Source organism: Erythrolamprus reginae, chromosome 2 (assembly GCF_031021105.1).
Source record: "Erythrolamprus reginae isolate rEryReg1 chromosome 2, rEryReg1.hap1, whole genome shotgun sequence".
NCBI classification, from domain to species: Eukaryota; Metazoa; Chordata; class Lepidosauria; order Squamata; family Dipsadidae; genus Erythrolamprus; species Erythrolamprus reginae.
Genome location: NC_091951.1, coordinates 314,530,161 through 314,768,856, shown reverse-complemented (window position 1 = coordinate 314,768,856; position 238,696 = coordinate 314,530,161). Strand labels below are relative to the sequence as shown.

Below are 238,696 nucleotides of genomic sequence, written 5' to 3'. Positions count from 1 at the left end.
TTAAAGCACAAACTAATGTGGGATTGTTCTTCATAGGAGCTCTGTCTTCTAGGTCAGGGCAGGGGTCATCAAACTATGGCCTGAAGGCCAGATACAGCCTACTGAAGCCATTAATCCAGCTTTTGCAGGACCAGGAGCCTGCCCTGCCCTCATCAACCCATCCACACCCTCCAGTCCCCACCCTTCGGCCAAGCGCAGGGCTTACCTTTGTGAATCCCATGGGCTGGAACTGGAAGGTAAGGCCAACATTTTTGCTTGGCAGAGTGCTACTGGAGGTAGGGAAGGCCAAAAATGGGACACCCGGATGTCCCGGGAGGCCAAAAACAGGGTTTGCGGAGGCCTCCAGGGGTTCCATGCGCCCTGTTTTTGACCTCCCCCACCTCCAGAAGATAGCCAGGGAGAGACAGAGAGAATGCGACAGAGAGACTAAGAGACAGAGAGATAAAGGGAGACACACACACACACACACAGAGAAAGAGTGTGAGAGAGTGAAAGATAGAGAGACAAGAGAGAAATAAGAGATAGAGAGAGAAGGGGAGAGAGAGAGAGAGACTTATTCATTGTAAGCTCCTTGGGGCTGAGAAGAATTACTGCAAAACTGAGTTTCCTGAAGTGGATCACTAGACTCCTAAACCTAGTAAAAAGAAAAGTCATCCAAAAGAGCAACATGCAAACAAAAGCAAATTAAACACCCCAACAGTCACCCAATTAAAATTTGTGCATTGTTTAATGGACTTACATTGGCCATACCTATCCAGTCACAGGACCACATAGTCATGCCCACCCAGGCACATAACCATCCAGCCACGGCCACCCAGCCAGTCCACACACACACCAACAGTCTGAGGGACTGTGAATTGGCCCCCTGTTTAAAATGTTTGAGGACCCCTGTTCTAGGTCATCAAGAAAATAAAATTTTAATGAATTGTTCAGTATAAGGTATGGGTCTGTTTTCACCTGACATTTGAAAGGAAAATTAACAAAGTGACTATTCAAGGAGATGAGATGTATTTTTACATGTGTTAGTTATATATACACTCATTTGTTTCTATGTACCCATGCATATTAACTAATAACACTGATTAGCTCAGTTTTTTAAATGATGGGGTTTTTTTAAACCTTCAATTTAATTTGATCATAGAAACCAATTAGTAGCAGAATAAAACTGTTTCACTTTGTCAGATATGAGAAAGTAAAGATAAAACACTTTGATTCAGATCTACAGTAATTAGTTATTGCTTAAGGTGGAAAAAAGTTGGCTGCGTTGTTTTATAATGGAGATCCTTATAGATTGTCAGTGATGCCTGCTATAATTTTTAGCACTGTACTATGAGATCCAGTTACCTGAACATTGTATATGCACGTGCACTGGTGTGAGATTCAGCTTCTGCGCATGTGCATGAAAATGAAATCTCATGCAAGGACACTCGCGCACGTGAAATTTTGCTGATTATTGGTGATTTCTTTGCTTCTGCACACGCACTACATTCTCCCTGCCCTACTAAGGTCCCCACCGGCCAGAGGCTGGTGGACCCCTGAGACTGGCAGAGCTCTGTAGGTATGCACCTTGATGCTTCCCACCTTGTGAAGGTCCTGGAGCTGAAGGCGAGAGGGGTGAAGGTGGTGGCAACCGAGCTCCAGCCCAGCAGCAGCACATCCCCTGCCATGTACCATCCTGGAATGCAGTCTCCGGGCTGGTAGGGGCCATGGTGGGGCAGGGAGAAAGTGGTGCTACTTGGAGAGCCGGCACATGGGCATGCCTGGTGGTCTCCAAGCCTCATCAGGAAGGTAAACTGAGCACCATCTGGGCCTAAGCACTCCCGCCCGCCCCTTTTTCCAGCTGTCTCCCGAGAGGTTCGTGGGAAGTGGCTGTGGGTGAAGCTGGGCAGGGTGGAGGAGGCACAGTTCATGGCGCCGTGAGGCAGATGGGCTGAAAGAAGTGCAGTTAAGCAGGGTTGGGGCAATGCAGACTATTGTGCCTTCTCTTGCCCCACTCTCCATCCCAGAGAGCCATGGATCCCTCCGCCAATCCTCCATACAAATCATCTGCCCCATTTCTGCCAAGGAACAGCCCTGCAGGGCGATCCAAGGAGAAGAGGCGCATGCTGTAGCAAAAGCCTCTTTCCACCTGTGCCTCCCATGCTGGTTCTGTGGGGCTTGGGACTCTGAAGTAGCCCACGGGCTTCCAACCCAGCACCATGGTCTTGATGCTGACCTTGGAAGGCAAGCGGGAGTGGAGGGCTGTTGGGAAGGCCGCATGGAAGGCTGCCAAACATGGCAGGGCTGCAGGGAAGGGAGTAGGCTGCTACCTCCCTTCCCATTGCCCAGACATGCTTTCCTGCCTTCCATGTGGCTTCTTAGCACCCCCTGTCACCCCCCTTTCCTGTTAGTGGCCCCTGTCACCCTCTTGCTTCTTAGTGCTCCCCCCAAGTCATCCCATCCACCGCCCACTTTGCAAACCACTGCTTTATTGAGATAAAATGGAATGTATTTTCCAATAGCTGTTTTTAAGTCCACAAAGAGGGATGCTTAATTATCAGTATAATTGTTCAAACTCACCTATGAACATTTAGCAACCAAAATACATTTTTTTCAGATTGAATAACCTTCTTGAATTTAAGTATAGTGTCAGCGTTCCAAATAGCACCTGAGAAATAAACCAAGTCCCAGTCCAATTCTTTCAATCAGAGCTCGATTTATTAACAGAACCATGTTGGCTATACCATTGTCATTCTGATTCTGAATAGTTCCCAGAATCCCACCTAGGTTAAGGTTCATCTTACATCCCCCACACCCACAAGTTCATCACGAGAACCAGTCCATGTGCAGAGGCTTATCAACGTCCTCTCCTCTTCAGTTGAGGCATAACAAACGGTGACCTTGGCTTGGAGAAAGGAATCTTTGGTTGTGTCTAGTAACTTTCCCCTCTGACTACTCACTACCCCTCCCATCACTCCTTGTGTTGTGTCAGGCTGAACTCTCTAACTCCACATGAAGGCTTCGGACTGACATATAGTATCAGCTATGTAACACATCAACAGTATTATTATATGTACCAGCCCCTGAAAGAACTGCACATGTCTTAAAATTGCTTTTGTTTCCTAGAAATTTGTTGTTTTCCATATGCCTATTCCTTGGATTAAACAAAATATTAAATAAAGTTTTAAAAGAAGATACGTGAGAACTCCAGCTTATAAAGAACTTGTACTGTACTCCAGCTTGTAAAATGATGCGGAACATTTCATAGTAGTCTTTCAACAGTTTGCTATGATGGATGCTAAAATAGCAGCGTTGAAGTGATTGATTGTTGGCTTAAACAACAGAATAACATCAGATATCACAGAGGTAAAATACAACAACTATAGGAAACAGTGAAGATGTTTTGTGCTGAAATTGTTGGAAATAAGTCTAATTCAAATGCCAAAATTGTCATGAAGTTAAAGAAAATTACATTTGGATGAGGAGTAAGATTAAACAGGGCTTGTTGCATCCCACTTTCAACCCTGTTGTACTGTAATTATGTTTTTCTTTTGTGAGAAGAAACAGAATGAAAATATTTATTGACAGTTCAGCATTATTTCATATTCAGGTTTTATATGTACAAAACTTTAAATGTACAAACACTTTATTTTACTGTTTAGTAATTGTTTGTCCTGTTTAGTTTGTAAAACTCAGAACAGTTAATAAATCAGCAATATTTCAGCAATCGGACTTTCTGGAACATTTTTTGATTAGGTTTTGTCTTATAAATAAACATAACATCATGATCAAAAGTGATAAATAGGAAGTAAGAATTGACTTTTGGGTACTACAAATAGTAGATTCGTAAATCCCTATTTTATCTGTATTTGGTCTTACTAAAGTATAAACACTAACTTTAGTATGTTTTCTTGAAGGCAAAATCTATAAAACCTTCTGCAAAATGTAACTGCCTAGCATTGTGACTGCTGTTGTTCTTACGGATTGCAATTCAAGGGCAAAGTCCAAAATACATTGAATGAAAAAGTAGTTTTCTACTTTAAAAAAATTGAAATAGATATGTATCCATAATTGAAACAAAGAATTCACACCATGTTTACATTAAAAACCAACAAGTAACAAACATAATTTAGTTTGTTATATTTTCAATTTGAGCAATGGTTGAGATAGCAAAAAAAACCTAGCACAGCAAAAAGATCCTGATGAATATCCCAGGAGGCACTCTGCTCCTTTTAAAATGACAGGTGGGATTTGGAGCCTTGGACCAGGATGTACAGCAATAGTAACTCATGCAAAGATCAGTTGCAATTATATGTGTTTGTTTGTTTGTTTGATTGATTGATTTCTATAGCCACCCATCTTAGAAAATGACTCTGGATGGCTCACAATTCAAATTGGATCAGAAGATTTTTCTGACATGTTTAATTTATTTTCTTTTGGGGTTTTGTATTGTATGAATCATCTTGTAACCTACATTAATTACGATGTCCTTTGCAGTCCTACTCTATTATGAGCACTACTTAGATTTGTACCCATATAAATATCACTATTTAGTAACAGCTATAGGCAGTGTTCCCTCTAATTTTTTTGGGGGGTGGGTGGAAAAGTATAGTGTCTGAGCGGCAGTCCCTTTGGGACTGGACGGCACAGAAATAATAAATAAATAAATAAATAAACAAACAAACAAACAAACAAACAAATAAAAAACCCACCCTGTTTTGCCTCAGAGAATTTCAAAATAAAATACTGTACTGTGTGTCTATAACAGTGAGCTCATAATAGGGCAACTCTATCAATATCAAAATGCCACTTAAATAGTTGAGCTAGTTTCAAACTAGATTTTGATTTTCTTTCTCTCTTCCTTACTCCATTCTTTTTCTTTCTCTTTTCCTTCCTTTCTTTTTTCTATCTGTTTCTCTCTCTTCCTCTCTCTCTCTCTCCTTCCCTCTCACTCTTTCCCTCTCGGCTTCTGGGCAGGTTTGGAAAACTCTGAGTTGATGATGATTTTTAAGTGAGCGATTGCTCACTGCTCAGCTTAGAGGGAACTATGGCTATAGGACCTGGTAGTATATAATGCTTTGCTGCAGAAAAAAATAATGTACACTTCATTAAAAAAAATCATTCAGTTTAAAGGGAAAAAATGCCATATTTATATTTAGAAAGCCATATGCTAAATAAATAAATATATTTAGAAAAATATGGAACATAGATAAGCTTTGAGCAGATTTATTCCAATACTCAAGCTATGCATGCATGAGATTAAGACTTATTTTAATAATTGAGATATATTTCCCAGTAAAATCTGAGTTAACTGAGTAAATATGAGTGTGACACTGTAGAGAAATAATTTAAGATGTGATGGGCAGGTGCTATGTTTGTGTTTTGAAACCCCTTTTTAAAACTGAATCTGAAATCTTACACTGCCTCATTAGTTACATATTCTTTTCACTGTACCTCATCTAATAACACATTTAAAAGAAAAACAGATTTTTTAATGAATACCTAATATAACTCTGGTCCTTCTTCAACACTTCCCAAGTACATTCATCTGAGGCTTTGGGATATAATAAAACTATTAATTTCAGTACTTGATAAAATCATTTAATCATTTTGGATGTACTATTAATTTATTCTAGAACAAATTATATGACTATGGCATGTGTTCTAAGTCAGTTAAATTTAAAATCAATGAAGACCATTATAAAGCATAACATATATTATACTCATTTACAGACAATAAAACAGAAAGCAAATCTAATGCTAGTATGTACAAAATGTCTAATGATAACAAAAATAATAATAGCAGGATTGATGACCTTTTTATTAAATTTTAACATATACAGTATGGGACAATATGGGACAAAAACTCAAAATGGGACAAAAAACTTTTTTTTTTCTATTAGAGATTCAATTTTTGATGGAACATAACTTATTGCTTTGCTTTTGAATTATGCAGAAGGCAGAATGATTTGTAAAAACAAAATACACTCAATATTGAAAAGTATGTTAAAATAAACAAAAGCATTTTTAAGTATCTACAAAGAAACAAAATTGATACTTACAGATAGGACATTTTACAAATAGATACCAAAATTCAAAAGGCTTCTGTAAACCATTGGACTGATATTTTACAATAATATCACTAGTAACAGATAGATATGTGGATGGAACACAAAATAAATATTCATAGCACTAAACAGATCATATACATATTCTTAATACACAAACATCGGTGACACCAAGGTAGATATATATACACATAAGAGAGGAAAGAAAAAGTACTACTTAGATCATTACATCCTATAAGCAGCATTGATAATCAACTTGGGATCCATATGTTTAATTATTAAAATGTGTATAATCTGTGCCTTATATAATTTGAGGAAATGTCTCACTGTTATTATGGACACGGATACATTCTCAGGTATAATGTCAATGAGGACATAATCAAGAATGATAATTCTGAAATCTATAAAGACACCTTAGAAACACCTGAAAAGAGTTCAGGGCAAGAAAACTAAGGGGGATCAGGTCATAAGCATCAGGAGCAAAACGGATTAAAAGAAATGTGCTAGTTTTCCTAGGTGCTTTTTTGTAGGCTATGCAGTTGGCCTTCCTTGGCCCAGCTAATGCTTGTGGCACAAAAGCAGTAGTCTCCGCTATTATGCTGACCTTCTTAACTAAGAGATATCCTCCATTCGAAACCTGACCCTTTCATTTGGGAGGTTCTGCTGGAAATTTTAAGTCAGCATCCCTATAAAGCTCGTATGCGCATGGAAGCATCGAGTGCTCCAAAATCTCTTAGAGATCAACACAGACTGTGGAAACTTTTCCATCTCATTTGGACACCAAGGAGCCAGAGTAGGGGGAAGAATGGAGAGGCACGCACTGCAAGATGCTTGAAATCCAGTGTAAAGTTTTCACAGTCTGTTTTGATTTGGAGAGCCATGTCATCTGCTGGTGTTGGTCCACTGTGCTTCATTAAGTCCATTAAGTCAATACAGTGGTCTACCAGGAGACTTTGGAGCAGTCCATGCTTCCATCTGCATATAAGCTGTATGGAAATGCTTAAATTTTCCAGCAGGATCTGGCACCCGCTCACACTGCCAAAAGCACGAAAACATGATTCAATGAGTGTGGGATTACTGTCCTTGATTGGTCAGCACACTCACCCGACCTGAACCCATTGCCAAGAAAAAGATGAGAGACATGAGACCAAACAATGCAGAAGAGCTGAAGGCCGCTATAAGCATCCTGGTCTTCCATAACCCCTCAACAGTGCCACAGGCTAATAGCGTCCATGCCATGCTGCATTGAGGCAGTAATTGCTGCAAAAGGGGCCCAAACTAAGTACTGAGTATATATGCATACTTATACTTTTCAGAGGTCCAATATTGATCACATGTAATATTCTAATTTTCTGAGATGGTGGATTTGGGTTTTCATGAGCCGTACCCCATAATAATTACAATTATTTTATTTATTTATTGGGTTTGTATGCCGCCCCTCTCCGCAGACTCGGGGCGGCTAACAACAGTAATAAAACAGTATATGACAATAATCCAATACTAAAAACAGTTAAAAACCCGTTATATAAAAACCAATCATACATACAGACATACCATGCATAAAATTGTAAAGGCCTAGAGGGAAAGTGTATCTCAATTCCCCCATGCCTGGCGGCAGAGGTGGGTTTTAAGCAGCTTACGAAAGGCAAGGAGGGTGGGAGCAATTCTAATCTCTGGGGGGGAGTTGGTTCCAGAGGGCCGGGGCCGCCACAGAGAAGGCTCTTCCCCTAGGTCCCGCCAAGCGTCATTGTTTGGGACCAGGAGAAGACCCACTCTGTGGGACCTAACTGGTCGCTGGGATTCGTGCAGCAGAATTATGACAAATCATGGCTTGAACTATCTTGCCTTGCATGTTATGAGTACCTCTCATATATTAAATTTCACCTTTTAAATTGCATGACTGAAATAAATGAACGTTTGCACGAAATCTTTCAAGTTTCACCTGTATATTGGAGTCACATAATACAGAATTTCTTCATGATTGCAACAAAAAAGAAAACATCACAATTTCCCCTTTTCACAATTTACCATATCTTACTGGCAGTCTTGTCTTTTATTATAGATAAAGAAAAACTTCAGCTTTGCAAAATGTATTTTGACAATGCTGTAAATTTTTCAGTGGACAGCTGATGGAATTGTAAACGACCATGCTGAGTAAATACAAATAAGAGTTTCCAAGGGGATAAGTTAAAGTTTGTGTGAAAGAGATTACAAACCTGTTATTTAACTTCTTTAAAAGCACCTCCCTTTGCTAACAATGCCTGATACCTTTATTAAATGTTCCACACTTTCCTGTTGTAAGTTAGCTAGTAGTCATAGAATCATAGAATTGAAAAGGATCTACAAAGTCTTTTGGTCCAACTCGTTGCCTGGATAGGAATCCTCAAACCATCCTAGATAAATGGCTGTCCAATCTTTCCTTGAAAATCTCCATGATGGATTAACTCCAGGACTAGGCTGCTCTGCTTTTTAATAGCTCTCTTAATTAAGAAATCACTCCTTACTTTGAGTTTGGAGCACTGTCCTGAAAGCTCCCATTCGTTGCTTTCAGTTGGGCATTACAGAGAATAAGTCCACACCACTTTCCCTATGAGAGCCCTTTAAACATAGGAAGATTCCTATCATTTCCCCTCAGTCTTCCCTTCTTTCAGATAAACATATCCAGTTCTTTTATTCTTGATAAGATCTAGCCTCTGAATCAGTAATGGGTTGCAAATCCCATTGTGTCTGCGCTTGCACACATAACAATTCCATACATGCATGGGGCAGGTGAGTGGAGGCCATTATTGGGTTCCTACATGGATGGGGGGGCAGAGCACCGGTAACGGAAATCGATCTGCAGGCACAGCTCCGGGTGACTGGAATGCAGGTGCATGCATTGGAATGAGATTTGGCTTCTGCACATGTGCAGAAAGTAAAATCATGTGAAAAAACACACGCGCAAGAGAGATTTTGATGACTTTTTAGTGATTTTTTGCTGAAATCTCGCCACCTGAGCATCTCATGAGATTTGCTTCCTGCACATGTATAGACATGCGTACGTGCCAGCAGTCACATAGAGTTGCACGCACATCCCCGAGTCTACGGAGAGGGGCGGCATACAAATCTTATAAATAAATAAAATCTGCACTGGTAGCGGCAGAATCGGGAATGCGCCCTGATGGATCCTCCTGCTGCCACCACTACTGGTTTGTAGAATCGAGCCATACCAGTAGTGTTAAATCAGAGGCTGGAGGCTCTTTATTGGCATTCAGGAACAGGTGAAGTGACCAGCTCGCAGGTAGGAAGTGACTGTGAGCTACCGGCTAAAGCCGCGCCTTATATACCTTGCTGGTGTGAGGAAACAGCCATGAGTTCCTCTTTTTTAAACTTTCGCACCAAGGTTTCCCTTGGCCGCGACTTAGCCAATCAGCGGTAGCCTTTATTTAAAAGTACAAACATAACAAGTAGCAAACCATGATTGCTCTGAATCCCTCACTATCTTTGGTGCTTTTCTATTTAGCCCCTCTACTCTTCTGGTATGGTTTGATCAATATACTTGTTGCAGTGAAGCTTAGAGCAGAAATATCATTTTACATTATGCTTCTGTGATGCAGCTGCAGCACCTTGAGGATCATCCTTCTCACAAATACCACTGGTGAGCCACCTAAATATCTATTTTGTACATCTTTCTTTTTCTTTTCTACCTCATTACAGAATCCATATTTCTCACTATTGAACTGCATTTTGTTGGGAATGGTCTATGGTTCAAGTCTATCAAGATCCTTTTTAACTTGAGTCTTTCTGTCAAAGTGTTAAAAATCCCTGTTGGGGATTGTCGACCATCCTTTCTCTTGCCTGTGTCATTTACAAAAAGTGTTGAAGAGCACAATGATAGTATGTGTAATGTCCTAAGGTGCAAACAAGCAGCCTTGGTTCCCATTCGCTAGCCACACCCAGGACTGAATATGATTGGCTGCCTCATTGAGAGTAGCTGCATATAGAGAGTCATTGTGGTTTGTTCCGTGCTTCTTCTTACTTGTGTTGTTGTAATAAAGCTTGTCTTTCTTTAACTCGGCTGGTGAGTTCTTCAAGTACACTACAATGTGGGAGTGACCTTAGGAGACATCAAGAAAAGGGAGAGGCAGGGGAGTGGTTAGAAGAGGCAGCTTAGCCTGCAGCAGGAATGTGGGCACGTCTGACATCTCAAGAAGGACTCTCCCTAGTTTCTCAAGCTTATAAAAGCAATGGAAATGTGTTTTCAGATTTGCAAGATTCTATTAATATATATCAGAGGTCTTCAGACTTGACCACTATAAGGCTTGTGGGCTTCAACTAAGAGTGTGCATTTTCCTAGCTTGAGTAGATAAGCAGCACATTTTCTCTGCTGCTCAAGGTAAACCTATTCACTTCCCAGAATATTTTAGAACTATGCGAATTATTTTGATGTTGGAGGGGACATCCATTGACCTCCAAGGAGTTACTCTCAAGCAGCTGAATACACTATAGGAGGGCAGTCTCTCTGGACCTTGATAATTCTCCAAGTCCCAAAGGAATTTTGAAATGTGAGAACTGTTACAAAACTGAAATTTTGCATTTCATTTTTATTCTTTTCATTGTAAATGTAATGTTTGGAAAGAGATTCTGTGAAGGCACCAGGATTCTCCCAAGTCTGAACCAAACCATACTAGAGAGGAAGAACTGATTAAAAAAAGATGCAGTTAAAAAATGGCTCCAGCTTGGCCCTGCAGAAATGAAAATCAAGAAAGATGCATTCATGAATCCTTGTAGAAGGGGCAACTGGGCAGCTGCTCAGAAGGTGGCTAGCCTCTTCATTCTAAGCCCCCTTCCACTTCCTTCCAGGGCAGATGCCCATGCACCATTACTATTTAAGTATTCCAGAAATCAGGTTCAGGAGGGTTTTCCTAAATTGTCTATGGGAAAAAGCGTGTTGGAAACAAGACTGGGAACAGGCTCACTGTCCAGAACATGGGATACTGTTTGTTTGTTTGTTTATAGTATTTTGTTAAGTACGTATTAGTAGTGTACATAGTTATAATGCTTTTTATATACATGAGAATAAGAGGGAAACATTGGGGCAGGGACGGTAGGCCCATTGGTGCACTTGTACACACCCTCTTAAGAATCAGGTGAGGTCAACAGTGGATAGTCTAAGGCAGAGGTTCTCAAACATGGCCACTTGAAGACTTGTAGACTTCAACTCCCAGAATTCTCCAGCCAGCTAGGCGAGTTGAAGTCCACAAGTCTTCAAGTGACCAAGTTTGGGGACTCCTGGTCTAAGGGGAAAGTTTTGCAGGGGTTGGTGACAAAACCACAGAGTCAGGTAGTGAGTTCCAGGCATTAAGTTCTCGTATTTTCTACAGTTCCCTTGACATCGATACCACCTCCTGGGAAACCCTGGCACAAGATCAACCAAACATGACATATGCTGATCCATCAAGGCTGCCAGACATCTCAGGCCAGAAGAACATTCAGAGCAGTAAGAGAAGCAAGCACTCCACAAAGCCAGGGCTGAAAATGCAAATGCTGTGATAATGGTGCCCATACACACGTCTAGCCCAACATGTGGCAGAACATTTCGTACCCCTATAGGCAGGGGTGGGCTACTGCCTGGATGGGTGTGTGTGAAAGCAGTGGGGTAGCGAAAATGGAGCTCCATCCCAGAGCACCCAATTTGCACTGAAAGATGTTGAAAGAAAAATGCATAAGCCATGGCCACAGTGTGGTAGTAAAAATTTTGGTAGCCCTTCACTTCTTATAGGCCAGTGATGGCGAACATATGGCACAGGTGCCAAAGGTGGCATGTGGAGCCATATCTGCTGGCATGCGAGCCGTTGCCCTAGTTCAGCTCCGATGTACATGTGTGTGCCGGCCAACTGATTTTTGGCTTGCACAGAGGTTCTGGAAGGGTGTTTTTGGCTTCCAGAGAGCCTCCCCGGCTCTAGGGAAGCCTTTGGAGCCTAAGGAGGGCAAAACGTGAGCCTACTGGGCCCACCAGAAGTTGGGAAACAGGGCATTTCCAGCCTCCAGGTGATGGGGAAGCAGTTTTTGCCCTCCCCAGGCATTGAATTATGGGAGTGGGCACTCGTGCATGTGTAATAATACGCCTGCATGCTCTTTTGGCCCCTGAGGGAAAAAAGCTTCGCCATCACTGCTATAGGCTTTACCAGCCACATGCGGACACATCGTGTACAGCAGGGGTCTCCAACCTTGGGCGCTTTAAGCCTGGCAGACTTCAATTCCCAGAATTCCCCAGCCAGATGCCTGGGGAATTCTGGGAGTTGAAGTCCGCCAGGCTTAAAGCGACCAAGGTTGGAGACCCCTGGTGTACAGCACACAACCTATTAGATGTCAAGGTCTTTCGCGAACACATGCACGAATATCATCACAGTCAAGTTTGGGGCGGTTTACTTTGAGTTTGTATCTATTGTGTGCTCGTGTACCGTTGCGGTTGAAGCTGAAGCAGCCGTTAATAGGAAGGACGTCGTAGCAGATGACTTTATGAGCTACGCTTAGGTGGTGTCGAAGGCGACGTAGTTCTAAGCTTTCTAAGCTCAGGACTTCAGGTCAATTCCATCGCGAGTGGGCCGTTTCAGTGGAGGGCGCTTCGGCACAGAGGCTGGCAAGGCTGCGGGCGCCCATTGTTACTGAGGGGATGAACGCGGGGCGGAGGCCCGACGCTCGCCGAAGAAAGTCTGCGAGCCGGGGATTTTAGAGGACCGCCGGCCGCAGGAGACGGACTCTCGCTCTTGCCTCAGAAACCAAAGCAGAGCCAGAGGCGACGGTAGAGGCAGAGCAGATGCCAGGAGCTCGAAGGCGCGCTTGGCGGGCCGAACCCCTCAGGCTGCTGCTGAGGACGGCCCGGGACGAGAGACGGGAAATGTGCCGCTGCCGTTGCGCTCCTCCCTTTTTGGTGTGGAGGAACTCCCGCCGCGCCTCCTCCTCCTCCTCCGTTCGCGTCACGGAAGCTTCGGTCGCCGCCACCGAACTGTTCCTCGGCGCTTCGTTCCCTCAGAGGCACCGACGCGGGAGAAAAGGCGCGGTGGCAAGGAGTTGGGGTGGGGGGAGGCCGGCCACGTGCGCGCGCGCGGCCGGGCCAAGTTGGGGGGGGGGGAACCGGACGCCCCGCTGCCCTTCGGTCGGACCGCAGCCGGGTCGGAACCCCGCCTCGGTACCGCGCGACCTGCCGCGCTCCGAAGTACAACTTCACTTTTCCGAGGCGCAGAACTTTTCGCCTGCGGTGGAACAAGAGGAACCAAGAGTTAGCCGTTCCCCTCAGAAACCGAGGCTGGCCAGCCTCGAATGCCCGCTTGGGAATAATTTTCCTCTGGACGGTAAATGTAGATGCTTTCCACCCTGTTCTTCCTTCCTCGCCCTCACCTCAGCCCGCTTTGGAATTGGTTTGACTTTTGCTCTCTCCATCCGGCGCTTGGTTTTGAAAAACTCAGGCGGTTGCACGGGTGCTTCCCGTGACTGAAGAGGATGTGACTGTTTCCCCGGATTTAATTTTAGCATGGCTGTAGGACTTTTGCCACATTCTTGCCTTTATTTTTAATTTTTTTCTCAATGCCAAACATTAAGTTTGCTTCCTTTCTGGGAGCCTGGCTCTGAGAGATTGGCTGCTAGAATAGCAACTGGCTGAAGAAACACTTGCCCCTTTTTTCTTCTTTCTTTCTATGTTGTGATTGGAAAATAACTTTCCTTCCTTCCTTCCTTCCTTCCTTCCTTCCTTCCCTCCCTTCCCTTCCCTTCCCTTCCCTTCCTTCCTCATTCTTTCTTTCCTTCCCTCCCTCCCTCCCTCCTTCCTTCCTTCCTTCCTTCCTTCCTTCCTTCTTTCTTTCCTTCCTTCCTCACTCACTTGCTTACATACATACTTACTTATTTACTTACTTATTCTATTTTTATGCCACCCAACTCCCTAGGGACTCTGGGCGGCTCACAACCAAAAATATAACATCCAAATAATACTAAAAACACATAGAACAGTTTAAAAACAATTAATTTGCCTATACAAGTTTCTATAGCAAGTGAAGGTATTAGCCCCTCTCCAAGGACTGTAAATCGGATCTTTGTATTCAGCTTGCTGGGTTTTTGTTTTGTTTTTTAAAAAATTAGCTTTGCATCAGGGGTGAAATTCATTTCCCCCCCCCTACAGGTACTGTGGGTGTGGCTTGGTGTGTGTGACAGGGGAAAGGATACTGCAAAATCTTTGCTCCCACCTCACTCTGGGGCCAGCCAGGGATAGCATTTGCTGGTTCTCCGAACTACTCAAAATTTCCGCTACCGGCTCTCCAGAACCTGTTAAAACCTGCTGGATTTCATCCCTGCTTTGCAAGGTATGTATACATAGCACTTACGGTTCCTCGGCCACCATACAAGTTCAGTGTGTTGTTGCATGAACATGCCCTCTTCTCATGTATTCCTTGAAATGTTCTCCTAACGTACAGTGGTAAATTAGAAACATAGAAGTCTGACGGCAGAAAAAGACCTCATGGTCCATCTAATCTGCCCTTATACTATTTTCTGTATTTTATCTTAGGATGGATATATGTTTATCCCAGGCATGTTTAAATTCAGTTACTGTGGATTTATCTACCACGTCTGCTGGAAGTTTGTTCCAAGGATCTACTACTCTTTCAGTAAAATAATATTTTCTCACGTTGCTTTTGATCTTTCCCCCAACTAACTTCAGATTGTGTCCCCTTGTTCTTGTGTTCACTTTCCTATTAAAAACACTTCCCTCCTGGACCTTATTTAACCCTTTAACATATTTAAATGTTTCAATCATGTCCCCCCTTTTCCTTCTGTCCTCCAGACTATACAGTGGTAAATTACCTTGCAGGGCAAATTAAGGGTATTTCCGTATTGGGTTCTTTTGAGGATGTTTTGTCCACAGAAAGAATCATTTAAGGAAGTTAGCCAGGGTGTAATCATATCCAGGCTGCTGACAAAGGTGTGGAACCTGGATTGTAAAAATGCAGTGGATGACTAGAGGGCGGTAAAAAATTGAGGATTTTCCCTATCTCTTGGCTTCATCTAGTAATTGCCTCAGGTTTGATTGCCTTGATGCTCACCCATGCCTACATAAGAAGTGTTGGTGTTGGTGTTCTACAAATCCTGTTTACATAAGGAGTAGGGGAACAATTTTCTGTGTGCAATGCTAGGCCAATACAGGCGCCCAATTACAAGAGCCGAAATAGTATATTCATATCACTAATTAAATTAACATTAATGAAGTATTAATGATTTACCCAGTTCTGGATTCTATGCTCTGGAACAGGGTCAGAAAAGGAAGATTAAGGGGCAAAAACCCCAGTCTTATGCTGAGAGAGTGAAGCAGCTACACCTATTTAGCCTTCAGTAGATTGGATAGGAGAATATGATGGTACAATGTCTCATTGAAGAAGATTAGGATCTTCTCTCTGCAGGTTATGAAATGATGGACTTAAGTTACAGGAAAGCACTTAAATGTACAGTACTTTATACTTTACAGAATAAAAAATAGTGGGCTTTGAGGTATATATGATCGGAATAGTGATATTGAGAAATCAATGGAAAGACATTTTATCTTGGATATCCTAGATATTACTAAATATTATCAGTTTTGTCTTTGGAAACTCAGCTTTTTTTTGAAGGAGAAATAAACCACCCATTTCCCCCCCCAATAATGCTTTTTGAAAGAAGGTAAAAGAATGAAATCAGCTACAGGTAGTCCTTGACTTACAATCATAATTTGGCCCAAAATTTCTGTGGCTAAGTGAGGCATTTGTTAAGTGAGTTTTGTCTCATTTGAAGACCTTTCTTATCACAGTTGTTAAGTGAATCACCGCAGTTATGTTAGTAACATGGTTGTTAAGTGAATCTGGCTTCCCCATTGATTTTGCTTGTCAGAAGGTTGCAAAAGGTGATCACATAACTCTGGAGCATTGCAATTGTCATAAGTACAAGTCAGTTGCCAAGCATTTGAATTTTGATTCCATGACCATGGGGATGCTGTAAGTGTGAAAAATGGTCATAAGTTACTTTTTCAGTACTGTTGTAACTTTGAACTGTTGTAAGTCGAGGACTGCCGGTAATAGAATATCAGTGCTGGAGCCACATTTGCAGAATATTGAGAGGGATGGAACAAATCTCATTTCCAGGGGAAGAAGATTCTAGAAAGACACACAACATCAGAAAAGGCCTGCATAAACTGTAATTAACTAGATACTAGCAAAAATTATTTATTTATTTATTTATTTATTGGACTTATATGCCACCCTTCTCCGAAGACTCAGGGCTGCTCACAACATATAAAAACAATACAAAAAACAATTCTAAAGCCCAGTTATAAAACTATCCTAAAAACCCAAGTCATAAAACCATAACCACACACATTCCCATTCAAAACCATATGATCACACTCATTTATATCACAGTCGTGCTAACGACCGGAGCAGAGTGTTAAAACTCATTGGTTCCAAGACTGCCGGCAAAGGTGAGTTTTTAAAGCCTTAATTAGAGTGGGGGCAGTACGAATCTCCGGGGGGAGTTAGTTCAGAGGGTCGGAGCTACCACAAAGAAGGCTCTTCTAGCGCCCACCAGGCAGCATTGCTTGGCTGACGGGACCTGGAGAAGGCCGACTCTGGGGGCTCTGAAAATGCTTATTCATTTTGCCATTTTACTTATTTAAAAAGATATTTGATTCTCTCCCGCTTTCCTCCCCCCCCCCTTTCAAAAAAGTCTACATGAGCATGTAGTGCTCTTTTGGCTAATCTAGTACAAGACTTTCTATTCAGCTAAGCCTACAAATCAGGTTAAAACATGGTGTATCTTAATCACAGTTGAGCAAGCCATAGCAGCTTTTCTTGCGCATAAATAAATAGTAACATTCACAACATGCAAGGCTACAATATGTTTGGTGTGTTTGTAGCTAATATCTTTTTGGAATCCAGCCAAAATTTTGGCACATTTGGATCCATTTGCATCTACTGAATTAGAATAGAATAGAATTTTATTGGCCAAGTGTGATTGGACACACAAGGAATTTGTCTTTGGTGCCTATGCTCTCAGCGTACATAAAAGAAAAAGATACATTTGTCAAGAATCATGTGGTACAACACTTAACGTTTAAAGTGTAAAACAGTGGCAGTATTAAACCCACTGTCCCCATTGTCAGCCCCTATTCTGCCTTTAAAATAAAAAGTCTCCTCTAGGTCATTGCATTGTCCTAGTCTGTAAATATGCCACTCATTACATTCAAGGTTATACGTTTTCTCTGCTAGCTTTGCCAACATTCAGCCAATAGGAGAAGCAGCCACCAATGACAAACACAGCATAATAATGTAGGTCTGACTTAGGGAAACTATCTGGCTTTAGCTGTTCCTCCTTCTATAATCAATTTGGCATAGTTATTTGTGGGACATTTGAAAGACCATCATGTCCCAAGTGCATCTCCCCATGCCACCTGCTCCACAGTGAGGACACACTTCAGGTATCTTCAGTGTCACCTTGTGATTACTCAGGTGGTGTTCCTTCTTCATGCAGCCCCTGTTCTTCTAACTCCCACCGCTCCCCAATATACAGTGGTACCTCTACTTAGAAACTTAATTCGTTCCGTGACCAGGTTCTTAAGTAGAAAGGTTTGTAAGAACAAGCAATTTTCCCCATAGGAATCAATGTAAAAACAAATAAGGTGTGCAATTGGGGAAACCACAGGGAGGGTGGAGGCCCTGTTTCCTTCCAGGAGATTCTTAGAGAGGCCCCACGGAGGCTTTCCCCCACCTTTTCCGGCCCTGTTTCCTCCCAGGAGATTCCTAGAGAGGCTCCACAGAGGCTTCTCCCTACCTTTTCTGGTTACAGTTTCGGAGGCTTGGGTTTGTAAGTGGAAAATGGTTCTTGAGAAGAGGCAAAAAAATCTTTAACACCTGGTTCTTATCTAGAAACGTTTGTAAGTAGAGGTGTTCTTAGGTAGAGGTACCACTGTACAGCTGGCTCTGATCCTACAGGTCTTTCGAAAGCCAGGAAGTCTGGCTTTTTTCCAGAATCATAATTTTTCCAGCTCAGGAAACATAACTGTACATACTATGAATTAATTTACATTGGAAAAGTGCAATTAAATTTGAATGCTTATTCATATATTTTTTTTCTTAAACAAATCCAGGTATTAAAGTGAGCTATTGACTAAGTTTACGTGCATTCTAACTATATACAATGATACCTCTACTTAAGAGCTTAATTCGTTCCGTGATCAGGTTCTTAAGTAGAAATGTTTTTAAGTAGAAGCAATTTTTCCCATAGGAATCAATGAAAAAGCAAATAATGCATGCAAACCCATTAGAAATAAAAGCTTGGAATTTGGGTGGGAGGAGGAGGAGGAAAAAGAGGAGGAGGAGGAAAAAGAGGAGGAGGAGGAGAGTCGCTGTCGAAGGAAGAAGGTGAGGTGAGGGCAATAAAAAAAAACCCAAAATTTTAAGGCTTAAAAGAAAAAAACGGACTCTGAGGCAGTGAGGAGGAGCACAGGCCTCCAATACAAGGCTGCCTCCCATACACTGCCTCCCATACACAGGCTGCTGCTGCTACCTGCTGCCTCTTCCTTCCCATGCTGAAGGGCTCCCCTCTCCTCTCGCTCGCTCGCTTTGTAGCCAGCACCTTTCCTTCACTGTGGTGACTCCTCGGCTGCCCAGAGTGCAAGGAGCTTTTCTTTTCTCTGGGTGCTGGCAGAGGTTTATTCCCTCTCCAAGCACCCAGAGAAAGGAAAATGCTTCGTTCACTCTGGACTGCCAAAGTGCCACCGAAAGGCTTTTCTGGCAGCTCAGAAAAACCCGAGATGGCCAGGATTAAATGGGGAATGGCAGGAAACTGGCCAGGCCTTCGTGCCACTCTCAAATTTCCTGGGAAATTTTTCCGAGCTTGGGTTCTTAAGTAGAAAATGGTTCTTAAGAAGAGGCAAAAAAAATATTGAACACCCGGTTCTTATCTAGAAAAGTTCTTAAGTAGAGGCGTTCTTAAGTAGAGGTATCACTGTATAGTATTTGAAATACAATTGGGACGATTTGGAAGAAAATTATTTATTGGATTTGTAATGATTATTTATTGGATTTGTATGCCGGCCCTCTCCGTAGACTCACAAAATGTTTTTGCTTATAGCATTTTGTAATGTTTTTCTTTGCATTCCTTTAATTTAAATCCTGTTTTTAAATAATGCAAGATTTATTTATTTATTTGTTTATTGGATTTATATGTTGCCCTCTTCCGCAGGATATTAAATTAGAACCACCAGTTTTCAAATAGTAGCCATATAACAGTGAAAATGGTGATGAAGTGAATTCTGATCTAAAAATCTGTCAGATACAACTGTGCTCACAAAAAAGAAGAGGTCAATTTAGACAGTTTGGGGTATGCATTAATCTGGATTAAAAAAGAAAAAGACATGATTGAAGGCACATGTTGATGCACATGTTGCTTCTGTTGGTACTTCCTTAAACCGAACATGTATTTTCTCATGATTGTGCTGCAACAGCATGAGTCAAAGAAAACGTTTTGATGAGATATGTGCCCTGTACCCTTCTGAATCATCTTTTGAAATCCGGATCACTGCAAGGCCTCCTTGAATAATGTAATCCAGCCTTTCCCAATTTCCATTAATGCCATCCACATAATCTAATGATGAGCTGACAATCTGAAATTCAGAGTAAACATATGTTTCAGGTGACACCCCATGTCTAGTTACTTGATTTTTGAACCACATAAAGTGCACATGATATGCAAAGTTTAAGTGCATAGTGTTTTTAAAAGTCAATTCAGACAAAATAGAAGCTATAATTGGCAGAACCTTTAGTAATGTGCTCTTTTAACCAGTTAATAAACATTTACGACATTAAGTCATTATAAATCTGCTTATTTACAAGAGCAGTCTAAACATGTACCTTCATGATCTATTAAATGTACTGGGACATGTTGCCTAGAAAATGTGGTTTGGATTGTGGCTTTTTTGACATGGTTTCAAGTTTTATAATCCATCTATTTATATAAATTAGTCAGAATTACTGTTGTGCTCCGTAACAGAATATGTTTTACATGCACAAATGCCAACAAGCTGTGTAATAGATATTTAAGTATAAAAATTGTTCATAATGTACACAAGAAAAAGATTGAATCTAGGGTGAATAAAGTGGTAACGGGTCACAGCTCTGGAACTTTTCTTAGAAAATATTAAGGAAGTCCAGCATAAAGCATGTGCTGCAATACAAACCTCAAACATTGTACCGTTAATATTTCAGTTGGTTGCAGAAATATTGTCTAGGGAAAAAAAAGAAAGAAGAAGAAGAAGAAGCAACATTTATGCCATGGAGGAGATATAAAAAAATAAAATATAGTATTATAGTAAAAAATAATAGGAAACATTTGGAATAATAGCAACTATCAAAAATAAAATAATTTGAGTAGCCTAAGGTTTAACACAAAGAAAAAAGACAGCAACAAAGAATTTTGTGCAGAATTTTTGATAATCACAAAAAACATAAAGATTGAAAGAAGAAGTTACTCTTGTTAACTACAGGTAGTCCTTGAATTACAACTGTTCATTTAGTGACTTTTCAAAGTTATACTACTGAAAAAAGTAATATGACGTTTTTTCCCACACTGATTAGCATCCTCATGATCATGTGATCAAAATTCAGATGCTTGGCAACTGATTCATATTTATGACAGCTCTGAAGTCCTGGGGTCATGTGATCCCCTTTTACGACCTCCTGACGAGCAAAGTCAATGGGGAAGCCAGATTCACTTAATAACAGTGTTACTAACTTAAGATCTGCATCTGTGATTTACTTAACAACTGTGATTCACATAACAACTGTGGCAATAAAGGTCATAAAATGGGGTAAAACTCAATAAATGTCTCACTCAGCAGCATAAATTCTGGGCTCAATTGTGGTCATAACCCAAGGACCACCTTTATTAGTATCAGTATGTCTTAGTTTTTATTTTGATCTGTCTGTTACGATCAATATTGTCCTGAAGAAAAATTAAAAGTCTGAGTCTTTAAATGTATTGTACAGGAAAGTATGTATTCTTAGTGGTTTAATAGATTAAAATTTGATTATTTATAACTTCGGAGAGGGGAGGCATACAAATCTAATAAATAATAATAATAATAATAATAATAATAATAATAATTGTTCAGTTCAAAGGACAGTTATGTTACAAAGCTCAGCTCAGCTCTGTATGACAAGATTTGTGGGAGCTTCTCTTGAGTGAAATGGTTGGCATATTTAATATTATAACAACTCTTTCAGTTCCAAATAGCAAAATAGAAACATAGCAACATAGAAGATTGACGGCAGAAAAATCCAGCATCTAGAACAATTGTATATATCACATGTGTAGCAGTTGCACATTCAGAATGTAAATCTTTCACTAGTAAATCTTTCATTAGTACAAGTAAACATGTCCTGCTATGATACAGATTTACCCCAGAACCACCATAATTTGTTTGATTTGATTTGATTTGATTTTGATTTATTGGATTTGTATGCCGCCCCTCTCCGGAGACTCGGGGCAGCTAACAACAATAATAGAACAGTATACACAATAATCCAATAGTAAAAACAATTAAAAACCCATTAAAGTAAAAACCAAACATACATACAGACATACCATGCATAAAATTGTAAAGGCCTAGGGGGAAAGAGTATCTCAGTCCCCCCATGCCTGACGACAGAGGTGGGTTTTAAGTAGCTTACGAAAGGCAAGGAGGGTGGGGGCAATTCTAATCTCTGGGGGGAGTTGGTTCCAGAGGGCCGGGGCCGCCACAGAGAAGGCTCTTTCCCTGGGTCCCGCCAAGCGGCATTGTTTAGTTGACGGGACCCGGAGAAGACCCACTCTGTGGGACCTAACTGGTCGCTGGGATTCGTGTTTACTCACTTTTTTTTGAGTTATCTAATTTTCATGAAGTTGCATTCAAATGACAGCTGCTATTTCAAACTGTATATAACTGTATACAGTATTTGTAATCTGTCTTCTAAGTTATTAAATAACATAAAAACATAGAAACATAGAAGATTGACAGCAGAAAAAGACCTCGTGGTCCATCTAGTCTGCCCTTATACTATTTCCTGTATTTTATCTTAGGATGGATATATGTTTATCCCAGGCATGTTTAAATTCATTTCAGGCATGTTTAAATAACATTGTTGCCTTTATTTGAATTAAAGAATGGATGTACTGCACAGCGTTTAAACACTATAATATTATAATGCAAAATTTAAAATTATATATGAGGTTGAGCATACACACTTTTATAGGAAATGTTTGGATGACACGTGAAGGTAAACTTGATCCATTAGAGCAGGGGTTTCAAACTCGCACCGTCACATCATCACGTGATGTATCGTGACTTTCTCCCCCCCCCCTTCGCTAAATCAGGGTAGGTGTACCCAGTGCGTGAAACCTCTGGCCTTTGGGCCTCGAGTTTGACACTCTTGCATTAAAGGCAGACGTGCTGGCTGGCTTCTCTCTGAAGTGTTGTCTTCAAGATATGCTGACCACCATTAAGCAATAACATCCTTGTGGCCTGTTTTCTAGCCCTGTTGTTGAGGAGTGTGTGTGTATATGTGTGTCTATGGGGGAGCTTATTATGTTTTCTAAATGCAGTCACAAAGAAAATATGTTTTCTTTCTGGTCAACATCATTTTAACACTGCAGCTGTACTTAAAAATATGCTTAAACACATTTATTTAAATTTAAAAACTGATTGAGGTTGAAATACGATGCTGTCCCAAATCTGAAAAGTCAATTATAATTCTGCTTATTATTCACAGTGGATATAATTGCTGGAAGGATGATTGCAGAAATATTCTCAGGTCTGATGACTTAAAAAGAAGAATATTTACTGTGGCTTATTGTGTATTGTTATTGTTTGGGTATGAGATAAATGTTTTGGTCTAAAATACGGATTTATAGAGTAGTATGAATCAGTATAGTGACACCATAGAAAATATTTTTTCTCATAGAACCACTGTGGTAATATTCTACTATATATTTAGCAACTAAACAGGCACAAATAGCGTTGCCCATCGTTTCAATGGGTAAATAATTAATTTATACAAACCTATATGGAATAGGTTTTCATTATCATGGTAGCAATATAGTGTAACAAATATTTTGCATATATGCATGTGTGTACCTGAAGCGTGATAGAAACTGGAAACCACCCTCTTTTATTAATTGATAGTAATAACTTTCATCTCCAGGCATTTTTTTTTCATTAGGTAAAAAAGCTAATGATTTAGTAAGATTTATTTGATTGCCACAGGCCACATGCAATAAAGTGAATAAAAGATAAATACAGGGCATTTGAAATGAACTATGCTCAATAGTTTTGTAAAGAAATACTGGTAATTCAAACAGATGTCTTAAAATGTCTGTTCTTTAATTCTGTTGTTTATATAAAAATGCGCTGTTTTGTTTCTTCAAAGTCTATAGTCACCCATCTCAAACAAGAGGCTCTAAGTGATGAAAAATGATAAAACAATTAGAGACAATTACAATGTACTACAAATTAAATATATACGGCAGCTGAGAAAAAATATCAAGGTGAATATTTATATATTCATATGTTTATATAGTTATATATTTACATAATATTATTTATAGTGAACATGAATAGCATGAAGTATTATATTATATTACACAAAATAACAACAAAGTTGCCATACATTTATGCTACCTCTATCATGATATTCATATAGAAATATAAAATATTATTTCTTGTTTAGTTCAGAAGCTTAGATAGGAAAGCAAAAATAAAATTGTAAATAGTTTAAACTATCATAACCTCTTTTTCTTTTTCTCTTTCTCTGTTGTCTTTCTTCTTCATGTAAAATAGCTAGATATTTGATAAAGCACTGTTAATCAGAGACATCTTACTAAAATAGTATTGTTGCGGTAACTGATATAAAAGCAGTATAATCCACTAAACCATATAGTGACCACACAATTTCCTGTAATACATTAAAGAAAGTAGAGGAAAAGATAAAGAAAATTCCAAATGATATTTAAAAATCTGAATCGAAAATTTGCGGAAATGTATCTTATAGTTCACATTTTCTTTTTCTTTTTATGTATTAATGTATATGCATTGCTATGGCACAGATTTTGTGATATTTTACAATAATACTTTGTAGTGATCATGTTATAGTGGCATATAGTACTTATTAGTAAATCAATAACTAGAGATAAGTGTATTATAGATGTAGATTTGTATAGTGTAATTAATATTTTAACTTATTAAACAACATTATTGCCTTTATTTTAATCTAAGTATGGACGTACTGTACATGGTTGAAACAGAGTAATAATATAATATAAATTTTAAAATTGTACATGAGGTTGAGCATACAGACGTTTCTATAGGATATATTTGAATGACTCGTAAAGCCATATGCTTCTCACTGAAAAATGTAGGTTTTTTCTCTTTTTTTAGTTTGGAATTTTTTAAAAAAATCTGTTCTTCCTTTTTTGGAGGTTCTATTTTTTCCCTCTGAAAATAAAAATTCTTAAGTATGTTGGTTATTTTAGTGTATTTAGGCATTTTTTCATTTTCTTATAATTTGTAAAATAAAATTAAAACATATTTTAAACAATTTACACTTCATAGCTTGGATACTCTACTATATAATAAACAAAGAAATAAAAACTACTATTTTTATCTTTGGAGAGGAAGTTTTAGACATTTTCCCCAGAGTTTTTATCAAGGAGTCTCAATCTAGTCTGATAACATCTTTTCAAACTAGTACCTTTTATTAAAAGGGATAGGTTTTCATGACCTGCAGCTCATAGAGTATTAATGCACTCATAGCTTAATAAATGAAATATATAGCATAATTATTTTGGTTACTTTAGTCCTTCAAAACAGAACTTAGTTCTATCTCCTAGTCCCAGTAGTTGCATTTCTAGTAGACTGCATGTTAAAGTATTTTTAATATCTTAAAGTCTTCCATTCATTGAATAAAACCTTTATGAATCAGATCTTTAGATTTATGCAAGCCATTGTGAAATAACAAGTGATACTGCCAATAAATAGCATGATTTAACAAGCACAAATGATGATAATTTCCAGAATTGTACTCCATTATATGTGTAAGATTTTAAGATGAAAGAAACATGGTCCTTACAAGATTTATTATCATGGATGTGGAAGACATCAACAATGTAATATATTTACTCCTATCAGTATTTTCAAATTTAGGGAGGGGGCGGAGGAATTGAAAAATATTTCTAGTACAAATCACTTGCTTATGATTCAGCCGAAGTGATTAAAATACTTTAAAGTTATTTATCTTGTCCAGAAAAAAAAGGAGCAGTTAATTATTACATTATGCAGCACATGTCATACTTTAGAATAGAATAGAATAGAATTCTTTATTGGCCAAGTGTGATTGGACACACAAGGAATTTTTCTTTGGTGCATATGCTCTCAATATACATAAAATAAAATATAGATTTGTCAAGAATCATGAGGTACAGCACTTAATGATTGTCATAGGTTTCAAATAAGCAATCAGGAAACATAAATTGCAAGGATAAAAGCAACAAGTTACAGTCATACAGTCACAAGTGGGAGGAGATGGGTCATAGGAATGATGAGAAAAAAGAATAGTAATAGTAATGCAGCTTTAGTGAATAGTTTGACAGTTTATATTCTCTTTGAGAATATAAAAGAACAGATTGACTTTTTTAAAAAAAGCAAATTTGTAGCTTAAAACTATGCGTGTCTTCTAAGAAAAACGGACTATGTTTACAGGTGGTGACCTCTGAGTAAGAAGTACAGAATTGGAATTTAGTTTTGAATAGACAGGCTTTAAAACATACCAAATATGGCCACTTGTACGAATTTTTTTAGAGTCTGTTTAAACCAGAGGTCTTCAAACTTGGCAACTTTAAGACTTGTGGACTTCAACTCCCAGAATTCTGGAAGTTGAAGCCCACAAGTCTTAAAGTTGCCAAGTTTGGGGACTCCTGTACTACAGGATATAAAGTTTCATAAAATCAATTTTGGAGGAAATCCTCACAAAATATTACAGAAAATAAAGTTAGATGGACAGTCAAGAGACCCAGGTTAATCCAGTGGTTAAGACGGGAAAGTAGGAGACTGTGAGTTCAAATCCTGAAATAGCTGGCTAGAGAAGTTTGGGGACCCCTGGTTTAAACTCTACAGGCAATGACAGAAAGAGTGAGGCAACCACTGAAAAGCCTCTGTCGGTGGTGCAGATACCATAAAATTTAACATTTGGATGGTGATGTGGGGAAGAGAAATGTATTTCACATATAGAATGCCACAAAAGTACCTCACTTCATTCATTATATTACACATCTAATCTGACGGATCTGTGATTGAAAATTTAGTCAGTATATTAAATAGGAAGTTAGAGGACAGGGAAAAATTGAAAGTTCCAAATTTCAATTAATAGAGCAAAAATTAGAGATACCAGTGGATTGCTCCTGGCTCGGAGTTCTTAGAACCAGAAGTGCGAACCAGTACCAAAATTATTTATAACCCAGGACTGCGGTAGTCCATGACACCAATTGAGCCTAAAATTTCTGTTGCATTTCTTGAGTGACTTTTGGCTCACTTTATGACTTTTCTTACCATAGCTGTTAAGTGAATCACTCCAACTTTTGTATGTAACACAGTTTGTTTGTTTCTTTGTTTCTTTGTTTGTTTGTTTGTTTGTTTGTTTGTTTATTAGATTTGTATGCCGCCCCTCTACAAATCTAGACTCGGGGCAGCTAACAACAATAATGAAACAACATATAACAAATCTAATATTTAAAATAATTAAAAGACCCTTATTTAAAAAACCGAACATGCACACAAACATACCATGCATAAATTGTATAGGCCTAGGGGGAAGGGAATATCTCAGTTCCCCCATGCCTGACGACAGAGGTGGGTTTTAAGAAGTTTACAAAAGGCGAGGAGGGGGGGGCAATTCTAATCTCTGGGGGGAGTTGGTTCCAGAGAGTCAGGGCCACCACAGAGAAGGCTCTTCCCCTGGGTCCCGCCAAACGGCATTGTTTAGTTGACGGGACCCGGAGAAGGCCAACTCTATGGGACCTAATTGGTCGCTGGGATTCGTGCGGCAGAAGGCGGTCCTGGAGATATTCTGGTCCGATGCCATGAAGGGCTTTATAGGTCATTACCAACGCTTTGAATTGTGACTGGAAACTGATCAGCAACCAATGCAGACTGCGGAGTGTTGGTGTAACATGGGCATACTTAGGGAAGCCCATGATTGCTCTCGCAGCTGCATTCTGCACGATCTGGAGTTTCCGAACACTTTTCAGAGGTAGCCCCATGTAGAGAGCGTTACACTAGTCGAGCCTCGAGGTGATGAGGGCATGAGTGACTGTGAGCAGTGACTCCAGGTCCATATAGAGCCGCAACTGGTGCACCAGGCGAACCTGGGCAAACGCCTCCCTCGCCACAGCTGAAAGATGTTTCTCTAATGTGAGCTGTGGATTGAGGGGGCCGCCCAAATTGCGGACCCTCTCTGAGAGGGTTAGTGATTCCCCCCTCCCAGGGTAATGCACGGACAGATGGAATTGTCCTTGGGAGGCAAAACCCACAGCCACTCCGTCTTATCAGGGTTGAGTTTGAATCTGTTGACACCCATCCAGACCCTAACAGCCTCCAGGCACCGGCCCATCACTTCCACTGCTTCGCTGACTGGACATGGGGTGGAGATGTAAAGCTGGGTATCATCTGCGTACTGATGACACCTCACCCCAAGTCCTTGGATTGTTGTTAAGCGAATCTGGATTCCCCATTGACGTGGTTGTGAGAAGATTGCAAAAGCTGATCACATGACCCTAGGACACTGCAAACATCATAAATATGAAACAGTTACCAAGCATATGAATCACATGACCATGGAAAAGTGTGAAAAATGGTCATAACTCATAAGTCACTTTTTTCAGTGCCGTTGTAACTTTGAATGGTCACTAAATGTTGGCTCTTTCAAGCCGAAGACTACCAGTAGCGTATACATCACATGGATTGCTTTTCATTTCCAGAAGTTACTTCTGTGGAAGAAAACTCAGTAATATTTTAAGCTCTTCTATATTGCGTGAAGATTGAGGTCTTTGTTGGTAGCAAAATTAGAACTGTGTCAAAACAAGGCAAAATTTACCAGAAGCACCTGCACTTACGAAATATGAGTGATATTATAGCAATTGGTAACATGACTCACTGGTTGCTATAACGATCCTTTCTACCATTTATTCATATAAGACAACTTTCTAAAAGGCAGTGAAAAGTGGAGAAGGGAAAAGCCTTCATATATCCTGACCCCTTGCATCCTGGACATAAGCTGTTTTAATTCCTACCCTCAAAACATCGCTACAGAGCACTGCACACCTAGACAACTAGACAGAAGAAAAGGTTTTTTCCCCGAATACCATCACTCTGCTAAACAAATAATTCCCTCAACACTGTCAAACTATTTACTAAGTCAGCATTACTATTACTACTAGTTTTCCCCCCCTCATCATTGCTATCCCCCATTTCCTCCCACTTATGACTGTATGATTGTTGCTTGTATCCTTGCGATTTTTATTATTATTGTTTCTTCATTGCTTTTTTGACCCTATGACAATCTTTAAGTGTTGTACCTCATGATTCTTGACAAATGTATCTTTTTTTAATGTACATTGAGAGCATATGCACCAAAGACAAATTCCTTGTGTGTCCAATCGCACTTGGCCAATAAGAATTCTATTCTATTCTGTTTTCTTACCAATACGCCCGTAGGAATTAAGAAAGTATTACTATAAAGAAAATTACTATAAGCTTTTCTATAGATGGCATTTACCACCGGCGAGGATAGCCAAGATCTACCCAACATTACAGAACATATGTTGGAAATGCAAAATGGAAAAAGGCACCTTTTTTCACATGTGGTGGTCCTGCTCAGAAATACAAAAAATCTGGAAAACAATTTATAAATGGCTCATGGAAATTACCAAAGAGGAAATAGAGTACTCCCCGGAAGGCATGCTTCTTGGAATTTGGAAGAGATCATACTCAAAACAAATGGTCCTCTTATTGACCCATATAAATACAGCTACCAGAATTGCAATAGCCCAAACATGGAAAAACGAACAGACTCCCAAGGAAAACCTAATAATAGACATTGCTACCCCCCTGACTGATTTGTTTAACCAATCCTTGTTAACAGGAGAAGTTCCTGAGGATTGGAGAATGGCCAGTGTTGTGCCTATTCACAAGAAGGGCAGTAGAGAAGAAGCTGGTAACTACAGGCCAGTTAGCTTGACATCAGTTGTAGTTAAAATGATGGAGACTCTACTCAAAAAGAGGATAAATCAGCACCTAAAAAACAATAACTTATTAGACCCAAATCAGCATGGCTTTACTGAAGGCAAATCATGTCAGACTAATCTCATTGATTTCTTTGACTATGTCACAAAGGTGTTGGATGAAGGTGGTGCCGTGGATATTGCCTACCTGGACTTCAGCAAAGCCTTTGATACGGTTCCACATAAAGAGCTGATAGATAAATTAGTGAAGATTGGACTTAATCCCTGGATAGTTCAATGGATTTGCAGCTGGCTGAAGTGTAGACATCAGAGAGTTATTGTTAATGGCGAGTATTCTGAGCAGAGTCAGGTTACAAGCGGTGTGCCACAAGGATCTGTTCTGGGTCCTATTCTTTTTAATATATTTGTGAGTGACATAGGGGAAGGTTTGGTAGGGAAGGTTTGCCTATTTGCCGATGACTCTAAAGTGTGCAATAGGGTTGATATTCCTGGAGGGGTCTGTAATATGGTAAATGATTTAGCTTTACTAGATAAATGGTCAAAGCAATGGAAACTGCAGTTTAATGTTTCCAAATGTAAAATAATGCACTTGGGGAAAAGGAATCCTCAATCTGAGTATTGTATTGGCAGTTCAGTGTTGGCAAATACTTCAAAAGAAAAGGATTTAGGGGTAGTGATTTCTGACAGTCTCAAAATGGGTGAACAGTGCAGTCAGGCGGTAGGGAAAGCAAGTAGGATGCTTGGCTGCATAGCTAGAGGTATAACAAGCAGGAAGAGGGAGATTATGATCCCACTATATAGAATGCTGGTGAGACCACATTTGGAATACTGTGTTCAGTTCTGGAGACCTCACCTACAAAAAGATATTGACAAAATTGAACGGGTCCAAAGACGGGCTACAAGAATGGTGGAAGGTCTTAAGCATAAAACGTATCAGGAAAGACTTAATGAACTCAATCTGTATAGTCTGGAGGACAGAAGGAAAAGGGGGGACATGATCGAAACATTTAAATATATTAAAGGGTTAAATAAGGTCCAGGAGGGAAGTGTTTTTAATAGGAAAGTGAACACAAGAACAAGGGGACACAATCTGAAGTTAGTTGGGGGAAAGATCAAAAGCAACATGAGAAAATATTATTTCACTGAAAGAGTAGTAGATCCTTGGAACAAACTTCCAGCAGATGTGGTAGATAAATCCACAGTAACTGAATTTAAACATGCCTGGGATAAACATATATCCATCCTAAGATAAAATACAGAAAATAGTATAAGGGCAGACTAGATGGACCATGAGGTCTTTTTCTGCCGTCAGACTTCTATGTTTCTATGTTTCTAAGATATATACATGTGTGGAAATGGACGAGATTACAAACTTACTTAAGGGAATCTAAACGTATATGGGCTAATTGGCATGAATGGATTCAAAAGAAATTATTTGTACAGTATAATATAAAATAGCAGTACAAATTGTAAAAATAACAAATACCGTTCAAATGTTTTCATTCTTTCTTTTATTGCATAGTATTAGGATATATAAGACCTAATTTAACTAACAATTGTAACAGGTATAAAAGTTGGATCAAGATCTGTAAACTGAACAAACAACATGCGATATATGTATTTATGAAAACAATAAAAAATTTATTAAATAAAAAAAATTTAAAAAAGAAAGTATCCTTGAAGAAAAGAGTGGCAAAAAAGGGGAACATTCATTTAAATTCCCTTTAAATGAAGATATTTATCAAAGATATGTTCTTTGGTTTTGCCGTGACCTAGGTGATCAAGGATTGGAGGGCCAGCACCCTCAGTCCCCCAAACAACAGCCCAGGAAAGTCCACAAGGCAAAGCTGAGGCATAAAATAAATGGCAATCCTCAAGGCAAAGATAAGGTACAAAGTACAAGGCAATTCTGAAGATAAAGGGAGGCAAAGGGCAAAAGCAGTCTGCAAGATTGTGGCAAGATAAAAGCAGCCCTGGAAGCAAGGAAAAAAGGCACAAATCTAAGCCGGGGGAGTGTAATCTAAAACAAATGTTTGCCCTTGGCTTATTTTTAAATCATTCACGCAGGTGTTTTAGGTGTGAGGAAGGGTGAGGCAACCTTTTCCCACGTAGCCTCACAGCCCTTCCCTGAGCTTACTTATGCTCTGCTCTCTCTGCCCTTGGATTGAGCGGAGGAGGCAGCTGTCAATCATTGGAGGAGATCTGTCAGAGCTGATCTCGTGCTGGAGACCTGTGAGGAAGTTGAGGAAAACTGGAAGTCCATCACCTCTGTATAAATTTTAATTTTTTAATTTATTTTTATTTATTCTTTGTCCAATATACAATACATATGGAAGAGAATAGACATTAAGTAATATATATGAACTCGATTGTTAAAGTCATATTTTTTACAGTCAAGTTTGGAGCGGTTAATATTAAGTTTGAATCTGTTGTGTGCTCTTGTGTTGTTGCGGTTGAAGCTGAAGTAGTCGTTGACCAGAGGGACGTTGCAGCATCAACAACTTCAGCAACAGAGTATACATGTGATGTATACGCTACTGGTAGTCTTCTGCATGGAATGTGTTATGTTCGTTTAAAGAAATAAAGAGAAATTCACTGATTGGTTAAGACGGTTGCCACCAAAAATAAACAGTTGTCAGAGAAGTTCCCGCGCTTAAGAAAAAGTATAAATAGGGCAACGGATTAGCCGTTGCCCTTGTTGGGAGTTAACTGTTGAGAGGAGCAGTTGGATGTTATGCCTTCCAAAATAAATATGTTTGAACAATAAGAGTCTCCGGTGCAGTGATTTAACAGTGGCGACGAGGAGGTCGAACTCCCGCTGAACAACCTTTCTACAATCCAGACTCAGAGCCATGGACATCTTCCATGTCCAAATTTTGCATTTTTCTGCAAGTAAGTAACCTGCAGGACGCTGACGACGACAGAAAGCGAGCCATATTTTTAAATTATTGCGGACCAACGATTTATAGCTTAGCCTCCACTCTGGTCGACCCGGACACGTTAGAAACAGTGGCTTGGTCCACCCTACAAACCAAGCTTGCCGCACACTTCCAACCAACAACTCTAGTTCGAGTGTACCGCCACCAATTCGCACTCATGCATCACAGAATGCACTATCCAACTCTGGGGTTTCTTCCCCAAATCCCAAAAACTTTAACCTTAGACTGTCTACAGTCAACCTCTCCCCATTCCTAAGAGGTCTGTAAGGGGCATGCATAGGTGCACCATCATGCCTAGCAACCCTGTCCTGCTGTCCTATTGTCTAAATTTACTTATACTGTATCTACTTTGCTTTTGTTTATGTTTATGTTTATACTATGCTTATTATCTTGTTCACAGTTTGAAAGATAGATAGATAGATAGATAGATAGATAGATAATAAAATAAAATAATAAAATAACAAAATAATAAAATAATAAATAAAGTACTTAATCTAATGTTCTTAATTGCTCTTTGTTTTACTAAAATTTTGATAAAAGTCTAAAGAGCAAAATGAGTAAAGCTAATTTGCTAAATGAGAGTCTCTTCTTTGAAAAATCAAATACATATGCAGAGGAAAAAATAGCCTCATTGTTCCCCTTTAAAAGCATTGAAGTACCGTAGATGACATGCCTTATGACTAGTGGCAGGTCAGGAGGGGAGTTGTACTTTAGGAACATCTGGAGGGCCATATAGATGTCCTGTCAGCTAGATCATCTTTGAATTCTGTCCTGATGTCTCTACCTACTTTTAAGGTTAAAATGCTGTAGCTTGCTGTTAAATCCAGACTTTTGCTGCCTCATTTTGCTTTGTTTTTGTTGCAAACGTATGATTCTACTTAACATTTATTCCAGAATCAGTCAAACATTAACTTGGTTTACTTTTTATTCATTCATCAGTATATCTGAGTCAAAATGCTGCAGATTTTGAATAAAGACCGAACAATACTTTCTTTTTTAACATTGCTGAATAAGCCATTATACTGCCAATTCCCATGATTGTGTATCCTTTGCTGACAGTGTGTTTTAGAAGGGACTATTTCAACAAATTAGAGAGGGTCTGATCTGTTGTTCGGGTGTCCTTTCTGATAACATTTGCACAGGCACTTAATATATTAGAGGGAGAATATTGGATTGAATTCTGGCTATGTGGATAATGGATGATTTTTAACTCTTTTAATGTTTTTTTAAAGTTTAGTTACATTAATTGGATTTTTTAGTTATGTATGCTGTATATCGTTTTTCAATATGTTGTGAGTCGCCCCGAGTCCTCGGAGAGGGGCTGCAAACAAATCCAATAAATAAATAAATAAATGTGCACATGGTGGGGGTTTTTCTCCCTTTTTAAATAGTTTTCTAAATGCAATATAATTGGGACAAGTTTGCCACAAATCTTTTCAATAGCAGTACCTAACATTTTTCAAGTTGAAATCTACATTTATTTATTTATTTGTTTATTTATTTGTTTATTTATTTGTTTGTTTGTTTGTTTATGTATTTATGTATTTATGTATTTATTGGATTTGTATGCCACCCCTCTCCGGAGACTCGTTTGTCCTTTGAGTGGTACGTCTGATATAAGAAACTGGGGAAAATTAATTTAACCATGTTTAATGTGGTCATTTCCATGCTTTTAAGAAGCTTTCTTTTCTAAAAACTGGAAATCACAATTGTTGTACTGGCTCTGTAGTTACACACTTATATCATCCACTTGGGGCTACAAGTGGATAATATATTTGTTTGCAAATGTTATAGCCTCTATGTATAGCAATAGATTTTCTGAAAATGAAGAGAAATATAAATACATACGTACGTACATAGCAGAGGTGGGTTCCTCCCGGTTTGGACTAGATCACCCGAATTGTTAGCGACCCGCTGGTGATGTAATTTTGACGTTTGTGTTTATGTCATACCATGTTTGTATTTTTTTTCAAAACAATAACAATGATAAAAGTTTGGGTGTACAGGGAGAACACAAATAAAGGGAAAGACAATGTAAACATCCTTTCCAAATCTAATGCCTTTGAATCATTTTAGACTATCTCTAGCAACATGGCCAGTAGCTAGGAATAATGAGAGCTGTGGTTCATTACAAATTTACAGTTTATTCCCCAGGATCCAATCTGGGTGAATCACCAGGAGATTGGATCCTGCAACATTATCCTTCATTCTATTCACCTTCATTCATTATTATTTATTCTCTTGCTCTCTTGTTCTCTTGAGCCATGGTGGAGCACTAGTTAGAATGTAGTATTGCAGGCAAACTACTCTGCCCATAACGAAGAGTTTGATCCTGAATGCCTCAAAGTTGACTCCGCTTTCCATCTTTCCAAGATAAAACAAGGACCCAGATTGTTGGGAGTAATATGCTGATATTTGTAAACCACTCCAAGTTCTGTAATGCACTATGGAATGGTATATGTCTAAGTGCTATTGCTATTCCTTGTCTCAGAATAACATGAGAGTCACTGAAAGATTTCAGGAGGCTCCACCACCAAGAATGAAAATCTGGGAATGTTGTGTCTGTTTTTAATGTTTAAGACATCCTAGCACCAATCAACAAGACTCTAGTATTCGTCACAAAAGTGAATAGCACACTTCTTGTTTTTACTTTATTCATTTATTTTGCACAAATAACTCAGGTTGGTGAGTGTATCCAGCAGACCTTCCTTCTCCCATTTCCTCGACAACAACCATATGACGTAGATTGGTCTGAGGGACAGGGACTGGCCCAAGGAACCCATCTGGCATCTGTAGCTAAGGCAGGATTTAAACTCACAGTCTCCTACTTTCCAATCTCGTGCCTTAACCATGTGGTGAGACCACATTGGGAATACTGTGTTCAGTTCTGGACACTTCACCTACAAAAAGATATTGACAAAATTGAACGGGTCCAAAGACGGGCTACAAGAGTGGTGGGAGGTCTTAAGCATAAAACGTATCAAGAAAGACTTAATGAACTCAATCTGCATAGTCTGGAGGACAGAAGGGAAAGGGGGGGACATGATTGAAACATATAAATATGTTAAAGGGTTAAATAAAGTTCAGAAGGGAAGTGTTTTTAATAGGAAAGTGAACACAAGAACAAGGGGACACAATCTGAGGTTAGTTGGGGGAAAGATTAGAAGTAACGTGAGAAAATATTTTACTGAAAGAGTAGTAGATGCTTGGAACAAACTTCGAGCAGACGTGGTTGGTAAATCCACAGTAACTGAATTTAAACATGCCTGAGATAAACATATATCCATCCTAAGATAAAATACAGGAAATAGTATAAGGGCAGACTAGATGGACCATGAGGTCTTTTTCTGCCGTCAAGCTTCTATGTTTCTAAGGGTCTCTACCAAATACCATCAGGCAGCAGGTGGAGGCCCTATCTTCTGTGTTATTCTGTGGTTTGTTGAACTCTGTCACATCATCCATTTTTTGGGGGGAGTTGAAGTCCACAAGTCTTAAAGTTGCCAAGTTTGAAGACCTCTGCTGTAATACAACCATGCTGAAATCTTTTTTCACTCTTGTAGGAGGAAATAAGGCATCTTCTGATAGGGAAGAAGAGAGGTCACTTCTGCTGAATAGGATGAAGAAGAGGCAGCTCTGATCAGCAATTCTTAGAGAAAGTATGGCAAGAAAGCGAGTGAAAGAAGTTGGCCAAGGAGATCATAGCTAGCCCACCATAGATGATTCATTCTTGAGGTAAGACTGTAGAATATTTTGAATCAAGAAAACAAACCTTTGCAAGGTATTAGTGCATTTTACAGGATCTTATTGGCAAGAGACCAATAAGAGCATACAGAGTTGGTCCTGTCGACTAAACAATGCAGGTTGACAGGACCACAGGAGAGGGCCTTCTCTGTGGCTGCCCTGGCTCTGTGGAACCAACTACCCCCTGGTGTCCGCACTGCTCCCACCCTACTCGCTTTCTGCAAGGCTACGAAGACCTGGCTTTACTGGCAGGCCCGTGGGCCATGAATTGTACGTCTTTCATGGCCAAAATGTATGAATGGTGTGTATGCAAAGGATTATGACTGTTCTTTATACAATTGTGTTTTATTACTGGGTTTAGTTTTAGATATTATATTCCACTTCTTTTTATTGCTTGTATCTTTTTGTATTGTATCATATTGTTTTGTAAGCTTCCCTGTGTCCTTTGGGATTGGGTGGCATAGAGTGAGTGAGTGAGTGAGTGAGTGAGTGAGTGAGTGAGTGAGTGAGTGAGTGAGTAAGTAAGTAAGTAAGTAAATAAATAGTAGGAGAGAAATACAAGGAAATGCATTTACTGTATGTTATCACTGAAACAGTTATCTTGCTAACTTTTGTATCATTTATAAACATATAGAATGGCCTTTAATTCATCTTTGACTCTTTCTTTTCGCAGAATGAAGAAACTCAAATGGTTCTGCGTACGATGGTATATTTCAATACTGGTTTTAATAATTGTGCTGCTCTTGCTGCTCAAAGCCGATTGGATTTTATTCTTTCACAAAGATACGTACTTTGTAGAACCATTTTTAAGTACCTCATCATTTGTGAAAAACAAGTACAGCCATGTAAAAACACACGATCAATATAAAATTAATTGTTCCTCCATCTATAATCAAGATCCCATGGAGATTGGAAAGTCTTTAGAGATAAAGAGAAAAAAAATTATTGATTTAGAAGATGAAGATGTTATAGCAATGACCAGTAACTGCCAAGAATACCGAACAATTAGAGAATATCATCTAAAGGCCGTTTCTCCAGAAGAGGAAGATTTCCCTTTAGCTTATTCTCTGGTTGTTCACAAAGATGCCATAATGGTTGAGCGACTCATTCATACAATTTATAGTAGTCACAATGTCTACTGTATTCATTACGATCAAAAGTCCTCCAACGCTTTCAAACAGGCTTTGGAGAATTTGGCCAAATGTTTCTCTAATATATTCATTGCATCCCAATTGGAAGTGGTTGAGTATGCCTATTTTTCAAGGCTGCAGGCAGACTTGAATTGTTTATTTGATTTATTGAAATCTGCAGTTCCATGGAAGTATGTGATTAATTTGTGTGGCCAAGATTTTCCCTTGAAATCAAACTTTCAGCTGGTATATGAGCTTAAAAGACTTAATGGAGGTAATATGTTGGAGACTATCAGACCGAGCAGTATTAAAAAAGAAAGATTCACCTATCACCATGAACTTGAAAAAAGGTTTTATGAATCTATGAAGAGGCCTATGAAAACTAAGATTTCAAAGAATCCACCTCCACACAATATTGAAATTTTTGTAGGCAGTGCTTACTTTGTTTTGTGTCGAGCTTTTGTACAATATATTCTTGGCAATTCCCAAGTTCAAGATTTTTTGGAATGGTCAAAGGATACTTATTCACCGGATGAACATTTCTGGGCAACTCTTGTTCGTATACCTGGGGTACCTGGACAGATTTCAAGAGAAGCTGAAGATATCACAGATCTTCAGAGCAAAACCCGCTTAGTAAAATGGTACTACAGTGAGAACTCTCTCTATCCTCCCTGCACTGGTATACATATTCGCAGTGTGTGCATCTATGGAGCTGCAGAACTAAGATGGCTCCTCAACCACGGGCATTGGTTTGCCAACAAAATTGACTCAAAAGTGGACCCTGTTTTAATAAAATGTTTGGCAGAAAAGATTGCAGAACAGCAAAAGCAATGGGTTGGTTTAGCTTCTGAAAAACCTGCTGTGCACAAAATACTTACAGGTGTCTCCTAACAGGATAGAAAAGTTATGAGTAGATTATGTGGTATTTTTAAAGTATCTGCTCACTCGCAGATGATGGTTACAGAAAAGTACTTTTATGACTCATTCTCATATTTATAACCTTTGCAGATCTGTAAAGCAAAGGAAAGGCGAAGTAAGATCACGAGCCCAATATGCAGTTTCATCAGGGACTCCTTCACTTAAGAACAAAGTTTCCAGTCCCAGTTGTTCTTGTTGGGGATGGATTTTAAAGCAGGACTTCAGCAGGCAGGCACCATAGTGAAAACAAACTTTATTTTATAAACAGAAAAAGTTCATTGAGCCAGCTGCGCTTTATCAAGCAGCTTCTAACAAAAACATGGCTACAAGCACACAAGAAGGTTAGATTAGAATGTGCTCGCTCACATAAGCAAGCGGATATATATATAGGAAACAGAGAAAGATAAGGATTGTGGGAGTGATGTAAGAGGGGGTGTGATCAGAGCAAATAAAGAAACACAGCAACACTTTAACTAAGGAAAGTCTCTGTTGGCTGGCAATTCTCAGCGTGACAGTTCTTAGTAAGCAAGAACTATCTGCACAACTTCAGTAATAAAAGATGAGAGAGAATGAGCTCATTTATATTTGTTTAAGCCAATGCTTCTCAAGCTTTTTAACTTCCCCCTTTTACTTCATATGTTTTCCCTTTAACCAGCAAAGATTGTTCTTGCGTGCAGCTTGGATGCGAGTCCAAAACTAAAAGAAGAAAAGAAGCAAGAATAATATTGTTCTGATTTGTTAAGCCAAGTGCAGCAAAACATTAAGACAAAGCAGCAATCACTTGGGCCAGTCACTCCCTTTTAATCCAAGCGACCTAACACAATCGTTGTGGGGAAAATAGAAAGAAGGAACATTAGGTATGGTTGCCATCTTGGATTATTTATAAAGCAATAAAGGCAGTAATAAAATAGATACGGAATGATAAACGGATTAGAAAGAAAGGCAAATTGCAAAGTGCAGACCAGGCACTAGAAGGGCAGATACTTCTGAGCAAACCTGTTGTTCAGGTTCTCCTGAAGTCCAAGCCAAAATGGGCATGAAGGGCAGCACCCTGTGACCGAAAGTTGTGGCTACAGCATCTTCACTTGGCACTCCTTGGCAGATGCCAGATACGGACTGCATTAAGACCAAGGTTATGAATTCAGCTTTGTAGATCATTAGTATGCTGAGAATTATGTTGGGCGAAGATGGAAAACACTCCTTGAAATTGGAATAGCTGAAGACAAATTTAGGTTGCCTTCCTAGTGAACTGGGGATAAGACAAAGCTTGTGTCATGAGGCTAGGTCCTCTAAAAATGGACAGTAGGTTAACTTTGTGCCAAAGTGAGCAGGAAAAAGGGATGAGATCCCCAAAACCCTATGAAATATTCAATGCTTTGAAAAAGTCTTCTGATGGTTGGTGTTCAATGCTCCCTTGGGTTTTGCTGATAATGGAGTTTTTCTCTGTACAAACTCTTGTCCCTTATTAAGTTTTCATTCTTATCTCTGGCCACAAAACTGCCTGCACTTTTCAAACCACTGGTTTACCTCATGTAAAACGTTTGATCAGATTTTATCTATACTTTTGCTTACAGTCTTGTTCACAAAAAATGTCTTTGAAGTTTGATATAATCATGGGTGTAATCATCTATGCAAAACGAATGAAAATTCTACTAAATTGTATATGCAATTATGAGATGTATATTATATGTTAAATCAGCTTTTATATATATTTAAGTATGTACACTGGGTAATTATAATTTAATAAAATAAAATGTTATAAAATTAAAATAAAATTTATTTTACCATTTTAATATATTTGAAAATGAAAGACCTTTTTCTAGACAAATTTCTCCTTTGCCAAAACTGTAAGAAAGAAAAATACTGGTTAATGCAGTTCTCTCTTGCTGGTGCCATCATTGTTGTTGCAATTCAGCAATAAATATTACAAATAAAATGTTGAATAAATTATATACAAACTGCAGCATTACAATTCTATTGGGCAGTGCATGGCACAGCATATTTTGATAAGACATGATGAACACTTTCTCACTCAATCACTTTTTAAAAAAAATATTTCAAAGTTAAAGCTTTAAAAAAAGATTGGTAAACCGGAATAAAGATTAGTTTACTCTACTCGAGTTTTCCCTTCTGCTTTGAAGAATGTGCACTTTCATATCCATTTTAATTGTTAGCTTTCCACCTGATTCACAAATTATCATTTTTATAGAAAATATTAGTTTCCCGTTATGTTTGCATAATTCCTTACAATGAATGTGCAAAAAATTTTTATAATAGAAAGGAAGCATGGGAATTATAGAACATTAAGACCTTATTCTAAAACAAATGGGTACAATTTTTATTCCATCATTTTTTAGCACTTCTGTGATCAGCTAAATATGGCCATTAGCGGACTGGCAATGTTGGAAATTGCAGAGGGTCCAAAAAGGAGTTACTTAAGCTGAGTGAAATAAATATAGTATTAATGTATATCCCCATTTCTGAGAAGATATTGATCTTATGTAATAAAGCATTATAGGCCTTATCTGAGAGTTATATACTGTTGTGGTTGCCTCTGGCCCAGCTCCTGCCCCAAGGAATGTGGAGGTGGATGCAGGGGAAACATCAACATGTCATAGGCCTGTTTTATTGCCGACAGAGTCAGGTAGTGCAGTTTCCTTGGACGAAGAAGAAGGTGGGAGTGACTTGGAAGAGGGGGGCTTGGCACACAGCCCAGGAAGCCAATCTCCATTATCTTTGGTCGATTCGGATGCGGAAGTCTTGGACCCACACAGGCACAGAGTTATGCGTAGAAGAGACCTATTGAGGACATATTACAGGAGATAAGAGAGGCCACCTGTGTTTGGGTGGGGCTCTAGTAATTAGAGCTGTTGATACAAATAGCAGCGTGTTGGTTTGGCCATTGTGGAAGAGTATCTGATCACAGTTCTTTAGGACCGTGCTTTGCTGTTTTCCGGACTTTGTTGATTTTTCATGCCTTTGAAACCAAAGCAGAGCAAAGTGTGTGTGTCTCACTTCATTGGAAGAAGGAGGGCTGTGACGTTTCTTCACACCTGCTAGCTAAGTACTTAAGGACTGATTAAGGGAATTGTACAGCCTACAAGGTTGTTTTGGGACGAGTGCTCTTTGCAATACAAAAAGGGTGCTTTGTTTCTTTTGAATTTTGTGATAAAGAACATTGTTTTGAATTTTCAAATGTGTGTGTGTCTGAAATTTGTACCCTTGAATTTTCGGGAGGCTCATACCAGAGAGCCCGGCAGAACATATACAAACTGATATACTGTATATAGTCATTATGCTGTTCCCTTCGGGTTCTAAAACCCATTGCTACTGATTCACACACTAGTGCTTGTGGGCGTAGCGTCCTGGGCAGTAATCTCCCCTCACCACCGCTACCAGTTGACAGAACTGGGCCAAACCGGAAGCAACCCACCACTGGTTACTACTGCCTCTTACCTGGTTGATTGGAAGTCTATGTATGTTGTATTGTCCAGCTCAACGGGAGAATGGCAGGTTGGGAAAAGCTAATCTGGCCAAAAGAGTGTTTATCTGATGAATTGTATATATGACCTGCCTTCCTCTGGTGGTTCAAAATTCTGAAAATTACAGCCCCCAGATATCTGGGTAACGAATGTAAGATTCATTTCAGTTATTAAATAAATTAATTACTGGAGAACCTCTCGGGTTCCCTTTAGAATCAAGTGGTTAAAAGTGTATGAGCTTTTGCAATCTTTGTTTTTATTTGACAAATTCATGAGCTCATATAAGACAGTCATATTGTCAAGACAGCCAAAGTATACTACATACGTTTCCAGGAATTTAGCCAGCAATGTAATCTGTGACCACATTGTTTATTTGTTTGTTTTGCAGCAGAGATCTGGATTATCTTTAGGTGAGGGAATGAAGGAAAACAGTCTGTTCAAAAGGTGTCTCCAGGCTTTCTGAGCCATTAGGTAATTTTCCTAGCTAAATTTCCTAACAAAACACATTTTGGTGGAAACTCTGCTGAGATTGTTACAAAGCTTGCATCTTTATTTTCCCAATTAATGGAGCCTGAAATTACATTGAAAATAGCCTGAGCTTAAAGAAATAGTTTTAAATATCCTGCTGTAAATGCCTTTTAAAAATCCTGCTTTAAATAGTTTCATTAAAAGTATCTTCTTTCTTATTAGTTCATATCCTTTGAGACTCACTGCTGTTTGAATAACATGAGAAAATAAAAGGAAGCTTTTGCCAGTGCTTTGAAGCAGGGACATTTAAATACTGGGCTAAGCCCTATACCCATGATGGCGAACCTATGGCATGTGTGCCAGGCGTGGCCCATATAGCCTTTTCTGTGGACACGTGCAGTCAGTTCGTCTCCACTCGGCAAAAAAAAGCCGAGAAGAAATACGAGATATAGGAGAGACTATAGGACAGGGGACGGAAGGCACTCTAGTGCGCTTATGTACGCCCCTTACTGACCTCTTAGGAATCTGGAGAAGTCAACCGTGGATAGTCTAAGGGTAAAATGTTGGGGGTTAGGGGATAATACTACGGAGTCCGGTAATGAATTCTACGCTTCAACAACCCGATTACTAAAGTCATATTTTTTACAGTCACGTTTGGAGCGGTTAATGTTAAGCTTGAATCTGTTGTGTGCTCTTGTGTTGTTGTGGTTGAAGCTGAAGTAGTCTTTGACAGGCAGGACATTGCAACATATGATCTTGTGGGCAATACTTAGATCATGTTTAAGGCATCGTAGTTCTAAGCTTTCAAGACCCAGGATTGTAAGTCTAGTTTCGTAGAGTATTCTGTTTCGAGTGGAGGAATGAAGGGCTCTTCTTGTGAAGTATCTTTGGACATTTTCAAGGGTGTTAATGTCTGAGATGCGATATGGGTTCCAAACAGATGAGCTGTATTCGAGGAGGGTCTGGCGAAAGTTTTGTAAACTCTGGTAAGTAGTGTGAGATTGCCAGAGCAGAAGCTACGTAGGATTAGATTAACAACTCTTGAGGCCTTCTTAGCGATGTTGTTGCAGTGGGCTTTGGCACTTAGATCTTTAGTTATTAGTATTCTGAGGTCCTTGACCGAGTGGGGATTATCTGTGATAATTTGTTTATTAAGGTTGTATTTGAAGTTCTGATTCTTTTTGCCGATGTGTAGGACAGAGCATTTGCTGGTTGAGCTTTGGAGTTGCCATGTGTTGGACCAGTCAGAAACTGAGTCTAGGTCTAGGATGCGCCACCTTCATGCCAGCCAGTTAGGCTTCTTCAGGCACTTAGCTTAGAACCTATTAGCTCCACCCCACCCTCCGCCTCAAATAGTGGTGCGCAAAAGTTCGGCCGGGCTCCTCCAGAGATGGAGTTTTTAAGGGGCCGATCCATCACCTGGGCTAGCTTCAACACAAGCATTCATTCTTGGCTTTGAGCTTCCTAAAAAAAGGGCTAAATTTGTTCCTCTCTGTCGATCTGGCAGACAAAATAGGAAAAGGGGGCAGAGAGAAACAGTCCTGTTGCTAAGCGGTGTGTGGGTCGGAGGGGAGCAAAAATTCCAACTCCAGCCTCGTAGTGAGGCATGAGGCTTTGGGAGAAGGCTGGAAGGAAGCACCATGGTATCTTATGTAATTAATTGTGAGTAAGGGAAATTTTATGCATGGCTGATCACAACAAACAGCACTGAGTATCCAGCTATTCAATATCTATAAAAAACTACTGGAAATCATTTTTGAAAATTTGAAAAACAAGTAATTTATACGTTATAGACCAGGGATGTCAAACTTGATTTCATTGAGGGTCACATCAGGGATGTGTTTGACCTTGGGGAAGGTGTGGCTAGCTCGACATCACTCAGGTCAGGGGACTTGTGGTGGACCTGAGCACTCTGCTAAGAAAACATAAGGCAAAAAGCCTGAAAAAGTATATTGCAAACAGAGCATTGCTAACAAAAAGATACTTTTCTTCAGCACTTCATCAAAAATGTGTATAAAGTATAAACCAGCCCCCATGCTGAAAGTCTGCCTTTCTTGGTATCTCTCTATATAAATGCCCAATATCACGAAATCTCCAGAACTGTAAAGCCTACAAACGTGAAACTTGAAAGGTATGTTCTTTTTGGCTTCTAGAGGCTCACTAAGAAAGGATTTTTTGAAATGACCAGCAGATCATTACTATTTCTTGTATAATATTATATTAAGACATTCTGATTAGGTGTTCTATTTCTCCTCCCCACTTGAAAACAACTCTGTTCCAACTGCCAGTGGCCTTATACTAACACACTCTGATGCTAAGGAGTTAGACATTCTACCTAAATTTTCAAGCTTTAACTGTCAATTTATCAATTGGCCAATAAAGAATTCTATTTTCTACTTAAGAACCTGAGCCCGGAAAAATTTCCCAGGAAATTTGAGAGCGGCACAAAGGCCTGGCCAATTTCCTGCCATTCCCCCTTTAATCCCAGGCATCTCGGGCTTTTCTGGGCTGCCAGAGGAGCCTCTCAGTGGTGCTTAAGGAGGTTTTGGCAGCCCAGAGCGAATGGAGACTTCTATATTTTTTCCATAGAGGGATCGCCCTCTACTGGTGTAGTTGGTTCTCGGTGTGGTGTTTGCGGAACTACTACTGGTGTTTGGTTGTCCAGTGGTAGAATGGCCTCTGGGGACACAAATGGTGTGTTCCTGGAAAACTGAATGGATGGTGTTTGTGATGGCGGCATAGCAAGATCTAATGCTCGGCGACACAGCTGGTCTATATGCCGGTGCCACGTTCGTCTATCGGCTAGTTGGATCCTATAAGAACAAGGGCTAGTTATTTCGGTGACCCAACCTAGTTCCCAACGGTGTTTTCCCCCTCCATAATTCCTGGCATATACTGGTTCCCCTGGGGTAAAACTTCTCGTATGGTTAGGTATTTCCTTGTCTATGTTAAGGGTGTATGTGGGATGAATACGATCCAACCTAGTGTGTAGGCGCCGGCCCATGAGTACCTCTGCTGGGCTCCTGCCTGTAGCAGGGCAACGAGTTGAATGTTGTGTTAATAGGTAGAGGTTCACTTTGCTTCTCCAGTCTCCAGTCATTTAAGTCGAAGGCCTGCCTGTTGAAAACGGGAAAGAACGCCCCTGACTCATGTGAATAGCTGTTGCTCAGAGGCAGCAGATACAAAAATGTCATCCAAATAGGGCGTTACACCTGGAAGCCCATAGAGCAGGTGCTCAATGATGTTCTGGAAGAGGCCAGGGGCCTCAATACTCAGATGAGCATACATTAACCGCAAGATAAACATCAGACCAACAATCTAGAAGTGAACAATACTCCAATCAAAGAACATCTGGACAAGCCAATAGTAAATAGCCCAACCTACAAAGCCCCAAGACCACTCCCACCAACGCTAACAAAATATAACTTTACTGAAGGCAAATCGTGTCAGACTAATCTCATTGAGTTCTTTGACTATGTCACAAAGGTGTTGGATCAAGGTGGTGCCGTGGATATTGCCTATCTGGACTTCAGCAAAGCCTTTGATACGGTTCCACATAAAGAGCTGATAGATAAATTAGTGAAGATTGGACTTAATCCCTGGATAGTTCAGTGGATTTCAAGCTGGCTGAAGCATAGACATCAGAGAGTTATTGTTAATGGCGAGTATTCTGAGCAGAGACAGGTTACAAGCGGTGTGCCACAAGGGTCTGTTCTGGGTCCTATTCTTTTTAATATGTTTGTGAGTGACATAGGGGAAGGTTTGGTAGGGAAGGTTTGCCTATTTGCCGATGACTCTAAAGTGTGCAATAGGGTTGATATTCCTGGAGGGGTCTGTAATATGGTAAATGATTTAGCGTTACTAGATAAATGGTCAAAGCAATGGAAACTGCAGTTTAATGTTTCCAAATGTAAAATAATGCACTTGGGGAAAAGGAATCCTAAATCTGAGTATTGCATTGGCAGTTCTGTGTTAGCAAAAACTTCAGAAGAGAAGGATTTAGGGGTAGTGATTTCTGACAGTCTCAAAATGGGTGAGCAGTGTGGTCGGGCAGTAGGAAAGGCAAGTAGGATGCTTGGCTGCATAGCTAGAGGTATAACAAGCAGGAAGAGGGAGATTGTGATCCCCTTATATAGAGCGCTGGTGAGACCACATTTGGAGTACTGTGTTCAGTTCTGGAGACCTCACCTACAAAAAGATATTGACAAAATTGAACGGGTCCAAAGACGGGCTACAAGAATGGTGGAAGGTCTGAAGTATAAAACGTATCAGGAAAGACTTAATGAACTCAATCTGTATAGTCTGGAAGACAGAAGGAAAAGGGGGGACATGATCGAAACATTTAAATATGTTAAAGGGTTAAATAGGGTTCAGGAGGGAAGTGTTTTTAACAGGAAAGTGAACACAAGAACAAGGGGACACAATCTGAAGTTAGTTGGGGGAAAGATCAAAGGCAACATGAGAAAGTATTATTTTACTGAAAGAGTAGTAGATCCTTGGAACAAACTTCCAGCAGACGTGGTTGGTAAATCCACAGTAAGCGAATTTAAACATGCCTGGGATAAACATATATCCATTGTAAGATAAAATACAGGAAATAGTAAAAGGGCAGACTAGATGGACCATGGGGTCTTTTTCTGCCGTCAGTCTTCTATGTTTCTATGTTTCTATGTTTCTCTAGTTTGGGTAATAAAACATTGGAAGAAAAAAACCAAACACAGAGAGCCCTTAAGGACTATTTATAAATAAAATAATATTTATGCATCACATTCCAAAGTTGTTTATTTGTCTTGAACTGATTGAAACAGTAAATATATGAGTAGTCTTGTCTAAAATTCCCAACAAATTAATTCCTGGGTAGATAGATAAATAGTCCCTATAGTCAGTATTCCTTAAACTGCATACCCGACTAAACAATGTCGTCTGGCGGGACCCAGGGGAAGAGCCTTCTCTGTGGGGGCCCCGACCCTCTGGAACCAGCTCCCCCCTGAGATTAGGATTGCCCCCACCCTCCCTGCCTTTCGTAAACTCCTTAAGACCCACCTTTGCCGTCAGGCATGGGGGAACTAAAACACCTCCCCCTTGCCCATGTTGTTTTGTTGATTGATTGACTGTGTGCCTGTTTTTTATATATACTGCTTTTTATGAGATTATTAATTTCAATTGGAACTGGATGGGTGGGCATTGGATTTGGTATTGTGTACCGTACTGTTTTTTATTATTGTTGTGAGCCGCCCCGAGTTTGCGGAGAGGGGCGGCATATAAATCCAATAAACCTAACCTAACCATACCCATATTATTTGGAGTATAAGACGCACCCTTTTACCATCAAAATGAGGGTGAAAACTTGGGTGCATATTTATTTATTTGTTTGTTTGTTTGTTTATATATTTATTTATTATTTACTTACTTATTTAGTCAAGCATGTATTAGATAACAGATAAATGAAGAAGACAATAGGCTGTAGGACAGGGACAGTAGGCACAATGGTGTGCTTATGCCCACCCTTTAATTATACACCCAATGTAGCCCCAACCAGCCACCCCCACCTTTTGGTCTCTGCCTCCCAGCAATTTACCTCCTTGTAGCAAACAGAACAGAGCCTGTTAAGCCAAGCAACTGATTATCAGCCTCCCAATCCTAAACTGATTGAAGTTGCAGGCAGGCCATGTGCTAAAACTGAAAGTGAAACTAAAACTTCAAGAAGGCCAATTGCTGGGAGGCAGAGGCACAATTTTATTTTCTTGTGCTAATCAGACTGATGAAATTGGATACAAGGAGGTAAATCAATAACTATAAATGTCTGTAGAATGTTCCAATTATTAGAGTTATTTTTAAAAGGCTGCTTTATTATTGTTTTAGACAACTTAATAAAATGAAGCTTTTTAAAATAAATGCTTGATCTGAAGAGGTCCAGTGCTTTTGGATCCTTCTTTAAATAGCAGAAAATAATGTATACTTCCAGAAAGCCACATCAATTTTAATAGCATCTGTACAAGTATAGTCTGAAATGTAACAATGTGCCATTTAATAATAAGATAAGGCAGCTGAGTTAAACCCTAATGTAGTCATGTTTGAAGTAGATCTATTTAAATAGATCTATTTGCGGAGAGGGGCGGCATATAAATCCAATAAATCCAATAAACCTAAACCATAATTGGGAGGCGTTAGTATGACTACATTTAAAAAAACTTTCTGGCATTAATATACTGCCATAATGTACATTTCTCCAATTCTTTGCTATTTCTATGGGTCAGGCACACATGTACAGAAATACATAGCAAACAGTGTATATCATCTGCACTTTTTGCTGGGAGGCAAATTGCTGGGAGGCAGAGGCAGATTTTTTTCACCTTGTTTTCCTCCCCAAAACTAAGGTGTGCCTTATACTCTGGTGCGTCTTCTATTACGAAAAATACAGTATTTTTCTAGTACAATCTTTGATACATAGCTATATCCTATAATGATCCAATGTTAAGTGGCCATCATAGCATCTTTCCCTCTTTTGATGTTAAATTGTCATTCTGTAATTTTAAATTTTCTAATTTAAATTTAAATTTTAAAAAATATTTTAATGTTAATTTTTATAGCTTTTTATTTGTTAATTACATTATATTATAATGTACTGCCCAGAGTCCCTCTTTGAAAAAGATAAGCAGATTAGAAGTATGAAATATAAACAAATTAATAAACAATAGTTTGGCTGGATTACCAGGTTGTTATACATGCATCTTTAAATTAAGATTTATGCTTTAGGTTGTAAGTACCAGTCACATTATCTCTCCGTTGGAATGAGTTCCAAATGAGTGAAGTTTAAACTAATTACTTTACAGTAATAGAATAATTTATTTTAGTAATTATGACTCTAATTGGCCATGATTGGCTTGTTTACAAAAGCTCAAGAAGTATAATAATGATTTATTAGATGATTAGTGTTATATAACTTTAGAACAGAGGCATTTTTAAAATTAATAAAAGTGCCTTGACACATTGTGCTAAGCCTGGTTTCTGGTAACCACACTATGGCCAGGGGTGGGTTCCAGGGATGGGCTGCTGCCCCCACAGGAGAGGAAGCAGTGGGGGTAGTAACTTTATTACAAACAATGTCATTTGGCGGGCCCCAGGGAAAGAGCCTTCTCTGTGGTGGCCCCGGCCCTCTGGAATCAACTCCCCCTGGAGATTAGAACAGCCGCCACCCTCCTTGTCTTTCGCAAGTTACTCAAGACCCACCTATATCGCCAGGCATGGGGGAATTAAGACATCTCCCCCAGGCTTTCTTATATTTTATGTTTGGTATGTATGGGCTGTATGTTTTTTAAAATTGTTGGGGTTTTTTATATAATTTTATTATTAGATTTGTTCCATTGTTATACTGTTTTTATTATTGTTGTGAGCCGCCCCGAGTCTTTGGAGAGGGTCGGCATACAAATCTAATAAATTCTATTGAATTGAATTGAATTTATGCACTATATATTGAATACTTAATATGTTTTTTAAAATTGTCCTTCCATCTTTAGTACCTTAGTATGATCCTTAATTACTTTAAAATAGGAAATAATTAAATGTTTTTATCCATAAATGCTTTAATCATTTTAATCATTATCTAGAACTGAACTTTATATCAATTAAAGAAAATTGAACTACTTGCCTAATCTGTGGGTTCAATACAAAACCTTAAAATGTTACTTTGCTCCTCAACAAAGAACGCTGTCTATCATTTGTCCTTTCTGTGGCTATTCAAATAATGTGACTTAATCAATAGAAAAATAATCCAAGTACCTATTTGAAAAATTATCTTGGTTGGTAAGCCACTCCCACCTAGTCAAATGATTTTTAAGCCACCCCAGGTCACATGATTGTCAAGCCACTCCCACCTGGTCACAGGGCCAGCAAGCCACTCCTACCTGGTCACATGTGCTGTTCAAGGTTGTGTGTGGACTCTCTGGACTTTAGAATTGGACTCCACATCCACACAATAAGCCACACCAACATTGTGGTAGTAAACTTTTTTGCACACAATAAGCCACACCAACATTGTGGTAGTAAACTTTTTTGCAGCCCTTCACTGGTGGGTTCCTACCAGTGCGGTCCAGTGCAGGAGCTCCGGTAGCAGCCAGCTGATAATGCAATTTAGAGGTGACAGTTCTGGTGCTGTCTTTCCCAGTCTGTGTGTGTCGCCACCTTTCTTAGGCTTGAAATGTCCTTCTCCACATGCATGGAAGTAGAATTAGCATGGAAATAGAATACGCTTGTCTGCACATGTGTAAAATGTCACAATTCATACCGGTAGCAAAAAGTAAGTGGGACCCACCCCTGACTATGGGTTCACACCACCTGCTTAGTCATACAGAAACTATGCTAATTCAAAGTAGCTGTAATTAGCACAATGTGTCAACTTCAGAGAACCATTTTGGAATTTTCACTTTGGGATGCCAACTTCGCTACTGATGAAAATCATTTGCAATGAGGGAAGCTTTTCTAATTATGCAGATTCAGTGCCATATCCCGTTCCTCCCTTATTTTTCCCTCCCTCCCTCCTCCTCCCCCTGCCCTCTCTCCCAATATTTCCTACTGGCGTCCCCATTTACTTTGCCTCTGCGAAGCTTTATTTTTATTTATTTATTTATTATTTAGATTTGTATGCCGCCCCTCTCCGCAGATTCGGGGCGGCTTGTTGCCCTATGGTGCACTGTTCTGCCCAGTAAAAGGTTACAGAAATGAAGTTTTAATATTTATTTATTTATTTTATTTATTGGATTTGTATGCCGCCCCTCTCCGTAGACTCGGGGCGGCTAACAACAGTAATAAAAAACATCATGTAAATCCAATACTAAAAACAACTAAAAAAAACCCCTTATTATAAAACTAAACATCCATACAAACAAACATACCATGCATAAATTGTAAAGGCCTAGGGGGAAAGAATATCTCATTTCCCCCATGCCTGACGGCAGAGGTGGGTTTTAAGGAGCTTACGAAAGGCAAGGAGGGTGGGGGCAATTCTAATCTCTGGGGGGAGTTGATTCCAGAGGGCCGGGGCCGCCACAGAGAAGGCTTTTCCCCTGGGCCCCGCCTTTTGTACTGATTTTAGTTTACTTGTTTTCCTTTTATTTACCCTTCTCACCCCCCCCCCCAGTGTTGTGGTTAGCTCTGGCCCAGCTCCTGCCCCAAGGAATGTGCAGGTGGATGTGGGGGAAACATCCACATGCCGCAGGCCTGTTTTGCTCCCGATGGAATCTGACGATGAAGCCTCCTCTGACCAAGGAAGCATGAGTGACAGGGAAGAGGGGAGTTTGGCAGATGGCCCAGGAGGAGATCAATCATCTGTATCATCCCTGGATTCTGAACAAGAATTAATGACACATCCACGCATGAGTAGAGTGATGCATAGGAGACAACAACTGAAGGATTATTACAAGAGAAAATGAGGCCACCTGTGGGTGGGTGGGGTTGCTGTAATTAGTGCTACAGATAAAAGTGCAGCCTGGTGTTTTAGCCTCATGGCAGTTTATCTGATTCATTGTTTTGTCAAGATCGTGGTTTTTGTGCTGTTCAAGGTTGTGTGTGGACTCTCTGGACTTTAGAATTGGACTCAATTTCCCAGTCATTGGGTGAGCAATTGGATTGCATTTCACCTGTGCCTTGTGTGTACCAGAAAATCCCTTTGACATTTAAAAAGGGAGCTGTTTCTGTTTTTCTGTTTATAAAAACCTTTGTGTTTTCCTTTTATTGTGTGGTGTGTGTCTTCCTGGACTAATTACCCTGTAATTATGGGTGGTTAAAACACGCCCGCAGAACACCCAGTAGCCTCCCCTTTAATTCCTCCTTAAAAAAGGGTGACAAGTCTACTACTTCTCCTTCCATGGAGGCACTGATCCTGATTGCATTCCCACACCTTCTGGCTCCCCTAACAACACTTTATTTTTAAGTCCCCTTCCCTCCATCACCCTCCTTAATTTTCACTTTTAACAATAGCCCCTTCTTATATTATACTCTTCCTTTCCCCCTTAAAAAGAGAGTAGAAAAACCTGACAGGAAAAAAGTTCCAAAGAGGGGAGAGAAAGCCATTAACAAATCTTCACTTCCTCAGTTTCTTTTCCCCTTGATGTCTTGGCTTACTTCTCTGCTCCTTCCACCTGTGTGGGTCAAACACAACTTCACAACTAACAACAACAAAACCTACCTTTTTGTTGTGGTTGCCTCTGGCCCAGCTCCTGCCCCAGGGAATGTGGAGGTGGAGGCAGGGGAAACGTCAACATGTCCTAGGCCTGTTTTGTTGCCGGCAGAGTCAGGTAGTGCAGTTTCCTCGGACGAAGAAGAAGGTGGGGGTGACTTGGAAGAGGGGGGCTTGGCACACAGCCCAGGAAGCCAATCACCATTATCTTCGGTCGATTCGGATGACGAAGTGTTAGACCCATGCAGCCGCAGACTTATGCATCGAAGAGACCAATTGAGGAAATATTGCAGGAGATAAGAGAGGCCACCTGTGTTTGGGTGGGGCTCCAGTAATTAGAGCTGCTGCTATAAATAGCAGCGTGCTAGTTTGGCCATTGTGAAAGATTATCTGATCACAGTTCTTCAGGATCGTGCCTCGCTGTGTCCGAACTTTGTTTGTGGATTTTTCACGCCTTTGACACCAAAGCAGAGTAAAGTGTGTGTGTGTTTCACTTCGTGGGAAGAAGGAGGGCTGTGATGTTTCTTCACAGCTACTAGCTAAGTACTTAAGGACTGATTAAGGGACTTGTACAGCCGACAAGGTTGTTTTGGGGAAGAGTGCTCTCTGCAATACAAAAAGGGTTCTTTGTTTCTTTTGAATTTTGTGATAAAGGACATTGTTTTGAATTTTCAAACGTGTTTGTGTCTGAAATTTGTACCCGTGAATTTTTGGGAACCTTCTACCAGAGAGCCCGGCAGAACACTTTTATTACATTAATATTCAGCTTATCCTTTTTGACCTCAAGATGTTGTATGTCTCCTCTTACTATATTCTCAGAACTCCAATCTTGTAAATAGATTAGTCTATGTAGACAAACTAAGAGATATTTGAATATGATTTTTGACCAACAGCAAATTTTCATTAATTACCAGGTGTTAGCTATTAGTACAGTAATACAAATTTCATTGTAAGTCACATAAATTGATATACCCCTGCTGTTTTCCAAGGAAGTGAAATGTTGTTTTGCTGATAGAATTGTTATAGGTAAATCTGTACCTATGTGGGTATATACATAGGTTTGTACCAGTTTGGACCAGTTTGCCCAAACTAGTAGCAAACGGCTGGTGATGTCACAGCAACATCATGGAACCGATTCAGTCAATGCCAGTCTGTGGACCCCACTATCTCTCTTTTTAATTTTTTTTTGGGGGGTGGGGATCTGGATTTTTTTCTTCTGGGCATGCACAGAAACTGGGTTTTTGGCACTGCACATGCGCCACCATCTTGGTTTTGGCTTTGGTGGGGAAGATTTTTTTCAGATTTTTTGGTCCATGAGACACAGCCACGCGATGTAGAGATAGAGGCCAAGTGGAGGTTGTGTGCAGCAAACTGCCTACCTCAAACAGGCCTCTCATACCTACATGATCTCACCCAGTTCACATAGCCAGAATGATATAGGACACTATACCTGGCTGGTATGTGATCTCATCTAGGTTGTATCAACAGGATGTTCTTAAGGACTGGTGAGGAGAATTCAATAAAAATTCTGTTACTTTCTTCTACCTTTTACTGCTTGGGAAACTGTATAAAAAGCAATAAACACTGCAAAGGCAGTCAGATATCTTATTATCCTGCAATGACTTGTCTCTAACTCCATCAATGTGGCTCGGGAGGAAGTGAACTAACAGCAAGGTAAGTTAGAATCCATCACAGCTCTACAGCCATTAAAATACAGTACTTACAATATTCTAGATGACAAGGCAAAGAAAATATGCTAGTACACTGAGAGAAAGTAAGAAAATAGATGAGCCTACCTTCTCTGCCCATATTTTATTTTGATGCTCAAATAATACAAAAGTAAATAAAGGTCATTAATATTCGTACTGAAAAGAAAATGTCATGAGTCTCTGCTTTGTTAAAAACTCTGGAAAGGTAACAAGTGAAGATATAATTGTGGAATCAAAGAATGGGAAACAGAAATCAGAAAACATCATTGAGCATGCACAGTTCAGGTTCCCATTTAAGGTTGGAACATGAAGAAGTATTGTCTTTTTCTGAAATGAAATTGTGAGGTCTTCATGAAGACAAACGTGGTAATTTAATACAAATATATACAGTGGTACCTCTACTTATGAACTTAATTCATTCTGTGAGCAGGTTCTTAAGTAGAAAAGTTTGTAAGAAGAAGCAATTTTTCCCATAGGAATCAACGTAAAAGCAAATAATGTGTGCAATTGGAGAAACCACAGGGAAGGTGGAGGCCCTGTTTCCTCCCAGGAGATTCCTAGAAAGGCCCCACAGAGGCTTCTCCCCACCTTTTCCGGCCCAGTTTCCTCCCAGGGGATTCTTAGAGAGGCCCCATGGAGGCTTCTCCCTGCCTTTTCCGGTTACAGTTTCGGAGGCTCAGGTTTGTAGGTGGAAAATGGTTCTTAGGAAGAGGCAAAAAAATCTTGAACACCTGGTTCTTATCTAGAAAAGTTTGTAAGTAGAGGCGTTCTTAGATAGAGGTACCACTGTGCTTTAAAAAAAGGGGTGGGGGTATAGCAGACAGATTTAAAGACAGAAGAGCACTGAATCACATTGTATATGAAGCCATAATATGTTTTCTTTGTGTCTTAGCATGTTACGTGAACTCAATCATTGCAGTTTTTGAATGATGGTTTATTGCTGAATGCATTCTATCAACTCATTCTTGTTTTTAAATTATTTTTAAATCAATTTGTGTATTCCTTATCTTAAAAGAGGAAAAAATACACTGTGGGTTTCCAACAATTACAGATCAGGGTGGGGGGGAAAAGTTTCTACTCCTGTTTTAATTAAGGAAATGAAGACATTTTGAAAGGTGCAGGTTGTGGTAAGTAGAAAGATAATGCATATTCTGTTTTTCCACATACCTGCTTTATCTTCTTTGAATTAAACTACTTTAAGTATTGGATGGCTCATTCTATTCCACCCAATTGGCCCTGTAATGCTGCTATATAAAGAAAATGTTGCTTGGTGTCCAAATTTCCATGTGAATTTTGCTAGAATTAAAATTGGAATAACCAAAGGCTGCACGCTGGAAAGAGCTGTGCCATTTTGATGTATATAGATAATGTATTCTTCCCTCTTGCTCATGTCCTTCAACTCCACCCATCCTACTCCCGACCCCTTTTGGTTTTCTTTTATTCTGCATTTGATCTTTGCTGATGATTAATAAAGATCAAACTATATTTTTGCTAGCTGAGCTGCCTGCTGTGTGAGTTTGCTGTGCTTTTGTATGGATAGAGAGACTGACAAAACTGGAAATTATCCATAGGGAATTTTCCAGCGTTAGGAGGAGTCTAGCTAAACAGATGCAGTTATACAAACATTATCTATGAATAGATTTATATTAAGTCTGGTGATTACATTATGAAAGAGAACCTTGGAAACACTATGTCATAATACAAGCATTAAGGCATATCCTGTTTCCGGGTTTATTGAGGGAAATAAAATGAATAAAAGCTCTGTGGACTAAAGGATATTCTGTTTGTTTTACAACATGTAATTTTGGCAGTAATATCAAATGGTACTTGTGTGAAATGGTATAAGTTGTCCTGCCTGAGCAGGGGGTTGGACTAGACTTCCAAGATCCCTTCCAACTCTTTTCTTCAGTAATTATTGTGTTCTACCTATTTTCACTAAGTCAAGGACAAACATAGGATTTACTATGGTTTTTTTTAAAAACTAAGGTGTAGTTTGTGCAGGGTATTTTTAATATGGCTCACATACTGTATTCTGGGAGTTCCCGAAACCGCAGCCTTAGCAACAAAATAAATATTCAACAGAGTCCCAACACCATATGCTTCCCAGCCAGTAATCAAATACTGTACCTTGTCCTGACTACACCAGGTTTATTTGCGAATAAACATTTCTTTGTTCATGAAAATAAAATAAAAAATAATGAAAAATAAAATACATTGTTAAATTGCTTTTTCTTCCCCCGTGAACCTATGCTTGTGACGGCAAAACATTTTTGCTTTGCAGATTGTCCACTACTGGTATACTAGCAACGATATACATTTGGAATCTGTTATCTAATCCTACCAGCAGGCTGCTAGGATCAATGATCAGGTCACATCTTACAGGCAATCTTGAAAGTGTATCTTAAGTGCTGAATTAGCAAGCTCTATTCACACCTACCTTATTACTGGAGGAACATAGCAAAGTTATGTGCAATTGCAATATCATAATTTGACCACTCCTATCACCAAAGCACAGTGGTATCTCTACTTAAGAACTTAATTCATCCCATGATCAGGTTCTTAAGTAGAAACATTCTTAAGTAGAAGCAATTTTTCCCATAGGGATCAATGTAAAAGCAAATAATGCATGCAAATCCATTAGGAAAGAAATAAAAGCTCGGAATTTGAGTTTGAGTTTGAGTTTAATCAGATTTGTATGCCGCCCCTCGCCGCAGACTCGGGGCGGCTCACAGCAACACAATACAATGTAAAACAAATCTAATATTTAAGTTAATTTAAAAAACACCACAAATTAAAACCAATCATACATACTAGCGTACCATGCATAAATTTTATAAGCCTAGGGGGAGGGAACATGTCAATTCCCCCATGCCTGACGACAGAGGTGGGTTTTAAGGAGCTTACAAAAGGCTAGGAGGGTGGGGGCAACTCTGATATCTGGGGGGAGTTGGTTCCAAAGAGTCGGGGCCACCACAGAGAAGGCTCTTCCCCTGGGTCCTGCCAAATGACATTGTTTAGTTGACGGGACCCGGAGAAGGCCAACTCTGTGGGACCTAACTGGTCGCTGGGATTCGTGCGGCAGAAGGCGGTCCCGGAGATATTCTGGTCCAGTGCCATGAAGGGCTTTATAGGTCATAACCAACACTTTGAATTGTGACCGGAAACTGATCGGCAACCAATGCAGACTGCGGAGTGTTGGTGTGACATGGGCATATTTGGGAAAGCCCATGATAGCTCTCGCAGCTGCATTCTGCATGATCTGAAGTTTCCGAACACTTTTCAAAGGTAGCCCCATGTAGAGAGCATGACAGTAGTCGAGCCTTGAGGTGATGAGGGCATGAGTGACTGTGAGCAGTGACTCCCGGTCCAAATAGGGCTGCAACTGGTGCACCAGGCGAACCTGGGCAAACGCCCCCCTCGCCACAGCTGAAAGATGTTTCTCTAATGTGAGCTGTGGATCGAGGAGGACGCCCAAGTTGCGAACCCTCTCTGAGGGGGTTAGTGACTCCCCCCCCAGGGTGATGGACGGACAGATGGAATTGTTCTTGGGAGGCAAAACCCACAGCCACTCCGTCTTATGCGGGTTGAGCCTGAGTCTGTTGACACCCAGCCAGACCCCAACAGCCTCCAGGCACCGGCACATCACTTCCACTGCTTCGCTGACTGGACAAGGGGTGGAGATGTAAAGCTGGGTATCATCTGCATACTGATGATACCTCACCCCATGCCCTTGGATGATCTCACCCAGCGGTTTCATGTAGATATTAAATAGTAGGGGGGAGAGGACCGACCCCTGAGGCACCCCACAAGGGAGTAACCTAGAGGTCGACCTCTGACCCCCCACTAACACTGACTGCGACCGACCAGAGAGGTAGGAGGAGAACCACTGAAGGACAGTGCCTCCCACTCCCAACCCCTCCAGCCGGCGCAGAAGGATACCATGGTCGATGGTATCGAAAGCCGCTGAGAGGTCAAGAAGCACCAGGACAGAGGATAAACCCCTGTCCCGGGCCCGCCAGAGATCATCCATCAGCGCGACCAAAGCAGTTTCCGTGCTGTAGCCGGGCCTGAATCCTGACTGCTGAGGACCTAGATAATCGGCTTCTTCCAAGGACCGCTGGAGCTGGAGTGCCACCACCTTCTCAACAACCTTCCCCATAAAGGGAAGGTTGGTGACTGGTCGATAGTTATTGAGAATGGCTGGGTCCAGGGAAGGCTTCTTGAGGAGGGGGCGCACAAGTGCCTCCTTGTAGGGATCCGGAAAGGACCCCCTCCCCAAAGAAGCATTGACAATCTCCTGGACCCAGCTCCGTGTCACCTCCCTGCTGGCCGAAACCAGCCAGGAGGGACACGGATCCAGTAAACAGGTGGCGGAACTCACAGCTCCAATGGCCTTGTCCACTTCATCAGGTGTCACCAGATCGAACTCTTCCCAGACAGGTGGACAAGTACATGCCCCAGTCACCTCAATTGACTCGTTGTCAGTCGACTCTGTATTCCAATTAGAGTCGAGGTCCGCTCGGATCCGAGCGATTTTATCAGCGAAAAACGTGTTAAAATCCTCGGCACTACTCTGCAAGGGCTCCCCAACTCCCCCCTGATTAAGAAGGGAGCGGGTCACCCTAAACAGAGCGGCCGGGCGGGATTCCGCTGATGCAATCAAGGCGGAATGATACGCGCATCTTGCCGCCTTGAGCGCCACTTTGTAAGTCTTAATATGTGCTCTTACAAGTGTGTGATCGGATTCGGACTTACTCTTCCTCCATTGCTTCTCTAGACGTCTCTTCTGGCGTTTCAACTCCCGGAGCTCCTCGTTAAACCATGGAGCTCTACGGGGTCTAGTGCCGCGGAGAGGTCGCAACGGTGCAATTCGGTCAAGAGCCTCCGCTGCAGCCTTGTTCCAGGCCTCAGCCAGAGACTCTGCCGAACTGTGTACGAGTGTATCTGGAATAACCCCAAGCGCCTTCTGAAAGCCCTCTGGATCCATCAGGCGTCTGGAGCGGAACAGCTTAATCGGTTCCGCCTCCCTGCGGGGAAGGATTGGAGCCAGGAAGTCAAGCCGCAGTAGAAAATGGTCCGACCATGACAAAGGCAACACTTCTAAGCCCCTTAGTCTCAGACCATTACTCAGTTGCTCAGAGAGGAATACCATGTCGGGTGCATGCCCCCCCTCGTGAGTCGGACCCTGTACTACTTGGGTCAGGTCCATGGCTGTCATGGTGGCCATGAACTCCTGTGCCAGTCCAGAGATTTCACCGAGCGACGGCAGGTTAAAGTCCCCCAAGACAATAAGTCTGGGGAACCCCACCGCCAACCCGGCTACCTCCTCGAGTAGCACAGGCAGGGCTTGTGACACGCAGCTGGGAGGCAGGTACGTGAGAAACAAGACCACCTGGACCCCTAAGTCCAACTTCACCAGGAGGGACTCGCAGCCCGCAATCTCTGGAGCAACGAGTCTACGCAAGCCAAGCTCTCCCTGGCTATAATAGCCACTCCTCCCTCCCTTCCCTGGGGTCGAGGCTGATGCCATATCTGAAACCCAGCTGGGCAAATTTCAGAGAGAGGAACTCCTCCCTCTGGACCCAGCCAGGTTTCAGTAACACATGCCAGGTCGGCCTTGGGTGGGAGGAGGTGGGAGGAGGAGGAGGAAGAAGATATTGACAAAATTGAACGGGTCCAAAGACGGGCTACAAGAATGGTGGAAGGTCTTAAGCATAAAACGTATCAGGAAAGACTTAATGAACTCAATCTGTATAGTCTGGAGGACAGAAGGAAAAGGGGGGACATGATCGAAACATTTAAATATCTTAAAGGATTAAATAGGTTTCAGGAGGGAAGTGTTTTTAATAGGAAAGTGAACACAAGAACAAGGGGACACAATCTGAAGTTAGTTGGGGGAAAGATCAAAAGCAACGTGAGAAAATATTATTTCACTGAAAGAGTAGTAGATCCTTGGAACAAACTTCCAACAGACGTGGTTGGTAAATCCACAGTAACTGAATTTAAACATGCCTGGGATAAACATATATCCATTGTAAGATAAAATACAGGAAATAGTATAAAGGCAGACTAGATGGACCATGAGGTCTTTTTCTGCCGTCAGTCTTCTATGTTTCTAAGAGGAGGAGGAGAGTCTCTGCCGAAGGAAGAAGGTGAGGTGAAGGGAATCAAAAAAATCCAAAACTTTAAGGCTAAAAAAAAAAGGCGACTTTGAGGCGATGAGGTGGAGCATGTGCCTCCCATACACCCGGCGTGAGGCTGCCTCCCATACACTGCGCCAGAGAGAGAAACCCAGGGAGAATGGCAGGAAACTGGCCAGGCCTTCATGCCACTCTCAAATTTCCTGGGAAATTTTTCCGGGCTTGGGTTCGTGTTGTGGTTGGCTCTGGCCCAGCTCCTGCCCCAGGGAATGTGGAGGTGGATGCAGGGGAAAATTCAACGTGTCCCAGGCCTGTGTTAGTGCCGACAGAATCAGTTCAGAGTTTAGTTTCCTCGGACGAAGAAGAAGGTGGGAGTGACTCGGCAGAGGAGGGCTTGGCACACAGCCAAGGCAGTCAATCTTCCTTATCTTCTATAGCTTCAGATAATGACATGTTGGACCCACGCAAGCGCAGAATTATGCGTAGAAGAGACCAAGTAAGAACATATTAGAAGAAATAAGGGAGGCCACCTGTGTTTGGGTGGGGCTCCAGTAATTAGGGCTGCTGCTATAAATATCAGCAGCCTGGTTTGGCCATTGTGGAAGAATATCTGTTACAGTTTCATCAGGAATCTTGTGTGCTGGACTTTGTTGCTTTTTCACGCCTTTGAAACCAAAGCAGAGCAGTGTGTGTGTGTGTGTCTCCCTTCTTTGGAAGAAGAAGGGGTGTGAAGTTCCTACAGAACTGCTGGCTAAGTACTTAATGACTGCTTAAGGGAAATTGTACAGACAACCTGGTTGTTTTGGGAAGAGTGCTCTTTGCAATACAAAAAGAGTGCTTAATTTATTTTGACTTTTGTGATAAAGAACATTGTTTTGAATTTTCAAACACGTGTGTGTGTCTGAAATTTGTATCCTTGAATTTTCAGGAGGCTCCTATCAGAGAGCCCGACAGAACAAGTTCGTATCTAGAAAAGTTCTTTAGTAGAGGCGTTCTTAAGTAGAGGTACCACTGTATAGGGTGTACACATTTTTTTGAAAAACCCTTTAACTAAAACTAGGCATAGGACCATGATGGCGAACCTACAACATGCGTGCTACAGGTGGCACGTAGAGCCATATCTGAGTGCACATGAGGTGTTACCTTATGTCAGACCTAGCACGCATGTCTGCACTGACCATCTGATTTTTGGCCTTCTGAAGGGCAGGGGAGGCCATTTTTGCTCTCCCCAGGCTTCAAGAAAGCCTCCTGAAGCCTGGGATGGTGAAAAATGACCCAATGGGCCTACCAAAAGTTCAGAAATGAACTTCCGGTAGGCTCATTGGGCCCATTTTTCACCACCCTAAGGCTCTGGAGGCTGCATGCATGCGCGGGGAGGTTGTGCACGCAGGCAAAGGGGGAGGGCATTGCATTCAAAGTGTTGGTTATGACCTATAAAGCCCTTCATGGCACCGGATCAGAATATCTCCGAGACTGCCTTCTGCCGCACGAATCCCAGCGGCCGGTTAGGTCCCACAGAGTTGGCCTTCTCCGGGCCCGTCGACTAAACAATGTCGGTTGGTGGGACCCAGGGGAAAGGCCTTCTCTGTGGCGACCCTGGCCCTCTGGAACCAGCTCCCCCCAGAGATTAGGACTGCCCCCACACTCCTTGCCTTTTGTAAACTTCTTAAAACCCACCTCTTCCGTCAGGCATGGGGGAACTGAGACATCTCCCCTTGCCTATGTTGTTTTATGTATGGTATGTTTGTATGTATGTTTTTAATATAATGGGGTTTTTAGGTTTTTTAATGTAAAATTGTTATTTTAGACTTTGGTATTAGATTTGTTATTGTATATTGTTTTTTATCACTGTTGTGAGCCGCCCCGAGTCTGCGGAGAGGGGCGGCATACAAATCTAATCAATAATAATAATAATAACAACAACAATAATAATAACAATAATAATAATAACAACAACAATAACAACAACAACAATAATAATAATAATAATAATAATAATGGGTCCGAGCACACACACCCTTTTGGCACCCAAGCAAAAAAAGATTTGCCATCACTCGTATAGAGTTGCCTGCCTAACCAGGAGTTGGATAGAAGACCTCTAAGCTCCCTTCCAACTCTGTTATTCTAATTCAATCAACTTAATTCTTTTGAAACTTTATTGCTTTCAGTGCCCGAGGCACTGAATTATATATATAATTCAGCATTACACTGATAATTACCATAGTCCCACAAATGATAAATGTATCTTTAATTTTGACATTCATTTCATCATGCAAAAATTGGGTGGTTGTTTCATAGCTACGTATAATTTTTGAAAGATCCTTGCAGTTTGTTTAACCCAGCTCTATCAAATCGATATGCGTGCTTGAAGTTTCTTTGAAAGAAAGAGGGCTTAGAATAAGTTCAATTGTTTATGCATTTTAAGGCCTAATTTGGTCTGAGTCAGAAGAACTCCAGTATATAAATCAACCGAAATGTCTTCTGTGATTGCATCACTTCCTCTGAGACTCATGGTGCTGTATGTACAATGCCAGATGGCCACATTTATCTGCATTCCTCCAGTCTTTGAGTTGGTAGAAAAGCATGCCGGAACAATTTGCTATGCCATACCTTGCCTCAGTAATAAGGGTGAATTATTTATTTGTCCAATTTGTTTGTTGTCATATATTAATAGGGCACTGGATGGCATATACAGTGTTCCCTTGATTTTCGCGGGTTGGAACTTCGTGAATAGCCTATACCACGGTTTTTCAAAAAATATTAATAAAAAAATACTTTGCGGTTTTTCCCCTATACCATGGTTTTTCCCACCCAATGACATCATATGTCATCGCCAAACTAATAATTTTTGCAAATAAATAAATAAATAAATAAATTGTTAATAAATAATTATGTTTATAAATATCAGGATCACTAAGTGTCTTATTCAATGGTGAGTACCAGTAATAATGGTGAGTAAATGGTTGTTAAGGGAATGGGAAATGGTAATTTAGGGGTTTAAAGTGTTAAGGGAAGGCAAAAATTGTGTATTTACTTCCGCATCTCTACTTCGCGGAAATTCGACTTTCGCGGGTGGTCATGGAACGCATTCCCCGCGGAATTCGAGGGAACACTGTACAGGAATCCCTCGTTTTTCACGGGGGATGTGTTCCAAGACCACCCGTGAAAAACGAATTTCCGTGAAGTAGTGGAAAGATATTTCTTTATGTATTTAACAAGTATTTGGACTTTTATAATCCACCCTTTGCATTAAACAGTCATTCTATAATGTTTCTCAGATGGAACTACATGTGATATTCTACCACTTTCTTTAATAGAGTACAGTATGAATTTTTAATGGATTTAAAATTTTCAATGGATTTAATGGGTTTAAGCCCTCTTTGAAACCCCGTGAAGTAGTGAATCTGCAAAAGATGAACCGCGAAGTAGTAAGGGATTACTGTATTTAATAAAAAAATTTAAAAATGTGATAAAAAACCTTTTAAAGAACGTTCCAAACAGGGTGGGGGAGTGAGCAACTATCCAAACATTCAGAATCCTATGAAAGGTTCCTCACCCAGCCTATGCCAAGGTCTAGGTCAGTGATGGTAAACCTATGGCATGGGTGCCACAGGTGGCACGTGGAGCCATATCTGCCGGCACACGAACCGTTGCCCTAGCTCAGCTCCAACGTGCATGTGTGTGCTGGCCAGCTGATTTTTGGCTCATACAGAGGCTCTGGGAGGGCATAAATAGGAGAAGGGCATTTTTCAGCCACTTTCTGAGACTGAAAAGTTAAGGGGACCCAAGCAGGGGTAGGTTCTGAAATACCTCACTGCCGGTTCTCTTCCTCAAGATGGTGACCACATGCACAGTTAAAAACTCAGCTTCTGCGAATGCTCAAAAGGAAAAATAATAATAATTTTTTTTTAAAGCCAAAAACAAGATGGCAACCAGATGCACAGTGCCAGAAATTTGGCTTCTGCAAATGCTCAAAATAAAAATAAAATTAAAAATTACATTAAAAAGACTTTTTAAAAAGAAAACTGAAAACAAGATGGCAACTGCATGCCATCTTTTTTTTAAAAAAAAAAATTCTTCTGAGCATGTGCAGAAGCTAAGTTTCTGGTACTGTGCCTGTGGTTGTCATCTTGTTTTTTTCTTTAAAAAAAATGTTTAGGACCCAATTAAGCACAAATTTTTTTTAGGAGCCCATTAGCGCACAATAAACCTTTAAGACCCTATTAGCACAAAATTCTCTTCTTTTTCCTTTCCAAATGTGTTATCTATTATCTTATGTTTTGGGCTTTTATATTTTACCAATCAAACATCCTTCTAATATTTATACATACATACTGCATATATGTATATTTGTGCAGACTTGCTCAGCAGTTTGGTATTAAGTGTGTAAGCATTTAGTTTTTTATTCATATTTACATTCCTCAGTATCATTATCTGCATTATCTATTATGTTATAGTTCATTATTTTACACATTTTAATTGATTTTAGCTTGCACTTTGTATCACCTTATTAAAAACTGCAGATAATACCGGTCAATTATTGTAATCAAATTTAACTAACTAACTAACTAACTAACTAACTAACTAACTAACTAACTAACTAACTAACTAACTAACTAAGCAAATAACTAAATATCGTTTTGAGGATATGTCTCCCCCAAATAGTTATCCAATTGTTTAAAATTGGATGGCTATGTAAGTTGAAGAAATAAAAGAAAAATATATTTATGTACTTCAGCTTTATGTGAGGATTGCCCAATATCTAGCTTTAATGACTATACATTGCCAATGAAATGTTATGACTATTCTCTGATCTTTGTTGTTAAAGAAATACCACAGAAATAATACTTATTTTTTAGTCTTATTAGTTATTGCCTTCTTCTAAGGAGTTGGTTAATAGCTCCCTCTGGTGGCCAAAATCATTTAAAACATAGAATGAATTTTGTACTTTCCCCATCTTATTATGAGTTGGAAATAAATCTGGCCAAGACATAAAATAATCAAACTCTTATTATTATATATGGTCAACTTTTGCACATGTTGAATTTGTGGCAGACCCTTGAGGTGGCTGTGAGTTATACAGAAGGATTGGTCTGATGATTTTCTCAGCCCTAGTCCATTAGGTTATTTGTTAGAAATAGAACAGAACAGAATATTGTTGGCCAAGTCTGATAAACACATAAGAAATTTGTCTCTGATGCAGAAGCTCTCAGTGTACATGCAAAACAACAAGTAAAAATAATCATAACAAAAGATAATCATCAGAATAATGATACCAATAGAGAAAGTAGTGGAACAAATGAGAAGAATAAAAGTAATATAGCCACACTACATGGGTAGTGATTGGCTGCCGACTAGTCTCCGAATACAATTCAAAGTGTTGGTTATGACTTATAAAGCCCTACATCGACCAGACCAGATTACCTACAGGACCGTCTTCTGCCTCATGTATCCCAGCGACCAGTCAAGTCCTACAGAGTCGGCCTTCTCCAGGTCCTGTCAGCCAGACCATGACGTCTGGCAGGGCCTAGGGGCAGAGCCTTCTCTGTCATGGCCCTGGTCTTATTGAAAGAACTCCCTCCAGAGATTCACACTGGCCCCACTCTCCCTGCCTTTCACAAGGCATTAAAAACCCACCTCTGCCGACAGGTCTAGCGCCACTGAGTTGCTAATATCTAGTCCGGTCAAGGATTGATTGTAAGGTGCATGATGGAATGAATGTGTAACCCCCAACATTTCTCCCTTAGAATCTCCACGATTGACCTCTCCAGGTTCCTAAGAGGCCAATAAGGGGCGTACATAAGTGCACTGGTGTGCCTTTCGTCCCCTGTCCAATTGTCTTTCCTTTCTTTCACTTATCATATATATTCTGTTCCTTTCATATATCCTCTCCTCTAAGTTCACTTTTACCCTTATATATATTACCACATGTCTATTTTTCTTCCTATGTATTTGTGTATTGGACAAATAAATAAATAAATAAATAAATAAATAAATAAATAAATAAATAAATATATTGGGGTTTTATTTATTTATTTATTGTTAGAGTTGGAAGGGACCATGCGGGTCATCAAGTCCAACCCCCTGCCTAAGCAGGAATCCTATAGCATCCCAGCCAAATGGCAGTCCAATTTCCTCTTTAAAATGTCCAGAGTTTGGGGTTTAAATACTGTATTTTAACTTAGATTTCTAACATGTTTTCATTAATTTTTGCTGTAAGCCACCCTGAGTCTCAGGAGAAGGGTGACACAGAAATCAATCAAACAAACAAATTAATAAATAAAATAGACATAAGGCAGAATTGTGGAAATTAGGTGTTCAGATGAGGGATGCCACAAGGTAAAAACCACTCTGTCTAGTTGTTTTGGCATGCAATGTCCTATGTGTCATTCAAGGGGAGGAGTTGAAACAATTTATGTCTGTAGTTATTTTCTCAGCCTCCTTTCTGACCTTTGAGCATACAGGTCCTCAATGGAAGGCAGGCTGGTCCTTGGTGATGCAAGTGGTTAGGATGTGTTTGAGTGCATGTCTTGGCTCCTTTTGTTCCTACCAGGGAACAGACTGGCCAGCCCTGGTAGGAACAAAGGGAGACAAGACATGCACTCAAATGCAGCAAAACTCAGCTTTAATGCCCACAAACTGACCAGAGCCTCAGCATGCGACGAGTAGAAAACATGTCCCTGGTAAAGTCAATGCTGGGAGCATCTGCCTCCCAGCGCCTTTTCAACCTACCCCATGTGCATCTGGCTGCCCACACCCACCAGTAACCATCATCTGACACCCAGCTGGCAGTACGTGGCCACTGTGGAAGGCTACCGGGACCGACCAGCTGGGCAGTGGGGGTTTGGCAGAGAATGCCTCGGCTGTTTGGCACCATCAGATGTCGGGCTGCCACCTCACTCATTGCTTCCGCTGCATCCTCCACAGGTATGGCGAGCTCCGGGTTGGAACTTGACAGAGGGCTCCCCCCTACCAGGACTCCACCTGGAAGACAGGAGATAGAGGAGTTAGACGTGGCTTTAAACATGCATTTCCCCCTCCCGATTTGTGGGGATACTGTCCGTGGAACTGCCACAGAAATAATTCAGCCCTTATGTCTCTGCTACCCATGAGGTTTCAGTGAAGGGGTATCCCTTCCACCGTACCAGGTACAGTACTGGAGTTTACTTCTGTGTAACCATGAGCCTAATACCTGGTCTATCTCATATTGATCTGTTCCCAGTGGGCCTGGTGGCTTGGGAAGAGACCAAATGTTAGTGGCTTCCACAAGTTTCAGCAGGCTGCTGTGAAACACGGGATGGACCCTCCCCATCAAAGATGGGAGCTTCAGTTTCACTGTCACAAGGTTGATTACCTGAAGGATAGGGAAAGGCCCTAGGTACTTCAGATACAGCTTCCTGTACAGAACTTACAATTTAAGGTATTTAGTAGAGAGATATACCTATTGGCTGCTTGTTGTTTCTTTTTTTTTTGGCCTGATCCTTGGCCTGAGGTCTCAGCTGCTTTCTGTAATGCCATTTTTACAGCCCACAGACATCTTGTACCTTGTCTTCCCATTCTTTCTAGGTTCTGGAGTCTGGGGATCCAGGGTCTATCCTGGAATGGGCCCAAACTCCATCCCATTCACCACCTGGAAGGGGATGAACCCGGTACTACTGTGCACCACATTATTGCCACCTCCGCAAAGGAAGAAAGCTTGCCCAGTCCTTTTGTTGATATGAGGCGTAGCTCCTCAGGTAGCGTTCCACCATGGCATTTGCTCTTTCGACTGCCCCACTGGTGCTGGGGTGGAATGCTGAGCTCAAGCCTTAGGAGGAAACTATCAGGCATTCAAAGTCACGCCAGAATTTGGCGGTGTACTGCATTCCCCATCTGAGAAGATATGTTGGGGCACTCTGTGGAGCCAGTAGATGTGGCCAATAACAGCTTTTGCTAGCTGCCATGCTGACAGTACCCCAGCACGAGGCACGAAATGGGCCTGTTGGGAGAACAGGTTTATGACTGTCCATATTACAATGTGTCCATTGCTCTGTAACACATCTCATGGTGATCTCCTCCCATGGTCGGACAGGATCAGTCATGTTCTACAAGAGGCCTAGCGATCTTCCAGGCCATGATTTCATAGATACACAGACTGGACAGCTCTTCACAAAGCTCTTGATCTCTGACCTCATGTGAGGCCACCAGAAATGCCATCTGGCCAAGTGTAGGGTTTTAAGGAAGCCAAAATGGCCGGCCTGTTTGACATTGTGGCACTGCTGTAACACCATTTATTTATTTATTTATTTATTTATTCATTCATTCATTCATTCATTCATTCATTCATTCATTCATTCAATTTTTATGCTGCCCTTCTCCTTAGACTCAGGGTGGCTTACAACATTTTAGCAATAGCCCTTTTTAACAGAGCCAGCCTATTGCCCCCACAATCCGGGTCCTCATTTTACCCACCTCGGAAGGATGGAAGGCTGAGTCAACCTTGAGCCAGTGATAAGATTTGAACCGCTGACCTACAGATCTACAGTCAGCTTCAGTGGCCTACAGTACAGCACTCTATTCTTCACCACTTCTACTGTCAATTATAAGACTGTCTGAGGTTCTTTCCAGTTTGATATTTATATTTAATCTTAGTCCCATTTCTTCATTATGCTCTTTGGTTTTAATTAATAAAGCTTGTGGATCTTTTAAATTTTCAGGTATCAGATAAATGCTTAAGCATAAACTCACATTTTTAGTATTTCTTTCTGCCATTTTAAAACCACGTTCACCTCCTTCCACTGCAACTTCCTTTAATATACAGTATATTCAATATACAGGTTGAATAAATAAAGGAAGAATGAATATGAAAACTTGTATCATTCTCTAGCCAAACTATTGTTCTATTCAGACAATAGTTTCCTGTCCTTTATATAGATTTTTCATGAGGACAATGAGAGGTTCTGTGCGTTCAATTTTCCTAAGTACATTCCACAGTTGAGATACAGCACAATCAAAAGCCTGTTTAAAATCAGTGAAGAACATACTGACTTCTTTGGTGTCCTCAGTTATCCGGCATGCATCAATAATTGTGGTTTTGGTCTTTTTACCTTTTCTAAAATAAAGTTAAACATCAAGCATCTCCTTTTCCATATATAGCTGTAATCAGGGATGGGTTCTAACTTACCTCGCTACCAGTTTGCTTCCTCTCACACCCTGTGGCTGTGCCTCATTGGCGTGCTTTGTGCAGTGTCAAAAAATCCAAAATTCTCGCCCCCCCCAAAAGCCAAAAACAAGATGGTGGTGCCCCCCACCCAAAAAAAGATGGCAGCATCCACAGACCGGCACCAACCAAATCAGCTACGTGAGGTCACCAGCGGGTTCTGGTCAACCTGGTCCAAACTGGGAGGAACCCACTCCTGCTGTAATCCATGTTAAATGACCTATACATTATTTTCCTACAATGTAAAATCAAAGGATTTATAAATGATCTTCTTTCTTCGGATACGTAGACAGACCTCTTCCAATGCCATTATGTGATTAGAATCTTTACTGATTCTTCCATGACTTCCTTTAGCCTTCAGACATACTAATGACCTGAGTACTTATTTAAGTTCTTCTTCTATTAAATGTTCTTATAAATAAAGAACATCTTCTAGATATCTTGAACACAGCTTAAAGGGAACGGGGGGGGGGTTTGCCACAGGGGCCCCCAGAAGCACGCCTACCTCTCCAACTCATGCACCTGCTCGTTTAGCACCGGGATTCCCCCATTGGTGCACACGAATGCCAGCCCAGTCAGCACCCGTGGGGGACTTCATGGCCAGAAGGCGGCCCTGCACTCGGCTCGGTCTCTTCCTTTTCTTTCCTTTCCTTCTTTCCTCTTCTTTCCCCTACTCTCCTTCTTTCCTTTCTTCCTTTACTTCTTTTCTTATCGCTATCTCTCTTCCTTTTTTTCTTCTTGGCATAGGGAAAAGAAAGTGCCTGGCGCCCCTGCTGGCCCTTCGGCTCCAGGACCGGGCAACATCGGGGCAGCATGTGTGGATGTGGCAGTGAGGGACTGAAGCGGCAGAGGTAGAGTCCAAGCAGGGTTTCTCCCCTCTCGACCCCCTCACCCACCCACTTACAATTATGCCAGTGATGAGAGGGAGCAAACAGGCTTTGCAAGCCTGCTACAGTGCATTCTGTTCATTGAGCATGTGCGCCAGAACTCGGAAGTTCCATGGCCGCCGTCTTGTGTGCCTGGCAACATGGCACCATGTGCCACCTGTTGACATCACAGGACTAGAGTATTACTCATGTTGGACTTTCTTAAGCAGCGCACTGGATAACTTCATTTTTTCCTTGGCATGTGGGAAAGACCTTGAGAGACTGGACGAAGAGACACTGCCAAGAGAACAATCTGATAAGAGACAGCATTGCTTATAGCAAGATAGTGAGCAAGGCAAGAGGCTCAGTACTACTCTAGTTTCTTGGGTTGTAAGGAGATGAGGGAGGGGGAATCTTCTTTCATACAGAACATTAATGTTGGCCTCCTAGGCAGGAATCACAACTAGATGAACTAATTATACTGTATTATAAAGCTTTATTGACAGACGATTGATATCACTTATGAGTAAATCAGATAGGAATCAAATAAACTAATTATATGCTATTAATATAAAGCTACATTGACAGAATCTTGCAAGAATGAAAATATAATGCTCCCCCCTCCAAACTCCTTTACAGCAGGAGAAACTGCGGTGGTGGGGTGTTTCTTCTGAATCTTTTGCCTTGTCCACTACGTAGCCAAAGATTTTATTTATTTATTTATTTATTCAATTTTTATGCCGCCCTTCTCCTTAGACTCAGGGCGGCTTACAACATGTTAGCAATAGCACTTTTTAACAGAGCCAGCATATTGCCCCCACAATTTGGGTTATGTGGTCTCTTCTGCTGTTCCATGGCAACATCTTTTTACAGTCTCCCAACTGCCTTTCCCACATACCATTACATCCTATGAATAATTCTACAGTTCCACGTTTATGGCATTTTCACAAAATGGTTGTCATGATTTTTGTGGCCAATCACAAAACATTCTTGTTAGAAGGCAATTTGATGAGATTATTCAATGTTATTCTTTCTAATATACTAGGCAACTCCATGGAAACTCAGGCTTTAGTTGTGATATTAGATTATTATGAGTTACCGTATCAATTTGATGTATTTTATACTGTGTCTGATTAATGGCTTAAAATATGTCTTTTAACTTGGATAGGCATACTTCCAATTACTCACTATTTTATTTTCTAAGAATGCTTCTGGGTATTTTTGGAATATATATTAGGACAAAAATTGGCACTTTTCTCAGAAGCAGGTAAATCCACAAGTATGCAAATAAAGCTCATAAACTCAAATTATTTTAATTTATGAATTTTATATATGAAAATAAAATATGCCTTTAAAATACAAAATAGGCATCTACAGAGGTATATTGTTAGCAACCTTATTGATTATAACTGAGACTAAGATCCTCTTTTTATCAGAGTAAATGGCCATTGATCAGAGTAGCATGGTCATAGTGCTATGTATAGAGAAAATGAATATACAAAATGTTTGGAGAACCAGGAAACTACTGTAACTCTTCTGTTTATAGCAAACTTCCATAACAGGCACAGTAGAGATTTTAGCCATTTTAATTACTATTGAATAGATTGATATTGTTTCCTATCAATAGTTACTTTTAGCCCCTTAGGACCAAAAATGTCTTCACCTCTTCATAGAACTTATGTTTTATTAAACTTAATTAAAAATCTGCATTCAAATAAGCAAGCAAAAACCCTATCCTTAAACATAAGACTTTCACTGTTGCAATACAAGAAATTCATATTGCTGACTAGGTGTATAATTGAAAACTTGTAGCAAATGCAAGCACCTCTTTCTTTGAATCAGAATGGAAAATTCATTTACACCCCCCCCCCAAATAAAATAATGTAATAGCAAATGATCTATATTTAAAATCCCTTTTAAAATATAAATCATTTTTGTAAAAATGTTCTGGATATAAAAATGGTATGTATAATATCCTTATACAGTACTCTTAATGATGTATGAATACCTGTTTCTTGATTTGCTTTTTTCATCTTGATATTCTTTATATTTCACACATACATATAAAAAGATTAAATCTATATTAGAGGAGTCCTGACAAATTGATTTTTATCTGAATAAAATATATGAATGATACATCTGGAGTAATTCTATATATATGAATGTTATGGTTAAACACTTAGCTACTAATGCTAGCACCTGTTGTTTGTTTTTCCTTTGCAGGAGTATGAAAATTTTACAGAAGCTACACTGACGATTTTCAACTGATGAAGAGCAAAAAGATCCATTCTCAGTGGGCCAAAATCTCCTCTTTTTGGTTAAACACGTTAATCTTCATTCGAATCATAGTTGCCACATTTCTATGACAGCTTTGTTAATCACAGTTTATTTCCCCCCCTACCAGAACGTAATCAAATGAATTGCTACCCTTTCAAAATGTCCGTGACCTTTTTCTACCTCCACCACTTGGCTTTCGTTGTTGCCTGCACTATCCATCCTGCCCCCAATCAGTCATCCAGTATTGTTCTCTGGAACAGTTGCAGCCATTGCTTGGAAAAAACACTGCAAGCAGCAAATCAGGGGGAGGGGGGAGAAAGAGGCTTCCCGATTGAAATACAAATAAATATATTTGACGTCGGCAGGTTGATCGCCGCCTCTTTTCCTATAAATTCGCATTTATAATCAATCGCCCGGCCTTTATTGTCTTAGCAAGCCTCCAAAAAGCTGGCGCCATCAGATCTGGAGATGTGCGCCCACAATTTTTTCTTTTGTTCGTAAGTGGCGGCGGCTGGCGCCCAGCCGGCTGTGAGAGATGCGGCGGAGAGGGAAGCGGAGAGGGGCGGCATACAAATCTAAATAATAAAATAAATAAAATAAAGCGGCAGGCGAAGCCGAAACGGGCACCTCTGAAGGCTCCAGACGTTGAGGAATGAATGCGTCAGGCACGGAAGAGAGAGGATGGAGAGGGGGAGCAAGAGGGGAAGGAGGACGGCGGTGACCCAAATCAGGCGCCCGCCCGGCAAGAAGCCGCGAGGTTAGCTGGGAGGAGAGCCTGAGGTGGACTTTAAACCGGGGTAGCCCATCTCCAGTCAAGAGCTCCACTTTTTTTTTGCAGATCGTGCGGAAAGCGGTTTGGGCCAAAGTGAGCGGTTAGTGCACTTAAAAGGGCCGTTGAAGAAGCCACCTCGCTCTGGACCGATGATAACCTGAGGAAGGATGCGCCCGGCCGAGGCGTACCCAGTCTCCTCCTCCTCTTTTCCCCTCCTCTTATGGAGAGAGCCAGGCCGACTCCCAGGCGCACGGGGGGGAGGCGGAGCAGCCCCTTGGTAGAAATCCCGGACTCGGCACTGTGTGGAGTAACAACGAAAGAGTTACATTCCCCTTACTTTCGCAGGGAGGCGGCCGCGCGGGCTCTCCTCACGCAAGCCAGGTGGTGGGCGGGAGAGCTGGCGCGCTGAGGCGGACTGCTCGCTTGCGCGTGCTTCTCCCTCCCTTTCCCCCCTTTCTTTTTACGCGCGCTTTAAGCCCGCCTCTCCCAAGACTCTGGGCCAGTGTGCTTCGGGCAGGTAGGCTTGCAAGCGCCGAAAGGTGCGCGGCCTCCCTTTGTAGCCCCCTTCCAAAGAGAGGACTCCCCCCCCCTCGGCGCGCGCTTGCGAATCCTTTCCGGGAAAAGGCCAAAAGTGCGCGCTTGGGGCTTTCACGCCCCTTCTTTCCCCGGCCTGGTTCCCCCACCCCCTTTTTTCCCTTCCTTGTACGCCCCTCTCTCTCCTGTCCGCCAGGGGCTGGGGGTGTGTGTCTGAGGGCAGCGGTAGGACGCGGCGCGCGCTCGGGGAGGTCTTTGCGTTGGCCCTCCTCAGCTGAGAATGAATTAAAGCGGCTTTCCAGCGGCGGCGGGGCGCGTCTCCGGTTACGGTGCGTCTTGCTGATTGAATGAAAGGTAACGGCTCTTCCCACGCGATTGCGGGGGACGACGACGACGAGGCGAGGCGAGGCAGCGTCGGGGCAGTCCCGCGAAATTCCGCCACCGCCACCATCACCCCTCTTCCCCAGGTCGACCCTCCCCCCATTTCCTCTGTAGCGCGATCCTATTATCGGGGTAGGCCGACGAATGTAGTTAAAGGGCGGGCGGCGCTTGAGGACGCTTTTTAAGGCTCCGGGTGGGGTGGAGGGAGGGGGGAAGAGGAGAAATATGTGCGTTACTCCATTTGCAGACATCTCTTCAGGGTGTGCAATGCTTACTACGTTGGAGCGGGGTGGAAGGGGTTTGCCCGGTGCTCGGTGGGTCTTTCGTAGCAGGCTGGTGATGCCTTCCGCCCCCTTGTAATTGACAATGCCATATTGGCTTGGGAATTCTGGGAGTTTGAAATCCAATACATGGGGGAAGGGGATTCCAGGTTTTGAGAAAAAGGCTTCTTTTGTAAGAAAACAGGGTTTGATTCTTACCGCGTTAATGATGTGGGTTTTAATAAATTCCGGTGGTTTCGATCCACACAGCTGAATTGTGGTCCAAATGCAGGCGTGTTACATAATAAGGCTATGTGGATGTACGTTTTTAGATTCCTGCGCGGATTTATGCAAAGTCACATCAGGGAATGAGGGACAAGCTTTTTTTTTTTTTTGCATGTGGCCTGTTACTTTGCAAAGAGAGAGAGGGGCAGCATACGGCATACAAGTCTAATAAATTGTTGTTGTTATCATCATCATCATCATTTCCTTTTAGGCCTAATAAGAAAGTCCTTTGGGAGTTGGGCAGCATATAAATTAAATTAATATAGATAGAATAGAATAGAATAGAATTTTTTGGTGGCCAGGTGTGATTGGACACACGAGGAATTTGTCTTTGGTGCATATGCTCTCAGTGTACATAAAAGAAAAAGATACATTTGTCAAGAATCATGAGATACAACACTTAATGATTGTCATAGGAGTCAAATAAGAAATGAAGAAACAATCAATATTAATAAAAATCTTAAGGATGCAAGCAACAAATTACAGCAATACAGTCATAAGTGGAAGGAAATGGGTGATAAGAATGATGAGAAAAATCTAGTAGTACAGTAAGCCTTCACCTATCGCTGGTCTTACGTTCCAGACCCAGCCACGATAGCTGAAATCCGCGATGGGGAATTTATCGACTGATAGTACTTATTTAAGTATTTATATTGTAATTGTTTGGTAAGTTTTCATTGTTTTAAGTGTTTATAAACTCTTCCCACACAGTATTTATTTTAGATACAGTATTTAAATACAGTATTTACAATTTTAGATATATATATTTTTAAAAAACCTGCCGATCGAGTTCCGCGGGCTGTTTAAATCTGCCGTTCGACTTCCTCAGAAACCCGCGAACCAGCGAAGATCCGCGAATGATTTTTCTCATTAATATTTCTTGAAAACCCGCGATGAAGTGAAGCCGCAGTAGGTGAAGCGCGGTATAGCGAGGGACTACTGTAATAGTAGACTTAGTAAATGGTTTGACACATTTGAGGGAATTATTTGTTTAGCAGAGTGATGGCATTCCAGGAAAAAACTGTTCTTGTGTCTAGTTGATAAAAACAATAACAAGGACTGCCACTTTTACTATCTTTTTGGAAATTCATATTTGGCACATGAGACTTTTAACAAACCCAGACTGACTTACACAGGGGCCTTGATGGTTTTTGTGAATTATTGCAATAGAAAGAGGCTCTGTACTTTACCAAAATTAATAGTACTTTTAGTTTCATTTCTTTTACAATGGCAGCTGCTAACACTATATTTCAAGAATGGGAATAGTGTTCGATTATCTCCTTACAACTACAGTACTGTTCAGAAATTCCTATCGGATGTTTCTCTTTTAAAAGTCTATAACTGATATAGAAAGGAGAGGGGATATTGCAAATAAGGATCACTTTATTATTTATTTTACTATTAAAATTGAAATATCTGAAGGTTCTACTAAACCTTCAGTTTCAAGAGCTGAAAATCCAAATTTTCACCCAACCAAGTACCTTCCCAGCTTATTGAGTTATTTCAGTCTTGCTTTCTTAAATCCTTTCTGTTGAAAATATAGAACATTGCTGTTTTGGAAATTTATGTTAGTGGAAGTACCATTGTTACTGTTTGGCGTCTATTGCTTGAAAAACTGTAAGCATATTGATTTGCTTGGTTTGAAACATTTGAATTTTGCAAATAACGTTGAGCATGTCCTAAGCTGCATTTTATATTTATGCATTTAATTGCAGTGGGCAACTGGAGAATGTATTATAACTATGTAAATGTTTTGCAAGGCAGGGGAGTTATTTTTTTCTAGTGAGAAAATTAGAAGTTCTGGATAAAATCTGGGGGGGGGGGGGAATCTATCAAGTATTTTCCCCTCCATTGAAATGGTTTTAAGGCACGTTGGTACACATTGAAAATATATTATGTAACGTTTCTCATACATAAAATTTTGAGATAATTAAAGGATAATCATTTTTAAGAATGGTCAGAAAGCTTGGGAGGATCTGAGTCCTTTAAATTTTTTGTTGAAAAGTTGGGAAACATAGATTTTACTTTTATCTATACAGTATTTCATTTATCTAGATTGTGTTTGTTTCATAGACAATCTTTTTCAAAGTAATTTTTGCAAATTACCAAGATCATTACAATTCCTCTAACATTTTCACTAGTGAATAAAGAAGGAATTGGTGTGTTGTCTGTGAGTGATTTTGATCATATTTGTAATCAAGTGTATAGTGGTTCTGTTCTTTTCTTCTAGAAATATGACAGGCTTAAAATTGTGAAAGTGCTTTGGAATAAGCCACAATGCATTATTCCAGTGGATATTAGATCGAAACAAGGCATTCGTGATCTTGATTACCTAGACAGAACAAGTATGGTTGGATGTTGGAAGGAACTTCTCTTGATGATGTACATTTATTTTGAGAGCCACAAATAGAGCTAAATAGAGTTGAAATACATCATTGTTGCAAACAAGAGTTCTGAAATCCTTATAATTAGTTCTATTTTGCCCGTCTAAGAATTTGCATAGATACAATATGAAAAAAGACTATGGTTTTACATTTTATATTTAATTGTACTTAATACATTAAATTTCTCCAAGTTATGCTAAAAACAAAGGTTCATCTGGATAAAAAACAAAAATCTGGAAATTTTATATCATTATTTAGACCTAGCAGTACCTTGAACCCTTCATGCTTTTCATACTTGAGGCTAAATATGTCCTTGGATCAGATTCTTACCTTCTTGATCATAGCCGCCCCAATCTTCAGAGAATGACAGCATACAAATCTAATTAATAATAATGATGATGATGATGATGAACTATAGATGAACTACAATTTAAGAAATTTTCAGCCATAAGCACTGGGGTGGTTTTTTTTTGAAATTCTGAAAATCTTACACCCTGAAGTAAGATGGGTTCCCACCCTCCTGATGTGACAAAAAAAACCTTAACATCTGGCTCTGCCAGATGGCTGGAGACTCTGGGGAGAACTTCATACTAAAGGTGGTTGACTAAAATTCAGTCCTACCCCACAGTTCTAGCTCTTTTTTTTCGCCATCTTGTCTCCTTGTGTATCTGTTAAAGTTTTTATTTTCTGTGTTTTGGTAATGGATGATTTTAATGTTTTTATGTTGTTGGCCTCCTACAGTCTTTGCATATGAGATGGGTGGCAGATAATTATTTAGAGATAGGTATGTAGATGTTTTCAGATCTCTGAAGGACTCATGTTGGAGAAAGTTATTTGTTCATTGTGGTTCAGAAGACAAAACAAGAAATAGTGGGATTAAATTACAAGATATCCAATATCAGACACAATTTCCTAACAGTAAGAACTGTTCAACAATGGAACAGTCTGCCTTGTAAGAAGGTAGACAGGTGAATGGCTCATAGTGGATTCCTATTCCTATGCACCAGATCTCAGGAAAGCTACCTAAGCAAACTATTTAGTTGTCAAGTTATCCAGTGTTAAGATCCTCTAGAGATATTTTTAGAGGTACGGATAAGAAGTACATTTTTCTTCTATATATTTCTGTAACCTTGATAACCTTGATGGAGATATCTAAGATCTGTCGCCAGAGCAATGAAAGATAACTTATTTTAAGCCACAATAGACAGATAATATTCAGAAGTGACTTGGGCAGACATCTTCCTAATTTACAGAACAATAAGCAATAGGTGCACAACAGCTTTGCAATATTCTTCTTCTAAACAATCTCAATGAAGGCTTTCTATTTTTTTATTTCATCCACCTTGTGGACTGACAATTTAAAAAAATATATATTTTATTTTAATTCAATTTTCTATCAAACAGTATGTTGTCTGGGTACATGAATTTTGTGCAAATATTTTATACAATAACAATAATAATTTACAGCCATATTTATCATTTTACCTATTCTTAACTTAATATTAATACTAATATATATCATACCTAATACTATAACAATCCTCTTCTTAACTTATTTAACATTGTCAAAACATATGTATTCTCTAACCCAGTGGTCCCCAAACTATGGCCCGTGGGCCGGATGCAGCCTGCTGAGGTCTTTTAACCGGCCCGCGGCAGCACACGAGATTTTACCGATCGATATAATAAGAGGGAGAAATAGAGAGGGAGAGAGAAATGAAGAGGAGAGATAGAAAGGGAGAAATAGAGAGGGGGGGGGAGAAAGTGTGAGAGATACAAAGAGGGAGAGTTAGAAAGAGAGTGAGTGAGAGAAAGAGAGAAGAGAGAGAGAAAGAAAGAAAGAGAAAGAGGGAGATATAGAGAGGGAGAGAGAAAGGAAGAGGGAGAGATGGAAAGAGAGAGAGAGAGAAAAAGAGAAAAATGAGAAAATGATGGAGGGAAGGAACGAGGGAGAGGAAAATGAAACAAATGAGAGAAAAGGAAGAGGGAAGAGAGAAGTGGAGAGGAAGGAGGGAGGGAGGGAAGAAAGGAAGGAGAAATGGAGTTTGTTGATTTAAGTTTAAGTTTACTTGTTAATAAAGAAGTATAAATTACTTAATTATTAATTAATTAATTAATTATTACTTCTTTTTTATTTTAAATATTGTATTTGTTCCCATTTTGTTTTTTACTTTAAATAAGGTATGTGCAGTGTGCATAGGGATTTGTTCATAGGTTTTTTTTAATAGTCCGGCCCTCCAACAGTCCGAGGGACAGTGAACTGGCCCCTTGTGTAAAAAGTTTGCTCTAACCATTGATAAAATAATATTCATATATTATAATAATCAGATTGTTCCTTCTCTTTAATTTTGAGTGTTAACCTATTCATCTCTGCACATTCCAATATTTTCCTAATCACATTGTCATCTTCATTTTTCCAATTTTTCAAAATATATTCCTAGCTGCAGTTTACATGAATTATCAAGTACATTTTCTTTACTATAAGTTCTTGATAAAATCTCCAACAAAAATAATTCAGGTTTCAGATCAATATGTTGTTATATAATCTCCTCCAACCATATACATATTTGTATCCACTATTTTTTATCTTTTACCATATTTGATCATATGACTCCAGTGTCTGGTGGCATTTCCAACATTTCGCTGATTTATCTTTAAAGATCTTTGCCAAACTTGCCAGTGGAAAATGCGATGTGTTAAACATCTTATACAAATTCTCAATAGAAACATAGAAACATAGAAGACTGACGGCAGAAAAAGACCCCATGGTCCATCTAGTCTGCCCTTTTACTATTTCCTGTATTTTATCTTACAATGGATATATGTTTATCCCAGGCATGTTTAAATTCGGTTACTGTGGATTTACCAACCACGTCTGCTGGAAGTTTGTTCCAAGGATCTACTACTCTTTCAGTAAAATAATACTTTCTCATGTTACCTTTGATCTTTCCTCCAACTAACTTCAGATTGTGTCCCCTTGTTCTTGTGTTCACTTTCCTGTTAAAAACACTTCCCTCCTGAACCCTATTTAACCCTTTAACATATTTAAATGTTTCGATCATGTCCCCCCTTTTCCTTCTGTCTTCCAGACTATACAGATTGAGTTCATTAAGTCTTTCCTGATACGTTTTATACTTCAGACCTTCCACCATTCTTGTAGCCCGTCTTTGGACCCGTTCAATTTTGTCAATATCTTTTTGTAGGTGAGGTCTCCAGAACTGAACACAGTACTCCAAATGTGGTCTCACCAGCGCTCTATATAAGGGGATCACAATCTCCCTCTTCCTGCTTGTTATACCTCTAGCTATGCAGCCAAGCATCCTACTTGCCTTTCCTACTGCCCGACCACACTGCTCTCCCATTTTGAGACTGTCAGAAATCACTACCCCTAAATCCTTCTCTTCTGAAGTTTTTGCTAACACAGAACTGTGTTAATCAATATGTGCAGATTACATTGTTAATTTATAGTTTCTATCCCATAATTGATGCCATTTTTCTAACCCTATCGTGTAACCAAAGTTTTTGCCCATGCCATCATTGTTTGCTTCACCTGTTCGTTCGTGTGCGATAGAGAGTTTAGATTGGAATAGAAGGAAATGATTCATCTGTGGAAGAGCCTTAATGTTATTCCCCGTACTTTTTTGTATGGATTTTAATTGGGAGTTTGACCTTGATTCTTAAAAAAAAAAATCAATTTAGCTGGATTGAAATCTCTTTCGACTTAATATTTAAAATCTCTTTCTACTTGGAAGTAACCAATATACATTGTTAATTAATATGTTGATTGTACTTTTACAGTTGGAATTTTTAAAAACTGAATTCTTTCTTTCTTTCTTTCTTTCTTTCTTTCTTTCTTTCTTTCTTTCTTTCTTTCTTTCTTTCTTTCTTTCTTTTATTGATTGAACTTATATGCTGCCCCTCTCCGTGGACTCCGGGGACTAATTTCAAGTGCTAAAGTTGATTTTCAGTTGATTTTGACTCTTCATATGACCTGAGGGATATTTTGCCAGGCTTATCTATCAGTAATTGCTGATGGAATTCCTTTATGCATCAAAACAAATTCCTTGTGTGTCCAATCGCACTGGGCCAATAAAGAATTCTATATATCCTATTCTTTAAGCTCAAATATTTTCAGTGACTTTTGCAAATTTACATTATATGTTCACGTTATCTTAGTTTTGTTTATACAATTACTGCATTTGGGTGAGCTCCTGGTTTTACTTCAGCTAGTATTGAATTATTTGTTCTTTATGAAGGCTACCGTATACTTAAAAAGTTTTCTCTAGCACCATTGTTCAAAGACATAGATTTTTCTCCATTCATCATTTTTGATCATCCAGCTGTCATAAACATATACTACAGCTGAAAAAATCATGGAAGTGACAGAATATTTTGTTTATTTATTTGTCCAATTTATATAGTTCTGCATTTCACCAAACAAGGGACTTTGGGTTGCATAAACAAAGCCAAAGCAATCAATAGATACCCAAAGCCATTAGCATTATAGATTATTTTAAAACATTACAAACTTTTTAAAAAATGTCTTCTGATAGATTTATAAATCTAATAGGATAACTTTGTTATTAGCATGTCTGTTTCTAATCTAATCTCTTATGGAATAAAAGTAATACCAGCATATTTAATATCCTCGTGTTTCTTTGAGCAATTGTAATTCTAAAATCCATTTCCAGCAGTGCTTATTATATATTTTGCATAAAAGTTAAATAATGGTTCATTATTTTTGGTGTACTCTTTTCCCGAATGTTTAGCCATTTAGTTTCTCTATATCATACAAATTATTCAATGGTCCAATGAGATTGCCTCATGCGCTCACATTTTAAAGAGGTATCTGTGAAATCAACATATACATCTCACTGTTCTTATTCCATGTGTTGTTGAAGAATTGCAAAATCTTAAGTGCTATCTTGCTAGCTTTTGAAATACATGCAATTGCTTAGTAGTTTGATTATTCCTTAGCATTGCCATTCTCCGTACTGAAGGAGCGGGTCCAGCAGTCACATGGGTTGCTCATGTCCAATCCGGTGGAACTGAGCCTAGTGTTAAAAAAGCTTGCTGGATCCGCCCCTTCCCCAGAATTCGCTCAGTTCTCGCATCCTGCGGTTGTATTGTGATAGCTCGTTCAACATTCTAACACCTTCCCTTCGATCTTTCCTTCAAAATTAGTAAGATTTGATTATACTTATTTGTTTACTTGCCTTAATAGCGCCAGCCGTTTGCGGCTCGGCTTTTTTCCTTTGGGAGAAGTTGCGGTTTCGTTTTCCCACGGCTTTTTTTGCCGTTTACGATCCCCGCTGCCGCTTGTGGATTCTTTCAATCCTTTGGCCTGGAGGTCCTTGTGCAAGTATTTATTCATTGACTTATTTATAGTACTATTGTTAAAGGGCTTGAGAAATACCTCCTGCGGTGCGAGACGCTTGTTTCTAGTCTCCTGGACTTAGTCGATCGCTTCCCCTTTAAGATTTCTATTACGGAGCGATTTTTTTCGGCGCGAAGGCCTTCGCGCCCTTTTTTAACTTAGGCCTCTCGTGTTGGCCTTCTGCCAGCCGCGTAGGCCTTAGTCCACCGCTCGGATCCCGGAGTGGGCTTTGAGACGCTCAGGCTTAATTCTCCACCGGCTAAGCCTCCAACCAGAGTGCCTTGGTTACTTTACTTAAAGTTTAGGGAGGCTGGCCACGCTGTATTCGGGGACACGAACTCTGGGTTTGCCCAGATTGCCCTCAAGTCTCAGCAGCTCCGAGGCCTAGGAGCAGGATCCATTCCTCTTGGGAAGACCTTGAAATCCTTCTCCCTAATCATACAGTTTATTTGGCTCAGCCTTGTCTTCTGTTAATTGTCAGACTATGGCTACTTTTCCCAAGAGAGGCACCACTCAAGGTCCCAGAGAGGCCAGGCCTACAGGCGATGAGATTACCAGTATCTCCCAGGCCTCGACCTCCTCTTCTTCAGGGGCCCGCCCCTTGACCAAAGTCACCAGGGCTGAGAAGAGAAGGGACCAAGCCCTACAAAAGATCCATGATAAATCAGCAAAGCGTTTGAAAGTACAGGCCCAAGTACTCAGTAGTCATGACCCCCCAGAGGCTAATTTGCCTTCTTCTGGGGTCACTGTGTTATCTCTGGATGAGCCAAACCTAGACAGACCCCAACCTAACCTATGGGGATTAGGTCCAGAGGAACCAGATATTATTGAAGATTCCCCCCAGCCAGGATCCTCTCAGGCTTTCAGGGATTCTTCTACCATTCCTGCTGATATTTCTAGTTTACCTCCTGAATTCCAATCTATTTTTTCTGTGTTATCCAAGGCCATTGATGCTAAACTCTCTACCATCAATGCGCCCTCCTTACCTCATCCACCTCCTCGTCCCTCCCGCCCCTTGGGTTCTTCCCCAACGGTTAGAGCTCCTATTCAGGATGAATCAGATTCCTCTCAGGATGAATATGAGGATATGGAAGAGGATGAGGATCCCTTTCAAGGTCTCTCAGACGATGAGGAATCCCAAATAAAGGTTCCTTCTCCAATTACTATTTTTCCCTCTCAATTGTTCAAATCTCTCCTCCTCAAAGCTAGAATTTCTACAGGATTGGCGGCCCAGGAGAAGCAGGCCTCCACATCCACTGAACCCCCGGAGGAGAATTTACCTTACTTCACAGAGGAACAGGAGGATAACGAGGTAATTCCTATGCCTAAATTGTTTAAAGATGCCTTACTTAAGCAGTGGGATTTCCCAGCCTCTGGGCTTAATCCCACTACCAAGGACAAAAAGTTGTACAAACTCTCTTCTTCCTATGAGGATCTCCTATCTTTTCCCAAACCGGATGAACCTGTCAAGATCCTTCACTCGGCGGCTGCCGTGCCAGGCGAAGCAGAGGAGGTCCTCCGCCCAGAGGACAAGCGGATTGAACAGATGCTCAAAAGAGGATTCACCGCAGATTCCTGGGCCATTAAAAGTTCCGCAGCGGCTTCCTTTTTCTCCAGAGCCATGCTTCTGTGGCTTCGCCAACTTCAACAGCATATTCCTCCCGATGACTTGAGAGGTCAGCAGGACTTCAACAAGGTATTTGCAGCTGCTCAGTACGTGGCTGATGCCACTTTACAGTCTACCAGATTTGCAGCCAAGTCTATTGCAGCATCTACAACGGCAAGAAGACTCCTATGGCTTCGCCCATGGCAAGCAGGAGTACGTCAGAAGTGGCAGTTATCTCTGGGACCATTGAAGCGCGACCTTCTTTTCGGGGATCTTCTGGATCCACTCCTCACGGAAACCACGGACAAGAAGAAAGTATTGGGTCCAACCACCAAAAAGGCCACCAAAACGCAGTCCTTTCGTCGCCCAGGGCGTCAACAAGATCAAGCGGCTACCTATCAGAGAACCCCAGGTCAGTATTCCCCCCGCTTTCGTTCCCAAGGTAGGAACTCCAGGGGCAGAGGTTTTCGCTTCCAAAGGGGAGCGTCCTCTAACAGGGCTTCAAAAAAACCTAGATGGTAGTTCTTCCTCGATTCCCATAGGTGGTCGCCTAGCCTATTTCGCCTCTAGTTGGCGTCTCACCTCCAAGGACCCCTGGGTCATTGACACTGTTCAAAAAGGTCTTCTTTTAGAGTTTACTTCCCCCCCCCCTAAACGTTTTATTTCCTGCCCTTCTCCCAGGTCCTCCTCAGATTGTAACCGTATGGAGGAGGCCATTTCCCACTTATTGTCCATCAGAGCCATTCAACCGGTTCCCCCTGGTCAGAAGGGCCGAGGTTTTTATTCCATCCTATTTATGGTTCCAAAATCCTCCGGAGGTTGGAGAGCTATTTTGGATTTAAAGAAGTTGAACCTATTCATCAAATATAGGAAGTTTAAGATGCACTCCTTATCATCCATTTTGGCCGCCATCCACCCGGGGGATTTCATGGTTTCATTAGACCTCACTGAGGCCTACCTCCACATTCCTATAGCCAAATGCCACAGAAAATTTTTACGTTTCTCCTTCCAGGGCAGGCATTTCCAGTATAGGGCGATGCCATTTGGCCTTTCCTCGGCCCCTAGGGTCTTTACAAAGCTCTTGGGGTCTCTGGCGGCCTATATCCGGGCGTCACCCATCCACATTTTATGTTACCTTGATGATATTTTGGTTCATGGGAACTCCCTAGAGAAAGTGAAAGGAGACCTTTCTGTCACCATGTCGGTTCTACAGGACCATGGTTTTTCCATCAACTTTGACAAAAGTCACCTCCAACCTTCCACATCCATTTTACACCTGGGATCCATTATTAATTCAGAATCCTCCCAGGTCTTCCTCTCTCCTGAGAGAAAAATCAGTATAGGGGAGTTAATTTCACGCATTTTATCTCAACCTTCAGTTTCCATAGTAACCCTGTCTTCTCTTTTGGGGAAGATGGTGTCATGCATAGGCATCATTCCTTGGGCTCGCCTTCATGCTAGGGAACTACAGTGGCTCCTATTACCCTTTCAGAGATCGGGGCACAGCAACTCAAGTCGTCGCATTGTCATCCCACCGATTGTTCGCAGATCCTTCAAGTGGTGGAAGTCTCCGGCCATGGACAAGGGATCCCCTTTCAGGTGCCCGGATCAATTTGTCATCACCACAGACGCCAGTCTATCGGGATGGGGCGCCCACGCCCAGGGGATGATAGCCCAGGGCACGTGGTCCCCGGAGGAAGCTTCCAAGCCAATCAATTGGCTAGAGTTAAGAGCCGTATCCCTGGCTCTGAAGCAATTCTCTCCTCGCATCCCCAACCGGCACGTTCTCATTCTCACCGACAACATTGCCACAAAAAGCCACATCTGCAGACAGGGGGGCACGAGATCCAAGGCCCTCATGAGGGAGGCCCTCAAGTTAGGCCTTTGGGCGGAAAAACACCTTCGGTCGCTCCTAGCCGACCACATCTCGGGGAGCCTCAACGTCCAGGCGGATTGGCTCTCTCGAGCAACGATAGACCCAGGAGAGTGGAATCTCCATCAAGACCTGTTCCATCAAATCAGCCTCAGATTCGGCCTACCAGTCCTGGATCTCTTCGCGACCAATGCGAACGCCCAACTCCCTCGCTTTTTTTCCAGATTTCCATCCCCGGGAGCAGAAGCAATCAATGCCCTCCGGAGCCCCTGGCCTCCAGGACTACTGTACGCATTCCCTCCAATTCCAATTCTCCCGGACGTGATTCACAAGGTCCTCACCGAGAGGGCCCGAGTAATCCTAATCGCCCCGCATTGGCCCCGCAGGCCCTGGTTCGCGGATCTCCAACAGTTGTCCGTCCAGGACCCCTGGCGACTCCCCGTTTCGGGGGATATGCTACGGCAGGGGGCCTCATTCCATCCAGACCCGGAGTGGTTCCACCTCACCGCCTGGCTGTTATCAGGAGAGACTTAGAACTGCGTGGCCACGACCCCGACACAGTGGAGGTCATCTTAAAGGCCAGAAGAGGTTCGACCAATCGAATCTACGACCATACATGGTCCAAGTTTCACCAGTGGTGTCTACAGGAGGGTCTCTCTCCCCTGTGCATTCCCATACACAGGATCATGTCCTTCCTTATGCAAGGTTTCCATCAAGGCCTTTCCACCAGTACTCTCCGTCGTCATCTGGCGGCCATTTCATCTGTCCTAGCAGGGCCCCGCAGACAGCCTCTCCGTTCCTTTCCAGAAGTTCAGGAATTCCTCAAGGGTATAGCCAACCTCAGACCTTCTAAGGTCCACAGGTATCCATCCTGGGATTTGCCACGGGTTCTCCATTCCCTCACGCAGGCACCCTACGAACCCCTAAAATCTGCGTCCCTCAGGTACCTATCCTTTAAAGTAGCATTCCTGGTGGCAATTACCTCTGCCCGACGCATTTCGGAGTTGGCTGCCCTTTCAATCAGGCAGGACCTCTGCCAATTTCATCAGGACAAGGTAGTCTTACGACTGGACCCCACCTTCTTACCCAAGGTCAGTTCCATGTTCCACAGAACCCAGGATATTGTCTTACCTTCCTTCTGCCTCCAACGGGACCATCCCTTGGCAATTAGATGGCACACTCTGGACCTCATTAGAGCGCTGAGGATCTATATCCAACGCACAGGACCCTTTCGGAGGTCGGAAGCACTTTTTATAGCCTATCACCCCAGAGTCATGGGTGCCAAAGTGTCTTCAACAGTGATAGGCCGTTGGATCAGAGGGACTATATCTAAGGCCTACGAGTCGGCCTCCCTCTCAGTTCCAAGGAACATCACAGCGCATTCCACCAGAAGCGCAGCCACTTCGGCCGCTTGGGCGACTCAAGCCCCGTTGGAGGAGGTCTGCAAAGCAGCCACTTGGGCCTCGCCAAATTCCTTCATCAGGCACTACAAGATTGACTCTTACGCCTCAGCGGACGCTGCCTTCGGCAGAAGGGTACTCCAATCCGTTATCTCTCACGATAGCAATCTAATCCCACCCTAGGGACCATCTATTGGGTATGTCCCATGTGACTGCTGGACCCGCTCCTTCAGTACGGAGAATAGGCGTTGATTGCTTACCTGAACGCCTCTTCTCGTACGGTGAGCGGGTACAGCAGTCACTTCCCGCCCTTGTATGTGTCTTCTATACCTTTCTCTAACCTTTCTTCCTCTAACAATGAGAGTTGAACACTAAAGAGCTTCACATCTGAGCCTAGTCTACGGATTCGCGAATTCTGGGGAAGGGGCGGATCCAGCAAGCTTTTTTAACACTAGGCTCAGTTCCACCGGATTGGACATGAGCAACCCATGTGACTGCTGTACCCGCTCACCGTACGAGAAGAGGCGTTCAGGTAAGCAATCAACGCCTATTTTATTTGGCACTGTATACGGCTATGTTTTATGATAAAATTGAATGGGTCCAAAGACGGGCTACAAAAATGGTGGAAGGTCTTAAGCATAAAATTTATCAGGAAAGACTTAATGAACTCAATCTGTATAGTCCGGAGGACAGAAGGGAAAGCAGGTACATGATAGAAACATTTAAATATGTTAAAGGGTTAAATAGGTTCAGGAGGGAAGTGTTTTTAATAGGAAAGTGAACACAAGAACAAGGGGACACAATGTGAGGTTAGTTGGGGGAAAGTTTAGAATTAACATGAGAAAATATTTTATTGAAAGAGTAGTAGATGCTTGGAACAAACTTCCAGCAGACGTGGTTGGTAAATCCACAGTAACTGAATAAACATATATTCATCCTAAGATAAAATATAGGAAATAGTATAAGGGCAGACTAGATGGACCATGAGGTCTTTTTCTGCCATCAATCTTCTATGTTTCTATGTTTTCTATACCTGTTTACAAGCCACAAACTGCACTGTATGTGTGTAATTTAATTGTAAAAACCTTCCTGGGTTCTACGAATGGGTCCAAATTGTATAATTTCCCAATAAATACAAATGGTCAAAAAAGTATAATTTAAAATATGTTAAAAATACTGACACAGTGAGAAAAAACACTGGCCTCCTGGCAGCTACTTTTTGCATTAAAATTGAAAACTACAAATTGTATCTCTTGCTAATCTATGAAAGCATAAGCTGCTTCTGGAAGATTACATAAAATATGGCAGGTATGTTAGTCTGAGTTGCTTGGTTGATGCAACCTATTTTTATACCAGGCGACCAAGATTTTACTCCCATTGTATCATTTATGCTGGTGCATTGCGGACCAGAAAACATCTTAAATCATTTCTGGTCCTTCAGAACATCTACAGAAAATTACTGGAGGGAAAAACCTTTGTCTACCAATTTGATAATGTATAGCAACTCTCTCAACTGGTACCTTCTACGTTAGATTATAGTCCTTAGCCTATATGGAGGACATTCAATTGTATAACAATAAGTAATACATAGTCTATTTTTGTTTTTAATCCAAAAAGCTGTTTTAGGAAAAAATATGCTCCCTGAGCAATGTGTAGTCCTACAGATACTATTGAATTTACATTCTCATTAGACCTACTCAGCTAAGCTATTGATAAGATTTAAGATTTGATAAGATTTATCCTCAGGTTTATGATTCATTTGTAAGTGTTCTAAATTGTTCCTAGGAACTTATGATATTTATATTCAGTCTTTCGGTGCCCAAGCTAAGTTAAATTCTTATGTTAATTCTGGAGTTAGGGAATCATATAAGAATCTCCCTTTCATGGTAAATACTTTAATTATAAAAACTATCCCATGCTTGGAAGGCTAGGTTATGGGCAGATGGTTATGGAATAAATGTTGGTAGGCGCGTGGTCTTCTTTGTGTTAGTTCCTTGATTAGGGTATAGTTTTTTGCTTGATTATTTGTTGTTAATCCCTGTTTATCTGGTCTTGGCTGCTGGAGAAAATGTTTTCTGATCTTTTTGTTTCCTTTGTAGATTTTTATTGTCTTTTATAAATGGCTTGTAAATGTACTTTATATCTGTGTGCCTATGGTGATTTATTTTTGAATACGAAGCTTCCAGGAATTCCCTAGGAATTTTGGATTTAACTTGGTCTGGGTCACACTCTTCCAGTTGAAATTGTGATTGGGTCTGTCCATCAGTTGTGAGATCAAGGAATTTTTTTCTTGTGTCATCTGCGTGCTAGTTGGTGTTTGTGGATGCATTCTATTCACCTTTTGCATATCTGTCCAACACTGTGACTATTACAATCATTACATTTCATATTGTAGATGACTGCTCCCCCCCCCCCTTGGAGCTATTTGGTCTTTAAGATACTTTGGAGGAATTGAGTTGGTTTGTGCGCTGCAGTGATGCCATGTAGTTGTAATAGACTATTGGTTGTTAATGTGATGTCTTGATGTATGGCTGTGTTGTCCTTTTCATAACTTGTGTTGAGCCATGAGGCATTTTTGGATAAACGTTGTGTTGCTATCTATTTTGTTAGAATATGTTATACTAGGCAGTCTATTTCCTGCATAATAACAATACCATACAAGAAAAACGTCTGGGAAACAATTAAAAGGCTATTAAAATCATATGACATTACTGTAGCACGGGTACATAACTAGAAAAGAAAACCATTGGTTGAGACGGCCACCAGAAATCAATAACAGAATAACAGAGCTGGAAGGGACCTTGGAGGTCTTCTAGTCCAACCCTCTGCTCGAGTAGGACACCCTATATCACTTCACGCACCCAATCTCTTCTTAAAATCTTCTATGGTAGTAGTCTCAACCATATTGACATCTTAAACTAATAAAAGAATTTAAGCTAATGATGCTCATTTATCTTATAATACATTTTGGTTCTGTATTGGAACAGACGACAAAAGCATATTCAACGACTGTTGGATGTGCTTTTTGTAGCATAGGCAATTTGGATAGTTGTAGAGAGGATGGAAAATTCAGTTGCTGTCACAAAGGGAAGTAGTCCTGAATCTTAGTACAAAGGAACTATTATATAACCCTCTGTTTTGTGCTCTCTCCCCTCCCCGTTATGATTAACTGGGAGCGCAGCCTCGCTTCAGTGACAAGTATGTGTTTACTAATTTAAAAACATTTTTATAAAAAAACCTCCTATCTTCCTACTTGCGTTTTTGTTTTCTGCTTGTACAAGTAGCCACAATAACATTGGCAGGATGCTTAATACCACATTGCATTATTCAGTCAGCCAGAATATTAACCGAGTAATCAGATGGTTATCTTATGAACAGTGCATCACCCAGAGTGTGATAGGATGAAGATTTGACTTGACAGTCTATCGGGCGATGTGTGGAAGCTTCAAAGGGAAAAAAAAGAAAGGTGCTTTCCTCTTCTCTTTCGGAAGAGGAAACAAAGAAGAAATCTTGTTGCTGGATTCTTCCGCTGCAAAGCTTTGAATGCACAAGGAATATACCACACAAAGCAGCTGCTTCTGTCTTGAATGTAGCATTGTTTTTAAAGGAAAGAGAAAGAATGGTTGATTAGGTCTATCTAAGCCGATATCGATGAAATGCTAGATATGTATGAATTCAAGGAAAGCACCCAGATTCTGACCAGTGGAGGTGGCCTGATAGATTTGCATCAATCTATTATATCATGCTTTAATAACATACTGGAAATATTATCCTAAGCATTTAGCATTTAGCATTGGGGATCAGATCTGGTGGCCAAGAGGTTAATTCTCTGCCTTACAAGGCAGAGGCCCCAGGATCAAATCCCAGTAAGGGTATGGCTAGCTGATGAGGCCAGGACAAGGCCGAAATAGCGCTATCCAAGTCTCCCTTAATTTTAAGCAAGTAGGATGCTTGGCTGCATAGGTAGAGGTATAACAAGCAGGAAGAGGGAGATTATGATCCCGCTATATAAAGCGCTGGTGAGACCACATTTGGAATACTGTGTTCAGTTCTGGAGACCTCACCTAAAAAAAGATATTGACAAAATTGAACGGGTCCAAAGACGGGCTACAAGAATGGTGGAAGGTCTTAAGCATAAAACGTATCAGGAAAGACTTAATGAACTCAATCTGCATAGTATGGAGGACAGAAGGAAAAGGGGGGACATGATCAAAATATTTAAATATATTAAAGGGTTAAATAAGGTCCAGGAGGGAAGTGTTTTTAATAGGAAAGTGAACACAAGAACAAGGGGACACAATCTGAAGTTAGTTGGGGGAAAGATCAAAAGCAACATGAGAAAATATTATTTTACTGAAAGAGTAGTAGATCCTTGGAACAAACTTCCAGCAGACGTGGTAGATAAATCCACAGTAACTGAATTTAAACATGCCTGGGATAAACATATATCCATCCTAAGATAAAATACAGAAAATAGTATAAGGGCAGACTAGATGGACCATGAGGTCTTTTCCTGCTGTCAGACTTCTATGTTTCTATGTTTCTATTATGTTGAAAATTTGTCTCCAGAAACCCAGGATGATATCACATATATTACAATAAAGAAGATTTAGAGATCTGAACTAGACTTTAATTTATTAACTCTAAGTAGTTTAGAAGTACAGTGGTACCTCTACTTAAGAACTTAATTCATTCCGTGACCAGGTTCTTAAGTAGAAACGTTCTTAAGTAGAAGCAATTTTTCCCCATAGGAATCAATGTAAAAGCAAATCATGCATGCAAACCCATTAGGAAAGAAATAAAAGCTCGGAATTTGGGTGGGAGAAGGAGGAGGAAGAAGAGGAGGAGGATAGTCGCTGCCAAAGGAAGAAGGTGAGGTGAATAATAAAAAAGGCTAAAAAAAAAAGAGGGATTCTGAGGCAGCGAGGAGGAGCACGCGCCTCCAATACACCCGATGTGAGGCTGCCTCCCATACACTGGCTGCTGCTGCTACTACCTGCTTCCTCTTCCTTCCCATGCTGAAGGGCTTCCCTCTCCTCTCGCTTGCTTTGTAGCCGGTATCTTTCCTTCGCTGTGGTGACTTCTCGGCTGCCCAGAGTGAAGGGAGTGTTGCTGTTCTCTGGGCGCTGGCAAAGGTTTCTTCCCTGTCCAAGCGCCCAGAGAAAGGAAAATGCTTTGTTCGCTCTGGACTGCCAAAGCCTCCTTAAGCGCCACCAAAAGGCTCCTCCGGCAGCCCAGAAAAGCCCGAGATGGCCGGGATTAAAGGTGGAATGGCAGGAAACTGCTGCTCTCAGATTTCCTGAAAAATTTTCCGGGCTCGGGTTCTTAAGTAGAAAATGGTTCTTAAGTAGAGGCAAAAAAATCTTGAACATCCGGTTCTTATCTAGAAAAGTTCTTAAGTAGAGGTACCACTGTATTGTCTATGAAAGGCACCATATTTTTCAGCATTATGAGATGCACCTTTTTACTGCGCAAGAGGGTGAAAACATCGTATAAACCAAATGAAGCCCCAGCCACTCCACCCTTTGGCCTTTGCCTCCCAGCAATTTATCTCCTTGCAGCAAACAGTGCAGAGCCTGTTAAACCAAGCAACTGATTAGCAGCTTCCCGACCCTTAGCTGATTGAAGCTGCAGGCTGGCCCATGTGCTAGAATGAAAGTGAAGCTAAAGGAGGCAAATTGCTGGGACAGAAAGGCGGGACAGAATTTTATTTTGTGCTAGTCAGTTACTGAAATCTGGATGCAAGGAGGTAAGTCAGTAACTATAAATGTCTAGAGAATGTTCACATTATTAGACTTATTTTTTAAAGACTGTTTTATTATTGTTCTAGACAATTTAACAAAATGAAGAAGCTTTTTTTAAAATAAATGCTTGATCTGAAGAGGCCTAGTGCTATTATATCTTCTTTTAAATAGCAGAGAATAATATATACTTCCAGAAAGCCATATCAATTTTAACAGCATCTGTACAAGTATACAGTGATCCCTTGATTTTCGCGATCTCGATCTTCGCGAAACGCTATATCGCGATTTTTCAAAAAATAATAATTAAAAAATACTCCACGGTTTTCCCCATCTGATGACGTCATACGTCACCACCAAGAGTCACTTCTCTCTCCCTTTCTCTTCCTTTTTCTCTATCCTTTCTACCTCTTACTCTTTCTTTCTCTCCCTTCTTCATTCAATTTTCTCTCCCTCCCTTTCTCTCTCTTTCCTTTCTCTCCCTCCCTCCCTGTGCCTGCCCTGCACCACCCAACAGGGACGGACAGCCCCCGATCGTCGCCCCCCCACACACAGAGGGAGATCGGGCCGCGAGGGCAGTGGATCCGCGTCCCCAGCCACCGGCTTGGATTCCCCTCCCGGCAGCATTGGGCTGCCCTGCATCACTCACGCGCTCGACTGCGGTGGCTGCTTTGTTAGGGAAGGAGGAGTTTGGGGAGAAGATGAAGGCAGCGGGCAGCAGCTGAGGCGAAGCGAGGCGAAGGCGGCGAGGAGCGGCGAATCCACCTTCCCAGATCGGGCTGGTGGGGGCGGCAGCCACCGGAGGGAGATCGGGCTGGTGGGGGCGGCGAATCCACCTCCCCAGCCACCGGAGAGAGATCGGGCTGGTGGGGGCGGCGAATCCACCTCCCCAGCCACCGGAGAGAGATCGGGCTGGTGGGGGCGGCGAATCCACCTCCCCAGCCGGGCAGCAGCCGGCCGAGCGAATGGGAGAGCGGCGAGTGAGTGAGCGGCCGGCCAGGCAGGCAGGCGAACGGCGGGCGAGCGGGTGCTGGGGGGGGCGGGGGCAGCCGACATTGAAAGCAACCTGTCGGCTTCCGAACTTTCGTCGCTCCCCGGCTTCACCATCTGCGCATGCGTGGCCATGGAAAAAAATGGCGCGCATGCGCAGATGGTGTTTTTACTTCCGCACCGCTATATCGCGAAAAATCGATTATCGCGAGGGGTCTTGGAACGGAACCCTCGCGATAATCGAGAGATCACTGTAATCTGAAATGTAACAGTGTCTTGTTTAGCATTAAGATAAAGCAGCTGAGTTAAATCTTGACTTAGCCATGTTTGGAGTAGATCTATTTAAATAATTGGGAAGCGTTAGTGTGATTATATTTAAGAAAACTTTCTGGCATTAATATACATTAATGTATATCATCTGTGCTGTTTGGCAGATTGTTGGGAGGCAGATGCCTTTTTTCCTTATTTTCCTCCCCCAAAACTAAGGGGCATCTTATACTCGGATGCGTCTTATACCCTGAAAATTACGGTAACTTATACTCCTGAATATTGAGGCATCCACTGAAACTTCTTTGGTTTAGGGCTGTGATAGCGAACCTATGGCACATGTGCTACAGGTGGAACGCAGAGCCCTCTCTGCAGATACGTGAGCCATCGCCCCACCTCAGGTCTGCCATACATGCTGCGCACCAAAAGGCCAGCATGCAGGGGGAACATGTGGGAAACCCATGCTCATGTGCAGGGTAACGTGTGCATGTGCTGGGTCACGTGCATGGGAGCATGGGGTGTACATTATGGGTGTGCATGCGTTTTCAGGACTTTGTGCCAAAAAGGTTAGCCATCACTGGTTTAGGGTATACAGTGATCCCTTGACTTTCGCAGGGGATACGTTCCAAGACTGCGAAAATCAAATTTCCACGGAGTAGAGACGCTCCCTTTCTCCCTTCCTTCCTTCCTTCCTCCCCCTCCTTCCTCCATTCCTGGTTTTATTTATTGTTTTATTTGTTGTTAGAGTTGAAAGGGACCATGCAGGTCATCAAGTCCAACCCCCTGCCTGAGCAGGAATCCTAAAGCACCCCAGCCAGGTGGCAGTCCAATCTCCTCTTGAAAGTGTCCAGAGTTGGGGAGTTCACCACCTCTGCAGGCAGGTTGTTCCACTGGTTGATTGCTCTGACCGTCAGGAAGTTCTTCCTTACTTCTAGGTTGAATCTCTCCTTGGTCAGCTTCCAGCCGTTTTTCCTCGTCTGACCCTCTGGTGCTCTGGAGAATAGAGTGGCCCCCTCCTCTCTATGGCAACCCCTCATATACCTGTATACAGTTATCATGTCCCCTCTGGCCCTCCTTTTCTCTAGGCTATCCATGCCCAGTTTCCGCAATCTCTCTTCGTAAGTCTTGGTTTCAAGTCCCCTAATCATTTTGGTTGCTCTTTTCTGCACCTTCTCCAGAGTTTCAGTGTCTCTTTTGAAGTGTGGTGACCAGAATTGGATGCAGTACTCCAGATGTCGTCTGACCAGGGCATAGTAGAGTGGCATTAATACTTCCCTGGTCTTGGAGTGTATCCCCCTGTTGATGTAGGTTAGGATGGTGTTGGCTTTTTTTGCCGCTGCTGCACATTGCTGGCTCATGTTTAGTTGATTATCCACTTATTTACCCCCAGAACCCGCAGGGGCAACGGGGGTGGCAAGCTGGGGGCTTTGCTGCACAGCGGCGGGTGGCAGTAAGGCTTGGCTTCAAGTGGAGCGTACCAATGAATTAAAGGGGAGGTATTGGGGGGCTGGGGCGGAAGCAGAGCTTTTATTTAAAGAAGCAGGACAGCTGGGGTGGAGGAGGAGAAGGAGAGTTAAAACGCACAGTATTGTACATCGGGCGGCTGCGGGAAAACGTTCAAATGTTCAAAAAAACCCACGGAGTATTTTTTATTAATATTTTTTGAAAACCCGTGGTATAGCCTTTCCGCGACAGTTGGACCCGCAAAAGTCAAGGGACCACTGTATATTTTAACAACTCCTCTAGCTCAAGTCTGTTCAGGCTGTATTGGTGTCCAGTCAAAGAAGTTTTTATCAGCTGCTTACTGATTGTCTTTACTTCCTTTGTCAACTTCTAAACAGGCTAAGCCAAATCCTCCAATTTATATTTTCTATAATGGATGCCTTGTGCAGAAAAGAAAATGCAGTAACCCAGGAAAATTTAATTTCCCCTTTATTTAAGCAGGTGTGAAGATGACATGACTGAAAAGAAATACATGGTAAAATTGACTATTAAAAAATTTGAAGTATTACAAATTTAAACTGAACATGCTATTCAACTAAAGATTCAAATGAATGGAGTAGAAGTGCAGACAATCACAAGAAGTGGCTGATCTCAATGGAAGCCAATGATGGGGACTCATTGAACTTGGTTCCAAATTCTAAGCTGCTGTACTCAAAAGACTCCAGATTGCCAAAATGCTGTTTTCTGGTTGTCTCCTTACAAAATCTTACCGACATTCCTGAGTCCCAGTCCGTCCTTCTCACATAAGCACATAGAAAGTCCCAAAATATTTTACCATTTCCAACATATGTTTCTTAATTGCTATTCATCTAGATGTGTTTTTGACTGCTTTTTCAAAGTGGTTGCAATCATCTCCATCCTCTTCTCCCATGCCTCTGGAAGGAGAGTCCAGCATGGGATTTAGCTCAAGTCTTATTGGTAGGGACTGAGTTTTAAATTAATATAATTAACATATTAAGTAGGTACCGCCCCCTTGCTGCCCCAGTACCTCAGTTTTAAAAAACTCAGTCTAGAATAGGGACTCTGAGTTTTTTCTCCTGACAGGAGTGTCAATAAAATTGTGTATACTTAAGTATTAATTGTTTTAATTGTTAAATTCTGTATTAATGTTATTGTTTTTATCTTCTACAGGTATCAGAAGGCTTGGGGTGTCTACCCTCCGCGGGTAGCACGCCCACCATACTCCTCATGGGGCCTCTTCTCCCCGCGAGTACTGCCCTGAAGAGGAGAGGCTGGGCTATAGGTCACTGTCCTCCGTGGTCAGACCTAGCCCTACACCCCAGGTGGGGGGGGTCCGCCCCTCCCCATTGACGGGGGCAGCGTGGCGTTCTGCATGACAGGCGCGAATCTGACAGGCGCGAATCTGACAGGCGCGCCTATCAGCTGATGGTCGGGAAGCTGCGCGGAACTGTCAAAACGGCCGAGGATTCACTCGGGCCGCAGCGTCGCCAACTGAGCGATCGCAAAGACCTCGCAGCCGCCCCGCCAACTGGAAAAGGACTCTCCGAGCCTGGGGCCGCTGAGGAGAGGCGCGCCCGCCATTTTTGCTGCCGAAAGGGCGCGGAAAGCCGTTACAATCGGCAAGCAATAGGCGGCGGCTTGGCTGGCTGCCAGCAGTCCTTGGAGGCTAATCTGCCTGGAGACTGACCCTAATTGGTGATGGCTTGGTCACATGATGCGGGATCACTATGAAGAGACAGCTCCGAAGCTGTGACAGCCTCCATAGCCACTTGTTGTGACAGGAGACTGCTGTGATCTCTGCTTGTTAGTTGACAGTTCGAGGGAAATAGTTGTGAGTAAAAACGCTGCCCCTTATCTATGATTTAAGGATGGCTGAACAGCTGGGTAATCGTGGGGAGGAACAGCCCCAATTGACTCCAGTGCCTCATAAAAATAAGGAGAAGGCTTCGGGCAAGGCCAAATCAAAATCCTCCCAGTCTTCCTCCTCCATTAAAGAGGCTGAAAGGAAGATTAAAGCCTTGGAACAAAGGCTAGAGGCAGCCTTAGCTTCTCCTGCTGCAGGGGTCCTGACTATACCCCCCTTTCAGCCACTCCCCCCATCGAGAACAGCATCACCTGGATTGGCTTTGGGGGCCATGGGCACTGCAAGTGAGAGGGACTGGTCTCCTGACCGACAGGCCTTATCAGGCCCACCTCCACCTTCGCCTCTCGCTAGGCCAGATAGACCTGCTTCAGCCAGCCATCCTACCTATGGGTTTTCTGCAGGGGCACAGGCGTGTGCCCCAACAGCAACGTTCACGCCAACGGCTGCAGGACTGAGATCCCAAGCTGATGTCTGGCAGACCTTCCCTCCATCCCTGCAGGACATTATTGCCAACGCTTATGCGCAGGGAATGGTGGTTGGAGCCCAGCGTGTAACACCTCCATTACCACAACCATATCAACCCAGGGATCTTTGGTCAGCACCAACGCCCCCTCCTGGGCTAGATTCATTTGCGGGAGACACTGGGCTTCTGGAAGAGGACAGTGAACATGGGAACAATGAACTGTCTGATGATGAGTATACCTTCCTAGAGCAGCCAGCTCCCGCAGGGCTGTTTAAGCCAGCACTATTTAGGGTGCTGTTACACAAGGTGAAGCAAGCCTTGGATGTGCCAGGTGCGGCTGCACCTACTGATGCAGGGGATGGATTTAGGACTTATGCTTCCCTGTGTAAGGAACAACCCAGAGAGTCCGAGAACGTACCTGCGATGGAGATATTCCTAGAAAACATCAAGCGCACCTGGCAGCACCCAGCAGCGGCACAAGGCCCCTCCAATGTGGAGCGTCGTTTTTACACATTTGACGACGAGATGGAGAACCTGCTACAGTTCCTGCCAGTGGATAAGCCGGTAGCCACACTGGTATCCAATGCCGTCGTCCCTTCTGAGACTGCGGATAGTCTCGAGCCTGATGAGAGACGGGCTGAAATTCTCCTGAAAAAGGCCCATCAGATGGCAGCATGGGCCCTACGGGCTGCATCTACCTGCATCCATATTCAATAGGGCATCCATCATGTGGATTCAGGAGGTGCAGGCTAGGATGGGGCCTGAGGATTCTCATCTAAAGCAGGATCTGAACAAGCTCCTGGCGGCAGCCGAATTCTCCGCAGATGCCACCTTGCACGCGGCGAAGTTTTCCGCAAGGGGCATGGCTTCCACTATTTCTTCTCGGCGCCTCCTTTGGCTTCGATATTGGCAGGCGAATGCCAAGTCGAAATGGCGCCTGTCATCTGCCCCTTTCCAGGGCACAAAATTGTTCGGGGAGGTGTTGGAATCGGTCCTTGTGGAGGACAAGGACAAGAGGAAGATCCTTCCCAGATCCTCTCGACATCAGGATTGCAGTAATGCCCCGTATCGACGCCGACAGCCCTTTCGATGGGACCCAGCCTCCGGAACCACCCAGACCTCCAGACCGTATTCACAAGGTCAATATGGTCAGTCCTATTCGTACCGAGGTGATAGGGCCTACTTCCAAGACCGGGGCAGAGGGTACCAGCAGGGGAGACGTTCCTTTCGGGGTTCCAATCAACGAGGCTTCCGTCGAGCCAAGTGACTGCATAGGGCAGGTCCCTTTGGGGGGGAAACTCCAAAGGTTTTGTACCGCCTGTAGGACCACATCCTCCGACACTTGGGTCTTGGACACAGTGACCCGGGGCCTACGCCTGGAATTCCTTCATATTCCGCCTACCCATTTTGTGTCATGTCCAGTGCCCACAGACGTTACCAAACGGACATTACTGGAACAAGAGATTGCACATCTCCTAGAGATCCAAGCCATCGAGAGGGTGCAAGCCCAGATGGAGGGCATGGGGTTCTACTCCAGGGTCTTCATAGTACCCAAGGCATTGGGAGGTTTTGAAGGCATCGGGAGGTTTTGAATCTGAAGCACCTAAACAGGTACGTGTTATACCGCAGATTCAAGATGGCCTCCCTTCGCACTATCCTGGCGTCAATCCGGCCTCGAGATCTCATGTTATCCATCGACCTGAAGGAGGCGTATTTACACGTGCCCATTCATCCAGAGCACCGGAGATACCTCCGCTTTTATGTCCAGGGGAATCACTATCAGTACCGGGCGATGCCTTTTGGCCTCTCTTCCGCACCGCATACCTTCACCAAGCTCCTGGATTCGCTAATCGCCTCCTTACAGTCCCGGTCAATAAGACTTTTAGCTTACTTGGACGACATCCTCGTACTGTCCAGGGATCTGGCGATCGTGCGGCAGGATCTACGGGACACGGTAGCGCTGTTGCAGGAACATGGCTTTACGATAAACGGGGCAAAAAGTCATTTTTCGCCCACCACCACTATCACCCATCTCGGCTCTGTTATAGACACCATCGCCATGAGGGTTTACCTATCTCCGGAGAGACAGCGCAACGTTCAGGACTTAGTCACCAAATGACAACATCAGAGGATGGTACCGCTGACCTTTTTATCCAAGGTCCTAGGGGCTCTAGTGTCATGCGTGGACATCGTCCCCTGGGCACGGTATCATTTCCGCACGCTACAATGGACATTGCTTCCATACCAAAAGCGACGTGTGAGTCACACACACAGATTAATTACGGTAGGAAGAGGCCTGCGAGACTCCCTAAAATGGTGGAAGTCCTGGGCGATACATCAAGGCTCCCCCTTTGGTCACCTACAACACATCATTGTGACTACGGATGCCAGCCTCCTGGGATGGGGAGCCCATGTGGACCATCATGTAACTCAGGGATTGTGGCTTCCTCAGGACTTGACTCCAGTGAATATCAATTTCCTGGAGCTGAAAGCTGTGCGCCTTGCCCTGCTAACCTTTACACCACTTCTCCAGGGAAAGCATGTGTTGGTTCGTACGGACAATGTTGCGACCAGGGCGCATCTCAACCACCAAGGAGGGACCAGATCTCTCAGGTTGATGGAGGAAACGCAACTCCTCTTCGACTGGGTGGAGGTCCATCTTGCGGAGGAGCACATTGCGGGGGAGGCCAATACTCAAGCGGATTGGCTCAGTCGGCAAGCAGTGGATCCAGCGGAGTGGAGTCTGACCCCACAACTGTTCCAGCAAGTGACCAAAAGGTTTGGCAACCCGACGGTAGACTTATTCGCGACTCCGCACAATGCCCAGCTCCCGAGGTTTTATTCCAGATTTCCCACACCGGGAGCCGAGGGGACCAATGCCCTGTACCTTCCGTGGCCCAAGGAATTGCTATACGCCTTTCCACCAACACCACTTATTCCATGGGTCATCGAGAAGATCCTAGTGGAACAGGCGGAGGTCATCCTGATCGCACCACATTGGCCGCGGCGGGCTTGGTTCGCCGACCTGATGGGGCTCTCAATTGTCCAGCCTTGGAGGATTCCAGACGACCAAATCACCCTCACTCAGGGAGCGATATTCCATCCGGAGCCTCAATGGTTCCACCTGACCGCTTGGCGCTTGAGGGGGACAGATTGAGAACCTGGAATATTCCTCAGAATGTCATCACTACGATCCAGTCGGCTAGGAGGCCTTCAACGACTAGGATTTACCAGGCTACTTGGGCCGCGTTCACCGCTTTTTGCAAGGTCAGACATCAGCGGCCACAGGATGTTAGTTTAGTCTTGGTGTTGGAGTTTTTACAATCCGGTCTGGAGAAGGGATTGGCTCCCAACACCTTAAGAAGACAGGTAGCGGCTTTGGCAACGATTATTCGATCTGAGGATGGTGAGTCATTGTCCCACCACTCGTTGATTAAAGACTTTCTGAAAGGAGCTACCAATAAGCATCCTCCACCGATACGACGATTCCCTACTTGGGATCTTTCCGTGGTACTGCAAGCACTCACAGCTCCTCCGTTCGAACCGCTGAGAACTGTACCTTTAAGGATGTTATCCCTTAAGACAGCGTTTTTAGTGGCCATTACATTGGCAGGGCGGGTGTCGGAGCTGTCGGCCTTGTCAGTAAGACCTGACCTTTGTACATTTCAACCTAATAGGGTGATCCTCCGTTTGGACCCAACGTTCATACCTAAAGTCAACACCCACTTTCACCGGACGCAGGAACTTGTCTTGCCGGATTTCTGCGTTCATGGATCACATCCGTTGGAACTTAAGTGGCATAAGGTGGACGTGCGCAGAGCTCTGAAACTCTATATCAGGCGCACGGCTCCTTTCCGTAGGACTGAGGCCTTGTTTATCTCCTTTGGTCAACATCGACTAGGTCTCAAAGTGTCCTCACAGACGATTAGTCAATGGTTGAAGCTTTGTATAGTAGAAGCGTACAAAGCAGGTTCCCAGACATTGCCTAGTGGAATCACGGCTCATTCAACTCGTAGTGCCGCTACTTCAGCGGCATGGGCCACACAGGCATCGATAGAGGACATCTGTAGGGCGGCCACGTGGGCCACCCCTACCACCTTTATACGGCACTATAAACTGGACACGTTTGCTTCGGCTGAGGCGGCCTTCGGGAGGAGAGTATTGCAACGAGTGTGTGACACTACAGGGTCATGATTCAATGATATCCCTCCCTTGAACACTGGAACTTGGGTATATCCCATGCTGGACTCTCCTTCCAGAGGCATGGGAGAAGAACCGTTGAACTTACTTGAACGGTCTTCTCCATGTCCTGGAAGGAGAATCCAAACCCTCCCATTGAACCATGGACAGTGATTGCGGTTCAGTTAATGGTTGTTGTTAGTTGTTTAATAAATTCTGTTTACCACTTGAATTCGTTTTTTAAAACTGAGGTACTGGGGCAGCAAGGGGGCGGTACCTACTTAATATGTTAATTATATTAATTTAAAACTCAGTCCCTACCAATAAGACTTGAGCTAAATCCCATGCTGGACTCTCCTTCCAGGACATGGAGAAGACCGTTCAGGTAAGTTCAACGGTTCTTCTATAGCTTGTTTGTTGAAGCCTGTGTTTCTATATAACGTACTGAACTAATAACTGCTTTATATCATGCAAGAAAAGCCTATTTTTTCCAAAATGACTTCTCATAAGCATGTACTTCTATTCTTTAAGCAGATTACAAAAGTAATTTCGCTTGAATACATAACAGGCACTCTTTAGATCAGATTGATGATTTTTTTTGTAGAGCAAAGGGATCCATTACTGATGCTTTTTTGCCTCCCTCCCTCCCTCCCCCTCTGTGTGTGTGTGTGTGTGTGTGTGTGTGTGTGTGTGTTCCATTGGCTTGACTGGAATTATTGTCAGCAGTTCTTTGCTGCTTTCATTTTTGTGCCCCCTGTTTTTTCTTCCCCTTTTCCTATCTTTTTATTCTTCCCAGCAGGATCATCCCTGCCATGGCCGCCAAATAAATTTTCCTGGAACATGTCAGAACATGTCAGTTTGACACCCCCTGTCTTAGAGCATCTGAGTTACAAAGTACAGTGATACCTCGTCTTATGAACTTAATTGGTTCCGGAAGGAGGTTCGTAAGGCGAAAAGTTCGTAAGACAAAACAATGTTTCCCATAGAAAACAATAAAAGCGATTAATGCGTGCAAGCAAATTTTTTTTTTGCAAAACGGCACTCCGCTGGGCACCGCCACCCAGCTGTCACCTTTTGAAACAGCCAGGTGCTTCTCGGCATTCCCTCGAACCCGGAAGTTCGGCAAAAGTTTAGGTTCGGCATTGGGGTTCAGGAGGCCGCCGAGAAGCGCCGCCGCCCAGCTGTCATCTTTACAGAAGAGCCATGGAGCTGTCGGCTGGTCGGGAGGCTTAAACGGAGGTGGGGAATCCCATGGGCGGAGCTTTGACGTCACGGAGACGTCCTTCCTGGCCGGCCACCTCCGTTTGAGTCTCCCGACCGGCTGAAGTTCGGCGTTTGGGTTCGGGAGGCCGCCGAAGAGCGCCGCCGCCCAGATATCACCTTTTGAAACAGCTGGATAGCTTCTCAGCGTTCCCCCCGAACGCCAAACCCAGAAGTTCGGCAAAAGTTCGGGTTCGGCATTCGGGATGCCACCGAGAAGCCTCTGGTTGTTTCAAAAGGTGACAGCCGGGCATTCTCGGCGGCCTCCTGAACCCGAACTTTTGCCGAACTTCCGGGTTTGGCTTTCGGGGCGGCAGGTTCGTAAGGCAAGAAAAGTTTGTAACAAGAAGCATCAAAATCCCGAACCCTGGGTTCATATCTCGGAAAGTTCGTAAGACGAGGGGTTCGTATCACGAGGTACTACTGTACTGTTTCTAGTAGCCAGAATCCTGTCAAATGGATGTCAGAAATCATGGGCACTCTCAGCACAGAAAGTGTTCAGCATCATCTAGCTGACACCATCATTCTGTGTTAGACCCAACTTTATAACTAAAGTGAAAGGTTTTTTCCACCATGGATCCACCCTTCTGCCCTGTGATATCCCTACCTAGACTTCAAAACCTTACCAATCATAATCTCCAGATGGAACAGGGTTTGCATCAAATTAACATCTATGACTGCAAATAAGTCCACCCCACAAAAACCTCTGGCACTTATGACATTAGCTGTCCCCCACTTAAATGCCTCTGGCAGACAGCAACTAGAATAGAATAACTTTTATTGGCCAAGTGTGATTGGACACACAAGGAATTTGCCTTTGGTGCATATGCTCTTGGTGTACATAAAAGAAAAAATACATTTGTCAAGAATCATGAGGTACAACACTTAATGATTGTCATAGGAGTCAAATAAGAAATGAAGAAACAATCAATATTAATAAAAATATTAAAGATACAAGCAACAAGTTACAGTCATAAGTGGGAGGAAATGGGTGATAGGAATGATGAGAAAAAACTAGTAGTAATAGTAGTGCAGACTTAGTAAATAATTTGACAGTGTTGAGGGAATTATTTGTTTAGTAGAGTGATGGCGTTCGGGAAAAAACTGTTCTTGTGTCTAGTTGTCTTGGTGCGCAGTGCTCTGTAGCGACGTTTTGAGGGTAGGAAACAGTTTGTGTCAGTAAATATTTTCACCACCCTCTTTTTGACTCGTGCAGTATACAGGTCCTCAATGAAAGGCAGGTTGGCAGCAATTGTTTTTTCTGCAGTTCTGATTATCATCTGAAGTCTGTGTCGGTCTTGCTGGGTTGCAGAACCAAACCAGACAGTTATAGAGGTAGATCTCTATATTATCCTATAAAGAGAATATAGAGATCTATCTATAAAGCATATAAAGTTAACTTTCATAAGTTGGCTGCAGGTTCCATTCAGGCAGGGAGAATATTTCAGAAATAGCTCCCAGTGGGGATTAGGGGGGGCTCATGATTGTAAGATTCCACCCTTCGGAATAGCTTTGGTATGTCCCACTATAGAATTTCCTGGCTCCACCGTACGAAAACAGCACATTTTTCTAGTTTTGCCTCCAGGGCTATTAGGAGGGGAGATACCCATTGCAAGATGCTCTCTATAGACAAAGAACCATCGCAATAGGGCGAAGGGATAACTTTATTTTCTGAAATCTTCAGTATTTTTACCTTGTTTGAGGGGGTGGTCCATGAAAGAAACAGCAAAGGTCTTTATACACTGAGTTCCTGGAATGCAGATGGGTAACTTCTACTTTATTTCTTCTTCCTAAACATTTCAGTAATTGAAAATGATTGTAATTCATTCTCATTCGTATTCTCCACCCTTCCTTCCACTCTCTTTCATTCTAGGTTTTGTTTTGTGTTCTATTAAAATAAGAATGACTAGAAACTGATTGCTCTTTTTTGAGGCAGTCAAAAATATCACAATTCATAGAAACTTCAGCTATGATGTTTTGTTAAAATGCTAATTTTTATTTCTTCTGTTTTAATCACTTTTTATAAAAAAATATTTTTATCTTTAAATTGGTTTCTGTTCCTTAATTTGTTAACTATTTTAGGGAATTTTAATTAATAGAGAATATCTTTAAAATATATGATGGCTAGATGAAACTATATGAATGAATTGTACATTAACTGAAAGCTGTTTGGGAGAAGTTAGTCTTTTTTTGTGTGCGTGTGTCTGTGAAAGTTCATCCACAATTTCCTCTTTAATCCTGGTTTAGAATTTTTTCAGACACCAAGACAATTTTAGTATTTTTTTAGACCCTATGACAATCATTATATATTGCAGTGTTTCCCAACCTTGGCAACTTGAAGATATCTGGACTTCAACTCCCAGAATTCCCCAGTCGGCATTTGCTGGCTGGGGAATTCTGGGAATTGAAGTCCAAATATCTTAAAGTTGCCAAAGTTGGGAAACACTGATATATTGTATCTCATGATTCTTGACAAATGTGTCTTTTCTTTTATGTAACTGAGCATATGCACCAGTAACAAATTCCTTGTGTGTCCAATCACACATAGCCAATAAAGAATTCTATTCTATTCTATTCTATTCATGAAGTACATATCGTCTGCAACATCGTTGGCACCATTTGTTTGTTATTTTTGTTATGGCAAAAAGTTCCATTGCATTTTCTGTCTCTAGATTGACCACGTCCATAGTTTGAAATGCTCTTCTGGTATGTGTGAACCCAGCCTTTTATATTTCTACTGAAGTCCTTTAGGTCAGAGGTCCCCCAACCGCCGGTCCCGCGGACCGGCACCGGGCCGTTGGGGGTTTTCAGCCGGTCCGCGGCGCCAGGGCCCCCCTCGGGCCTTTCCGCACCACCAGCGGGCGCTCCCCCCCGCCAGCCAGCCAAGCCCCCCGCGCCCGCCGGAACCGGCTCTTCGCTCTCCCCCCCGCCGCCCGCGCCGCGTTTGCAGGAGGTGGGGAGGGTCGGGGCGGCCCGCCAAGGCCAGGAGGGACGCCGCTGCCCCCCCCTTCCCTCTCTTCCGCCCGCCGCTGCGCCTCCTTGACGCCGAGAGGAAATGCCGGCAAAGGCTTTTCTCAGCGGAGGTCTTCAATGTCGGGGGGCGCACGGGCGGTTGCACGCGCTCCCTATCTCCCTGCTAGCCCACTCGGAGTATTCAAAATAAGAAAAACCTTTGCCGGCGAAGGCTTTTCTTATTTTGAATATTCCGAGTGGGCTAGCAGGGAGATAGGGAGCGCGTGCAACCGCCTGTGCGCCCCCCGACATTGAATATCACCTTCGCCGGCCCCACCTCTCCTGCAAACCCCCCTTGCTGAGAGCCCGGGGCGAAAGTGCTCTCGCAAAGGTGAGGGCGGGCAGGGCGTGCGCGCGTCACCGCTGAGAAGAACGGAGAACGAGAGTGAGTGATAGCAACAGACAGCAAGATAGAGAGAAAGTGAGAAAGAGAGAGTGAGAGAAATGGGGGGAGAAAGAGATAGCAAGAGAGAGAACAAGAGAGAGAAAGAACGTGAGAAAGAAAACAAGAAAGAGTGAGGAGAGAGAGAAAGCAAAAGAGACAGAAAGAAAACAAGAGAGAGAAAGTGAGAAGAAGAGAGAGAAAGAGGGGGAGAGAGAGAGAAAGAGAGGGAGAGGGAGAAAGAGAGAGGGAGAGGGGGGGAGAGATAGCAAGAGAGGGAGAGAGAGAAAGAGAGAGGGAAAGGGGGGAGAGATAGCAAGAGAGGGAGAGAGAGAAAGAGAGAGGGAAAGGGGAGAGAGGGGGGAGAGAAAGAGAGGGAGAGAGAGAGGAGATAAAGGAAGAGGAGAGAGAGAGAAAGGAAGAGAAAGAAAGAAAGAGGGATAGAAAGAGAGAGAGAGTGAGAGATGCTCAGTGAGCCTTTCTTTGAAGTTGCCTTTCTTTCTTTCTTTCTCTTTCTTGCTTTCTTTCTTGCTCTTTTTCTTTCTCTCTTTTACCTTCCCTTCCTCTATTTCTTCTTTTCTTTCTCCTTCCTACCTTCTTCCCTTACTCTCCCCTTTCATAAGTTTCCTTGCTTCCTTCCTCTGTTCCTGTCCCTTCCCCCCTTCTTTCTTTCCTTCCTTCCTTTCCTCCCTCCATTTCTTGCTTTCCTTTTCCTTCCTCCCTTCTTTCCTCCCTCATTCCCTTCTTTCACTCCTTCCTCTCTTACTCTCCCCTTTCACACCTTTCCTTGCTTCCTTTGCACCCTTCTTCTGTTCCTGTCCCTTCCCTCTTTCCTTCCTTCCTTCCCACCCTCCGTCCATTCATTCACCCATTCCTCTCTTGATCGCCCCTTTTACGGCGCCGCTGACAGCTAGCTCCCCCCCCCCCACCGGGCCATGGAAAACTGGTCTAGCTTAAAGCCGGTCCCTGGTGCAAAAAAGGTTGGGGACCTCTGCTTTAGGTGATGTTAGTTTGAGGTTCAAGCAGTTAATACATCAGGTGGGCCATCTACGTTATGGTGGACTTTTTAGAACTCTGATTTTGGAGGTCCCTGCCTTAGCTTGCATTTCTTAACAGCAATAACAATAGCACTTAGAATTCACAGCTCTGTTTAAGAGGTTTACATATTGCCCCCAACAATCTGGGTCTTCATTTTACTGATCTTGGATGGATTGAAGGCTGAGTCAACCTTGAACTGGTCAGGATTGGAGGAATTGAACTCTTGGCAAGCTAGCCTGCAGCGATACTGTATTCTAAGCACTGCGCCATCATATATCTTAATTATTTAGGGTTCACTGTTTATGAGGCATTTTTATCTTTTGTGTGTTTGATGTTCCATTGCATTTTCTGTCTCTAGATTGACTGCCATGTGCCTATTGTTGCACATTCAATTGTTTTTATTTTGTTATTTCATTTTGTTTCTAAGAAAACAAAGTACATAAAATAATATAGTGTATTTCAAATAAAATAATACTTTAGATAACATGTTCTGAATGGGTACAAAAAATGAGTGGGATGGTATGCATTTTTAAAAAAAATATAGTTTTCTCCAATTTTGCACCTTGAGGATATGCTAGAATTAAGTTTCAAAACCTAGCCTGTAATTGCTAAATGTGTTGCAGTTCCTAAACATCTGGAGACTATCAGTTTGGGGAGGGCTGCTCCGATGTACATATAACTTTTAAAAATTCCATTTGGATTCCTAAGATGAAATGATTACAGTAATAATTCTGCATGTGTTTGTGAACTCTCCTAAAGGGATGGCCTTCCCTGTGGATCTCCTGGATAACTACAGCCATGAAGATCTTGAGAATTCTGGAGAGGATTATCTATCTGAACTTAGATCTGGAGATCCAGAAAATCCAGAATATCTTTCTCTCAGTGATAATATCAAGGTAAGATTGGAATCATTGCTATTTCATTTTAATGTTTACAGAAATTGTATATTTGTATATTTCCTGAAACTGTGTTGTCAGATAGGTAATAAGTACTAATTGCAGGCTCGTTAGTCACCAGCTAGACTAGGCAGAAAAAACTCAACAAATAACTCCAATAACGAGAGAATACATGTATCACATCACTGAACTAAAATTCTTGGTGCATTCTGGGCTTGGTTGTTTGCTTGCAGACATTTCAATACTTGACCAGATAACATCATCAATGCTATTGAATATGTGGTTTGTTCTCTGTTTATATGCAGTAGCTTGTTCTGCCAGTGTTGGCATTTTTACATGCCATTAAAAAATGACAGTAAGAAAACTACCGTGTTTCCCCGATAGTAAGGCAGTGTCTTACTTTCTTTTTACCCCCAAAAGCCCCACTGTGTCTTACTTTGGGGGTATGTCTTATATTGTCCCGGGCACCGGGGCCGGCTCGTCTTCGGGCTTCGGCGAGTCAGAGGGAGGGCATTTCAGCACACAAACGCTTCGAGGAAAAGGAAGGGACGCGGTCGCCCCCCCTCCCCTGCCGAACCTTTCCTTTCGGTCTCCACCCCCCCACCTCCACGCCGTCTTCTCTCCCTCCAATCACCCCCCATCCATCCCCCCTCCCCCCTTCCAATGGGCTATTGGACGTGGCCAAACCCTGCACCTCCCGCGTCTCGTGTCCTCGGCGGTAGCGCATAGAAACACGTTCCCAAGCAGGAGCAGCGGTGGCAGCGGCAGCAGCAGCAGCGGTGGTGGCAAGGAGAGGAGCCCTGCCTCGGATACGAAAGGCGGACCCAGGCGAGCGAAGCCGAGTGACAGCAGCAGCACCTCAGGGGCGAGTCCAACGAAGGGACTCCAGCTTTCCCTGTATTCCTGGAGCTGCCGCGCCTGCCTCTTTCCCTTTTTTTGCCGGTTGTGCGCGCCACTTGTGCACGCCGTGTGTGGTGTGGCGCGGTGTCTGTTTGCAGCAATGGCTGCGGCGGCAGCAGCAGCGAGCAACAAGGTGTCGGGAAGGCTCCAGGGGAATGCGGCAGTAGCCTCCCCAGCTGGGAAGAGCGAAGATTCTCTCTCTCTCTCTCCCCCGTCACCCACCCTCATGTTCCCCTCAGACCTCCTGGCGTTTACGCGCCGGCTTGGGATCCTGCGCAAGTGGGTTTTCCGCGCTTTCTGGCTCTCCCTCGCAGCGTTGGGGCTGCCGCCGCCGCTGCCGGGTCCCCCGCTCGACCTATTTCTCCCTCCCCTCGCGCGTGAGTAACCGCTTCTTTCAGTAGGAAAGCCCGTGAGGAGCGGCGGCGGCGACAGCGTTTCTCTTGTGTGTGTGTTTGTGTGTATGTGTAGGTGAGGTGGAGACGCAGGTGGTCGGGAGAGTAAAGTGGAAGCGCGCGCTGGTCCGACGGCGAACTTTTCTTTCCGTAACATGGGCGTGTGGGGGGGGGGGGAATGAACAGGCTGGTGCTTGGAAGTCTCCTATCTCACCTTTGCTTTAGCCTGTGCGACCTGCCTTCCTTCCTGCTTGCTGGAGAACGAGAGCACCTTCACAGCCCCTCACTCAAGCACACAGCCAGGCTGGGCCAGAGCACCCTCAGGCTTCTTGGCGCAGGATCCCAAGCCGGCGCGTAAACGCCAGGAGGTCTGAGGGGAACATGAGGGTGGGTGACGGGGGAGAGAGAGAGAGAGAATCTTCGCTCTTCCCAGCTGGGGAGGCTACTGCCGCATTCCCCTGGAGCCTTCCCGACACCTTGTTGCTCGCTGCTGCTGCCGCCGCAGCCATTGCTGCAAACAGACACCGTGCCACACCACACATGGCACGCACAAGTGGCGCGCACAACCGGCAAAAAAAGGGAAAGAGGCAGGCGCGGCAGCTCCAGGAATACAGGGAAAGCTGGAGTCCCTTCGTTGGACTCGCCCCTGAGGTGCTGCTGCTGTCACTCGGCTTCGCTCGCCCAGGTCCGCCTTTCATATCCGAGGCAGGGCTCCTCTCCTTGCCGCCACCGCTGCTCCTGCTTGGGAACGTGTTTCTACGCGCAAAGCCGGCGGCGGGAGCGGCGGGGTCCAGCCCTCTAGCCGGCGCCTCGCCAGCTATCCGCCGCTTCTTTCTTCTCCGCCTCGCCTCCGCTACTCCCGCCGCCGCCTTTTCTCTCCCCACCGGGCAAGAGGCCGGGCGAGCAGGCTGAGGCGCTGGAACTGGGGCTGCCTGTCCTTGGCGTGAACGGCCGAGGAGTCCTTCTTATCCGTGCCGGGTTTGGGAGACTCTCCTGGGCGCGAAGCTCCCTCGCCAGCGCCGCGAACTGCTCCAACGCCTCCCTCGCTTTTAGTACCGTGTTTCCCCGAAAGCAAGACATATGTCTTACTTTCGGGGTATGGCTTATATTAGCCGACCCCCCTGAAACCCCCCGTATGTCTTACAATCGGGGGGGTCTTACTATCGGGGAAACACGGTAAGAAGGAAGTTTTTAAAAAACAAAAAACCTAGAACACATAGTTTTCAGCAGCCATCAACTCCAGGCAAATATATAAATATAGTATATACAGAGAATTAACCTCTAGGCCAGAGGATCTGATCCCTTCAGCTTTGTACCAGGGAGGGGCTATATGTTTTTTTTCTCCTTCTGTCGGATCATCCTGGTATATTGATGGAGCTTCACAGCTTCTGCCTCTGCCTCTCAGCAAACAGCAAACAGTACAGATGATATACATTGTTTTCTGTGCATGTGTATTTCTGTGCATGTGTGCCAGAATTGGGGAAATGTACATTAAGTCAGGGTCTAACTCAGCTGCCTTGTCTTAATACTGCAACAGGACACTGTTACATTTCAGACTATACTTAACTAACTGTTAAAATTGATGTGGCTTTCTGGAAATATGCATTATTCTCTACTATTTAAAAGAAGATACAAAAGCACTTGGACTCTTCAGGTCAAGCATTTATTTTTAAAAGCGTCTTCATTTTGTTAAGTTGTCTAGAACAATAATAAAGCAGTCATTAAAAATAAGAATAAGAATTTGAACTTTCTGTAGATATTTATAGTTATTTACTCTTTGAAGCAAACAACAAACAGGTAGTTTCAGCCCAGCCTGATTAGCAAAAGAAAATAAAAATTGGCCTCTACTTCCCAGCAATTTGCCTCCTTGTAGTTTTAGTTTCACTTTCAGTTTTAGCACAAGCAGCTGATAGTTTCAGGCTTCAGGGATTGCCATAGCCTTGTGATGGCGAACCTATGGCACGCATACCACAGATGGCATGAGGAGCCATATTGGAGGGCACATAAGGTGTTGCCCTATGTCATCTCCAGCATTCATTCGCGTGCTAGCCAGCTGATTTTTGGCCTTGGGAAAGGCTGTTTCGCTTCCTGGAGGCTTCAGGGAAAGCTGCTCTGAAGCCCCGGAGTGCAAAAAATCACCCAATGGGCAAACCAGAAGTTCAGAAAACTGCCTTCTAGTTTGCCCATTGTGCTGTTTTTTGCACTCTGGGACTTCAGCACAATGGGCAAACTGGAAGTCAGTTTTTCCGAACGTCCGGTTTCCCCGTTTTTTCACTGTCCCAAGCTTTAGTGATGCCTGTGGCTGGGGGGTGGATTGTGGATTATGCATATACACAGGGGAGGTGTAGGGGGTGCACATGGATAGGGGAGAGGGAATGGGTGTGGGCACATGCACGTGTGTTGGCACCCGCACCCACCCACCCGCTTTTGGCACATGAACCAAAAAAGGTTTGGCATCAATGCCATAGACTATTGCCGCCTGCCTGCAGCCTGAATCAGCTGATGGTCAGGAGGTCGATAATCAGTTACTTGTGCAAATCTGGCGTTGTGCTGTTTGCTGCAAGGAGGCAATTTGCTGGGAGGCAGAAGCCAAAGGGTGGGGTTGGCTGGTTAGATTCAGTATATAAGATGAAGTCAAGTGTTCGTCTTTTAGGAGGGAAAAAGGCACGTCTTATACTCTGAAAAATACAGTAGTTTCTTTAAACTACTTGTGGTGAAACTAGCCCTACCAATACTAGAAGGGCAAGCAACCAAATGTAAATAGGGAGCAACCTATACACCTTTTAGCACCGATGGAGTTACTTAGTGGAGTAATGAGATGTCTGCAAACAAATAACCAAGAGAGCTTCAAGGCTTTCAATGTCTTCTGTTTTTGATGATTCAGAAGTTCAGAACAGCTGAACTTCTATTTTTAGATTGCAGCCTTGAGTCCTTAATAATTGATCCAGGAAAACAGAAGACCAGTGCTTACTATTGTGTGTGTTCTTGTGCCATTATATCTTAACCTTTAAATGCTGGAAGGTTGGGCAAAGGAACTTATAATTGTTTCTATTATACATCTGAATGATTTGTTTTATTTATTTATTCAGTTAATTTAATTCAATTTCTTTAATATTTAATAATATGTAGGCCAGCCAACTTTACAACTTGTGGAAGCTTGTAATAAATAAACTATGAAATATTTATATGAAAAAACCCAGTTTGTTTATTTATTTTATTTGTTCGATTTTTATACCGTCCTTCTCCTTAAACTCAGGGCGGCTTACAACATGTTAGCAATAGCACTTTTTAACAGAGCCATATTGCCCCCACAATCCAGGCCCTCATTTTACCCACCTCGGAAGGATGGAAGGCTGAGTCAAGCTTGAGCCGATGATGAGATTTGAACAGCTGACCTGCAGATCTAGCAGTCAGCTTTAGTGGCCTGCAGTACTGCACCCTACCTGCTGCGCCACTCCGGCTCTATAGTTAAAACTAGTTAATACTTTTAATAAATTATTGCTAGTGTTAGGCATATTTTTGTCCTTTAATGGACTGGTTTCACCATTTTGGGAAAGGTCATCTGAATGGGGGGTGCATCTGATCTCTGCAGGGAAGCTTTTCCCCATAAAGTCTACAGAGAGGGGAGGCATACAAATCTAATAAATAAATAAAGGGGCTACTGCTCAGAATATCATTCTTTGGTTCCAGTTTTCTCCCCCCCACCCAGGTCCTTTGAGGGATGGGCAACCAGAGCATTCTTTCCCAGTTAGATTGTATAGGATGGCCATATTGTTGCTCCTGAATGGAACAAAGCTCTAAGTCAGGTGTGTCAAACTGAAGACCTGGGGGCTGCTGCATCATGCACTGGCCATGTCCACCCCGGCTCTGGAAAGGCAAAAAATGTCACCATACATCACATGATGTCATGCAATGTGATTGAGTTTCACACCCGTCGAAGTGGATCATGCATATGATGACCAGCATCTTGAGTTCAGCATAGAAGCCTACAGGTAGCCAGGGGTAGGTAATATTCTGCTAAATTGACCAATGCCAGTCCAAAAACAAGCCATTGTATTATTATTATTATTATTATTATTATTATTATTATTATTATTATTTATTAGATTTGTATGCCGCCCCTCTCCGAAGACTTGGGGCGGCTCACAACAGTAATAGAAACAATATAACAGTGAAACAAATCTAATATTAAAATAAAACATATCTAAAACCCCAGCAATTTAAAACCATATAACACATACACACCAAACATAAAATATAAAAGCCTGGGGTGAGGATGTCTCAGTTCCCCCATGCCTGGTGATAAAGGTGGGTCTTGAGTAATTTGCAAAAGACAAGGAGGGTGGGGGCCGTTCTAATCTCTGGGGGGAGTTGATTCTAGAGGGCCGGGGCCGCCACAGAGAAGGCTCTTCCCCTGGGGCCCGCCAAAGGACATTGGTCGATGGGATCCGGAGAAGACCAACTCTGTGGGACCTTATCGGCTGCTGGGATTCGTGTGGTAGAAGGCGGTTCCGGAGGTATTCTGGTCCAATGCCATGTAGGGCTTTAAAGGTCATTACCCACACTTTGAATTGTGACAGGAAACTGATCGGCAGCCAATGTACCAGCTACCACTTCCTTCAAGGACATTAGTTTGATAACCAGGGCATGAGTCTCTCTCTTTAATGTCTCTTGCTTCAAGAATGTATTGTGTCAGCAATTCCGCCACCCAAATGAATAGAAGTAACAATAATGAACTTTTTCCTCTTTCTCATAGGTTCCAATTTGTTTGTCAACTGTAGGCTTTGTCCCTCTTTATGGCGGCGAAGAAAGACACAAAATCCTTGCTTTATTTGCACCGGAGGATTCACTTGCAGGTTTCTATTACATTTTGAATTGTAATGATATAGCATTTTGATCTAAGTGATTTTTTTGTTGGCTTTTGATAAGAAGGAAATACTGTAGAAATCATGCTAAAAACGGGGATGTAATTGAAACTGGGCAAAAAGCCTTTTGGTGCCAATAGCTTCTCCCTTCCAGTTTTGTAATGTTTGAAAGACTTGATTTGATTATTGATTGAATAATTTAATCAGACTTGATTCAATCACTTTACCAAGCTTTGATTGAACTGGTAATTTTAGTAAAATAAGCCTGGAATTGAAGATTTAGAGTTCTCCTGAATGTTCTCCTCGTACATGAAAAAAATAAATCATGCGTGAATCTAAGGTTAATTGTGATTTGTTCTTACTAGAGCAGACTGTCATTTGACGCCATTTTGTTGCTATCATAGTACTGTAGTTTTTCCTGGTATATGTTCCTTTCCTTAATTTTACTTAGATAGTTGAGGGCTTCCTTTGATTCAAGTAAGTATCATAGTTACTTATTCAAATAAGTAGTTTCTTTTAAGTTTGGTAATTTAGAAGTTGAGGTGGAACCCAATATGTTTCAACTGCTGTTCTGTTCAGAAGTCGTCTCTTGCATGTAGAACCCATATCTCTTTTGAAAATGAGCATATTATGGGATAATTGTTGGATTTCTAAGCTGCCCTGAATCTGCGGAGAAGGGCGGCATAGAAATCCAAATAATAAATAAATAAATAACCTAGAAGTGACTGCTTCTAAAATGGGACCAATCCCAAAAATGCATGCACTTAACATGCATTTAGTATTATAATTAAGAATGACACTAATGTGAAATGTATTATCTCCACAACCAATTATATTTACTAGGCATAATTAGAATTGAAAGATTGAACACATTCTTACTTTATATTCTTTTCTTCTTTGAGCTGTTGCCCTGTTTCTGGCTGATCAGTGGTGGACTATCGATGATATTTTGAGAACATCATTTCCTTCTAGAGAAGGACTTCTACGGGTAAATAAAGTTGTACCTCTATTAAAGTGTTCAATAATGAAATCTTAAACTTAACATAAATAAAAGAAATGTCTAGCTTATTCCAGTGTGCAGTCTGATTTACTTGAAATAGAATTGCCTGTGTATACTCTGTGACAAGCATTTTGAATTGTAGTGATGAGTAATTAATAATATGGACAATGCCTTGAATACCGATTTATGACTGCAATTGTTTTATAGTTCTAGCATCTCTCATACTTGGTAATGCTGACTAGGTCTGCTAGAGAGATAGAGTGAGAGAGAGCAAGCAAGAAGCAGGTGAGCACACAACCCATGGGACTGGCTCGGCTTCTCTGGGCTCCATCTCTAGAGGCATTTTTAAACGCACTCCTGACTGAGTAGGTGGCGGGGCAGGGATGGAGGCTCGCGTCCTCTTCATTGCAGGCAGGAGCGTGTTTCAAAACACTGCCATAGGCGGAGCCCAGAGGAGCGGAGCCATTCCCGCAGGGTGTGCACGCACCCACCTCTTACTTGCTCTCTCCCTCCTCTCTCTCCCATCGAAAAGAGTGCCCGCTGCAAAAAGAGCAGCTCCTGGCATGTCCCCCCCTTTCCCCAGAAAGTAATTGGGAGGGGCTTATTTTTGCGTGGGCTTATTTCAGCGCATGTGCTGAAAAGCCTGGTTGGCCTTTTTATGGGGACATGCATCTTTTTCAGGGAAGCACAGTATAAATGTGGACTTTATATGAGACTTCTGGCTATGTTTTCTAATTCATGTGTGCTTTTGTAGGTGAAAAAAATTGGGGAGAGAGTGGTTCTTTATGTGCTCAACAGAATAATTTATCGTAAACAAGAAATCGAGAAAAATGAGGTCCCGTTCCTTTGCCATGGTAGCCATGATTATGCAAAAATTCTGTGGAGGAAAGGAATGGCTATTGGTTTTTATTCAGTTAAACTTCCAGGTAAGAATATTCTTTCAAATGAAATAGTAATTTAGTGTGAGGCAAACAAAGCAAAACAAAACAAGCTCCTTTTACTTCACTTGCAAACAACTAGTCTATATTCACAATTCTCTTGTGTTATGCCGGGCTTCACGTTACGAGCCCCAATTAAGTCAGGAATTTAAATTCAAACACGCTGTTGCAGAGTAAACAGAAAAGCAGTTTATCCAAAATAATGCTGTGCACATGCACTTTAAGCTGAGCAAATTAGCTCACACACAGATAACAGTCCTTGAAAGCTGTGAGAGACAAAAACAAACAGAGCAGATAAGAGCAGCTGTGAGAGCGTCACAGCCAAACCTCTTTAAGCGAGTCCACAAGATTTACTTAGCTGTGAAATATCCCAAAAAGTCTGTGAAAGTCCAGGAACAATGCAAGCACGACGTATCCTTCTCCAAAAGGATAAACTCCCACATGCGCTCTCTGAAATGCTGGCAATTTATCAGCAACCTCATTAGCCTAATTGCCTCAGCCACAGGTGTTCTCCCTTATCTCTGACGATACCTGCGCAGTTGGTCCCTTCTAGCCATGAGCCTGCGCATTCTGGCATCTATCCACCGATCCTCCTGTGAGTCCGATGACCCACTAATGGGGTCATTAACTAATGGACTGGCTGCATCCATCTCTCTATCTGATTCTTCTTCTCCCCCAGCGCCTGACCTTGGCAAGACTATTCACTGTCAGAAGCTGATGGCAGTAAGACAAGTCTCTGGGAACCTGAGGATTCTCCTAAACCAATATCCAAATTCCCTGTTGCAGGAGCTGGCCCAGAGCCAACCACAACATCTTGCATTTTTATTTTGGAAATGGCAAGGAACACTTTTACTTTTTCAGTAGGATATAGAACAGAACATTCCTTAGGAGCTGGTTGGGGTTATTAGTGATGATGGTAGGGTTTGCTGTTGGCGAAACTACTATCAACCTGATTACTACCCCTGAAGGTAGCATAAACTTGTAAAAGTACACTGCTCAAAAAAAGTAATGCAAACTTCTGTGAAATCAAACTGTCCACTTAGGAAGCAACTCTGATTGACAGTCAATTTCACATGCTGTTGTGCAAATGAAATATTCAATGAGAATATTTCATTCATTCAGATATAGGATGTGTTATTTGAGTATTCCCCTTATTTTTTTGAGCAGTATATCTTTATAGAAATCATATGGTCCTGGGGGCCTAGGAAGCAGCTTTATAACAAAATTAATTTATAGAAAGAGGTGATCCTTAAAGTTTTCTAGTTCAGAAAAAAATATTTACATATATCTTGATGAGTTTCATTTTATTGGCTCCAACCCAAGCTTTTACTGCAACTCTGTATTGATATAACATTTGTCATACAATATGACAGAAGTCTATGGAAGGTTTTGAGCTTCCATTTGTGATTCTACATCTCCAGAACACGGATGTCAAGCTTCTCAGCACTGTTATCTTTAATTAATCATATTAATTATCCATCCTAAGATAAAATACAGGATACATTAATATATCCATAAAATACAGGAAATAGTATAAGGGCAGACTAGATGGATCATGAGGTCTTTTTCTGCTGTCAATCTTCTATGTTTCTATGTTTCTATATTGGTTCAGACTGAGATACAGTGGTAACATTATGCACATTATGAGAATATATGTTTATTTCTGTTCTCAATGCCAAATATGGACACTCAAAGTTGGAAATCAATGAAAAAAGAATAGAAAAGGAAAATAAATCCTTACAAATTAAGGCAGGGTTATCTCCTCAGCTCTCAAATCTACTTACCCAGATTGAAATGCAGTTGAGTGAGATTGATGTCACCAAACTCCTTTGCTAATTCTTGACATCTTAAATTAAATCCTATTTAAAGCTATAGACTCATTTCCATGTCTTTACAGACAGCTAAGAGATGGAACGGAATCACCGGTGTCTTTGTTCCTTTACTGCTATTCTCACATGGACTTTAATCTATTTTAATTGAGGGCCTTAGTGCAGACTTCCCTTGTTTTTCCCCCCCTCTCTCTCCCTTTCCCTCTCTTAATTTCCAAGGAAATCAGTTGCCAAGTGCAACAAATTATATGGCCTTGACAGTCTTAGAAACTTGATATTTGGCCAGATGGCCCTCCCTTCTGCCATGACTTGCCAAACCTTGCGGGAGGGTAAAAAGCAGATGGCAAGGGGTTCTTTTGTTTTAGTTGCTGATATTTGGACCTTCTTGAATAAATTTCGTGCAGAAGTTTTAGACAGATTAGAGGGTTGGCTTGCCCATTTTTGGAATTGTATATTCCTATTAGTAGAGAGCAGTTTAGCCTAACCGACTCCTTTGTTACTTGCAGGCTAGAACAAGTGAGGATCAAATTCCATAGTAGGCTGCTTTTACACTACTTTCTCCTAGTTTGCCAACCCTGATTGTATATAGGGTCTTGTCATCTGTACTCATGTTATCAGTTTGGTAACGCCTGGTCTGGTGTAGGTATGGTAGCAATAAGAAGATATAACCCCTCTTCCCGGATTTTTGATAAAAATTCCCTAAAAAAAATCCCTAAAAAGTTTAGGGAAGACTAAGATTCCTGGATATAAAAGGAGATTTTTAAAAACAAAACCAGACTGTATGGTTTCATAATGCATAACCTGATATTTTAACTTGTTCCAATTTGAATAATGTGAAGAGCCAGTTGAAAAGTAATAGGCTCATTATCTCTACAAACTGTTATTTGGATTTTGCTTGAGTTACATGCACAATAATCAGGACAGGTCCAGTATAAAGGACAAAAGATCCCTTTATAATGATCTAAAAGAACACAGTGGATTTTAGAGCAGGGTGATTGATTGCATTGCCAATATTATGGAGCCAACTATTGTTACTAAAGTCCAAAAACATATTTTAATCTGTCTTCTAAAGTCTAAAACGTTTGTAGATTTCATGTATTTTATTATTGTTGCCCAGAACCCTTGGTATGCATATTTGAAAATTTATTTTAGGGAAATAAAATGCCTCAGGTATGTAAAGATGATGACTCCTGAAATGCTAATTAGAATTGACTGTTGTCTTTGCAGGGAGCATTTGTAGTGCCTTTCTTACTCAGAGCTACCAGCTACCTGTCCTGGACACAATGTTTGTGAGGAAGAAATATCAGAGCAAAGACTATGGGGTTCTGATGCTGGAAGATTTTGTGGCTTCTTCCACAGAAGATACTCTTGGTTTGCGTTTCCCTTTAACATCTTTCATGCATACCGGTAAGACCTGCAAGATATTTCAGAATGTTCACTCTTTGCAATTTAGGAATAGAGTTTGATGTTGCATTCTTGCTGCTATCATTTATTTTAGCTTCAAGTCCATCCTTGTACACACAAAAACCAAATGTCTGAGAAATTTAGGTAATGCCTGTAATGTTTTAAGAACATTTTTAAAGTACAGTAATCCCTCGTTTTTCGCTGGGGATGTGTTCCAAGACCACCCGTGAAAAACGAATTTCTGTGAAGTAGAGGAAAGGTATTTTTTAATGTATTTAATGAGTATTTAACGAAGCCGCTCCGAGTCCTCGGAGAGAGGCGGCATACAAATCTAATAAGTAAGTAAGTAAGTAAGTAAGTAAGTAAGTAAGTAAGTAAGTAAGTAAGTAAGTAAGTAAGTAAGTAAGTAAATAAATAAATAAATAAATAAATTTGGACTTTTAAAACCCACCCTTTGCATTAAACAGTCATTCCATAATGTTTCTCAGCTGGAACTACATTTGATATCCTACCAGTTTCTTTAATAGAGTACAGTAGGACTGTAGAAGAATTTTATGAATTTTTAACGGATTTAAAATTTTTAATGGATTTAATGGATTTAAGCCCCCTTTGAAAACCCGTGAAATAGTGAATCCGTGAAAGATGAACCGTGAAATAGCAAGGGATTACTGTACTACCTGAGTTTTAACATCCTACGTTAGTGATGGCGAACCTATGGCACAGGTGGCATGTGGAGCCATATCTGCTGGCATGCGAGGTGTTGCCCTAACGCAGCTCCAATGTGCATGTTTGTTGCCGGCCCTCTGATTTTTGGCTTAGACAAATCGCCTGGGAGGGCGTTTTTGGCTTCCAGAGAGCCTCCAGGGGAATAGGAGAAGGTGTTTTTACTCTCCCCTAGCCACAGGGAAGCCTTTGGAGCGATCCTACTGGGCCTAACAGAAGTTGGAAAACAGGCCGTTTCTGGGCACTTACACATGTGTGATAGTGCACTCACATGCTCTTTCGGCACCTGAGGGAAACAAGGTTCGCTACCACTGTCCTAGGTAATCAATTACTTATATTCATCACTGCTTTCATTGGTACATTATTCAAGGCAAACATTTAGCAGTCCAAGAGCTGTCTGTGGCTTTTAAAGCAGTTGCACTCAACCAGGATAGGTGTACCTTATGCACCTGTTCTCTACAAACTGCAGGCTGCTTGTGCTTCTGTGTATGTCACACTTAGGTTTTTAATGCTGCCATATTTTGGGAGAGAGAGTGGGAAACTTGTAAAATAAAATAAAAACAAATCTGGATGGTTTACTGAATGAGTTCTATTTATCTTGCTCAGTTTGCCAGAAGTACTTTGAAAAGTATCCAGGGGATGGTGACCTTCTGTGGGAAGTTGAAGGCGTAGGCCACTGGCACCAGCGAACACCTATAACTACTGCTTTGCAGAGAGAAAGTTTAAAACTCAAAGGTAGGAGGGGTTGACAGATAATGCAGTTGGACAAAAATGGAGACTGAGAATTTTCACTAGCCTGTGGGTATTTTCCTGAGGTTCTAGAAAGATTTCTGTTTTTTAAGAACAGCAAAGACAAACTTCGTTGTGAACCAAGTTGTGGAACTGCAGGAAGTTTGCTTGGTTAAGGGAACCAGAATAGATTTGTAGGTAGAAGATTACTACAAATTGTGCAGAATGCAGCCGCCCATGTCTCTCCAATACTCTGCGGTCTGCATTGGCTACTAATTGGTTTCCGGACTCAATTCAAAGTGTTGGTTATGACCTATATGGCATGGGATTAGATTACTCACGGGATCGTCTCCTGCCGTATGAATCCCAGTGACTGGTTAGGTCCCACAGAGTCGGACTTCTACAGGTCCCGTCAACTAGACAGTGTCATTTGGTGGGACCTAGAGGAAGAGCCTTCTCTGTGTGTGGGGGGGGGGCTCTGTAATCAGCTCCTCCCAGAGATTTATACATCCCCCACCCTCCTCGCCTTTCGTAAGAGTCTGAAGATTCATCTATGCCACCAGACCTGGGCTCATTAGACACTGCCCCTGGCCGACAAATATATTGTGAGTTTGCTGACTGAATGGGTATGAGAGCATTTTAATTGGTTTTTCAGGTTTTTTAGACTATTGACTTTAATTAATTGGATTTGGATGTACACTGTTCTTTATATGTTGTAAGCCACCCCGAGTCCTCGGAGAGGGGTGTCATACAAATCCAATTAATAAAACAAATAATAAAATAATAAATATTATGCTGCCATAAGAAGTCCCAGCTTCTAGGTCTAGGACAACCTGCTGTGGCTAACTCACTATACACAGCTTGCCAAGGGAACCCACAAGGAGGTGTCCTGCAGTGAGTTATCCTGTAGAGAGTTGTCTTGTGGCAAGAGGGCCATGGTGAGTTGCCCCACCCCGGCCTTCTAGATGGGCTCAGAGTTCTGCACCTTTAAGGACTATTGTACACCTTTGTATAGTTGGCTAAATGGGGGTTTTCATAATGGTTCTAGTGGAAAAGAAAACAGGGCCCGCTCTTTTAGTTAAGTGTGCCCACAGAAAAAAAGAAAAAAAGAAATTTATTATTAACAGATACTGGGGGTGGGTGGGTGTTAATATTTTGTAATGGTTATATTTTTATTTTATTTTTTCCTATGAACAAGAAGCCTTGCAATTGGAAGCCAACACTTCCCAGAAGGAGGAATGGTTTCTGCACTCTGCCACAGATAACAGCCCATCGCATGAACAGGCAGTGGACCCCAGTGAAACACACTTAAGTGTAGGTATAAAATAGCTTCCTTTGAATTATTGCTCTGTTTTATATCTATGCATATATGGTTTTGTTAAATTGGCCTTTTCAAAATCCTTAATGTTTTTACTCAAGTAGAAAAATGGGAAACTTCTTACAATATCCAATTTTAACTTGCATTGCTTTGTCCACCCTCCACCCCCCGAGTTTATAATATTCTTGTGTAAATAAAGTATACATGTAGAATTAGACTTGAAGCAGTAATGTTTAGTGCTGTTCTGTTTACGGGCTGCAAAGAAGGTCTCAGATTGTGTAGCACTGTGGTAAACAGGGCAGAAAAATGCCGAAGACAGCTACAGGTGCATCCTGAATTTAATCCAGTTTCAGCAGTATGTGACATTTCTCCAAATTGCACTGTCAAAAAATCATCAGGAAATTGCAATTTTATAGGTGTGATTTTTCAATTTTTAGCAGTAAAAATGGGATGGAAGCCTTTAATCTTCCCCACCATTCAAATCTATAAAAACCATAAAGGAAAAAAGGTTGGACATCATTTAGCTAATATTAACAGTGTTTTCCTAATAGATTATCTCGGACTGTACTGATGAAGATTCTGGTGAAATATACACTGCTCAAAAAAAAAAGGGGGAACACTTAAACAACAGAATATAACTCAAAGTAAATCAAACTTCTGTGAAATCAAACTGTCCACTTAGGAAGCAACGCTGATTGACACTCAATTTCACATGCTGTTGTGCAAATGAAATAGTTGTACAAATGAAATATTCAATGAGAACATTTCATTCATTCAGATCTAAGATGTGTTATTTGAGTGTTCCCTTAATTTTTTTGAGCAGTATAGTTTAAACATTTTGTATTTCTCTAATTCTCTCATATATGTTAAATTTCCAAGTCCCCACCCCTTCTTCTCCTCTCTTTAAATTCTGTATTTTAACTTTTTATATTGACATTTTGTATAATAAAGTAAAAATCGGTATGGATATGTAACTGAATAAATGGAAGAAATCTATTAGCAGTGATTTACTTTAAAGAGTTTTGGGTTTATGTTATGGATTTATAAACTTAACTCTTCCTGTTTTTAGGTTGATGTCCATACAAATAAAGATGGCTTTGATGTATATGAAGGAACCTCTGAAGGTAAAAAAATGCAGTAGGCATCTTTTTTGGAAAAGATTCTTCTTTTATTATTCACTTTGTTCGTGAATGCATATGATTAGAGGTTGTACTTCAAAAGGAAGCTTATTAATAGAGGAGAATTATGTGTATGTGTTTTATAAAATATTCATTTATTTTCTCCCTGCTTCCAAACTCCACAGTTTGGGTGCGGTCTCCCTCTCTCCCTCCCTCTCTCTCTCTCCCTACCCCTCCCTCCCTCAAAACACACACACAAAACAAAGAAACGTAATTTATTTTGATAGTACAACTGCAGAAAACTTCAGAATATGGGTGGAAAAAATCAAATCAATAGTAAGGTTCATATCATGGCTGTAAGGCTGGAGACAGCTGGACTGTGGTTGAGCGTGAGATGAAAGGGGGCCGCATTGTCTCTGCTCCCCAGAGCTCTCTGATACTTCATTCCTGGTGTAGTACTGTTGATAAGATGGTTATTGGCTGCCCTCATGTCTCCTTGGAAGATTCTATTATCTGGCATTTCCCCTTCCTTCCAGTCCTGTATAGGACTTTTCAGCCTACATCTTTTCTTCTGGGGAACATTGATAATGATAAAAACAAGTCTACAAAGCCTCCTTTTGGCCCTTACATATTTGAAGCATTTGGTCAGAGAAAACAGTACTCCCCCTACTTAGTATGGGTTGGAACAAAAACAATGCAATTTAAAAATCAACTGTGTTAAAAATTAAAAAAATGGGAAAATGTAAAATTATATATTTGGTAGTCACATGCAGTAGCGGGTTCCTACCCATATGGTCGACGCCATCGTACTGGTAGCGAAAATTGAACTGTGCGTGCATCTCGGCATCTCCGTGTACGTGTGCAACCGAGCGAGATTTTGCTTCTGCGCATGCACGGAAGCAAAAAAAGGTCGAAATTTCACGTGTGTGTGTGTGTGTGTGTGCCCCCTCGTGACATTTCGCTTCCTGTGCATGCACAGAAGCAAAATCTCACGTCTTTGGCATGTGCACACATGCCAAAGACTATGGCCAAAGTCAAACCCAGCTCCTTTCTTTGCTCAGACCCAAATCGACCTCCCTGGCCCAGAAAACTGCAGCCACTGCAAACCCAACTAGACCTATAATAGAAGTCTTCCCACCAGCTCCATCCTAACCCAATGGCAGCCCTTGCAGAGAATTGCAAGCTAGAGAAATTCCCACATTCCATTCTTTATCAGTTGATGGCCTAAACATTCCTTTAACGAAGGACTCCCTGCAGTTCTGCCCTCTCCAGGGGCCATTTTGCCTAACAGTACAAATAGTAATTACAGCAATAAGGAGCTGCGTAGCTTCCCCAAATTGGCCAGCAAATCATATCCCTAAGATTTCCTGCCTCGTTTAATATCTGCTTCATATTATTATATTTATGAGGCCCTCTTGTTTGATTTGGGTTATTTACTGTAAATAATCCAAATCAAATAAGAGGGCCTCATAAATATAGTAATACATTGACACATCAACCCAAGTTTTAAGAGGTTTCTAGGACCCTAGGCAGGAAGGAAATATCCTTAGGCAGAATATTATTCCAGAGGGCAGGGACCATGACAGAGGAGACATACTTCTTCAGTCCTAGAAGATGACAACATTTAATAGAGTAAACCTGGATTATGCCATCTGTGCAAGCACAAAGAATTGGAGACAAGAGGTCCCTCAGATATCTAGCCTTATGCTATATTGGGCTTTGTAGCTACCCTGTTTCCCCGAAAATAAGACAGCATCTTATATTAATTTTTGCTCCCAAAGATGTGCTATGTCTTATTTTCAGGGGGTGTCTTATTTTTTTTCCCAATGAAGAAGTATTCACATTTATTGCTGAACAAAAAAAAAAAGAACATTTATTATATACTGTACAGTAGTTGTCAACACAAACCAGCATAACCAGACAAACTGTGAATCCTATCAAGAATTTCTTACTACTACCGTACCATTATTTCCATGTACAACTATTATACTTTCTTCAAATATGTGTTATTTATGTTCTGTTCGGGAACGCTGCGAAACGAAACCTCTCCTACGTCTTACTTTTTGGGGATGCCTTATATTAGGCAATTCTACGAAACCTCTCCTACGTCTTACTTTTGGGGGTGACTTCTTTTCGGGGAAACAGGGTAATAACAATGATAGCACCTTGAATTGCCCTCAGAAGCCATCCGACAACCAATAAAGCTTGGGTAGCAGTAGTGACCTATGGCTACATCAAAAAGTCCCTGTTTCTCTTGTGCTAAGATATTTTGAACTAGCTGTAGGTTCTGTGTGCTCCTCAAGGTCAGCCCCATGTAGAGTGTACTGCAATAATCCAGTTGTTAGGAGACTAGAATATGAGTGACGGTTTCCTAAATCTCTCCCATCAAAGAAAGGACAAAACTGGCGCACAATCTGTACTTGTGCAAAGGTCCTCCCAGCCACAACTGCCACTTGATTTTTTAGCAAGTCCAGAAGGATCACAAAGTTGTGCACCAGTCTAGAATGGGGAAGTGAAGTCCCCTTCAAGACCAAGGATGGTAACTGTTCTGTTTGGGCCTACCCAGATCGGAACACAGGAGAACCCACTCGCAGAAAATTCAAAACAAACACATCTATATTTAAAAAATGATTTGTACAAAAACAAGGTCAGGCTCTCAGTCCATGTTGGCAGCTTTCCCAGACAAATTGACTAATAGATAACGAACGGCTTCGGCCAGGAGCAAAATCCAATTTAGACATTCTTCAGTGCTCTAATGTCTTTTTAAACACACACTTACAAAGCTTCAGGCTTTCCTCAGACAGATGGATCTCTGCACGATGAATTTAAAGGGATAACAGCAATTTGCCAGCAAAGCATTTCTGGAACCCTGGATCTAGAATCTTTTCCATTATAAACGTTGAATCTCCACGCCTTATTACTCATAAATCCTTATATACTGTCTGGGTGTGGTCAACTGTTTCCTAGAGATATAACTTTAGACTTTCTTTTATAGACTTACCTTCTACAAGAGAGAGAGGGGCGGCATACAAATCTAATAAGTTTGTTTGTTTGTTTGTTTATTGATTGATTGATTGATTGATTGATTGATTGATTGATTGATTGGATTTGTATGCCGCCCCTCTCTGCAGACTCGGGGCGGCTAACAACAGCAATAAAACAGCATATAATAATAATCCAATACTAAAAACAGTTAAAAACCCATTACATTATAAAAGCCAAACATACATACTGATATACCATGCATAAAATTGTAAAGGCCTAGGGGGAAAGATTATCTTAGTTCCCCCATGCCTGGCGGCAGAGGTGGGTTTTAAGCAGCTTACGAAAGGCAAGGAGGGTGGGGGCAATTCTAATCTCTGGGGGGAGTTGGTTCCAGAGGGCCGGGGCCGCCACAGAGAAGGCTCTTCCCCTGGGTCCCGCCAAGCGACATTGTTTAGTTGATGGGACCCGGAGAAGACCCACTCTGTGGGACCTAACTGGCTGCTGGGATTCATGCAGCAGAAGGCGGTCCCTGAGATTATTATTATTATTATTATTATTATTATTATTATTTTCCCATAAAGATATTCCTGGCTGCTTCGTGACCTTCTGACCCTGGTAACTAAAAGGGGCTCCTGATTCCCAATGTTCCTCTTCTTCTCTTAGTCAGACATTACTATCATTGGGGTTTCTTCAGTCTCTGTGGTTCTCCAGGTTTCGCAGGTTCCAATTCTCCCTCACTCTCACTCTCTGACTCAGTTGTCAAGAATATTGGCCTAGGGTACCAAGATGGACCCAGTTCATCCTCCTCAGAATCTGTGACTAACTGAGCTGATTGTGGACCACTCACAACAGTAACATCCCTGACATTGAGGGCCAAACAGCTACATCAACTTAGTTTTGAATCAAAATCTGTTCCACTCCATCCATATTTAAACTGCCTCCAGATATCGGATTGAAATACCTTCAAAATTGACACACCAGATGTTTAAGTGTTTACAAAGAGGGGTAAAAATACCTCTTAGACATTAGTAACACGTTGTTAAATTATATACAGTGATCCCCCGATCATTGCGAGGGTTCCGTTCCAGGACCCCTAGCAATGATCGGGTTTTCGCGAAGTAGCGCTGCGGAAGTAAAAACACCATCTGCGCATGTGCAGATGGTGTTTTTACTTCCGCCACAGCAGCGAGGAGCCGAAGATTGGGGTTTCCCCGCCACCCACGCAAACTCCTCGCTGCTGCCGCGCCCGCCGCTCGCCCGCTCTGAAAGGGAAAGCCCCCCCAGGCCAGCTCCCATCCCCCCAGGCCGGCTCCGATCCCCCAGGCCGGCTCCGATCGTTTTAAAACAGGCGCGCCGCTTCTCCGCTGACTCCTGGCGAACTTCCCCGCTTTAGGAGTCAGCGGAGAAGCGGCGCACCTGTTTTAAAACGATCGGAGCCAGCCTGGGGGGGCTTTCCAGCAACCCCCGAGCCCGGGTTGGGGGCTCGGGGGTTGCTGGAAAGCCCCCCCAGGCCGGCTCCGATCTTTTAAAACAGGCGCGCGGCTTCTCCGCTGACTCCTGGCGAACTTCCTGGGCGAAGGGCGAAGGGCGAAGGGCGAAGGGCGGGCGAACGGCGGGTGGCCGGGCGAAGGGCGGGCGAGCGGCGAACGGCGGGTGGCCGGGCGAACGGCGGGCGAGCGGGTGCTGGGGGGGGCTTCGCCCTCCCGCCAGCAAGAGGGGGAAGACCCAGGGAAGCCGCCCAGCAGCTGATCTGCCCGGCGCCATCTACGCATGCGTGCCCATAGAAAAAAAGGGCACGCATGCGCAGATGGTGTTTTGACTTCCGGGTTGAAAAATCGCAAATTAGCCTGTTCGCAATGGTCGGGAACGCAATAACCGGGGGATCACTGTATTTTGAATTTGTCATATATCTTGGTATTATTTATATACGAAGTTAGGTTTTGATGTGGTTTTTGCTTCTCCAGAAATTACTGTTTTGCCAATTCCTACTCGATCACGAAGCAATAATTTGAAACGTCCAAAGTTGGGAAAAAGAATTGAAGAACCCGGACTTTCTGAAACTGAAGATGCAAATACTTCTGAAACATCTGGAAACAGGTATAGTATGTGATTCAATAAAATTACAAATGAAAAATATCTAAATAGGCCTTGCATATATTTGTACAGAAAGGCAGTATGTCACTTCACACTGAATAATGTATAGTAGTAATAGTAATAATAATAATAATAATAATAATAATAATAATAATAATAATAATAATAATAATTTATTAGATTTGTATGCCGCCCCTCTCCAATGACTAGGAGCGGCTCACAACAAATAATACATGAGATACAAATCCAGTATTAAAAACAATTTTAAAACCCTTATAAAAAACAATCATACAGTTCAGACAAACCATACATGAAATGTAACAGCTTGGGGTATGTCAGTTTCCCCAAGCCTGGTGACAAAGGTGGGTTTTCAGAAGTTTGCGAAAGACGAGAGTGGGGGCAGTCCTAATCTCCGGGGGGAGTTGATTCCAGAGGGCCGGGGCCACCACAGAGAAGGCTCTTCCCCTGGGTCCCACCAGATGACATTGTTTTGTTGACGGGAACCGGAGAAGGCCAACTCTATGGGACCTAATCGGTCGCTGGGATTTGTGCAGCAGAAGGCGGTCCCAAAGGTATTCTGGCCTGATGCCATGTAGGATTTTATAGTTCATAACCAATACTTTGAATTGTGACCGGAAACTGATCAGCAGCCACTGTTGATGAGACATGGGCATATCTAGGAAAGCCCATGATTACTTTTGCGGCCGCATTCTGCACAATATGAAGTTTCAGAACACTTTATTTATTACTATTAAACTGTGAAATTCAGGAAATGAATCTAAAGCTGCATAAAGGAAATAGCTTTTATCAAGTTCAAACAAAATAATAAAAAGCATTCTTGAAATTTTTAAAGTTCTCCAGAACTCTTCACCAGGAAAGATGTTACAAAAAGCTCAGCATTGGGAAAAATCAAAAAGAGTTTAAATATTAGACTAGATATTTCACCTGGGATGACTGTAAGTCATAACCCATCCCAAGTTGTGGATGGAAAACACTAGGTAGGTTTTGTCGGTGTTGTGTTACAAAATAGCATTCTTTGCCTAGTGTTTTTCCTGCATGCTTGAATAACCCAGATCTGAAGGTGCTAACAATTGCTCTTTGCTAGGACATAATGCATATAACTTCATACAGTCCTAAAAATCAAGTTGTGTGCATTTCGGTATTGCTCAGTTGCTATTGGCTGTTCTACATGTATTTTTGTTATTTCTCTTCTGTTGCATAGACTGGATCCTATTGCTCATGTATCTGAACATTCAGAAGAATTGATAGATGAGATGGAAGAAAAAGTAATGGACAGTGAGCAGGAAAAGTTAGTGGAGAATTCAAAACAGTTAGTCCAAGAAACACTCCAGCAGTGTATTCCATCAGAGAAGCAAGATGATAGAGAGGTACGACGACTTATTTGTTTAATTTATTTATTAATTACAGTAATTGGATTTGTATGCCACCCCTCTCCGAGGACTCAGGGCGGCTGACAATATATATATCAGAAAACATAATAGTACATCTAAATCCAATTAATATAATTAAAAAAACCTAAAAATCCTAATATAATTTAAAACATTCATTATCATTCACTCCATGAAACACACTAAAAACACTCGTTGGTCGGGGGGAAAGATCTAATGACCCCAGGTCTGGTGACAAAGATGGGCCTTTAAACTTTTTCGGAAGGCAAGGAGAGTAGGGACAGTGCGAATTGCCGGGGGGGGGGGGGGGAGCTGATTCCAGAGGGCTGGGGCCCCCACAGAGAAGGCTCTTCCCCTAGATCCCGCCAGCCAACATTGTCTGGTTGATGGGACCCTGAGGAGGCCAACTCTGTGGGACCTGACCAGACGCTGTGTTTCGTGCGGCGGAAAGCGGTCTCGGAGGTAATCTGGTCCTATGCTGATAACTTTAAAAGTACAGATTATGTATTACTAGTATTTTTAATCCTGCCTCTGTGACAGTGGTCTTCCATAAGATTACACACCATTTTAAAAAAGGGGCATTCCTTGTCATAAAGTTTAGCAGCTAGGAGTATAAAGATACAGGATCGAGAGAGTGGGCAAAAAGGGGAGGACTGACAAAGGAAGAAGGATACAAATAATAATACTTTAATGTCACCTAGATGATGTTCCTAACAGTCACAGAGTATAGTCTTTCTCTGGCTCATGGCAGAAGCCAGATTGATTAGTAAAGCTATTTCTATCCATTATTAGAAATAAAGCATTATGACAGCTTTTATTTAACATTGGCCTTGGCTGCCCATAGAAAAAGTAATATTTGAGAAGACTTTACAAAAATCTTAAGATTCAGAAAGGGCTGCAGTCATTCCGAAATTGTTTTCATCCCCCTCATTTTGGATATACAGTAGTGGAAATAAGAGAATGCATTCAGGAAATAATTATTCAGATAAGTTTTCAGTCCTACAGTGTGAATGTCTGGTTGTGTCTGAATTCTTCTGATTGATTCTACATGGATGCATCACTTTGATGGGCTCATATGCTATTTTTGTTTTTTAGGAAACAGATATAGAGCCAATTAATGGAGAAATAATGGAAAATGCTATCAAGGTATCAATAGTAACTGAAGGATCCACAGCAAATGAAGTTCTGGATGGAGAATCAAAGTTACAACCAGACAATTCAGAAGAAGCAACTTTAACTTTAATTGTCCCACTAATCCTTGAGCCTTCAGAAAAATCCACTGAAGACAATGATGACAATATTTCAGATAAGGTGAGGGAATGTTAAAATAATGTTTTCAGACTATTTTACACTTGGCCCCTGATTTAATATCTTTTAATACCAGGCGATGGATTTTATTTTGTTCTTCCAATTCTTTGAATTTTAAGTTCTTATTTAGGTTGCAGTATGATCTCCTTTTCCATCTTCAGTTTTCTTCTTGTAGTTTTTTCATGTGCTTTTCTTCTTATGTACTCATTTTAAACGTTGCAGTTTGTTGAATGGAAGTTCATTTGAGAAATGTTCTGCTTTAACAAATGAAACAGTGTTTGAATTTCAGTTTACCCAACATTTAACAATCCCATCCATCTCTGCTTTTTTTTGCATGCTGGTTTTATATGGAGACTTCAGACTTGGCTCATTTTTACTATTGACCTGATTTTTCTTGGGTTGGGCCTTAAAGTGAAGATTTTAGATAACATTTTAGTTACCGGTAATAAAAATCTACGACAGAAGCATTGGGAGAATGAATGAAGTAAAGAAGTATTCTTTGGATTAAAAGCAGCATCTATGATAATTGCATTTCTTAAGAGTTTTGTAGTGTTCTAGTTATATTTAAAGCCCTTCATGGCACCGGACCAGATTATCTCAGGGACCGCCTTCTGCTGCCTTCTCCAGGTCCCATTAACTAAACAATGTCGTTTGGCAGGACCCGGGGGAAGAGCCTTCTCTGTGGCGGCCCCGGCCCTTTGGAACCAACTACCCCCAGAGATTAGAATTGCCCCCACCCTCCTTGCCTTTCGTAAGCTTCTTAAAACCCACCTCTGCCGTCAGGCATGGGGGAACTGAGATATTCTTTCTCCCTAGGCCTTACAGTTTACGCATGGTATGTTTGCATGTATGTTTGGTTTTATAATAAGGGGTTTTTTTAGTTGTTTAATATTGGATTGTTACATGCTGTTTTTTATCACTGTTGTTAGCCTCCCCGAGTCTGCGGAGAGGAGCGGCATACAAATCCAATAAAATAATAATAATAATAATAATAATAATAATAATAATAATAATAATAATTTGACTTACAGTGGTGTTTCTTTCTTCCTTAGGTTGAGAATTTGGCAGATTCTGAGCTGCCAGCAGAAGAGGAGCAAGTTACACAAAGAAAAAGAGGAAATGCGGATCCTGTTTCGACAGCAGAAAAAGAAACTTCTAATAATGGTCTTTCAAATTCAGTAGCAGGCGAAACTCCAGAAGATGCCATTTCTGAAAACGTCTCTCTCAACACAACCTCTTCCTTGGAAGAGCAAAGCGAAGAGGGCGGCTCTGACTCGCCAGAAGCTCCCATTGCTCTGGGCCAGGGAGCTCTGATGATGGTTGAATTGGAGGACATCTCTTACCAACAAAAGAACCAGATGGATGAACAGTCGGAAGAGTCCGCTGAGCCAGTGTCCGAGAGAGCTGCTGACAGCAGTTCAGAAGAAGCAGAAATTGAGGTGCCCGTAGTGGATAGGCGGACCTTACGAAGAAAGGCTAAAGGATACAAAGGCCCACCTAAGAAAAAAGGAAAACTAATTTGAACAGGATTGTGGTCAGCCTAAGTGGGAATGATTGCCATTTTCATTGTATTCCTTCCTTCACTGAAAAAAGCTGTAGAATTACATACCACTTTAGGATACACATGTATTTAAATACTGGAATCATTCCCAGTTTTTTATAGTCTGTTACTTATTTTGTTATTTAACCACTACATAAAAGGGACTGAACTGATAGGGAAATAAATGTCTACTTTTGCTAAACAATAATCATAAAGACACCAGAAGTTAAAGTAGGGACAGTAAGTATAAACCAATTCTTTTGGAGATGTTGAAAGACAGATGCCACCTTAGCAATTGTATTGTTAAGCTGCCTCAAGTGGTTATTTGTAATGCCTCCTGTTACAAGAACACTTAATTTGTGAAGTGTCAGGCATTTTTTAAAAATCCCTCAATGGTTAATTGCACACCTTGATGCTTTTTCAAGCTTATCAAGGATAGGTACATATAATTACAGTTTTTTTCCAAACCCTTTTACTGTTATTTTGTAGTAAATTTACAAGCCTGTTTTAAACATAAATATAAAATTCTTGATATTAGTTCTGCTTAGTTTAAAATACCCTTCAACTTTTCTATGGATACTATATACCCACGTTAAAAAAGCCCCAGATTATAAGATCCTAGCTAAGCCTGAACCTTCAATTGATAAACAACCTTCAATCGATATGCAAATCTGTGTTGAAGTAATCCTGATTATTTTGCCAGTGAATAAAGCTCCTAATACATATATAGTAAAGTGAACTACTTCATAGTAATTGTAGATTAGACTGTCATAAGAACTTACGGTTATTATTTTCAAAATATTAGCAGTTGGACAGATTCAATCGTTGGTTTGAAGCATATTCAGTCTTCAGTTTGAGTATATGTTAGTAAAGATATTCACCTGAAAATACGTCAAAGTGTTCGTTCTACTCTCTTCAGAATTGGTTTGTTCTGGCTCCTGGCTGGGGAAGCTCTCAAAACTTCTCAATAATTCTCTTTTGTCAATTGATTGCTTTTTTAAAAAAATAACTCATCTTGACATAGAGATGCTGGGTTATTGTTTTTGTTTTAAAGTGTGATGAGAAGTTTTGGCTTTGAGGTTTATGGAGTTGCCAAGTTGTTTGGATTTTCAGCACGATTACACATTTTTCTACCAGTGTACATTTTGTATATCGTATTTTAGAATTTGTTCAGAAATCTTGGTTCAAATATAAACACTTTGTAGGAAGCACATAAAGAAGCCTGTATCTTGTACTCCTCTCCTTTTTGGCAAAAATAAGACATTTTGACAATTTAAGATTAGGGCAGGTTTTTTGCTACTTAGTGCTGAGGTTTTCGAGATGGACAAGATTAGAGAACAGTTTTTGAAAGGGACCATAGCTATGAATGTTAGACGTATTGAGCTAGATTAATATGCCAAGGAGCTTGATAATTCTCATTCTGTAAAACAAAACAATATTTTGTGAAGTGGTTAAGTGTGTATTTCTATTATGGCTTCTGGATTGATGGTGATTTAATACTATATTAAATGTGTTTTAAATCAGTGCTTTTCCCAAATCATAAATTTGATTTGTACCTTTAAATAAAAATTCTCAGTCTGTAAATTAAATTGGTCTATATAACATTTAATTGCAAAGTTACTTCTTATATGAGAGCTGAGCTTCTTAACTTTTTTAGGATGTTCAGTTATAAAATCTTAAGGAAAGGTAATTTTGACATTGTGGTCATTGTTTTGTCTATAAACCAAAAGGATAATTTCCCTTGTATGTGCAAGTATGAAAAACCTTCTGAAGAAAGCAACCTACCAGCTGAAATTATTTAAAAAATGTCTCTTGGAGCATATATTGGTTATGAAACTTACGATGGCTGTAGCAAGGTCTGGAATTATTAAATTCAATGCTGATTTGTTATGACAGCAAATATTTATATGTATTATGTAACTAAAATTTGTTTTTTCCTCCCCTCACTGGAATTAGGTAACCTTGCTTCAGTAATATGCTATTGGTATCTTATCAACTATAGTCTTGTAGGTTTTTTACATTGCAGTAGTTATTGCAGTAAAACACTTAAATTATGCTGAGAACTTAGTTAAAAACAGATTTGTAAACCAAATGAAAATGTGCAGTGCTGTGCAGCTTTACAAAGGAACATATTCTCAAAAGGATTATTATATTGTTTAGCTTAAATAGGTACAAATGATTATCGGGTCTGCAAAGAACAAAATAGACCAGTTTTTGATAAAAGTTCATAGCAGAAGTGGAAAAGATGCTGTACAAAACAAAATTAAAAAGCAGTATTACTCTTGATTTTAGTTTTATAAATACTTAAAGCAGCATGTGAACTCAACTATATAGTTTTCTAGGATCTCATCATTCAGGTTCTTACTGCTTCCAGTGTCAAGGTGTATTTTACATTTCATGCACATGTTATCATTTTCAAGTATGATTTCATGAACTGATTTACTGTACCTATTGCATGAAGTATGTAGAATCTTTTCTACATAAAATTTAATAAAATGTTTCCCTTTTAGCTCAATAGAAATGTTGTGGCTTATTTTTGATTATTCACATCACTTAATCATGAAATTGTAATGCAGTGTACAACATTCATTATTCATCATCATTGCAGCCTATGCTTTTAAGAAAATTATCTGAAGAGTTATTGCAGGATCCAGTCTGGGTTGGTCACTGGGACCAGAGGTTTTGTCTTCTGAGCTTTTCTTGAAATGGATTCCAGCACGAGTCCGAAAGTCCGGAAGACACAACCTGTGGTCCTGGTGACCGACCCACATTGGATCCTGCAACGTTAACCTGGGACACACGTTTGCCTTCATTCATGAATTGTATTGTTAATAAAACGTTTTAATAGAATTATTTTTTAAATTAATGTTTCTTCCTTATGGTGTGTATTGTTTCTAACTTAACATTTGTAATTTTCTTACAGTACTTACTAGCTTGAAAAATTCTTTAGTCAGGGTGGGTAAGCATTTATCCAGACACCCACAGCTCAGTACAACTTCCTGCCGCATGAGTTCCAGTGACCGGTGAGGTCCCACAGAGTCAGCCTTCTCTAGGTCCTGTCAAGACAATGTCGCTTGGTGGGGCCTAGGGGAAGAGCCTTCTCTGTGGGAGCTCCAGCCACTGGAAATCCATATTGCCTCCACCCTCCTCGCCTTCTGTGAGAGTCTGAAAACTCATTTATGCCGCCAGGCTTGGGGCAACTAGATCCTAGCCCTCCGGATGACGAGTGTGGTGTATGCCTGTTGTTTGAATGGGAATAAGTGATTTTTAATGTTCCAGGGTTTTAGAGTAATTAGTTAAATTAATTGGATTTTAGATATTTACATTGTACATTGTTTTTTTTGATATTTTGTAAGATGCCCCGAGTCCTCGGAGAGGGGCAGCATATAAATCAAATACATAAATAAAATCTGATCCCTTAGGGGTAGGCAAAATTAGTTCTATATGTGGACTTCAACTCCCAGAATTCCTGAGCTAACACGATTGGCTCAGGAATTCTGGGATTTGAAGTCCACAAGTCATAGAAGAGCCAACTTTGCCTACCCCTGCCTTAGGTTCAATAGAAACCTTGTTCCACCAAGTCTTGAATGACTGAGATACTATATGCAGCATGTTTACCCATAATAATAAATTTGAATTCTATGCTTCTATAAACCAGGGGTTCTCCACCTGTGGGTTGCAACCCCTTTCATAGGGGTTGCTTAAGACCATCGGAAAAAAACATATTTCCAATGGTGTTAGGAACCGAGACACCGCTCCTCTATCCGTCTCCAGGCAAGTCCATCCACATGCAAATAGGCTACTGTAAGAAAAAATATCTGTACCATGAGAATTTTTGAGCATGGCCAGGCACTGCACATGCATCGCCATCTTGTTTTTTGTTTTATTTGCAATTTTTTAAAATAAAAAATCGGCACTGCACATGTGTGCATGCGAAAAGCACCCACAAGGTGCATCCACACAGTGCAGGAGAAAGCAAACCAGCAGTGAGGTAAGTTAGACCCCACCTGAGTTTCCTCATTGTTCTGCCGGACTCTCTGGTAGGAGACTCCCAAATATTCAAAGGTACAAATTTCAGACACACGTTTGAAAATTCAAACCAATGTTCTTTAACACAAAATTCAAAATAAACTAAGCACTCTTTTTGTATTGCAACGAGCACTCGTCCCAAAACAACCTGGTAGTTTGTACAAGTCCCTTATCAGTTCGTAAGTACTTAGCTTGCAGCTGTGAAGAAAGTCACAGCCCTTTTTCCACGAAGTGAAACACTGCTTTGGTTTCAAAGTGGTGAAAAGTCAACAAGGGCCGGAGTCAGCAAGACATTCATGAAACACGATCAGATAATTCTCCACAACGGCCAAACCCACACGCTGCTATTTATAGCAGCAGCACTAATTACAGCAGCCCCACCCAACCACCGGTGGCCTCATTTACTTTTGTAATAATTCTTTAGTTGTTGCTTCCTATGCATCACTCTACGCCTGCGTGGATGAGTTATTAATTCTTGTTCAGAATCCAGAGATGATAGTTGATTGATCTCCTCCTGGGCTGTCTGCCAAACTCTCCTCCTCCCTGTCACTCAGGCCTCCTTGGTCAGAGACTTCGTCGGCAGATTCCACTGGGAGCAAAACAGGCCTGCAGCATGTGGAGGTCTCCCCCACATCCACCTGCACATTCCTTGGGGCAGGAGCTGGACCAGAGCTAACCACAACATTCATTATCTTATTATTTTATGGTAGGGGGTCACCACAACATGAGGAATTGTATTAAAGGGTCCGACATAAGGAAGGTTGAGAAGCAGTGCTGTAAACTATCAGAAATGTGTGCAAAGCAGAAAACCAGGTGTGGTGGGACAGGCTGGGAAAAATGAAGCTCTGACGAACTGCCGCCCAGGGGGCTTCGGCCCAGGACCATTTTGAAGGGACAGTGAAGGAGAGGCATCTTGGATGGAGGACCCAGAGGAGCAGGTAGTTCCTTGAGCAGTCAGAGACAGCTCTTCCAATTGGCGGGGTGGTAGCCATTATTAAACAACCACTTTAAAGTGGTTGCAACCAGACTAAGTGTGCAGAAACGATGAATGGACAAAGTGCTGGGACGGGTTAGAAAGAGACCAAGAAATATATATGGATAATATGGGTTGGATAATGATAGAATTGATTATTCACTATGATTATATATTGATTAAAAACTATGTATGACTATCAAATGTGACCCAGACAACACTTTGTGCAGAAACTATGTATTTGTTGGAAAAAATAATTTTAAAAAATGTTGAAAAAAGTGTGCAAAGTAGAAAAGTAGTAGAAAAGAGAACCCTAATCTATTGATCACAAAATGCAATTACCGTAATATAATGTAACATGTAAAATACATATTGGATATGAAAAAGGTTAAGCTTGGTTGCAATAACATGCACTTCAATAATTGGACTACTAATCTATATTATTAATAGTCCAGGCTTTTGATTCTAATGTATCCAATCTTGAGTAGGTCAACTCTCCTTATATTCTGAAGATTTGGGAATTCTGCAATGGTGATAGGATTGACACTAATACCAGATTACAGAGGAAATGGTAATAAGCTTCTAACCACACTTCTTCTCAGAAGGAATTCTGATTCTACATTGACAGCAGCAAACATAGTAACTTCAGAGTTTCATTAACATTTGACATATATGAAGAAGAGAAACCAACTTCAACTAAAAATCTGAGAACGTGAAGATGTTATGCACTAGGCTAATGCAGGAAATATTTTAATATAGTGATAACTCGTCTTACGAACTTAATTCGTTCCATGACCAGGTTCGTAAGATGAAAAGACGAAGCAATTTTCCCCATAGGAATCAATTTAAAAGCAAATAATGCGTGCAACCCCATCCCAAAGTCACCCCTTTTGCCTTGCGCCGCTGGGAATCCCCGCCTCCGAACTTCCATTGCCAGCTAAAGTGCAGGGTTTCCCGAGACTCCCCTCGCTGGGAAACCCCACCTCCAGCCTTCTGTTGTCAGCTGAAGCGTGGGAATTCCCCTGAGGCTCCCCTTGCTTGGAAAAGCCATCTCCGGACTTCCGTTGTCAGCCAAACTGATTCCCTTCATTGTTGCCGATGCTGCTTTGAATCCCAGCAAGGGGAGCCTCAGGAGAATCCCAGCACTTCGGCTGGCACTTTGGCTGATAATGGAAGTCGGGAGGTGGGGTTTCCCAGCGAGGGTAGCCTCAGGGGAATCCCCGTGCTTCGGCTGACAACGGAAGTCCAGAGGTGGGGCATCCCAGCGGCGGCGGCTTGGGTTCGTAAGGTGAAAATAGTTTGGAAGAAGAGGCAAAAAAATCTTAAGCACCGGGTTCATATCACGAAAAGTTTGTATGAAGAGGGGTTCTTAAGACGAGGTATCACTGTATAAAAAATGAGGTTACAGTTCAGTCACCCACATTCCCTGGTTAAGAATATTTTGTATGCTTCAAAACTTTCCCTGGAACTAATGACCTGCAATGTAGTATGAACATGCTTTGTCACCATAAAGATATTCCTTGATATTTGCCAAGTTGGAATATTGATATTTCAACTTATGTTCCATGTATGTGAAATCTGGAGGAGAAAATTAGTTTCAGCTATTACTTGTCCATACGCACCCTATTTTCTTAAGACTGAAAAATTGACAGTATATGCAAGAAACAAAGGACCAGATACTCTATTTTCTAAGATAAGTTTAGGTTTTGTAAATTTATTTACAATGCTAATCAAGAATTTTTATTTTTATTTTTATAATTGGAGAAAAATCAATTCTGCATAGTCCTTTGTTTTCAGAGATGGCTGTTCTGAAATAAATTCTTTTATCCGAAGTCTGTAGAGGCTTCTTGTGTGTGTGAAAAGTTTCCACACCATAGCTGCAGTGTCACTATACAAGCAGGACTGCGTTAATGCACCCATCATTTTCTGGATTATTGGTTACTTGTGCATATTTTCCTGAAAAGAAAACAAGTTTATTGAAACTGGATATTTATAATGGCAGATTCTTAAATAACTCAGTCTATGACTACAGTACATTTTTTTAAAAAAAGCATCACCCCATAGTTGACATTTGACTACATTGTCACAAAACAACTGTACTTTAAGACAGCGTTTCCCAACCGGTGTGCCGTGGCACACTAGTGTGCCGCGAGACACAGCCAGGTGTGCCACGAAGCCTAGGGAAGCTCCAGCTGGGCGGGGCGCTGCCAGTGCCAGACCGCCAGTGCCTCGGACCTGGAGCTCCCACTCGCAGCTGTCCCCCGGCTACTGCCCGATGCATCTGTTTCCGGCGCTCTCCTGCTGGGCCCCAAAGAAGGAAGGTGGGAAAAAGGAGAGCTTCATTATTCGCGCCTCCTTTTTCCCACCTTCCTTCTTTGGGGCCCAGCAGGAAAGCGCTGGAAACAGCGGCATCTGGCAGTAGCCGGGGGACAGCTGCGAGCACCGTTACCCGTAAGCTGCTCCCTCTCCTCCGCCGCCTCCTGTCTTGGGGCACGATCTGCCCCCTCTCCTCCGCCGCCGCTTCCTGCCTTGGGGCGAGCAATCGGGGAGTCCGGGACTGTGTGGCTTTGCTCCATGAAGAGAAAACGGCCGACTTTTCCCTGCTGCCCGAGCCGTTTTCTCTTCATGGCGCAAAGCCACACAGTCCCGGACTCCCAGATCGCTCGCTTCTCCGGTCAGCAAAGCCATCTGCCCAGGAAAGCGCCGCGCATTGAAAAAGTGCGATGCTTTTCCGGCAGCCGGCTTGCTGGCTGGAGAAGCGAGCGATCCGGGAGTCCGGGACTGTGGCTTTGCGCCATGAAGAGAAAACGGCAGCAGGGAAAAGTCAGCCGGGCTAACGGGAGGCGGCTCGTGGCTGGGCGCTGGGGACGTCTGGGAGGGCGAGGGGGCTGATCGCTGCTGCCTCTTAGCTGCAGAGCCGGCTGGCGGAGGCGAAGACAACAGCCGCCGGCTCTCTCCCTCCACTCTCTCCGGCTCTCTCACTTTCTTTTTCTCTCTGTTGCCGGCGTGGTGAACGAGAGAGAAAGAGAGAGAGGGAAAAAGGAGGGGAGAGAGAATGAGAGAGAAAGAAAGCAAGAGAGAGAGAGAAAGAGAGGGGGGAAGCAGGGAGAGGGAAAGAGAGCAAAAAAGAGAGGAAGATGGAGAGAGAGAAAGAAGGGAAGGAAGGGAGAGAAAGAGGGAGGGAGAAATAGAGTGAAATGGAGGAAGAGATTTTTTTTTGTCCAAACTTTTCTTTAGTCCCCCCCCCCGCCCCCCCCTCAGTGTTCCCCAGAATTTTGAAAATATGAATAATATGCCGCGGCTCAAAAAAGGTTGGGAAACACTGCTTTAAGGAGTTAAGGGGAAAAAGAATAATGGGTCTTTATTTTTCCCAATTGAAAAGATACTTCTGGGATATTGGACAAACCAACATTAACATCTGATACAACAAAATTTGCACAATGTAACCTTTGAACTGCATAATTTCTTCTGATGCTGATTAGATGGAGACCATTAATTTGGGATTGAAATGGAGAAAAATCAGAACGGAACATCAAGAGAGATTGCTAGTATATGAGACGTGTTTAAATACATATGGATGTTGACTAGGAATCTAATGTATTACTGGAGCAGGGAAGAAATATTGGTGTACAATATTAATGAGGTTTTTTTTTCTCATCATAAGATGCGCTTGAATTGTTGCTAGGCAAATTTAGACAAAGTCATTTGATTATCAAGATCCAAACAAACGGATTTTTAAAAAAATCTTGACAAGCAAGTAAGACTTATTTACTTATTAAATTTGTGTGCCATCCATTTCATTTAGAGGTGAATACATATCCTGAAAACCTACAATTTCATACGATTCTGACATATCTAATTGCTTAAATTTCATCTTTTGGCTGTGGCGAGGAGGGCGTTTGCCCAGGTTCGCCTGGTGCACCAGTTGCGGCCCTATTTGAACAGGGAGTCATTGCTCACAGTCACTCATGCCCTCATCACCTCGAGGTTCGATTACTGCAACACTCTCTACATGGGGCTACCTTTGAAAAGTGTTCGGAAACTTCAAATCGTGCAGAACGCGGCCACGAGAGCCATCGTGGGGCTTCCCAGATTCGCCCACGTTTCTACAACACTCCGTGGCCTGCATTGGCTGCCGATCAGTTTCCGGTCACAATTCAAAGTGTTGGTTATGACCTTTAAAGCCCTACATGGCATTGGAACAGAGTACCTCCAGAACCGCCTGCTACCACACAAATCCCAGCAACCGATAAGGTCCCACAGAGTTGGCCTTCTCCGGGTCCCGTCGACTAAACAATGTCGTCTGGCGGGCCCCAGGGGAAGAGCCTTCTCTGTGGCATCCCCAGCCCTCTAGAATCAACTCCCCACGGAGATTAGAACTTCCCCCACCCTCCTTGTTTTTCGTAAACTACTCAAGACCCACTTATACCGCCAGGCATGGGGGATTTGAGACACCTTTTCCCTAGGCTCTTTATATTTTATGTTTGGTGTGTATGGGTTGTCTGGTCTTAATATGATACGGTTTTATATATTTCTTTTTAATATTAGATTTGTTTCACTATAATATTGTTTTTATCATTGTTGTGAGCCGCCCCGAGTCTTCGGAGAGGTGCGGCATACAAATCTAATAAATAATAATAATAATAATAATAATAATAATAATAATAATAATAATAATAATTATTAAATGCTTCATTCATTAGCATTATTATTCATTAGCATTAGTGGGAGATTTTGTGTTACAATGGTTAGAATGCAGTATGGAGGCTAACTGTGCCCACAGCCACCTGACTTACAATTCAGATCAACTCAAGGTTTACTCAGACTTTCATCCTTCTGAGGCCAGTAAAATGAGAGACCAGAATGTTGGAGGCCCTATGCAAATAATGTTAACAGTATAAATCGCCCAGAGTGTGCCCTAAAACACTATGGGATGGTATATAAGCCTAAATTCTATTGCTACTAATTCTTCTTACTTAAAAGTAGTATTTGGTTACTTACCCCAGATAACTTTGCCCCCTTGGGTGACGAGACCAAGCTCACTCACGTTCACCTCGATAACTGTACCTCTTGTGATTACTCCCAAAGAAGTATAGAGAGGAGAAGAAGGATTCTTTTTTACACCAAGAATAGGTAGGCAAAATGTGGCTTTAAGTTCTGGATGTGTTACATGGGCCTTCTTAAATCGCAAACCCTGTTATTCAACAGAATAAATAAAATTCTTAATAAGTAACAGTAGAAAAGAGAGAATTCAAACTAACACATGCAATTATTTTTAATCCCAATCCTACATAAGTGGGCTTCATTTTAAACCCAGAACTATTAACCTACTATAAAAATTATTTACCATTGGTCGAATAAAACGCTCGTATTTTGGAGGTTTTCTGGTAAAGCCGTCCCCTACAAAACACACTTTGGTAACCATTCTTTTCCAAGCCTTCTTCTTTCGTTTTCCTGTGCGAATCACTTTGAGCACTTCCGTTTCTCCCTGGGCCCGGACTTTGGGCACAGGAACCTCCCATTTCCCCTAAAAAGAAGTAATTTGTAATGTTAGGGAGAAAAAGATGGGAAAGGGTCATATGGGCACGCCTACAATATATTGCTTCAATAGCTTTGTAACCTACTAGTTTGTCTGACACAATAACAGAATACAGTGTTCCCTCGATTTCCGTGGGTTCGAACTTCACGAAAGTCTATACCAGGGTTTTTCAAAAATATTAATTAAAAAATATTCATGTTTTCCCCCCTATACCACGTTTTTTCCCACCCAATGACGTCATATGTCATCGCCAAACTTTCATCCGCCTTCAATAAATATTTTTTAAAATAAACTTTAATAAATAAACATGGTGAGTAATAATGTAAATGGTTGCTAAGGGAATGGGAAATTGTAATTTAGGGGTTTAAAGTGTTAAGGGAAGGCTTGTGATACAATTCATAGCCAAAAATAGCGTATTTACTTCCGCATCTCTACTTCACGGACATTCGACTTTCGCGGGCGGTCTCGGAACGCATCCCCCGCGAAAATTGAGGGAACACTGTAATTGTATCTGCATCACAAACCATACAGGAACTGTATCGACAGCGTCACAAACATTGAGGTTATTGCTAATGGTCTGTTTGATTATAAACTCTATGTCCATTTCAAGTTTAACTATTTAACAGGCCTACTTGAAAGAACAGCCCACTGGCACTTGAATCACAGATTGTTCTATTTTCTTTCCTTTACACTGTGAGCAAAAATAGTAAGCTTATAGTCAAGCTAATCCAGCAAAGAACCATATATTGAACAAGTTGGGTTATTATGAAAATATGATATATTTATTTGATTCATTGCATTTACCACATATTTTATTACTGTTACTTTATTATTTTCTTTTGTCTGTTTTACCCTGGGATTAGAACCTGTACTATATTTTATTTTCTTAGAAAGGGTTATTAATTAATAATCTACTACTACCGTGTTTCCCCGATAGTAAGACCCCCCCGATTGTAAGACATATGGGGGGTTTCAGGGGGGTCGGCTAATATAAGCCATACCCCGAAAGTAAGACATATGTCTTACTTTCGGGGAAACACGGTACTACGTAAAAGCGAGGGAGCTGTGCGCGGTGGTGCGCTGCGCCCAGAGCTTGGGCCACCCGGCGGGCGAGGCGGCGGCCCTGGCTGAAGCGGCGCGGCTCTGGCTGCGGCACGAGCGGGAGCTCCGACTGCGCTTCCTGTGTAAGCCCAACGCCGACAAAGAGACGTCCAAAGGCGGACGCTTGAAGCTCAGCGACATCGGCGCCGAGGACAAGTCCAGCTTCAAGCCTCCTCGGCTGGCGGAGGAAGCGCGGTGGTGGCGGCGGCAGGCTCCGGAGGGAGCTCGGGCGGTGGCCGCTCTGCCGCTTCGGCCAGGGCCGCCGCCTCGCCCGCCGGGTGGCCCAAGCTCGCGCCACCGCCAGCTTGGGCCACCCGGCGGGCGAGGCGGCGGTCCTGGCCGAAGCGGCGGAGCGGCCACCGCCCGAGCTCCCTCCGGAGCCTGCCGCCGCCACACTTCCTCCGCCGGCCGAGGAGGCTTGAAGCTGGACTTGTCCTCGGCGGGCGAGGCAGCGGCCCTGGCCGAAACAGCGCGGCTCTGCCTGCGGCCACCGCCCGAGCTCCCTCCGGAGCCTGCCGCCACCGCCACGCTTCCTCCGCCGGCCGAGGAGGCTTGAAGCTGGACTTGTCCTCGGCGCCGATGTCGCTGAGCTGCAAGCGTCCGCCTTTGGACGTCTCTGTCGGCGTCGGGCTTGCGCAGGAAGCGCAGTCGGAGCTCCCGCTCATGCCGCAGGCAGAGCCGCGCCGTTTCGGCCAGGGCCGTCGCCTCGCCCGCCGAGGACAAGTCCAGCTTCAAGCCTTACTCCAAACCTGGCGCGGATAAGGAGGACTCCTCGGCCGGCGGAGGAAGCGCGGCGGCGGCGGCAGGCTCCGGAGGGAGCTCAAGGCGAAGGGCGCTTCGGAGACGCCGGGTGGGCGGGCGAGGCGAGCGGCCGGAGCTGCGCCCTCCTTCGCCCGCCTCCTTTCCGGCAGCTCCGGATGGGGTGGGCAGGCGGGGATGCGGATGTGTGTCCGTGTGTGGGGGGGAGGGTGCTACTACTTTTTACGGGACACGGGTGTTGCGGGTTCGGGTAGGTGGGTTGGCCGGGTGTGTCTTATTTTTTCCAATATAAGACATACCCCGAAAGTAAGACATAGGGGGGCTTTTGGGGGTAAAAAGAAAGTAAGACACTGCCTTACTATCGGGGAAACACGGTACTACAGTTGGATTTTATCTGTATGGGAAATCTGTAAAGTGTGGTTTGATTACATAGACAACTCTTATTTGTTCTTCCTATTAAGTGTGTATAGGAAAATTGTATCAAAATAAGCCTTTCAACAGGCAGAGGAATTCTTCCAATATTCAAGATGACATAAAATTCCTTTCATTTATACTGAAGAGTGGAGCAATAGGAATTTATATTAAATATTATACTGCACTTTTCAAAGAGGAAGAATGGCTATATCTTCCCATACTACTAACCAGAGCATACAAAACTTTCACCAGACCAATCCTTGATCTGTCTGGAACCCACACCGCATTTTGGATATAAACACTCTAGAAAATGTCCAGAGATACTTTACTAAAAGAGCCCTCCACTCGCAACAGAATGCCCTACGCAACTAGATTTCCTAGGTTTAGAAAGCTTAGAACAACTTCACCTTAAACACGACCTAACCATAGCCCATAAAATCATCTGCTCCAATGTCCTTCCTATCAACGATTACTTCAGCTTCAACCATAATACATGAGCACATAACAGTTACAAACATAAAGTAAACCGCTCCAAACTCGACTACAGAAAATACGACTTCAGTAACCGAATAGTTAACGCATGGAACTAACTATCAGACTCTGTACTACCATCATCTAACCCCCAAACCTTTACCCTTAGACTATCCACTATTGACTTCTCCCGATTCCTAAAAGGTCATTATGGGGCGTGCATAAGTGCACTAGCGTGCCTTCCGTCCCAGTCCCAAAGTTTCTCTCTTACTAGTATCATGTATATAAACATTGTTATACCTTTGTATACTACCAATTCGTACTTGTCAAAATAAGCAAATAAATAAATAGGAATACAGGTAAGCATTTCTTCTCAGCAAAGGCTAATTCCTTGTTTTCTAGCCATTTTCTGTACACAAGTTTAATTTTGCTTTATATAAGTTACCATATGCTTTAAAAAGCTATACTCATAATTCAAAGCTGGAGATATAAAAGTGCTAAGCAAATTTATGGACAAATGTGGATAAATCCAGTTATTCCCCATCACGCGCAAATTAGAATGGATACTAGAGCCATTATTTTGCAAATTAGTATTTTAAAGCAACAGTAAATGTTCTGGCAAATTATACTTATTTAAGCATATGCATGACTTACAGCTTTTTCTTTTCTTTTTTGTTTGATCATGTTGGAAAGAACTTTTGCTCGAGACTGACTCTCCCGATCCAGCAGGTATGCTGGTACAGCGCCTTCTGGGGTCTTGTCTTCATTCTTCTGCTTGGTATTTCTCTTTTCATGCATTTTAATACTAGAGAGATAGATACAACATAGTGCTTTTCAGATTTTTTCCAAAATAATCTAGCATTAAATCAGCAACACTGCCACAGTTACACTGTGTATCTATTGTAAAAATTTCCAAAGCTTTTATAATACATCAATGGTTTGAAGCTTTGGAATGCCGCGATCCCTTAATACAGTTCCTCATGTTGTGGTGACCCCCAACTATAAGTCTACCGCCAATTCTCCCAAAAGAGCTTTAAGCTGATTGGCAAGAAGGTCAGAGGGACCACCCAACTGTAAACGCCTGATTGATCAGATTGTAAAAATATGTTCCAAGGGGCCAGAATAGAAGCTTTAGTTCCTAACTCCATGGGAAAGTTATCTTTTCTCACGGTCTTAGGCAACCCCTGTGAAACAGTCATTCAACCCCAAAGGAGTCCCGACCCCCAGGTTGAGAACCACTGCAATAGATACACTGCAATATGGAGTCATATAGGCAAAATATGCAAAATTACTGCCAACTGTAACATGAAGTATATTTCCTAAATAAATGCCTTAAGAAAACTATATTGTTATTAGATCTCACGTTTGGGCAATGGATATAACACAAAAATAATCAGCATACATTTCCAGTAAGTCTAGATCGCAGCAGTACAATTTATTATATCAAAGTCCTTAAATTTATAATGAAAGTTGTCTCACGTCTTTTTCATCTGTATTTTCTCCGCATGGCGCTGTTTATGATACAGTTTAGCTTTTAATCCTATCATTTTCTTGGCTTTCTTTGAACGCTCATGAGCCTCGCGTCCTTCTTTCTTCCTTTTCTTCTCATGGTAATCCAAGCGGTAGCCATAGCGCTTCCGATGTAACTCTATATATTCGTTTTGTGGCTATGAATTAGAGAAAAGTTAGAAATTAAAACTGTTAAGATTATACCCATCACTTTTTCAGTGTCTGTATTTCCCCAATTTATTTTTGTGGTGTTCTTAGCAGCGGATTACTATCTGAAATTAAACATATTGTCACTCATATTTAGTCTCCAAGTAATTACACATGAATCTTCCACTAAATAACAAAATTAAATCTATTTTAAAAAGCCACTTTAAAATATCCCAAGCATCCATTTTTATTTTCAGTTTTCATTCTGGCTATTTTAAGCAAACAGGCACAAAAATACTTCAAAGTGAAACTCTAGCATGAAACATTTGATTACAAATTTATTGAATAATCAATTTCTATCACTGGATAAATGAAAAATAGTTTATGCTATTACAACTGTTAATTAGCTTACTAATAGCAGCTGTCTTTGTTCAGCCGAAGGTTCTTAACAAATTTGACTATAGTATTATTTTGCATCTCATACCTCACATATTTTTTCCAGTTTGTAATGCATTGTGCAATTAAATGACACAAACTTGAACTAATAAAAGCATACAATTTCTGCAAAAATATTAAATACAGCCCAGGAGAGATACACACACACACACACAAAAAAAGAATAGATAATTTCTAGTCAGAAATGTAAGAATCTTAAATCTATGATGGTAGATGATACTGAACACCTCTTGTTATCCTTCACCATACCCCATTTCTGGCAGGTAATGTTGCTAAAAACAATAGTTCATCAACAGCTAAAAAGTCACTGACTATCCAGTTTGGCATTAAATTTTTTCTGCTTTTGAATTAGCCAGACAGTAAGCAAGTAAGCAACTCTCGCTGTAAAATGATGTTGGCTGGTGTAATATTGAACTGCAATGCAATACTATATTTTCTTTTATGTACACTGAAAGCATATGCACCAAATTCCTTGTGTGTCCAATCACACTTGGCCAATAATTCTATTCTATTTTATAAAGAATGCAAGACTACCCAGATGCAAATCCATTGGAGATCAATGGAGATTATTTCCAGCTGCAGCGATGCACATGAGACTTAAGTCTGAGCTACCAGCATGATTATAATGACAAACCATGGTGGATAAAAATTGATGATTTTTAAATTAGATTTTAAAAAATTAAATCGGATTTATTTTATTTTTATCAAATTAATTTTAATAAAATGCTTTTGGAAAAAAATGAAAGGATAGTTTTCTATTTAAGATACATTAATAATTTAGTTTATCCAGCATGAAATGGAATTTAGCTACATAGCATGAGGCTGTATATTCTGCAATATTGGGACTGTCGGCGAAGTCAACTGCAGGTCAGAGGAGGAGGAGAGATGATAGTTGATCTTTAAAGAACTCTTAAGGGATATATTGTACAAATGTTAGTATGTTGTTTAATGTTTTTGTATGGGTGTTTTCTATTTTTTGTATGTACTGTATTGTATTTTTCTTTTGATTTGCTTTTAACGTACGTAATCAAAAATATATATATATATTAAAAATAGTTGCTCTTTAAAAATTATGATTTAAATCGAGTTGATTTAAATCAAGCCTTTTTAAAAACTAGGGATTTAAATCGACTCGATTGAAACCAAACCCAACCTGCTAAGAACTATAAGCGGGGGAGAACCAAGGACCGACTTCTCTCTCCTCTTTCTCCTGGTTTTCCGCAAGGCTGAATCCTGAATCCCTCGAAAGCCTCCCCTCTTCCCATTCCGCTCAAAAAGCCCGCCGTCAGTCGATCACTTCCACTCACCATTGTAGCTCGGCGAAGCCCGAAGTCCAAGCGGACACCGGCAGACGACCACCTTTCTTTCGATCCAGAAAGGGGAAAAAAGGAAGAGCGCTGGTCAAACAAGTCCGGGTTGATACCCAGTTCCACTTTCCCTGCGTTCCGCCGACCAGCGAAGGAGCTTCTATGTTGTCTGGCTATTCAGGATGGAATGGAATGGAGTAGAATAGAATACTGTATTGGCCAAATGTGATTAAACACACAGGGAATTTGTCTTTGGTGCATATGTTCTCAGTGTACTTAAAAGATACACTTTTCAAGAATCATGAGGTACACTAAATGATTGTCATAGGGTTCAAATAAGCAGTCAGGAAACAATCAATATTCATATACGGCTCAAAATAAATAAAGGGGACAGTCAAATAACACATCCTAGATCTGAATGAATGAAATATTCTAATTGAGTACTTTCTTCTGCACAAAGTTGAATGTGCACAACAGCAGGTGAAATTGATTGTCAATCAGTGTTGTTTCCTAAATATAACTTGGAGTTATATTGTGTTGTTTAAGTGTTCCCTTTATTTTTTTGAGCAGTGTATAAATCGTAAGGATACAAGCAACAAGTTACAGTCATAAGTGGGAGGAGATGAGTGATGGGAATGATGAGAAGACTTTTATTTATTTATTTATTTATTTACTTATTTACTTAGTCAGTCAAGTACTTATGGGTAGTATACAAAATATATAACAATGTTTATATACAGTACATGATACTAGCAAGAGAGAAACATTAGGACAGGGGACGGAAGGCACTTTGGTGCACTTATGCACGCCCCTTAGTGACCTCTTAGGAATCGGGAGAGGTCAACAGTGGATAGTCTAAGGCAGGGGTAGGCAAAGTTGGCTCTTCTATGACATATGAACTTCAACTCCCAGAATGCCTGAGCTAGCATGATTGGCTCAGGAATTCTGGGCGTTGAAGTCCACAAGTCATAGAAGAGCCAAATTTGCCTACTCCGGTCTAAGGGTAAAGTTTTGGGGGTTAGTAATAGTACTAATAATGCTAACTATTACTTAGTAATAACTAATAGTAGTAGTAATGCAGCCTTAATGAATAAAAGTTATTCAATTTCTCTCCCGCCGCAGCGGACCGTCTGAAACGGATACACAAATGGCACAGGAGAAGAGGAAAATTAAACTGTTGCTGGGGTTTTTTGGGGGGGGGGATGCTCCCCGGAACGCATGGAGAGAAAGGGGGGAAGGAAAAGAAGCAGGGACGCTGCTAAGGAAGTGACGTCTTCCACGTGGGGAGTTAAAGCGGAAGCTTCTCAGGTGGACCGCAGGACTCTTGGTTCTCAAAGGGCATCTGGTTACGACCAATACCCGTGGCGTTATCTTATGGTTTATCCGATGCATCGCTTTCCATAGCCCGAAGTGTTTTCTGTAGACACTATAAGCCTGTTCTTATATAACAGCGATTTACATGGTTTAGGCTGGTCGGTGAATATGCTGCGCAGTACAAGAAAAATGATTGTGCTCCCACTGCAAGGGGTACGTTTATATGGCATAGTTTTTCAACAGGAGTATGAAAATGAAAAAAAAAAAGAGGAATTGAAACAATATTATGCACGTCCCTTAATATTGCACGGATAAAATAGGGGTTGTGATACTGCGGGGTATGTCTGTGCAGTGATGTATCACAAAAGACCCAAAATATAATCTAGAATAAATTGGGGTATTTCTTTAGTAAACCTGCAATATGCTATTAATACTTGTTATTAACCATATTTTTAGTAATGATTGTTTTGATGGGTATTTTTATCTTCAAAGTGTGCACGTTGCAGAAAAGCAAGAATTGTCACTATGAAATGCTTCAAAGACATTTTGAATCTTCGAAGAAATTACAGTAATCCAGCAGGTAATTTCTTGACAAAGGTAATCCGAAATCTATATTGCTTTGACTCTAGTATGGGGGTAGGCAAAGTTGGCTCTTCTATGATTTGTGGACTTCAGCTCCCAGAATTCCTGAGCCAATCATGCTAGCTCTGGAATTCTGGGAGTTGAAGTCCACATGTCATAGAAGAGCTAACTTTGCCTACCCCTGCTCTAGTACACTGCTATAAAGATAAAGAAATAGTTTGAATATCGCCATCATTCCACTCAGACACTATTATATTTTTATTGCTTTTTGTTACAGTGAAATTCTGCAGCCAAAAGAAGATAAAAAGTTTCTAATTTTTCAGGTTAATACCTGATAGTCTTTGAAATATTTTAAAAGATATTCAACATGGTCCTGTAACAATACCTTTTTATCCAGAATGCATGCAGCACAATATATCTATATACATACTGTTTATAGGGAATAAATCCTCTGTGAGTCCTAGTTATGTAAGTAGTGAATTTATATATTAATATTTTTGCTAAATATAGTGGTTTATCAAGTCTAATTGCTGATAATTTTTGTGATAAAATGAATTTAGACATTCTTTCCCACATTCCAGATTAAATAACATTTTTAGAATAGACAGTGTTGTTTATTTTTTTTGAAATGGAAAAAGAGGAACTTCCTCCAATAGCAGAGTATTTCCGGTTGGAGCCTGCATGTACTGTAAACATGATGCTTTCTATTTATTAAGATAACTACAAATGTAAATGTCAACAGCTTTTCTATTTCACAGGTGAAATAAAATCTTTACGTTCTGTTTTAACTCCACCAATATCTAAGTAAGTAATAAGTTTTTTTATATAGTATGTAAAAACTAGCAAGACGCCCTTGGTTATAAGACTGGAAAACTCATTTGGCAACAAATGTTTAAGATTCTTTGTATGTTGTGTGTAAAATTGTAATACATTTAATAAAATGATAACTTGATGCTAAATGGGGGGAAAATCATCTTTTTCTTTAGGATTCGCAACATAGGTATAATGGCCCACATAGATGCAGGAAAAACAACAACTACAGAAAGAATGCTCTATTATTCTGGTTACACAAGAAGCCTTGGAGGTTAGTGATGTGAGAAATAAGAAAAAAATTATTTTTCATATCAGTTAAAAATATTTTTTATTTTCTTCACATTTAAACTTTCTGTTTAAGCATATTCAACAGAATCCTACATCTCAGAAAAACTAGATATAATTGCACATAATTTATTTCTAGCTTTGCTATCCCTTTCAAGAGTTCAGCTGGCCTGCTCCCTCTTCCTACTATCTTAGAGGTGAACTTTTCTTTAAAGAAGGGAGACAGCTATCATTACCAAGACAAAATGCTATCTCTGAACTTGCAAGCTCCCTGCATAGGCTTAGAAATCTTTGAGACAGAGAAAGCTGGAATGCAAAACCCTTTCTCAGAGATTTGCTAAGACCAGTACCTGACCTGAGCAAATAGCATTGTGAGTTAGCATGATCTGTGAACTCATTTTTGTTTGTTTCTGGAAAATGAAACTTTAATTTGGTTTTCTGTCTTCTTTCCCTGTCTTCTCCTCTGAGTTGCATTTCTTAGCTTGCAAATCTCATGTTTCTAAATAAGGGCTACGGATGCATTGACTTTTTTCATTCCTCCTCACCAGCCATGTAGCAATTAAAAGGACTGGTGTGTGTGTGTTGATATTCAATATTTATTTATAGTTGGGTAACTTATCATCCTACATTTCTTGCAAGAGATAGTCCAGGAGATAGGTGGTCCAAGAGATAGAGAGTGTGAGGCTGATGTCATTGTTTTTCAAAAATAAAAGCCACATTATAGGTTTCCTGTCCAACTAAATAATCAATTGGATCACCAATCGTTATATTCGATAACGCTTATTATATTACCAAGAGCTCAAGTTATTTGATTTAAAACATGCTCTTTCTATTAAACAGATGTTGATGATGGTGATACAGTAACAGATTTCATGGCACAGGAACGGGAACGGGGCATTACCATTCAATCTGCTGCTGTCACATTTGACTGGAAAGGCCATCGAATCAACCTGATAGATACGCCAGGTACCACGTCTTCTTGACTTAAGAGCACAAAGAGCTTAGGAAAATAATGGCAAAGTGATTTCATTCCCCCCCCCCCAATTATTTTATTGGGGATTATATTATGCAGGTAAAATACATACAGCTATAAAAAAGAAATACATTAAGACCTCACCTATCGCTGGTGTTACGTTCCAGACCCGGCCGCGATAGGTGAAATCCGCGATGGGGAATTTATCGACTGATAGTACTTATTTAAGTATTTATATTGTAATTGTTTGGTAAGTTTTCATTGTTTTAAGTGTTTATAAACCCTTCCCACACAGTATTTATTTTAGATACAGTATTTAAATACAGTATTTACAATTTTAGATATATATTTTTTGAAAAACCTGCCGATCAAGTTCCGCGGGCTGTTTAAATCTGCCGATCGACTTCCTCAGAAACCCGCGAACCAGAGAAGATCTGCGAATGATTTTTCTCATTAATATTTCTTGAAAACCCGCGATGAAGTGAAGCCGCAGTAGGTGAAGCGCGGTATAGCGAGGGACTACTGTACATTAAAAAAGCAAAAGGGGCTGGAAAGGAAAAAAAAGGAAGAAAAGAAAAAGGAAATAAAAATAAAAAACCTCTACTCTTTCATTGCCAATGTATAATCAACATCAATAATTTATCACTATCTCTTAAAATAGAACTATTTCTTCTTTCCATATTTCCCCCCATGTTTCTATAAACCCATCTCCAGAACCTCATTGCTCTTTATTAAACAGCAAAAGTGCAGTAATAATTATAAATAGCTGCATAAGCATTGCACATTATATCTAGTGCAGATCCATGTTTTCCCATGCCCACCCCAGCGCCGTGAAGGGGGGGAAAATCACAAAAGTCATGCGATAGCAACATGACATTGCAAGTTTGACACCTCTGCCCAATTCCCTCCCTTCAAGTAAGCAAAATTCAATTCCACCGCAAAAACAACAGTTCTTGCTTTTTATGAAAAATCAGTTTATTTATTTATTTTTAATTAATTAATTAATTGGATTGGATTGGATTGGATTTGTATGCCCTCTCTGAACACTCAGGGCGGCTCACAACAACAGAACAATACAAATCCAATGGTTAAAAACAATTTAAAACCCTTAATATAAAAAACAATCATACGTCGCATACAAACTATACGTAAAGCGGGAACAGCCCAGGGGAATCATTTTCCCTATGCCTGACGGCAGAGGTGGGTTTTAAGAAGTTTGCCAAAGGCAAGGAGGGTGGGGGCAATCCTAATCTCTGGGGGGAGTTGGTTCCAGAGGGGGCCGCCACAGAGAAGGCTCCTCCCCTGGGTCCCGCCAGACCACATTGTATCGTCGAAGGGACCCGGAGAAGGCCCACTCTGTGGAATCTAACCGGTCGCTGGGATTCATGCGGCAGAAGGCGGTCTCGGAGATATTCTGGTCTGATGCCATGAAGGGCTTTATAGGTCATAACTAACAATTTGAATTTTGACCGGAAAGTGATCGGCAACCAATGCAGACTGCGGAGTGTTGGTGTGACATGAGCATACCTGGGGAAGCCCATGATTGTTCTCGCAGCTGCATTTTGCACGATCTGAAGTTTCCGAACACTCTTCAAAGGTAGCCCCATGTAGATCCAGTTACATGGAGCACATATGAGTGATTTGACAATGTCTCTTTGACTTCAGAGAGATTTCCACCACCTGATTCCTGCAGTTGGTCACTTTCTTAGCTGCAATGTGTTCCTCATTCCTTTTTAGAGAAATGTCAGTTTGGCATTAGGCTCGCTGGAAGTGTCATGGCAAAGTGATTCCAGAGGGCAATGAGTAGTATACATGATTCTTCAAGAGGAGGGCAGTCAACTCAGCACACCATTTTTGGGTTGTTGTTTTTCGGCTAACCATTTCCTAAGGCAGTGATGGCGAACCTATGGCACGGGTGCCATAGGTGGCACACGGAGCCATGTCTGCTGGCACGCAAGCTGTTGCCCTAACTCAGCTCCAACGTGCATGTGTGCTGGCTGGCTGATTTTTGGCTCGCACAGAGGCTCCGGGAGGGTGTTTTTGGCTTCTAGAGAGCCTCTGGTGGGATGGAGGAAGGCGTTTTTACCCTCCTCTGGCTGCAGAGAAGCCTTTGGAGCTTGGGGAGGGTAAAACACGAGCCTAATGGGCCTACCAGAAGTTGGGAAAAACAGGCCGTTTCCGGTCTCCAGAGGGCCTCTGGGGTGTAGGGGAAGCTGTTTTCGCTCTCCCTAGGCATTGAATTATGGGTGTGGGCACATGCGCAATAGCACACGTGTACGTTGTTTCGGCACCCAAGGAAAAAAAGGTTGTTATCACTGTCCTAAGGTCTATGTGAATCCTTACATAATGTGCTTTTAAAAAACCCCTTTTAATGAAATAGTTTTACAGTAATAAAAGATAATGTTGCAAAACAAAATATTACAAAATAAAAACACTTTACCTTCCTGTGTGGACTAAACTTTAGGTCATGTGGACTTTACTGTGGAGGTGGAACGATCCTTACGAGTGTTGGATGGGGCAGTGGCTGTTTTTGATGCTTCAGCCGGTGTGGAGGTAAAAATGACTCTGCCATCTTCACTTCATGCCTTGGATATACTTAAGGATGAGAATTTAAGACTTATTCCCATTAGCAAATGGCTCCCTTTACTTGCATCTCTGCAAGAAATATGTTGGAGGGAAAAATGTTGTGGCCAAAATCTGGTTTACTTAAAACAACCGAATCACTTAGACATAAAGTTTTTTAAGTGTGTAAACAGTAAACAGTGTATACTGAGCTTCTAGCAAAGCATTGGCACATAGCTTAGCAGCCCTGAGCAAAAATAGAGCCATAGCTTATTTATCTTTGATGTATTTCATTTTAAGAGAAGACAAAAGAAAGGGTAAACACAATGTAAACTACAGCATAATGACAGCCTTATTTATCAATTCTAAGGTCAGCATGGCAGCTATACTATCTCAGTGAACATAAACAATTAATTTATTCTATTTTTTTAATGCCGCCTTTCTCCTTAGACTCAGGGTGGCTTACAACATGTTAGCAATAGCACTTTTTAACAGAGCCAGCCTATTGCCCCCACAATCCAGGTCCTCATTTTACCCACTTCAGAAGAATGGAAGACTGAGTCAAACTTGAGCCAGTGATGAGATTTGAACAGCTGACCTACAGATCTAGCAGTCAGCTTTAGTGGCCTGCAGTACTGCACTCTACCCATTGCACCACCTTGGCTCATTGGTTTAGTTTACTGTACCTTTGGTTCCTATGTGATTTCCCCCCCGCCCCCCCCAGTTCATCCTAAATATCATACACACAAATATGGGGAGTAATATCCGAATGGCTGGATATATAGTGTGGGCAGAGTCTGTGTCCAAAAATTCACATTAAGTAACAAAAAGGAAATATAGTTCACGTGATGGAAGAAATTGGGAAATAGATAGCTTTGATTAAAGAAAAGACTGACCAATTTTCTGCTTGAAAGCTACTGAGAGAAACTGAAAGAAATGAAATCTTGATTTGGGGATGTTATGGTTAGAATTATGATTATAATAATAATACTGTAGACCAGGGGTTTCCAAACTTGGTAACTTTAAGACTTGTGGACTTCAACTCCAGAGTGGTTAATTTTAAACTAAGAGTTAGATGTATTTTTATATCTACTGAAGAAAGTTAAGACCATTCTGTTTTTCTTTTCCCTTGCTCTTTCTTTCCATGTAATGTTTTTATTGAGTTATAAAGTAAAATAAGATACAAAATACAAACATAAATAAGAAAACAGTGGGGAGAAAGTGAGTGAAGAGAAGTGAGGAAGGATAAGAAAAAAAGAAAGAAAAAGAAACTTTGACTTCCGATTTTTTCCATTGTAGTAAAATAAGACCATTAATATCTAGTCACAAGTTTTTGTTTTTTCATAATACAAGCAAGCCATTTCTGTAAAGATCTATCAGTCTAATTAGTAAAACCCCAAATTACAGTTTCATTCTTTTCCACTTCAAACTCAAAGTTCAGAAGAGGTCTCCAAGTAGAAACAATATTGATATTCCTTTGCTCTTTTTTGTTGCAGCTGTTCCTTGCTTTCAGTTTGACTTTTCTTTCTTTTCAATTCCTTTTTTTGGGGGGGCTTGTTTACTTTTTATTCATGTTTTAAAATTTAATTAAAAATATATTAAAAAACAAGGAAAAAGCACAGTGCATCCGGACCTCTGGAATTTCAAGTATCCTAAATATTCTCTTTCATTACGGAGAGATTCAGGTTTCACGGGGACAAATTCATGTTATTTTAAACTTTTTCTCCCCAGTTCAAAACGCAGTTTTTCTTTTCTCTTTGTGGGGGAGGTGATGCACATGTACACATGAACAAAGACCATGTAGCTATAGAAGGTTAGGTAAAACAACTTACTCGTCACATGCTTCCCTCGACAAATACTTACATAAGTTTCCCCTGTATGGTACAGTATCTTTTAAGAACTGTTATGATGCATAATCAGCATACCGAAGCAGTTTCAATTTCTGCAGACCATTGTGCCCTAAGCCTTACAGAATGGGTTATTTGTACTCAGATCTAACAGGGCATTATTTGTGTGACACCAGAAGAAACATTTTCCTGCATTTAATCACAGGCTTTTTAGCCCAGTAATATCTACCATTTTGGTAGCTTCTCTTGGAATTTGCCCGCAGGACATCACCTATCTTTGTATCTTTCTACAGTACTTGGAAACTATACATTTCTGAATGTTGTGTTTAGATAGGCAGTGATATTGATATGTCATGGCTTTTTTTTTAAAAAAAGTGACTGGAAATTCTTAAGCTTTAGTTTAGTACTATCAATGAAGTGATTTGTTACAATTTATCTTTGCTGACTTAACTTCTAATATGATGGAAAATATTCCTTTTTTCTATCTCATTTATTCTTAGGTTTTGTATTATATTGCCTGTTCCCTTTTTTTAAAAAAGTTCCCTTTTTAAAAAAAAATATTTTTCAAAGTTGGGTTTCTTTAACTTTGTAATTCTTAGAAACATAGAAGTCTGACGGCAGAAAAAGACCTCATAATCCATCTAGTCTGCCCTTATACTATTTTCTGTATTTTATCTTAGGATGGATATATGTTTATCCCAGGCATGTTTAAATTCAGTTACTGTGGATTTATCTACCACATCTGCTGGAAGTTTGTTCCAAGGATCTACTACTCTTTAGTAAAATAATATTTTCTCATGTTGCTTTTGATCTTTCCCCCAACTAACTTCAGATTGTGTTCCCTTGTTCTTGTGTTCTCTTTCCTATTAAAAACACTTCCCTCCTGGACCTTATTTAACCCTTTAACATAGTTAAATGTTTCGATCATGTCCCCCCTTTTCCTTCTGTCCTCCATACTATACAGATTGAGTTCATTAAGTCTTTCCTGATACGTTTTATGCTTAAGACCTTCCACCATTCTTGTAGCCCATCTTTGGACCCGTTCAATATTGTCAATATCTTTTTGTAGGTGAGGTCTCCAGAACAAATTAAAGTAGAAGCCTTTAATTTGGGTTACTGGGAAATACCAGACTTTTCATCTATTTGTCTACTGCAGTCTACATTTCATGCCTTCCTTATGTTAGTCCATAGCCCATTATAGATTTTCTATTAAATTCATCGTATTGCAAATTTCACATGTAACAACAGGGTCCCCCACCCTTTGAATATCATGGAAATAAATATTTACATATTTGTAAGGGACAGAAAACTTCCGTTGGACAGAAATGATTAATGCTGAACATTTTTGCTTAGGCACAATCTCTGACAGTCTGGAGGCAAGCAGACAAACACCAAATACCCAGAATTTGTTTTTTAAACAAGATGGACAAACACGGAGCAAGGTACCAACATAACTATTACTTTTCAGGACAGAGATAAAAAGGAAGTCTACAACAATGAGTGATAGGCTATTACTGAATTTTATAACTTAATAACTAATCAGTGAAGATATTTCACTTCTGAACTGAATTGAATTGAATAAGCTTCTTGGATGAGAAGTAAACATTTTTAAAAGGAAAAAGAAGAAATTTGAATTGTCTTTTGGTAAAAACACATTTGGGGAAAATCTTGTGCAAGCATATTGGCCAAATAATAGTGTCTTATTTTTGTAGCTGTTGTATTTGGACGTTTGGAGAAAAGAATAATTTAATGGTTAAAGAAATTTAACTATTCTCTCTAAAACAGTCATATTTTGTCTTTAGTTTCATCCATTCAGTTGACAGTATCAAGCAAAAGTTGAAAGTGAAGCCTTTACTTCTACAGGTAATTTTAGAAAGTGAAAAACATTTATTAGTTAAGGTAATCTTAATTTTGCAACTGCCTTGTTTAATGGTTATTTGCAGTTACACAGATGGAAAAGTAATTTTACAACTGAGCCTAATGTTTATGACCTTTGGAAGTCGGTAAAGCTGAATAAAATCATAAGTACAGTCATGGTTTCATTTTGTGACCACTTGGCTTAAATGAATTTCCAATCCCAGTTGAAATGCTAAATGAGGTCTACCTATTACTACTTTATAGTTTGCATACTATACTCTGCCGTCAGGCATGGAGGAACTGAGACATCTCCCCTTGCCTATGTAGTTTTATGTATGGTATGTTTGTGTGTATGCTTTTTAAATAATGGGGGTTTTAGGCTTTTGATGTTAAATCTAAGTCAGTGTAATTGCAGGTGGGCATTCCACTTCTTCTTTACATTAATTGGTTTTTGTTTGGCATTACTGTTATTATTTGAATTTATATCTATTGTGTTTCATGGGCAGCTTGATAAATTATCTGGTGTTTATTAGAGTCGCTGAACACTACTCCTAGCTTAATTTCTTCTCAAGCTATCAGCATGACAGTAATATCAGCTGCTAGGAAATGAATGGCTGTTGGCTAGCCACTGAGACAACCGGAATAAAACTAGCAGCACAATGTAGTCCTCTCTACTCAGGGGATTTGTCTGTTATATAAGAAGTGGAAACTATGATTCAAAAGTGATTCTGATCATTTTTAAACAAGTCAGCAACAAAATTACAAGTTGGCTTCTTTATTCAGAGTTATTTTGAAGTTATTTTTAGGTCGCACAGAGTTGGCCTTCTTCCGGTCCCGTCGACTAAAGAATGTCGGCTGGCGGGACCCAGGGGAAGAGCCTTCTCTGTGGCGGCCCCAACCCTCTGGAACGAGCTCCCCCCAGAGATTAGGATTGCCCCCACCCTCCTTGCCTTTCGTAAACTCCTTAAAACCCACCTCTGTCGTCAGGCATGGGGGAACTGAGATATCTCCTCTTACCTATGTAGTTTTATGTATGGTATGTTGTATGTATGATTTTTAAATAATGGGGCTTTTAGACTTTTAATGTTAGATTTATTATTATAGACTTTTAATATTAGATTTGTTATTGTATATTGTTTTATCACTGTTGTGAGCCGCCCCGAGTCTGCGGAGAGAGGCGGCATACAAATCTAATAAATAATAATAATAATATTGGTGGATTATAAAGTTTGTGGGATGACACCCAATTGTACATCTCAACACTGTGCTAACTGAGTGATGCCTTCAATATACTATCCAAATGTCTGGAGATTCTATGGGTCTTCATGGGTTTCTGTCAAGATAGATTGGTGGGGGTGTTCCTTTAGAAACATAGAAGATTGACGGCAGAAAAAGACCTCATGGTCCATCTTATACTATTTCCTGTATTTTATCATAGGATGGATCTATGTTTATCCCAGGCATGTTTAAATTCAGTTACTGTGGATTTACCAACCACGTCTGCTGGAAGTTTGTTCCAGGCATCTACTACTCTTTCAGTAAAATAATATTTTCTCTTTAGATGTGGGAACTCCACTTGACATTTGGATGGGGTTGTACTTCCCAATTGAGAATTTATATGCAATTTGGGGGCTGACGGCTCCTGCTCAAAAGATTGTGTCTGCCTCCCTGGTTTGACAGTCACTTCGGACAATCAATAATAATAATAATAATAATAATTATTAGATTTGTATGCTGCCCCTCTCTGAGGACTATCCTGCGGATGCCGCAAAGTCCCTGTGAGGAACAGGGTCTTCAGAGGGACTTAGGGCAACCCAGACGCGTGGGGTCACTCACAAATTCGAATCCTAGAAAGAAAACTTGGACACATTTTTCTCTGGGTGAAATGACACAGTTTTGGGCCGTGCACTTCCTTTTATTGGGGAGAATATGCAAATTGGGTAAGGTTATACGTATACGTCAAGTGGTATACAAACATCCTATAACATGACTCTAAGATATGACACAACTTCCGAGTCCTTCCTATCTACATATGGCACGTAACTAGCTTCTACTGAACAAATGTCTCTCATGGTCAATTTCCTGGGATCTTTGTTGTGAATATGGTTATCTCCTGTTTACCACAAAGCAAGGTCTTTTATTGCTGCTTTCGTCCTGTTTATCCCAGGAAATGTAAATATGCATCCTTTTATCACACAGTTCACATCCTGCTGACACATTCTTGTTATTCAAGGGGGGCTGCCATGAACCGCTTTATGGCCAGTCGCTTCCTCAAGCAGAGTTCACCAGAAATGCAGACTTATCTTATGTGGTTGTTACGTTCAGTCATATTCTGGCTAATGAAGTCGGAGTGTCTGAGGCATTTATGTCAGAAGTCCAGATATCAAATCCTATCCTAACATTATATGGCAGCTACACTATCCACCCCAGAATTCTATTTAAATGGGACTTCCCTTAAAACCTATTTGGAAGCTACCATTGGTCCAGAATGTAGTGGCATGATTGTGTGTACATCCCTCTGTATTTGAGGAACTGTTTGTCTTCTGTGGTTTCTGTCTGTCTGTTAAGGTCAAGCAATTGATGTGTTTTGGGTCCCTTCAATTAAACAATGCCATCTATAGACACAGGAAGCATTTTTTTCTCTGTTGTTATGCCTGCTTTTGGGAATGGTGTTTCTGCAGAGAACCATATGCCACAATGCCATCTGGCGGGACCCAGGGGAAGAGCCTTCTCCGTGGCGGCTCCGACTCTCTGGAATCAGCTCCCTCCAGAGATCAGGGCTGCCCCCACCCTCCTTGCCTTTCGTAAGCTCCTCAAAACCCACCTCTGTCGTCAAGTGTGGGGGAACTGAGACATCTCCCCCTGCCTATGTAATATTTGTGTATGATAGGATTGTATGTATGTTTTTATATATTGGGGTTCCTTGTTTTTAGATTTTTAAATGCACTATTGTTATTTTTTAGGTTTTTGATTATTAGATTTGTTATTATATATTGCCTTATCACTGTTGTGAGCCGCCCCGAGTCTACAGAGAGGGGAGGCATACAAGTCTAATAAATAATAATAATAATAATAATAATAATAATAATAATAATAATAATATACCCTTTTAAAAATGAAATTGATGGAGTATGAAGAGGTCTTTTTAATGGGCTCTGGTTGTCTATTGACTTCAGATACTTAATTATTAATTAATACTTAAATTAATTATTGGACTTCAGATACTTAATAAATAATATTTAATGTTACTTTGGTACTACTGTGCCTTTCCTTACTGACACTGATAGTTTTTAAATATATTTTTTTGTATAGTTGCCAATTGGAGAAGAAAAATCTTTTAGAGGAATCGTTGATGTGGTGACCAAGGACCAACTTCTCTGGAATGCTGTCACTGGATTGGACGATGGAAAGACCTTTAAGCAGAAATCTTTGGAAGAAGCTGGCGATCTTAACTTATTAAGAAATGCCAATGATGCAAGACATACCTTAATAGAACAAGTAAAGTTCTAAAGTAAATACATAAGACACATGAGAATTTAATTTAAAAGTATGGATGCCCTTCAAATGTGTGGACTTTAGTTCCCAGAACTCTCAACAAAAGCATTGCTGATTAGAGATTTGGGGGAATTGGTGCACACATTTGGAAAATAAATAATTCAGGAAAAGCTGAGCTGGAAATAATGAAATACAAGCCAGAGATGATGGGCTAAGTTTATTGGACCTTGCTGTACAGCAGAGGTCCCCAAACTTGGCAACTTTTTTTTCTTACTTACTGAAGTGATGGCGAACTTTTTTTCCCTCGGGTGCCGAAAGAGTGCGTGCGCGTGTTATCGCACAGGCGCGAGTGGCCACACCCATAATTCAATCCCTGGGGAGGGCAAAAACCACTTCCCCCATTCCCCCAGAGGCCCTCTAGAGGCCGGAAAATTCCTGTTTACCAACTTCTGGTGGGCCCAATAGGCTCCTGTTTTGGCCTCCTCAGGCTCTAAAGGCTTTCCTGGAGCTGTGGTAGGGTAAAAATGTCCTCCCCCTTCCCCCCGGAGAATCTCTGGAAGCCAAAAATGCCCTCCCAGAGCCTCTATGTGAGCCAAAAATCAGCTGGCTGGCACACATGCACGTTGGAGCTGAGCTAGGGCAACAGCTCGCGTGCCAGCAGATATGGCTCCGTGTGGCACCCGTGGTATTATTATTATTATTATTATTATTATTATTATTATTATTATTATTATTATTATTTAGATTTGTATGCTGTCCCTCTCCGAAGACTCGGAGCGGCTCACAACAAAACAGTACAAATCCAATTGATTAAAACAATTAAAAACCCTTCATGTAAAAAGCAATCACACATCTCATATAAACCATACATAATCTCTGGAGCAACGGCAATCTCTGGAGCAACGAGTCTACGTAGGCAAAGGCTCTCCCTGGCTATAATAGCCACTCCTCCCCCCCTCTTCCCTGAGGTCGAGGCTGATGCCATACCTGAAACCTGGCAGGGCAGATTTCAGAGAGAGGAACTCCTTCCTCTGGGCCCAGCCAGGTTTCAGTCACACATGCCAGGTCGGCCTCCTCCGCCATAAGTTCGTCATCACTGCCCTACTGGGTCTTCGCAGACCTTGGGCCCGACCTCCCATCCACTGGGTTTCTGGAGGCCTTGGGACTGTTTCCAACTTTATTGAGCCCTACAGCCTCCTCTTCACCTCTTATCACCACTCACTTCTCCCAGAAGCAGGTACCATATTTAGTGAATTCCACCTTTAAAAGAAAATCCTTTTTAGCCCATGTAAGACTGTGATTCTGTTCAGTGAGGCCTTCAATAAAAAATGCCCCTTGGCTACTTGTGAAACTTATCCTGAGATATGTTATTCTTTTGGTCACTATTTTATTATTGTTACTGAATCAGTTTTGGCTGCCATGGGCATTTTTGAGGCACAATAGTGCTCCATGTTTCTTTAGGTGCATTGGTGCTGCCCTCTGGTGTAGGAGATTTGTAACTACATATGCGTAAATAAGGATACTTTTACGCAAGCAGTTATGGGAATTCATATTTTCAAATCGTTACATTAATAACACGACCTTTATATCTTTATTTCATTAAGAAACAAGCAGACCTAACATCAATAACGTGAAATGTTAACCGTTTGGAAATGCATTATCTTTTAAAGGTTGCAGACTTGGATGATGAATTTGCTGAATTGGTCCTTGGAGAATTCAGTGAAAATTTTGATTCATTACCAGCTGATGAGGTCTGTGCCTTGACTCATTCATCATGTAAACTGGATTTTATATATGAAAATATACTTGTATTGAAATAAAAAGAGCCATTGGCCTCTTTTCCAATAGAGTTGGCCGTAGATTAAAATAAAATACTTTCTTTGCATAATAACAATATTCCTCAAGTTTGAGGTAACCATAATGACAGGTGAGGAAATAATAATGACTTGAATCAGATAGGATTGTAGAATATGTAATGGTAAAAGGAAATCTAAATTAGATTTTCTGTGTCAATTGACTGCTTAAACCACCTCTCTGGATCAAATCACCTGAAGTGGATGTTAAGCTATTTTAGCTGGTATATGAAATGTAGCAAATATTTTAGAATTATTACAAAAGACAAAACTACCCACCCCTTTCAAATTGACCAATTGTTGTCAGTATTTCAGTCTTGTTTAAAAAAATACATTCAAAAAACACAAAATGGTTCACAGAAAGCTTGGATTTGCAATATGTCAAAGAGTCCATGTCCTTTGAACAGAAGAAGAGATTTGCAAGTAGCCTGGGAGATGGTTAGACTTGCTAGAGGAGTGGTACAAAGTTTGTTAACGACTAGTCAGTTATTTTAAGACAGTGTTTCTCAATTATTTTCTGTTTTGCCCCCCCCCCCCCCAGAAGAAGTAAACATTTCGTGCGCCCCCAAGTGGCTTATCAGCGTAATTTGAGTGTAATGTGTTTAAGTGATGCCCAAGTGGCAACAACTTGGTTCCTCAGCTACCGATATTTCTTCACAGCTTAGCCATTTGGTATGACATCATTTACGACCATGCCTTAACTAGATCGCAAGTTACAGGGAAATGTCAGGGAATTTCAAAATGCTTCCCCCTGGACACCCTGATATTGCATTGAATTGTAAGTATGCAATTAAACAAGATTTGTTTAAAATCATTGTGTCTTCTCGATTTTCTACAGCTACAGGCTGCAATACGAAGAGTAACTCTGGCTCATAAAGCAGTGCCTGTGTTTTGCGGAAGTGCATTGAAAAATAAGGGTGTTCAGCCCTTGTTAGATGCGATCACCAAGTATTTGCCTGCACCAGATGAACGCAGCTACAATTTTTTGTGAGTATGGAGTGAAGATGTAATTTCATTTGATTAAAGTAAGCAAAATGTGTACGGCAAAGAAAATTTAATATCTTAAAATTTAATATCTTGGGCAAGTAAACTGAATGTTGGAGAATTAGGAATTTATGTATGTGTGTGTGTGTATGTGTGTGTGTGTGTATGTGTGTGTGTGTATGTATTCATTCATTCATTCATTCAATTTTTATGCTGCCCTTCTCAGACTCAGGGCGGCTTACAACATGTTAGCAATAGCACTTTTTAACAGAGCCAGCATATTGCCCCCACAATCCGGGTCCTCATTTTACCCACCTCGGAAGGATGGAAGGCTGAGTCAACCTTGAGCCGGTGATGACATTTGAACCGCTGACCTACAGATCTACAGTCAGCTTCAGTGGCCTGCACTCTACCTGTTGCGCCACCCTGGATATGGAAGTCATGTTACAAACACAATGTACTGTTATTCTGCAAAAGACCACACAGCCAAGAATTCCAGGAAGCCTGATCTATTCAAAGATAGATCATGTCTCTAGGTTTTTTCTCCCCATTTACTATTTTAGTGTGATTAAGGAAATACAAATAATATATCTCCAAATGCAGCAGGAACCCCTCAATTATCATTGATTAGGTCCCACAGAGTTGGCCTTCTCTGGGTCCCATCGACAAAACAATGCCGTCTGGTGGGACCCAGGGGAAGAGCCTTCTCTGTGGTGGCCCCGGCCCTCTGGAATCAACTCCCCCCGGAGATTCAAACTGCCCCTACCCTTCTCACCTTCCATAAAATGTTGAATACTCACCTTTGCCGCCAGGCGTTGGGGGATTAATCCCTCCCTTCTTTTTTCGCTGACCTTTATTATGTTTATGTTCAGCTGGAATGAGTGTGTATGATTGTGTAACAAATAAGTTTTTATAACAATGTATTTTAAATTAGTTTTTTAAAGTTTTTAACATTAGATTTGTATTTACATTCTTTCTTTCTTTCTTTCTTTCTTTCTTTCTTTCTTTCTTTCTTTCTTTCTTTCTTTCTTTCTTTCTTTCTTTCTTTCTTTCTTTCTTTCTTTCTTTAGATTTGTATGCCGCCCCTCTCCGCAGACTCGGGGCGGCTCACAACAAAGTGCAAAAAGACAATTTATAACAAATCTAAATTTCTACTAAAAACATTTAAAAACCCCATTTCTAAACGCACATACATACACACATACCATTCATAAATTGTATATGCCCGGGGGAGATGTCTCAGTTCCCCCATGCCTGGCGACACAGGTGGGTCTTAAGGAGCTTGCGAAAGGCAAGGAGAGTAGGGGCAGTCCTAATCTCCGGGGGGAGTTGGTTCCAGAGGGTCGGGGCCGCCACAGAGAAGGCTCTTCCCCTGGGGCCTGCCAACCGACATTGTTTAGTTGACGGGACCCGGAGAAGGCCCACTCTGTGGGACCTAATTGGTCGCTGGGATTCGTGCGGCAGCAGGCGGTCTCGGAGATATTCTGGTCCAGTGCCATGAAGGGCTTTAAAGGTCATAACCAACACTTTGAATTGTGACCGGAAGTTGATCGGCAGCCAATGCAGACTGCGGAGTGTTGGTAAAACATGGGCATACCTAGGTAGGCCCATGACTGCTCTCGCAGCTGCATTCTGCACGATCTGAAGTTTCCGAACACTTTTCAAAGGTAGCCCCATGTAGAGAGCATTACAGTAGTCGAACCTCGAGGTGATGAGGGCATGAGTGACTGAGCAGTGAGTCCTGGTCCAGATAGGGCCGCAACTGGTGCACCAGGCGAACCTGGGCAAACGCCCCCCTCGCCACAGCTGAAAGATGGTTCTCTAATGTGAGCTGTGGATCGAGGAGGACGCCCAAGTTGCGGACCCTCTCCGAGGGGGTCAATAATTCCCGCCCCAGGGTAATGGAAGGACAGATGGAATTGTCCTTGGGAGGCAAAACCCACAGCCACTCCGTCTTATCCGGGTTGAGTTTGAGTCTGTTGACACCCATCCAGGCCCCAACAGCCTCCAGGCACCGGCACATCACTTCCACTGCTTCATTGACTGGACATGGGGTGGAGATGTAAAGCTGGGTATCATCAGCGTACTGATGATACCTCACCCCATGCCCTTGGATGATCTCACCCAGCGGTTTTATGTAGATATTAAATAGCAGGGGGGAGAGGACCGACCCCTGAGGCACCCCACAAGGGAGAGACCTCGGAGTCGACCTCTGACCCCCCACTAACACCGACTGCGACCGACCGGAGAGGTAGGAGGAGAACCACTGAAGAACAGTGCCCCCCACCCACAACCCCTCCAGCCGGTGCAGAAGGATACCATGGTCGATGGTATATTGTATTGCTGTTATGTTGTGAGCCACCCCGAGTCTTCGGAGAGGGGTGGCATACAAATCAAATAAAATTATTATTATCATTATTAATCATGGTGCTTTCAATGAATGAATCTGCTGCTAAATGTTAAGTATTTTTTTTCATGTCATGATTCCTAGGTGGAATAGGTGGGCTGGCTGGTTTATTTATTGATTTGATTGATTTTTCTAGGCCGGCGTATAAAGATGATCTATGTGCTCTGGCATTTAAAGTTCTTCATGACAAACAGCGTGGACCCTTGGTTTTTTTGCGCATTTACTCTGGCGCAATGAAGCCTCAATCGGCAGTGTATAATATTAACAAAAATTGCACGTGAGTTTTAAAAAAAAAATGGGTTGGTGGTGAGGAAAGGCAAATGAGCTTAAATAAATGGGTATCTCTGAGGGGATTGAAGCCTAACCCGAGTCAACCGTTGCAGAGAGAGAATGAGTCGTTTGCTCCTGCCTTTTGCCGATCAGCAGATAGAAATCTCTTCAGTAACCGCTGGCAACATTGCCCTGACTGTGGGGTTGAAACAGGTAAAAAACAAACAAAACCCCTTCTTTGATCTTTCAAACGTTGTATTTTTTTTTTTTTTAAACCTGCATCAGGATTAATTTATGGAATCAAAATAATTTTGCTGATTTTAATGTCTGTGGAGATTCGGAGTCATGATAGAAACATAGAAGATTGACGGCAGAAAAAGACCTCATGGTCCATCTAGTCTGCCCTTATACTATTTCCTGTATTTTATCTTACAATGGATATATGTTTATCCCAGGCATGTTTAAATTCAGTTACTGTGGATTTACCAACCACGTCTGCTGGAAGTTTGTTCCAAGGATCTACTACTCTTTCAGTGAAATAATATTTTCTCACGTTGCTTTTGATCTTTCCCCCAACTAACTTCAGATTGTGTCCCCTTGTTCTTGTGTTCACTTTCCTATACCTTATTTAACCCTTTAACATATTTAAATGTTTCAATCATGTCCCCCCTTTTCCTTCTGTCCTCCAGACTATACAGATTGAGTTCATTAAGTCTTTCCTGATACGTTTTATGCTTAAGACCTTCCACCATTCTTGTAGCCCGTCTTTGGACCCGTTCAATTTTGTCAATATCTTTTTGTAGGTGAGGTCTCCAGAACTGAACACAGTATTCCAAATGTGGTCTCACCAGCGCTCTATATAAGGAGATCACAATCTCCCTCTTCCTGCTTGTTATACCTCTAGCTATGCAGCCAAGCATCCTACTTGCTTTTCCTACTGCCCGACCACACTGCTCACCCATTTTGAGACTGTCAGAAATCTCTATCCCTAAATCCTTCTCTTCTGATTGTCTCAAAGGTGCTTTTTTCAAGAGGCAACTAGACTTTTTGACCACTTTGCCGATTTACTGTATTTTTTTAGAGTATAAGACACTCTGAAATATAAGATGCATCTAGATTTTGGGGATGAAAACAAGAAAAAAAAATCTGCCTCTGCCTCCAAATAATTTTCCTCCCAGCAAACACTACAGATGATGTCCACTGTTTGCTGTGTATGTCTGTGCATGTGTGCCTGACCCGTAGAAATAGCAAAGAATTAGAGAAATGTACATTATGGCAGTATATTAATGTCGGAAAGTTTTCTTAAATGTAGTCACACTAACTTCTCCCCATTATTTAAATAGGTCTACAGTGATCCCCCACTCGTTGCGAGGGTTCCGTTCCAGGACCCCCCGCAACGAGCGGGTTTTCGCGAAGTAGCGCTGCGGAAGTAAAAACACCATCTGCGCATGTGCAGATGGTGTTTTTAACTTCCGCAGCGCTAGCGAGGAGCCGAAGATTGGGGGCGGGGCGGCTGTTTTAAAAAGGCGCCGCCGACATGGGGGGCTCGCTAGCACCCCCCCGAACCCGGGTTGGGGGTTCGGGGGGGTGCTAGCGAGCCCCCCATGTTGGCGGGGACGTTTTAAAACACCCGCGCGGCTTTCAAATGAGTCCCGAAGACAAACGCAGAAGTTTGACGTTTGTCTTCGGGACTCATTGGAAAGCTCCGATCGTTTTAAAACAGTTGCGCCGTTCTCCGCTGACTCCTGGCGAACTTCCCGGGCGAAGGGCGAAGGGCGGGCGAGCGGGTGCTGGGGGGGGCTTCGCCCTCCCGCCAGCAAGAGGGGGAAGACCCAGGGAAGCCGCCCAGCAGCTGATCTGCCGGGCGCCATCTACGCATGCGTGCCCATAGAAAAAAGGGCACGCATGCGCAGATGGTGTTTTGACTTCCGGGTTGAAAAATCGCAAATTACCCTGTTCGCAATGGTCGGGGACGCAATAACCGGGGGATCACTGTACTCCAAACATGACTAAGTCAGGGTTTAACTCAGCTGCCTTCTCTTAATACTACAACAGGACACTGTTACATTTCAGATTATACTCTGTGCAGAGATGTTAAAATTGATGTGGCTTTCTAGAAGTATACATTATTATCTGCTATTTAAAAGAAGATACAGTAGCACCGGGGCTCTTCAGATCAAGGGTTTATTTTAAAAAGCAAAATTTCATTTTGTTGTCTAGACTCTAGAACAGTGATGGCAAATCTATGGCACGGGTGCCACAGGTGGCAAGCGGAGCCATATCTGCTGGCACATGAGCCATTGCCATAGCTCAGCTCCAACGTACATGTGTGTGCCAGCCAGCTGATTTTTGGCTCACGCAGGGGTTCTGGGAAGGCGTTTTTGGCTTCCAGAGAGCCTCCAGGGAGATGGGGGAGGGTGTTTTTATCCTCCCCTGGCTCCAGGGAAGCCTTTGGAGCCTGGGGAGGGCAAAACACAACCCCACTGGTGTTCTGTCGAGCTCTCTGGCAGAATCCTCCCGAAAATCCAGATACAAATTTCAGACACACACATGTTTGAAAATTCAAAACAATGTTCTTTATAATGAAAATTCACTTAAACTAAGCCCTCTTTTTGTATAGCAAAGAGCACTCGTCTCCAAACAAACTGGTAATTAGTACAAGTCCCTTATCAGTTCTGTGATACTTAGCTTGCAGCTGTGAGGCAATTCACAGTCCTTTTTCTTTCACAAAGTGAAACACCCTTTGCTCTGCTTTAGTTTCAAAGCGGGAAAAAGCAACACAACAAGGTCGAAGTCAGCAAGGCAGGCACGAAACACAACGTTCAGATAATCCTCCACAATGGCCAAACCCACACGCTGCTCTTTATAGCAGCCTCACTAATTACCACAGCCCCACCCAACCACAGGTGGCCTCATTTTCTTTGATAATAATCTCTCAGTTGTTGCTGCCTATGCATCGCTCTCCGCATGTGTGGCTGTATCATTAACTCTTGTTCTGAATCCAAGGAGGAGCTAGATAATTGATCTCCTTCTGAGCTGTCTGCCACACTCTCCTCCTCCCTGTCACTCATATCTTCTTGGTCAGAGGAGCCTTCATCAGCAGATTCCACCGGGAGCAAAACAGGCCTGCGGCATGTGGATGTCTTCCCAACATCCACAGTCCTTGGGGCAGGAGCTGGGCCAGAGCTAACCACAACAACTGGGCCCACCAGAAGTTGGAAAACAGGACATTTCTGGCCTCCAGAGGGCCTCTTGGGGATGGGGGAAGCAGTTTTTGTCCTCCCCAGGCATTGAATTATGGGCACTCGCACATCTCCAATAGCACGCCCGCACACTTTTTTGGCACCCGAGGGGAAAAAGGTTCGCTATCACAGCTTTAGAACAATAATAAAGTAGTCTTTAAAAAATAAGTTTAATAATTTGAACATTTTATAGGCATTTATAGTTATTGACTTATCTCTCTGCAGCAAACAACAACCAGTTTCAGCACAGCCTGATTAGCATAAGAACATAAAAATCTTCCTCTTCCTCTACCTCCCAGCAATTAGTCTCCTTGCAGTTTTAGTTTCACTTTCCATTTTAGCATATGCCCTGCCTGCAGCCTGAATCAGCTGATGATCGGAAAGCTGATAATCAGTTGCTTGTGCTAATCAGTCTCTCTTCTGTTTGTTGCAAGGAGGCAAATTGCTGGGAGGCAGAGGCCAAAGGGTGGGGATGGTTGGGTGGGGCTGCATTCAGTGTATAAGAAAGCACTCACATTTTCACCCTCTTTTAAGGGGGGAAAGGTGTGTCTTATACTACACAAAATACAGTAAGCTTTCTCATGAGTAAACTTGCAAAGTGGTCTAATCAAGATTTCCTGAATGTGATGCCGTTCAAATGTATGCAGACTGCAGCTCCCAAATTCTTTGGCGTATATATATTTTCTTTGAAGCTATGGAAAATGTCTAACGATACATGGAATAGCATTCGACATTTATTTTTATAAAGAGGAATAATACGTGGAAATCTTCACAAAACTTTTCTTCCATTTTTTAAAAGTGCTTTTATCGTCCAAAAATTAATTATAGCTGCAAAACAAAGGATTGGATGTGCCTGTCCTTTAATTGGGGAAAAAACAGTGTTGGATAGCCAATTAACGTTCATTGTTTTTTAATGATGGAAACCAATTGTATGCTGGCCATTCACCATGTATTTTGTTATTTGGCTTGCGTTAGAGTGCTACTGGCGACACCATTGTTTCTTCAAAAGCGTCTGCAGTGGCTGCAGCTCGTCGAGCTGGAAGACATGTAGAATCGGCAAATGGTCAAGATAAAGAAGTACAGAACCTCCTGTTAGCTGGCATTGAGATTCCTGAACCGGTCTTCTTTTGTACCATAGAGCCACCTTCCATTGCCAAACAACCAGGTGCAATTCAGTTTCTGAAATAGGAGAGTTGTGCTTGTAATCTGTGCATGGCCCTAAAGAAATGGGATGATTTGTGGTTTATTAGTAGGCACAAAAATATATTACATATATAGTAAAGGTATTGTTTACAAGATATACAATATCTCCATAATCTTACACAGTAATTATAATACAGTCCATCTCCTTGTTCTCTGTACATTGTTTTATTATTGTTGTGAGCCGCCCCGAGTCTACAGAGAGGGGCGGCATACAAATCTAATAAATAATAATAATAATGCCAGGATTCCTCACCCAGTGACCCTTGCTGAGGTCCTGGGAAACTGTAGTTCAGAAGAAGAATAGGACCACGGTCCTGTTCTCTGTACCTATTCTGATCAATTATTTGCTCCAGATCTAGACCAAGCATTGATTTGCCTGCAGCGTGAAGATCCAAGTCTGAAAGTTAAGGTCGATGCCAATACAGGGCAGGTAAGTTTTACAAGACTTATAATTGTTAAACTTATTGCTGTGTTCTAAGGCAGTGAAGGATGAGTCTCATGTAGACCCCCTCTCCTTTTTTATGGTGGTACCGTACGACCTTTCAGATGACCATGCTGAAATCTGTTAGAGGTTTACATTAGGCAAATATCGTAGTCAGTAACAGTCCTAGTCATTCACAAATACTGCATATTCTCAACACATATACAATTCAAGCTTCAATCAATATATATACAGACTAACATTAGAACACATAGTTCTTACTACACATAGTAGACCTTGCAATAAAATAGTCATATAGACAAACCAGCATAGAATCAGAGAGATATCAGGGAGAGTCTCAAAACTCTAGGCTCCAAGAGAGAGAGAGAGAGAGAGAGAGATGTTGCTGACTCCCTCTTATAGTTGATTGCAACACCAGTTCTTAAAGCAATAGTGTACTAATTCCTTAAAGTTAAACCATCCATTGGTGGCTTAAGTTATATATTGGAAAACCCAACTTGTTATACACATAATCAATGGAATAACTTGCTGAAATAAAAAGTGTTCTGCCGGTGTGTTTCAACTGCCCGTAATTACAGGGTAATTAGTCCAGGAAGACACACACCACACGATAAAAGGAAAATCCAAAAATTTTTATAAACAGAAAAACAGAAACAGCTCCCTTTTTAAATGTCAAAGGGATTTTCTGATACACACAAGGCACAGGTGAAATGCAATCCAATTGCTCACCCAATAACTGGGAAATTGAGTCCAATTCTAAAGTCCAGAGAGTCCACACACACAATCCTGAACAGCAAAAAAACACGATCTTGACGAAACAATGAATCAGATAAACTGCCATGAGGCTAACACACCAGGCTGCACTTTTATCTGTAGCACTAATTACAACCTACCCAACCACAGGTGGTCTCATTTTCTCTTGTAATAATCCTTCAGTTGTTGTCTCCTATGCATCACTACGCATGCGTGGATGTGTCATTAATTCTTGTTCAGAATCCAGGGATGATACAGATGATTGATCTCCTCCTGGGCTGTCTGCCAAACTCCCCTCTTCCCTGTCACTCACGCTTCCTTGGTCAGAGGAGACAGATTCTACTGGAAGCAAAACAGGCCTGCGGCATGTGGATGTCTCCCCCACATCCACCTGCACATTGCTTGGGGCAGGAGCTGGGCCAGAGCTAACCACAACAAAAAAGCATCATTTTTTAAAATTGTAAACTGCCCAGAATCATTTCAGTGAGATGGGCAATGTGGAAATATGAATGAACCGAATACATATGATAACTTTGTGCAGCTTTTCTGTATCTATTTTTATACCCCACCCACCACTATCCCAAAATAGGACCTTAGTGCTCCTGGTGACATCACCATGTAAAATTTACATTTCCTGCAGACTTTGGAAGGAGCAAAAGTATCATCTCTAGTTGCAGAGTTTGCTTGCCCATACTAACATTTAAAATTCATTTTTTGTGTTTATACTGGTATCCACATTGGCTTGTTGTGGTTAGCTCTGGCCCAGCTCCTGCCCCAAGGAATGTGCAGGTGGATGTGGGGGAAACGTCCACATGCCGCAGGCCTGTTTTGCTGCCGATGGAATCTGCCGACAAAGCCTCCTCTGACCAAGGAAGCGTGAGTGACAGGGAAGAGGGGAGTTTGGCAGACAGCCCAGGAGGAGATCAATCATCTGTATCATCCCTGGATTCTGAACAAGAATTAATGACACATCCACGCATGCGTAGAGTGATGCATAGGAGACAACAACTGAAGGATTATTATAAGAGAAAATGAGGCCACCTGTGGTTGGGTGGGGCTGCTGTAATTAGTGCTACAGATAAAAGTGCAGCCTGGTGTTTTAGTCTCATGGCAGTTTATCTGATTCATTGTTTCGTCAAGATCGTGGTTTTTGTGCTGTTCAAGATTGTGTGTGTGGACTCTTTGGACTTTAGAATTGGACTCAATTTCCCAGTTATTGGATGAGCAATTGGATTGCATTTAACCTGTGCCTTGTGTGTACCAGAAAATCCCTTTGACAGTTAAAAAGGAAGCTGTTTCTGTTTTTCTGTTTATAAAAACTTTTGGGTTTTCCTTTTATCATGTGGTGTGTGTCTTTCTGGACTAATTACCCTGTAATTACGGGTGGTTGAAACACGCCGGCAGAACATTGGCTTATGCAACTGGATTGGAAGAAGAAGGTTCCCAACTAATCTTCCCGTTGCAGTTGTAATTATTCCCAGAAAAATCTGCTATGAAAGAAGGATTTCTCTGAAAAATGGATAGAGACTGTTTATTTATTTTATTTATTTATTTATTATTTAGATTTGTATGCCGCCCCTCTCCGAAGACTCAGTTTCAAAATCACTAACAGATGCATTTTGTTGTCTGTATTACACTCTTCGCATCTGCCTGGCTTTAAAGGTCACTTTGAAAAATGAACAGTGATGCTACTTTTATGAATATTTTTTCTAGACAATTCTTTGTGGCATGGGGGAATTGCACATCGACATCATTCATGACCGAATCAAACGCGAATACAAACTGGAGACTTACCTTGGACCTCTTCAAGTTGCTTATCGAGAAACAATCCAAAACTCAGTTGAGGCTACAGGTACATTAAATTTCATAGACCTGCAAAGGAAGGACTTAAAACTGGTGTCTAGTTAATGTCAGGATTTAACACTTGAGTTAATATTCCAAGTACAATGGAAAGGCTATAATTACTGAAAAGTAGACGAAATGCTGAGTCATGGTGCATCAGCAGAATGATGCAATCTGTTCTACGACCTGATTGGTCAATAATTGTACATATTGTAATGCACCTTTGCATAGGTGTGATTGTTGATCTGATAGTGGTTCTGTGGTTTAGTGTGATTTATTAGTGGTTGGTTGGTTGGTCTGTGATAGCGTCGTCTAGTGTAATAGTTTGGTTAGATATTCTGTAATGTAGAGCTAATAGTTTTTGATACTACAAAGAAGTAAAAGCCTTCTGAAGAGAGAGCTATTGCTGTAATGTTTTCATTAAGGAAACTATCCGGTGCCTGCATCCTTCACATTTCCAAAGCAAGTTAAAAAACAACTCTTGACAGTTAATACTATGCTAATTTGATGGCTTGAACTTCATACAGCTGTGGCGAGGGGAGCTTTTGCCCAGGTTCGCCTGGTGCACCAGTTGCGGCCCTACCTGGACCGGGAGTCACTGCTCACAGTCACTCATGCCCTCATCACCTCGAGGCTCGACTACTGTAACACTCTCTACATGGGGCTACCTTTGAAGAGTGTTCGGAAACTTCAGATCGTACAAAATGCAGCTGCGAGAGCTATCATGGGCTTCCCTAAGTATGCCCATGTTACACCAACACTCCACAGTCTGCATTGGTTGCCGATCAGTTTTCGGTCACAATTCAAAGTCTTGGTTATGACCTATAAAGCCCTTCATGGCATCGGACCAGAATACAGTGGTACCTCATCATACGAACTTAATTGGTTCCAGGAGGAGGTTCGTAAGGTGAAAAGTTCGTAAGATGAAACAATGTTTCCCATAGGAATCAATGTAAAAGCAAATAATGCCTGCAAATCCTTCAGGAAAATCCCAAACTTTAGACGGAGGCGAACAGAGGGCAGGGAGGAGCAGCTAAAGGGGGAGGGTGGAAGAAGCAAGGCAAGGGGGGGCGCCCCTCTCTTTTCTTTCTTAAAAAGATACCGTTTCAATTCCTTTGCAAGCACCTTGTTCTCGGCAAAATTTTCCTACTCCAAGCAGCCCCTCCCTCCTCCCTTTTCTTTCTTAAAAAGACACCCTTTCAATTCCTTTGCAAGCACCTTGTTCTCTGCAAAATTTTCCTACTCCAAGCAGCCCCTCCCTTTTCTTTCTTCAAAAAAGGGGGAAAAAAGAAACCCCTTCATCCCAGCAGCAGCTGCTTGGGTTCGTAAGGTGAAAATAGTTTGGAAGAAGAGGCAAAAAAATCTTAAATACTGGGTTCGTATCTTGAAAAGTTCGTTAGAAGAGGCGTTCGTAAGATGAGGTACCACTGTATCTGCAGGGCCGCCTTCTGCCGCACGAATCCCAGCGACCAGTTAGGTCCCACAGAGTTGGCCTTCTCCGGGTCCCTGCGACTAAGGTGGGACCCAGGCAAAGAGCCTTCTCTGTGGCGGCCCCGACCCTCTGGAACTAGCTCCCCCCAGAGATTAGGATTGCCCCCACCCTCCTTGCCTTTCGCAAACTTCTTAAAACCCACCTCTGTCGTCAGGCATGGGGGAATTGAGACATCTCCTCCAGGCCTATACAGTTTATGCATGGTATGTTTGTGTTTATGTTTTGCTTTTAAATAAGGGGTTTTTAGATATTTTTAAATATTAGATTTGTTACTGTATATTGTTTTTATTATTGCTGTGATCCGCCCTGAGTCTGCGGAGAGGGGCGGCATACAAATCTAATAAAATAATAATACTTGATATGTTACTTGATTTCGTTACAGATACACTGGACAGGACAATAGGAGAAAAGCGACATCAAGTGACAATTGAGTTGGGAGTTAAGCCATGGGAGGGAGAGATGTCAGCAACAGCACCAGTCATTATGTATGCTGAAAGTATCGATGACTTACTTCACCCTGACCTTCGTGAAGCTATAGAAAATGGAATTTCAAGCTCATATCTTCAAGGTAAAGGTTTTGAAGCAGGGGTGAAATCCAGCAGATTCTCACTGGTTCTGAAGAATCAGTAGCGGAAATTATTATTATTATTTATTGGATTTGTATGCCGCCCCTCTCCGCAGACTCGGGGCGGCTAACAACAGCAGTAAAACAGTACAACAAAATCCAATATTAAAAAAGCAGTTAAAAACCCATTATATAAAGACCAATCATACATACAAACATACCATACATAAAATTGTGAAGGCCTAGGGGGAAAGTGTATCTTAGTTCCCCCATGCCTGGCGGCAGAGGTGGGTTTTAAGCAGCTTACGAAAGGCAAGGAGGGTGGGGGCAATTCTAATCTCTGGGGGGAGTTGGTTCCAGAGGGTCGGGGCCGCCACAGAGAAGGCTCTTCCTCTGGGTCTCGCCAAGCGACATTGTTTGGTTGACGGGACCCGGAGAAGACCCACTCTGTGGGACCTAACTGGTCGCTGGGATTCGTGCAGCAGAAGGCGGTCCCTGAGATATTCTGACCCGGTGCCATGAAGGGCTTTATAGGTCATAACCAACACTTTGAATTGTGACCGGAAACTGATCGGCAACCAATGCAGGCTGCGGAGTGTTGGAGAAACATGGGCATATTTGGGAAAGCCCATGACTGCTCTCACAGCTGCATTCTGCACGATCTGAAGTTTCCTAACACTTTTCAAAGGTAGCCCCATGTAGAGAGTGTTACAGTAGTCGAACCTCGAGGTGATGAGGGCATGAGTGACTGTGAACAGTGACTCCCAGTCCAAATAGGGTCGCAACTGGTGCACCAGGCGAACCTGGGCGAACGCCCCCCTCGCCACAGCTGAAAGCTGTTTCTCTAATGTGAGCTGTGGATCGAGGAGGACGCCCAAGTTGCGAACCCTCTCTGAGGGGGGGTCAATGATTCTCCCCCCAGGGTAATGGACGGACAGATGGAATTGTCCTTGGGAGGCAGGACCCACAGCCACTCCGTCTTGTCTGGGTTGAGTTTGAGTTTGTTGACACCCATCCAGGCCCCAACAGCCTCCAGGCACCGGCACATCACTTCCACTGCTTCGTTGACTGGACATGGCATGGAGATGTATAACTTTGAGTTATTCGCAGAACCGGCAAATACCACCTCTGGCTGGCCCCAGAGTGGGGTGGGAATGGAGATTTTGCAGTATCCTTCCCCTGCCATGCCCACCAAGCCATACTCACCAGGCCACCACCCATCAAACAATAGCCACAGAACCTGGAGTGTAAAAAAATCACCACTATTTTGAAGGTATTATATTGGAATTGTTTGAAGAGACAGACTTCATTGTTAAGCGTACCTACAAAAGAGCAAAGCTGTCAGGCAGAAATTAGGATCTGTCCTCCTTTCCCTTTTTTAACTGAAGATGCAAATGAATGAAATTGCTAAAGAGAATTAGTAGTGACAGGGCTACATGGCATCGGACCAGAATATCTCCGAGACCGCCTCCTGCCGCACGAATCCCAGCGGCCCATTAGGTCCCACAGAGTTGGTCTTCTCCGGGTCCCGTCGACCAAACAATGTCGGCTGGCGGGACCCAGGAGAAGAGCCTTCTCTGTGGTGGCCACGGCGCTCTGGAATCAACTCCCTCCAGAGATTCGAATAGCCCCCACCCTCCTCGCCTTCCATAAAATGCTGAAGACCCACTTTTTTCACCAGGCGTGGGGATAATTACCATCTTTCCCCCCTTTTTTATTATGTTTTTGGCCTTACTGTATGATAGATTAGGTTGAATGTGTATGATTGCATAGTTAGGGGTTTTATTATGTTATTAATGCCTTCTTAAATGGATTTATTTTTTTATTATTAGTTTTGTAATGTACTGTATTACTGTTATGCTGTGAGCCACCCCACGTCTTCGGAGAGGGTCGGCATACAAATCTAATAAACTAAACTAAACTAACTAGTTTGAGATGTTTAGTCTGCAATCTGTAAAATACCTTTGAAAAGAAATGGTTGTGTGGTGGACTCAATGTAAAATTTTAATGTGTTACTGATACTTCTAGGACCACTTATGGGATATCCAGTTCAAGATATAGCAGTCACTGTCCGGGCAGTAGCCACAAATGCTGATACGTCACTAACTATGGTTTCTGCATGTGCTTCTCGTTGCCTGCAAAAGGTACAAATCAAATACTTTTATCCAGGCCAAGTAGTAATTTTTTTGAACTTCTGTAATTTGCTTTGAATTTGCATCATAACAAAGGTCGTTTACAATATTTATTTTCTTACATTCAGAAACGACGAGACTGGGATCATGTTGAAAATGCATATTTTCTGTTTTAAGTTTCTGTTTTATTATTAACATATTTTGTAAACTGCATTGGGAATATTTACGTTTTGGAAAATGTGATTTCATTCATCATGCTTTTATTTCTGTTATTGTTCATGATTTTTTTATGTGAAAATGTCTGATTTTTGGATTCGGAATTAGTATTGCCTTTTTTTCAGCCTGATCTTCTGACACAAATTAATACTGTATTAAGCAGATTGATGTTTGGATGGAAGATTTGTCTTGTAATTTTCTTTCTTAGGCTTTGAAGGATGCGGATAAACAACTCCTAGAGCCTGTCATGAACCTAGAAGTTACCGTGCCTGCAAACTATGTTGGTGTAGTAGTTGCTGATCTTGCGCAGAGGAGAGGCAGCATAAATGACATTCAAGGTCGCCTAGATAACCAGGTTGTGATTGGAGCTGTCCCCCTAGCAGAAATGATGGTATGTTCTGTAATTGGTAGAAAAATAAAGTTGCATGTTCTGAATACTGAGGAGTAATTTACAACAAAATTGAGCACTGAAAGTCCTCAACTTACAGCCACAGTTAGCGGTGAAATCTATTTCCGGAAGTGGACTTTGCTTGCACGCTTACCAACGTCAAGCACCCCTTTTCATCCTCTGCACACGCACAGAAGACTTTGTGCATGTGCATGTAAAAAAACAAGGAAATGGTGACATCCGGGAGAGTAGGTGGAGCCACGCACTACTGCTACCACTGGGTTGCTGAACCGCTGCCAGTCGCTGCTACTTATAATGAGAGTGAGGGAGGATCTTGTCTTTCGTAAGCTGCTTAAAACCCACCTCTGCCGCCAGGCATGGGGGAACTGAGATACACTTTCCCCCTAGGCCTTTAAAATTTTATGCATGGTATGTCTGTATGTATGATTGGTTTTTATATAATGGGTTTTAATTGTTTTTAGTATTAGATTATACTGTTTTGTTACTGTTGCTAGCCGCTCCGAGTCTGCGGAGAGGGGCGGCATACAAATCCAATAAATTAATAAATAAATAAAATAAATCTGAGGGACGTCCTGCCTTAACACTTGGCCCCCACAGGTGCCCCGAACACGAGTGATGTTGAGCTGCCATGCCCTGGGCCATGCCCCATCCCCTCCGAGGTCAAACACCCTGATGCGGTCCTCTATTAGAGTATTATATTGTCTGACCCATATTCTATGCTATTGTATCAGTCAGCGCTGTTGTCACCGCTCCAAATAGCACCTGAGAAATAAATCAAGTCCCAGTCCAATTCTCTCAATCAGAGCTTGATTCATTAACAGAACCATGTTGGTTACGCCGTAGCCATACCGATTCTGAATACTTCCCAGAATCCCACCTAGGTGAAGGTTCATCTTACATCCCCGTCACCCACAAGTTTATCACGAGAACCAGTCCAGTCTTCAATTGAGGCAGAACAAACGGTGACTTTGGCTTGGACAAAGGAATCTTTGTTTGGGTCTAGTAATTTTCCAAGTCTTCGGAGAGGGGCAGCATACAAGTCTAATAAATTATTATTATTATTATTATTATTATTATTATTATTATTATTATTATTATTATTATTATTATTATTATTATTTCCCACTGGCTACTCACTATCCCTCCCAGCCCCCCTTATACTGTATTACTGTGGCAGGCCAAAATCTCTAACTCCACATGATGGCTTTGGCCTGACAACTATCTTTTCTCTACTGGGCTAACAATATTGAGTATGATAAAAAAAATCTCCAAGAAAATATAGTTCAATCACACACCCCTTAGTATATAAAGCAGCCTAATTTCATATTAATTTCACTTGGAGAAGCATTTGATGAAAAAACTTGCAGCCTCAAATTAAACAAATTTGAACTTGAAATTGCAGACAAATGCTATATTGTGTTACTGAATTACTGCTTTTCTAGCCATAAAAAAGTATTTTAATTGTATGTAAAATTTATTTTTCTGTCTCTGAATCAGCTTCACCTTATAATATTTTGTTCATTTCCCTCCCCCTAGGGCTACTCAACAGTTTTACGTTCTTTGACATCTGGGACTGCTACATTTACGCTGGAATTGGCAAACTACCATCCAATGAGCCTTCATGAGCAAAATGCTTTGCTTAATAAGAGGACTGGTTTGGCATGATGTCATGCAGGACTACGGACTTGTTTTAATCCTTTGTTAGGAAACAGTTTATGTTGAAATTACAATGATCAAAAGTATATATTGCTGCTGCAACCGGTTTATATGTCAAACTATAAGATATAAATTGTAAAGATAGAGGCCATGTGGAGGTTGTGTGCAGCGAACTGCCTCCCTCAAACAGGACTCTCATACCTACATGATCTCACTCAGTTCACACAGCCAGGATGATGTAGGACACTATCCCAGGCTGGCATATGATCTCATCTAGGTTGTATCAACAGGATGTTCTTAAGGATTGGCAAGGAGAATTCACCAATGCTGTTACTTTCTTCTACCGTTTGCTGCTTGGAAAACTGCAAAATGCAATAAGGCATCAGACATCTTAGCATCCTGCAGTGACTTGTCTCTAACTCAATAAATTATCATTCATCTTCAGAAACACTGACATTTTGTGACTGCAATCATTTATTCCACTGAAGAACTATAACTGCCTTTTTCCGAAATGTTACATTGTTATATGCAAAATATGCACTAGTATATTTCTGATCTGTGTGGTTATGAAGTAGGTTTTCTAGAGTTCTACTGTTGTAATGCTGATATAGACGTCTCACATTAAAATGAATAGGCACTTTTGCTAGGATCCCTGATCAGAGAAAGTCATGGTTGCAGTATCCAGTGAACAAAGGCTGTGCTGCAATTCCTCGCCTGTGGAGAAGAGAAAAGTGGATTAATCTGTGGCCAATCAGTACTGTAAAAGGAAAGTTTATATTGTACCATTTAAAGAGCTAAGAAAGCAATTTGAGATGGTTCCAAGACTAAAATCTGTTTTTTTAACATTGAAAAAAGTCCCTCCTTATCATTTACATCAGAGGTCCCCAACCTTTTTTGCACCAGGGACCGGCTTTAAGCTAGACCAGTTTTCCATGGCCCGGTGGGGGGGGGGGGGGCTTTGGTCATATGGGGGTGGGGTTATGGAGGGGTGGAGCCAGGGCCGCCATCAGGAATTTTGGGGCCCCATACAGCCTAAGTGTCTGGGGGCCCCCTCCCCGCCATTTTAAAACTACTTTATTTTGCGACCTACCAATTATGTATGAAATTTACCTTCTTTGGGGAGGGGTGAAAGGGGAGAGTAAGAGAAGAAGGAGTGAAAGAAGGGAATGAGGGAGGAAAGAAGGGAGGAAGGAAAAGGAAAGCAAGAAATGGAGGGAGGAAAGGAAAGAAAGAAAGAAAGGGAAGGGACAGGAACAGAGGAAGGAAGCAAGGAAACTTATGAAAGGGGAGAGTAAGGGAAAGACTGAAGGAAGGGAGGGAGGGAAGAAGGTAGGAAGGAGAAAGAAAAGAAGAAATAGAGGAAGGGAAGGTAAAAGAGAAAAAGAGCAAGAAAGAAAGCAAGCAAGAAAGAAAGAGAATGAAAGAAATAAAAATAGAGAGGGGGAATGAAAGAAATGGAAGGAGGGAAGGAAGGAGAGAAAGCAAGAGAAAGAAAGAAAGCAAGAGAGAAAAAAGAATGAAAGAGCAAGAGAGCAAGAGAGCAAAAGAAAGAGAAAGAAAGAAAGGCAACTTCAAAGAAAGGCTCACTGAGCATCTCTCACTCTCTTTCTATCCCTCTTTCTTTCTCTCTCTTCCTTTCTATCTCTCCTCTTCCTTTATCTCCTTTCTCTCTCTCCCTCTCTCTTTCTCTCCCCCTCTTTCCCTCTCTCCCTCTCTTGCTATCTCTCCCTCTCTCTTTCTCCCTCTCTTGCTATCTCTTTCTCTCCCCCCTCTCTCCCTCTCTCTTTCTCTCTCTCCCTCTCTTGCTATCTCTTTCTCTCTCTTTCTCCCCCCTCTCCCTCTCTCCCTCTCCCTCTCTTTCTCTCTCTCTCCCCCCTCTCTCTTTCTCTCTCTCCCTCTCTTGCTATCTCTTTCTCTCTTTCTCCCCCCTCTCCCTCTCTCTTTCTCCCTCTCTTTCTCTCTCTCTCCCCCCTCTCTCCCTCTCTTTCTCTCTCTCCCTCTCTTGCTATCTCTTTCTCTCTCTTTCTCCCCCTCTCTTTCTCCCTCTCTCTTTCTCCCTCTCCCTCCACTCACCCATCCCGGGGGTCTTTTTCGGACTTGCCAATCCAAGTCACGCAGCCTTGCGGAGCTCCTGGTGGTCTCTCATCCCCGAATCAGCCAGGTAAACACGGCCCCCTCTTCCCTGGCCCGAAACCAGCGAAGGTTGGGGGAATTTCTGCACAACCCCGGCCACTTTCGGGGTTAAATTCCTCTCCCCGCCCTCTCCGCACCTCCGAAGGGAGCAGGGCAGCGTTGCTGGGCTGGCCAATTCTGGGCAGGGGGCGAATTCCTCCCGGGGGGGTGGAGGTGTGGATGTGTGCGTGCGCCCAGAAGGCGTCCGAACTTTGCCCGGCGGAGCTCTGCAAACACGAGGCAGGGAGGGAGGGAGGCCGTTGCCCGGCCAGCGGGCACCAAACAGGGCAGGGCTCCATGGGAGGGGAGGGGGCGCCTCGCGTGGCGGCGCTGGGGGCGCTCTGCACACGCTCAGGGGGCCCGAAGCTGCGTGTGAAAGGGAAGGGGAGGGGGCACCTCACGGCTGGGGGCTGCCTGGCTTTGTGATTTTGGCTGGGGGGGGAGTTAGGAAGGTCCTACTTCTCCCCCCCCCCAGCCAAAAATTCAAAGCCTATCTGCTGGATACGGGCGATGAGTGGGACAGAGCGGCGCGGAAGCCTCTTGCAGCAGCTGCCACAGCCACCGGCTTCGGCGCCGCTCCTCCCACTCATCGCCCGTATGCAGCAGATAGGCTTTGAGTTTTTGGCTGGGGGGGGGAGAAGTAGGACCTTCCTAAGTCCCCCCCCAGCCAAAAACTCAAAGCCAGGCAGCCCCCAGCCGCCAAAGGAGCCTCCTGATTCTCCCCGCCCTGCCCGACGCCCCACCCTGTCCTGCATAATGTCCTCTGCCGGGAGGGCAGCGGCGCCGCGGACCGGCTGGAAAACCCCAACGGCCCGGTCCCGGTCCGCGGACCGGCGGTTGGGGACCTCTGATTTACATAACTTCAATTTCATGGCAAGGTCTAATACTATTTTTTTGTTTTTGTTTTGTTTTTCTAAAAACCCATCATTTAAAAACCATACAACACAAGCATACCATACATAAAACTATATAAGCCTGGGGGAGATGTTTCAATTCCCCCATGCCTGGCGATACAGGTGGGTCTTAAGTAATTTGTGAAAGACGAGGTGGGGGCAGTTCTGATCTCTTGGGGAAGTTGATTCCAGAAGACTGGGGCTGCCACAGAGAAGGCTCTTCCCCTGGGGCCCGCCAGACGACATTGTTTAGTCTTTTATCTTTTTGATCAGTGGAAAAGAAACTTACAATACATTTAGTAACAGAAGAGATACAAGAAATTTGTAAGAAACTTTGAGAGCACTCTACTATATTAAACTATAAAAATCTTAGAATATCTGTATCTTACTTAAGCATGCGGCAACGATGTTGAGTAAGTCTTTTAGAAGCATCTGAAATATCGGTTACATTTTCACTGCTCCAAAGTCTCTCACCAACAGCACTTGCCCGAGGCCTGGAATGAACAAAGTCAATGTAATGTTATTTAAAATGTTTTTGTAAAAAAATCAAATTGCTAGTATTTGTTTATAAATAATAGGACAATACCTGCAGAATTTAAAAGTTTGTACCCACTTGCTCTCAAAATGGAATATGTATGCTTAGCAATATTGAATTGCAAGATTGCAGATACAGCAGTATAAAAAATATCACTCTGGCTTATGAGTTCAATGAAAGTTCAGTATCACTTTCGGAATATAGCCATATCTAGTGTATTGTTCAAAGTACAGTAATACCTCGTCTTACGAACTTAATTGGTTTCAGAACAATGTAAAATCAATTAATGCGTGCAAGCAAAAAAAAAAAATTGCAAAAACGGCGCTCCGCTGGGTGCCGCCACCCATCTGTCACCTTTTGAAACAGCCGGACGTTTCTCAGCGTTCTCCCGAAAGCTGAACCCGGAAGTTCGGCAAAGGTTCGGGTTCGGGAGGTCGCCAAGAAGCCCCGCTGCCCGGCTGTCACCTTGCCAGAAGAGCTGCGGAGCTGTCAGCCGGTCGGGAGGCTCAAACGGAGGTGGGGAATCCCAATAGGGAATTCCATGGGCAGAACTTTAACGTCACAGAGACGTCCTTCCTAGAGTCCACGTTTTGGCCGGCAAGGAAGGACGTCTTCGTGATGTCAAATCTCCGCCCATGGAATTCCCTACCTCCATTTGAGCCTCTTGACTGGCCGACAGCTCCGCGGCTCTTATGGCAAAGTGACAGCCGGACGGCGGCGCTTCTCGGCGGCCTTACGAACCCGAACGCCGAACCCGAACTTTTGCCAAACTTCCGGGTTCGGTGTTCGGGAGGCAGGTTCATAAGGTGAAAAAAGTTCGTAAGAAGAGACAAAAACTTTCCGAACCCCGGGTTTGTATCTCGAAAAGTTCATGAGACAAGGGGTTTGTATCACGAGGTACTACTGTATAAGATGTACCTCCCCCCCTCAAAAGGGGTGAAAATTTGGATGCGTCTTGTACTCCGAATGTAGCCCTGCCCACATGCTCTCTGCGTTGCAATTTTGGGTGGTTCCAGGCGGCGGAGATCCTCACTTCTACATGGAGCCTGATTCCCGAAGCGTCCCGGGAAAGTGTGTTGAAAGCCAGGCTTCCTCTCAGAAAGGCCCGATAGAGAGGCAGCACATCAGTCCTGGACCTGCCATTTTGTAAACATGCTACCAGGCTTTCCAGCCAGTCCCTGTGCCTTTGCTGCCTTAGTCGGGGCCTGATTCCTGAAGCAGCCCAGGGAACTACATTGAGAACCTTTTAAACAAAAGCATTTTCAGGTGGCAAATCCCTTCTCCAATTGCAAAAAGGGTGCCTGAAACACAAGGATCATAGAGGAAAGTGTTTCCAGCTGGCAGATTCTCCCTCCCTTGAAACAATTTTTTTCCAGCCCTAATGTGTTGTGGTTAGCTCTGGCCCAGTTCCTGCCCCAAGGAACGTGGAGGTGGATGTGGGGGAAACATCCACATGTCACAGGCCTGTTTTGATCCCGATAGAGTCAACTAGTGAATTATCCAATGATGAAGGAAGTGTGGGTGTGATGGAAGAGGGGGACTTGGCTGACAGCCCAGGAGGAGATCAATCTTCCTTATCTTCGTTGGATTCAGATGAGGAACGTATGACAGACCCACGCATGCGTAGAGCTATGCATAGGAGAGAACAACTTAACACATATTACAGGAGATAAGAGGGGCCACCTGTAGTTGGAGGGGCTCCAGTAATTAGAGCTGCTGATAAAAGAGCAACGTGCTGGCTTGGCCATTGTGGAAGATTATATGATCGTAGTTCGTCAAGGTGGATTGTTGTTTCCTGATAGTATTCAAGACTGTGTTTGGATTCCTGGACTTTGGATATTACGTCATTGTGAGTGTTTATCACTGTTTGGACAACAGTAGCTGTGACCCAATTTCACAGTTACTGAGTTAATAATTGGACTTTGTTCTTGTATTATATTCCAACTGTGCCTTGTTGCTACAAGAAATCCCTTTGAAGTTTAAAAGGGAGTTTTTGCTTATCTTCTGTTGATAAAGAACATTTATTTGCCTTCTATCGTGTGTGTGTGTCTGCTTGGACTAATTACCCTATAATTAAGGGCGGTTGGCACACGCTGACAGAACATAATGAGGTGCTAATGATCTTTCAGGCTCTTAGCAGCTTGCAGGCTTTTTTTATTGCTACTCTCTCCGAAGAATGTTTTTTCCAGCCTTAAGTCTTTGCTTCTTTTTTTAAATAATAATTTTTATTGATTTTTAAAATAATAATTACACATGCACACTACATATAGCACAGTGCTCAGTGGTCCGTGCTCCCACCACCCGACAACATTCAAACCTCTCCACCAAAATGAGAGTGTACTTTTTTATATACAGTGATACCTTGTCTTACAAACTTAATTGGTTCCAGGACGAGGTTCTTAAGGTGAAAAGTTTGTAAGACGAAACAATGTTTCCCATAGGAATCAATGGAAAAGCGATTAATGCGTGCAAGCCCAAAATTCACCCCTTTTGCCAGCTGAAGTGCCAGTTTTTGCGCTGCTAGGATTCCCCTGAGGCTCCCCTCCATCGGAAACCCCACCTCCAGACTTCTGTGGTTTTGCGATGCTGCAGGGGGATCCCAGCATGGGAATCCCAGCATCGCAAAAACGAGCGCTTTGCTGGCAACGGAAATCCGGAGGTGGGGTTTCCCAGTGAAGGGAGCATCAGTGAAATTGCAGCATCGCAAAAACACCGAAGTCCTCGAAACCCCACCTGCGGACCTCTGTGTTTTTGCGATGCTGCGATTTCGCTGAGGCTCCCTTCACTGGGAAACCCCACCTCCGGACTTCTGTTGTCAGCGAAGTGCCCGTTTTTGTGCTGCTGGGATTCCCCTGCTGGGATTTCCCTGCAGCATCACAAAAACACAGAAGTCCGAAGGTGGGGTTTCCCATGGAAGGGAGCATCAGGGGAATCCCAGCAGCGCAAAAACGGGTGCTTCGCTGGCAACGGAAGTCCGGAGGCGGGGCATCCCAGTGGTGGCGGTGGGTTTGTAAGGTGAAAATAGTTTGTAAGAAGAGGCAAAAAAATCTTAAACCCCGGGTTTGTATCTCGAAAAGTTTGTATGATGAGGCGTTTGTAAGACGAGGTATCACTGTATAACATTTTAAGCTAAGAACAATATGATATTTACATAGTATAGAGTGATTCCAATTCATTCTTTATACCTTGGTCTTGAATTCTATTAACCATATAACCTCTAACCCAGTCCCAACGTCCAGGCAGTTCCTGCAATTTATTTTCATTAATTATATTCATCTTTATGTCTTTATGTCCATAATTTCAAACTGAGTGTGTTCCATCATGTACCGGTACCAATTTTGTATTGTCCGTTTTGTTCAATTTTTCCAACCTAAAACTACCATGTTTCCCCGATAGTAAGACACCCCCGATTGTAAGACGTATGTCTTACTTTCGGGGAAACACGTCCAACTTCCAAGAAGGCAACGGGGCTGCCTTTGGGCCGAGCTCCCCGACTCTTCTGCCCGCCCGAAGCAATTCGAAGAATAATTTTTGCACCAGAAACGAAGAAACTCCCGGGGGGGGGGGGGGCAAATTACCCCGCCCCTCCCTATTCCAGAACGGTGCCCACCTTGGTCGTTCAAAGAAAGCTGCAAAGGACGAGGGGGGAAACCCTGGCCCCACCCCTCATCAGCCTTTGCATTAAGCAGGGACGGGGGTTTCCCGTGCTCACTCACCCCCCTTTTTAGTGCCCAATGGAAAGTCTGGGGGCAGCTCCCGTGACTCCCCTCCCGTGGCTGCTGTTGAGGCGGCAGCGGCGTCCACCTCCGGCGCGCGGCTCTCTCTCCATTCTTCTCTTTCCCCCTCTCAGGCTCCGAATGCGGCAGCGGGAAGAGGAAATGAGGCGCAAAGCAGCGGCACATACGTCGCCGCGTCTGCAGGAACGGGTGGTGGGGTGCCACGAAGGGCGGCGCTTGAAAGCCACCACGGCGCCGTTGTTGTCCTCACGGCGCAAAGCCACACAGTCCCGGATCGCTTGCTTCCCTGGCCAGCAAGCCGGCTGCCTAGGAAAGCAGCGCATTTGAAAAACGCTTTCCCAGGCAGCCAGCTTGCTGGCCGGCGAAGCAAGCGATCCGGGACTGTGTGGCTTTGCGCCGTGAGGACAACAACAGCGCCGTGGTGGCTTTCAAGCACCGCCCTTCGTGGCGCCCCACCACCCGTTCCTGCAGACGCGGCGACGTATGCGCCGCTGCCTTGCGCCTGGTTTCCTCTTCCCGCCGCCGCATTCGGAGCCTGAGAGGGGGAAAGAGAAGAATGGAGAGCCGCGCGCCGGAGGCGGACGCCGCTGCCGCCTCAACAGCAGCCACGGGAGGGGAATCACGGGAGCTGCCCCCGGACTTTCCACCAAGCCCAATGCCGCCAGCCCACATGCCCGCCTCTCCCGGCGGTGGGGGCAACGGTGGCGGTAGTGCTGCCCAGCGCTCCGGCGTTGTCTGGGCTTCTCCCGCCATGCGCAGACCAGCAGCTCGCTCCGGCTGCTGAAGCTGTGCCTCCCTCTCTCTCTTTTTTTCCCCCTCACTCTGGCCGCTTCACCTGGAGGCCGAGCGCTGCTTTCCCGCCGCCGAGGGCTCTGACATCGTCTGCGGGGCTCCCTGAGGCGCAGGGGGCAGTGCGAGCTCGGCGTTCAGTCCCGCTTTTTGGCCCTCACCTTTTTTTAAGCCGGAGACCTCGGCTCGCTTTCAGTTCGACGGCGCTGGCACGGAATCCCAAGTCGTGCCAGAAAGCGGGAACTTTTGCGGAGCGCCGAGCAGCGCTTCTGGCGGAGAGCGCGGGCGGCGTTTGGGGGGGGATAAAAACCGCTCCCGGGTGGAGGCTGGTCAGAGGCGTATCTCCCCTCCAGACGGAGCCCGAATCTGAGGAGCCGGTTCTGTTATGCAGCGCTTCCAAAAGTCTGGAGCACCGCGCGGAGGGGTTCCTTGCGAACCAGGGCCTGGAAAGCTGCCCTTTCTTTCGCTGCTAGCCTGGCGGGTTTCTGCAACCGCCTATGGGAGCTTCCTGTGATTTATATACCGGCTTTTTCTCGAGTTCGGTTGTGAACCTTTTAAGTGCGCCCCGCGCAGCCGGGCTCTCGGGCGGTGTCACAGGCGGGCAGAGGAAGCGGGGCGCTCTCGCAGTTTGAACGCGGGAGTTCGAGACGGCGATTTGTGGGTTCCCCTGGCTTCGCTTGGCTTCCTGCCCCGCCGCACCTGCGGATGAGGAAAGCCCCCTCCCCTTCTCCCCCTGGTTCGTAACTTTAAGCGGGGTGGGATTTGACCATCTTCGGCCGCTTTCTCCTGGCCACCATTCCTGTTCCCTTCCGATGGGGTCAACTGGCATACGTTTCCTTAAATAGCGATGCATCTACTGGGGATTTCCAGTCCCTTCCTCCGGGAAAGCATTTTTCAAATGCGCTGCTTTCCTAGGCAGCAGACTTTGCTGGCCGGAGAAGGGAGCGATTCAGGATTGCGTGGCTTTGCGCCGTGAGGACAACAACGGCGCCGCTTAGAAGCAACAGTGGCCGGTGCCCTCCCACCGGGGCCCCAAAAGCTCACGCTGTCACCGCTAGGGAAGCTCCAATATAAGACATACCCCGAAAGTAAGACGTAGGGGGGCTTTTGGGGGTAAAAAGAAAGTAAGACGCTGTCTTACTTTCGGGGAAACACGGTATTACCGCTTGGGCAATTTCTATAGCTACTTCTTTAATTTCTCTAAATTCTTCCATGTCATTCCTTTTTATTAATACTGCCATTTTCTTTGTGATAGTCCAATTTATATTTAACATCCTACTGATCTCCTCTTGCACCTCTTTCCAAAATTTTCCTAAGTCTTTGCAGGCTTTTTTTTCATTACTACTTGTTCCAAATAATGTTTTTTCCAGCCCTAACGAGGTGCTACAAATCTTTCCCACTTTTACCAGCTTGCAGGCTTTTTCATTGCTACTTTCTCAGAATAATGTTTTGCCCAGCCTTAAGTCCTTGCAGGCTTTTTTGCATCGCTCCGAATAAGATTTTTTAAGCCCTAACCAGGAGATAAAATAATGTGCTGAAGCTGACCAGACTAAGGACGCTAGTCAGATGAATACCTGGTAGGCAATTCCACCCCCCTAATTTTCCTCCCCAAAACTAAGGTGCGTCTTATATTCCGAAAAAATATGGTAGGTAAGCAATGAGGTGTACCAAAGTCTTGGTGTAAGATTAGTTGCATCCACATATTCTCCCCAAAGACAAGCCTCTCCACCGAGCACCAGCTCCTTCTGTGATTTGCTTCCTGTGTTTAAAGGAAATAAAAATGAAAAAACATTGGTTCACTTCCTATTTGCCATTGAAAAGAGTGTTTCAAATACAATCTTCATATAAATTAAACCAGTGTTGGTAATTATTTAAGCTGATTACACAAACCATGAAATGTCATGGGTTCGTGTTGGCTTGTCTCGGTTAGCTAGGCTATGAAACCTTTGACAACACCGAGCAGAGAATTTTAACAGAGCGTGGATGTGTGATAAAGTCAAGACACAGACTTAGTTAAATAAGTATTATTTACATATGAACAAAATATAAACAATCTAGAATAAGCACGAAGCAAATACAGAATAATAAGCACTGAGCAATCACAAGATAGAAGCACAAAGCAAAATACAATATAGATAATAAGCACGCAGCTTATACAAGCACGGAGCTTAAACACAACTCCCCCTCTCTCAGGCAAAAGTAAAGGAAGTGACTGAGCAAAATAATGAGCTTTTATAGCTTCAATGAGGAAGTGACGAAATAGCCTTGAATATTAACTCTTCAAGTACAAGTTAACTCTTTGAGTGCACATTAACTCTTTAAGTACAAGTTTAGTACAAGTGTACAATATGCAGTTTACAATGGCAATCCCTAACAACCATGTCCCTTGTACTAACAGTTTATATATAGGCAGTCCTCGATTTACAACAGTGCATTTAGTGACTCTTCAAAGTACGTCACAGCAAAAAAGTGACACAACCATTTTTCAAACGACCATTGCAGCATCTCTATGATGAAACAATCAAAATTTGGATGCTTGGCAACTGGTTCATATTTATGAGGGTCACATGTCACGAGGGCACATGATCCTCTTTTGCGACCTTCTGAGGGGGAAGCCAGATTCACTTAACAACTATGTTACTTAACTTAAAAACTGCAGTGATTCATTTAACAACTGTGGCAAGAAAATGGGGCAAAACTCATGTAACTTTCACTTAGCAACAGAAATTTGGGGCTCAATTGTGATTGTAAGTTAAGGACTACCTGAACTCTTACTTTTTTCTTAGGTTACAAAAAGTAAAGCCGTCACACAAACAACCAAAAGGAAACTGCTATAGTCTATCATAAGAAAATACATGAAAAAATACATGAATTTTTACAGATGTTGGAAGTGCAGAAATGAAAATGGAACATTCTACCACCGATCAGGGCCACCGATAGACCGGTATTACTGGGAGTGGCATCAGGGCCCGGCCAAATTGAAAAATGGGGGGGAGGGGGCTGCGCCCGCCAAAAACTCTCCAACCCCGATTGCGACAAACTCTGCCTCTGCGGAGCTTCTCCGACCGAGGCCCGCACCTTCTTCCCACCCGCGCGAGGAAAGAAGACAGGGAGGCCGGCAGACAGGCAGGGAGCCCCGATGGCAGCCGCGGAAGGAGGAATGACCGCGGGGGTGGACTCGGCCCTCTGGAAGCCAAGCCGCGCTGCTGGGGAAGCGGAATTGGGGAAGCCGGGAGAGGGCTGAGCCCGGCCGGCTTCTCCGCCGGCCTTGTGTCCCCCCGAGGATTGCAAGGGCAAGAGAGCCGCACCTTTCGGCCTCCGGAGGTGCTGGGCCGGGAGTTCGGGGGGGCTGTGAACACCGCCCGCCGCCTGGAGCCAATGGCTTCTTTTGGGCTTACTCGCTCGAATTCCTGCTGCTGGCGCTGGGAGCAAGTAAGCGCAGCCGGGTGGGAAGGGCGAGGCGCGAGGGGGAGGCAAGTGGAGATCCTGGTCCCTCTTTTCATGCTCAGTGAGCCTTTCTTTGGAGTTGCCTTTCTTTCTTTCTTTTTCTTTCTTTCTTTCTCTCTTGCTCTCTTGCTCTTTCATTCTTTTTTTTCTTTCTCTTTCTTTCTTTCTCTTGCTTTCTCTCCTTCCTTCCCTCCTTCCATTTCTTTCATTCCCCCTCTCTATTTTTATTTCTCTTTCATTCTTTCTTTCTTGCTCTTTTTCTTTCTCTCTTTTACCTTCCCTTCCTCTATTTCTTCTTTTCTTTCTCCTTCCTACCTTCTTCCCTCCCTCCCTTCCTTCAGTCCTTCCTCTCTTACTCTGCCCTTTCATAAGTTTCCTTGCTTCCTTCCCCATTTCTTTCTTTCTTTCCTTCCTTCCCTCCCTCCATTTCTTGCTTTCCTTCTCCTTCCTCTCTTCTTTCCTCCCTCACTCCCTTCTTTCACTCCTTCCTCTCTTACTCTCTCCTTTCACACCTTTCACACCTTCCCTTGCTTCCCTTGCACCCTTCCAGATGGGAGTGTCCCCTCAAGACACCCGCCCGACTGCTGGTACCCTGCTTTTTCTCTCCCCTCGTCCTTTCCAGCTCCTCGCCGGTGGCTGCTGGCTGGGGAATTCTGGGAGTTAAAGTCCAGATATCTTCAAGTTGCCAAGGTTGGGAAACACTGGCCTATGGGACCGCCTCGCTTGGCGTGAAGCGGGTAATGATCCCCGGGGGATGGAGTGGCTTGGCGACTTAAAATAGTTTTAAAATGGCGGGGGGGCCCAGACACTTAGGCTGTATGGAGCCCCAAAATTCCTGATGGTGGCCCTGCCACCGATGATGGACAGGCTCAGAAGCGAAAAACTATTGGAACATGATTGCAAAATGGTCAAAAGAAATTATGAAAAATGAGATTGAAAAAAATCCTGAATTATTCCTATTAGGTATTTTCTCAAAAAATAAAAAAGAAATTCATTACACATCCTGACTGCTGCGAGAATAGTTTTCGCACAAGCAGTGAAAAAGCGAAGAAATTCCTAAAGAAGAAAAGTCCAAAGACGGGCTACAAAAATGGTGGAAGGTCTTAAGCATAAAACCTATCAGGAATAAAAAAGCTTCCTAAGCCACCCCAAATCACTTCCAAAGTCTTTCAAACTCACCTCTCCTTTCAAAATGCCTCGTTTCTTCTTGCTGCCTTCTTGCTTCACTCCATTTGCCTTCATTAGGACCTTGATTTAGCTGGCATAGGAAGCTTTTGGGGGAACGATTTTTGGAGAGATTTGGGGCAAGAAATGAAGCTTTTGGGAGAGCGATTTTTGGAGAGATTTGGGGCAAGATACGAAGCTTTTGGGGGAGCGATTTGGGAGAGATTTGGGGCGGCGTTAGCCTTCGTTAGGACCTCCATTCCTCACTTCTCCTCACTGTCTGTCTCCACTCCTTTAACCTTCACTATGTCTGCCTGCAGCTTTTTTTTTAAGCCTTAAAGTGGGTTTGCAAGCATTATTTGCTTTTACATTGATTCCTATGGGAAACAATGTTTTGTCTTATGAACTTTTCACCTTACAAACCTTGTTTCGGAACCAATTAAGTTTGTAAGACAAAGTACAGTATTACTGTAATTGAATTTAAACATGCCTGGGATAAACATATATCCATCCTAAGATAAAATACAGGAAATAGTATGAAGGCAGACTAGATGGACCATAATGTCTTTTTCTGCTGTCAATCTTCTATGTTTCTATGTTTCTAAGAGGCAGTAATTATAAAATTTATTGAATGTGCAGAGATGGACATGATGACAAGAAGGTTAAAAGGGCAGAAAGAATCAGAATACTACAAAATATGGGATAAATTTTACAAATGGTTTGAAAAGAGAAACAACACACACAATTAAATTTCACAGAAATAAAAAAGCAATTTAAAATTGAAGCAATAATGTAAATGATATACAATAATATAAATATGTAAATAATAAAACCTAGAAGAATTTTATGTTAAATCAATTGTAAAAAGCACAAGTAAGGCATGTCAAAAATGTTAAGAAAATGTTGTAAATGTATAAGTCTTTGTTAATTTTTCTAATGCTCTGAAAACAGCTTCTGATTAAGAGCGGGGTTGTAAGAACCTCTATATATGTTCTATGTTTGTTTGTGTTTTGTATTATGTTATACAAATAATAATAATATTTTTTTTAAGAAAATAAATGAATTTGAGCACTAGTTTATTTAAATGAGAATATGCCAATCACACCCTTCATGGCACTGAACCAGAATATCTCCGGGACCGCCTTCTGCCGCACGAATCCTAGCGACCAGTTAGGTCCCACAGAATTGGCCTTCTCCAGGTCCTGTCAACTAAACAATGTCGTTTGGTGGGACCCAGGGGAAGAGCCTACTCTGTGGCAGCCCCGACCCTTTGGAACCAACTCCCCCCGGATATCAGAGTTGCCCCCACCCTCCTAGCCTTTCGTAAGCTCCTTAAAACCCACTTCTGTCGTCAGGCATGGGGGAATTGATACCTTCCCTCCCCCTAGGCTTATAAAAAATTTATGCATGGTATGCTAGTATGTATGATTGGTTTTTAAATTGGGGTTTTAAATTAACTTAAACTTAAATATTAGATTTGTTTACATTGTACTATTATTGCTGTGAGCCGCCCCGAGTCTGCGGAGAGGGGCGGCATACAAATCTGATTAATAAATAAATAAAATAAATAAATATTAAACATGCCCAACTCCCACAGAAAAAAAGCAAATGCAAGCTATTGACAAACCAGAAAAGTTTAGTGGTTCAACAGCGTAGTAGCTCTTCCAGTCCTCGCCGTAACTGATGAGGTCTAGGTACCAAGGTGCAGCAAGAATGGCCTGATGCCCTTCTTTTGTTACTCTTGCTAATTCAAGTTGATACAAAAATTTCTTCCATACTTCAACTATTGTGTCCGGCTGCAGCTGAAAAGACAGAAAATTATATGGTGGGTTTTTTTTCCTTTGGAACAGCATCCATATGATTCATTCCATCATAGCACGGTGTTTGAGCAATTCTAAAAATTCAGGACAGCCTACTGTATTTGTAGCCCACCTTTTCCTAAGAAAATTACCCCTTAATTTTATTTTACATTATTTTTTATCTATGAAAAGTACGTTGGACTGAGAGAATGACTGGCTCACATTTTGCCCAATGTCATAGAGAACAAAGAGGCTGTCGATTATATTATTTTCTTATCTGGATCCCACTCAGTAAAAAAGCATGCTCCTTCTTTCAGGTCACACTTTATAGCATAGCAGTAGTATTTAGATTTATATACTGCTTCACAGTGCTTTAGAGCCCCCACTAAGCGGTTTACAGAGAGTAAGCATATTGCCTCCAACAATCTGAGTCCCCATTTTACCGATTTTACTGATCTTGGAAGGATGGAAGGCTGAGTCAACCTTGAGCCTACTGTGATTCGATCTGCCAAACTGCTGGCAGTCGGTGATCAGCAGAAGTAGCTTGCAGTACTGCACTCTAACCAATGTGCCACTGAGGTTTCATTATACAGTGGTACCTCTACTTAAGAATGCCTCTACTTAAGAACTTTCTAGATAAGAACCGGGTGTTCAAGATTTTTTTGCCTCTTCTTAAGAACCATTTTCTACTTAAGAACCTGAGCCCTGAAAAATTTCCTAGGAAATTTGAGAGTGGCACGAAGGCACGGCCAGTTTCCTGCCATTCCCCCTGGGTTTCTCTCTCTGGCGCAGTGTATGGGAGGCAGCCCTGCGCCGGAGGCGCGTGCCCCTCCGCGCCGCCTTATAGCCCTTCTTTTTTTTTAAGGCTTAACGTTTTGGATTTTTTTGATTCCCCTCACCTCACCTTCTTCCTTTGCCAGCGACTGTCCTCCTCCTTTTCTTCCTCCTCCTCCTCGCACCCAAATTCGGAGCTTTTATTTCTTTCCTAATGGGTTTGCACACATTATTTGCTTTTACATTGATTCCTATGGGAAAAATTGCTTCTACTTACAAACCTTTCTATTTAAGAACCTGGTCACGGAACAAATTAAGTTCTTAAGTAGAGGTACCACTGTATTTCATTTCTGGAGTGAGTGAGATCATACTGGAAAGTTACATATAGACCTAGGGTTAGGGATTATCTACTTGACAGAGATGTACATAGAACAGGCCATGCTTGCAGCTTCCTGCAGTCTATGCAGACATGCATCTAATTTTGAAATCCTGCCCAACCTCCCCAGTCAAGACTTGAGAAGTAGCTGGAAACTATTCTGTCCCCTGTGGTGTTTTTTTTATAGTTCCTTTGAACCTTTAAAACAGTGTTTTCAACCACTGTGCCCCGGCCACACTAGTGTGCTGTGAGACATCGTCAGGTGTGCCGTGGGGAAATTAAACATGGGTCCCTAAACTATGGCCCACATGCTGGATACAGCCCGTGGAGACCATTTATCCGGCCCACCGCCAGCTACCTCCATCCAAACATAAATATTCCCCTCACAATCCCTCCAGCTATCAGTGATAGGAAGAGTGGAGACACAGGGAATGCTCACTGACCAATCACCTTCTAGAATTCATCACGACCACTAGCGATGAACCAATAGCAGGCTGCCTCTCATCCACACCCAGGAAGGTCCCCGCTTGGGCTGTCGCACACTTGTCATTGAAGCTGCTACTCCTCCCCATGGTCCTGATTTCTAATCCTCGTCAGGACTGGAGGTAAATGTTGCCACCACTAGATGAAACCTCAACCTCAGCTGGTTTTGTCTATCCTGATGGTGTATATAGATATTTGAACTATATTCTTAACTATATGTATAATATGTACTGTGTTAGAGTGTCATTTAGTGTCATTTTGGTTGGTGGTGTGCCCCAGGATTTTGTAAATGTAAAAAATGTGCCGCGGCTCAAAAAAGGTTGAAAATCACTGCTTTAAAAGGTAAAGGTTCCCCGCAAATGCCTGCTAGTCGTTTCCAGCTCTATAGGTGGTGCTCATCTCCATTTCTAAGCCAAAGAGCCACTGCTGTCCGAAAACATGTGGCCGGCATGTCTAAAAGCCAAAGACACACTTAAACACTGTTACCTTCCCACCAAAGTGGTCCCTATTTTTCTACTCGCATTTTTAATATGCTTTCGAACTGCTAGGTCGGCAGAAGCTGGGACAAGTAACGGGAGCTCGATCCATTACGCGGCACTAAGGATTCGAATGGCTGAATTACCAACTTTTCGAACAACAAACGCAGCCACTGAGCCACCGCATCCCTTACATACATGTTCAGTTGCAACCTTCACCATCATGATATGCCTAATGCACAGTAATGTCCACAATGCTTATTCAATAATTCAGGAATTGTAATCCTAATACATTTGATGAGCCGATGTGGCGCAGTGGGTAAAGTGCAGTACTGCAGGCCACTATAGCTGACTGCTAGAACTGCAGGTCAGCGGTTCAAATCTCATCACCGGCTCAAGGTTGACTCAGTCTTCCATCCTTCCAAGTTGGGTAAAATGAGGCCACGGATTGTGGGGGTAATATGCTGGCTCTATTAAAAAGTGCTATTGCTAACTTGTTGTAAGCTGCCCTGAGTCTAAGAAGAAGGGTGGCAGAAAAAAATAGAATAAATAAATAAATAAATTTGGAGGGTACGAGATCGGAAAAGTCTGGATTATAATATTTTGAAGGCTGGTTTTTTTCAACCTTTGACAGAAGCAGCAATTACCTTGGACTTACTCATTTTTACACTTGTTAAACTTTTCTTGATTTTATAAATTAAAAAAAAGGATACTCAGTTCTACATACATGTTCTGGTGTATTTTTGCAGATGAGAACTACTTTCAAAATTATGATGGAACTGTTCACATAATTTCTCAGACTTTACCTTTGCTCCATCATCAAATACTTCCTGCCAGACTATGGATTTCTTGTCAAGAGAAGTCACTATTTCCAGTACTCTAGGTGCAAAACAAAAGACTCATGTATTTGTGTGAATATGCATTCAATTGTATATTCCCCTCACAAACATACAATTTCAGCCAAGAACAGAGCATCCAGCAACTTACAATAACTGGATATAACAGAAGTTTATTGCATGCAAAATTGCTTTTGAACTTTCCAAATATTTACAGTCACTTATGTCAAGGTAATAACCAATCTTGATGGGATTTAGATTATGAGCCCAAATAAAATAAAACAAATTCTGGTATATTTGTAAATGGACTCACTCTACCTACCTACCTACCTAATCTATCTAATCTATCTGTTAGTACAGGGTACATGTTTGTTAGGGTTTGCCACTGTAAACTTGTACTATCTCTTTAACCTTGTACTATCACTTTAACTGTTAAATATTCTAGGCTGGTTCGTCATAAGAGGGCGCCAGTACTCCTTCCCTCAAATGGTGCTGTAACGCTCATTTCTGCTCAGTCATTTTTACTTTGCCTTGATGGGGGGGAGTGTATTTGCTTAGTGCGTATGTTATTGTATTTGCTTAGTGCTTATCATCTTGTATTTGTATTTGCTTAGTGCTTCTTATGGAATGTTTCTATTTTTTGTCTATATGTAAATAGTACTTATTAAGCATAACTAAGTCTGTGTCTTTGTTTCTTTGGCTTTATCACACACACACACACACACACACACTCTGTTAAAATTCTCTGCTCGGTGTATGTCGAAGGTCTCATAGCCTAGCTATACCGAGACATACCAACACTGACTGACTGACTGACTGACTGACTGACTGACTGACTGTCTGTCTGTCTGTCTGTCTGTCTGTCTGTCTGTCTGTCTGTCTGTCTGTCTGTCTGTCTGTCTGTCTATCTATCTATCTATCTATCTATCTATCTATCTATCTATCTAATTGGATTTATATGCCTATTCCTTTGTGGTTGTTTCAATGTTGCTACATCCTTTTGATTTTGACAAAGATAACTTTTTCTGGTTTAAGTTTTACTGAGAGGGTCTTTCTGATAAAAGAACATTAAGTGCTAAAAAAACCCCTGCTTTTCTACTGCAAATTTTGAACGCAATTGATATATTTTATTAATATTTTAAATTTGAAGAAGCAGCCAGTATGGTGCAGTGTTTAAACTACTAAATTAAAAATCCAAGTCACATGTGTTCTAATCCCTCCTTGGACAACAGCTAGCTCATCTGGGCTGCTTTTCAAAGAGTTAAATAGTGTTTCAATTATTACTTGGGAGGGAAGACCTTTGGCAATCCAAAATCTGGGAATTTGAAAAACCAAAACCAAACCGAAAAAGGCAATGGCAAGAAGGCTACTTCTCTACCATTGTCAAGAAAAAGATATGAGTGTGTAAGTTACTAGAAACTGAAGTTGATTTCAGAGATTTCTGCTACTTAACATGTTTTAAATAATGTGCATCTCGTTATGTTTGATCTTCGCAGCAAAAAAAATAAACTTAGTTGAAAGAGATGCCCTCTCTCTGCTCCCTCATTTGAAAGATCAAAAGCAACATGAGAAAATATTATTTTACTGAAAGAGTAGTAGATCCTTGGAACAAACTTCCAGCAGACGTGGTAGATAAATCCACAGTAACTGAATTTAAACATGCCTGGGATAAACATATATCCATCCTAAGATAAAATACAGAAAATAGTATAAGGGCAGACTAGATGGACCAGGAGGTCTTTTTCTACCGTCAGACTTCTATGTTTCTATGTTTCCTCCCTTCCTTCTTTTTTTCCTGCTTCAGTTTCAAACCTACTGCCACAAAATCTCAATTAACTCTTCCTTTAAAATGATTAACTTTAACTAATCTAGTTTTCCACTATTCTATATGTAGTTTTAATCATTATGTTTTAGGCACCTGAAATGCAAGACGAAATCGTTGCAACAAAGCTTACTTTAAAACTTTCATTTACGTTGTAACAGTTGGAAATGCATTTTTTTCCTGATACCTAGTCAGGTTTGTAATCTCTCCTAGATAGTTTCATGTTTATGGTAGAAAACTTCCTTGTTTTATTTTCCCTCTCAAATTAATCACAGGCAGCTTTCATTGTTAACTACCAGGGAGAAAAAAGGCATGAAATCTGAGATGAACTGGGTCAATTATGGATAAATTGATGTGACCTTTTGTTCCCATTCATGAGCTTTTAATTCCCAGGGACAATGTGTGATGTCGACCCAGATGATTTCAACAGAAAACCTCAGCACTCTTCTCCCAATTCAAAGTAAAAAAGCATTTTTAGAAATTCGATTTTGTTAAAAAAAGAATGCATTTAAAAATAAGAAAGGACATGGCTAGAATGATAGAATGATATGAGTGATATTTTTAAAAAATGACCGTTTCAGATAACTTCTATTATCTAAAACAGGGGTCTCCAATCTTGGCAACTGTGAGACTTGTGGACTTCAAGTCCCAGAATTCCTGGCTGAGGAATACTAATATCGAATGACCTAAGTACTAAAGCCCACTGCAACAATATCGCCAAAAAAGCCTCTGGAGTTGTTAACCTGATTCTACGCAGCTTCTGCTCAGGCAACCTCACTCTACTCACAAGAGCCTACAAAACTTTTGCCAGACCCATCCTAGACTACTGCTCATCTGTCTGGAACCCATACCACATCTCAGACATCAACACCCTTGAAAATGTCCAGATATTTGACCAGAAGAGCCCTTCACTCCTCCACTCGAAACAGAATATCCTACGAAAATAGACTAACAATCCTAGGCCTAGAAAGCCTAGAACTACGACGCCTAAAATACGATCTGAGTATTGCCCACAAGATCATATGCTGCAATGTTTTACCAGTCAATGACTACTTCAGCTTCAACCGCAATAACACAAGAGCACGCAACAGATTCAAACTTAATACGAACCACCCCAAACTTGACTGTAAAAAATATGATTTCAACAATCGAGTTATCAAAGCGTGGAACTCATTACCGGACTCAATTGTGTCAACCCCTAACCCCCAACACTTCTCCCTTAGACTCTCCACGATTGACCTGTCCAGGTTCCTAAGAGGCCAATAAGGGGCGTACATAAGTGCACTGGTGTGCCTTTCGTCCCCTGTCCAATTGTCTTTCCTTTCTTTCACCTATCTTATATATTCTCTTCCTTTCATATATCCTCTCCTCTAAGTTCACTTTCACCCTCTTTTATATTATCACATGTCTATTTTCTTCCTATGTATTTATGTATTGGACAAATGAATAAATAAATAAAATAAGTCTCACAGTTGCCAAGGTTGGAGACCCCTGGTCTAAACAGCACACTTTCCTCATCTTTTAAAACAAATCATTTGTATTACTGTTCCAATCTGTCAGTCCTTCACGTTAGACCAGGTCAGGCAGCAAATACAACAAGAAATACTAGAACTCAATTTGTTAAAATAGGCTATAAGAACCAAATCCTGAAAACCTGAGAACGGTTTGTCTTACCTCTGTCTTGTTTTCCCAGGCTGAGTTTTTAGTAATAATTTTCACATATGTTCTTCAAGGTCATATTTATGCTCTTCAATATGCAGTGGTTCTCAACCTTTCTAATGCTGCGACAATTCTTCACGTTGTGGGGACCCCCAGCCATAAGTCTAGCACTAATTCTACAAACAGAGCTTTAACCTGATTGGCAGGAAGGTCAGAGGGACACCCCCACTGTAAACGCCTGATTGCAATCAATAAAATAAGCTGCAAATACATAAAGTAATCTTTCTGAAAAAGAAACAGACTCACCTTTCAACATAATATGATTCCAATTTAGAATACCAGAACCCAAATTTTTTCTTTTTCATGAATTCAGTTACACCAGGATTGGAATTCCTAAGAAAGAAAGAAAAACAAAACTAACAAATTACATTTCTTATAATGTTTATGTTTATGTTTATTTAGATTTGTATGCCGCCCCTCTCCGCAGACTCGGGGCGGCTCACAACAAAGTGAAAAACAATTTACAACAAATCTAAATTTCTACTAAAAACATTTAAAAAACCCCATTTTCTAAACACACATACATACACACATACCATTTATAAATTGTATATGCCCGGGGGAGATGTCTTAGTTCCCTCATGCCTGACGACACAGGTGGGTCTTAAGGAGCTTACGAAAGGCAAGGAGAGTAGGGGCAGTTCTAATCTCCGGGGGGAGTTGGTTCCAGAGGGCCGGGGCCGCCACAGAGAAGGCTCTTCCCCTGGGGCCCGCCAACCGACATTGTTTAGTTGACGGGACCCGGAGAAGGCCTACTCTGTGGGACCTAATCGGTTGCTGGGATTCGTGCGGCAGTAGGCGGTCTCGGAGATATTCTGGTCCAGTGCCATGAAGGGCTTTAAAGGTCATAACCAACACTTTGAATTGTGACCGGAAGTTGATCAGCAACCAATGCAGACTGCGGAGTGTTGGTGAAACATGGGCATACCTAGGTAAGCCCATGACTGCTCTCGCAGCTGCATTCTGCACGATCTGAAGTTTCCGAACACTTTTCAAAGGTAGCCCCATGTAGAGAGCATTACAGTAGTCGAACCTCGAGGTGATGAGGGCATGAGTGACTGTGAGCAGTGAGTCCCGGTCCAGATAGGGCCGCAACTGGTGCACCAGGCGAACCTGGGCAAATGCCCCCCTCGCCACAGCTGAAAGATGGTTCTCTAATGTGAGCTGTGGATCGAGGAGGATGCCCAAGTTGCGGACCCTCTCCGAGGGGGTCAATAGTCCCCCCCCCCAGGGTAATGGAAGGACAGATGGAATTGTCCTTGGGAGGCAAAACCCACAGCCACTCCGTCTTATCCGGGTTGAGTTTGAGTCTGTTGACACCCATCCAGGCCCCAACAGCCTCCAGACACCGGCACATCACTTCCACTGCTTCGTTGACTGGACATACTATAATACAGGTATAGTACTAAAGTAGCAATAGAATAGAGTGGATGTTGCACGCTAATATTCTTTTTAATCATGTAGGAATCTAAACAAAATAGTGCTGATGTGAAGAATGACTGGTGACATAAGCTATCTTGGGCCAGTGTCCAGTAAAAATAAAGTATTTGTAAGTCCCATTAATTTTTTGGCATGGAAATCTTAAGATCAGTATATTCAATGCATAAGAAATTGTCCTATACAATACAATAACCCTGTAATTTAAAGGTTTTTTTAACACTCCGCCCCCCCAAAAAAGTTTTCAGCTTGTTTTTCAATAGAATTGTATAACTTCTATGTGACATTAAAGGTGGAAAATATTCTGAAGTCTGGTTTGATTTTTTTACATCTCAAAAACCTAGCATTTTAACTGGGGTGTATAGACTTTCTATATCCATTTAAATAGTCTCCAAAACTGTAACCAGAAAAGGCATCGAGAAGCCTCCATGGGGCCTCTCTAGGAATCTTCTGGGAGGAAACAGGGCCGGAAAATGTGGGGAGAAGCCCCCATGGGGCCACCCTAGGAATCTCATGGGAGGAAACGGGGCCAGAAAAGGCGGGGAGAAGCCTCTGCAGGACCTCTCTAGGAATTTCCTGGGAGGAAATAGGGCCGGAAAAGGCGGGGAGAAGCCTCCATGGGGCCTCTCTAGGAATCTCCTGGGAGGAAACAGGGCCTCCACCCTCCCTGTAGTTCCCCCAATCGCACACATTATTTGCTTTAAATTGATTCCTATGGGAAAAATTGCTTCTTCTTACAAACTTTTCTACTTAAGAACCTGGTCACGGAATGAATTAAGTTCGTAAGTAGAAGTACCATTGTATTCTGTATTCAGGAAAGCATCTTCGCTTCATTAAAGCTACTGACTGTTTCTAGGATCATATCCTTCAATGTCTGTGTAATTCTGGATATTGGTAGGGCTACATTAATGAGATGCAGTTAAATGCTGTCCTTATACTACTAGATTTTCTACAATAGCTCTCCCTAATCAAGTCTGGAGAATTGTATAATGTTTTTAAATTGTGTTGATACACCATACCAACAACTGAAGTCCACTTCATCTCCTCCTAAGTGGATATAGTCATCAGGAAATACAGTGCCAACTTCTTCGAATAATTCCATCATAAAATAATAAGTTGCATCCAAAATAGGGTTTATGGGTCCATAAGAGCCACTTGGATATTCTCCACTGTAGCAGGGTGTGAGGATATCTTTTCCCCCAGTATATAAAACAAAGACAAAAATAAAATAAAAGATGTATGCTATTTTATTCTTCATGAACGTGCATTTCTTACGTTCATTTTAAAAGCATTTCCAAGAACTTAAATGCTTTTTTCTTTGTAATGGCTGGGAACAAAATCCTTTCAAGTGGAATACGATTACTGCCTAAGTATCAGATTTGGAAAATAATGACTCATAAAACCTTCGCATTGACATGACATCATTTAGTACTTTTGTCCTGAATTCAATTTGTTTCCATTTCTGAACCACTTAAAAGATAATCACTGACATTGGCATAAACATGTATTATGGAAATACCTTATTAAACTTCTATAATTAGTAATCTTTTGTTGGCTGGATGGTTGTAATACTTTTTGCAGGACAGGGCAAAGGTAATAGTTAATCAGGGCACAGATTTAAGTACAGGGACTTATACCAATAAGGCTGGGTGTTTAATGTGCTTATTGGGTAAGGGGAAATCGTTAGGAATATTTACTTTTAAAACTATGTTAATCTTATTTAATGGCTCATGCTACAGTTTATATGTGTTCCTGCTTCAAAATAACAGGGAAGCTTTGCATGCTAACAGTTTTCAGAAACGATGAGAGAATGTTGAACTGCCAGGACCATTAGTTTATTATTACAGTGCCAAATCCAGTCTAGACCTATTTCTGACTGTGCAACCACAATTTATTAAATTTGAATGCTGCCCAAATCTCGAGTATAATTCAATAAATAAAACATAGAAGATAAATAAAAGTAATTGAAACCAGTGATTAAATCCAATTTTTTTTAGAAACATAGAAACATAGAAGACTGACGGCAGAAAAAGACCTCATGGTCCATCTAGTCTGCCCTTATACTATTTCCTGTATTTTATCTTACAATGGATATATGTTTATCCCAGGCATGTTTAAATTCAGTTACTGTGGATTTACCAACCATGTCAGCTGGAAGTTTGTTCCAAGGATCTACTACTCTTTCAGTAAAATAATATTTTTACTACTGGTTCTGTGGACATGGCTTGGTGGGCATGGCAGGGGAAGGATTCTGCAAAATCTCCATTCCCACCTCACTCCAGGGGTTAGGACAGTGAGGGTGAACCTATGGCAAGGGTGCCACTGGTGGCACGCAGAGCCATATCTGCTGGCATGCGAGCCGTTACCCTAGTTCAGCTCCAATGTGCATGTGTGTGTTGGCCAGCTGACTTTTGGCTTGCACAGAGGTTCTGGGAGGACATTTTTGGCTTGCAGAGAGCCTCCGGGAGAGATGGGGGAGGGCATTTTTACCCTCCCCAGGCTCCAGGGAAACCTTTGGAGCCTGAGGAGGATGAAACACAAGCCTACTGGGCCCACCAGAAGTTGGGAAACAGGCCACTTATGGCCTCCAGAGGGCCTCTGTTTTCACCCTCCCCAAGCATTGAATTATGGATGTGGGCTCACATGCTCTTTCGGCACCCGAGGGAAAAAAGGCTCGCCATCACGGGATTGGGATATTATAAAATCTCCATTCCCACCACGGTCCACAGGAAGGAATCTGCAAAATCTCCATTCCCACTCTCCTCTGGGGCCAGCCAGAAGCGGTATTTGCCGGGTCTCTACTCAAAATTTCCACTACCAGTTCTTCAGAATCTGTTAGAACCTGTTGGATTCACCCCTGGTCGAAACTTGACCTTCTCTCTTTATTAGAAGATATTTAAAATCTGAACATGTCTGATATTTAAAATCTGGACGTATCTAAATTAGTCAGGCCAGACCTGAATTATGTAACAATGTAAATTATTTATTAGATTTGCATGCCGCTCCTCTCCAAGGACTCGGAGCAGCTTCCAACAAACAGTGCAATCTACAAATCCAATATTAAGAAACCCTTATTAAAAACAATCACACAATTCTACAAACCATACATAACGCGGGACAGCCGGGGAATCAATTTCCCCATGCCTGGCAACATAGGTGGGTTTTCAGGAGTTTGTGGAAGGCAAGGAGGGTGGGGGCAGTCCTAATCTCCGGGGGGAGCTGATTCTAGAGGGCCAGGACCGCCACAGAGAAGGCTCTTCCCCTGGGTCCCGCCAAGCGACATTGTTTTGTCGAAGGAACCCAGAGAAGGCCGCTGGGATTCATGCAGCAGAAGGCGTCACGAAGGTATTCTGGTCCGATGCCATAATAAGAAATATGTATTTGTATTTAGCTGCCAATTTTTCTTTTCTTTTTGTTTTGATTCCTATTGTAAGCATATGGTATTTTCAATTCGCCTTTGAGAGCGATACACATTTTACCTTTGCTCCAAGATTGAGTATGTCCTGGCGTGTCAAATTCTGGAATAACTCTAATCCCTCGCAACCGAGCATATTCTATGATATTCTGGACATCCGTGGGAGTATAAACATGGTTGGGAGTATAAGCACCCTGTGGAAATAAACACGAGGTAACATTTTTTTCCCAATACTCCAGGAAAATGTCAACCAGTGAGAAGAGTGGTTAAATCTAGGAGCAATATCAGGTGGCGCAGCAGGTAGAGTGAAGTACTGCAGGCCACTAAATCTGACTGTAGATCTGCAGGTCAGTAGTTCAAATCTCATCACCGACTCAAGATTGACTCAGCCTTCCATCCTTCTGAGGTGGGTAAAACGAGGACGCAGATTGTGGGGGCAATATGCTGGCTGTATTAAAAAGTGCTATTGCTAACATGTTGTAAGCCGCCCTGAGTCAAAGGAGAAGGGTGGCATAAAAAATCAAATGAACGAACGAATGAATGAATGGATAAATATTACAACAGTCAAGCACTAGGATGTAATCCAGATACAAGTCATTTTGTGAATGAAATTAAGCACAAACTGGTTGTATCTTTTACTGACTGAGGATGAATACTTTGAGTAACACTAAGAAAAAGTACCCTATCCAAGATAATACCCTTTGAAATCTTAGGAGAAATGAATCTTGCTTCCCTATGTATTATTTTTCTGGCTGACCAAGTATCTATTGAGGAGCAGGAAAATTACTTTTATGGATGAAAAACTGAACATGGTTGCAGTAGCTGTGAAGATCTAGTCCAGTGGTCCCCAAACTACGGCCCGCGGGCCGAATGCGGCCCGCTGAGGTCTTTTAACCGGCCCACGGCAGCACACAAGATTTTACCAATCGATATAATAAGGGAGAGTAAGAGGGAGAAATAGAGAGGGAGAGAGAAATGAAGAGAAGAGATAGAAAGGGAGAGAGAGAAAGGGAGAAATAGAGAGAGGGGGAGAGAGAGAAAGTGTGAGAGATACAAAGAGGGAGAGTTAGAAAGAGAGTGAGTGAGAGAAAGAGAGAAGAGGGAAAGGGAGAGGGACAGAGAGAAAAAAGAAAGAGAAAGAGGGAGAGGGGGAGAGAGAAAGGAAGACGGAGAGATGGAAAGAGAGAGAGAGAAAGAGAAAAATGAGAAAATGATGGAGGGAAAGAACGAGGGAGAGGAAAATGAAACAAATGAGAGAAAAGGAAGAGGGAAGAGAGAAGTGGAGAGGAAGGAGGGAGGGAAGGAAGGAGAAATGGAGTTTGTTGATTTAAGTTTAAATTTACTTGTTAATAAAGAAGTATAAATTACTTTATTACTTAATTATTAATTACTTAATTACTTATTACTTCTTTATTTTAAATATTGTATTTGTTCCAATTTTGTTTTTTTACTTTAAATAAGGTATGTGCAGTGTGCAAAGGGATTTGTTCATAGTTTTTTTTTAATAGTCCGGCCCTCCAACAGTCTGAGGGACAGTGAACTGGCCCCCTGTGTAAAAAGTTTGGGGACTCCTGATCTAGTCCATGAAACTTGAAGTTGGTAATTGAAAAAAGTCAGGAAAGAAGATGGCCTTGTGTATTCTTTGTAGGGTTATTTTTATGCTTTTTAAAATGCTTAATAGGACACCATTATGTCAAAAGGAATAAATATGCTGCTCTGCCATTGATATAACCCATGTCAAATAAAAATCTCTTATAAACAAAATCCAGCACCAAAACAGCCCAAGCAGATAAATATAAAAAGAAAGACAAACAATAAAAATAGAAATAAGCATGATATGCCAATTCACAGGACTTGGTGACATTGTAAATCACCCGGTGGTCCTTATTAGCTAATAGGAATACTGACCACAACATAGTAATCTTTTGACCACTTTGGCATTATTGTTCAAAAAAAGAGAGGAGAAATTAAACATTGGTTTAAGGCTAAGTAAAATCTACAGTGCCAAATCGCTGCCTTCAGATATGTCTCCATGTGTCACCTGTGCCATAGGTTCGCCATCACTGGCCTATAAACTTTCTCATGGCATTTTATTATTGTCTTTTCACCAAAAACTTAGTGAATAGCATAAATATTCAAAATGGTGTATTATTATTATTATTATTATTATTATTATTATTATTATTATTTATTAGATTTGTATGCCGCCCCTCTCCGAAGACTCGGGGCGGCTCACAACAGTAATAAAAACAATATAGCTGTGGAACAAATCTAATATTAAAAAACATATAAAAGCCTATCATTATTTTAAAAAAACCAAACAGCACATTCACGCCAGAAGAGACGTCTAGAGAAGCGATGGAGGAAGAGTAAGTCTGAATCCGACCGAACACTTGTAAGAGCTTTTATTAAGACTTACAAAGTGGCGCTCAAGGCGGCAAGATGTGCGTATCATGCCACCTTGATTGCATCAGCGGAATCCCGCCCGGCCGCTCTGTTTAGGGTGACCCGCTCCCTTCTTAACCAGGGGGGAGTTGGGGAGCCCTTACAGAGTAGTGCCGAGGATTTTAACACATTTTCCGCTGATAAAATCGCTCAGATCCGGGCCGATCTCGACTCCAATTGGAAAACAGAGTCGGCTGACAATGAGTCAGTCGAGGTGACTGGGGCCCGTACTTGTCCACCTGTCTGGGAAGAGTTTGATCTGGTGACACCTGATGAAGTGGACAAGGCCATTGGAGCTGTGAGTTCCGCCACCTGTTTACTGGATCCGTGTCCTTCCTGGCTGGTCTCGGCCAGCAGGGAGGTGACACGGAGCTGGGTCCAGGAGATTGTCAACGCTTCCTTGGGGAGGGGATCCTTTCCATCATCCTATAAAGAGGCGCTTGTGCGCCCCCTCCTCAAGAAGCCTTCCCTGGACCCAGCCGTACTTAATAACTACCGGCCAGCCTCCAACCTTCCCTTTATGGGGAAGATTTTCTAGAAGGTGGTGGCACTCCAGCTCCAACGGTCCTTGGAAGAAGTCGATTATTTAGGTCCCCAGCAGTCAGGTTTCAGGCCCGGTTACAGCACGGAAACTGCTTTGGTCACGTTGATGGATGATCTCTGGTGGGCCCGGGCCAGGGGTTTATCCTCTGTCCTGGTGCTTCTTGACCTCTCAGCGGCTTTCGATACCATTGACCATGGTATCCTTCTGCACTGGCTGGAGGGGTTGGGGGTGGGAGGCACTGTTCTCCAGTGGTTCTCCTCCTACCTCTCCGGTCGGTCACAGTCGGTGTTAGTGGGGGGCCAGAGGTCGACTCCGAGGTCTCTCCCTTGTGGGGTGTCCCAGGGGTCGGTCCTCTCCCCCCTGCTATTTAATATCTACATGAAACCACTGGGTGAGATCATCCGAGGGCATGGGGTGAGGTATCATCAGTACGCTGATGATACCCAGCTTTACATCTCCACCCCATGTCCAGTCAACGAAGCGGTGGAAGTGACGTGCCGGTATCTGGAGGCTGTTGGGGCCTGGATGGGTGTCAACAGACTCAAACTCAACCCGGATAAGATGGAGTGGCTGTGGGTTTTGCCTCCCAAGGACAATTCCATCTGTCCTTCCATTACCCTGGGGGGGAATTATTGACCCCCTCGGAGAGGGTCCGCAACTTGGGCGTCCTCCTCGATCCACAGCTCACATTAGAGAACCATCTTTCAGCTGTGGCGAGGGGGGCATTTGCCCAGGTTCGCCTGGTGCACCAGTTGCGGCCCTATCTGGACCGGGACTCATTACTCACAGTCACTCATGCCCTCATCACCTCGAGGTTCGACTACTGTAATGCTCTCTACATGGGGCTACCTTTGAAAAGTGTTCGGAAACTTCAGATCGTGCAGAATGCAGCTGCGAGAGCAGTCATGGGCTTACCTAGGTATGCCCATGTTTCACCAACACTCCGCAGTCTGCATTGGCTGCCGATCAACTTCCGGTCACAATTCAAAGTGTTGGTTATGACCTTTAAAGCCCTTCATGGCACTGGACCAGAATATCTCCGAGACCGCCTGCTGCCGCACAAATTCCAGCAACCGATTAGGTCCCACAGAGTGGGCCTTCTCCGGGTCCCGTCAACTAAACAATGTCGGTTGGCGGGCCCCAGGGGAAGAGCCTTCTCTGTGGTGGCCCCGGCCCTCTGGAATCAACTCCCCCCGGAGATTAGAACTGCCCCTACTCTCCTTGCCTTTCATAAGCTCCTTAAGACCCACCTCTGTCGTCAGGCATGGGGGAACTGAGACATCTCCCCCGGGCATATACAATTTATGAATGGTATGTTTGTATGTATGTGTGTTTAGAAAATGGGGTCTTTTAAATATTTTTAAACAGTAATTTAGATTTGTTGTACATTGTTTTTTCACTTTGTTGTGAGCCGCCCAGAGTCTGCGGAGAGGGGTGGCATACAAATCTAAATAATAAATAATAAATAAAATAAACATAAAACAAAGTATAAAAAAGCCTGGGGGAAAGGTGTCTCAACTCCCCCATGCCTGGCAGTATAAGTGAGTCTTGAGTAGTTTGAGTGAGTCTTGAGTAGTTTACGAAAGACAGGGAGAGTGGGGGCAGTTCTAATCTCTGGGGGGAGGTGGTTCCAGAGGGCCAGGGCCGCCACAGAGAAGGCTCTTCCCCTGGGGCCCGCCAAACGACATTGTTTAGTCGACGGGACCCAGAGAAGGCCAACTCTGTGGGACCTTATCGGTCGCTGGGATTCGTGCGGTAGCAGGCGGTTCCAGAGGTACTCTGGTCCAATGCCATATAGGGCATTGTACCTGAACTAAGAAAGTTTTAAGTATACTAACTGTGATTATTAGATATTATTCTTTGTCTGTATCTTAGTTTTTGGATTTTTATGTTATTTGATGCTGATCAAGCATCAAAATAATGTAATTTTAATTCACTTCAATAAAGTACAAATGTTCTACTCTGTCGGAACATTACTCTGAATTACTATTTCAGATTTCACGTGTTGGAAGTGTTCAGATATGTTAACCCAACACTATAGTAAATATGCTGGCCTTAATATACCGGTAACTGAAGTATGTGAGAAATAGGTCTCTGAACTTTATTTTTTAAATAATTGCTACGTGATTCCATATGTTCTTACTTACCTGGGCATTCAATTCTGGAAACGTGGTACTTTCATAAGGAAAGGAAGAGTCATCTACGATGTGCCAATGCAGGACGTTGAATTTGTTAAAGGCCATGGCATCCTGCGATAGGGAAGACAAGATGGTATTTTAGTGACACACTCTACACCCCAAAATTAATCTGTATACAGTACATGGGAATTTAAAATCTGATTTCTACCATGCCCTCCAATGAGAACAATCTCATAATTGTTTTTATCATTCAATTCCCCCATGCCTCACGACAGAGGTGGGTTTTAAGGAGCTTACGAAAGGCAAGGAGGGTGGGGGCAACTCTGATATCTGGGGGGAGTTGGTTCCAGAGAGTCGGGGCCGCCACAGAGAAGGCTCTTCCCCTGGGTCCCGCCAGACGACATTGTTTAGTCGACGGGACTCGGAGAAGGCCAACTCTGTGGGACCTAACTGGTCGCTGGGATTCATGCGGCAGAAGGCGGTCCTGGAGATATTCTGGTCCGATGCCATGAAGAGCTTTTTCCCCTCCCTCCTAGGCTTATAGAATTTATACATGGTATGCTTATATGTATGATTGGTTCTTTAAATTGGGGTTTTTTAGATTATTTTTAATATTAGATTTGTTTACATTGTCTTTTTTATTGTTGTTAGCCGCCCCGAGTCTTCGGAGAGGGGCGGCATACAAATCTAATAAATAAAATAAATAAATAAATATAATTACTACATTATTTCTAGGCCAGAGAGGAAAACTTTACATGCAAATACTATAAATGTTTACAAGATGTTCAATTTTATGTAACTTATTTCAACAAGCAGTCACAGAACCCAAATAGCTGCCAAAGGAAGTATTTATCACAGAGCTTTCCACATTTTGCCTAAATGCATAGGCATATGTTTACTATGTAGATATCTTTACAGTATGAAATTTAGGCCTTTGGCATATTCTACAAAAATGCATGAGTTCTTGTCTGCATGTTGTGGGTGCCACTGATTAGGGATTGCTGTCTGGTGGGATCACAAAAAAGGTCTTCTCGGTGATGGCTCCTTCTTAATGAAAATCATTCTCCTGATTTAGCCTCCAACCTGCTGCTTTACTGTAAGGGCCTAAAAAGGTTTTGTCAAGAGGCCTGGACACCAGGAATGAAAACTGACCCAATCAAGTGGTTATAGAGAAGATATAGGAGATACTGTATAGGAGAAACTATAGGACAGGGGACAGAAGGTACTCTAGTGCGCTTATGTACGCCCCTTACTGACCTCTTAGGAATCTGGAGAGGTCAACCGTGGATAGTCTAAGGGTAAAATGTTGGGGGTTAGGGGATGATACTACAGAGTCCGGCAATGAGTTCCACGCTTCGACAACACGATTACGAAAGTCGTATTTTATACAGTCAAGTTTGGAGCGGTTAATATTAAGTTTGAATCTGTTGTGTGCTCTTGTGTTGTTGTGGTTGAAGCTGAAGTATTTATTTATTTATTTATTTATTTATTTATTTATTTATTTATTGATTTGATTTGATTTGATTTGATTTGATTTGTATGCCGCCCCTCTCCGCAGACTCGGGGCGGCTAACAACAGCAGTAAAACAGTATATAACAAAATCCACTACTAAAAACAGTTAAAAACCCATTATATAAAAACCAATCATACATACAAACATACCATGCATAAAATTCTAGTCTTTGACAGGCAGAACATTGCAGCATATGATCTTGTGCGCAATACTTAGATCATGTTTAAGGCATCGTAGTTCTAAGCTTTCAAGACCCAGGATTGTAAGTCTAGTTTTGTAGGGTTTTCTGTTATGGGTAGAGGAGTGAAGGGCTCTTCCGGTGAAGTATCTTTGGACATTTTCGAGGGCGTTAATGTCAGAAATGTGGAATGGGTTCCAAACAGATGAGCTGTATTCTATGATGTTCTTCCTAATATTCTAAAGAACCTTCTGCAACTAAACACATTCTGCATCCTGTACTTTGAATGGAAGAGGAGAGATCTTCTGCTATTTCCATACCCCTTTCCCCTTTTCTGCCAACGGTTTCGTGCCATGGCCTCATTTCATTGGCCTTTTTTCTTTGCCAAACAGCTATTCACTCTTCAGTTTTCTAGGTCATCCTTTCACTGAATGAAAACCTGTCTACGGATCTTGGATTTTGCCTTCAGACCGTTATGTGCAAAATGGTTTTACTGGTACACTTGTTCATGTTACCCGGAATTTTAGGCTTCCTTATTAGCATTCCAAAAGGGTAACATTAGCATTTTTCACATGGAAGTCGAAGCCTCTTCTCTAATTTTAAGAAAGCCCGTTTTTCTCTTCTAAGCCCAGTCCATTTCATTTGGTTTGTGAGAACTTGGTTTTTCAGCAACTATAGAATAGAATAGAATTTTTATTGGCCAAGTGTGATTGGACACACAAGGAATTTGTCTTGGTGCATATGCTCTCAGCGTACATAAAATAAAATATACATTTGTCAAGAATCATGTGGTACAACACTTAATGATTGTCATAGGAGTCAAATAAGCATTGAAGAAGCAATATTAATAAAAATCTTAGGATATAAGCAACAAGTTACAGTCATACAATCAACATGGGAGGAAATGGGTGAAAGGAATGATGAGAAAAACTAGTAGAATAGAAGGGCAGATTTAGTAGAAAGTCTGACAGTGTTGAGGGAATTATTTGTTTAGTAGAGTGATGGCGTTTGGGAAAAAACTGTTCTTGAGTCTAGTTGTCTTGGTGTGCAGTGCTCTGTAGCGACGTTTTGAAGGTAGGAGTTGAAACAATTTGTGTCCAGGATGTATGGGGTCAGTAAATATTTTCCCCGCTCTCTTTTTGACTCGTGCAGTATACAGGTCCTCAATGGAAGGCAGTATACAATAGATAGTGCATCCTGGAACACCATACAAGTATTAAGAATCAAATTCGACTGGGAAAGGAAATTTATGTAATCCATAAATTTCAGGCTTGGGCAATAGAAAACATTGATTTTACATAACATTTTACAAGTGGCAAATGTATGGGTTGCGTAGTCCCTTTCCCAGTCAAGTTTGATGCCTGAGTTTTACCTGACCTTCAAGGCAAAACATTATAGTTTCTTCAAATAGATGCCATTTTCCTTGTCAGTAGAAAAACTCCTTATTGGGCCGAAGCCATTTTAGTTGGAGGTCTTTAGCCTGCCATTCTTTATGCTATTTTAAAAATGCATTATTTGCTGTGGGAATTTGGGAGGGGCCTTTGCATGAGAGATGTCTGCATGTAGCCATAACAAATTCCTTCTAGATTGTCAAGGTCATCCTTTGTCTTTGCACTCCTGCACCTGCAGGGAAGGAGATGGGAGTTTCTGCCAAGTTGCCAGATGAAGATTGGCCAAAGTGATGGACCTGGGGGTGTGAGGACAAGGGCTTGAACTTTCAACTGGATGGAGGAACCCCTGGGACTTCAGATGTGGGACCTAACCGGTAGCCCCATGTAGGGAGCATTACAGTAGTCGAACCTTGAGGTGATGAGGGCATGAGTGACTGTGACCAGTGAGTCCCGGTCCAGATAGGGCCGCAACTGGTGCACCAGGCAAACCTGGGCAAACGCCCTCCTCGCCACAGCTGAAAGATGTTTCTCTAATGTGAGCTGTGGATCGAGGAGGACGCCCAAGTTGCGGAGCCTCTCTGAGGGGGTCAATAATTCCCCCTCCAGGGTTATGGACGGACAGATGGAATTGTCCTTGGGAGGCAGAACCCACAGCCACTCCGTCTTATCAGGGTTGAGTTTGAGTCTGTTGACACCCATCCAGACCCAACAGCCTCCAGGCACCGGCACATCACTTCCACTGCTTCGTTGACTGGAAGAAGATATACTCAGTCTCCAATCTTTCAGCTTTCTTTAATTAATGAATATGTTTTAATCTGATTTAAAATTAGATATAGTTCTTGATTTATAATCCCAATTGGGACCAGAATTTCCATGGCTAAGTGATGCAGCTTTAAAGGGAGATGTCACATGTCCACACACCGGTCGAAATCCCACCTTTACTGGTTGCCATCATAATTCTAGACGTGGGGCTTGTTAAGCAGAGGGAATCCTGGGTAAGGAGCTCAGGGGTAGGGAAGAGCCTGGGAACCTTGTGCAGGCCACATGCAAATCGAGAGGGTGTTGCAGTGCGGTAGGAATTCAGAGAGGCCGGGAAAGTATATGCTGTGGCTCAGGGGCTTCTTGGTGTGCCATGGCTCTAGAGTTGCAACAAGTCTCTGAGCTTCAGCGCAATTCAAAGATGCAGTCATCCTCAGAAGTCTCATCTGCCCCAGCACATCACAGCCTGGGAAGCCTCTGCCACCCCAGCCGCATAGCAGCATGCGGCCTGCAATCCACAGGCTCTTTTTATGCTTCGCTGACCTTTGCCGTTTTGCTCCTGCTGTTGGTGAGGCACACACGACCTGGCCCAGGTGGAACGGTGACGTGTGCTCACCCCTGTGGCTCTGAGTGCTAGTGGAGTCCAGCACAATTCTGCTACTGCACCTGTGCAGGTAGCAGAATTGTGCACGGAGATGCAGGTGCGCCTGTGCTTCGGTGTGGTTTTTTTTGCTTCTGTGCGCGCGGAAGCAAAAAACCATGCCAAAACATGGGCACACCTGCATCTCTGCACACAATTCTGCTACTTGCTGAGCCACGGGGGCAAGCACACGTCACCATTCCACCTTAGCAGCCCACCTCTGGCCTGGCCCTATTGTAAGAGAGGATTACGGTATCCTTCTAGATTGTCAAGGTCATCCTTTGTCTTTGCACTCCTGCACCTGCACTGAAGGAGATGTGAGTTTTTGCCAAGTTGCCAGATGAAGATTGGCCAAAGTGATGGACCTGGGGGTGTGACTGCATACACATGGTATGTTTGTATGTATGTTTGGTTTTATAATAAGGGGATTTTTAGTTGTTTAGTATTGGATTGTTACATGCTGATTTTTATCACTGTTGTTAGCCGCCCCGAGTCTGCGGAGAGGGGCGGCATACAAATCCAATTAATAATAATAATAATAATAATAATAATAATAATAATAAGAAGAAGAAGAAGAAGAAGTTGGCCATGCTCAGATTTTTCCTTGAGGCCACTTGTTTTGCTCCATTCTTTAATTTAAATTTAATTTATTAAATTTACAAGTCGCCCAACTCCTTTCGGACTCTTATCACGATTATCATGATACTTTGGAAAATTTATGAGGTTTTTCTGAAGCCTCACGAGAATAGGACATCTCTGCCATTCTCTAAATATTGCATACATATTTTTCAGAGTATAGGACATACCTTTCCCCCTCTAAAAGAGGCTGAAAATTTGGGTGTGTCTTAGACTCCGAATGTAGCTTTTACTAATCTTTTTTTTTTTAGCCCTAACGAGGTGCTAACACAATCTTCCCTGCTTTGCTGGCTAAGTGATTTTCCCTTTGCCTGCTACTTTCATTGCTGCTCCCTCCAACAATCAGCTGAGCCTTTTTTCAGCCCTAACTAACAATGAAGCAATCTTCTGTGCTTTGTTAGCAAGCAATCTGCAATTTTTTTAGCCCTAACGCGGTGCTAATGAGTGAAGCGATCTTCTGTGCTTTGCTAGTGAAGCGATCTTTCCTTTGCCTGATTTTCTCATTGTTTCTCTTTGAAGAGAGACAGAAGGGAAGTGCTTTAGAAACTGTTTTTTATTCCCAACCAGGAGATTAAAAAAACAAACAAACACATGGGCTCAAAACCAGCAAACTAATTTGCTGAAACTGACCAGACTAAGGGCTAGCCAAATGAATACCTGTTAGGCAGATTATTTTTTTCCTATTTTCTTCCCCCAAAACCAGGCGTGGGCTACTGCCCAGATGGGGGAGAACGCAGTGGGGTAGCGAGCACCCAATTTGCACTGAAAGATGTTGAAAGAAAACGCAGGGCATCCTGCATAAGCCATGCCCACAGTGTAGTAGTAAAACTTTTGGTAGCCCATCACTGCCCAAAACTAAGGTGCGTCTTATACTCTGGTGCATTTTATTGATTGATTGATTGATTTGATTTGTATGCCTCCCCTCTCCGTAGACTCGGGGCAGCTCACAACAACAATAAAACAACGTATAACAAATCTAATAATTTAAAATCACTAAAAACCCCTTATTAAAAAGCAAAGAACATACACACAAACATACCACGCATAAACTGTATAGGCCTGGGGGAGGTGTCTCAATTCCCCCAAGGTGGGTTTTAACAAGTTTACGAAAGGCAAGGAAGGTGGGGGCTGAGGGCAATTCTAATCTCCAGGGGGAGCTGGTTCCAGAGGGTTGGGGCTGCCACAGAGAAAGCCCTTCCCCTGGGTCCCGCCAAACGACATTGTTTAGTCGACAGGACCCGGAGAAGGCCAACTCTGTGGGACCTAACTGGTCGCTGGGATTCGTGTGGCAGGAGGCGGTCCCAGGCGAACTTGGGCAAACAATGTGCCCAATTTGAAGATTTGAGAATGACCTCACAAACCATAAATTCACATGGCCTGCCAAGTGCCTAAATTTTGATCACATAATCATAGGGGTGCTGCAACAACTGTAACTTCATTCAGTGCTATGGTAACTTTGAATAGTCACTGAACAAACGGTCATAAATTGAAGACAAATACTTCAATTTATGATTTTCCAAAATTATAAACTGCGCTGAATGACCTCTAGTAAGGCAGGCAAGATATAAATTGAATGAGGAATGACAACAGTAATAAGGAATAACAGCAGTAAGGAATAATAACAGGAATAACAACAATAAGGAATAAAATTCAATATAAATTATTGCAACAGTTATTACAGTAACAGCAACAACAACAGTAATAACAGTATAATGTAAGTCCTAAGTCAAAACTCAGCCCCAACATGTGGAGATTGAAACACCTATTTAACTCATTTATAGTCATTCATTTTAAATGCTTACTACAATCTTCTCAATCTGGATGGCAACTATAGCTTTACATACCAAGACTCAGCATATAATCTGGATCACTTACCAAATTAGTTAGAATAATTTTCAGTGGGAGGAAATGTCGTGATGTATCAAGCAAGATTCCTCGATGTGCAAATCTTGGAAAGTCACTTATGACAGACTCATTAACAAAATACTGTTGAAACAAACAAAAGAGCCATATGCATGGGAGCAATATGGCAGATAATCAGATGTGATTTTTGTGATAAGATACATTTATTCAGGTGTTAAACTTCACTTCCTAGCATATAAAAGTTATCAAATATCTTGCAATGCATTTAGCCATAGATTTTAAAAATTATGTATTTATATAAATCAAAGTACTACTCCTACTGTATTCCTACTGTTTGGAAAGGCTATATTTGATTACCTGTAAACTAAACATTAATGTATATGTTATATTCCAATATAAATACTGGTTATTATAAACTTCAATCATAAATATTGACATACAATTCCAAAGATTATAACAAATAATTTATAATGATGCCTTTTGCTTATTTTTGACTCTATGACCTTTCTTACTCCAGCTATTAGCCTGAATTTTTCTGGACAATAACTCCCATCATAATTGAACTGATATGGGCACTGCCTATGAAATGGTGAAAGTTTTCTGAACAACCAGCTAAATAAAGGACTGCCAGTTTAGTCTTGCTAAAATATACGTAATAAAGAATAAACCAATAATATTGGTAACTCAACACTGAAATGATATTAATCTATCTATCTATCTATCTATCTATCTATCTATCTATCTATCTATCTATCTATCTATCTATCTATCTATCTATCTATCAAATTTATATGCCGCCCTTCCACTAGTAGACTCAGGATGGCTTACACAGCAATAAATCAGTAAAAAGTTAAAATACTTTAATAAAAAGATATTTTTATTATATACATATACTGTATGATATATGATATATGATAGATAGATAGATAGATAGATAGATAGATAGATAGATAGAGTGAGTTACTAAATAGAATTAATAGAATTTTGGCAGAAACACATTCAGAAAATGTACAGACCTCCTTCCCTTTTGTCAATTTTGTTATGCTGCAACCTGATATTACAGTAGCTGAAATTCATTTTTTTTCTCATTAATCTGCACTCAGTCATCTATAATGACAAAGTAAAAATAGAATTTTAGGTAATGGCTATCCACCGATGACTGCTATCCAATATGACTGAGCAAGAAGAATGGCATAAAATCCCCCAATCCTGGTGTGTAAAGCTTGTCATATCATACCCCAAAAGACTGAAGGCTGCAAATTGTGCCAAAGGTGCTTCAACAAAGTACTTTGTGAAGGGTCTGAACACATATGCTAATGTGATATTTCAGGTTTTTTCTTTTTAATAAATTTGCAGACATTTAAAATTCTGTTTTCACTACTGGATGTAGATTAATGAGAAAAAGTGAATTTAAACAACTGTAGAATCAGGCTGCCACATAACAAAATTGACAAAATGCAAAAATTGACGGAATGCTTTCTGAATGCATTGTATAAGAAGCCAGTGCATATTCTGTAGTATTGCATTATTATATTAAAAATATTATTTTTCCCAATACATAAATGGATATTATAATATCACCTCTCAAAATAACCTGAAATCACATAAGAAGCAACATCTGGAAGTGCTAAACCCAAACCTGAATAAAATAATGAACCATCCGGTATACTCACACTTCCACAATCATCTTCATATAATAATTGGCTGAAAGTTTCCAGACCTGGAAAGAGAGGGGAGAGAGGGAGGGAGAGAGGGAGGGAGGGAGGGAGAGAGAGAGAGAGAGAGAGAGAGAGAGAGAGAGAGAGAGAGAGAGAGAGAGAAACAGAGAGAAACAGAGAGACAGACAGAGAGGTGTAACTTTATTCCTGAACTGGCAAGAAATATTGTTTTGAAGCCAAAATCACTTTAGTTATTCCAAAGAGATTTAAGTAAACAATGGGTCTTGGGGGTATAATTTTTTTTTCTCCACACCTTACAGAAATACAAATTCACATACCTTCAAATTAGAATACAATACAATATAGTATCATTTGCCAAATTCTTAATCAAAATTCTTAATTATTTATCTGTTTTGTTTTGGTATACATCATTGATCTTGTGCTACCTCCTTTTCTAATTTTGAGAACACTGGGGTGGTAGGCAGATAACAGTGCACTCTCAGGGTATGACGGCCTTGGAAACAGGCTAGAATCGACCAGTAGGGAGTCTGCTCCATCTCTGAAGGCAATCCCCCATCCTAATTCTCAAGCAGTTTCAGCAAAAGCAAGTGAAAAATGCCAGCGAGCCACCCTCCCCCCCTTTTCAACAGAATGGCAGAATATGATAATGGACCTGACAGCAATATCCATTGTCATATATTGTGTTTTCACAGTCAACAGATGGTTTTCAAAACAGAGTAGACATTTGAAAGGGCATATGTTTATAACGGTATTAACTACGATTGCTAAAAAGAATCTCTATGTAGAAAGATGGTTTTTCCAAGCGATGCTTGGACCATCCTAAAGATCATTACAATAATTAATCATTAGGAAACTTTATTAAATACACTGCTCAAAAAAATAAAGGGAACACTTAAACACAATATAATTCCAAGTAAATCAAACTTCTGTGAAATTAAACTGTCTACTTAGGAAACACTGATGGACAATTAATTTCACATGCTGTTGTGCACATTCAACTTTGTACAGAGCAAAGTATTCAATGAGAATATTTCATTCATTCAGAGCTAGGATGTGTTATTTGAGTGTTCCCTTTATTTTTTTGAGTAGTATATACAGTGTTCCCTCGATTTTCATGGGTTCGAACTTCGCGGAGTGTCTATACCACGGTTTTTCAAAAATATTAATTAAAAAATACTTCGCAGCTTTCCCCCCCTATACTACAGTTTTTCCCGTCCGATGACGTCAATATGTCATTGCCAAACTTTCGTCTGCCTTTAAAAAACTTTTTTTTAAATAAACTTTAATAAATAAACATGATGAGTAATAATCTAAATGGTTGCTAAGGGAATGGGAAATTGTAATTTAGGGGTTTAAAGTGTTAAGGGAAGGCTTGTGATACTGTTCATAGCCAAAAATAGTGTATTTACTTCCGCATCTCTACTTCGCGGAAATTCGACTTTCGCGGGCGGTCTCGGAACGCATCCCCCACGAAAATTGAGGGAACACTGTATACAATAATAATTATTATTATTATCATGATAATAGCATGCTGGGCAAGTTGGAAATTTTCATCCACTCTTATTTTGAGACTCACCTCTTAATACTCCCCATACTTTGTCTGCTTTTAACACAGATATGGGCTTTGATACTTGGAGATGATCTTAAAAGGGAGAAAAATGTTTAACATGGAATGATTATTCAGTAAAGCAAACCATGGAATGACCACTTAGAAAATTAGCATTCAGAGCGGCTAGGATAGTTTATGTACAAAATTGGAAGGGGGAAAATATCCCCCAAAAAGAAGATGTAATAAAGAAAATGTTAGACTGTGCAGAGATGGATATGATGATACGAAGGTTGAATGACCAAGAAGAATCTGAATTTTATACTATCTGGAATAAAGTTTATAAGTGGATTGATAAAAAGAAAAACAAAAATTATACAATATGAGAAATGTGTGAATATACTAAAATGATTTTATATTTTCTATTTTTATTACCTTAACTTTTATATTATTAGAATGTTTGAACAATATTCTTCTTTTCATTTAGATGAATGTTGATTTAATTCCTTTTCTGTATAAAAAATGAATCTTCAAAGATGAGAGGGGTAAATATAACCCCTATTATGTGTTAAATGTTTGTAAGCCTGTGTGTGAATTTTTAAGAAAATTGATAAAGTTTTTATATATATTAAAAAAAAATTAGCATTCAGTTGCACACTGGCTGCTTATATGTGCAAACCAAACATGGAAGCAGATGTTCTACAGGTCTAATGAAAGGAAACTAAGCAAGTCCTTTTCCTACTACAAACAGCCTCTAAGGAATAAACATTTCTTGATATCAGGTCTCATATTACTTGTGATTTCCCAAACTGAATTAAGTTGCTCAGGAAACAGGTTGTGAATCTGATCCACGCTTCATCTGTTTTTGCAGTGAATAGGGGAAATCAGCAAACATTACTCACAATACTGCATACGACTGCAACATTTTTCTCCATGGATGGAATCAGTAGATGTTGTAGTAACTCTAATGACTTTCACATGCATAGTTCCCTCTAAGCTGAGCAGTGAGCAATCGCTCACTTAAAAATCATAATCAACTAAGAGTTTTCCAAACCTGCCCAGAAGCCGAGAGGGAAAGAGTGAGAGGGAAGGAGGGAGAGAGGAAGAGAGAGAAACAGATAGAAAAAAGAGAGGAAGGAAAAGAGAAAGAAAAAGAATGGGAGTAAGGAAGAGAGAAAGAAAATCAAAATCTAGTTTGAAACTAGCTCAACTATTTAAGTGGCATTTTGATATTGACAGAGTTGCCCTATTATGAGCTCACTGTTATAGACACACAGTACAGTATTTTATTTTGAAATTCTCTGAGGCAAAACAGGTTTTTTATTTGTTTGTTTGTTTGTTTGTTTGTTTATTTATTTATTTATTATTTCTGTGCCGCCCAGTCCCGAATGGACTGCCGCTCAGACACTATACTTTTCCACCCACCCCAAAAAAAATTTAGAGGGAACACTGTTCACATGTACTAAAATTTCTAGCTAAAATGCAAAGACAAAATACAAACAGAAATGCGTGCAGTATTTTTCTATTTATGTCCATTTGCACATAGATTGCTCTGAAAAGGAAAGGAAATCCCCCCCCCTTAGAAAATGTTCAAGGCCATTCGTTCACAGACACTCACATCCCTGAATAGATTAGGGGGGAAAAAGTAATGTTAACAGGATCACAATCAAGCTGATTTCCTTCTACTGAAATTCAGAATCCTTATGAATTCGGGATTATATCATCCTCACTTCACAGGGAAACTTTAGTATTTTATTAAAAATAAAGGTTTTTTTTTAATTGAATTTTAAAAACAGAAACACAACACAAAACAACAAAGACATTAAACTTTAAATAAATTTTCACAGACATAATAAAAACTAACAAAATGAATAACAAAAAAGTAAAAAAATAAAAAAATAAAACCTACATTTGGGATATTTACAACCCCTTCTCATTCAGAATTTCGATCGGAGATATGTACATTTCTACCTTGTTTTTGTTAACATGTTGCTTTGCAGATTTACGTACTGTACTTGCATATTTTTCTATAAACTTGGATTATAGTTCTTTTCTTTTATCCTTTCTTTCTTTCTTTCTTTCTTTCTTTCCTTTCTTTCTTTCTTTCTTTCTTTCTTTCTTTCTTTCTTTCTTTCTTTCTTTCTTTCTTAATGTTTCCAAATGTAAAATAATGCACTTGGGGAAAAGGAATCCTCAATCTGAGTATTGTATTGGAAGTTCTGTGTTAGCAAAAACTTCAGAAGAAAAGGATTTAGGGGTAGTGATTTCTGACAGTCTCAAAATGGGTGAACAGTGCAGTCAGGCGGTAGGGAAAGCAAGTAGGATGCTTGGCTGCATAGCTAGAGGTATAACAAGCAGGAAGAGGGAGATTATGATCCCGCTATATAGAATGCTGGTGAGACCACATTTGGAATACTGTGTTCAGTTCTGGAGACCTCACCTACAAAAAGATATTGACAAAATTGAACGGGTCCAAAGACGGGCTACAAGAATGGTGGAAGGTCTTAAGCATAAAACGTATCAGGAAAGACTTAATGAACTCAATCTGTATAGTCTGGAGGACAGAAGGAAAAGGGGGGACATGATCGAAACATTTAAATATATTAAAGGGTTAAATAAGGTCCAGGAGGGAAGTGTTTTTAACAGGAAAGTGAACACAAGAACAAGGGGACACAATCTGAAGTTAGTTGGGGGAAAGATCAAAAGCAACATGAGAAAATATTATTTTACTGAAAGAGTAGTAGATCCTTGGAACAAACTTCCAGCAGATGTGGTAGATAAATCCACAGTAACTGAATTTAAACATGCCTGGGATAAACATATATCCATCCTAAGATAAAATACAGGAAATAGTAAAAGGGCAGACTAGATGGACCATGAGGTCTTTTTCTGCCGCCAGACTTCTATGTTTCTATGTTCTATGTTCTATGTTTCTATGTTTCTATGTTTCTTTCTTTCTTTCTTTCTTTCTTTCTTTCTTTCTTTCTTTCTTTCTTTCTTTCTTTCTTTCTTTTGATTATAAAAGTTCTCCCATATTTTGTAATAACCTGAATCCTCCTCCCCTTCTAGTTTTCTTGATAGCATATCCATCTCTGCACAATCCATCACCAATAAAGTTTTAATGAGACAAAAAAAATTGAAAATCAGTGCACTGACTCCTGAGCTTGTGGAATATTAATGAATTGCATGAGGAAGGAGATGGGAAAAAGATTCAAAATGAAGAACTGAATTGTGTATCTTTGAGAAGGATTCATCTGACAGAATACTGGATTTTATTGCCAGTCCCATTTGCGTTGAACAAATATTTCAATAATCAAAATATATACAACTAATTTGTGGAACAAATTATTTGATGAAATGCCAGTCATCTCCATTCATTTTTATAACTAGGTAAGCCATGAGTAATGGGTTGTGAAAATAACCTTGGGAGTCAGCAGGAAGAGCCACAGACTTCTTGCCACAGATTAGAGAAAAGATATACAGTGATACCTCGCCTTCCAAACGCCTCGTCATACAAACTTTTCGAGATACAAACCTGTGGTTTAAGATTTTTTTGCCTCTTCTTACAAACTATTTTCACCTTACAAACCCACTGCCACCGCTGGGATGCCCCGCCTCCAGACTTCTATTGCCAGCGAAGCACCCGTTTTTGCGCTGCTGGGATTCCCCTGAGGCTCCCCTCCATGAGAAACTCCACCTCCAGACTTCCGTGTTTTTGTGATGCTGCAGGGGAATCCCAGCAGGGGAATACCAGCAGCACAAAAATGAGTGCTTCGCTGGCAACGGAAGTCCGGAGGTGGGGTTTCCCAGCGAGGGGAACCTCAGTGAAATCGCAGCATCGCAAAAACACAGAGGTCTGGAGGTGGAGTTTCGAGGACTTCGGTGTTTTTGCGATGCTGTGATTTCACTGATGCGCCCCTCGCTGGGAAACCCCACCTCCGGACTTCCGTTGCCAGTGAAGCGCTCATTTTTGTGATGCTGGGATTCCCTTGCTGGGATTCCCCTGCAGCATCGCAAAAACACAGAAGTCCGGAGGTGGGGTTTCCCATGGAAGGGCGCCTCAGGGGAATCCCAGCAGCGCAAAAACGGGCACTTCGGCTGGCAAAAGGGGTGAATTTTAAGCTTGCACACATTAATTGCTTTTCCATTGATTCCTATGGGAAACATTGTTTCATCTTACAAACATTTCACCTTAAGAACCTCATCCCGGAACCAATTAAGTTTGTAAGACAAGGTATCACTGTATCAAGATGGAGATGTGGGAAATGTCTCAGAAGGAATTGCCCCTAATTCTCTGGAAAGTTAAGGCAGGGGAAGGCAGAGGTGCTTCCAGATATGCAAGATTTTGCTTCTGTAACCTAGGGAAGTTCATAATTTTGGTTTCTTATCTGAACTACTTTAAAGGGCTAACACTATATAACTGTATCATAAATACTTATATTAGTCACAATGATTGTTATTAAATAAATTTTGATCTGCAATATTGCAATATTTTATTCAATTATTTACCAGATAAAATTAATAGATAGGAAGGTGGTTATTAGAGATGATTAGAATAGCGTCCAATAAGATACCCATAAGATGTAAGAAAATAATGTAGAAGACAGGCACAATATTGTACACATTTTACACTGTCAGATACTCACAGGCTTCATCTGATGTAATACTAGGGAATTTATCGCATTCAGAATCCTTTGAAGTGATAATCACCTGAAGCAAGGACAATTCTGTTTCACATTGGGATTTTTTCTCATCTCCATTCTGCCATTTGGAATACCCAAACATATATTCATAATACCTGGAAGTTAATTAAATGGAACAGAAAAAGGCTATTCAGAATTTGTTTCCTAGCAAGATTGTCAGAAACTAAAGAAACCCCAAATCTAATTTTTAAAAAGACAAGTTATTGTTTATTTTTTCATACTGGAAAGACTATATAATGTTAATATTTTGTGTTATTTTAACAAGTGTTCTAATTATTGCTGCTCAGAAATAACGTTCTTGAACCTTGATCCCCACAGCAATATGTTCATCAACAATGGTTTCATCCCATTGAACCATGGCTTGTTCTAACTATAATATCTGAGTTCAAACATTGAATTAAACTGAAAGTCAATAAGACAAGAAATAGCTTAGCATAACTCTATAGCTTGCAATGACTGAAGCAGAACTTTTCAGTCGATCTGAACACACTAATGTTTTGTTAAATTTTGGGTATTGAATTCTGGAAAAAATTGTATTATTTTTAAGATCCTCTCTCAACACCCACCCACAATTTTCAGCCAATGTGGAAACTAGTTGAAGTTTCCTTTGGACTGATAAAATCATAACATTACTGCACTACTGTGAATTATGTAATATGTACCTCATGACATTATTATTTCAATTGTGTGATTATTTAATTACATTAAATTATTAAATTTACATGCCACTTACAGTGATTCTAGTTTGAGTAATTATTGTGTTTAAGATGTTAATTGAACCCTGACAAGACGGAGTGGCTGTGGGTTTTGCCTCCCAAGGACAATGCCATCTGTCCATCCATTACCCTGGGGGGGGAAATTATTGCCCCCCTCGGAGAGGGTTTGCAACTTGGGCGTCCTCCTCGACCCACAGCTAACATTAGAGCACCATCTTTCGGCTGTGGCGAGGGGGACGTTTGCCCAGGTTCTCCTGGTGCACCAGTTGCAGCCCTATTTGGACAGGGAGCTCACATCACCTCGAGGTTCGACTACTGCAAAGCTCTCTACATGGGGCTACCTTTGAAAAGTGTTCGGAAACTTCAGATCGTGCAGAATGCGGCCGCGAGAGCAATCATGTGCTTTCCCAGAGATGCCCATGTCTCGTCAACACTCTGCGGCCTGCACTGGCTGCCAATCAGTTTCCGGTCTCAATTCAAAGTGTTGGTTATGACCTGTAAAGCCCTACATGGCACCGGATCAGAATACCTCCGGGACCACCTTCTGCCGCATGAATCCCAGCGACCGATTAGATCTCACAGAGTTGGCCTTCTCCGGGTCCCGTCGACTAAACAATGCCTCTGTCGGGGCCCAGGGGAAGAGCCTTCTCTGTGGTGGCCCCCACTCTCCTTGCCTTTCGTAAACTTTTGAAAACACACCTATGTCGCCAGGCATGGGGAAATTAGCACACCCCTTAGCTATTGAGGTTTATGCATGGTTTGTTTGGTTTGTATGATTGCTTTTTATAAGGGTTTTTAAACTGTTTTTTAAATTTTGGATTTTGTATTCGTTGTATTGTTTTCCTTGTTGTGAGCCGCTCCAAGTCCTCGGAGAGGGGTGGCATAAAAATCTAATTAATAATAATAATAATAATAATAATAATAATAATAATAATAATAATTGTTTTCAGCTGCAAATACTTTATGTTGCCAATGGTATATTCTGAGGATGCCACCTTGGAAAAGATTATTCTAAATTGGAAGAAAGTTATCTCTGAGATAACTTCAGTGTAATTATCCTACCTACAATGGAAAGGAGCATTGACCGAGGAAGCTTCTGCTGTCTGTTGCTTCATTGAAGCATGGTGAGAATCTCCACCATCAACATTTAAAATTTATCTGTAAAAATGCATATTTTTATTCACTTGGACACTAGATGTTCTGTAATAGTCAATGCATTCTGTTATTGGTAACAGACCTACAACTATTATCCCATGTTAGTAAGTGTAAGACAGACAAGGATTACGCACTTTCAAAAATAATGAGAACAAAGGCTTCCAGTGTGAGTTTTGGCTGACTAAATAATGAACAAAGATGGCAACCACTGTGCAGAATAAAGGACCAGTTTGTAAACAAGTTCTTCAAATTTCTCCCGAGAGGGAGAGAATGGAAGGAGTTTGGTAAGTGCTGTAGGCAGCTCATTGGGGGAAGACTCTAAAAAACATGTCTACTATGGGTTTGAGAGCTAAGAGTCAATTTAAAATGACATCTTTGCTCTCAGCAATGGTGGAGCCTTTCATAAGGACCACAAGGACAGTCAAACTTCTTTTCTGAACACCTTCAAAATGGCAAACTTAATTTAACATGGGTTGAGTTTTATGTTCTTCAGATTTAAGAAATTTTAAATAGAATCTCAAAAATTTAAATTAATATACAGTTGGAAAAAAAGCAAGGAAAAAAGGATTTTGATTTATGAAAGTTTGAAATGGATCAGAAAACCAGAAGTCTGAAATACTGATTAATTTTTTGCTGCAAGGCTTGAAAAACAAGTATATAATTAAATAATATACCGGTAACTAGAATGAAATTAAACTCATATAGGTAGCAAGGTTTATTCAAGACGGTTAAATAACCAAGAGGAATCAGAATTTTATATTATTTGGAATAAGGTGTATATATATATATATGGATAAATAAGAAGAAAAATTAAATGGTAAACCTATGTGAGAATTATAAATATACTTAAATGATTTATCTTTTCTTTTTCTTTTCCTTTTTTTGTATGAATTTTTTTATCATAAGGTTGAACAAAATTTCTTCTTTTCATTTAAATTAATATGTTGACTTAAGGCATTAATAATGTATTCTTTTTCTGTAAAAAAAATTGACTTCTACGACAAGAGGGGAAATTGTAACCCCTACTTTATGTTAAATGTTTGTTTGTATGTTTGTCAATTTTTATGAAAATTAATAAAGTTTTATTAAAAAAACAAAAACAAATTGAAAATGGATACTGGAAGGAACAAAAGGACCGGGCAGAAAAGAGTTCAAATGAATAAAAATGAAGAGATAGATAGATAGATAGATAGATAGATAGATAGATAGATAGATAGATAGATAGATACCCTCTACCTAGACTTTCAGAGTTTCAAGACATGGAAGACAATACAATTGAGATGATCAAAATGGGAATACACAAGGCAAATAAGAAAAGGATCTGGATCTTGAGGCCCTATAGACAGAAGCTTTTCAGCAACCAACGTAATCAGAAGAGAAGCAGAACAGAACAGAATAGAATTAATTGGCCAAGTATGATTGGACACGCAAGGAATTTGTCTTTGGTGCATACGTCACTCAGTCCATGCCTCTCCAGGTGTGCACATGTACCCTTTAGATCAGTGGTTCTCAACCTTTCTAATGCCGTGATCCCTAATACAGTCCCTCATGTTGTGGTGACCCCCCAACCATAAGTCTAGCGCCAACAGAGCTTTAAGCTGATTGGCAGGAAGTTCAGAGGGACACCCCCACGAACTGCTAACCAGAGCTTTCAAAACATTTGTCAGACCAATTGTAGAATACAGCTCACCTGTATGGATGCCACATTGCATATCAGACATTAATACAATTGAGAGTGTCCAGAAATATTTCACAAGAAGAGTCCTCTACTCCTCCTCCCGTAACAAAATACCTTACTCCACCAGATTTGAAATACTGAAATTAGACAATTTGCAACCATGTCACCTTCGAACCATAGTTCACAAAATCATATGCCAAAATGCCCTTCCTGTTAAGGACTACTTCACCTTGAACCGCAACAACACACGAGCAGGTAACAGATTCAAACTAAATTTAAACCGCTCCAAACTAGACTGCAGAAAATATGACTTCAGCAATAGAGTGATCAACGCCTGGAATTCACTACCTGACTCTGTTGTTTCTTCCCCCAACCCCAAAATCTTCAACCTTAGATTGTCTACAGTTGACCTTTCCCCTTTTCTAAGAGGTTTGTAAGGGGTGTGCATAAGCGCACCATTGTGCCCATGGTCCCTGTCCTACTGCCCTATTGTCTTTGTTCATCATTATTTTCTATGTTATGTTTATATGTAGTTGTGACTGAGTTGGTTGACTGTTTTTAATATATAGTAGCATGAACTTAGCCTAGAGTTTTAACTAATTAGATTTGTAAACACACATTGTTTTATATTGTATCCTGTGAGCCGCCCCGAGTCTTTGGAGAAGGGCAGCATACAAGTCTAATTAATAATAATAATAATAATAATAATAATAATAATAATAATAATAATAATAATAATAATAAACCTACTATGCTATACTTATTAGCAGATCCCCCATCTCCACATTTCTGAATCCAGAGCATGATACCATGGTCTTGTGAGACTGAAGGATGCCAATGCAATATCCTATACTTGATTGACAAAATAATTCTAAATAATAATAAAATAATAATAATAATAATAATAATAATAATAATAAACTACTATGCTATACTTATTAGCAAATCCCCCCCCCCTATCCATGCCTCTGAATCCAGAGCATGATACCATGGTCTTTCGAGACTGAAGGATGCCAATGCAATATCCTATACTTGATTGACAGAAATTAATACATAAAATAAAATAATTCTTCTTTCCATACTTTTATCATCATATTGACCTCTCTCTACCCCCGTCCCGTCCTCTTTTGCTTTCCCGCTCCTCTTATTCCGCCCCAACTCATCCCAAAGAGAAAAGGAGACGCTCACCTGCGGAAAGCGTCCTGCAACAACGAGCAGTTCGATCCCACCGAGGATCCCGGGCCGTGGACGATCTGGAACCGATCGGGAGCCAGCCGGAACCTCTCCGGGGAGACGCGGAGCGACCGAGGCAGCGGCCAAAGCGAGCCGAAAGGGGACGAGGCCGGCGGCGTCCCGGGGTTCAAGAAGAGCATCCCTTGAGACTCCGGCGCCCACCTGGGGTACCGAGGCGAGGTGGCCAAGACCCCCGAAAGAGCCAGGAAGAACCCGAGCAGTACCATGAGGCTCCCCATCAGCCGCCCCGTTGAACTCGACCGACAACCGCGCCCTCTGCGAACCTCACCGGAGGAAGGTCCTCCCCGGCTGCTCCCAGCCCCGCCTTCCTCATCATCCCTCCCGGGATGAGGGCAAAGTTGCTGCCGCCGCCGCCTTCCCGCGCAATTACGCACGGGGGGAAAAAACTCCGAGTTGCTGCCCGTTGGGTGGAAGCACCAGCAGAAGCGGAGGTGTCCTGCGTGGTCCCCTTTCCTGCTCAGGCGAGCGTTCGAGAAGGGCCCGCGTTGAAACGCCGTTTAGCCCGCTCTCCTTTGGCCGTGGCTCTGCGTTGCGACCCCCGCTGTCTTGGTTTTCTGCGTCGCCTTTGGAGAGGGGACGGTCAAATGGCAGGGATTCCCCCAAAGTTGGCAACTTCTTTTCTTCCATTCCTATATCTTTTCCTCTATCCTTCATTGACATGTTCTATTCTTATATCTTCTCTATTCTTTCTGTGATATATTCTACTACGAGTATATTCTCTAGAACCTTCATTGTGTATTGGACAAAATAAATAAAGAAATAAAATAAAGTAAACTTTAAGACTCCTGGACTTCAACTCCCAGAATTCTCCAGCCAGCTGGAGAATTCTGGGAGTTGAAGTACAGTGTTCCCTCAATTTCCGCAGGGGTTGCGTTCCGAGACCGCCCACGAAAGTCGAATTTCCGTGAAGTAGAGATGCGGAAGTAAATACACCATTTTTGGCTATGGACAGTATCACAAGCCTTCCCTTAACACTTTAAACCCCTAAATTACCATTTCCCATTCCTTTAACAACCATTTACTCACCCTTGTTACTGGCACTCACCATTGAATAAGACACTTAGTGATCCTGATATTTATAAACATAATTATTTATTAACAATAATTATTTTTTTTGTTATTTCTTTGCAAAAATTATTAGTTTGGCAATGATGTATGACGTCATCGGGCGGGAAAAACCATGGCATGGGAAAAAAAACAAAGTATTTTTTAATTAATATTTTTAGAAAAAACGTGGTATAGGTTATTCGCGAAGTTCGAACCCGCGAAAATCGAGGGAACACTGTACACGAGTCTTAAAGTTGCCAAGTTTGAAGGCCTCTGGTCAAATGCAATACAAGGAAAATAAGCCGAGTCAAACAAACGGTAAAAATCTTCCGTGATCCGGTTTTTTTCCTTTTTTTTTTTGAAACCGATCCATATTTTCCCCTGCTTACAATTGTTGAAGCTTACAATCTATTTACAGAGGTTCAAATATGGATAGAAACATAGAAACATAGAAGATTGACGGCAGAAAAAGACCATCTAGCTGTTATACTATTTCCTGTATTTTATCTTAGGATGGATATATGTTTATCCCAGGCATGTTTAAATTCAGTTACTGTGGATTTATCAACCAAGTCTGCTGGAAGTTTGTTCCAAGCATCTACTACTCTTTCAGTAAGAGTAGTAGCTGCCATCATAAAGTTCTTTTTCAATTAATCAGAATAGATTAGATTAGATTAGAGTAGAGTAGAGTAGAGTAGAGTAGAGTAGAGTAGAGTAGAATAGAATAGAATAGAATAGAATTCTTTATTGGCCAAGTGTGATTGGACACACAAGGAATTTGTCTTTATGCTCTCAGTGTACATAAAAGAAAAAGATAAATTTGTCAAGAATGAGGAACAACACCTAATGATTATCATAGGGGTCAAATAAGCAATGAGGAAATAATCAATATTAATAAAAACCTTAAGAATACAAGCAACAAATTACAGTCATACAGTTATTAGTGGGAGGAAATGGGTGATAGGAATGATGAGAAAAAACTACTAGTAGTAATAATACAGACTTAGTAAATAGTTTGACAGTGTTGAAGGAATTATTAGTTTAGCAGAGTGATGAGGTGTGTTGCATCGGGGAAGGGATTCAAAGATAGGCAGAGACCATTGTAGGAGAGGAAGAAGCCAACTTTATTCCAAGAGCGAATGCATTCAAAGTCTCCAAGCAATCCTTCAATATCATCTTCTTCATTCCAGCCAGCTTTCTTATAGGAAAGTTATCTCTATGCAACTTTTGCTATGTACATGCGCAGTTTACACGAGGCGATCATTCATATACACAGAACAATAAGTATTCACGATGTTACAAAATGCAAGGGCAAATCTAGGGAAATTTTGTCAGTAAGCTTTGAGGTGTCAGCAAATGCACTCCTGTTACAGTTTGCTACAGGCCAGAATTTTTCCCAGGCCTTCAGTCCTACCCAGATCTCCATGGTTGCAAAGCCTAGCGTTCAAAACTCATGCTAACTTATGCTAACAGTATAATGTGACAAAGCATCCATATGTGGTTGGGAACAAATCTGGGCTTGCCAACAATGTGACCTTACACCTACACAAGGAATATTACACAAGGAATACTACAATGGTGTTCGGGGAAAAACTGTTCTTGTGTCTAGTTGCTTTAGTGTGTAGTGCTCTGTAGCGACGTTTTGAGGGTTCACCTACCTACCCAGCTTGAGGTGGAGGGGGTGACCCAGAAAGGAGAGCGCGGGAAACGCGAAGCTAATTTTCACCCCAGCGAGCAACTCTGGAAGGTTGTAAGTCGAGGACTTAACAGTTCACTTGAACGATGTTGATCGTTCAAGCCACTCCTACCTGGTCACATGACCATTAAGCCACACCCACAAAATAAACCACACTCACAGTGTGGCAGTAAAAATTTTAGCTGCCGATTACTGATGGAATCTGATCTTGAAGATATGCTCTGGGTTTTCTCTCTGACTTTGCCTAGTTCGGGTTTAGCAGTAATGTCCAACAGCCGCATCTTACAAGCTGTATCAAACTGACTAGAGATTACCACCTATCCATTCCTCAATCTTATTGCAACACCTAGAATCACTGAAAACACCTGGGTGTTATTAGCATATTGATTATATTGAGATTTTATCCTGTATATCTGTAGGTCTTACACAGCAGTTCCAGGTAAATTCTGGGGAACATCTGTCATGGGGTTAATTAGGCAACCACCAAAATCAGATGATTACTTAGTGTAAAGTTGTTCCACCCACACCCATCTGGACAACCTTTTCAGAAGGATAATATTACATGCAGATGGATTTGGCTAATGCTGCAGTCTGTCCGACATCCTGAATCTTGTACATTTGTTTATTTCTATCAAGGTCTTCCAAATAGGTGCAGCTAGACTCTATGACACACAACCTTGATCAATGTTTCTATGTTTCCAAGTATATCAGAACTATTCGTAATTTTCCTGAGCTGTTGCTATGAAATATGATTTTGCAAAGTACAGTATGTAATTTGAGATATATTTCGAATTAGAACATTGAAACTGTGAGAAATAGGGAACTGAAAGTAGTCGATGGATAGAGGTTTTAGATGTACATTGGTATATGTCGAGACTGTCACTATGACAGAAAAAGGAAGTAGGTTGTGAAATGTGCGCAGGAAAGTATCAAAAGAATGTCTTGGGATGAATTGAATGCCTCTGGCCTTTGCTAAACTTTTCTGGGCTCAGCTATGTCAGTGGACCTCATTGAAATGGGTTATTGATATAAATTGTGTTATGATAGCTGTTCATGTTCCAAATTGCTTATGAAATAAACATTTGAATTTTAAATAAGATTGATTATTTGTGGTTTGTCTGTGTTCTTTTTTTATTGGGATATTTTTACAACAATTTTGACTTTCATCATCCAAGAACATCAAACTATTTCATTTTCTGTCTTCAGTTCTCTAAGTAAAGCATCAAGGACCAATCCTTTTATTATCAAAAAGTGTCATCTAAAAGTGCCATCTTTACACCGAAGATGATTTTTCTGACGGCTTGCATTCCAAAGCCACTGCAAATTTCAACAGGTTTCAATGTAATTTTAATTAAATTCTATCGTTTATAGTGAATGTCTGAATTTATCCTATCAAAGTTATTTCTATTTGAAATGTTAGTATTCTGTCACAATATTCTTTCTTATTGATGGTGTAATCTGCTATCTTTTAAAAAATTCTGTTGAATACAGCTTTTAAAAAAGATGTGTTGGTATGTCCTAATCATTGAATTACTTTAAGATTTGTAATTTTAACAAGATTACACCATAATGTATTGTTTCAATTGTGTTGTTGCCTTGAAAACATTCCTGCTCTGGCTGAAGGATTGGACTTGTTAAAGGCCAACAAAATGAAGTCTGATGCAAAGTTACAGTTAGTAGATGTAATAGCTACCCAGAGATATAAGATCCAGGCTGTTCTGGATGTAGCTGAAGTTCTCCCAAAGGATTATTTATTTGTTTGTTTGTTAGTTAGTTAGTTAGTTAGTTAGATTGATTTTTATGCCGCCCTTCTCCTTAGACTCAGGGTGGCTTACAACAATATATTAGCAATAGCACTTTTTAACAGAGTCAGCATATTGCCCCCACAATCCGGGTCCTCATTAAATTCATAGTTTCGGAGTATTTCTAGATCTATTTCTATTTGACAT

General features: G+C 41.8%; 5 protein-coding genes across 17 annotated transcripts; 3 read left to right on the top strand and 2 right to left on the bottom strand.

Annotated features, from left to right (window-relative positions):
- The first annotated feature begins 12,714 nt into the window (after nt 1–12,714).
- GCNT4 (glucosaminyl (N-acetyl) transferase 4) lies at nt 12,715–39,872 on the top strand. 2 transcript variants are annotated; one of them, XM_070743173.1, is made up of 4 exons: nt 12,715–13,381; nt 14,203–14,383; nt 35,869–36,040; nt 36,723–39,872. In XM_070743173.1, the coding sequence occupies exon 4, from the start codon at nt 36,724–36,726 to the stop codon at nt 38,068–38,070; it is 1,347 nt and encodes a 448-aa protein (XP_070599274.1). In that variant the 5' UTR covers nt 12,715–13,381; nt 14,203–14,383; nt 35,869–36,040; nt 36,723; the 3' UTR covers nt 38,071–39,872. The 2 variants fall into 2 exon arrangements, with proteins under 2 accessions (XP_070599274.1, XP_070599275.1); XM_070743174.1 differs by adding an exon at nt 23,507–23,624 and having other exon boundaries at nt 12,715–14,383.
- A 33,455-nt stretch (nt 39,873–73,327) lies between these two features.
- Nucleotides 73,328–135,907, top strand: FAM169A (family with sequence similarity 169 member A). Of its 9 annotated transcripts, none has more exons than XM_070743163.1 (13): nt 73,328–74,072; nt 108,704–108,840; nt 114,889–114,988; nt 115,900–115,985; nt 116,752–116,923; nt 119,992–120,171; nt 121,498–121,626; nt 122,819–122,934; nt 124,008–124,062; nt 129,006–129,138; nt 130,358–130,523; nt 131,640–131,855; nt 132,905–135,907. In XM_070743163.1, exons 1-13 carry the CDS (start codon nt 74,066–74,068, stop codon nt 133,373–133,375), a joined length of 1,968 nt encoding a protein of 655 aa, XP_070599264.1. In that variant the 5' UTR covers nt 73,328–74,065; the 3' UTR covers nt 133,376–135,907. The 9 variants fall into 9 exon arrangements, with proteins under 9 accessions (XP_070599264.1, XP_070599273.1, XP_070599266.1 ...); XM_070743172.1 differs by having other exon boundaries at nt 73,461–73,701; XM_070743165.1 differs by having other exon boundaries at nt 73,689–74,072; nt 122,822–122,934.
- Nucleotides 135,908–140,078: 4,171 nt separating this feature from the next.
- Nucleotides 140,079–150,210, bottom strand: NSA2 (NSA2 ribosome biogenesis factor). The gene is made up of 6 exons (XM_070736350.1): nt 150,098–150,210; nt 148,158–148,345; nt 147,333–147,483; nt 143,742–143,921; nt 143,396–143,588; nt 140,079–140,350 (listed from the first exon to the last, which is right to left on the bottom strand). Exons 1-6 carry the CDS (start codon nt 150,098–150,100, stop codon nt 140,283–140,285), a joined length of 783 nt encoding a protein of 260 aa, XP_070592451.1. The 5' UTR covers nt 150,101–150,210; the 3' UTR covers nt 140,079–140,282.
- Nucleotides 150,211–151,371: 1,161 nt separating this feature from the next.
- GFM2 (GTP dependent ribosome recycling factor mitochondrial 2) lies at nt 151,372–183,739 on the top strand. Of its 2 annotated transcripts, XM_070743158.1 has the most exons (20): nt 151,372–151,624; nt 151,904–151,991; nt 152,752–152,797; nt 152,980–153,077; nt 153,932–154,057; nt 156,529–156,617; nt 159,827–159,915; nt 160,276–160,336; nt 163,643–163,828; nt 165,496–165,576; nt 166,517–166,665; nt 169,206–169,346; nt 169,453–169,552; nt 173,557–173,746; nt 174,138–174,214; nt 176,693–176,831; nt 178,696–178,881; nt 180,907–181,022; nt 181,435–181,617; nt 183,172–183,739. In XM_070743158.1, the coding sequence occupies exons 1-20, from the start codon at nt 151,580–151,582 to the stop codon at nt 183,298–183,300; spliced, it is 2,319 nt and encodes a 772-aa protein (XP_070599259.1). In that variant the 5' UTR covers nt 151,372–151,579; the 3' UTR covers nt 183,301–183,739. The 2 variants fall into 2 exon arrangements, with proteins under 2 accessions (XP_070599259.1, XP_070599260.1); XM_070743159.1 differs by lacking the exon at nt 151,372–151,624 and having other exon boundaries at nt 151,966–152,008.
- Nucleotides 183,740–183,747: 8 nt separating this feature from the next.
- Nucleotides 183,748–234,730, bottom strand: HEXB (hexosaminidase subunit beta). Of its 3 annotated transcripts, XM_070743160.1 has the most exons (14): nt 233,939–234,730; nt 229,145–229,296; nt 224,529–224,594; nt 222,947–222,993; nt 221,286–221,396; nt 214,302–214,403; nt 209,230–209,359; nt 206,770–206,941; nt 204,560–204,646; nt 200,743–200,815; nt 197,656–197,830; nt 193,086–193,176; nt 186,746–186,850; nt 183,748–184,005 (listed from the first exon to the last, which is right to left on the bottom strand). In XM_070743160.1, exons 1-14 carry the CDS (start codon nt 234,220–234,222, stop codon nt 183,948–183,950), a joined length of 1,653 nt encoding a protein of 550 aa, XP_070599261.1. In that variant the 5' UTR covers nt 234,223–234,730; the 3' UTR covers nt 183,748–183,947. The 3 variants fall into 3 exon arrangements, with proteins under 3 accessions (XP_070599261.1, XP_070599263.1, XP_070599262.1); XM_070743161.1 differs by lacking the exons at nt 183,748–184,005; nt 186,746–186,850; nt 193,086–193,176 and adding an exon at nt 196,049–196,135; XM_070743162.1 differs by lacking the exons at nt 222,947–222,993; nt 224,529–224,594; nt 229,145–229,296; nt 233,939–234,730 and adding an exon at nt 222,290–222,345.
- Between the last annotated feature and the right edge of the window lie 3,966 nt (nt 234,731–238,696).

What these genes read in the sequence shown, in the direction of transcription:
- GCNT4 (XM_070743173.1), top strand. Translation starts at nt 36,724, where the DNA reads ATGAAGAAACTCAAATGGTTCTGCGTACGATGGTATATTTCAATACTG.
- FAM169A (XM_070743163.1), top strand. An exon ending in ACCGGAGGATTCACTTGCAG is followed by an intron (nt 114,989 to 115,899) that starts GTTTCTATTACA and finishes TTCTTCTTTGAG; the next exon opens with CTGTTGCCCTGTTTCTGGCT. An exon ending in AGAAAGTTTAAAACTCAAAG is followed by an intron (nt 121,627 to 122,818) that starts GTAGGAGGGGTT and finishes CCTATGAACAAG; the next exon opens with AAGCCTTGCAATTGGAAGCC.
- NSA2 (XM_070736350.1), bottom strand. An exon ending in AAAAAAGAAAAGAAAAAGCT is followed by an intron (nt 143,922 to 147,332) that starts GTAAGTCATGCA and finishes ACTTCTTTTTAG; the next exon opens with GGGAAATGGGAGGTTCCTGT. An exon ending in AGCGTTTTATTCGACCAATG is followed by an intron (nt 143,589 to 143,741) that starts GTAAATAATTTT and finishes GTTGAATAACAG; the next exon opens with GGTTTGCGATTTAAGAAGGC.
- GFM2 (XM_070743158.1), top strand. Translation starts at nt 151,580, where the DNA reads ATGCTGCGCAGTACAAGAAAAATGATTGTGCTCCCACTGCAAGGG. An exon ending in TTACACAAGAAGCCTTGGAG is followed by an intron (nt 153,078 to 153,931) that starts GTTAGTGATGTG and finishes TCTATTAAACAG; the next exon opens with ATGTTGATGATGGTGATACA. An exon ending in ATGCTTCAGCCGGTGTGGAG is followed by an intron (nt 156,618 to 159,826) that starts GTAAAAATGACT and finishes ATTTTTGCTTAG; the next exon opens with GCACAATCTCTGACAGTCTG.
- HEXB (XM_070743160.1), bottom strand. Translation starts at nt 234,222, where the DNA reads ATGGGGAGCCTCATGGTACTGCTCGGGTTCTTCCTGGCTCTTTCGGGG. An exon ending in AATCTTACACCAAGACTTTG is followed by an intron (nt 186,851 to 193,085) that starts GTACACCTCATT and finishes TGTTCATTCCAG; the next exon opens with GCCTCGGGCAAGTGCTGTTG. An exon ending in CATCGTTGCCGCATGCTTAA is followed by an intron (nt 184,006 to 186,745) that starts GTAAGATACAGA and finishes TCTTCTCCACAG; the next exon opens with GCGAGGAATTGCAGCACAGC.